This window comes from Elephas maximus, chromosome 1 (genome assembly GCF_024166365.1).
Source record: "Elephas maximus indicus isolate mEleMax1 chromosome 1, mEleMax1 primary haplotype, whole genome shotgun sequence".
Taxonomy (NCBI): domain Eukaryota; kingdom Metazoa; phylum Chordata; class Mammalia; order Proboscidea; family Elephantidae; genus Elephas; species Elephas maximus.
The window spans coordinates 193,506,911-193,728,575 of NC_064819.1; the positions used below are offsets into that span (position 1 = coordinate 193,506,911).

Here is a 221,665-nt window from a genome sequence, read left to right on the forward strand (position 1 = left end):
TCCAACTCATAGCAATCCTATGTACAACAGAGTGAAACACTGCCCAGTCCTTCACCATCCTCACTGTTATTGTTATGTTTGAACCCTTTGTTGCAGGCACTGTGTCAATCCATCTTATTGACGATCTTCCTCTTTTGTGTTGACTCTCTACCTTACCAAGCATGATATCCTTCTCCAGGGACTGGTCCCTCATGATAACATGTCCAAACTACATGAGATGAAGTCTTGCCATCCTCTTCTAAGGAGCCTCCTGACTGTACTTCTTCCAAGACAGATTTGTTCATCATTCTGGCCATCCATGGTTTATTCAGTATTCTTCGCCAACACCATAATTCAAATGCATCCGTTCTTCTTTGGTCTTCCTTATTCGTTGACCAGCTTCTGCATATGAGGTGATTGAAAATACCATGGCTTGGGTCAGGTGCACCTGAGTCCTCAGACTGACATCTTTTGTTTTTAACACTTTAAAGAAGTCTTTGGTAGCAGATTTGCTCAATGCAGTGCATCATTTTATTTCTTTACTGCTACTTCTATGGGTTTTGAATGTGGGTCCAAGTAGAATGAAATCCTTGACAACTTCGGTATTTTCTCCATTTATCATGATGTTGCTTACTGGTCCAGTTGTGAGGATTTTTGTTTTATGTTGAGGTGTAATCCATACAGAAGGCTGTGGTCTTTGGTCTTTATCAGTAAGTGCTTCAAGTCCTCTTCACTTTCAGCAAGCAAGGTTGTATCATCTGCATAACACAGGTTGTTAATGAGTCTTCCTCCAATCCTGATGCTGTGTTGTTCTTCATAAAGTCCAGCTTCTCATATTATTTACTCAGCATACATATTGCAAAAGTATGGTGAAAGGATACAACTCTGACACACACCTTTCCTAATTTTAAATCATGCAGTATCCCCTTGTTCTGTTCCAACAACTGCTTCTTAGTCTATATATGGGTTCAGCATGAGGACAATTAAGAGTTCTGGAATTCCCATTCTTTGCAATGTCATCCGTAATTTTGTTATGATCCACACAGTCGAATGCCTTTGCATAGTCAATAAAACACGGGTAAACATCTTTCTGGTATTCACTGCCTTCAGCCAAGATTGCTCTGACAACAACGATATCCCTTGTTCCGTTTTATCTTCTGAATCAGGCTTGAACCTTTGGCAGTTCCCCTTCATTGTAGTTCGGCAACAGTTTTTGAATGATCTTCAGCAAAATTTTACTTGTCTGTGATATTAATGATATTGTTCAGTAATTCCTGAATTTTGTTGGATCACCTTTCTTTGGAATGGTCACAAATATGGATCTCTTCCAGTCGGTTGGCCGGGTAGCTGTCTTCCAAATTTCTTGGCATAGATGAGTGCTTCCAGCATTGTATTTGTTTGTTAAACATCTTGATTGGTATTCCATTGATTCCTGGAACCTTGTTTTTCACCAATCCTTTGGTGCATCTTGGACTTCTCTCTTCAGTACCGTGGGTTCTTGATAATATGCTACCTCCTGAAATGGTTCAACATTGACAAGTTCTTTCTGGGTGTAGAGGTAGGGTGTTGATGTAGGACAGCTATCCACATACCTGTACAGATGTCATCAGTATTTATCTCCTGTTGAACTCCTGTCTCGACCAGCCTAAGTCAGGTGTGTGAGAGGAGGTATTTCTTTCTGTGCCATAAAAAGGAGGATAATTCAGCCAATCAACAGTGAAGTTTCTTGGTTGCAGTAGCCTAAACTCATCCAATGCACAAATCTGCTCTGCAACACCTTTACAGAGGAATATTGAGCTCATTACTTACCCAGGAAGTCTTTCATTTTGGGAAAGTGTTAAAGCAGTATTTCCTGGTGTTCCTGGAATTCCAGTTACATGAGAGGCTACTAGTGTTGTGCTTACGAAACAGAAATACTAGCCATACTTCATTTAAAAACTTTTTAGGATAGATATATATGAAAAATATTGAACACATATATGGTTGTCATTGTCGTTGATGTTTCTCTAGGCCTTGGAGTGACAATCCAAGCCTTCCAGGAAGTCACTTGAGAGAACACTTGATCCCTGAACTCAGGGATCTAGCTGCTGTCCACTGTCCCAAGGCCTGCTCAGTGGAGCACCAAAGAGGAGAGCAAGTAAAGTGACTCTCCTTTTCTTCCTCTAATAAAGGGATCACTGCCTCTACATCTACCCTGAAGTCTCATAATACATGTTGTTTATTCCAGAAAAAGTGAGATGACAATTCCACCTGCATTATACCACATGACCTCACCTTTCAACAGACAGAAAGGTTTCATATTTCAGTTTTCATATTTAACAGTGGTTCTCATATCCATGAAATCAGTGTAACATTACATTTGCTCATTAACTCAGCATTTACTGGGCACCTTCCATGAGCCAGATGCAGTGAGAGGTGTTGGGAATACAATTTTTTAAAAAGAAAACCTTCATTAATGTTTATCGTTAGAGTAATAGCTAACTTCTACTCATGGCCACATTCCAGACTTTAGTCTCAGCATCACTCATGGATTGCCTCACTTAATCCCCTCATCCACCCTGTAAAGCTGGTACTATTATCATCCCTCTTGTACAGAAACTGAGGTTAAGTAATTTACTCAAGATTACACACAGTGGAGCTACAGTCTGAAGCTAGAGCCTGAATTCTTAAAGATTACCACGTTCTTAAGAAGTACACAGTCTACAGAAGTTTGATCTCTAATGTATTAAGAGTTCCAGAATTATTTTATGTATTATAATAACTTCCTGCAACAATGGAAACATTGTATTTTGTGCTGTCCAAAAGGATAGTCACTAGTTATATTAGGCACTTCAGCATTTGAAATGTGGCAAATAAGCTGAAGAACTACATTTTAAATAGGATTACATTTTTAATTGTATTTAATTTAAATAGCCACATGTGGCTAGTGGGTGCTGTATTGGATAGTGTAGATCTAGTGAATAAGGAAATGGCTTTATTTCTTCTGATTCCTCTGTAAAGACAAGGCTTAGGCAAATCAATAATGGTTCCATGAATGCAAAACAACGAGTGACAAATTTTTAAGGAGAAAGTGTTTCCACTTTAAGCTGGGGAGGAGAATTCTTTCTTGTACTGGGACTTTCCCTGTAATAAGATAATAAGCATGCAGTCTTAGAGGTGTTCACGAAGATAGCAAAGGGAACCCTTAAATTATTTGCAATGTTTTTGAAAGGGCGAAAAACATTTTATAATTAATGGTCACTTTAATTATAATTAAAATACACACTCAGTTGTATCCTTTTGTCAATAAAAAGAATACTGCTTAATTTGTTTCTTGACAGAACATAGTGACCACAAAGAGAAAAACTAAAGGGAGTTTTTGATGGGAAAAGGACAGCTAATAGTGAAGAATTGCAACTCGGTGGACATTTTCTACAGAGACTACCATTCTAAACCAGACTTCTTTATGCATTCTGTTAAACAGTAAGCAATGGCCTGATTTTCCTCATAAGTGACTTCACCATATCATTTATACATCTATCTATATATACATATTCTTATAACTGAGGTATTCTGAATTGGGGGCAAAATACAGTTAATAATAATAGATATCTCAAAGTTACAGTTTGCCACTCTTGAAAGGAACCTTCACTAATGGTTTCTCATTTATTCTCATCAAAGTGAGATGGGTTGCTCAGCCTCCAATTTGCTTGAAAGAACTCATCTCAAAAAGTCTTAGCTTTTTAAAATAACCTTTACTGCTACGGAACGTATCTTTTCTATTATCCAATTTTTATTAACCTTAGATTTCAAAATCATAAAAGGACTCGTCAAAGAAGTGCGAGGGCAGCTCAGGCTCTCCAGAGATCTCAAACCATGTTCTTTCCATATAATGAAATCTCCTCTTCATATTTTAAGAATCTGATTTCCCCTTGAAAATAATCTACAAATAACACAGTACCTAAAGAAAAATCCCTAGTTCTTCACAACTCGAGTTAAAAAATCTAAAACCAAAGTCCAATTTAAAATATGCTCAGCTCAGAATTGGGAGATTATTCCATATTTTCCAAGATAATATATAGCACAACTACTTGCGACTGAAATCCTAAAGCTATCACTGTTAAATGCTTTGCTCCATCTTCCACAAAAAAAAAAAAACAAACAAGAGGCTGTTAAAGCGCAAGCCCTCACAAAACCCAGAGCAGGCCGCTGTCTAGTGTGTCCGACCTCCGATACACCAGCTGCAGGCTCTGCCTTGAGATTTTTCTGTGCATAAGGGTGAACCCTACGCTCAGATCCTGCTAGTCATCTTGCAGTTCTGGTCATGGGACCGTAGAGGGAACAGCACCAAGTGGAGATGGGTCCCACTGCTGCTGCAAACCCCTCCCAACCAAGGTTTTCTATCCAGTCTCTGCCAAGAGTCTGTCTAGAGGGCCCAGTTGTTACGTCCCTACTGCTATAATGATTGCAATTTGGCAGCATCCAGGATGCAGTACCAGGGACCGGAGCGGGAGGGGGAGGAGATGGTTGACCCCTTTGCTAAATCCAACGCCGGAAGGGAACTACTGCCAGAGGGATGAATTTATTGCGGCCAGTAGTCCCTGAGCTGGAAGGAAACTCAAGGGGCTTTAAAGCTCGAGAAGACGCTGTAACTCCAGCTCTGCTCTCACAGACGTGCCTCCCACGAAGAGTAGGGATCAAGGCGGGCCATCAGTAGGTGATGCGGCCCAGGGCTAGGTAAGCCGACCGTTCTTGGCTCCACAGCCCGGCGTCCGGCCGGGGAGGCAGCAACGCGCGGGCGCTGGGCAGGCGTCACAATGGGCCGAGGCCTGCGAAGGCCGCGCGCGCAAGTCTCCGGGGCGGAGCCGTCGGTCTCGGGCTGCTGGGGTTGAGCAGGGGCGGCTGAGGCTCCAGCAGCCGCAGGTGGAGGGGGTCACCACCTTCCAGCTCGGAAGTCGCTAGGGTGGGGAGGATGCTGCAGCTGCAGCCCAAGCCGCCGAGCCCGGTGCCCAAGCTCCTCGGCCCCCGTCGCTGCGGAGGGGCACAGAGCGCGACGCTGGCCGGGCGGGGCTAGAGGCGGGCTTCTGCAGCGCGTCGCGCCACCCGCAGTTCCCCGCCTTCGGTAGGGTCGTGGAGTCTACCGCTGTCGATGCCCTGACCGCGGGCGCAGCTGCAGGGGTGGCGAAGCGCGGCCCGTGGGGAGAGGCCAGTGGGATCCCGGAGGCTGCTGCTGCAACCAGCTGGGGACTCGGGGCCCCGGGTGCGCGCGCCTTGGCGCGCCTTCCTCCTCCCCTTTCTCCTCGTCGGGGCACGGTCCTCCCTTAGCCCCTCCTTCCACCCACCAGAGAGGATGCGCTCCCCCGCGCCGAGCTGCAGAAGCCGCCGCTCCCAGAAATGCGTGCGTTCGATTCCCTCTTCTCGGCCCAGAGGAGCTGGCACCTCCGCCCAGTAGGTAGGTGAGGCAGGACCTGCCCTAGCCGCCGCCCGTAGGCTGATGCTGCCGCTGGGGAGAGGCCGGGGGCAGGGGTTAGGACCGGTCAAACTTGCCTCCCGCCAGGGTTTGGTGGAGCGCTCGGAGGTGTGCTAATGGCGCTGGGCGCGCCTCTTGAGCCCCTGTTAACCTGAAAACCGCTTCTGGAGCTCGGGAGGCCGAGCGTTGGTGAAGGAGAACTTGACCCTTCCCCGCCCACCCCCTGGGGGCCAGTGAGGGACGGGCTGCGGGGCGGGGGCGGGGGGTGGGACAGGATGGCTTGTGGTTTCTTTGGGGAGAGGGCGTGGGATTTTCAGCATCTCAGGTAGAGATATGTCACCGTATTTGTTTAGATGGGTTAGCAGATGCGTTCGTTCTTCCTGTCTTTTTAGCCAACATATGTAGCCACTCAGAGGGTTATTTTAGCGGCATTTAGAAGTCGCTGTGGATTTTTGTTATTTCAAAGCTGGCTGAATGATTTATGTAAAATCGATGGCTCAGTTCCTAACAGTCAGTATTTTAGGGTTCGTTAGACAAGGTCCCTCTAGAAGTCAAATTATTCAGGAGATAAATGAGGCTGGGGTACTCTTGTGCTGCCCATTTAGGAGCCTCTTGCTTACGTGAAGGGATGCGTTTAGTGGCAAGTTTGATACAGGTGCCGGGAGTTGAGAATCTGCTGGAAGGATGCGCTGGGCCAGCCAGCAGTCGGCAGTCTTGTGCTCAGCCTAACTTCCAATTCGGTGTCAAGGTTTGTTATTTTTTGAGAAACTGTCATGTATTTTTTTTTCTTCCACAGTTGTGCAGTTCGTATATGAGGGTTTTTGAAAAAATTATTTCCTCTCAGGCTCTCATTTTTTGATCTTATATTAAAACAACAAGGTTTATTAGAGTTTTGGAAAATGGATAATTGTAAGCTCAATTTTACATTAATGTATTAAGGTTTAGAGTTTTAGAAAATGAATTATTGTAAACTCCAAGCAGTTAGAGCCTTCCTTTTGTTCCTCCTGTAATCCTCTGAGTCTGATGCATGGTAGGTGCTCATTAGTGATTTGTTGAATAAATGAGTGTTGTTTTAAGCTTTATCTTAAGATAGCAATTTAGAAATAATTTTTTTTTTCTGTTCTTTGGACGCTGAAGTTTCACTAGATTTTTTAAAAATTGCTTTTTTTGTATGAAAAGGCAAATTCGGTTATCTTAACATTTAAATTTGAATTTTGACATTTTTAGGAACGTAAGCACTTCCGTAATGTATTATTAAATGAGGTAATTGTCTCCAGCTCCTAATATAAATTAATTTCATGTCTAAGCTTGTGAATTTTCTAGGCTTATTGGTAATCAATCCTATTTAATTAAACCCTCAAACACAATAAAAAAAAAACTGCAATTCACGTTTTGAGAAAAATTCTAAGTTACTCCAGAGGTAGCAATGATGTGGTTAATAATAATAATAAGTGACATTTTAACTTGCTTTAGAGTTGAGTTGTTGTGGTTTGATCTAATTGCAGTGTATTTTATTACAAGTAAAGGTAAAAATAAAACATTTAGAAGTGCTCCTAAGTTCTAAAGGATTCAAAATATATGGTATAGATACAAATTTTAATTGTATGGGTTTTTATCGGTATATAAGCATATCAGTTTCCAAGTTTGACACCCAGGGTGGTTGTGAAGTGAGGGGCTTGGAAGATAATACCTTTCAATTTAAAAATTTTATGATATCTTACAAAAAAAAAATCAAGGTTAACTGCATCACATTTCATTTCGCTTTATTTTTGCATTATGATATTGCCTGTTGTGTTTTTGTTTCCTGTAATGTAAGTTTTATGCATTAGTAGTTCTTTTTAATCTCTTGAACAAAATTATCTGCTAGTGCTCCAGTGATTTAGTTCTCTTTTTTTGATTATTTTAATACCTCTTCTCCATCCTTACTACATATTACACATCAAATCAAACCAAACCCATTGCTTTCGAGTCAGTGCCAACTCATAATAACCCTGTAGGACAGGGTAGAACTGCCACATACAGTTCCCAAGGCTATAAATCTTTACTGAAGGAGACTGCCACATCTTTCTCCTGAGGAGTGGCTGATGGCCTTGAACCACTGACCTTTCAGTTAGTATCCACGCACTTAACCATTGGGCCACCAGGGCTCCTTTTATTACCCATAAGAGTTACTGTTTTCACAAAACTGTAGTAAGCTGTGGTTTATTACTATTGTCTCTCCAACTGTGTAGGGTTTTCCTAGATGGGTGAGGAAATAACACCTTTATATAAAAGGTAATAAGAAGGATTAAAGGAACCAACGACATGAGGAGATTTGTTGGGGGGAGGGATCTAACTTTTTATGATATATTAAAAGAAAGCAAAAATTCCCTATGAAATAAAGATAGTTGCATTTTGTCCTTAGGTGCAGTCCAATTTTTGATTCACCCCATGTGACAGAGTAGAACTGCTCTGTAGGGTTTTCTGTATGGAAGCAGATTGCCAGGCCTTTCTCCCTTGGAGTGGCTGGATAGGTTCAAACCACGATCTTATTGGTTAGCTGAGTGTTCTTGCCACCAGGGCTTAAAAAAAACAAAACCAAACCCGCTGCGGTCAAGTCCATTCCAACTCACAGCGACCCTATAGGGCAGAGTAGAACTGCCCTATAGAGTTTCCAAGAAGTGCCTGGTGGATTCAAACTGCTGACCTTTTGGTTAGCAGCTGTAGCACTTAACCAGTATGCCACCAGGGTTTCCAACACCTCTTAAATTTGTGATTAAGGGTATTAAGCAATTAATGTACATTGCTCTTCCTTGATCACTTTAAACTTTTCAGGAGAGTCCTTCCGGATGGTAGCAGTAAATTCTTTTGGCTTTCTTGCAGATAGTAAACACTAATTTGTTCATTTGACAAATAGGAGTTGGTGCTGGCACTCTCGGCCTTGGAATCACAAACAGGAGCTGGCTCTGAATCTCGGAATGGAAGAAGCATTTTTCTTATGTGTGCCCTGCATCCAAATGCATAATGCTTCGTTGATCTGGTTGACTCACTTCCTGGGTCCTGCCTTCTGAACCCCCAGCTCCCCACTTCCATAAGAACACTGGAATGCAGTTCTAAGATCTAATTTACTCTGTCTTGTCTTTCTGTGCCTTTCCCAAGGTTTTCGTGCACAGACCTCTCCTTGCCTTGCTAAATGTTGTTTGCCATCCTTTTCTAATTCTAGCCCATAATTTTCTTTTTTTCTGTTTACATCCAATAGAATCCTCTCAGTTCACATAAGCTGGAACCAAAATTGTAAATTTTTGTAGCCTTGGATTTCAAATATAGTGAACTGATGGTTGAAAAATAATTGTGTACTAATCTCCCTTCGGAAACCCTGGTGGCGTAGTGGTTAAGTGCTATGGCTGCTAACCAAAGGGACGGCAGTTCGAATCCGCCAGGCGCTCCTTGGAAACTCTGTGGGGCAGTTCTACACTGTCCTATAGGGTCGCTATGAGTTGAAATCAACTCGACTGCATGGGGTTTCGGGGTAATCTCTCTCCGGAGTACCATTGTTTTTGCACTTGCCGGAGAATATGAATTGTCTGTTCGAAGATTTTATCAGAAGCTCAGTTGAAATATTTCCAGGGGGTTGGTCAAACAAAGGCCTTGATGTCTACCCATTTCCCTCCAATACTAGGTGTTAGACCAGGAGTCTGTCCAGATCCTCAGAAACCATGTACTTGGGTTGTCTTGTTTGCATCTTTGACAGCCCTTCCCACAAATTATGTTCTTACTAAGGGATTCTATTAATAAAGACAGTCACTAGAAACCTGCTGCTTTAGGGATGTGGTTAAGACCATGGCCTTTTCTACAGCTTGTATCTGAAGACCGAAGCAAGAAATTCCATTCAGCTCTAAATGCTGAAATAAAGCTTTGTACCGATTATATTTCCTTTTCTGCTTTGGCAACTAGGAAACACAGAGGAAAATTTGCAGCTCGATTTTCATAACCACGTAAAAACCTATGACCTAATATCAAATGTGCTAACTTTCTCTCTGGTTGTTAGCGTCTTTTCTACCTGGTTTTTCTAAATCCTGATTTTTATGTACTCAATTTACCTGGGGAAGCCCTGGTGGCGTAGTGGTTAAGTGCTACAGCTGCTAGCCAAAGGGTCGGCAGTTCGAATCCACCAGACGCTCCTTGAAAACTCCATGGGGCAGTTCTCCTCTGTCCTATAGGGTCGCTATGAGGTGGAATCGACTCGACGGCACTGGGTTTGGTTTTTGGTTTGGTATATTTACCTGGAAACCGTGGTGGCATAATGGTTAAAGCTATGGCTACTAACCAAAAGGTTGGCGGTTCGAATCCACCAGGCATTCCTTGGAAACCCTATAGGACGGTTCTGAGTCAGAATCAACTCGATAGCAGTGGGTTTTTTGGTATATTTACCTATTTTATTGTATTTATTAATTTAAGCTTAATCATATGTTTTGTGGGATGAGGCAAAATATAAAACAAATAAAATCATTGTAGAATTGGTCTCTGGGCACACATCAAGTTTTTGATTGTTAAGTTTAATTGGTTACAATAAATATGTTTTTAACAAGTATTGCAAGTTTAGGATTTTTGAGCCTATATAGCCAAATGGAAAACAATGTAACATAGTTGTGCAAAATTAAATTCCACTTTTAACTATTAAGTTTATGTGCATTTATCACTAATTCGAAGTTGGTAAAGCCATTCAATTTAAATTAACATTTATTTCTGGAGTACTTGACTTACATGTGCTATTAGACTGAACAGGAGATTCCGTGTAAAAATTTGTCAGAAAATGTGGGGATGGTGCAGGTGCGGGGTGTGTTTTGTTCTGTTCTACATAGTGTTGCTATGAGTTGCAACCGACTCAATGGTACCTAACAACAAGCCAGAGGGCTAGCCTACACTAGCCTGAGGCTGCAGATATGCCTATAGATTTATCTGATTCATATTTGTTTTGCTAATTAGATATAGATTTCTTCTCTGAGTCTGTTCTATTTATCATTACAATTAAAAGCTTGAACTTCCTCCATTAATTGACAAGACTTTATTATGGTATCCTGACAACTAACTGTTATGTAGACTGAATTTAGCCAGGTAAATTGTTATTTATATCTACATGATGCCAAATTAAGTCTGATCGGTTTATCACCTGGGTCCTTCTAAAGTGTCAGTTATTGGTGCAGTGCAGGAGCCTTTGGGGCAAAAATGATCGGAATTCAAAAGCATAACTTGAAACATCGGAGGGCATTTGGAGAGAAACTTGGGCATGCTTTTTCATAGAGCCATCTCACTCTGATAACTTCCAAATTTTTATTATTTTTATATTTAGAATAGGTAATACCCCTCGCTTGGTTCAAAAGGTATGTCAGTATCAGTGAAACAACTGCCTGACATCCTCATTCCCCAGTCACCTGCTTCCCCTACCCGTAGGCAACCAGTGCTGGTCAGTTTCCTGAGAATCTCACAATGAGATTTTATGCATATCCAAGCAAATATGAATATACAGTCTGCTCAGTTTTATTTCCTAACCATTTCTGATTCACCCCTCCCCATTCTCACTGCCATTGACCTTGAGTGGCTCCTTGATGTTATGGGCTGTTGCCTGAATTTTGCGTTCCTTTAATCAGCCCTTCACAGTTCAGTCAGTCTTACTTCTCCACTTCCCGCCTCAAACGTTCCGAAGAATTTCCATAACACGTAGGAAAAGTTCATGCATCTTACTTAACCTGGTCTATTGGGCCCTGGGGAGTTCCTCTCTTGCCCCTCCCTGCCATACATGATGGTTAACTTTTTTTTTCCCCCCAATCATGGACCTTTTAAAAAACCTGATGAAAATTCATGGTCTCATTCCACACCATACACACCAGTTTTTCTTACATGCCCTTGCTTATGGACCCCACTTTAAGAACCTCTGCTTTAATAATGTAAAACTGATTGTCACTTCCTGTGCATGCGTAACATATGGTCGTTCTTCTCCATGTTACTTCTACTTGAAACACTCTGTCCTCCTGTTTTCATTAGGAGACTACACCTGGTTCTGATGTCTTTTCTTCCAATGAGCCTTTCTTGGTAGGGATTCCATAAACTACTCATGGAGCCTTCTAGATGTAATTTTGTGTTCCAAGTAGGCGTCTTTGTGGGGAAGAGAAATGTCTCATTATAAATAGCAAAATTGGCTTTCTAGTAAAAATTGTTTATGATTTTGGATAGCATGCTAAGGTTGGTCCCCCCACAAAAAAAAAAGCCCAAAGTTGAACCTTTTAACTATTCATTCCACTTGTCCACCCTGCCTCTACCTCAGTAATCTACATGTTCATATTATTTTTTTTTTAGTAGCCTTGGTATTACTAGTTCTCTACTGAACATTGTATTAGCACTCATTACAAATAGCTCTCGTATTTATTATGACCCTCACCTGAGAGAGTTCACCTCCAGGTTTTTTTCTGAAGTTGGTACATAAAGGAGCTAAAGCCTCCATAAAGAGTGCCACTGAAGTTCAGGGCCACCACCATCTGTCAGTTTTTTGTACAGTGGTGGCTTGCATGTTGTTTTAATGCTGGAAGCTGTGCCATTGTATTTCAAATACCAACAGGGTCACCCATGATGAATTGGTTTTAGTGGAACTTCCAGACTCATACAAACTAGGAAGAAAGGCCTGGAGATCTACTTCTGAAAATTAGCCAATGAAAACCATATGGATCAGAACAAAACATTGTCCAGATGGACCCAAAACATGCCAGTGATCATGAAGATGGCGCGGGACTGGGTGACCTTTCATTCTGTTATATGCATAGGGTCGCCACGAGTCAGAGCCGACTCGATGGTAACTGGCAACAGCAACAAACTTTAGGGATTTAATAGGAGAAAAAATTACTCTTAAGAAATTAAAATCTATCAGTTCAGATCTATCATCTGTCAACCTTGGTAGGTGGCATTAATCACCTGGAGAAGGTGGCCTGCTCTAAGAAGTGATTCTGAAGTATGTGAATGAGATATTTTTAATTTCCAAGCAAAGTTATCAAGAAGATGTTCTAGGTGCTGAGTTTTATTGCAAAGTACTTGGCATGAGGTAATTTGTTTTTGATGACTGATTAACAGAGGACTCAGAGAGTAAGAATTTAATAGCATTTGTTCAGCGCTGTTCACATGAAACACCCTAATTGGTACATTATTCTGATCACTAACCAGGTATGCCATGTAGAAGAGGAATAATTGATGAGATGATTCAAGATCTTTCATTTTCATTTTCTAATTCTGACCTCACTAAGCCAACATCAGATTTACCGATATGTTTCCCTAGATATGGTGATAATAGGAGTTGAGCATGCCCTGAGTAGCAGTCCCTGGGTGGCACAAACAGTTTGCACTTGACAATTAACCTAAAGGAGACCTGGTGGCGCAGTGGTTAACAGCTTGGTTGCTGACCAGAAGGTTGGCAGTTAAAATCTACCAGCTGCTTCTTGGAAACCCTATGGGGCAGTTCTACTCTGTCCTATAGAGTCACTGAGTCAGAATCGACTCAGTGGCAACAGGTTATTTACTTGTTTATTTTTTAATTAACCTAAAAGTTGGTGGTTCAAACCCGTTCAGCAGCACTGTGGAAGAAAGGCCTGGTGATGTGCTTCTGTAAAGATTGCAGTGAAGAAAATCCTATGGAGCAATTTTACTCTGTAACACATGGGGTCAGCATGAGTTGGGATCAACTTGATGGCAATGGATTTTGAGTAGCTGTGGTGAGTATTCTAGCCATTGGATAAGTATAGCTCTTGCTGTACAGTATAAAACACAATTTCGGGCTATTAGTCAGTCTCTTGAGAGGTCCTGCTCAGTTCTGCTGTTTCAGGTGTTTACCGCTGAGCCCTGAGCCCTAGGTCCCAGTAATTCTCCCAGAGCACTGCCTACCTGTAAGGTCTCATGGAAACAGCTGGTTAGCTCCCCTCTTTGAAATCTCAAATCACTGTACCTTTCAAAATAATTTCAATTTAACATTCCCCAATTCTGTTTAAAAAGTATTATAGTAAGGTATTAAAAAAAAAAAAGCTACTGTTGAGTCATTCCCAACTCATGCTAACCCCATGCATGTCAGAGTAGAACTGTGCACCGCAGGATTTTCAGTGTCTGATTTTTCAGAAGTGGATGACCAGGCTCTCTTCTGAGTAGACTCAAATCTTCAACCTTTTGGTTAGCAGCAAGGGCATTAACCATTTGCAGTACCCAGGAACTCCATCGTAAGGAATCTGAATAGAAAATTCACAAAATAGAAGCTACAAATGGCCAAGACATGAAAAAATATTCAATTTGATTCCATCAAAGACATGCAGATTAATATTAGATTAAAAAACTCAGTAACAGGGCTGGCGTGGGTGAAGTTGGGTCATATTTTTCACAAATGTTGAGAGAGTACCTTGGTACACCTTATAGGGAGAGCAAATTTAGCTCATTGAATCACTTGACATCAGCGATTCTATTCTGAGTAAATCATAAGGAAATGATTAGAGATGGGGTTGAAGGTCAGACATAAGCACATATCTCTGAGAGGCAGGCGGTATGGTAGAGAGATTAAGAGCAGAGATGCTGAAACCAGTTGTCTAGCTTCGAATTCTGTTCCATTGTTGGCCAGCTCTTTGAACTTGGGCAAGGTAATTTCTCTGTCCCTTGTTTTTCCTCATCTGTAGTATTTACCCTCTACATTTCCCTCAGAATTAGGTAAGTAATTATAGAGCACTTGCAACTCTGTCTGTTACAGAGTAAGAAACTATGTGTTAGTTACGGTCATGGTTATTACTGTGAAATCTTGAAAAAAAATCCACAGTGGAGTTATTTCTTTTTTTTTTTTTTTAATAATTTTTATTGAGCTTTAAGTGAACGTTTACAAATCATCAGTCTGTCACATATAAGCTTATAAATGCCTTACTCCATACTCCCACTTACTCTCCCTCTAATGAGTCAGCCCGCTCCCTCCTTCCAGTCTCTCCTTTCATGACAATTTTGCCAGTTTCTAACCCTCTCTATCCTCCTATCTCCCCTCCAGACAGGAGATGCCAACACAGTCTCAAGTGTCCACCTGATGCAAGTAGCTCACTCATTGTCAGCATCTCTCTCCAACCCATTGTCCAGTCCCTTCCATGTCTGATGAGTTGTCTTTGGGAATGTACAGTGGAGTTATTTCTTAAATGAGGTTGTTGTTAGGTGCCGTTAAGTTGGTTCCGACTAATAGGGACCCTGTGTACCACAGAATGAAATACTGGCAGGTCCTTGCACTATCCTTACAATCGTTGTTATGCTTGAGCCCATTGTTGCCACTGCTGTGTCAATCCATCTTGTTGAGGGTCTTTCTCTTTTCCGCTGACCCTGTACTTTACCAAGCATGATGTCCTTCCCCAGGAACTAATCCCTCCTGACAACATGTCCAAAGTATGCAAGATGCAGTCTCGCCATCCTTCTAAGGAGCATTCTGGTTTTACTTCTTCCAAGACATTTGTTTGTTCTTTTGGCACTCCATGCTGTATTCAGTGTTCTTCGCCAACACTACAATTCAAAAGTGTCAGTTCTTCGGTCTTCCTTATTCATTGTCCGGCTTTCACATGCCTATGATGCGATTGAAAATACCATGGCTTGGGTCAGGTGCACCTAGTCTTCGAGGTGACATATGTCCCATGTCATTAAATATTGTTCAAAGCCATGATTTCAGTGGCTAAATATTTTGTCATATATATGTTTTGTTGTGGGTGCTGTAGGTTCTGTCTCCTGGTGATCCCATGTGAAAGAATAGAACTTGCCCCTTAGAGCTTTTCTGGCTGTAATCTTTACACATCTTTACGGGAGCAGATCTCCGGGCCTTTCTCCTGTGGAGTGGCTGGGTGGGTTTGAACTACCAACCTTTCAGTTAGCAGCCAAGCGCTTAGCCATTTTCACAACCAAGCCTGCTTATATCTGTATATCTTAAATGATAGAAAAACCCTGTGGGGCAGTTCTATGTCTAATGACATGGGACATATTCACGACAGTTGAGTTAAACACCAGATTATTTGCACACACACAAAAAAATCCTCATTTGATTTTAAAACACATCTGCATAGAAGAAGTGACAGGAAACTGACAAAATGTTAGTGCTTTTTCCCCATTGGTGGAATCACAGGTGATTTTTATTTTCTTTTTTCACAGTTTTATTGTCTATATGTATTATAGTGATATATTACATGGTAGAAATTATTAAAATTAATGTATCATAGTGCAGTGTGATTGACTACTTTTGTGTGTGGCTACTCCTACCCAGGTGATTGGGTGGGACTGCGTGATAAGGTAATTATGGCCCACCAAGAGGGTTGGTTAGTTTTGCCTTAAAAGAGCCTGTTCCAAAGCAGAAAGGAGGATTCTACCACCACCAAGGAAGAACAGTGAGTGTGTCCTTTGGACCTGGGATCCCTGTGCTGAGAAGCTCCTGGAAGCAGGAGACCAAGAGACAAGAGGCTGTTACCCTGAAGACGGTGAGAAGCAGTGGCAGGAGAGACCTGGCAACAGGAGACAGCACGGTGGGCTTCCGGGCCCATGGAGTGAGAAAGCTGAGTGCCTTTGGGCAGCGGCTGAGGGCCAGGGAGAGGCGTGCCTGTGAGTATGGTTGGGAAGAGGTTGTCCTGATGGAAGAACTGTATCCTGAGTGTTCCTGAGCCTGAATTGTAACTGTTACTTCCCTAATAAAGCCGGTACTTGTGAGTATGATCTGTGAGTTCTGTGTGGCCATTGCAATGAATTATTGAACCCAGCAGAGAAGTAAAGAATTCTGTGTAAGGGACAGTTGGTATCAGAATTAGTAAAGATGGCAAAGAGAGGAAGCTTGCCTGGTCTCCATGTCATGGGAGTCAGCTTTGTGCTGTTGATCCTGGTTCATCTTCCTTCCCCCTTGTGGGGTTGGAGGAGGTCAGACACTGCCCCATGCTGTTTTTACACATAGGATTGTTGTATTCTTAACTTTTCTTTACCAAATGCATATTCATTTTGACATATTGTACTTCCTCTTCCTTCTCTCAAAGCTACTAATATTTCACTTCCTGGACATCTTCACCCACATGGCCATCTGCTTGGTATTTTGTTGCATTTAGCTACCTTGTTTTGGTATAGATCAGCCCCAAGGCGAGTTTTTCAAGAATAAGTAGACCAAGTGAAATGATTTATGAGATTTTTGTGATGGTGAGTTTTTCTTGGAAGTTTAAGCAGAATGGTCTTAGGTGCAGATGGCGCTGTACCCCTTCCACATTTCACATACTCAGCCTCATTTCCCACTCTGTCCCTGTTGGGCTTGGTGCTCCAGTAGGGTCAGAATCCTCAGTTCTCAAGCTTTTTGCTGCCCTCCCAATCTGGAATTTCCTTACACATTTCTCCTACAGTCAGTCTTCTGCCCCGACTTGATGCTTATTTCCGCGAACACTTTCTAAGCCATCTACTCTACGCTGATTTCCGTTCTTTTGATACTTAAATGTTTTTTTTTCCTTTATTTTTTTGATTTTATTTTGTTGTTGTGAGAATTACCTCCTGGGCACAGATGTTAATTGTATGAGTTTTCTGTTCTAATACTCAAAATAATATTTACCGGTTCTCTTAATTACATACCCACGTTTCCTTTAAATTACAAGAGAAAGTGGCAGAATAGATATGGTGGGAAAGTAATAAAAGTTTTTGGAGCAGCCATAGCATATAAAATAACTTTAAGTTATGTCAAAGTCTGTAGTGAATATAGGAAGCCCTGGTGGTGTAGTGTTAAGAGCTATGGCTGCTAACCAAAAGGTTGGCAGTTCAAATCAACCAGCCACTCCTTGGAAACCCTGTGGGGCAATCTACTCTGTCCTGTAGGGTCACTGTGAGTCGGATTCGATTTGATGGCAATGGGTTTAGTTTTGGTTTTAATCTTTATGGAAGCAGACTGCCATATCTTTCTCCTACAGAGCGGTAGTGGGTTCAGACTGTCAACCTTTTGGTTAGCAGCAGAGTACTTAACCACCGCTCACCAGGGCTACATTAAACCTCCATAACCCAGTGCCGTGGAGTCCATTCCAACTATCATAGCAACCCTATAGGTGTGCAAATTGGTTATGGGGTAAATGACAACTGGAAAAAAAGGACACTTCCTTGACTTTTTGTGTTAATTTGCTACTTTTGTCTCTGGGCTTTGATACCACAGGTCTAGGTTAAATTGTTTATGTGTATATTTGTAATATATCATATATAGTAATATGTACTATTGTATGTGGTTTTGAGCTGGGTAAAAAATCCACAAAGTAATGTGTGGATCAGGATATTTTTAAGGTCTTTTTGTTGTTGTGATAATGCTGTATAACCGCCTCGAAATCTCAATGATTTAGAACCATAGATATTTATTTCATGTTCATGGATCTGCAGGTTGGCTGTGGTTTGGCTGAGCTCAGCAGGGCTGGACTAGACTCCAGAGTTGAGATGGGGGTTCAGATGTCTTCTGCGTGTCTTTATCCTGGGATCTAAGTTGAAGAAAGAAAAGCGGCTACTTGGAGCATACCGTTCTCATGGTGGAGAGCAGAAACTTGCCAGGTCTTGTACGTAAAGCCTCAAGCTGAAATAGGTACATGGTTAATCCTCATCATCCACTGGTCAAAACAAGTCACAGGGCCAAGAAGCCTAAGTCAGTGGGTGGACACATATATTCTGCGTACTGGTGTGAAGTATCGCAAAATCAGATAGCAAACAGAGTGGATGTATAATTCTCCTACAGAGAGGGGAGGGAGTGTGAGTAATTGAGGAAAATAACCCAGTTTGCTAGAGGGCCATTTTTCTTTCAAATTCTACGAGAACTTTTATATCAAGCAACTCAATAAACCTTTAAAGGAAAAGGTGCTTAAACCATAGACTTTCTTCACCCAGGCTCCTGGAAAATTATAGTTGAATACCATGTAATTTTTTCCCAAGAAGAAGTCATTGTACTTTACGATGCTGATTCAGCTTCATGTTGAGCAGATTTCCTGCCTCTTAAACGCGTTTTATTATGCCTTGTACATGAACGCAAGTTAGTTTATTTGCCCCATTTTAGACTACTAATCAAAGCACTGCATGCCTAGTTCTATCTTTACTTAAGACACCTGAGAGAACCTGGTTGTCTTGCTGGCCTCTTGAATATGCTCTGGTAGAGTGCATTTTCATTAAGGATAAACTGTTTCTGGTTGGTAGATATGAATGTTATTTGTGTAGCACTATTGAAATATAACCAAAAATAGTTGTTTTGGGGAATGCCCTACTTCTAACACGTTTCCTAACAACCATGGCCCATGTGACCTGGTCCTCTTCTTACTTCCCATTAGCACTTCCTCTGTGCAATATACATTTTATTTGGCATTAATTTTATCATACCATTTTTTTCTGATTGTTTTGCTAAAGTAAATCTTATCTCCTGTGTCAGAAATTGAAGTTTCCTTAGGGCATATTTAGTCCTTTATATATTAATAGGTTTTAGGTAACGGTACAGCAGTAGGCATAAAATAGGTTCTTAGTAAATGCTTTCTGAATTGAAGAGGATTGCTCATAAATATGTTACAAGGCCCTGTTTATGTGCAAGTGTGAATTGCTTATTGCTACACATATTTTCCATGTAAATAAATCTGCTGAAAGCACATTCAAACCCAGTGCCATTGAGTTGATTCCAACTCATAGTGACCCTATAGGATAGAGTAGAATTGCCCCATAGAGTTTCCAAAGAGTGCCTGGCCAAGGAACTGCCGACCCTTTGGTTAGCAGCCGTAGCACTTAACCCCTGCGCCACCAGGGTTTCCACATTAAACAGTCATAATTACATACATTTTAATAAGTACGAGTGTATGCCAGTGTATTCTAGAGGTGCATTCAATTGCAGATGTCAACCATGGAGAACAAAGAAGCATATGGCTCTTTTCTTAGGGAAATGGCAATTTACCTAGTAGAGCATACTTTGTGTCTCTTATTGATAAAGTCTCAAATGACAATCAAAATTACTTCTCGAAAACTAGTGTTTGGAGCTCTTGCACTGTGTGTTTTGAAAGGTATTCTGTTTCTTTTTTTATTTTTTAATTGTGCTTTAGTTTAAAGTTTACAGCTCAAGTTAATTTCTCATATAAAAATTTATGCACACATTGTTACCTGACCCTAGTTGCAATCCCTATAATGTGACAGCACACTCCCCCTTTCTGCCCTGGTTTTCCCATGCTGATTCCACCAGCTCCTATCCCTTTCTGCCTTCTCATCCGCCTCTGGGCAGGAGCTGTGCATTTAGTCTCATTTATCTACTTGAGCTAAGAACACATTCTTCACAAGAATTATTTTGTATTTTATAGTCCAGTCTGATCTTTGTCTACAGAGTTGGCTTCAGGAATGGCTTTAGTTCTGGGTTAACAGCTACTCCAGAGGCCCCGTCTTCTGGGGTTCCTCTAGTCTCAGTCAGACCATTAAGACTGGTCTTTTTATGTGAATTTTAATTCTGCACCACACTTGTCTCCTGCTCCATCAGGGATTCTCTGTTGTGTTCCCTGTCAGGGCTGTCATTGGTGGTAACTGGGCACCATCTAGTTCTTATGGTCTCAGGCTGATGGAGACTCTGGTTTATGTGGCCCTTTTATCTCTTGGGCTAATATTTTCCTTGTGTCTTTGGTGTTCTTCATTCTCCATTGCTCCATGTGGGTTGGGACCAATTGATGCATCTTAGATGGCTGCTCGCAAGCTTTTAAGACCCCAAACGCCACTCACCAAAGTGGGATGCAGAACATTTTCTTAATAAACTTTGTTATACTAGTTGGCCTAGATACCCTCCCAAACCGTGGTCCCCATCTGTTTCTTTTTAACACCTTTTATCAATCAAAGAGTGGATGGTTTTTACCCTAATTCAAATCCATCAAATAGATACCTCCCACCAAATAATTACAATAATAAGTAGTAGTAGTAACCATTGCTCGTACTTATTCTGTCCTGGAATTGAAGGACCAGGAAGCAGACAGTGAGCATGAGGGCATTTTCTGTGAGTGCAGGGAGCTGGCACAGAGGTTCACTCTGCACCTAGTCTCTGAAAGGCCTTGGGGAATGAGTGTGAGTTCAGTTCCAGCAGAGAGACTCCAGAAGAGTATGGAGCTAATTTCTTTTGGGCCCAGATGAGAAGATGTCTGCAAAAAAAGTCAAACAGGCCAGAGATTGTATGATTTTAGGAATGGATCTATCTAATAATATCATTAAAATGCATTGAGGGAAATTTTTCTTCCCAGGTCTTCTGTTTCTTTACTGATGACACTTGAACCCCATCTCCTTTAGATTAGAGATCATCTCAAGTGGCCCCCTAGTGCTGGATCAATAGGAGGAGGTGTCTCCAGAAACCTCCCAAAAACAAAAGCAAAAACCAAACCCATTGCTGTGGGGTCGCTTCCACTGATAGCGACCGACCTCTTAGGACAGAGTAGAACTGCCCACAGCGTTTCCAAGGAGCTGCTGATTAATTTGAACTGCCAACCTTTTGGCTAGCAGCTGAGCTCTTAACCACTCTGCCACTAGAAACCTCAGGCATCGGATTTTTCCTAGCTCTTGAGAGGGACAGATGTATGCAGCAGGTAGTCATTCAGTAGGGGCTGATGATGAGAAAGAGGAAGTTTTCTCTTATGATAGGGAATTGAGGTCAGCAGAGAAGATTCTGTTCTGCTTTCACTGCCTCCAGTAACTGTGTGACTTTCTGCAGATTTTCTCCCCTTGAATCTGACTTTATTGTGTAGGTAGAAGACTGTTCAACACTGACTTCTTACATCCTTATGAGTATTAATGAAAGAACACATGCAATAAGTTTGAAGCTTTTAGTAGAATTTTTATAGAATGGTCATAATTTTCGGTTCAAAAAGGACCTATGATTTTAGTCCCGGGGCAGGGGCGAGGGGAGAAGAAGCATGTATTACCTTTGTAATGTAAAGTTATTATAAATAAATGCTTTTTTTTAAGATCAAAACTTCATTTTTCTGATGTTCAGTATTTACTAATTCAGCTTTCCATTGGGGAATGAAATTAGTAGGAGATTACATTTCAAAACAAACAAAGTTTGTCAACTGGTAAGGTAGATATTTCTGGCATATTCAAAGATGTATGGTTACTTCTTAAAACTTAAGGGGTAAGGCTCATGTAATTGAGTAAGTTAAGGGAAAGTACTTTCCTGAGAGTCATGTGGAGTAAATTCCGTCTTGTATAACTGACTGCTGTTTGCAGTTCTCCTCTGTCCTATAGGGTCACTATAAGTTGGAATCAAATCAACGGCAACGGGTTTGGTTTTTGGTTTAATGATTAATCTTAATACCCTAAAGAATAATTGGTGAGAAAGCTGGCATTTGCCCTTTTGTTCTTTCTAGCTCTAGATAAATCCAGGAAGAACCAGGCAGTTGAAGTAGAAATTCTGTGTAGCAATAACCAAAACCAAACCCACTGCCGTTGAGTTGATTCTGACTTATAGCAAAGAGTAGAACTGCCCCATAGGGTTTCCAAGGAGCAGCTGGTGGATCAAACCGCTGACCTTTTGGTTAGCAGCTGAGTGCTTTAACCGCTGTGGCACCAGGGCTCCTAACCTAGCATGAGAGGCTGTTAGTGATTCTGACTTTGGAATCAGACAGAGGTGATCGTTCTGGCTCTAACTTTTATGGCTGTTTTACCTTGAATAAGTTTTTTAACCTTTCTAAACTTCAGATTCCTTATCCATAACGGATGGAGAGTATTAACCTCCTCATACTGACATGAGAATTAAATTAAACTCTGTGTAACAGCACCAAACAGAAAATTTGGCACATAAGGTAAATGTTCAATGAATGTTTAACTGTTGCTGCTTGCTATCAGCTTTATATTCTCCAGCTCTCTCTAGCTTCAGTTAGTTTATTATATGTTTTTTTTGTTTGTGGCCAATTTGAATCTAGTTCAACATAGGTGTAATTTTCATGAATAATCAAACATCTGGTTGGTGGCTTAGTGGTATTTTGAATCTACCAGCCACTCCTTAGAACCCTGTGGGGCAGTTCTGCTCTGTCCTGCATGGTCACTATGAGTTGGAGTTGACCCCACGGCAGTGGGTAGGGGTGATGATGGTGTTCAAGGTAGGTGTAATTTTCATGAACACTTGAACGGTTGAGTTCACTGGAATCTCAGATGATAGAATTTTCTATTCTACAGAGCACCAGACTGTAGGATAACCTTTAGACACATTTAATTTCTACAGCAGCCATTTGACAGATAAGAAAACTGAGGCGTACAGAAATTGAATAACTTGTCCAAGGCTACGTATCTTGTAAGTACTGGAATCTGGATTTAAAACAGGCCTGTCCTGTTCTAAAAGTGCTTCTCTGCTTTTGTAACATAAGTTGTAAGTGCTATTCAGGGAAAGCACAGAGCGGAATGAAAACAGAGTTCCTCAAGAGTGTAGAGTTTATAAAGTCTCAGCTTTGAAGGAATTTTTAAAATTAATTTTTTTATTTAAAAAGATTAAAAATATCAGTTTACCTGTAGAGCTTGACTCTTCTTTATAATAGTGGTTTTTTAGTGGCTGCAGTAAACCCCTGCTCCTAGGAGGGGCATTTTGGTTGGCACAGTTATGTTGGAGCCCTGGTGGTGCAGTGGTTAAGAGTTCACGTGCTAACCAGAAGGTTGGCAGTTGGGTTCCACCAGCCGCTCCTTTCAAACTCCGTGGGGCAATTCTACTCTGTCCTATAGGGTCGCTGTGAGCCAGAATCGACTCAACGGCAATGGGTTTTGGTTTACTGGCATTAGTTGGGGGAAGCAGAGGTACCAAATGTCCTGCACAGAGTGGCAGACCTAGGCAAGGAAGAATTATCCCTTATCTCTCAGTGATTTTCATGTTTTCTGTGGGAAGTACATGAATATTTACTGGGATAGTCTAAAGAAAAGAAGGTTAGTTCCAGCTTACCATGTACAGAAACATCTGTTTGGTTGTTATTTATAGCACTAGTTTTTTTTCTAGTGTTCACGCTCTACCTCCCACTAACCCTGCTCCCTGCTCCGCCTCTTTCCGATACTTTCTTGAAGTAAAATGGTTTCTGATCTTACTTCTCTTATACCTAAACTTGTCCTATATAAGTAGGTACAGGCGTCTAGGTATTTCATAATGCCTTCTAATGAACTCAGGCCTGAGGATTTACATATTGAAATAAACTAAAACCAACCCTGTTGTTGTTGAGTCAATACTGACTCATGGTGATATCAGGTGTGTAGGAGTCAAATTGCATTGTATAAGATTTTCAAGACTGTGACCCTTTGAAAACAGATCGCCAGACCTTTCTTCTGAGGCATCCCTGGGTGGATTTGAACAGCCAAGCTTTCGGTCAGTAGTCAAGTGCATAACCGTTTGTGCCACCCAGGGACTCCTGCATATTGAAATACCTGGTACAAATTCCCTTTGGGTGTTCTGTTGCTTTTTAAAAATTAAGTGTATAAGTAAATTATACTACTTATGAATTTCATTTCAATATAAAAGGCATATTATGAAATATTTACATATTAGATAAAGACTGCTGGGTTTGATACGGTGGGGATTCCAAATGTCCTGCAGTGAGCAGGACGGTCCTAGGCAATGAAGAATTGTCCCTTATCTCTCAGGAATTTTCTTATCTTCTGTAGGAACTCTGTGAATATTTACTGGGATGGTCTAAAGAAAAGAATCTTAGCTCCAATTTACCATTACAGAAACATCTGTTTGGTTGTTATTTATAGCACTAGTTTTCATTCTAGTGTTCATGGTCTACCTCCCACTAGCCCTGCTCCTTCCCTCTGCCTCCACCTCAGTTCTTTCACTTTCCTGTGCTCAGCTTGTGCTCAAATACTGGAGATCAGGAAGCCACCCTTTCTATCTGGAGGCAGCTCTTTGCATCTGTCTATAAGGTAAAACCAAAAAAAAAAAAACCAAACCCACTGACCATTGAGTCGATTCTGACTCATTGTGTCTGTAAGGTAGCGCTGCCTTATATTGAGCCTCTTTCCATCCATATCTCTTGCCTGATCTTAGGTAGACCCCTTGTAGGTTGTAAATATACCCCTTAGAAAGCTTAAATCCTCTGCAGGATAAAGATCCTTCAGATATTAGAAAATAGCTATTATTTCATTCCAAGCCTTCTCTCCAGACTAAACTTGACCAGCTCCTTTGACTAATATTCTTAAAGTAATAGTTCTATGTCATTTAACCATTCTGGTAGCTCAGATTTCCCTATATTTCTCCTATAGTGTGAGGCTCAGAGCTGATATATTCGGTTCTTAAAGAGGGTGGGACAGACCATCGTATTCTGGGTTGATTGTATTAGTGTTTTTTTTTTTGGAGGGGGGGATGGTTGAGGCATCAGAATCACATCACTGGATAGATGGCTTTCACTGTCATTTAAATCCACAAATCATATTCATTTTTGTTACCACTAAGCCCTACCTCTCCCATTCCTTAGCACCTCATCCAGGTGGAGAACCTGAGAGTCATGTGGAATAAATTCCATCTTACAGTAATTGACTGCTTTCTGCAGACAGCTGAAGACTTATCTGCATCCTGATGCTGTTCTCCAGGATGTCCCCCCCGCCCCAAATTCTGATAAAGATGTCGCTGTATTTTCATTCAAGTCAGTGATAAGTTTATTGATGAGGACTAGGTCTAAGAATACCACATTAAGCTATTAATATTCTCCCTCCAGGGTTGATGTCAGTCAGTCAGCACATACTCTTTGGCACAGTGGTTCAATGATTTCCTATATCATAAAAACATCCACCCACATGCAGCCTACCTTTCTCCATCTTATTCATAAGCAGATCAAGAGATCCCTATCAAATGCTTTTAAAGTGCAGATACACTGTTTTCTTCATTTTCCTAATCCACTAGAATAGTAGCCATGTCAAAAAGGAAAATTGGGTCAGTGTAATTTGATTAAATGCTGCGTTGGTGGTTGAGTTGTAGAATTCTTGCCTTCCACGCAGGAAACCTGGGTTCAGTTGCAGGCCAGTGCTCTTCACATACAGCCACCACCTGTCAGTAGAGGCTTGTGTATGGCTGTGGGCTTGTGTATGGCTGTTACACTGAACAGGTCTTAGCAGAGCTTACAGACTAAGTCAGACTAGGAAGAAAGGCCTGGGGATCTACTTTGAAAAATCAGCCAATGTAAAGCCTGTGGATCACAATGATCTGGTCTGTATTCACTCATCAGGATGGTGCAGGATCGGGCAGCATTTTGTTCTGGTGTGCATGGGGTCTCCATGAGTTGGGGGCCGACTCGATGGCAACGAACAGCAACAACAATAACAACGATTTGATTAAGCCACCATTCATTGAACTTCCTCCTCACCAAAAGCCCTGCACTCCAAACCGTGCATGAGTACTCGTAATTCCATGAGCACTCCACATTTCCTCATGACAGCTTGCACATCCTCATTATGCCTGATGAGCCCAACTTCTTCTGCACTCACCATCCAGAGAATCCTGCTCCTCCTTCAAAGCCCACCTCTGACATCACCTGTGAAGTTTTCTTGACACTTCTTTCCTTCCTGCAGAGTCAGCTGCTCCCACCTCTATGCTCTGCAATTCTTTGTACCCACCAGTATCGGAACACTAGCCCTGTCTCATTTTACCAACTAATGAACTTCAGTTGCCTGTTCTGCCTGAGCTTCCTGGCAGATGAGTGCTGTTTTCATCTTTTGTATTTCCAGCAGGGTACTTGGTCCATGATAGATGCTCCAAAAAGAGGTTGACTCTTTTATTGTTGTTCTGCTGAATGGTTTGTTCTCCGTGAACATTCTGGATCTCCAGGTCCACTGCTTCCTCCTTTAGGTCCTTGCCAACCTGTCTTTAATTTTCATTTCCAGAGTTCTGCCTGGGATCCATGTGATGTTCTCTAATGTGTAGTTTCACACAATCCCCTTTCTTTTTTAAAAATTAAAATAATATTTCCCTGTTTGGCTTCTGGCACTTCCCAAATCTTCAGCAGTTTTTGACCCTACCAGTAATCTATGAGAAATCTCATTTGCACTTTCTCTTTATAAGAGGGCACTTACAAATGATCCATCTGGCCCAGAGAAGAGCCCTCATTTAGACTATCTAGGAGCCCTGGTAGCGCAGTGGTTAAACCTCTTGGCTGCTAACCAAAAGTTTGGTGGTTCTAACCCATGAACCGTTTTATGGGAAAAAAGTGTTGAAGTCTGCTTCTGTAAGATTTACAGCCTTGGAAAGAAACCATATGGGGCAGTTATGTTCTGTGGGAACAACTCAATGGCAGTGGGTTTGGTTTTGGTTTTGGTAGGAGCTCTAATGTAATCTCTTCATTCATCTTAGGTAAGAGAGCACTGAAACCCATATTTGTTTAATTCTTTTCAGATCAAATTTCAGTTCCTTAGGCAGAAAATAGGAGTCCCTGGGTGGCACAAATGGTTAAGTCCTCAACTACTAGCAGAAAGGTTGGTGGTTCGAACCCTCCCAGCGGTGCCTCAGAAGACAGGCCTGATGCTCTGTTCCTAAAGGTCATGGCTTTGAAAATCCTATGGAACAGTTCTACTCTGTACACACGGGCTCACCATGATTCAGAATCAACTTGATGGCAACTAACAACAACAGCAGCAACTAACAGCAACAGCAGGCAGAGACTGTGGAATAAGAGTTGAAGAGTTCACCGTTTATTTTGCCATCCATTGATTCCATACCATTTTCCCAAGTAGCAGACTTCTGGATCATTCTTGATCAGTTCCTTGATTCAGGCACAACTTTTTTGCTCTTCGTTGCCATTAAATTTTATTTATTTATGTTTGTACTTGTTTTTGTGACACACATTTGTTTACTTGAGGGCTTTGTCTCCTTGATGCTCCCCGTACATGCTTTTGGCACACTTTGGTATCTGTTTCTGTGTCCTTCTTTTCAGGTTTTTTGCTAAAGAGGGTATTCAAATTTCTAACCTTGGTTAACACTGAAATTTGAATAAAACCAAAAACCAAACCCAGTGCCATCGAGTCGATTCTGACTCATAGTGACCCTATGGGACAGAGTAGAACTGCCCCATAGAGTTTCCAAGGAGCGCCTAGCGGATTCAAACTGCCAGTCCTTTGGTTAGCAGCCGTAGCACTTAACCACTACGCCACCAGGGTTTCCTGAAATTTGAATAGTCTTCCTTTATTTAGCTGAACATTTGGCCTTGAGAGAGACTAAACATCTGTCCTATGTCAGTATAAGTATTTTCTAGGAGAAAATATCCACGTAGAAAGGTACATTTTGGTCTGTTCCTTTAAGAAGCCAAACTCAGTGTGAGCAAGCCTCAAAGTGAGATTCTGTTATTATTTCATTTGTGTATTAGGAAATATGTTGTTGGAAAAACAGTTGATGGACATCATGGGTACGCTGGTGTTTTTCTAGTCCTGACTGGTTATACCTGAATGTACAAGAAACTGTGGTGTGTTAGATGTGAATCCAGAAAACCACTCTGTGCTGTGTAGGTAGGCCCACACTAGTTGGATATACTTAAGAGTCTCTGCTAGCTCTGTTCTTAAATTCGGAGTGGTGCCATGGAACCACTCAAACAGGGAACAGCTTGCTGGTAATACAGAAAATACTTTGTCTTCAACAGAGCTCTTACGAGGTAAGGATTTTGCATGTGCCATTTTTATTTGAATAATGAAATTTAGTTTTAAGTTGGCTCTCCTGATTTAAGATTGCAAGAGGAAATATTTAGAAGATTCATCTTGTGCTCCCTCATAATTTTTTTTTTTTAGTCTGTCATATAGGGTTCCTATGAGTTGGAATTGATGGCAACGGGGGTTGGGGGGTATACAGTACATGTAAGGATGCTCTTGTTATTCAGTGTTTGGATGAATCTAGAGTTTATTGACATGAGGAAAAGTCTACATTAAATGAAAGAGGGACTTTTTAGAAGCCCATTATAACTACTTGCAATGGAAAATGTAGTTCCCATTAGAGACTGATTTAAGGAGCTCTGGTTCTTTCTCTGAAATATGAAGGCTGCTGTGTGGTGTTCTGTGTGAATCATTTTATAGCATCTTCTGTTAATCTCCCCTGGTTAATCTATTGGTGTTATGTAGACCTGGAAGGACTGCATCTGTCTTGTTTAAGGAATATATATATTCCCAGAAACTTAAAAGAAACCAAAGATTAGCATGTTTTTATGGTAATAGAATTTATCTAATAGAATATGAGAGAAAAAAAAAGTAAGCCATGCCACTTCTGAACAGACACAGCAGCACCAGATGTCAGTTCTTGGATCATTTCATCTTTTTCTCATGTGCTTATTTTTGTCAATATTTTTCCATTGGAATCAAATATTAGTTTCTGGCTCAGCTTGCAATATAAAAATTTTCCAATTAGATTGTTATGACTTCATTTTTTATTCACGAGGGAAAATCTAATAAACAGGATCATCACATATTTGTGGCATACAGGAGAAGAACTTTAAAATAAACCACCTGGCCTAGGGCAGTGACAGAGAGCCTGGGATTCTAACCCTTTCTGGAGTCTGAGGAAGGTTCGCTTGAGTCTTTCCCCCTGCCCCCACGTAACTCTTAATTTGAGAGGAATCCTTGGATTTATGCCAGTTTGCCTTATAATTGACTTTATCCCCAAGTCTGGATTAAGTTACTTCATTGCCTGGGTTTTATGTGGATTTTCTGCCTAGTTCTGTGCTAGGTATTTGGAGACGTATAAGGAAAATGTGATGCATGGTGGGTTTTGACTTCAAGGAACTTACATTTGTTTGGGGCCTTCAGAAGCTAAGTGGCATTGTTGCACAGTGTATGATGAAGTGCCTCATAGTAAGTGATAAGTGGTGTGTGAAGTAACCTCAGGAGAACAGACAAGCACCCACATGTGGTCAGGCAAGGCTTTAAAACTGGGTGTTGGAGCTTTAGAAACAGGGCCTCGAGCTAGATGTGGTTAGAATGAGGAAAATGACAAGCAAACCTTAAGCTTGGGGAAGGAATAAGGATATAGGTCCAGAGTTCAGGAGGAGTCCCATTGTAGGTTCAGGCCACAATGTGAAACTGAGCTCAAGAGAGTTGGACACTCAGCCATCATCTTTTTTTTTTTTTTTCTCTCTTTATTTCACCTCCAAAATACTCTTAACTCATTGTGACACGGCTTCCTCCCCTCTCCTCCACAACCCTCCCGCAATGGTCAACTTTATGTGTCTTAACTTGCAGAATCCACTTAAGCATTGAACGCTTTTGACCAGAGACTACATTTTCTACCTTATTTCCATATGCTTTCAGGTTCCAAAGCATTGGAGTATAAGCAAAACTGGATTTAAATTCCTGTCCCACCACACCTGGTGCTGTAAGCTCATTTATTCGTGCATCCATCCAACTAACATTTGGGAAACTCCTTGCTGTCGAGTTGATTCATATCGACCCTATAGGGAGTATCTCTTATATACTAGGAGCCCCCATGGTGCAGTGGTTAAGAACAATGGCTGCTAATCAAAAAGTCACCAGTTCAAATCCACCAGCCACTCCTTGGAACCCTATGGGGCAGTTCTCCATCCTCTAGGGTCACTATGAGTTGGAACTGACTCGATGGCAATGGGTTTGTTTTGTTTTGAGCCTCAGTTTAATGAAAATAAGAACACCTAACTCATAATGTGGTTGTAAGAATTAAAAGAGATAACATATGAGAAATATGTTGAAATAAATGACATCGTAGGCAGCCATAAAGGTTAGTTCCCTTTCCCTTCCTGGTATCCACTCTGTCCTTCTTCCTGTGCCCTGAATGTGTCTGCCACACTTCCACACCTTTGTTGAGGTATTCCTTCTCTAGTTAATGTCCTCACTCTCCTCTTTACCTATTGAAATCCTACCTTCCTTGAAAAGTTTACATTATCACCTCAATCGGAATTGAACTTGGAGCCTTTTAGATTCTTAGTATTATTCATTGGATGGCTTCAAGTTACTACCCTACACATTCACCCTTTGCACACATCTTATTTTCCCTGACTAGATGGTAAACTCCTTGAAGGATAAACAAATAATTTCTTTTATAATCATCAGCACAAAGCTGATTCCTATGAGGCGAGGTTAAAGATGCCCCAAATGCCCAAATTTTCTAAGCTGCTCTACCACTCCGTCATCTCTAAGATGAACTATTACTTTTCCCCTCAGCACTCTCCCTCCAGTCTTTAAATTCGCTAATTTGCTGCAACGTCTCACTTAACTCAAGAACCAAACCGTATAAAGGAAATGGCTCATGAGGTTGAGGAGGCTGGCAAGACCCAAATTCATGGGTCAGGCGTAGGCTTCTCCCTGGCCCTCAGTCTCTGCCTAAAGGCACTCACCTTTCTCCCTTTGTGGACCAGGAAGCCCACTGTACTATCTCCTGAGGGTCTCTTCTGCTGGCTTCTGCCGGTTTCTCTTCTGGTCTCTTCTTCCTTGGTGGTGTTGGCTCTCCTTTTTCCCATCTCTGGGGTGGCTCATTTCAAGCCCAGCAGGATAGCAAAACTGACCAGTCCCCTTAGTGGGCCACAGTTACCCTGTCACACAGTCCTACCCAATCACCTGGGTAGGAATTACAAGACCATGGCTAGAAAAGCCACACAAAAAGCAATCCATTACACTGCAAGGGATGAGCCCATGTCAGGAATGGAGAAGTAAATCAGTAAGAGTTGAGACTATATCCCCCATTGTTTCCATACAGGGCCTTTTGCATAGTTGTCACTTTTCCAGGATGATCTCATCGTTATTCATTTTTTCTTTTCTTAACCACAACCATATGCTGAATATTTCTAAATCTTTTTCTCAAGCCCTCACTGCTTGCCTGTGCTTCAGACATTGGTAATCAGATGTCTGGTGAATGTCTCCAGCTCACTATTCCACAGGTACCTCAAAGGCAACATGTCCAAAACTGACCTCTCATCTCCTTCTGCTCCCCACACCCCCATCCTCTTCCCACACACAGTCTACCCTCTTCATGTATATTGTGTCCTATTGTGGTAGCACAGTCCACTCAGGCCCTGAAACAGAAACTTGTAGGGCATTCTTCATTCCTTCCTTTTCCATGCCTAAGATTGGACCCTTTCCTCTCAACTAGTTTTAACTTAAAATCTTTCTAATGAGTCTATCACATCCTATTCTTAATCATCTCAAACCCATTCTCCACAGTCCGAGTATGACACACTCCTTTATGTAAAACCCATTGGTGGCTTCCTTTCATATACATAAGAGATGGGAAAATAAGTTTCATCTTGTGAACCAGCTGTCATCAGCTTGGTCATGGCTGCCTTTGGGTTCAGCATGATCACTTAGGGATGTCTCAATATAGGTGAAGTAAAGGAGTGGCCAGCGCATAATACATAGATAACATCCTCGGATTAAGTTCAAGCTCCTTAACATACATATCTTCAAGGTCTTCCTTAGCATGTAAGGTCTTCCATGATCCTGATCCTACGCAAATCTTCAACCTCAGTTCCCACCATTGCCTGGAGCAACAGGAAAATATTTTGTCTTTTTGCTTTTGTTCACCTGCGCCAGCTTCCTTTTCCTCCTTATCTGGGAAGCTTATACTCAGCCTTCAGACCTGTGGAGGGCACATAGGGTGGGCTCTGCATGAGGCTAACTGCTCTTCTTCTAGGTCAGTGGCATCCTGTGCCTCCTCTCTGGCTATACATGTCCCACAGTCTTGAAATCCTAAGTTTGTCTCCAACAGTAAAATCCAGTAGGGTAGAAATTATCTCATTTATCAGATTGAAACACTGCCCAGTCTTGCACCATCCTCATAATTGTTGGTATGTTTGAGTCCATTGTTGCAGCCACTGTGTCAGTCCATCTCATTGAGGGTCTTTCTCTTTTTCTCTGACCCTCCACTTTACCAGACATGATGTTCACCTTGACTGGTCTCTCCCAATAAAATGTCCAGCAGGATTGCAAACCTGACCAGTCCTCTTAGTGGGCCACAATTACCCTGTCACACAGTCCTCTGAGGAGCATTCTGGGTATATTTCTTCCAAGACAGATTTGTTCATTCTTCTGGCAGTCCATGGAATATTCAATATTTTTGCCAACACCACAATTCAGATGCATCATTCTTCTTCAGTCTTCCTTATTCATTGTCTAGCTTTTGCATGCATATGAGGCAATTGAAACTACCATGGTTTGAGTCAGGCGTACTTTAGTTCTCAAAGTGACATCTTTTAAAAGTAATCACACTTTTATGTAATACATATTATTGAACTGAGTTATTTATTGAATTGAAATGAATTAATGATTTTGATTGAATCTATTTTTCTTTCCTCTTTAGGGTAATAGGAGAGATTTTAGGAAGTATTAATATTCTGCAGAAAATTTAGATTGTTCTTTGAAAAATTTTGAGCAGGAGAGTGGTATGATGCAAATGGTATTTGAGGAAGATTGATCTGGTGACAGCCTTTTTTTCTAGGTTTAAATAGTTACTGGGAAGTATAACTGAGGGTCCCAGGCATGGGAATAGGGAGAGGCAAGCATATAAAGCCCATTCTGGAGAATTGCCTCCTGAGTTTTTGTACTGTCATTTCCACATTTGTTCAAGTGAGATGTATTAGCTGGCATGTTTCCAAAAATAAAATAGACTGCTTTTGTTACTTTTATTTTCAGAAAAAGAACATTCTTGTAAACCACTTGGACCATATTTTTATAATTATACGTGAAACATAAAACCCAAAACCAAACCGATTGCTGTCGAGTTGATTCTGACTTACAGCGACCCTCTAGGACAGAGTAGAACTGCTCCATAGAGTTTCCAAGGAGCGCCTGATGGATTCAAACTGCCATCCTTTTGGTTAGCAGCTGTAGCTCTTAACTACTACGCCACCAGGGTTTCCATATGAAACACATTCATTATTAATTAATTGCTTGAAAAGATTATAAGTTCAAAAAATTTTTAAATAGCATCTTAAAAAAATCTAGCCTAAAATCTTCCAAAGTTAGTGAGGGTTTTCATTTTGGCACATTTTAAAATAATTGATAATTGTGAGGAAAATACTTCAGTGTCTTTTTCTATCAGCCCTTTACTTCATAGTTTAACACCAGCATTCTAATTATAGTTTTTTTTCCCAGGCATTTGTACTTTGTATATGACTCACATGACGGTGTTTCCTGGTTAAAGTTTATCCTCCATTTGTTGTGGGCCATGTAGCTCCACTCTGGTTTAATTCTTCATATTGGCCACTATAAATGTCTTCATTTACAGTCGTTTTGTTTTTTTTTCTAGGGTTATGACGCTTTGATTCAAAAGGACTTTTCCAAATACTTACTTTGCACTTTTGATTGTGTATTATGGATACCAAGGAAGAGAAGAAGGAACGGAAACAAAGTTATTTTGCTCGGTAAGCATTCATTTTGCAAAATTATATCAGTACTTTAAGAAAAGTGTTTAAAAGGACTTTGTTCTGAAGTATTACTTAGCATTTTGTGTTTCATGACTGTTCATATACCAAGTAGGTAACCAGTAGAACTTCAATATCCTTATTTTGGTCTTTTTCTTATTTGTATTAGAGGAATAACAATTGGTTCTTCTCTTTCTATCTTTGACAGTTTTTTCAGACCAGTGGTGCTCAGGGAATCTAGCTGTCATTATACACTGAACTGCACAGGAATCCCACCTTGAGTAACATAAATTGAATTTTCAGTCCTAAATACTTAGCTCTTACTGCTCTGAAGCTTGACTGAGCAGCACCTAAAAATCTAGGACACATTATCTAAAGCTTATCACCTTGTGGGGAGTCCGTTACCAAAAACTATTTTTGTAGGTTAGATAGAATAGATGAAATTCTATCACTGGAGAGCTTGTATTTATTAAGGCTTGAATTCATCCAACATATATACATTTGATGGTACTTGAATAAAAGTAATGTAGCATAGGATTGGTTGCTATTTATAGCCACTCTAATCACAATAGAATGAATGATACACAGAAAATTCATAAATCGTTTTGATAGCTGGAATCTTTTCAAACTCAGAGGGAGAAGCTAGGCTTAAAATGCATTATGATCTTTTGAATTGAAATACCTGAGAACTGAATGCAACCTCACTACCCTCCCAGCCCCTAGTCTATGCTCTTTAAAGATACGTGTGCTTTTTTTTCCAAATGTAAACCTTGGAGACTAAAATCAAATTTTTTTTTTGCTGGTGTTATCCAGAAATTTAGATGAATTTTGTGGTGTTAATAGGAAAAGGAAGGAAACAAACATTTAAGGACCTACTATGTGCCAAGCGCTGTATTTATTATTTTACTTATTTTCACAAGGTTACTTTATCCGTACTTAAAGAGTAAGACTCAGAGAAGCAAGTATTTTGTCCCTTTTGTAGAGAGAGTCACTATTCAAATACAAGGCTGTCTCCCAGGGGCATGCTCCAATTAAAAAGTAATAACACATGAATTTTTTTTTTTTTAGAGTTTGTAGAAATGCAAGAGTTAAACTACTAATTATAGTGAAATGTTTTCCATTATTAGCACTACAAAGAGCAGCAAGATTTGTTTGGGGAAGGAAGAAATTAGGACTCTAATGGGAGAGACATTAGAAAGATATGATAGAATAAGGAAGAACTACATAGTGATTTTAAAAACTTTTTATTTTGAGATAATTGTAGATTTGTGTATAGTTGTAAGAAATAATATAAAGCGATCCCCTGTACCCTTCACCTGGTTTCCCCCAGTGGTGACATTTTGCATAAGTATAGTATAATATCACAACTTGAAAACTGACATTGATACATTTCACCAACCTTATTCAGATTTCACCAGGTTTCCATGCACTTATTTATGTTTGTGTGTATTTACCCATTGCCTTCTAATTAATTTCGACTCATAGCGACCCTATAAGATGGAATAGAACTGCCCCATGGGGTTTCCAAGAAGCAGCTGGTGGATTCGGACTGCTAACCTTTTATTTCATTTGAATCTGTTGACATGTCCTCCACCTCATTTCTTATTTGGGTTATTTGCTTCACCTCCTGTTTTTCTTTTGTCGTTTTGGCCAGTGATTTGTTGCTTTCTTTGATCTTCTCAAAGAACCAACATTTATTCTTGTTGATTCTTTCTGTTGTTTTTCTGTTTCCTGTTTCATTTATTTGTGCTCTAATCTCTATTATTTCCTTTCTTCTCGTGCCTGTGGGCTTCTTTTGCCTTTCGCTTTCTATCTGTGTTGTAGGGTCAGCATTTTGATTTTGGCCCATTCTTTTTGACATGTGTGTTTATTACTATCAGTTGACCTCCGAGCACTGCCTTTGTTGAGTCCCAGTGGTTTTGGTATGATGTGTTTTCATTTTCACTTGATTATAGGAATTTTTTTATTTCCTCTTTGATTTCTCCTGTTACTCAGTTGTTTTTAAGCAATGCGTAATTCAGTTTCCATATATTTGATTTTTTTTCCTTGCTCTTCCTGTTATTGATTACTGTTTTTGTAGCATTGTGATCAGAGAGAATGCTTGGTATTATTTCTGTATCTGGATTGTATGAGGGTTGCTTTGTGGCCTAAAATGTGATCTGTTCTGGAGAATGTTTTGTGTCTGTTGGAAAACGATGTATACTTTGCTGCTCTTAGGTAGAGTGTTCTGTATATGCCTGTGAGGTCGAGTTGGTTGATTTTGGCCTGTAGATCTTCTATATCTTTGTTGAGTTTCTTTCTAGATGTTCTGTGCTTTACTGAGGGTAGTGTGTTGAAGTCTCCTACTATTACGGTCCTACTATTACGGTCGAGCTGTCAATTTCTCCTGTCAGTGCTGTTGGAGTTTGTTTTATATATTTTGGAGCCCTTCAGAGTCATTGGGTACATAGATATTTGTTAAGGTTATGTCTTCTTGGTTGATTGTCCCTTTAATCATTATATAATGTCCTACTTTGTCTTTTATGGTGGATTTTTTCTGTAAGTCTATTTTATCTGAGAGTAGTATTGCCACTCCCGCTCTTTTTTGGTCAGTGTTTGCTTGATATATTTTTTTCCATTGTTTTATTTTTAATATATTTATGTCTTTTTGCCTAAGGTATGTGTCTTGTAGACAGCATATTGTTAGGTTGTAGCTCTTTTATCCATTCTGCCACCCTCTGTCTTTTTGTGGGTGCATTTACATTCAGTGTGATTATTAATAGGTATGAGTTTATTGCTGTCATTTTTTTTTTTTTTTTTTGTGGCACTGGTGTTCTGTTTGTTCCTGTTACTTTCCTGTGCTGAGTTTCTTTTGTTTGTAAATTTTCTTCTTTTTATTTTGATGAGTAGATTTGTTAACTTTCTTTTTGATTACCTTGAAATTTACCCTTATCTCCCTAATGTTGAACCTGTCTTTTATTTCTTGATATTGCCTTGACTTCCTCTCCATTTGAGAGTTCTACATACACTGTTTAAAAAAAACACTGTTTATACCCCCTTTTATTGTTTTGATGTTGTTGTCGTGTACAGATTGATGTCTCTGCTTTTCTGTTTTAAGTCTTTTTGCTTTGTTTTGTTATTGAGAATTCTTTATCTAGGTTGGTATCTGGCTGATGCTGTCCCGTGTCCTAGACTCTGGTTGTTGTCTAATGTTGTTAGTTCTCTAGCTGAATGACTTCCTTTAATATTTCATACAAGTGTGGTTTTGTTTTTACAAGTTCCCTTAATTTCTTGAAATATCCTAATTTTGCCATTGCGTTTGAGAGAGAGTTTTGCAGGATATATTATTCTTGGTTGATGTTTTTTTTCTTTCAAGGTTTTATATATGTCATCCCATTGTCCTCTTGCCTGCATAGTTTCTGCTGAGTAATCAGAGTTTGTTCTTATTGTTTCCTCTATGTAAATGACTTTTCATTTTTCTCAGCCTGCTCTCAGGATTCTTTCTTTGTCTTTGGTTTTGGTAAGTGTAGTTATAATAGGTCATCTTATTTATTTCTTATGGGGCCTGTCCTACATGGGGTTCATTGAGCTTCTTGGATGGTCAGGTTTTCATCTTTTATGATATTTGGGAAATTTCCTTCCAGCAGACCTTCAGCAATCTTCTCTGTGTTTTCCATTTCCTCCCTCAGTTCTGGAACTCTGATCATGTGCAGATTTTTGCTCTTTAATGTGTCCCACATTATTCTTAGGTTTTCGTCATTATTTTCTCAGATTTTTCCTGTAGCAAAGTGGCATCCATGGATTTGTCTTCAATCTTGCTGATTCTGCCTTGTATTGTTTCAGATTTGCTCCTAGAACCTTCTATTGAGTTGTCCATTTCTGAAATTTTGTTGCTTTTCTTTTGGATTTCTAGTTGCAGCTTTTGTATGATTTCTAATTATTTATCTGTCTTGGTATTTTGTTCTTGTATTATATGCATGAAGTTGTCTATCACTTTGCCTTTGTTTTCTTTGATTCTGGCTGTGTTCTCATTGATTTTTGCCTGTGTTTTGTATGAGTTTGTCTATTTTTTCCTTAGTTTTGTCTGTATTTTACTTGATCTCTTTCCTAATCTCTCGAAGAGCTGTAAGTATTAGTCTTTTGAATTGCATATTAGGTAGTTTCATTGCCTTTTCTTGTTCTGTAGGTTGTCTTATTCTTTATTTTGTTCACTTCCTGGAGCCATCTTGTCTTGCTTTTTTATGTTTTGGTATTGTTGTCTTCTAGACATTAGGTATTACTTTCTTTCTTTATTGATTTTATGTTCATTTTTTTCATTCTGCTTTTTTGTTTTGATATATCAGAGTGGGCGGGTAGGCTGGGTGTGCTTTGCTGCTTGCTCATCTATGGGCATGATAATTCTCACCACTTTATCCAGGTAGACAGTACAGCAGCAGCCAGTGTGAGCCTGCTTTGCTGTACACTGGTTTGGTAAGTAGCTAAGGGCAGACTGGGCGGGTGCTGTCTGCTTCCTAATGTTGGTCTAGTGGTGAGGGGGTGTTCACAGTCCCTCACCAGATGGGTGAGAGTGTCCGATGATGAATGGTATGGACTTGCTTCCCACCATTCAGCAGCTGGTCAAGTCGCAGGAGGGATGGAGCAGTGCGTGTGTGGTGCAACGGTGGGCCTGTGTGCTGGGCACACTCTAGTTGCAGCAGCGTGGTGGGGCTGGCGGAAAGGGAGGGAGGGCCAATGTTGGAGGGAGAAAGAAAAGAAAAGAGAAAGTAAGAAAGAAAAAACAAAGGCAGTATGACAGGAGCCAGTGGGTGGGGCTGGGCAGACCCAGGGGTCAGCAGGAAGGGGAGCAAGGTGGCGTACAGGGCTAGGTGGGAAGGGAAAGAAAAGTAGGAAAGAAAAGGAGAAAAAATGGTGGTGCACTGGGAGCAGGTGGGTGGGAGCGAGGCACACCAGGGGCAGTAGCAAGTTGGTGCGCTGGTGGCACTCCATCTGTGGTGGTGCTGTGGGGGCTGGTGGGAAGGGGAGGGAGGTGGCATACTGACATCGGTGGGAGGGAGGAAGAAAGAAAAGGAAGGAAAAAAGGAGAGAAAAAAATGGTGGTACAGTAGGGGCCGTGCAGTGGGATTGGGCAGATCCAGGGGCCTTTGGGAAGGATGAGGAGGAGGCAGACGGGGCTAGGTGGGAAAGAGAAAGAAAAGAAAGAGATAAAAGAAGAAAAAAAAATGGTGGCATAGCAGGAGCTGGCAAGTTGGGGTCAGGCGGACCTGGGCACCTTCGGTCTGGTGGCTCTGGAGCCATGGCTGTGCAGCAGGGGCTGGCAGGAAGTGGGGGAAGCATCATTTCAAGAATATTATATGTTGTCATTGTACGCCATCAAGTTGATTCTGACTCATAGCGACCCTACAGAATGTTATATAAATGGTATCATACAGCATGTAATCTTTTAAGATTGGCTTTTTTTTACTCTTCCTAATTTCCTAGAGATGCGTCAAAGTTATTGCGTGTATCTCTAGTTCGTTCCTTTATATTACTGAGTAGTACTGCATTGTATAGGTATATCACAGTTTTTTGTTAAACATTCATTCATTGAAGGACATTTGGGCTGTTCCATTTCTGGCTGTTACTAATAAAGCTGCTAGGATCATTAGCGTACAGGTTTTTGTGTGAACATAAGTTATCATTGCTCTGTGATACATGCCCAGGAGTGCAATTGCTGGATCATATATATGGTAAGTGCATGTTTAGTTTTGTAAGAAATTGCCAGAGTGGTTGTACTGTTTTACATTCTCACCAGTTTCTCCGCATCTTTGCCAACATTTGTGTTATCACTGTTTTTATTGGAGCCATTCTGATAGGTGTGTAGTGATAATCTCATTGTGGTTTTAATTTGCATTTTCTTGATAGCTGATAAAGTTGAACACCTTTTTATGGACTCGTTTGCCCATATCCTCCTTAGTGAAATGTCTGTTCATGTCTTTTGCCCATTTTCTGATTGACTTATTTGTTTGATTTTGTTTTTTATACTACTGAGTTTTGAGAGTTCTTAACACATACCAGATACTAGTTCTTTGTTGGATGTGGTGTTTGCATTATCTCTCCCAGTCTTGGCTTGTCTTCTTATCCTCCTAACAGGGTCTTTTGGAGAGCAAAATTGTTTAATTTTGGTGCAACTCAATTTAATTTACTAATTTTTCCTTTTATGGATTGTGCTTTTGGTGTTAAGTGTTACAACTCTTGGCCTAGCCCTAGGTCTTAAAGATGTTTTTCCTAAAAGTTTTGTGGTATTACGTATTATATTTAAGTCTGTGATTTACTTTGAGTTAATTTTTACATGAGGTTTGAGTTCAGATGAATTTATTTTGTTTTTCTGTTTTTGCCTATGGATATTCAACATAGTGATTTTAAGTACTATAGTGCCTTCTTAGCCTGAATCCAAAGTGACTCCAATAGTAAGGGTCACAGGTGGTTCATGAACAACCTTCTCAAAGTTAACTTCTTGTTTCTAAGAAGTAGAGAAAGGAGAGCCCGTTAAACTGATGTAGTTTTGGCTTGCCCAACTCAGAAATAAAGAACCAAGTCCCTAGACCTACTCTAGTCATTTGTCATACATTGTTAAAACATAGAATATGTATGAGTACAAGTCAAAACTGTCCTGGAAGAACAGTATAGTTTGTTCAACTCAGAAATGTGAAATTAAATTGTCAGGCTTACCTTGACCCCTTCTGGAAAGTATTCTAACAATGCAAAGAAAAACATACGCAAAAACACTAAAGTGTGACCATGGGAGCATAGGGACAGCAGGACCAGGCAAAAATCAATTGTGCTGTTAAAACAGTAAGTCAGAGTGGTCAGTTACTGGGAAGTAATTGAAAGAGAAAGAGAGAGGGAGAACAGACACACTCATAGTTCAGTCAGGAATGGCAGCCAGAAGTGGTCATACTATTAAAAATAAAACAAACAAACAATAAAAAACAACCCATAATCAGAAAAGAACCAGACAAAATTATACACTTTTTTAAATGTCTTCTGACTAAGCTTACTGTAAAGTACAACTGCAACTGAACTTAGTACTTGAAAGCCCGTTTCTGGAAACACAGGGCAGATTTCTCTGGAGCGGTGTGCGTAAGGGTAGTCCAAGCAAGATCTCTGGAGAGGAATGTAAATTCAGGCCAAGGGTAAGGCCAAATTGATGCAATCACAGTTTTCCATAAACTAAATTGCACCACCTTCCACAGATTTCTACTGGTCTTCAGAGGAAATCAAAAGGAAGATTTCTTCTGATGGTGGGCCTGCACCACAATCTGTATCTAAAACCCTAAATACTGCTTTTATGCTCTACAGCCCCACTTTTACCTCCCCAGGAAATAGCCACTATTTTCTTTGTGTGCTCTTTTACCATGTGGTTAAATAAACATTATTTGACTGTGTTTGGTAAATAATCCTTTATATCCACCTGTTTTGTTGATGTTTCTTCTGTGGGCATGCTCTGTCTTGCTCTCTGTCTCTCTGAAGTTAATATCAAAGCCGTTTTGGATCCTAATTTATATAATCTTATTTGAATAATTTTGGGTTAAAATCAGCAATTTGAGGATCACTCAGTCCTTCATTTCTCATAATTTATCTTGAAATATGTCTGTAACTCGGAATAGAAGTTGCTAATTCACCATCACCACAGTTATTGTTAGGTGCTGTCAAGTTGGTTCTGACTCACAGTGACTGTGTACAACAGAACGAAACACTGCCCGGTCCCGCGCTATCCTCACAGTTGTTGTTATGTTTGAGCCCATTATTGTAGCCACTGTGTCAGTCCATCTCACCAAAGATCTTCCTCTTTTTCGCCGACTGTCTACCTTACCAAGCATAATGAACTCCTCCAGGGACTGTTCCCTCCAGATAATTTGTCCAAATTATGTGAGAAGTCGTCTCTCCATCCTCGCTTCCAAGGAGCACTCTGGCTATATTTCTTCTAAGACAGACTTGTTCGTTCTTCTGGCAGTCCCTGGTATATTCAATATTCTTTGCCAACACCATAATTTAAAGGCATCAGTTCTTCTTTGGTCTTCCTTATTCATTGTCTAGCTTGTGCATGCATGAGGCTATTGAAAATATCATGGCTTGGGTCTTTGCTTGTTTAACACTTGAAAGAGATCTTTTGGTGCCAATTTGCCCAATGCAATATGTTGTTTGATTTCTTGACTGCTACTTCCATGGGTATTGATTATGGATCCAAGTGAAATTAAATCTTTGACAACTTCAGTCTTTTCTCCATTTATCATGATGTTGCTTATTGTTCCAGTTGTGAGGATTTTTGTTTTCTTTATGTTGAGGTGTAATCCATACTGAAGACTGTAGTCTTTGATCTTCATCAGTGCTTCAAGTCCTCTTCACTTTCAGCAAGCAAGGTTGTGTCATCTGCATAACGAAGGCTGTTAATGAGTCTTGGCAGGCTGTTAATGAGTCTTGGCATCATCATTAAGATAAGATAGATTTATTCTGGATAAGCCTTAATGAGTTAGAGCAGGAGCAGACTGCCTTGTCTCTTTGGCCCACCCGGTTTTCAGAATCTCCAGGGTAGTTTTGTACCAGTTGTTCATTCTAGTTCAAATGATTGATGAGATTTTTTTCCGTGCTTTGCAAAGAATTCATATACACAGAATTAGTACATTATATAATCCAGAACCAAACTAGTTGCAGTTGAGTCAGTTTTGATTCATAGAGACCCATGTGTATCATAATAGAACTGTGACCACAGGGTTTTCAGAGGGTTATTTTTTTGAAAATAGATTCTAAGACCTTTCTTCTGAGGTGCTTCTGGGTGGACTTAAACCTCCAGCTTAACTTGTGCCACCCAGTGACCCAGTGACTCCTTGTACATTGTATTCGTGTGTATTAATTCTTTGATACCTGACAGGTCTTAAAACCAAACAAAGCACAGATTAAAGCAAATTGTACTCTTTGTACTACTCTTTGAAGTGATCATTATCATTATGGCCCCTGCTTCCTCTTCCCTCCCCTTGTAGTTAGAATGCAGGCATTTTCTTCAGTAGTGCCGCACAGGGCTCTTGTTGGTCATGCTCATTTTAGCTTTTTTTTTTTTTTTGGCTTTTGCAGAATTTAGAACCCATTTAGTGATTTTTGTGTACGTTCCTTTATGCTGCTTGTTTGTCTGTTTGAAATTCTTTAAAAGCATATTTTCCAAGATGACGGATTTATTTAGGACATCAAGAATACATTTTTAGTTATCTCAAAGTAATGTTTTGTAAGATGTGTACTTTTTACCTCCAATAGGGTCTGGGAGAGCCTGTGAGTGCACATTGAGAGATGAAGACTCATCAGCCCACTGTGTGTTGTTCATGTAGGTCTCTCTGCCCTAGACTTGCTGGCTCCCCTCCCACACTCTTCCCTGGTTATCATGAAAAGCAGAACTGCTGCACCCACCAAGGCACTCTCTTCTTCCCCACCCCCATCAGAGCCAGCAGTATGCAGCACAGATGGGGGTGATGCTGTTCTTTCTGCCTCGTCTTCCTTTCCTGAACCCCCACCACCTCTGTCATCGCCCTCAGTGATGAAAGCCACAGAGTGTAAGCGTTATCTGACCTTCATCCCCACTCCTCGGACACCTCCCCCACTTCCTTTCCCAGCCTCTGCCATAGCAGTCATCATCCTCTGACCCATCAGCGGGACGCCTAATGTTTGAAGACCTTGGGCACTTTTTCCAGACTTTCCTCATCCTCCATATCTTCAGTTGTTAAAGATGGCTAGTAATAGCCCATTAATAAGATGGCTTTGAAGAAGGAAGCATCCCAGCCAAAATTAGTGAGACGAAGCCCAAATGGGACACAATGAGGAGGACCAGGGCTGAGCCAGATCTGGTCCTTTATCCACACTAACTGAGGTTTGACCTGTTCTTCAAGGAGGAGGAACTGGAGACTGATACTTGAACCCACCCTATAGCCTTTTTACTAACTATGCATAGGAAACTGTCGCTTTCTCATTCAAACACAGTGAAACCAAGATGCCTAGGAAGGTAATATATTCAAAGTGCCTGGCACAGTAGATGTTCGGGCATTGCTTTAAAAGCAATTCATTCCCCACCTTAGCTTCTCTGCCTACCTGCACCTTCATCTTCCCCCAGAAGAATTCTCATGTTGATACCCTACCACCATCCTACGAGTTGCTCTTGTTCAGATCAGGGAAGAGGGAGCAGTTATAAAATACTCCGAATTCGAACCGTCGTGCAGTTTCACAAAGGGACGTTGTTTATGAGCTATTAGGTTCTGGAGTATCAAGAAGTGGAATTATATAGCCCAAAGAGCCTTGAGTAATCTAAAGCACCTTTCTTTTAACAGTTGGGCCTTAGGCCCATGAGTCGAAAGTGTCAATTATTTGACAAGGCACTTTACATATAAAACCCAGTGCCGTCGAATCGATTTCTACTCATAGCGACCCTATATATGTTAACTGGTAATCAGAGCTTCACCACTGGTGTTGCTGATTCCCACAGCCTTCTAAGCAGCCAGGCAGGGTCTGCGGTGGTCAGAGCCCCTAGACTATTCACCTTCAGCTGTGAGCAGCATCTTAACTCCAGAGTGATATATAAGTATTATCCTCTCCTGTGAGTGCCTTGATGTAAAAAGCGTTGTGAAAACTGATCCAGGTTATCTTTATGCCAAACCTGTGACATGTAACAGTTTCCATCCCCAAATATGATTTGACCGCAGTGGAAATTTAGATTCAAATGTGTTTAATAACTTCACTGAGGTTCCGCAGCAGGTAGTTGAGGCAGGATTTGAATTTGGCTCTGTCCTTCTGCATCCAGATCTTATACTCTGCAATGTTGCCTACGGCCCTGTGACAACTTAGTGACACAACAGGACCTGTAAAACACAGGTTCCCTGACTTACTGCTACTTACAGTGTGGGCTGAATAGACTTCTATGGGCATTCCTGGCAACTTAATTTACACTCTTGTCAATTATAATGTTATACCAGGAGCCCTGGTGATGCTATGGTTAAGTGTTCGGCTGCTAACTGAAAGGTAGGTGGTTCGAGTCCACTAGCCCCCCTGCAAGAGAAAAGACCTGGTGGTCTGCTTTGTCGCGTTGGGTCGCTGTTAGTTGAGATTGACTCGGCAGTACATAGCAACAACACTGTTGTGAATTAATTTGGAAAAACAAATCCTAGGTTCTAAACATCTGACTTATAAGTGCCCCTTTCAGAAACAGCTTGTTTATATTTTGAGGATGTCCCATACTACATTTCTTGTCAACTTTATCCATCCATAGTATGGTTAATGTCAGAGTATTAAGTGACAAAGACAATAGGGAACTTGTAGTCAGTGCATGCCTGACCTGTGTAAGTCAGGGTTTTGTGTTAGAGGAATACACTGTACTCTCTAGAATTGCATCTTGTCTAAAAGAGTAATTGCCTATGATAGAAATGAATGCAGAAATAAATTTGAAGATCCTGTGAAAGGTGTCACCTGAACCATGGCTGGCTGATGTGCAGCACTAACTGAGGATGAAGTGGGGAGCACATCCCCTCTTTGGTTCCCCAGAGGCAGCCTTTGTGGAAAGAGCCATCTCTTCGTGGTATATCTATGCTGAGAATGAATATACCATGTGGGTGGAGTGGTGTGATATGAACTCTCGCCCTTTCCTTAATTAACAGTCTGTAGATTGTTTATTCCTACTGGCCAAGGGCCATTAGAGAAGATTGGACTGTTCTTAGTGTGTCCAAGATTTGAGGTGGTTGTTAGGTGCCATCGAGTCAGTTCCGGCTCATAGCGACCCTCTGTACCACAGAAGCAAACACTGCCCTATCCTGCTCCATCCTCGCAATCATTGTTATGCTTGAGCCCGTTGTTGGAGCCACTGTGTCAGTCCATCTCATCGAGGGTCTTCCTCTTTTCCCTGTACTTTACTAAGCATGATGTCCTTCTCCAAGGACTGATCCCTCCTGACAACGTGTCCAAAGTATGTAAGAGGTAGCCTTGCCATCCTTGCTTCTGAGGAGCATCCTGGTTGTACTTCCAAGACAGATTTGTTCATTCTTTTGGCAGTCCGTGGTATATATATCAGTATTCTTCACCAGCACCACAATTCAAAGGCGTCAGTTCTTCTTTGGTCTTCCTTATTCATTGTCCAGCTTTCACATGCATATAATGCGATTGAAAATACCATGGCTTGGGTCAGGCGCACTTTAGTCTTCAAGGTGACATCTTTGCTTTTCAACACTTTAAAGAGGTCTTTTGCAGCACATTTGCCCAATGCAGTGTGTCTTTTGATTTCTTGACTGCTGCTTCTACGGGTGTTGATTGTGGATCCAAGTAAAATGAAATCCTTGACAACTTCAGTCTTTTCTCCATTTATCATAATGTGGCTTATTGGTCCAAGATTTGAGGAGAAACTTTATTATTGCCAATTGTTGGATTCAGATATTCAGTCATATCATAGGTTTTAATTAAGTCGCATGAAAAGCAATGAGTGAGAACAGTTTTCAGTGTTTGACAAATGTTACCTTTATACCTTCTTAATAGTTGGTCGTTTTATCCCATCAGTGTCACTATGCCTTCTATTCTAATAAAAGTTAATAATAGCATTTGTTGGTACTTTACAAAGTGCTTTCACATACATTCTCCCACTCTGTTCTCACAGTGACCATATGAGTAAATATAAATACAGATGTTGTATCTGTGGTTCAGGAGGTTAAATAACTTGTCACAAATCACTTATCCTTTAAATGAAGAGTCTGAGCCTTGAATCCCAGTCTGTTGTGTCTTTATCTCAGGTTATTTTTCCTCATTCCATGTTTTCTCAGTTTACGTAGCTATTGACCCAGGAGAAGCCTGATGAACATGTATAAATCTTCTAATCCTCATAGTTTTTTAAAACCAAGGTATCCTTTCATTAAGGAAAGACCGTATAGGTCACCATGCATTGGAATTGCCTCACCAACAACTGGTTTGTGTAATGAAATTGGAGTTGAATTAGAATTGTTCATCAAGTAATAATTTTTACCTAATCTGAAAGGGAGATTAAAACATGCTCTTACCATCATCATGTGATAAGTAGGAAGAATTGTATATGGGTTCAGAAGTGGAATGTTTTAGTTGACTTTACTGGAAACCGTATTTGATTTCAATTTCAAGGAACCGTCCTAGATGACTGCTACTGCTTTTAGGATGTGTGCTCGTAGTGATCCACAGTGCTTCCCAAGAACACCCTCATGTATAATCTTTATAGGTCTTTTTTATATTTCTTAATGTTTTTACAGTTTATCTCCCTCCAAATGGACCTTCTGGAGGGTGGGGACTGCAACAGTTCAGTACTCTTTTCATGTGCCTTGTTAAATAGTGGCTAAATATAAAAACTGTTAAATATTTGGTGAACAGTTGACAAGTACTTAAAACAGCTTCTCTAAGGTGAAATATAAACTGCTTGTGAATCTTAATTTTTATCACTAAAATTTTTTCAGCGTTCAGCAATTATTCTTAAGAAATATGCAAACTCAAACTCCCTTTCAAAACCATTTCCTGTGGAAAAGCTGCTGGTGCCTTATTTGAAGTAATTACTAATTGCCATTTAAACTCTTGGCATGTTGTTTCAGGCTTATTTTTCCTGTCTACTTGGTTGAAGTTGAATTCTTAAGGGAACATTTACACATTGCTTGTCATTCTTTACTTGTCGTGGAACATCCATGGGTCAAGTTTGATCTGTTAATGTTTTCAGGAAATCATTAACTTTTTTGTAGAGATTTAAAATGAAGGCTTTAAGACATTTAGCTATTAACAGTTTAGATTCATGCGTTTTGCTTCATTTTAAGGAACAGACTGAGCTACTTGATTTGATTCCATGCACACCATTGTTTTTTCAAGCTGTAGACCACTACCCATGAGGGCATCATGAAGTCAATTTATTGTATAGCAGTTAGCACTTTTTTTGAATGGAATAGAACGGAATAGATTAGACTAGACTGGACTGAAATAAAAAATATCAGAGTATGTTGTAGTCAAGATAAATAAATTTTATGAAAATTATGTTTTAAATATAAGTATGTATATATTGAATCACAATTTTAAATAATTTTTTATTGGGGACTATGATCAAAAAAGTTTGAAAATGACTCATTGACTTAGAGGATTCTTTGGTGGTTAGTATTCTGGGAGTAAGGTTATTTTTCATCATTGAAAAATGAATTTATTTGAAATTTATTGCCCTAAAACATACTAACCAATTGTCCAAAGACAGCCTCACATAAAGTGCCAGTTCTCTAAATATACTTTCCCACAGTTCACTGTAATGTGTCAGAATAACACTAATTTCAGGGGTCAGTATCAAGCATGTCTTTTTGTTCAACCTAAAATCCCAGATTGATCTGGACTGTCCCAGAGCCTAGAGAGAGAAACCCAGTACAGCTGTAACCTAAGAAAACCACCAGATGGAATTATTGTGGGTATGCAGCATGAGCAACTTTTGCTTTTTGGCTTCTGCAGGTTTCTTCCCTATAGAACTACTTATCAGCTGTGTGACCTTGGGTATGGTTTTCTTTTCTCTATATGGAAATAATAATAGTACCCACCTTATAAGATTGCTATGAGGGTTGAATGAATTAAAATATATAGTGTTTGGAATCGTCCTTTCCACAATAAGCGCTACTGAAATTTAATATAAAACATGTTGCCTAAATGACGAATTTCATTGGGCAAATCTGCTGCAAAAGACCTCTTTAAAGTGTTGAAAAGTAAAGATGTCACTTGGAGGGCTAACGTGTGCCTGACTCAAGCCACGGTGCACCTGACCCAAGCTGCGGTATTTTCAGTCACCTCGTGTGCATGCAAAAGCTGGCCAATGATTAAGGAAGACCAAAGAAGAATTGAAGAATTCCGGTTATGGTGTTGTGAAGAATATTGTGTATACCATGGATTGCTAGAAGAACAAACAGGTCTGTCTTGGAAGAAATACAATGAGAATGCTCCTCAGAAGTGAGGATAACGAAACTTTGTTTCACATACTTTGGACATATTATCAGTTGGGACCAGTCCCTAGAGAAGGACATCATGATTGGCAAAGTAGAGGGTCAGCAGAAAGAGGAAGACCCTCAACGAGATGGATTGACACAGTGACGACAACAGTGGACTCAAACATGGCAACAATTGTGAGGATGGTGCAGGACCGGGCAGTGTTTCATTCTGTTGTTCATAGGGTCGCTATGAGCTGGAACCAATTCAATGGCACCTAGCAACAACAAATGAGGAGTACAAGAATAAATTGGAAAAAGTAAGAATAAAACAGACACAAAATTTTGTGTAGATTTTAGGGGATTTATTACTCATAAACATGCTGTAGTCATAGCCACCAAGGAAAGACCCAAACCAGACTCCAAGACACAGACCCAAATAAAGATCTAAGCGCATGAGAAACAAATGATTTAAGCTCCCTAACTCGCCTCCCCACCCCCCAATTGTTGATGACTCCTGTGTTTGGATTAAACTTGGCACCGTGGGTTTGAACTACTTCTATCACGTGCATTTTAAACCTTTCAATTTTGCTGGCAGGAAGACTCTTCAGCAAGAGAAAATTGAGTTCTGAGCTAGAAAATGCTTTGTGCTCACAGCTTTGAAGCTTCGTAGTTCATACTTGCAAGCCAGCTGTTGGTGATTTTAGTAGAACGTTGCCTTTCTCTTTCTTCAAAACATGTGTCTAAAAGTTCCACAGTCCTCACTCCCTCTCCCCTCAGAAAAAATGCAAATTGTGTATCCTCCCACGCATCTTGCCTGATGAGTCCTCCTGAGGCCTAGCTCAGATATGTCACTTCTGCTTCTCAAATCCTTCTCTCTGCCTACAACCTATCTTTCTGTCTTTATCTTCTACTTTGATTTTCTGTGCATGTCTTACACTTTGCCCCTTTGGAACTTTGCCTTCTCTGTATAAAGACCTGCCCTTCTCTCAACTCTTTATACACAGAGATGTGCACATTACTTTGTCAGAATCTCTCATCTTCAATCTTGACACTGTCTTCTTGAGGCCTTTCCTGTTTCATTTAATCTCCCCGCCTCCTGCCACAGCACACACACACCCCTAGATGTGGCCATGTGGCCTTCCCTGTAGGAGACTCAGAGGGCATTGCTCGGTCTCCCTTTTACCTCCTCTTGGGACCCTTAACTCAGTCTGTCCTGGAATACACCCAGTAACATTTTCATCTTCTCTGACTTATTTGTTATAATAAGTCAGTTCTTTTTCATTTTTATATTCCTTCCAGGGTCCACACCTAACAGTCAGTCACAATGAATGTTAGCTAACATTCGTTGAATATTTGCTGTGTGTCAGGTACTGATTTGCATTCTCATGTAATCCCATAATTACCCCGTGGAAGAGGTCCAGTCATACTCCTAATTACAATAAAGATTCTAAGCCTTGTAGAGGTTGTATAACCTGTCCAAGGTCACAGAACTATTCAGTGGCAGATCCAGGACTCAACTTTGGTGTACTGAACCTCACAGCCTGCACTCTTATTCATGTGCATTCTTCATTAAACTTATATTGGATTAAATTTTATAGAACTTTATGAATTATCAATACAAGGATAGGTGGAAACTCCTGATCTAAATAATAAAATGGTTAAATATATTGAAGTGCCATACAGGTGTTTTCTGATGTTCAGTATGGAGATATTCTTAGGAACTTTGGAACAAACTAAGAAATCTTTGCTCTTTTAAGGAAATTTTGGAAGTCCTTATGTGCCAACAAAAAAATCAGGAATCTCCTGAACTTCTATATTTGGGGGGTTTGGCAAGAATTCCTCTGTTATTTCCTCTCTAGATTCAGGGTTGGAGGCCCTAATAGATGAAATACTCCTGGTTGGACACTTCTATTGTAAAGGCAATGAATCACCTCTGTTACTTGAACCACAACAAGGCATGTTTTCACGCATATTTACTTCCCTTTTCCTTCATGTATCTATTTCAAATAATGTTTGCATAAACAAAATGGTTAGGGTTCCATTTCATTCTGTACTCTTCCGTTGTGATGTATTATGCCAGTGAACATGCAACAGCCCTACCCACTTGTTTTTAACTCTTTGCTTCTCGCATGCCGATGAAAATGGTAGTGAAAATGATAGTGGAACAGATTGAAGGAGATGTAGCAAGGCATGGGTTTGTGTGTGATTTGCAACTGTGATTTAGCACCAAATAAAGGAATGTCAGATGTGTCAACAACTCAGAGCATCTGAGTATCCTGGTGATGAGGAAGGAAGATGAGGCAGTTGGATTGGGGACCTCCAGGGCCCCTTCCCAACGAAAAGTCTAGCATCTGTTGAGGCAGAAAGTGATGGAGGGCGAGAAGTGGGTCTTTTTTCAATTTTCTTACTTGAATTATGCAACTAATTTCGTTTGAAGAAGAGCATGGGGGAGGGAAAAGTCAAGGATGACTTTGAGTGGGGGATGTCATGGACTGAAATGAGAACTGTACTCATTGGTTATGAGACAATTTTTTAGGTGTGGAGAATAGAGAATATGAAGTAAATTTAAGTGTAGAAGAACCAGAGAACAAGAATAAAGGTTACATCAACAAAATTTTTAAATGGTACTTCTTAATGTATTTATTGAGTAAGATGGCCAAAATATGATCATTTGAACTTGTAAAGTAGTTAGAGGCCAATTATTTATATTTTAAGTATTCTTTTCTATACTAAAAAACACCAAAACTATATTTCTAAATTACCTGATGACATTTAAAACACAGTTTGCACATATATTTTCAAGGGCACATCTGTTGTACAAAGCAGAATAGAATTAAAATTGATTAATCTCACTTCTAAATAGGTGGAGTGATTTAAATCAAATCACTGTTGTGGATGATTTGCGCTAAGACATTAATCAATCATTCCTTTAATTTTTCTTGTGTGTAAGGATATGCTCTTGTTGATTATCACAACAGTGATGCATATCCTTCACAGTTTAGAGCTAGAGGAGCTTTTGTTTTAGAAGTTACGTAATGTATAATTTAAAGCAGATGAATTTTGATATTTCAGATTAATTTTGTTAGCGCAGCAGAAAACCAAACGATAATTTGGTTATTTCATTTTCAGAGGTAATTGAGTCAGATGCTGGTGAGGTCATTCGGGACTGAGCCATCTCCATTTCAAACGCTCCATCATCTTTTTGGTGGGGGGTGTTGGGAGGTATTTCCTCTTACTGGTAAAAATCAACTGCTTCACTGGATAGAAAATTTTAAGTTTTTTAAACAAAACTGTGAGCGTGTATAGTCAGGATTTTTTTTTTTTTCTTTTATAAGAAAAAACCTTTATAGGGCAGTTTAAAAATCTGTAGTTTTGTGTAAATGACCATTTTGTTTTTATATTATCCCATGCATCTAGATACTTAAGACTTCTATGAGTTTTTGGCTTAGTCAACTTTATTAGAGTTTACCCTTAGTTTGGAAATATTAAGTGTTTATTATGAGCAGTACTAATTGCTTATATCTCAGACAGTATCTGCACTTTTTAAGCTGAGAGGAGATAGTGATAAACAAAACAAACGTGGTCCTTGCCCTTATAGTAGAGATTACTTTTCATAAAAACATTAAACAAAGAAATACATAAATGTATGTATCGTTATAAATTGCAATATTTGCTATGATGGGAAATAACAGGTGTTATGAAAGAGAATTGCCAGGGTAGTGAGTCATGTGGGAGTCTCAGAACCCCACTATTCTATCCTCAACTATGAAGATATAAGAAATTCCCACCGCTCTGTTCAGTTCTGACACCAACCGCTCATGCAGCACTTCTCTGACCCTAGCCGTCCAAGGCTAGGCCAGATCTCACATCAGGCTGCTAGATAGACTGACACTGGGTACTAGTTTGGAGTCTTCGTATCAACCTCACTGCTGACCTGCTGGCTACAAATTCAAGATTTCAGTCTCTACCTTGAGGATTCCAGCTGCAAGCTCAGGAGTCCTCCTTGGGCTTCCTCACTTCTGACATGTTGGCTCCCACTGCTCCTTTGGGTTTGATAATTAGCTGGAACAACTCATAGGATGCACAGAAAGTGCTGTACTTACAATTACAACTTTATTATAGCAAAAAGGATATAAATGAGATGCATAGGGCAAATTCTGGTAGGGTTCATGCAATGCTTCCGTGTCCCAAATGACCTGTTTCCCATCCTCATGCACTGATGCGTTGTTTCACCAGCCAGGAAGCCATGGAGCTTCTATGTCCAGAGCTTTCATTGTGGGTCTTATTACCTAATACAGACTCCACCCCCTCCTCCCTGAGGCGGGTCAATACTACAAGGTGATTATGAGCTATCGTGAGGTTCAGTCTGGCCAGCCCCACTACAGAGTCACTTCATCATCTCACTTGACTTGTTTGTTAGGTATGGTCTTTGAAACCTTATCAAAGACATTTAAATTCCAAGGGTTTTTTAGAGATTATCTCTCAGACACCAAGGACAAGGACCAAATTCTTTGTCCAAAATTAACGTAAACCCTACAGGTGGTATCCACCTTAGACAGGAGTGATGTTTAAGAAAGAGCTCTGGGAAAAAAGGACATTTAAGCTGACCTCAAGTATGAATAGGAGTTTGCCAGGTGATCTGTGTATTTAGGAGAAGGGCTGGGGAGGGAGAAAAGGAGGGGACTCTTCTAGGTAAAGGAAATACTTAGAAGGAAGGACCTTAAGGTAGGAAAATGCTTGACAGTTTCCTGGATCTGTAAGAAGGTCATTATGGCTGGAACAGAGTGAGTTTTAGGGAGGATAGCACAAGAAGGGTGCAGAAGTAGGTGGGGGCAGGTCATAAAGGGCCTTGTAGGCCATGTTTAGGAATTCAGATTGAGCAAGTAGATGGATGGTGGTACTATTAACTGAAATGGGGGAAAAAACAATTTTGAGAGGGAATCTTAAGAATTTAGGTTTGGATGTGTTAAGTTTGAGATGCCTATGAGACATCCCAATGGAACTGCTAAGTGCACAGATGGTAATGTGAATCTGGAGCGAAAATAGAATGACCTGGGCTGTGGTGGAAATTTGAGGTTTGTTGACCTCAGCCATGGGAATGGATGATACCATGTCGGAAGGGAGTGAAAAGAGCAGACTAACGAACTCCAGCAGAACTGGGAACTCCAGCATTTAGTGGTCTGGTACAGAAAAAGAAGTAGCATGAAATCCAAAAGAGGTAAAAATCACAGCAGCCAAGAGAAGTGAGCATTTCAAGAAGAAGAGAATGGTCAGCAGTTTTGAAAGCAGCTGAGAGATATATTACGATGAGAACTGAAAAGTGTCCATTAAATCTGGCAACTTGGTGATTGAATAAAAGAAGCTTCAGTGCAGTGGTGAGAGAAGCCACTTTGAAGTGAATGGAAAGAAAGGGAGTGGAAGCCAAACTTCTAGGCAGTTCTTCTGAGAACCTGGCTGAGAAGAGAAGCCAAAAACTAGGGCCATGGCTGAAGGAGAGATGTAGGAGTCAGGGAAGGATAAGTTCTTAAAGATGGAAGAGGAGGAGTATTAGAGCATGATTGTCTGCTAGGGGGGATGATGCATCAGAGAGGGAGAGCTTGAAGACTGACCCTCTGTGAAGTCGTGAGGGTATTAGCAAGATAATAAAGCAGAAGACAGGTCACACTGGGTTACATGACCTTGTCCACCCAGGGCCTGTACATGTTCTGAAATTTCACATGTGACTATTGTTGGTAACATGGACTGCCATTTGCTGAGTGCTTTTACTGTGCCAGAAACTTTACAGATATGACCTCATTTAATACTCAGAACAACCCCATGAGGGAGTTGGTGTTATAATTTTCCTCATTTAGTAGGTATGGAAATAGGCTTGGAGTGGTATTTCCTAGCTCTCCAACTTAAACACAACTAGCAAATAATGGAGCCACGATTTCTTACTGCTTATATCCAAATCCTAAAGTCTTTGTCACCTACTACTCTCATATCACTGTGAGTCAACTCCTCCAACTCATGGCGACTCATGTGTGTCAGAGTAAAATTGTGCTCCATATGTTTTCAGTGGCTCATTTTTTTTAGAAGTAGATTGCTAGGCCTTCTTCTGAGGTGTTTCTGGGTGGACTTGAACCACCAGCCTTTCGTTTAGTAGCCAATCCCATTAACCATTTGCACCACTAAAAACCAGACCAAACCAAACCCACTGCTGTTGAGTTGATTCCAACTCATAGCAACCCTATAGGACAGAGTAGAACTGCCCCATGGGGTTTCTAAGGAGTGACTGATGGATTCGAACTAACAACCTTTTGGTTAGCAGCTGAGCTCTTAACCACTGTACCACCAGGGCTCCATGCACCACTCCAAACCACAAACCCCTTGCCATCAAGTCAATTCCAACTCATAGTGATCCTATAGGACAGAGTAGAACTGTCCCATAGGGTTTCCAAGGAGCAGCTAGTGGATTCGAACTGCCAACCTTTTAGTTAGCAGACAAGCTCTTAACTACTGTGCCACCAGGTTCCTCTTGCATAATTAGAATAATTCTGTTCATAATAGAAATTTCCCATTTTAATATATAAAATGAAAACTTTTTATAGCATTTTTCCATAGAAAATTTTTATAACAGCAGCGTGTGCGTATATATATATATAAAATATGCTCTGTTTTGCAATACATGTACATCCAAAAGTAGCTGGGGAATGCCTGAGTGTATAAGTTTACTGAGTAGAAATTTTGAGTATTATTTTAAGAAACAGAAGTACAATGCTAGGAATTAGAGTACTCTGGTGGTATTAACTTTTTGCCTTACTAATATGAATTTTAAAAATAAACTAAGTGACTGTTTAAAAATGTTAGTATTTTAATATTGTTATAGGTCAGCATCAATTGCTCCTATCTATAAGCAGTAACATTCATGTATGAATTGGACATAAGAGGGTATTTGATGAGTACAGCTAGTTAGGCTAGCTGTAGCAGCCTACTACATACAGAAAGCAAGCCAGTAGCAAACACGTCCCTGCATTTTTGAGTAAACAGCATGTAGTGGTGTGCTTGTTATCTGTATAGCTCTGATAATAACTGATAATTTCTTTTCTTGCATTCAGAGTTCTAATGACTGTTGTCTCCATAAGCTTTTTTTGTTTGTTTTGTTGGTGTACTGTTTTATAAAGGCTTAATTTTATAGGCATCTCAGTCCCTAAGAGTAGGTCAGGATGTAAAGGTACCAGGTAATTAACTAATCCACTGGAGACCTGGAAGAAGTGATTTAGAAATTAGGTGGCGGGGGGGGGGGGGAACCCCAGCATTTTCTTTTACAAATGTTAAGCTTATTTCAACTTGGTATCGTATTTTTCTTCCATCATTCATCTTCCTAATACAGGCGCCATGCCTGACTTCAGAATCAAAAAAATCTTTTAGTTGAAAGGCAGAGGTCATCTGGGCTGCCACATGGGGACTGAATCTCCACTGCCTCCGACAGACAGGCATGTTAGTTTATTTTTCTGGAAGTTGGTGTTAAGCTGCTTGGTTTGTCGTTTCAAGAAGCTGGGTTTTTTTTTCCTGTTTTTAAAAACCAAGCTTTCTCCCTCTCCTTCCAACTTCTTTCTCCATGATTCCTCCAGAGACTGCTGGTAATGGGTCTATTGTCATTTGATTACTCAAGGCTTGCTTCATCAAGGACTGAAGAAGACATGAACACATTTAAAGTATGTCTTCTGATTTTCATTGTTCAACCTGGATTTCTTTTCCTTTTTACCATTGAAAAATGCTGCATTCTTTTTAGGTTTTTTTTTTTTTTTTTTTTTGCTTGTTCTTTTTGATAGAGCTGCAAAATAGGATGGACTAGATCTACTTTCTCTCTGTTATACATTAATTTTACCCAGCGTGCCATGGACCTATTGCTTCCTACTACTTCATCTTGTCAACATCTCTAACATTTCCTTGTTATTTTTCCTTTGTAAGATTTACAAAATTCTGCTCATTTGAACTTTAGCTTTCCACCATTGTCCTTACATTTGCTTTTTATATTTGCTTGAGCTTAATTATATGCTTTCTGGCCATTCCTTTGAAGTGTCCCTGAAAACCTAAGCTCGGGGGCCATATCTTACTCTTGAGATGCCTTTCAGCTTTGCCTCTTCAACAGGCTCATTGTAGGGTGAACAGAATTTATTTTGGAAGAATATATTATCCCTTTTGAGACGTTTCCTTTTAGTCTCTGGCCATGAAATCAGGGGCATCTGTCCTTTCCGTCTGCAAACATTTGTCAAGGTACACAACCTGGTGAAATAAAAGGATGCTTAAGAAGGTAGTAACAATGAAATATAGATTGAAACCAAGGTCACTGCCAAGTGTTAAGGATGTGGGGCAGAAAAAGTGACTATTTGAAAGCCTGGGTGCCATCTTAGAAGAGGTGACATTTGGGCTGTCTAGAGATGTGAGTTTGCCATGAAGAGAAAAGGAAGGAGGGGAGTCTGAGCAGAGGGAGGACCATCAAAGCAGATGCACGAAGACGTCAAGCTGCATGGGGTTTGCATGTGACGGGGACACCAAGTGAGATCCCTTATATTCTCTGAGAAGCTTATCGTTCACATCAGTTCTTTGCACTATCTACTGTACACTTCCATATATCCCTTTTGATTTAAAATCACAATCTTCAATTTGAAGATAAGAGGAAAATATCATTGAAGACCCAGATCCAAGAATTCCTACCCAGAACTTCAAAGACACTAGGGAGTCATTTCAGATTTCTTCTGTTAGGAATCAGGCCCCTGACTGTTTGTCTGGACACATTCCTCTTAGCTGATGGCTTTGATCACTTTTAGGAGGTGCTGTGCTACTTTGTAATTTTGTGTCCTAAACCTGATTAGCTCTACCGGAGCAAATTTTGGTTGCTTCTATCTCCTCTGGCAGGGAGATCCCAAATACTTCACTCTTCTTCTTTGAACTATTAAAGGGGTCAACAAGACAAGCCCTGAGTTTATTTTATTACTTTCCAGGCAAGAGAACACACACCAGTTCATTAAAAAAAAAAACCAGTTCATTAGTTATATTTAAAATAAGGATTGAAGTTTGTGTCCTGGATGGGGGAATAGGTCCGTAAGTTCACAAGCTGTTGGTTTTAATCAGTCTCATTTTTCATTGGTTAGTAAAGTGCCTTAAGTTAGGGCCCGGGAGGGCCTACCTTACCAAGGATACTCAAGAAACAAAAACCAAACACGTTGCCTTCGAGTCGATTCCGAGTCATAGTGACCCTACGGGACAGAGTAGGAGCGCTCTGTAGGATTTCCAAAGAGCAACTGGTGAATTTGAGCTAGTGACCTTTTGGTTAAGTAGCCAAGCTCTTAACCACTGCTCCACCAGGGCTCCTAAGTTCACAGTTTTTTGTTTTCTTTTTTTTTTTTTTAAATCATCTTTGGCTGGTGGGACGCTCAGAGATCACAACCATTTTTGGTGAAACTCAGCATCAAGTTTGTCTCCTGGTCAGGTACTACAACAAGTGAGAAGTTCTCTGACAGGGCTCATGAGGGATTGCTAGGACCTCGCAGCCACCCTTGTTTTCTGCAGCCGGGATGGTCTGTGGGGCATTATCACACTGTTATGTCACAGCACAGCAAGGTCTCTGGGTCTTCTGTCTCCTCTGACACATATTCTGCTCACCAAAATTCTATTACTGGTTTCAGTTTCTCTCTGCAGCTTCTGAATAGTTTTCATTCTTACGTCTCAGGTAAATTATTTTCCTAATGTCCAGAAATTGTGTTTAATGAAACAGATATTCATTTCAAAATAAAATTCCTTGCCCCAATCTGTGTTACCATGGAGTGAAGCAATTGGCCCTAGAAATTTGGTGATTTGTCAATTGGGGTGATAAAGTTTAAGTGATCTGTATAGTTTGCCTCCCTTCAGAGAAAATGGGAAATTAAGGATAAAGCAGAAACCAGTTATGACAAATGTGCTTATAATGAAAACACACACATAGATATAAAACATTGAATCAACTAGGCAGACAACCAAGGCTCTTAGAAGGATTAAGCCAGGCTGGTTTTTTGCTTTAGTCAGGATAGAGGCAAGAAGTGCTTTGGGGGTTTCGACATCTTGCCATGCCCATTGTCATCAACACTTCCCACGTGCCACCCCAAGTAAGATGTAGTCTTTAGAAAAAGCGTCTGCTTGCTTAGCAGGTACAGCTTTAAGACAAGTTCCTGAGCCTTTTCTTCTATAATCAATTCTGCCCCTAACCTCTTCTTGTAGAGAAGCTATAGAGTGGTTACTGGCTAAAGTTCCTTCCTTCTTTCTTCCCACTATCTCTTCCTTCCTTCTTGTGGTTCCTACAAAGTTGTTTCCTCTGAGGAATAATAATAGACATAAAAAAAAGGCATGCCAAACTGTAAAGGTTTTTTACTATTTTTTAAAAATCTTAATGCATACAAAAACATTGGGTAGGCAGGATTATCTAGAAATGAAAGAGGTTTTTAAAAAATAAGATATACTTTGATACAGTGGGAAAGTATTAAAAGAAACATGTGGGTGGCTTATTTTTGATTTGTGCTTTTTTAATAAACACAAATGTTTGATTTTAACCAAGGAAAGCTTCCATTAAGCCCTTGTCTGTATGGAAAATTTCTACTAAACACTTGTCTGTGTATCTGAAATCATCACTAGATAAACCTAAAGTGACTCGAAAATATTAATAATACTTATTAAATACATGTGGACGTGGTATAGTTACTGCTAAAAGAATATTCTAAGCAATTTCATTAAAAAAAAAAAGCTAAAGATTTTTGTTCTCTGAATAATCAATCCCTGCATGATTTAAACTTATTTATTTCCCTAGTTGTTTATTTTTACAGAAATTTAGGGCTAGAAAATATCTTACAAACCACATAAGGTAACCTATTGGTAAAGATGAGATACTGAGTCTCTGGAGGTGGTTTAATTTTTCTTCAGGCTAGATGCCTCCGGTACCTTCCCTTTCACTTCATACAAGGTCTAGCTGTGCCCCTTATTATGCTTATTGCTGTCAAGTGAGCATACGACAGTGTGGCTGCAGCTTGAAGACATTATGCACGTGCAGTCTCTCATCTGTGGCCTGGCAAGGGAGGCCTTATTGTCCTCTATTATCTCCTCCCTCATTCAATGTAGCTCACGCTGAGCGCCGCCCAAGACAACAGTAGCTGTTCAGGGCTGTTTTACCACACTGTCCAGTATGTTATAGACTCTTAGTAAATATTGATGGATAGATGAATGGAGGAAGCAAAGGGAGAAAGGGGGAGAAAAAAGGAACGGTAAGAAGGAAGAAAGGAAAGAAAAAGATGAAGAAAAAGGAAAGAAAAGGAAAAGGGAAGGATGTAGGGAGGGAAGGAGAAGCTGACATAGACCAAGACACTGACAAAAGGAACCTTCAAGAAGCACATGCTTCACAGCAGAATGTTAAATAAAATCCCACAAAAAGCACTGCGTGTGGGAGTGCAAACTGGGGCAGCATTTTCAGAGGGCAATTTGGAATAACTATCAAAATTTCAACTGTACATAGGCTGTGATCACTGCTAGGAGTTTATTCTACAGAAACACAAAGGTATATACATCCAGCGCAGTTCAATGCAACACTAATAAAAAAAGTCATAAAAAGATATTTTCCTATATGTAGCATTAAGTAATAGAGTATGGAGCAATAAGGGACAGTTTTTAGGGGAAAAAATGATGCGCAAATATTTCTGAAAGGACAGGTATGTCTGTTTTGTCATCACTGTATGCTTAGTGCTTAACACAGTATCCAGGATACACATTAGAACCAATATATATGTTTTTCAGATGAACGGATACGCTAATTCTGCTGCTAACTGAAAGGTTGATGGTTCAAACCCACCCAGCCACTCCACAGGAGACAGACGTGGCAATCTGCTCCCGTAAAGATTACAGCCTTGGAACCCCTGTGAGGGAGTTCTTCTCTTTCCTTTAGGGTCGTTATGAGTTGGAACTGTCTGAATAGCAACAGGTTTTTGTGGGTTTTTTTGCATCGAAAGGAGCACTAACTGATACAGAGGGTAATTATTATTTATAAATACATGAACGACATTTATAAAGTTCTTGTGAGACTGAATGCCAAAATCTACCTCTGAAGTTTCCATCCATTGGTTTGACTTCCCCTCTCTTGTGCCTTAGAGAACTGAAACTTCTGTTCTTGTGGCAGGCCTTCCATAATTGGAATCAGAAAACCAGCCACCCCTAAACTCATTGCTGTCTAGCTGATTCCAACTGATAGTGACCAAGTGCGCGCTCGTGTGTGTCTCAGTTCTCTATGGCACGAGGGAGGGGAAGTCACACCAATGGGTGGAAACTTTAGAGGCAGATTTTGGCAATCAGTCATTCTCCTGCAGAGTCAACGAGTGGGTTTGAACCACATTCAGCAGCTGAGCGCCTACCCACTGCAGACCAGGGCTCCTTTACCTTTTGATGCAAGTGACCTCAAATTCCTTAAGCATAAAAGGTCATGAATTAGATCACCAAGCCAAAACCAAACCCACTGCCGTCGAGTCAATTCTGACTTATAGTGACCCTATTGGACAGAGTAGAACTGCCCCGTGAACTGCCAACCTTTTGGTTAGTAGCTGTAGCACTTAAACACTATGCCACCAGGGTTTGAATTAGATCACATATTCCAAAAATCCAAAAGTAGGCATAGCATTAAGAATAGCTAGATTTGGAGTTCATGTAGTACATCTCTCAGCTCTGTTTCCCCTTCACTGTCAGACCCCACAGTGGGCCAGATGGCTCCAGACGTTTCCTGTGTGGTGATGAGATGCCTGCTGCAGCTCCTGCCTCATATCTAACTGGGTAGGAAAGATCAAGTGTATTTTCTGATAGCCTGGTCTGTAGTGTGAAGATTCACCCTGATTGGATTGATGTAAAAACTCGACTGGGGAAAGGGGAGCATAGAAAAGCAGCAACACACTGTGGCCAGTGGTCTGTGGCACTTACCGGAAGTTGATGAACAGGAATATCAGGTTCTTCCTGCTCTGGCAGTGGAGCGACTTCCCTGGTCAGTCTTATGGCAGCTACCAGGTCTGCTCTGGAGTGGTTCCCTCTTGTCCACTGCCCTGAGAACATTAAGGAGGAACCCTCCTGGGCTGGACCTCACTTGCAGCCTATTTCCTCATGGAAATCAATTTGGGGACTCTTTTTTATGGGATTAGATCGTGTCCCTAAAATATGTGTTGGAATCTTAAACCCTGTATCTGTGAATATAATCCTGCTTGGAAACAGAGGTTTCTTTGTTATGTTAATTAGATCATACCTGAGTAAGGTGGATTCTGAATGTAATCACTTCTGAGCCATAAAAGAGCAGTATGCATGTGCATGCGTGTGTGTGCGCACACACACACAGACACACACACACACGAAGACAGGCTCTATGTGAGGATTGTCCACAAGCCAAGAAACCAAGGAATACCGGGGACTATGACAGCAAAGGACTCAAAACAGCTGGAAACCTGATTTGGACTTTTAGCCTCCAGAACTGTGAGAAGAAATACATTTCTGTTCTTTAAAGCCACCTATTTGTGGTATTTCTGTTATAGCAGCACTAGGAAACGAAGAAAGGGACCTAGGGATTGCTTTGGAGTTGAGCAATGAAAGCCCTGTTGTTTGGCAAGTTGGGTTTTTCCCTGACAATACAACTCTATTAAAAATTTAGCAGGCTTTTATTCTGTTTTCATTGGCCCAGTCCCATGGTCTAATAACCAGAGGCATTGATTTGTCTGAGCAGCGGTCTTTGGATCGTAATAGAACTTGGCTTGGGAGTTTTGGTCTCGCAGCCATGGGCAGGTGCTCAGCCCATCTCCCTGGACTTCAGAGTAGCAGCTTCCCTTGGAGCCTCTGCTTCAGGGCAGTATAAACTAGTGGCCTTAGTTGGAGAAGCACTGTTTATTTGCTCCTTCTTCTTGTATGCCATCAAGTTGATTCTCTACTCAACCCCGTGTGACAGAGTATAACCGCCCCATAGAGTTTTTCTAGGCTGTAATCTTTATGGAGGAGCCCTGGTGGCGCAGTAATTAATCACTCAGCTGCTTACTGAAAGATCAGCAGTTCAAACCCATGCCAGAGGTGCATCTAAGGTGTGGCAGGTTTGGCGTGTGCCCTGGGTGCCACTTGAAGGGAAGGGGTGCCACTGAGCAGTTTCAATTAACCTGGAATGGCCCAACTTCCTTCCTCAAGCGCTGTAGACACAGAGGTGTAGTGGCAGGTCGGGGGTAGAGGGGAGCACTTGCCCCGAGCGCAAGTCCAGGGTGGCGCCAGATGAGGCCTGGAATGCCATTCCAAGGCACCACAAATATGAAAGGCACCTGACTGAGGCAGCTAGACAAGGGGGCGGCGGCAAGGCGTTTCTGCTGACACATTGCAGCTATCAACATCTATTCACCTTGAAAAGGGGGTAGGGATGCAATTTAGAGATTGCCCTTGTGTGCTTGACTTGGGGAAGGCACAACTCATAGATTGCCCCTGGGTGCTCATTACTCCCCACCTCCGTGGGCCTACAGGGGTGCAATTTCAGTTCTTGCCATAGGCACTGTTTTGCATAGGTATGCCTCTGAACCCACTCAGTGGTTCCATGGGAGAAAAGAGCTGGTTATCTGCTCCCGAAAAGATTACAGCCTAGGAAACTCTACGGGGCAGCTCTACTCTGTCATATGGGGTCGCTATGAATTGGAATCAACTCAATGGCACACAACGATACAACAGCCTTTTTTTTTAACAGTCTTTTATGGAAGCAGATCACCAGGTCTTTCTTCCTCAGAGCCACTGGGTGGGCTCAAACTGCCAGCCTTTCAGTTGGCAGCTGAGCACTGAACTGTTCCAGCACCAGGGCTCCTTATTTGCCCCTTAGCTCTGTACTGTTCTGTCCGTATCAGTGCAGTGGGACCATCATCCTGTGTGTCTGGCAGAGGGAGTAACTGGAGGTATTTGGGAGGGACCTGGGGAAGATTAACTTCTCAGAGACTGTCATCTTTGTACAGCAAACTCCCCTATGTTCCTTGCACTAATTTTAGTTTGGGAGCAAATATTTTGCTTTTTCCATCCTCGTCAGACTCCAGGTCACAAGACTGTCAGCTATTGCAAACCATAGGCAAATAGCTTCTCTTAGCTGAGTTGTATGTCATCTCACTCTGCATTCAGTAGACCAATTACGGCCCAAGCTTGCTGGTAATTGTTAGACTTTACTGAAGACTATAAGAACTAGGCAACTTACTCCAGAATCCTAGAAGTTCTGTAAGCCCCCTAATGAAGCAGTTTCAGTAGGCATTTCATCAGAGTTTTAAGACATAACAGACATCGTTTTATCATGACAAGGACTGGCAACTTCTCAGCTATCATCCAACCCCAGCTCAGCCAATCTACATTTTGGGGTCATTTGTGTGGAACAGCCTTACTTCTTATGTAGATTTCTATAATAGGACATTCTTCCCCCTTGTTACAGATTGAATGGTATTCCCCCAAGAAGAGATGTTGAAGACCTAACCCCTGTACCTGTGAGTGGCACCCAGTTTGGAAATAGGATCTTTGGAGATGTTACCAGTTAGGTTAACAAGGGATCATATTGGAGTAGGGTGGGTCCTAATCCTATATAACTGGCATCCTTATAAGAGAGGAGAAGAGACAGAGGAAGGATGCCATGTGGCACTGCAGCTGCAAGCCAAGGAGTGTCTAGAGTTTCTAGAAGCTCGTAGAGAAGCATGGAACAGATTCTCAATTAAAACCTTGGAAGGAGTCAACACAGCCAACACTCTGATTTGGACTTCTAGTCTCTAGGATGGTGAGACGGTAAATTTCTGTTCTTAAAATCCACTCACTTTATGGTATTTTATTATGGAAATCTTGTGAAACTAATACACCCCTTTTAAGGGGACAGATACCAGGAAACCAATCTGACTAGCTTAGGAGGAAAAAAAAGGAGTGGAGGACTTACTGGCTCACAAGTTAAAAGCCCCTGGTTAGATCTGATTTCAGGAATCCCTGGATTTGGAGCTTAAATAATGTCGTCATGGCCCAGTTTCTCTGTGTCCAAGCCCTTCCATTCTTTTGGCAGTCTTTTTAAGCTTTAGTTGATAAATGCCGGAAACTCGGGGTCTCCCTTATGGAACAGCAAGCAAAGTGAGTGTCTTTGCCAGTAGTTCACACAAATCCTGAGATTCACTCAGCATGAACCAGCTTAGATCCTGTGCAGTTCTTGGACTAATCACTGCAGCTGGGAGGAGAGGTGGTCACTGCTTTGACTGGGCAAGACTGGGTCAAGCATTTCACTCCTGGACCTGGGCTGGAGCTCTCCCAGGGAATGGTATTAGACTGAGTAAGGTATATTTACTAAAAATAAGGTCTTGATGCCAAAACAAAGAGGAATAGGTTGTAGAGAGGCCAAGAAAAGTCTACTAACCCTGACTGGTATGTCAGCCACTGTGCTAGGGACCAGAGTTGTTGTTGTTGTTACTTCCTGTTGAGTCGATTTCAATTCATGGTGACCCCACGTGTTACAGAGTAGAACTGCTCCATGGAGTTTTCTTGGCTGTAATCTTAACGGAGGCAGACCGCCAGGCCTTTTCATCCTCAGTACTACTAGGTAGGTTCAAACTACCAACCTTTAGGTTCACAGTTGCGTGCAAACTGTTCGTACCTGTAGGAATCTTAGAGCCTGAAGTTAGAGTTTAAAAGTAATGGTAGTAATATACAGGGAGTCTCAGTGACTTTCTAGGTACTGAAGTTTTTGAAAGAAGATTTAGGTATAGTAGCTAATTCCATCATTCAATGGATGATTTGATGAGATGACTTTTTAAGGAACTTTCCTACCTGAGAGTCCACAATTTATAATTCTTTGAAAACAATATGGAAAAGATAGTTGATTAGCTTAGGTAGTTATTTTATCATTTTAAATTATATTTTATAATTTTAGCATTTTTAATATTATAACCCCTTCACATACAACTCCTTATCATGCTTTCTTTAACACCACAAGTCCTTCAAAACAATATCTGAGTATGGAAGAATTGATCTATTGCTGGTAAAGAGTGCTTTATTTGTGTGTGTGTGTGTCCCTCTCACTAAGGATTAAAAAAAAAAAAATAGTATATAGTAGTTGATAAATGTTGCATTTTAGTTTTGCCCATACCATCATGCAATTATAATGTATACATGAGTTAAATATTGAGCCCCACTTTTTAAGGGACACTTTCCTGAGGATAATGGAAGTTCTTTTGGCCTAATCCATAAAAATAGCATTGAAAATACCCGTTATTAGACTTTTATTTTGAACTTTAAGATACTCCCTGCAAAAAGTTTCAGTAATGGTTAAAAACACATTTTTTTCCCCCCACCTAATGAAAGATTGTTTTCATTCCATTTTGGTTTTCTTCAGAAGCTTCCTTTAATTTCAGCCAAAATAAAGTCCAGCTAAGTTTTCTTATGGCTTAATGCAAAAGCATGGAAATCCACAGGAAATTTGATGACTATTGTTCCAATACTATAAACATTTGAAAGAGTTTTACAAAGTGTACTTAAAACAACATAATTGTAAATCTTTGGGAATCTTGCCTTTTCTCAACAACTCTTAGATAATCAAAAAGAAAGTGTAATAAAATCAAAGCGAAAGTTTCTTGGTCAAGACTTGCTGCGGAGGGTGGCTTGATTACTCAGTTAAATGCATATGGTGAAGTTTGTTTCACCAGCGTGCCAAGTGACACATAAGATATGAAGAAGAATTAATGATAGGAGATCCTAGTTCTCTTTATTTGGGGGAAATGAGCAGGTGTTTGAGTGAGAGGAATTGCTAGTCTGCCCCCCTCCACACACACACCAAAAAAAAAAACAAAACTATTTTCTTCTTTGAATTAGTACATTGGTGTTGGATGGAGTTTGATTTCCCTCATTGGGAGGGTGTAGAACAGCTTCATTTGAAATTCTTCCTTTTTAGTCTATATGATATAACCCAAATTCAAAGGTTATATCAATTTTTTAAAATTTGACATAGGTAACTTAAGACTACCTTGCTTTATCTTTCTAGGACTGAAGTTTGTTCATTTTTTTGTTTATTCATTCATTTCGTTCATTCATTAGAGGCGCCTTATTAAGACCACATATATAACCCATATATAATGAGCCTTGTTTTGGGTTAGTGTCAGCATGAAGTCATATTCAAAGAAAAAAGCATGACAGAAAAAATAATTGAAAATAACATGAATATTTACTTCACCTCTCAGAAAACATTCTAGGAGGGAGTAAATGCATTATATGTAATAAAACTTAAAAAATACTCTTTCCCTACTTCGCAACAATTAAGAACGATGATGAAGCTGTGAAACATCTTATAACATGGAGGAATCTGGAAGGCATTATGCTGAGTGAAATTAGTCAGTTGCAAAAGGACAAATACTGGTGAGACCACTATTATAAGAACTCAAGAAATTGTTTAAACACAGAAGAAAATATTCTTTGATGGTTAGGAGGGTGGGGAGGGAGGGAGAGGGGTATTCACTAATTAAACAGTAGACTAGAACTATTTTAGGTGAAGGGAAAGACAACAGACAATACAGGAGAGGTCAGCACAACTGGACTAAACCAAAAGCAAAGAAGTTTCCTGAATACAACTGAACGCTTCAAAAGCCAGAGTAGGAGGGACAGGGGTTTGGCGACCATGGTTTCAGGGAATGTCTAGGTCAGTTGGCATAACAAAATGTATTAAGAAAATGTTCTGCATCCCACTTTGGTGAGTGGCGTCTAGGGTCTTAAACACTAGCAAGTGTCCATCTAAGATGCATCAGTTGATCTCAACCCAACTGGAGCAAAGGAGAATAAAGAACACCAAGGACATATGGTAAAGGTGAGCCCAAGAGACAGAAAGGGCCACATAAACCAGAGACTCCATCAGCCTGAGACCAGAAGAACTAGATGGTGCCCGGCTACCACTGATCACTGCCCTGACAAGGAACACGACGGAGAACCCCTGATAGAGCAGGAGAACTATGGGATGCAGGTCTCAAATTCTCATAAAAAGACCAGGCTTAATGGTCTGACTGAGACTGGAGGGACCCTGGAGGTCATGGTCCCTGGACCCTTTGTTAGCCCAAGATTGGAACCATTCCCGAAGCCAACTCTTCAGACAGGGATTGGACTGGACTATAAGATAGATAATGAGACTGGTGCGGAGTGAGCTTCTTGGCTCAAGTAGAGACACATGAGGCTATGTGGGCAGCTCCTGTCTGGAGGCGAGATGAAAAGGAAGAGGGGGACAGGAACTGGTTGAATGGACATGAGGAATACAGGGTGAAGAGGAGGAATGTGCTGTCTCATTAGGGGGAGAGCAGCTAGGAGTACATAGCAAGGTGTGTATAAGTTTTTGTATGAGACACTGACTTGATTTGTAAGCTTTCACTTAAAACACAATAAATTAATTAATTAAAAAAAAATAAAGCTCTTTCCCATCTGTCTCACTCAGTGCCTTTTACATGATCATCAGCTGCTTCCCCAAACTCTCCTTTTCCTCTTGAAACCTGCGCAGCTCTCCCCAAATCCAGTCAGTATAGCTATTCAAGTCTTTACCTCTCTCCTTTCTTTCCCTCTAGGTCTCTTCTATTTCCTCTCTCACTCTAAGTCTTTTTTTACCTCTCCCTCATAATTCATTTCTCACAGCTGTGTTAAAAGGGGAAAAAGTTGAGCAGAAAACCCAGACTTTCTCTTCGAAGATGGCACAAGGAATGAGGTTGAGATTATTCTTGTATTAATATAGTTTCTCTTTGTTGCCTTTATTAAAAATTACAAAATACGCTTAATACTGAAAGTCCAGACCAGGGAACACATACATTGGAATGAAAACTAGGACAGTAAAATACATGCCCTTAGTTGTGCAGTTGACTCGAAAGTACCTCATGTTCACTGGTAAAAAAAGGAATCTCCTTATCCATGAGGAGAGCACACTCGTGCCTTGGTGACAAAGTTCTCCTTAGCTCTTAACGCTAAAATTATGTAGGCCTTTACATAGAGACACCGATAAATGTAGTCGTAGCGTCTTTAATAACATCCTCAAAAAACAGACTTTGTTGCTTGAAATATCTGTTGATGAAAAGACAGGGCATAGTGCCAAAATATGACTCAGTAAAAGATATTCTGCAGTGGACCAAAACAGTATGGTCCAAGACTGCAGCTTTCTGATGATCTGAATTGATCCAAGGTTAAAACTTTATGCAAACAATAGCCTCAGGGACCAAAGGAGTGATGTAAATGAGTGGAAAATAAGTAGTAACTGCCAGCTTCAGGAAACCCTGGTGGCGTAGTGGTTAAGTGCTTTGGCTGCTAACCAAAAGGTTGGCAGTTTGAATCCACCAGGTGCTCCTTGGAAACCCTATGGGGCAATTCTGGTCTGTTCTGTAGGGTCACTATGAGTTGGAATCGACTCGACGGCAGTGGGTTTGGTTTTCGGTTTGGGCCAGCTTCAGGTGTTGGGGCATCATAAGGAAGGGAGAGAAGGGTGACTGGATAGCACATGCCCTTTTGGAGGAGGGAGGCTGCTGCTACTCAGCTTTATCCTGCTTTACCGTGTGGAACTGTTGATCAGTGCTGTTACAACTTCTCATTCTTTAAGATGAGTCTGAAATGCAGATTTCTTATGTGAAATGTCCCATTTTAAACACTCATCATTCAGTCATTTGGACTTTTAAAAAGTGTTTTGTGGGTCAAGCAGAACATGCCAGCAGGCATCCAGTTACCCATCTCTGATCAGAGGAAAGGTTAAGGTCTTTATCAGTCTTACATCTGTCTTCTCTGTTCTACTTACAGTTGGCTCTCTGGCAAAGCCTGGAGCCTGATGCTTTTTGTGGTTGATTGAGAGTAGGCAGTATACTTGACAGATAACCACTGATGAGGCAGTTGGAAGAGCTTGACCAAGACTATCATGTGATTGAATGTTTATCACCCTGGAGGTGGTCCCTCAGCGAAGTACAGAAGCAAGCCTGGGATTATTCCTTAAAAATGTATTTGTGGTTCACGCTTTAGTTGGCTCTAGACCCCAAAGTTCTACATTTATTTTAGAAGGAACATTTGCAAAGTAGGTATTACTAGTGTTCCACTCCTCGAATCACATTTTTAAGCAATGTCACTTCCCAAGGAAACTGCCAATATATATCAATTGGAAAAAAATACCTCTAAGAAATTGAATGGATATATTGGATGGAAGCCAACTAAATTGAGGGCATCTGCCAAAATAATTTTAAAATTTTATGCTTCATATTCGATTATTCTTTCTGAAAGTACCTATAATGACAGGACAAGTTATGAAGCCACTTATAGTTTATGGCATTGAAATCATATTATCATAAAAGACTAAGTATATGTTTGTGTATGAAATTGTTCAAAAGCAATTTAAAATTATTAGGATATATTTTAAATGTTGAAGAGGAAGAAAAGTTGAGTTAGAACATATTTTAATTTTATGCCACTCATCATTGTTTTCTACTGGGAGGCCATTTCTGCAGCGCGTAAGCTTTATGTTTCAATTACTGAGTTTTCAGGAAAGCATTAATTTATATCATGAACTAATTAATTTCAGGATTGTATTTATTTTAGCATTTATTCTACTCTGTTGTATAGCTTAAACAGTTAACAGGGAGTTAGGTTAAAATCCAAAACCAAAATCCCTGGCATCATTGTATTTTTGCTTGAAATTTTTCATAGTACCTATGCTTGGATTCCTTATTCCTTACCCAGCTTTCGCATGCATGTAAGGTGATTGAAAATAGTGTGGCTTGAGTCAGGCACACTGTAGTCCTCAAAGTGACATCTTTGCTTTTTAACACTTTAAAGAGACCTTTTGCGGCAGATTTGCCAGCGCAGTATGTCGTTTGATTTCTTGACTGCTGCTGCTTTGGGCGTTGATTGCAGACCAAGTAAATTGAAATCCTTGACAACCTCAGTCTTTTCTTCATTTATCATGAGGCTGCTTATTGGTCTAGTTGTGAGGATTTTTGTTTTCCTTATATTCAGGCGTCAAGTGTTAAAAATTGTTAAAAAGCAAGGATACCACTTTGAGAACTAAAGCGTGCCTGATCCAAGCAATGCATGGTATTTTCAATCATCTCATATGCATGTGAAAGCTGAGCAACGAATAAGGAAGACCAAAGAAGAGGAGTTGATGTATTTGAATTATGGTTTTGGCAAAGAATATTGAATATACCATGGACTGCCTGAAGAACGAACAAATCTGTCTTGGAAAAAGCACAGCCAGAGTGTTCCTTAGAAGCGAGGATGGTGAGACTTCATCTTGGTACTTTGGACACGTTATCAGGAGGGATCAGTCTCTGGAGAAGGACATCATCTTTGGTAAAGTTGAGGGTGAGTGGAAAAGAGGAAGATCCTCAACAAGATGGACTGACGCAGTGGGTCCAACAAGGGACTCAAACAGAGCAAGGATTGTGAGGATGGTGCAGGACTGGACAGTGTTTGGTTCTGTGGTACGCAGGGTTGCTGTGAATTGAGACCCACTTGGCAGCACCTAACAACAACAACAACATGTGTGAATTAGTTGCCTGTTTTCCTGAAATGGCTGCAAGAAACCAAAATTTTTCTATTTCTCCAGAAAAATTGTATCACTGAAATATGTTGCTATCCCCTGATGTTATTTTCTGTAAAATTATTGTGAAGTCAGAGCATATGATTCATTCTGAGTAAAAAAAATTTTTAAAATAAACAACAAAAAAGGTTTCTTGGCAGGCTAAGGAGCTTTAGTAAAAGAAAAAAAAATTGGGGGGGACTTCCTTTGCTTTGCAAGTGATTATAAAAAATGAATAACTGATTTCAGTGCGGATTGAAATCATTAAATATAAAAATGAGATACTTACCCCATTAGAAATCCTGCTTGTTAAAATTTCCCTTCTATATCCTCACCTCCAAGAGACTTATTTTGGAGTCTCTCAACAAAAAAAAGGAAAGCTCGTGTTGGTAATATTCTCATTGCAGCTTGACATTTCAGGGTAATCCTGAATAAACTTTTTGGTTTTTCTTTAGTAATATGCATTTTTTACTAGTCGCTGCCAAAAGTGAACTTTTTCAAGTAGCATATTGGATGGACATAGTTATGATTTGAGTGTGGAAAACTATGACCCTATAGTGATAGGATGCTCTGTGTATATTTATAACAAAAAGGCTAATTTAGCTAGTATGCCTGTGAGTTGGAATCGACAACAACAGGTTTGGTGTTTTTTTGTTTGTTTTTTGTTTTTAAGCTAGTGTGGTGGACTAAATAAAGACCCCTAAAGACATCAAGGTCCACACTGCAGAATTTGTAAATGTTGAGAGGTGGGGCCAACATGGCTATAGACGGACCTGTGAAGTTACCTAATATGGCACAAGAAACCTTGCAGATATGATTGAATTAAGTATTCTGAAATCAGAAGATTATCCTGGATTACCAGGGTGGGCCCTTATAAGTGTTCTTATAAGAGGGAGGCAGAAGGAGATTTGACTACAGAGAAGAAGGCGGCAATGTGACACTGAAGCAAGATGTCACACTGCTGGCTTAAAGGTGGAAGAAGGGCTAGAGTCAAGGACGTTAAGGTTTGCAGCTCTTTAAGCTGAAAGGCAAGGAATTGGATTCTTCCCCAGAGCCTCTGGGAGGAGCTTGGCTCTACTGACACCTTGATTTCTGACTAGTGAAACTGATTTTAGACTTCTGACCTCCAGAACTATAAGAGAATAAACGTCTGTTGTTTAAATTTGTTAATTTGTTTGAGCAGCTGTGGGGAACTAGTACTGCCACTTGCTTTAACTATATTAAGTTAAATAAGCCACATACATAATGCCATTATAAAACAGGGGAAAAAAAATAACCTCCCAAGTACTTTGTAACGTCTGAAAATTTATATTTGTAAATTTTGATTAACTGCTGTGTTGCTATGTTTATCAGCTTATTCCTGGTTGATAAAACAGTAAAATTTCTAACATCTAAATACCATATTTTCACGAGTTTGCTGATTACTCTTATCACAACACGATTCTGTTATTACCTGGAACAAGTTCCCTTTTTTTGGTTCCCTTTCTTGGTTTATAGCTGAGGTATATATCACCATTGTCTCTGCCATCAATTTCCCTATGACTTGTTCAGGCTGTGACTCAGCATCCTGACTTTTAGAAAATGGAACCAGATTCCCAGACATATGTGTGCAGCAAAAGCCTGTCTTGTTTCATAAATACAAGGCCGACATTCTTCACAGTTTGGATCCATTTTGGGGACAATGTCATTGTCATCCTGGTACTGGGAGTTACATATAAGGTTCTCTGAAGTGTCCATTATGAACCAACCCCAAGATTCCTCTGAGAGTGTGACAATTTGTTTGCAGCCATTCCTGGCACCTCCTGGAGTCCCCTAAGATCTGCTGTTTAAATCACATGAGGAGATCCTAGAAAAACCAGTTGCCATCAAGTGCTTCCAACTCATGGCAACCCCATGTGTGTCAGTAGAACCACAGGGTTTTCAATGGCTGATTTTTCGGAAGTAGATCACCATGCTTTCCTTCCGAGGCTCCTCTGGGTAGACTCCGACCGCCAACCTTTTAGTTAGCAGCCATGTGTGTTAACCATTTGCACCATTAAGCCATGGTGATGCAAATGGTTTAGAGCTTGACTGCTGACCAAAAGGTTGGTAGTTTGAATCCACCACCTGCCCCTTGGAAAGCCTGTGGGGTAGTTCTACTCTGTCCTGTAGGGCTGTTATGAGTTGGAATCAACTTGACGGCAAAGGATTTGGTTTTTGGTTTAGGGATTCCAAGGAAATCTTAGAAGAGGGAAATTGGATTTTTGTTGTTCGCCTTTGATTGGTGTTCTGTTTGATGGTCTTTATTAGAATGTGGTTATTTCTCGAAGCTAAGGGAAATTCATGTGTGTGTGTGTGTGCGTGCGTGTGTGCGCATGTGTGCGTGTTTGCCTGCATAGGGATATATTGCTAGTTACTGAACCTAAAGCCAAAGGACCTGTCTTTCTAACTCTACCAGTTCTTTGCGACCAGAGTATTTCTACTCTATCTGAAAACTCCTCTGGGAAAAAATAATTACATTATCATAATTAGACAAAGTGAAAAAAAGAATCTGCACTTCAGTGGATAGTGCTGAATCAGGTATTATATCTACATATTTTTTCAGTGATTACTCTTAAAGTATGTACTCTTATTTGGCCACAGTTCCAAGAGAAAATTTTAATCATGAGTTGTTTTTATACTATCCCCCTATCCCCCAGCTTAGTTTGATTTTATTTAGCTTATGTCACAGTTGGAAATTTGCACTGAAAGCTGAACCTCTATGTATGAAATCACAAAATGAAATGAAATATAAGAAGTGATGTTCTTCTAGAAAAATAAATAACTTTATCCTTGTGACTAAATTCGTAGCAAAAAAAAAGAAAAAAAACAGTTGCTGTCAAGTCTATGCCAACTAACGGTGACCCCGTGTGTTTCAGAGTAGAACTGCGCACAGGATTTTCAATGGCTGTAACTGTTGTCACAGTACACAGTAGATCACCAGGCATTTCTTCCAAGGCTTCCTCTTCGTGGATTTGAACCTCCAACCTTCCAGTTAGTAGCTGAGCTCTGATGTGTTTGTACCACCCGAGGACTCCAACTTCATAGCAGGGCTAGATACAATTAATATTTATGTACAATGAAAACAAATACATAATTATAATACCTCGAGTTTATCAAACACCTTTGTTCTTTTATACTGTGTTAATATGTTATCTCGTTTACTTAAATCCCCACAAATCTCCAAGTAATAACAGCAGCAGCAACACAATAAAGTTGTAACTTTTGGTTATTGAACTCTTACTGTAAACTAGGCACAGATCATGTTTAATAGTAAAAGTAAGCTTTCTGTGTATTATGTATTAATTATCGCCAGAACCCATCTGAGGCCATTATCTCCTTTTCATGGACAAGGAAACTGAGACTTAGATGTGACAACTTGCCCAAAGAGGTGGACCTAAGAAGAAACAAAGAGGATTGATTCAAATGTAGAAGTTCCTGGTCCATAAACTGAGCTCTTTTCATTGTAGCACCCCATTTCCCTAAGTAAGAATTAGGCAGTGGAGGAAAAACAGCCTTGACTCTGAAGGTCAGAACAGTACAAAGACAGGGTTGCAGCCAAATAGGCAAAGAACCAAGAGAAAGTCCCTGGGGGAGACCAGTTCTGTCTGATAAAGAAGGCTGTGAAAAAATGAAAGAGATTTAGTAAAATGCTGCCATAGCTGGAAATACTTAATTTGGTTTTTTATTTATTGGTCTTATAATTACAAAAGTAACATAAGCTTACTGTACAAAGAATTCAACAACAAATTATATAAATGTAAAGTAAAAGTTACTCCTCTCTTCGCCTCCCTATGGACCAATCATTTTCTCAGACATCCAGCAGACCTATGTATCTAAATGTATATAGTTGTTTTGGAGGTTTTTTTCCCCCCCACAAAAAATGGGATCATATCTACCTGTCTGTCTGTCCATCTATCTGTGTACACATATACACACATATATAATTTTTTTTCCAAAATAATATGACACCTACATCTTGTATGTTGGGGCCTTGGTGACACAGTAGTTAAGAGCTCAGCTGCTAACCAAAAGGTCAGCAGTTCAGATCCACCAGCTGCTCCTGGGAAACCTATGGGGCAGTTCCCCTCTGTCCCGTAGGGTTGCTACCAGTCGGAATCAACTTGACGGTGATGGGTTTTGTCAACAGATTTTTTTCTTATATTTTAGTACTTTTATTTCCCTACAGAGGCAATTTTGAGAAAAAAATTTATATTAAAGAGAACTACGTTGTCCTATGGTTGGTCAATTTTGACATTTTCTACGGAGCTATTAGCCCCAGATTGTTGGGCAATGCTAATTTTGTTTTGTTTTTACATCCTTTGTGTGTTAATGGTGTTTTGTCCTGACCCTCGGACTTTGCCAGTGCTGGGAACTTTGCCCTGGAAGGAGGATGTAATCAGACGAGACAAGAAGGGAAACAAAGGGAAGTGCAAGACTCTTGGGAAGATTTTGTTTGGATTTAAAGGTGTTTTTTTTTTTTTAACCTCAAAACAACTTTTAGCACGTTTTCTAATCTTCTCAGCCAAGTGTAAACTTAGACCCTGACGGGACCTTGAAAAATCATGTCAGCCTCTTGCTTTTGTTTAACTTAGAAGTCCCAGAGAGCTTATTGTATTTCCAAAGAAGGTCATAGAGCTGATTACTGAGAGAGCAAAGACCAGAACCCAAGTCTTTCCTTCCTGTAAGTGCACTTAACATGAAAGCCCATTTCTTCCCCACATAGTTCATAGAGTTTCCAAAATACAGTGAATTTTATTTTAAAATCAAGATATAAATATATGCCATAGAACACATTAAGAAGGGGAGGCCCTGGGAGGCCCTTTGGCGATTCACAGCCTAGGTTTGTGAATTCCAACTCTACAACTTAGCTATGCTCTGTGGCCTTGGGAAATGGCCCTAATTTTTCTCAGCCTTCCTTTTATTACCTGTAAAATGAAGATATTATAGCTTAGCTCACGGGGCGTTTGTGAGTTGAAGATAGTATTTGTAAAATGTTCACTGTAGTGGCTGGTTCATTAGTCAACTCAGTAGTAGTTGCTGTTAGAAGAAAGCTCTTTCAAAGATTATATAATAATCTTTTTGAAAAAGTAAAATTCAATTTTTAAAATTTCACAATACTTAAGTATTAAATTATTCCTGTAATTTATAAGGAGACTTGAAAGGCTAAACACTTTTTTAAAGAAAGTCTAAACCCTTTTTTTTTTTCTTTACTCTTTTTTAATAGCTATTGTATCTGGTATAAAATGCAAAAGGTACAAAAGGGAACATAATGAAAAGTAATTCCTCCTATTCTTTCTTTCTCTCCAGCCACCAACTTTCCTTTCCAGGAAACTCCCTTTACCAGTTTCTTGTATGCTGTTGTGAACATATTCTATAAAAAAAAAAAACAACCCAGTGCCGTTGAGTCGAATATATACGGTTATTAAGTTTTAAGTATTAAATGATTTCTATCTTCTCCCTCCCCTCCAGATGCTTCCTAATAGACCTAACTGTTGAGTCAGCGTGTCTAGACCAGTGCTGTCCAATACAACATTCTACAATGATAGAAGTGTTATTATTTGTGTTGTCTAATACAGTATCCACTAGCACATGAGTCTTGAGCTCTTGAAATATGGCAACTAAAGAACTGAATTTTTACTTGATTTTAATTAAATTTAATAGCAACATGTATCTGGCTAGTGGCTACCATATTGGACAACACCATGCTAGGTATTTATGACTAAAGCACTTTTACAACAACATCCAAAACCAACCCGCTGCTGTCAAGTCAATTCCAACTCATAGCGACCGTATAGGACAGGATAGAACTGCCCCACAGAGTTTCCAAGGCTATAAATCTTTTTTTTTTTTTTTAATTTTTGTTGGGTTTTAAGTGAAAGTTTACAAATCAATTCAGTCTCTCATACAAAAATTTATATACACCTTTCTATATATTCTTAGTTGCTCTCCCCCTAGTGAGAGAGCACACTCCTTCTCTTCACCCTCTATTTCTGTGTCTGTTCAGCCAGCTTCTGTTCCCCTCTGCCTTCTGATCTTCCCTCCAGACAGGAGCTTCCCACATGTATCTACCTAATCCAAGAAGCTCACTCCTCCCGCATTATCATTTTCTATCCCATAGTCTTGTCTAAGCCCTGTCTGAAGAGTTAGCTTTGGGAATAGTTCCCGTCTTGGGCTAACAGAAGGTCTGGGGACCTTGACCTCCGGAGTCCTTCTAGTCTCAGTGGGACCATAAAGTCTGGTCTTTTTACGAGAATTCGAGGTCTGTATCCTGCTGCTCTCCTGCTCCTTCAGGGATTCTCTGTTCTGTTCCCTGTCATGGTAGTCATCTGTTGTAGCCGGGCACCATCTAGTTCTTCTGGTCTCAGGCTGATGTAGTCTCTGATTTATGTGGTCCTTTCTGTCTCTTGGGCTCATAATTACCTTGTGTCTTTGGTGTTCTTCATTCTCCTTTGCTCCAGGTAGGTTGAGATCAATTGATGCATCTTAGATGGCCGCTTGCTAGTGTTTAAGACCCCAGATGCTGCTCTCCAAAGTGGGATGCAGAATGTTTTCTTAATAGATTTTATTATGCCACTTGACCTTGATGTCCCCTGAAACCATGGTCTCCAAACCCCCAACCCCTGCTATGCTGGCCATCAAAGCATTTGGCTTATTCAGGAAACTTCTTTGCTTTTGGTTTAGTCCAGTTGTGCTGACCTCTGCTGTATTGTGTGTTGTCCTTCCCTTCACCTAAAATAGTTCTTATCTACTATCTAATTGGAACCCCTGGTGGCATAGTGGTTAAGTGCTACAGCTGCTAACCAAAAGGTCGGCAGTTCAAATCCACCAGGCACTCCTTGGAAACTCTATGGGGCAGTTCTACTCTGACCTGTAGGGTCGCTATGAGTCGGAATTGACTCCACGGCAACAGGTTTGGTTTTGGTTTACTATCTAATTAGTGAACACCCTTCTCCTTCCCTCTCTCCCCCTCTACTCTCATAACCATCAAAGAATATTTTCTTCTCTGTTTAAACAATTTTTTGAGTACTTATAATAGTGGTCTCATACAATATTTGTCCTTTTGCAACTGACTAATTTCACTCAGTATAATGCCTTCCAGGTTCCTCCATGTTATGAAATGTTTCACGGATTGATCATTGTTCTTTGAATGAATATATGTATGAATATACTGTAATTTATTTATCCATTCATCCATTGATGGACACTTGGTTGCTTCCATCTTTTTGCTATTGTAAACAGTGCTGCAGTGAACATGGGTGTACACATATCTGTTCATGTAAAGGCTCTTATTTCTCTAGAACATATTCCAAGGAGTGGAATTGCTGGATCGTATGGTAGTTCTTGACGGCACTGGGCTGGGTTGGGTATGGTAGTTCTATTTCTAGGTTTTTAGGGAAGCGCCAAATCAATTTCCAAAGTGGTTGCACCATTTTACATTCCCATCAAGGCTATAAATCTTTATGGAAGCAGACAGCCACATCTTTGTCCCGGGAGCAGCTGGTGGGTTGGAATTGCCAACCTTTTCGTTAGCAGCCAAGCACTTTAATCACTGCACCACCAGGGCTCCTTACAGCAGCACATGGAACCAAGGTTGTGGAATTAAGGAAAGAATCATATAAAACCACAATTTAATATTAGTTAAGGAAGTCTGTGGTTTACACTCAGAAGAAATGCCTGGCAATCTACTTCTGAAAAAAACAGTCACTGAAAACCCTTTGGAACATAGTTCTACTCTGACACACACGGGGTCACCATGAGTCAGGGTTGGGACTCAATGACAACTGGTTAGTTAAATACCTTTGTAAATATATGTGGCCCTAGTGGTGCAATGGTTCAGTGCTCGGCTGCTAGCCAAAAGGTCAGTAATTCAAACCCACCAGTGGCTCTTGGGGAGAAAGACCTGGTGATCTGCTTCTGTAAAGATTACAGCCTAGGAAACCCTACAGGGCAGTTCTGCTCAGTCCTGTAGGGTTGCTGTGAGTCGGAATTGATTTAATGACACACAGCAACAACAGTGGATTTTCTTTTTGAAATTAAGTATTTAGTTAAGAAGACGAGTTTATTTTGAGAGCATGTTAGTCAGAGAAAGTTGTGAAATGGCATACTTATAGGACTGTCAAGTATGGTAAAACTCAACCAAATCAGAACACAGCCTCATTCATCCATTCACTCAAGAAATACTTATTGAGTACATTATGAGTGCAATGCATAGACCCTGGGAACAAGATAGCGTTTAACAAAGCCTAGATAAATTGCTGCCCTCATGAAGCTTTCATTCTAGTGCTATCGAATGCTTTCTCTCATTTGGTGCCGTTGTGTATTGTTTTTCACTCCACGTCAGCAAGTAACAGAAGGCACCATGACAGAGACACAGAAATAACTTGCTCAAGGCCCTGGCTTTGATTGCTTCCAGTGCCCCAAACTTATTTCCTTTTGTAAAGGAAAAAACTTAAGAGGAAAAACAATTTTCACTCAGCTACTGAAACTGCTTTCTTTAGCAGTATCACCTTATTTATTTTTTTAGTCAGTCAGCTAACCCTGGACTGGTGTATTGAAACCAAAACCAAACCAAACATGTTGCCATCGAGTATTCCAACTCATTTGGACCCTGTGGGACAGAGTAGAACTGCCCCATAGGGTTTCCAAGGAGCAGCTGGTGGATTCAAACTGCTGACCTTTTAGTTAGCAGCCATAACTGTTAACCACTGGGCCACCAGGGCTCTGACTGGGATATTACCCATTGCTGTCGAATCAATTCTGAGTCATAGCAACCCTACAGGTCAGAGTAGAACTGCCCCATGAGGTTTCCAAGGAGTGCATGGTGGATTCGAATGGCTAACATTTTGGCTAGCAGTCATACCACTTAACCACTATGCCACCAGGGTTTCTGACTGGGATATTAGTAGGAAAAAAAATGAGGCATGCATGTGCCCTACAAAAGTACACACCATTTTTCTGTAAAAAAAAAAAAGCAAGAGTTTCCAGAATGAACGAGCCCTTTAATATTCCATTGTTGGAAAGTGGAAATAAGAAGCTCAAAATCATAGTTTTGGAGCCACACTGCCTCAGTCTTCAAGAAGCCCTTGCTCTTGGTTAAAGTGCTTGCCTGCCAAGTGAAATGTTGGCAGTTCAAACCCACCAGCCACTCCATGGGAGAAAGATACAGCATTCTCCTTCCATAAAGATTACAACATTAGAAACGCTATGGGGCAGTTGTACTCTGTCCTATAATTCCCTGTAACTCAGTGGCAATGGGCTTAGTTTGCCTTAATCTTCTGCCCTTGGAATAGTGTCTCCGAATAGCGTCATTTCCCTTATCTTCTGGTTTTTACGTTATTTCCCCAGAGCAATGATTGCTGTTAGCAGAGTTGTGTTTGATTTAAATTTTATTCTTTCTGCTTTTCTGCATTTTCAAAAACTTTAAACAAATAAAAATATTACAGGCAGAGAGATGATAAAAGCCTGAAATGATTCAACAGGAGCAGAGACCAAGAAGAGAAGGTGAATTCGAGAAGGAAAGATTTAGGAAACAATTGACAGAGCTTGACTATAGTAGTATGAGGGGCATTGAATAACAAACTTGTGTAATTGTTTTCTATTTTAAAGAAAGGCAAATGCAGCATAAATTTTTTAAAACTTGTATTCATAGCGTGGAAACCCTGGTGGCGTAGTGGTTAAGTGTTAGGGCTGCAAACTAAATGGCTGGCAGTTCGAATCCTCCAGGTGCTTCTTGGAAACTCTATGGAGCAGTTCTACTCTGTCCTATAGGGTCGCTATGAGTCAGAATCGACTCAAAGGCACTGGGTTTGGCTTGGTTTTTTACTCAGAGCATCAAATGTTAAATATCATTATTTTCAATCGTTTATCTGTCCTAGATGATTTGCCAAGTACTTTTTAGTTTACCATTTAAATAAGTGTACATTTGGGGTCATTGAAAAAGCTGAGTTGAAATAAGGAGTTTATTGACTGACCTTTTCTTTTTCAGTTAGCCTTAATTTAATGGTAGTAAAACCTTATTGTGAGAATGTCTTATGATAGATAACTGACTTGAAGAGCACAAGAGAAAGTCTGAAAGGTAAAAGCCCTAAAAGTAAATGTTTGAAGAATATTAGCTATACCACATTCATCATTGGTAGTTATTCCTCCTTAAAAAAGGTGTTCAAAATATATTTTCCTTCTTTGAACGGAACGATTTTACAGTGAGCTTCCAGAAACACATCTGATTACCATTTTTAAGGTCAGAACATTGCAGTTATAGATAACCTCCAGAGAAACAAATTTTCATGAGTACTGTAGTCCAAACAAGATATAGCTGATTGTAGAACTATATGTGTTAAATTGTACTCTTACCTGTTCAACTAGTTTGATATTGATATTTTTTAGTAGTTTTTTCTGAAGTAATAACTGTGGCTGTAAGTGTTGACAGTGATGGTTTGTATGGGAAGGGGGGGAAATGAATAAAACAATGTATCCCATTTGTTATTTCCATGTGTGAACATTAGTTTCTAATGAGATGTCCCCAAACAGTGCTTCTATTCATTAAAACACATGCCCTAGATTTGAATGAGTTTAATTACCATGAGGACAATGAAATGAGGACATTTAAATCAACTTAAAGTAGAAAAATTCAAAATAGTAAGAAGCACATCTACCAGGCTGCACAGAACTAATTTTTGACACTGATTTTCTCTCTTCCTAGAACAGATTGTTTTTGAAGAGGACAATGTGGTTCATCTCAAGCATGTTTTTGACCAGCCATTATAATCACCAGGCACAACAAGAGCAGCACACCCATAGCCAGCATTCTGGATACAGAGATCAGCTGTTTGCATAGACAGACCTCCTAAGCAAAGAGATGATCACTGTACTGTATCTAGGATACTGTGTATTGATTTAAGACTCATACAGTAATCTTGATAGAGAGAGAAATTGTTTTATTAGGGGCATTATCTGATTCAACTTTGCAAAGGTCCACCTACTCTTTTATCAGAAAACCAATTTAAAACCTGAAGATAGAAAATGAAAACATGTTTACTGAATATAATTCTTAAGCCTTCAACTTTGTTTGGTTAGTGGTTTTGTTTTGTTATATAACAAAAACCAGAAAACCAAACCCACTGCCATTGAGTTGATTCTGACTCATAGCAGCTCTACAGGACAAAGTAGAACTGCCCCATAGGATTTCCAAGGCTGTAAATCTTTATGGAAGCAGACTGCCACATCATTCTTCTGAAGAGCAGCTAGTGGGTTTGAACAAACAACCTTTTGGTTAGCAGTTGAGCACTTTAACCACTGCACCATCAGGGCTCCTGTTATATAACAAGCAAACAGAAAAGATAGCTAGTGGGAGATGTATTCATTTCTGACTTTTTTTTCAGCTCCTCCTATCTCATAGGCCATATACTCATTTATTAGCCAATAAAAATCTAAGAACTTAGCTGCTACTAACGTCAATGAATAACACAGCCTGATTGAAATACTGTGTTGGAATATGGAACCTTTATCCCAAAAGCTGAGTGCGTTATATTCTCATCATTCTTAATTTTCATGTCATCTTGTGATTGTATTAGGGAATATTTTACTCCTTTCTGTTTGTTTTGTGTTGTATGTTGACATGTTTTATCCCAACTGATACTAATAAAAGACACTGTTAGGTAGCTAAAGAAGCCCTGGTGGTGTGCTTGGCTGCTAACCAAAAGGTCAGCAGTTGGAACCAATCAGCCATTTTGTGGGAGAAAGATGTGGCAGTCTACTTCAGCCTTGGAAACCCTATGGGGCAGTTCTGCTCTGTCCCATAGGGTTGCTATGAGTTGAAATCAACTCGACAGCAGTGGGTTTTTGGTGGGTTAGGTAGCTAAGGAAGTATGATTATCACCATTGAATATGTGAAAAAACTGAGCCTCAAGGAGTTAGGTCCCTAGCCTCAAGTCAAGCTCCCACAGGGGACAAAGCCTCAGTTGGGACTTCTCCAGACTGTTAAATTGATTTGTCTAACATCACAGAGCAAAGCTGTGTAAGATAAGCCTTAGTTCTCATATTATCCTACAGATATCTCATTTTTCTCCCTAAATAAGTGCTTATCCGTTACCCAAACTGTAGAGATGCTCAAGAAGATAAAGGAAATAGAAATGGCTAAGACAGTGCTGACTGTGCCTGGATAGAAAGGAAAGGGAAGGTCCTAATTAAAAAAATATATTTACTGTATATCTTCTGAGGCAGAGAAGAGTGCCACATATGGTGGAGGCCAAGGCCCTTATTCTCAATAGGTTTATATTCTGGAAAGGTAAAAACATTCTCAGGAAGAAGTAGCAATTACAGAGTGACACAGCAATTAATTACAGAGTGACACAGTAATTGAAAAATATTATGAGTTGTTGGATTTCAGTGAATTGGGATAAACATCTCTTAGGCATCTTTGACTTAGGAGTGAAGAATTGAAAGCATCACGTATTCAAATATGTTAACTGATGTATCAGTCAGCTATTATTATCAGTAATCACAATGATAATTGTGTGTTGTCATGGCATTTTCTATCTCAGAAAGTACAGCTCTTTCTGTAGTACTCCTGTCTTATGTAGAAAGAAAACGAATTACTCAAACTTAAACCAGGCCATACCTTGCCAAACCTTAATACTCAACAGTGTGAGGCAATTATAATGGACTTGTTTTCACAAATATGCTTGTCCATCAGTTCAAATGTACCACTGAGAATCAGAAGACCTTTTTTTAAATAATATAACACACCAAACATGGGATTATAGTAGAATAGTTGTATATCTTGATAGGCAGTACTCAGCATAGAAGAACCTAGTTTTTCCTCGGGCCTAGAGCATTTCCCAATAGTTTTCTGAGAAATAAGTATTCAGGGTATAAAATTGAGGAAAGAATACAGATCTCAACATAAGAACTTTTCAGTGAGAAGAAAAGAAAAAAAAAAGGGCAGTGTAATTTACAACAGTATAAGAAAAATTTTTCCTGTATCAAAGCCAAACAGCATGAAATTAATATAAGTCCTGCTATCAAATCATTTTTCCAATGCTTTTCTTTCTTTTTTTCCTTCATTCCTAGATTGAAGAAGAAAAAACAAGCCAAACAAACTGCAGAGGCACCCTCTGCTACAGCTACAAGGAGTCATACTGGAAAAGAAGATGCTAGTACAGTCATTTTAGAACAAGACAAGTGCAACATTGCTGCGGAAGAGGACGAATATATTACTGATGAGAAAAAAAAGAGAAAGAATAATCAGTTAAAGGAGATCAGACGTACAGAATTAAAGAGATACTATAATATTGGTGAGTGGTGGCAGTAACTGCAGTATTTTTATTTTAAAATGGAATGATTTTTAAAAGATTATAGTTTGTAAATGATCATAATAGTAATAGCAAGAGTTGATTGAATAATTTCTGTGTGTCCCAGACACTTGCTTTATATATACAACATTGTGTATAGGAATGACAATGGAATAAACGTGTTCGTGAGTCTCGTTCAGCAGTGTCGTCAATATCCAGCAGAGTGCCTAGCACATCGTATGTGCTCGGAAGCATTTGACAAATGAGTAATCACTTTCTCTGTATGAGAAATATTCTGTTTTTCTTAATGTATATAGACACATCCATGGAAGAGTTAATAGAAATGCCTGTGCTTTTTGGCATCAGCTAGGCAATAGAAAATGAAGAAGAAACAACCTGGCACCCCTCGGTTAAAAAAATAGACTTGGGAGTTTTAGTTAAGTGGAATCTCAAAATGAATTCACAGTGTTAACGTAGTTTCTTACAACAGCCATTGCATCCTGAAACTGCGTTACCAGAAGTGGTATATCTGAAATGGTGGAGGCAATAATCTTGCTTCACTGGGCTCATATCTCACACTTATGGTTCCTGTCACACACAAGCCTGGACTGTGTTCAGAAAGGAGTGCAAAGAAAGGGTTTTTGTTGTTAGGTGCCCTTGAGTCTCTTCGAACTTATAACAACCCTAAGTGTAACAGAACAAGATATTGCCAGATCCTGCACCATCCTCACAATCATTGCAGTGTTTGAACCCATTGTTGCAGCCACCGTGTCAGTCTGTCTTGTTGAGGGTCTTCCGCTGTTTCACTGACCCTCTACCAACCACCATGTCCTTCTCTAGGGATTGGTCCCTCCTGATAACATGTCCAAAGTACTGAGATGAAGTCTCACCATCCTCAGTTCTAAGGAGCAGGCTGGCTGTACTTTTTCAAAGACAGATTTGTGCATTCTTCTGGCAGCACATGGTGTATTCAATATTCTTCGCCAACACCATAATTCAGATTCATCAAATTGTTCTTCGGTCTCCCTTATTCATTGTCCAGCTTTCACATGCATATGAGATGATTAAAAATCTCATGGCATGAGTCAGGTACACCTTAGTTTTCAAAGTGACATCTTTGCTTTTTAACACTTTAAAGAGGTCTTTTGGAGCAGATTTGCCCAGTGCAGTACATCGTTTGATTTCTTGACAGCTGCTTCCACGGGCATTGATTGTGGATCCAAGTAAAATGAAATTCTTGACAACTTCAGTATTTTCTCCATTTATCATGATGTTGGTTATTGGTCTAGTTGTGAGGTGTTTTGTTTCCTTTATGTTTGTGAGTTTTTTTGTTTTCTTCATGTTGAGGTATAATCTGTACGGAAGGCTGTAGTCTTAGATCTTCATCAGTAAGTGCTTCAAGTCCTCTTCCGTTTCAACAAGCAAGGTTGTATGATCTGCATATTGCAAATTGTTAATGAGTCTTCCACCAACCCTGGTGTCACTTTCTTCTTCATATAGCCCAGTTTCTCAGGTTGTTTGTTCAGCATACAGATTGAATAAGTATGGTGAAAGGATATGCTCCTGCTGCAGCCTTTTCTGATTTTAAATCGTATAGCATCCCCTTGTTCTGTTTGAACGACTGTTTCTTGGTCTAGGTACACGTTCAGCATGAGCACAGTTAAGTCTTCTGGAATTCCCATTTTTGTAATGTTATCCATAAAATGTTATGATCCACACAGTCAAATGCCTTTGCGTAGTCGATAAAACACAGGTAAACATTTTTCGGATTTCTCAACTTTCAACCAAGATCCATCTGACATCAGCATAGGGTCAACCTGTTGCTATCGAGCCAATTCCGACTCAGAGTGACTCTATAGGACCAAGTAAAAGTGCCCCATGGCATTTCTAAGGCTGTAAATCTTTACGGAAGCAGACTGCCACATCTTTCTCCCGTGGAGCAACTGGTGGGTTCAAACCGCTGACCTTTTGGTTAGCACCGGAGCACTTAAACACTGTGCCACCAGGACTCCAGCAAAGGGTACCAGGAGTCAAAACTTGATGTGGCATACAGGTACAGCATACTTAGGATTGCTAGGCTAAGAAAATCAAGACAAGGAGGGGGCATGCCTCTGAGAATACAGTAGGTGAAATTTGGCCTTGTAGCAGAGTAATGAGACTTCTTCCTTAGGACCCCAAACTTGGCCCTGGTTACGCCAAAGTTACAGTGAGACAGACTTTTATCTCCATGTTTAGTAGATCTTACTAACAGCTCTTTTGCTGCATTGCTGATGTTACTCCAAGAGAGGCAAATGAAGTACCTGCAGCTGAAAGCATGTGATTTGTAGCATTCCAGTGGGTTAATATGATTACTTTTTTTTTATATTACATAGCTTAATAAATTTTTTAAAAAATAACTTATTAAGATGATATTTACTAACATAAAAGTAACCATTTTAAACTGAACAGTTCTGTGTCATTTAGGTATACTCACAATGTTATGCAACTACCATATCTAGTTCCAAAACATTTCTACGATTCCAAAGTAAAAGCCTCACCCATTAAACGGTTTCTCCCCATTTCTCCCTACCCCACAGTGGTAATGATAACAGCTGGTTTGGGGCATTTCCTCAGGAGAATCTAGTGCATAGATAAATCCACTAGGTTGGCCAGTGGATTCCAGGGCTGTGTGGTCCTTTCCACATCTTACTTTAGCTGTCAGACACCTTGGCTGGTTTACTTGATCTCACAGGGTCTGATCTGGTGTATCAGATTGCTTTTCCAGGATTGTTTCTACCACCAGGTGGAGCATCAGACCTCAGGTCAAGAGTAATACCAGTTCCAGTTTATGGCTTCTTTCCATGGCTCTAGTCTGAGGAGAAGAGGAAATACTAAATTGGGGAGGAGTGTATCAGCCACTCTAAGGATTTGGACTTTATTCTGTAGTCAGTACAGAGCTGTCGGGGGAACCTGATTTTAAAATGATGAATCTAAGGGCAGTGTGAGAGGACTAAGTGTGAAGGCAGGCAGTGCTGGTCAGGGAGTGGAGCAGAGCCCTTGGATACAGGACTGAACCAGAGCAGAAACAGGGGAAGGAGAAAAGGCACATTGAGGAGAGATGTTGCTCGTACAAATAGCAGCATGTGGTGACCAATGCAGTGTGTGAAGGAGTAAAAGAACAGAGTCAAGAATTGACTGACTAGAAAACTCAAAAAGGAGGGAGGAAGATATGAATTTATGTTTGGAGATGTACAGTTTGAGGTGACTATGAAACATCCAAGTGGATTTGTCTGGAGGGGCCTGGAAATTACTTCTTAGAGGTGTGAGTTGAGTCCATAGGAGTAAATAAAATAATCCAAGGAATACACAGAAGACAATAGAAAAGGTAATGGACTACAAATGATAACGTATTTATAGAAAAAAGACTAGAAGGATATATACCAATATGTCGATGTTTATTTTTCGGAATAGAGAACTGGCAAGGGAGTTTATTTTGTTCTTCCTTTTATGGCATATTTTACATTTTATAGTTATTTTTAATATTGATAATCAGAAGTTATACAGAAATGAATAAGGTAATGGATTAGAAGTAAAAGCCCTGCAAAAAGAAGATCAGGCAAATACAAAGTTCTGTAGCCAAAATATAAGAAAGTGATGATTTTCTGTAGATAGTTATTCTACATCTAAAACATTATTTGCCTGATCTGCATATTTTTCTAAAATAATGTTTTTGCTTGTTGAATTAGCTTTACTTGTGCCTCGCTTAAGCTTTGGGCAATAATTATTTGCTATCGCTGACACTTAGAAGAACACTGTGGTTAAGATACTGATAAAAGATGTTGGGGACATCTTTTCTGACCATAAAGCCGTAAAAGTAGAAATCAATAACAGAAGAAGCAAGGGAAAAAAAATGAAAACACTTGGAAACTGAATAACACCTTGCTCAAAAACTACAGGGTTATAGAAGAAATTAAGAACACAATAAAGAAATACACAGAATCAAATGAGAATGAAAACACATCCCTCCAGAAACTTTGGGACACAGCAAAAGCAGCGCTCAGAGGTCAGTTTATAGCAGTAAATGTACACATCCGAAAAGAAGAAAGGGCCAAAATCAAAGCATTAACCCTACAACTCCAATAAATAGAGAGCAGCAAAAGAAGCCCTCAGGCATCAGAAGAGAACAAATAATAAAAATTAGACCAGAATTAAAGGAAATAGAGAATACAAAAACAGTTGAAAGAGTAAACAAGACCAAAAGCTGGTTCTTTGAAAAGATCAACAAAATTGATAAAACACTGGCCAAACTGACAAAAACAAGAGAGGAAGCAAATAACCTGAATAAGAAATGAAACGGGCAATATCACAACAGACGCAACTGAAGTTAAAAGAATCATAACAGAATACTATGGAAAAATTGTACTCTTACAAATTTGAAGACCTAGAGGAAATGGGGAAATTTCTAGAAACACACTACCTACATAAACTAACACACAGAGGTAGAATAACTAAATAAACCTATAACAAAAGAGATTGAAAAGGTAATTGAAAAACTCCCCAACAACAACAACAAAAAAAACTCTGGCCTTGATGGCTTCAGTGGAGAATTCTACCAAACTTTCAGAGAAAAGTTAACACCACTACTATTAAAGGTATTTCAGAGCACAGAAAAAGATGGAATACTCCCAAACTCATTCTCTAAAGCCAGCATAACCCTGATACCAAAACCAGCTAAAGACACCACAAAAAAGAAAATTACAGACCTATATCCCTCATGAACATAGATGCAAAAATCCTCAACAAAATTACGGCCAATAGAATTCAACAACATATCAAAAAAATAATTCACCGTGACCAAGTGGGATTCATACCTGGTATGCAGGGATGGTTCAACATTAGAAAAACAATCAATGTAATCCATCATATAAATAAAAGACAAGAACCACATGATCTTATCAATTGATGCAGAAAAGGCATTTGACAAAGTCCAACACCTGTTCATGATAAAACTCTCTGCAAAATAGGAATAGAAGGGAAATTCCATTGCAAAGCCAATAGCCAACATCATTCTAAATGGAGAGAGCCTAAAAGCATTCACCTTGAGAAAGGGAACCAGACAAGGATGCCCTTTATCACAGCTCTTATTCAACATTATGTTGGAGTTCCTAGCCAGAGCAATTAAGCTAGAAAAAAAATAAAATGCATCCAGATTGTTAAGGAAGAAGTAAAAGTATCTCCATTTGTAGATGATATGATCCTGTACATGGAAAACCCCAAAGAATTCACAAGAAAACTGCTGAAACTAATAGAAGATTTCAGTAAAGCATCAGGATACAAGGTAAACATACAAAAATCAATTGGGATTCCTCTACACCAACAAAGAGAACTTTGAAGAGGAAATCACCACATCAATACCATTTATAGTAGCCCTCAAGAAGATAAAATACGTAGGAATAAATCTAACCAGAGATGTAAAAGACGTATACAAAGAAACCTACAAGACACTGCTGCTGGAAATCAAGAGAGACCTACGTAAGTGGAAAAACATACCTTGCTCATGGATAGGAAGACTCAACATTGCAAAAATGTCAGTTCTGCCCAAAGCGATCTACAGATACAATGCAGTCCCGATCCATATTCCAGTGGCATTTTTTAATGAAATGGAGAAACAAATCACCAACTTCATATATAAGGGAAAGAGAGCCCAGATAAGTAAAGCATTACTAAAGAAGAGAAAGTGGGAGGCTTCACACTACCTGATTTTAGAACCTACCGCCATGGTAGTCAAAACAGCCTGGTACTGGTACAACAACAGACACATAGACCAGTGGAACAGAATTGAGAATCCAGATGTAAATTCATCCACCTATGAGCAGCTAATATTTGACAAAGGCCCAAAGTCCATTAAATGGGGAAAGGACAGTCTTTTTAACAAATGGTGCTGGCATAACTGGATATCTATCTGCATAAAAATGAAACAAGACCCATACCCCACACCGTGCACAAAAACTAACTCAAAATGGATCAGAGACCTAAATATAAAATCTAAAACGATGAAGATCATGGAAAAAACACAGGGATAATGCTAGGAGCCCTAATACATGGCATAAACAGAATACAAAACATTGCTAACAAGGCACAGGCACCAGAAGAGAAACTAGATAACTAGGAGCTCCTAAAAATCAAATACTTATGCTCATCAAAGACCACCAGAAGAGTAAAAAGACAACCTACAGATGGAAAAAAATTTTTGGTTATGACATACCTGATCAGGGTCTGATCTCTAAAATCTATAAGTTACTGCAAAACCTCAACAATAAAAAGACAAATAACCCAATTAAATTGGCAAATGATATGAACAGACATTTCACTTAAAAAGACATTCACGCGGCTAACAGATACATGAGGAAATGCTCAAGATCATTAGCCGTTAGAGAAATGCAAATCAAAACTACAATGAGATACCATCTCACCCCAACAAAGCTAGCATTAATCCAAAAAACACAAAATAGTAAATGTTGGAGAGGTTGTAGAGAGACTGGAACACTTATACACTGCTGGTGGGAATATAAAATGGTACAACCACTTTGGAAATCAATTTGGTGCTTCCTTAATCAGCTAGAAATAGAAGTACCATGTGATTCAGCAATCCCACTCCTTGGAATATATCCTAGAGAAATAACAGCAGCCCTCACACCAACAGATGTATGCATACCCATGTTTCTTGAAGCACTGTTCACAATAGCAAAAAGATGGAAACAACCTAGGTGCCCATCAACAGATGAATGGATAAACAAATTTTGGTATAGTCACATAATGGAATACTGCGCAATGATAAAGAACAATGATGAATCCGTAAAACATCTGAAAACATGGAGGAATGTGAAAGGCATTATGCTGAGTGAAATTAGTCATAAAAGGACAGAGATTGTATGGGACCATGATTATGGGAACTCAAGAAGAGGTTTAAACACAGAAGAAAACATTCTTTGATGGTTATGAGGGTGGGAAGGGAGGAAGAGGGGTATTCGCTAACTAGGTAGTAGACAAGAATTATCTTAGGTGAAGGGAAGGACAGCACACAATACAGGGGAAGTCAGGACAACTGGACTAAACCAAAAGCTAAGAAGTTTCCTGAGTGCAACCAAACACTTTGAGGGACAGAGTAGCAGGGATGGGGGTCTGGGAATCATGGTTTCAGGGGACATTTAAGTCAATTGGCATAACAAAGTTTAATAAGAAAATGTTCTGCATCCCACTTTGGTGAGTGGTGTCTGTGGTCTTAAAAGCTAGCAAACGGCTATCTAAGATGTATCAACTGGTCCCAACCCACCTGACACAAAGAAGAATGAAGAATACCAAAGAGTCAAGGAAAATATTATTAGCACAAGAGACAGAAAAGGCCACCTAAACCAGAGACTCCCATCAGCCTGAGACCAGAAGAACTAGATGGTACCCAGCCACCACCAATGACTGCCCTGACAGGGAACACAGCAGAGAGTCTCTGACGGAACAAATTCTAGTAAAATTCTAGTAAAAAGACCAGACTGAAAGAACCCTGGACAACATAGCCCCTGGACTCCCTGTTAACTCAGAACTAAAACCATTCCTGAAACCAACTCTTCAGACAAAGATTACACTGGACTATAAGACATAAAATGATAAACTCGTGAAGAGCGTGCTTCTTCTTAGTTCAGGTAGATACGTGAGACTAAATGGGCAGTTCCTGTTTGGAGGTGAGATGAGACAGCAGAAAGGGATAGGAAGTTGGTTGAATGGCCATGGGAAATTGGGGTGGAAAGGAGGAGTATGTTGTCACCTTAGAGAGAGAGCTACTAGGGTCGCCTAGCAATGTGTGTATAAATTTTTATATGAGAAGCTAACCTGAGCTGTAAACTTTCCCTTAAAGCACAATAAAGAATAAAAAAGATTTTGTGGAAAGATTGAGTCCCTAGAATTAGTCACAATTGCCTGATTGTAATGATTTTAAATGTTTTTTAAAATGATTTTAAAATGTTTATTTTGGTTTTGAGGAGGGGGAAGTAGGAGAAAGGAGGTGGAGAGTTATATTGAGGCAGGTGGCATCAGATAAATCTAGATCTAGCACTTAGTGTAGCACTTGGCGCCCAGTAAGGATCAATTAAAAAAAATTAAAAAGCTTCTTGAATAAACCCTACCATTCTTGTCTTTGTGTTTACTAAGTATATGTTGTCATTAGGTGTGGTCAAGTTGGCTCCAGCTCCTACACACAACAATACGAAACACTGCCGGGTCCTGCGCCATCCTCACAATTGTTGAGCTCATTGTTGCAGCCACTGTGTCAATCCATCTTGTTGAGGGTCTTCTTCTTTTTTGCTGACCCTCTACCAAGCATGACATCCTTTTCCAGGGACTGATCCCTTCTGATAACATGTCCAAAGTATGTGAGATGTAGTGTTGCCATCCTTGCTTCTAAAGAGCATTCTGGTTGTCCTTCTTCTAAGACAGTTTTGTTCATTCTTACTGTTATATAGAACTTCTTTTTCGTTGATGCTGTTTATCTATATTAGGTCTTAAGGAATTTTGGGGGGAATGTCCTAGAGTTCTCTAGAGAAACAGAATCACTAAGACTTACATAAATACACACACACACACACACACACGTGTATATGTATATATAGGAGAGAGGTGGGGGATGAGGGAGAGTGAGAAAGTGCTTGCGTGTGAAAGAGACCGATTAATTTTGAAGAACTAACTCAAGCAATTGTGGGGGATGGCACACCTAAAATCTGTAGGTCAGGTGACAGGCTGGAAACCCAGCAGTCTTGTGTCTCAAGTTGGTAGGTCAGGTGGTAGGGGTTGTTGGGGGAGGAATTCTGATAGAATCCTTCCTCCAGAAACCTCCTGGTTTTGCTCTTAAGGCCTTCAACTGATTGAGTAAGGCCCACACACGTTATGGAGGGTAATCTGCATTACTGAAGGCCAACTAATTTAAATGTTAATCACATTTAAATATTTATAGCGACATCTAGACCAGTGTTTCACTAAGCAGTTTGACACCCATGCACACCTACTTAAACTGTACTTCATTTCCAAATGAAGACAATAACATATTTCTACCAGACATGATACAACTATCCTGCTTATAATCAAAAATGTACTAACCCCTTCCCCAGAGATGATGCAAAGTCTTTGGGTGATGTTACTCTTCTCCTTGCTATCCTGTAACATATGTACTATGATTTAAAGTTAATACGTCTTAAGTTATGGGCTATGTAAGAAGATAAAGAGATAAGATAGGCAATCACATGAGACACAAACACCTTCACGTCTTTTTCCAATTCACAGAAGTCTATCCACATACCTTTTCCCCATTCCTCCTTGTCACCAATTTCCTAATCACATTCCCCCAGCCTCTGACCATCCAGCCAAACTATTGACTGCATCCCATGAATTGGTATATAGTCACACGTGTGTCTATTTCTCCTTCCAAACAAAATGAACAACCAGGTGCATTGCTCAAAGTTTTGCCTACTGGGAGGATTTCCCTTCACCACTGTCCTACAGTGAAGTCCCAAAAAGGGACTGCAGTGTTGAGCTGTCCACTTTCCAGTGGTACCTGCATATCATGTACAACCATCTGTTAACCAGGCCTAAGTTTTCCCTTTCTCAGTCAGCTGATCATAGGGAACTCCTTATGAGGCCACTGGGGCAGGCTGGGAGGGAGAAGGTAATGTAGCAGGAGTGGGAACCATGGGCACTTAGGCTGCTTCCTCATGTAACTCACTGTACCTTCGGGGCCTGCTCAAGCCTGGTCTCTTACATAGCACTTCCATTTGATGATAGAGGCTACTGTGCACTTACAACTTTATAGCTTGGTGGGTGAGACAACACCCATTTTGTGATGGGCAGCTCAGGTTGCATGGTAACTTGGTGGCCTGTGGTTAAGTGTTTAGTCTCTACTAAGTCCCAGTAGCAAGCCAAAAGCTGTTTCTTGAAAGGATGGCAGGGCTTTGTTCCAAATTCCTAAGGGTCTGCACTAAAAGGAGTCTGCCAAATGCTCCAAACAGCTTCTGTATCTGCTACTTAAACTTTAGGCATCACTGGATTTGCTGAATCATGTGGTCCAAGTGGCAGAGCAGCTTGCATGGCAGCCTGGACCTGTTCAAGAGTCTTCTCTTGTTCTGGGCTCCATTCAAAACCAGAGCTTTTCAGGTAATTCAGTAACTGGGCTAGAATAACGCAGCCAGATGAGGACTGTGTTGTCTCAAATCCATAGAGGCCTACCCACATTATGAAGGATAATCTGCTTTACTTAAGGCCAGCTGATTTAGATGCTAATCACATTTAAATACCTGATAACAACATGTAGACTAGTGTTTGACCAAGCCAAGTTGGCACATAAAAATAAACCATCGGAGCAGTTCTACTCTGCACACATTGGGTCTCCGTGAATCAGAATCAACAACAGGTATCAGAGACTCAAAGAAATAAACAGTTAAAAGGACCTTTCATGTGGAAAGAGGATGTCAGGAACTTAATTGTATGTTTTTTGTGTTCTTGGTTTTATTAATCAAAAGTAAAGAAAATGTGAGAGATTGGGGTAAAAAATAAATTGAAGTTAATTATTAGGATAGAAGTGCTTAAGCCATCAAGGAAGTCAGATGATTGCTTCAGTGAAGTCATACCAGTAAAATGTAGATGTTGAACAGGACAAGAATGACAAGTGCCTCAATAATGCAAAGGGAGTGTTTAAGAGAGAAAATGAAATATATGAGAGGCATGAATGAAGAGTCCCAGAGTCAAAGGTGTTCTTAAAGAGGACAAAACAATAGTAATAGAAGCAGTAATCAAAGATAGAAGAAGCTTTCTTGAGCAGAAACTCCTACCTGAGCTTAAAAATCTGAAGAGCTTGTTATATTTAAGCAGCATAAAGGGGAAAACACAGCACTTAGATAAATTAATTGTGGCAGATATTTACAGGCCATAGATAAAGGGACAGATGTTTTCAAAATAATGTTACCTACAAAGGAGCAAAGAAGAGGTGTGGCATAGACTTTTGTTCATAGCAGTGAACAACAGAGGAATTAAAATGTTATGCAGAGTTTTGAGGCCGAAGTTGTTTTTCAGGCTCAAAGGCAAGGCATTCTCAGATGCACAAGGTTTCAGAAACTATATCGTGTGTGTCATACCTTCCCTGAAACATTTACTGAGAGGGAGAGAGGCATTCTTGTCTAACGAGGCACATGTCAAAGTCTAGTTGTCAACACTGGAAAAAGTATTTTTATAAAAGAATTGGTATGGAACCAAATTAAACATACAATTAAAAGCATATAATGACCATTGTAATGATGGTTATAAGCATGAATGTAAAAGGCATAAAAATTCTTAAAACCCAAGGTCTAACTAATATCCCCTCCCTGTTAGGTAATAAGTAACTGGCTTTATAATCCTCAGATTAAACTAACAAATACTGAAAAATGGGACTAGAAAAGAAATCAAAGATAGTAGTAATCCTAAATCTCTTTTACAGAGGAGGAAATCCGATTTTGTATATGCCATGTGTAACCTCCTCTTTGCATTTATTTATATTTTACAATCTGAAGAGCTCAATTTCCTGGCCTCACGTTACTGATGGATTTCAGAACACCTGTGACCTAAAATACACCCGTGCAGTACAGAGAAGTTTCCATCCTTAGAATTTGTCAGCTTCTCAAGCTCCTAGAGGGTCTTCTGGACCATTTTTGGACCTTCATGGACTGTTGTTACTTTTTTTCTCTTCCCTGCTCCGTTTCCAGAGCCCTGGTGGTACAGTGGTTAAAGCACTTGGCTGCTAAACAAAACGTTGACAGTTTGCACCCACCAGCCGCTCTGTGAAAGAAAGATGTAGCAGTCTGCTTCTGTAAAGGTTTATAACCTTGGAAACCTTATGGGGGCAGTTTTACTCTGTCCTGTAGGGTCGCTATGAGTCAGAACGCAATAGCAGTGGGTTTGCTCTGTTTTCAACATTGTCACCATCGACTTCATCCACTCTGGTTGCAAAAACTAACTTGCTTAAAGTATCAATAATGTGTTATAACCTTGTTCTGTAAAAAATTGTTCTTAGGAGCCCTAATACATGGCATAAACAGTATACAAAACATTACTAACAATGCAGAAGAAAAACTAGATAACTTACATACTGGGAAAAAGTTTTTAGCTATGACATTTCCGATCAGTGCCTGATCTCTAAAATCTATGTGATACTGCAAAAACTCAACTGCAAAAAGTGGTTGTACCGTTTTACATTCCCGCCAGCAGTGTATCAGTGTTCCAGTCTCTCCACAGCCTCCCCAACATTTATTATTATGTGTTTTTTGGATTAATGCCAGCCTTGTTGGAGTGAGATGGAATCTCATTGTAGTTTTGATTTGCATTTTTCTAATCGCTAATGAACGTGAGCATTTCCTCATGTATCTGTTAGCTACCTGAAAGTCTTCTTTAGTGAAGTGCCTGTTCATATCCCTTGCCAATTTTTTAATTAGGTTGTCTTTTTGTAGTTGAGTTTTTGCAGTATCATGTAGATTTTAGAGATCAGCCGCTGATCAGAGATATCATAGCTAAAAACTTTTCCCAATCTGTAGGTAATCTTTTTACTCTTTTGGTGAAGTCTTTGGATGGGCATAGGTGTTTGACTTTTTAGGAGCTCCCAGTTATCTAATTTCTCTTTTGCTGTTTTTGCAGTTCTAGTAATATTTTGTATACTGTTTATGCCATGTATTAGGGCTCGTAGCATTGTTCCTATTTTTTCTTCCATGAACTTTATTGTTTTAGATTTTATATCTAGGTCTTTGATCCATTTTGAGCTTGTTTTTGTGCATGGTGTGAGATATGGGTTTTGCAGATGGATATCCAGTTATGCCAGCAACATTTATTAAATAGACTGCCTTTTCCCCATTTAACAGACTTCGGGCCTTTGTCAAATATCAACTACTCATAGGTGGATGGATTTATGTCTAGATTTTCAATTCTGTTCCATTGGTCTATGTATCTGTTGTTGTACCAGTACCAGGCTGTTTTGACTGCCGTGGTGGTATGTTCTCAGGTCAGGTGGTGTGAAGCCTCTTACTTTGTCCTTCTTTTTCAGTAATGCTTTACTTATCCAGGGCCTCTTTCTCTTCCATATGAAGTTGGTGATTTGTTTCTTCATCTCATTAAAAAAATGTCACTGATAATTAGATTGGGATTGCATTGTATCTATAGATCGCTTTGGGCAGAATAGACATTTTTACAGTGTTGAGTCTTCCTATCCATGAGCAGGGTATGTTTTTCCACTTAAGAAGGTACCTTTTTGTTTCTTGCAGTAGTGTCTTGTAGTTTTCTTTGTATAAGTCTTTTACATCTCTGGTTAAATTTATTCCTAAGTACTTTTTTTTTTTCCTTAGGGGCTATTGTAAATGGTATTGATTTGGTGATTTTCTCTTTGTTGATGTAGAGAAATCCAACCGATTTAGTCTCATTTCGTTTTACGGTCCTGTCTAATCTTTGGCTGAAGGATGAACTTCAGGAGTGGCTTCATTACTGAGCTAAAAAGGTATCTGGGGACAATATTCTTGGGGTTTCTCCAGCCTCTCTCAGACCAGTAAGTGTGGTCTTTTTTGTCTGTGTGTGAGTTAGAATTTTGTTCTCCATTTTTCTTCAGCTCTATCTGGGACCCTTTATTATGATACCTGTCAGAACAGTCGGTGGTGGTAGCTGGGCACCATTCTAGTTGTGCTGGACTCAGTCCGGTGGAGGCTGTAGAACTTGTGGTCCATCAGGCATTTGGACTAATTTTTCCCTTGTGTCTTTGATTTTCTTCATTCTCCCTTGCCCCTTGGGATGAGCTCAGTGGAGTACCTTAGATGGCCGCTCACAACCTTTTAAAACCCCAGATGCCACTCACCAAAGTAGTTGAGCTAGATGTTCTCTGAGACCATGGTCCCCACAGCCCTCAACTCAATAATTTGTTCCCTTAGGGTGTTTGGAAGTGTCTATGGCGCTTCCATGACTTTGCCTTGGACAAGTTGTGCTGACTTCCCCAGTATTGTATACTGTGTTACCCTTCACCAGAGTTACCGTTGATTATCTATTTAGTATTTTTCTTAACCATCAGATATTGTTTCTTTTTGTGTGTAAACCTTTTCATGAGTTTTATAGTAGTGGTCTCATACAGTATTTGTCTTTTCGTGATTGACTTATTTCACTCAGCATAATGCCTTCCAGACTCATCCATGTTGTGAGATGCTGCAAAGATTCATCACTGTTCTTTATCGTTGCATAGTACCCTATTGTGTGTATGTACCACAGTTTGTTTATCCATTTATCTGTTGCTGGGCATCTAGGTTGTTTCCATCTTTTTGCTATCGTGAACAGTGCTGCAGTGGACATGGGTATGCATATGGCTATTTGTGTGATGGCTTTTATTTCTCTAGGATATATTCCTAAGAGTGGGATTCCTGGATCATATGGTATTTCTATTGCTACCTTTCTAAGGAAGTGCCATATTGTTTTCCAAAATGGTTGTATCTTTTTCTGTTACCACCAGCAGTGCATAAACGTTCCCAGCTCCCTGCAACCTCTGCAACATTTGTTATTTTCTGTTTTTTTTTTTTTTTTATTTGTGCCAGTAATGCTTGGGGTGGGATAGTTTCTCATTGTGGTTTCAATTTGTATTTTTCTAATGGCTAGTGATTGAGAGCCTTTCCTCATGTGTCTGTTAGCCACTTGAAAGTCGTGTTTGGTGAAATGTCTGGTCATTTCCTTTGCTCATTTTTTAAATGGATTATTTGTCTTTTTGTTTTAGAGGTTTGGCTTTTCCTATAGCTTTTAGAGATTAGACCTTTCTCAGATTTGTCATGGCCAAAAATTTTTTCTCAGTCTTCTTTTTTACTCTTTTGTGAAGTCTTTTGATGAGCGTGTTTAATATTTTAGAAGATCCCAGTTGTCTGGCTTATCTTCTGGAGTTTATGTGTTGTTAGTTATGGTATCCTGTTAATGCCATGTATTAGGCCTCTAATGTTGATCCTAATTTTTCCTTTATGATCTTTATAGTTTTTGGTTTTATATTTAAGTCTTTGATCCATTTTGAATTAGTTTCTGTGTATGGTGTGAGGTATCGGTCTTGTTTCAATTTTTTTAAGATAGACATCCAGTTTTGCCAGCACCATATGTTAAAAAAGACTGTCTTTTCACCCTTCGGTGGACTTTGGACCCTTGTCGAAGATCAGGTGACAGTAGGTGGATGCATTTACATCTGGGTTCTCAATTCTGTTCCATTGGTTGTTGGACCAGTACCAGGCTGTTTTGACTACCGTAGCTGTATAGTAGGTTCTGAGGTCAGGTAGTGCAAGTCTTCCTACCTTATTTTTCAGTAGTGCTTTACTTATCCAGGGCCTCTTCCCTTTCCCTATAAAGTTAATGATTAGTTTTTCCATCTCTTTAAGGAAGTTGTTGGTATTTGGATCGTTATTGCATTGTATTTGTAGATCGCTTGGTTAGAATTGACATTTTCACAATGTTGAGTCTACCTATCCATGAGCATGGTATGTTTTTCCATTTATGTAGATCTCTTTTGGTTTCTTGCAGTAGTGTTTTATTGTTTTCTTTTGTAGATGTTTTACATCTCTGGTTAGATTTATTCCTAAGTATTTTATTTTTTTAGGGGCTATTATAAGTGATATTGTTTTCCTGATTTACCTATCATTGTTCTCTTTATTGGTATATAGAAATCCACCTTTTTTGTATGTTTATCTTATATCCTGTTAATCTGCTAAATCTTTCTGTTAGTTCCAGTAGTTTTCTCATGGAGTCTTTTGGGTTTTCTATGTATAGTATCATCGTCCACAAGTAGGGACAGTTTAACTTCTTCATTACCAATTTGGATGCCCTTGATTTCTTTTTCTTGCCTTATTGCTCTAGCTAGGACTTCTAGCAAAATGTTAAATAGGAGTGGTGATAAAGGGCATCCTTGTCTTGTTCCTGCTCTCATTGACAGTTTCTCACCAAAGCATCTCCTTTAACATGAAGTTATATTTATAGAAAAAAACCCATAATTTTCTCACTAATTTAATAATGGTGCTTTCATTTCATACTAAATTCCTTTACCTCAGTTCTATTTTTTAGTTACTATTTTTTAATAATATTTTATTGTGTTTAGGTGAAAGTTTACACAGCAAATTAGGTTCCCATTTAACAATTTTTCACAAATTATTTGCCACTCATCTGTCCATTTGTTGTACTGTGGTGGCTTGTGTGTTGCCATGATACTGGAAGCTATGCCACCAGTATTTCAAATAGCAGCAGGGTCATTCCTGGTGGATAGGTTCCAGCAGGGCTTCTAGATTAAAAGATTAGGAAATAGGACCTGGCAATCTACCTCTGAAAAAAATTGGCCAGTGAAAACCTTATGGATAGGAGTGGAACATTGTCTGATATAGTATCAGAAGATAAGTCTCTCAGGTTGCAAGGCATGCAAAATACAGCTGAGGAAGAACCATCTCCTCAAAGTAGAGTCAACCTTAACAACGCAGATGGAGTAAAGCTTTTGGGACCTTCATTTGCTGATGTAGCCTGACTCAAAAGGAGAAGAAACAGCTGCAGATATCCATTAGTAACTGAAATGTAGAATGAACAAACTATAAATCAAGTAAAACTGGAAGTTGTCAAAAAATGAAATAGTATACTTCAAGATCAATATCCTAGGCATTAGTGAGCTGATATGGAGTGGTATTGGCTATATTGAAACAGAAAATCTATTGTATACTGTGCTGGGAATGACAAATTAAAGAGGAGCGCGGGGTCACATTCATTGCCAAAAAGAACATTTCAAGATCTGTCCTGAAGTACAGTGCTGTCAGTGACAGAATAATATCCATATGCCTATAAGGAAGACCAGTTAATACAGCTATTATTCAGATTTACACACTAAGCCCAAAGATGAAGAAATTGAAGATTTTTACCAACTTGTGCAGTATGAAATTGATCAAACGTGCAGTCAGGATGCATTGAGAATTATTGGTGATTGGAAACAAAGAAGGATCAGTAGTTGGAAAATACCGTCTTGGTGATAGAAACAGTACTGGAGATCACATGATAGAATTTTGCAAGATCATCGATTTATTTATTGGAAATACTTTTTTCAACAACATAAACAGCAACTCAGAGAGGCTCAAGATCATCAGTCTGAATAATGCCAAGGGCCGACTACAAAATAGATCGTCAATTGCTTATATGCAAGTTCAAGTTGAAGTTGAAGAAAATTAAAACAAGTCCATGAGAGCCAAAGTATGACCTTGAGTATATCCTCACCTGAATTTAGAGACTATCTCAAGAATTGTATGGTGTAATAGATTGCTTTTGTGTGCCTTTCTCACCATGGTCTTGTAATTCCCTCCCAGGCGATTGGGTGGGACTGTGCAGATAGGGTAATTGTAGCCCACCAAGGGGGATTGGTCAGTTCTGCCATCCCACTGGGCTTGAAATAAGCCAGCCCAGAGGCAGGAGAGAGAAGACCCCACCACTACCAAGGAAGGAGAGACATGGCAGCAGAGACCAGGCAGCAGGAGACGTCACAGTGTGCTTTTTGGCCTATGGGGAGAGAAAGCTAAGTGTCTTTGGGCAGAAACTGAGGGCCAGGGAGAGGTGTGCCTGTGAGCAGAGCTGAGATGAGGCTTTTTTGATGGAAGAACTGTATCTTTGAGTGTTACTGAGCTTGAATTGTAACCTGTTACTTCTGTAATAAACCCCATAATCATAAGTATGGTCTGTGAGTTCTGTGTGGCCATTGCAATGAATTACTGAACCCAGCAGAGAACTAGACAGTGCTGCAGAAGGACAATTGGTGTCAGAATTGGTAAAGATGGCAGAGAGAGGAGGCATGTATGACCTCTGCCTTGGGCTGTTGATCTTGGTTCTCCTTCCTCCTGGTGAAGTTAGAGGAGACACTGCCCACATGCTGTTTGTACAGTTGGTATCAGGAGTAGGATTCTTTGCAATGGCTCCAGACTCTATGGAAACATGGAACTTTGTGAAAGAAAGAACGAAGGGGCTTGGGAAGCGAAACTTTTGATTCTTGGGTGGCTGCTTTGGTGGTTGTTAACTGTAATGGCTGAAAAGCTGCAGCTGAAGTGACCTGGGGCAGAAGCCAGGCCTGATAAGCAGGATGATTGATAAGGGGCCAGGGTCTACTGGTTCTACCCAACCAGAGGCCCAAGACTGTATGCATGTGAATGTGAAGATAGTGTGTTTAGGATTATGTGTGTATCTGAATACAGTATGGATATTGAATTTTTCTCCTACTTAGTGTTGTAAGGCAGACCTAAATGTGTGACTACATTTTTGCACATGATTGGAGATGCTAAAAGGGGAACTAGGATTTGCCTGAGGGAAACCAGGCTGTTTGAATACAGTAGCCCTGTGTATAGAGTGGGAACCCTGGTGGCACAGTGGTTAAGTGCTACAGCTGCAGATCAAAAAGTCCGCAGTTCACATCTACCAGGCGCTCCTTGGAAACTCTATGGGGCAGTTCTACTCTGTCCTATAGGGTCGCTATGAGTCGGAATCTACTCAATGGCACTGGGTTTGGGTTTTTTTTTTTTTTTTTTTTTAAGAGTTGGGGCTTAGGTTGAAAACCTGAGCTCTACCCAGATTTGCATTTGAGAAGATACACAGAACCACTCAGAACTGCAGAGAGAACAGGAGATTTGCATTTGAAGGCAGGCCACAGAGAAGCAAAAACTAAATAGCCTGTTTTGCTTTTTGAATTTTGAGCAAGTGGTTTGCTGTTGGATGCACCAAGGCAGGAAAAGTCAGTGCCCAGCAGAAGAAATGCTCTTCCAGGACCGAAAGTTTAAAGGGTTCCGGTGAGTAGACAGCTTGGTCTGCTTGCTTGTGGCGACCACTTGGTTCCACTCACGAGTGGAAATGGAGGAAGTGCAGCAATGAAAGGATGGGCTAAGATTGGACATTTTCCACTGGCACCCATTGACCTAACCCAAGGGAGCTAGGGATAAGAGAGAGAGAGAGGAAGGGCTGGCTGGTCAGAAGTAAAGGGAGTTGTGTGTGGACTGCTAAGTTTATGGGTGGAACCCCTTGACCTAGGCCAAGGGGGCTAGGGATGACAGTGTGTGAAGGGGCTGTCTGAAGCGCTAGAAGGTTTGTGTGAACTCTCAAGCCTGAGGCTGCTGTCTATTGTGATCTAACTGGATGGCTAGGGATGAACTGACTAGGATGTGACTGAATGAAGAGGAGGATATTTGACACCATAAGCTGGTGTAGTTTGCTGCAATTTGAAGGCTTGCTCTGGACTGGACTTTACTTATGAATGCAGATACCCAAAGTTCCAACAGGAACAGAAGATTCATCAAGACCAAGAAACGTGCTGATTTGATAGAGTTGAGCAATTTAAACATTGGCTATCTAAAACGGGGGAAGATAAAGGCATGAAGTGACTGGCTTATGTGCTTTCGTGAACATGGTTACATAAAATGAAGGGACCAGGGAGCATCCCTGAAATAGATTCCTCTTTTCCTGGTGTATCTAGTGAAGAGGGGATGGGAGAAGATGCTGATAGGATTATAGGATTCAGCTGTGAGGGTTGATTGTTAACAGGGTTAATTGTGATTGTAAAAACTAATTGTAGAAGCTGTAAGTGTGGAAGAGTAGACTAAGGGGGAGGCACTGCTGGACTGGAGTACAGTGGCCAAACCTAAAGTCCCTTAAAGGCTTTGTTATGCCGATACCTTGTGAGGCTCAGAGCAAGGGAATAACCTTCTCTCAGTTAAATTTTATCAGGCACCAGAAAGTATGAAGACAAGGCAAACTATTGGAGAACCTGATCATATCAGATGGAAACATGCAGCAGACCTGAATGAGTGATACTTGAGTAACCTCACCCCAAAGACTGTATGCCCTATTGGAGGACTAATTGTTAATGACTGTTTTGGACTGGTAAAATGATTGGGAGAGGGAAGTTATCCTCCAAGTATAAAAGAACTGTGACTGGGAGAGCCAGGGGGTGGCCTCTGGTGTAATGGATTGCATTTGTGTGGCCTTTCTCGCCATGGTCTTGTAACTCCTACCCAGGCGATTGGGTAGGACTGTGCAGATAGGGTAATTGTAGCCCACCAAGGGGATTGGTTAGTTTTGCCATTCAGCTGGGCTTGAAATAAGCCACCCCAAAGGTAGGAGAGAGAAGACCCCACCACCAAGGAAGGAGAGACATGGCAGCAGAGACCAGGTAGCAGGAGATGGTGTGGCAGGCTTCCTGGGCCATGGGGAGAGAACGCTGAGTGCCTTTGGGCAGAGACTAAGGGCCAGGAAGAGGTGGGCCTGTAAGCACAGTTGGGAAGAGGCTCTCCTGATTGAAGAACTATATCTTTGAGTGTTCTTGCACTTGAATTGTAACTTGTTACTTCCCTAATAAACCCCATAATCGTGAATATGATCTGTGAGTTCTGTGTGGCCGTTGCAATGAATTATTGAACCCAGAAGAGAAGTAGAGAGTGCTGTGGGAAGGACAATTGGTGTCAGAATTGGTAAAGATGGCAGAGAGAGGAGGCATGTCTGACCTCCGCCTCATAGGAATCCGTCTTGGGCTGTTGATCTTGGTTCTCCTTACCCCTCGTAAAATTAGAGGAGATTGGACACCGCCGCCATGCCATTTTTACAGATAGATATGACACGTGGAACACTAATGACCAAAGACCAGATGAGGCGTGTGATGACATCAAATACATCATACATGAAGAAAGCAAAGAGGTCATTAAAAAGACAGGAAAGAAATAAAAGACCAAAATGAATGTCAGAAGAGACTTGAAACTTGCTCTTGAATATAGAGTAGCTACAGTGAATAAAAGAAATGAAGTAAAAGAACTGAACAGAAGATTTCAAAGGGTGGCTCTAGAAGACAAAGTAAAGTATTATAATGAAACGTGGGAAGACCTGGAGCTAGAAAACCAAAAGGAAAAATATGCTCCGTACTTCTCAAGCTGAAAGAGCTGAAGAAAAACTTCAAGCCTCAAGTTAAATGTTGGACGAAGTATTGAACGACACAGGAAGCATCAAAAGAAGATTGAAAAAATACAGAGTCACTGTACCAAAAAGAATTGGTCAACATTCAGCCATTTCAGGAAGTGTAGGATATGATCAAGAGCCAATGGTATTGAAGGAAGAATTCCAAGGTGCACTGAAGGCATTGGCTAAAAATAAGTCTCCAGGAATTGATGAAATACGAATGCAACACTGGAAATGCTCACTTTTCTGTGCCAAGAAATTTGGAAGACAGCTAACCTGGCCAACCGAATGGAACAGATCCATATTTGTGCCCACTCCAAAGAAAGGTAATCCAACATGATGAGGAAATTATTGAACTCTATCAATATCACATGCAGTGAAAATTTTTCTGAAGATCATTCAAAAATGGTTGCAGCATTACATCAACAGGAAGCTGCCAGAACTCAAGCTAGATTCAGAAGAAGACATGGCACGAGGGATATAATTGCTGATGTCAGATGGATCCCGGTTGAAAGCAGAGAATACTAGAAAGATACTTACTTGTGTTTTATTGACTGTGCAAAGGCATTTCACTGTGTGGATCATAATAAATTATGGATAACATTGCAAACAATGGGATTTCCGGAGCACTTAATTGTGCTCATGTAGAACCTGTACATAGACCAAGAGGCAGTCATTTGAACAGAACTGGTAGATATTGCGAGGTTTAAAATCAGGAAAGGTGTGTGTCAGTGTTATATCCTTTCACTGTACTTATTCAGTCTGTATGCTGAGTAAATAATCCAAGAAGCTAGACTGTACGAAGAAGAACATGGCATCAGGATTGGAGCAAGACTTATTAACAACTTGTGATATGCAGGTGATACAACCTTGCTTGCTGAAAGTGAAAAGGACTTGAAGCACTTACTGATGAAGATCAAAGACTACAGCCTTCATTATGAATTACACCTCAACATAAAGAAAACAAAAATCCTCACAACTGGACCAATAAGCAATGTCATGATAAACACAGAAAAAATTGAAGTTGCCAAGGATTTCATTTTATTTGGATCCATATTCATTGGCATGGAAGCCAAACCAAAAAGCAAACTCTTTGCCACCAAGTCCATTCAGACTCACAGCGACCCTATAGGACAGAGTAGAACCGCCCCGTAGAGTTTCCAAGGAGCAGCTGGTGGATTCAAGCTCTGAACCTTTGGTTAGCAGCCAATCTCTGAACCACTTGTCTCCAGGGCTCCCCAGGGAAGTAGCAGTCAAGAAATCAAATGACGTGTTGCATTGGCTGCTGCAAAAGACCACTTTTTAGTGTTGAAAAGCAAAGTTGTCACTTTGAGTACTACGGTTTTCCTGAACCAAGTCATGATATTTTTATTTGCCTCATATGCATGCGAAAGCTAGACGATGAATCAGAAAGCCCAAAGAAGAACTGATGCATTTTAATTGTGATGTTGACAAAGAATATTGAATATAGCATGGACTTCCAGAAGAACACACAAATCTGTCTTGGAAGAAATACAGCCAGAGTGCTCCTTGGAAGTGAGGATGATAAAACTTCATCTCAAGTACTTTGGAAGTGTTATCAGGAGGGACCAGCCCCTGGAGAAGGACATCACGCTTTGTAGAGTAGAGGGTCAGTGAAAAAGAGGAACATCCTCAAGGAAATGGATTGACACAGTGGCTGTAATAATGGGCCAAAACCTAGCAAGCATTGTGAGGATGGCACAGGACCGGGCAGTTTTTCATTCTGTTGTACATAGGTCGCTATGAGTCAGAAGTGACTCATTGTCATCTGTCTCAGACTGTGTTCTCTAGAGAAGCAAAACCAGTAAAGCGTATAAATGTGTATTGAAATAGATTTATATCAAGGAAATGGCTCACACGGTTGTGGATGCTGGAACATCCCAAGTCCATGGGTCAGAATAGAGGCTTCTACTGATTCACATAGCCACAGGGGCTGGCGAACCCAAGATCAGCAGGTCAGACAGCAGGGCTCTTGCTCACAGGCTGCAAAGATTGACGAATCTCAAGATCAGTAGGCAAGACAAGCAGGTAAGCTGTTACCTCAAGTCCCAAGAACCGGAGGTCGGATAACAGGAGCCAGCTGTAGGATCCAGAGTGAGCAAAAGCCCACAAGCCTTGCCATAAAGTCCACTTACATTTGACCCCGGCCACACCCCCAAGGAAACTCCCTTTCAACTGATTGGCTACTTATAGCAGGTCCCATCATGGAGGTGATTGAATTATATCAACTCTCATCATGGAAGTGGTCATATCACCATAGGACTGCCAGACTACATCCTAACTGCTAAACCACTGAGAATCATGACCTAGCCAAGTTGACACAAAACCTTAACGATCACAACACCTAACAACAATGCACAAATTATCCAGTGATAATAGGTTACATTTTTCACAAGGTGCCATCTTCATTCATTCGGTTTTGGTTATATGATTTCTTGTATTCTAGTTTCGCTGCCCCCTTCTGTTTTTAAAATATATAAAATATAGAGCCTCTGCTCTAGAGTAATTTTTGCCTGTTTGGTCTTCTATAGATGATTTTTCAAAGGAGCTGATTACTTATGGGTGATAATTCTGTATTTCATGAGCCAATCTGTTATTTAGCTAAAAGGTGACCTCAAGAGATAATTTCAATATAAGGTTTAGAATGTATCTCAGGGCAGTAGTCTCTGGGAGTCCTCTAGTCTGAATCATTCTAGTAAGTACGGACTTCTTAAGAACTTGAGTTCTGTTCCATGTTTTTCTCCCATCCAGTAAGGACTCATCTATTTTGGCCCTGATCAAAACAGTACTGGTAGCCAGGTACCATCTAGTTCTTCTAGCCTCAGCATAGATGAAGCCGTGGTTCATGTATTTTTAGTTATTATTAAAAGGTAATATTTTCATTATAGACGTGTTTTAACATCGGCTCCTACCCTTATTTCTCTTTTAAAAATAATTTTGGATAGTCTTACATATTTATGCTTCTGTGCAAACCTTGTCAATTTGTCAAGTTTCCCTTCTCCAAAAAATTTGTATTTTTAAGTTGCACTTAATTTAAAAATTGAGGAGAAAGGAAAATATTTAAGAGTAAGATTTCCTATTAAGGAGCATTATATACCCTTACCTTTATTCAAGCTTCCATTTACTATATACTTCACTGAAGTTTTTTAGTTTTCTTTATATGGATCTTGCCATTATCTTGTTATATTTATTCCTAGATGTTTTACAGTTTGATACCACTATGCCTGGGACTCTTTTGATTATATTTTTCTTGCAAATATAAAGGAAAGTAACTGATTTTTGTATCTGGCCATCTTACTTGACATTTTTTTGAATTCGGGAAAATTTTTATGATGTTGGTTTTTCAAAAAATAATCAAGTTTTCATTTATTTCTTTTCACCATTTAAAAAAAAATTTTTTTTTTCACTATTTAGATGAGTCTTAACTGTTGCTGTGACTAGAGATTCTAAAACAAAGTTGAATAAAACTATGATAGCATGAATTCTTGTTTTGATACTGGTTAGCGTTTTACTTTTCATTTTTAGTAGTTACCTTCTGGTTTGTGATGTAAGGGTTTATTTCAGTTTAAACAGGTATGCTTTAGGAGATGGTGTGTCATTTCTAAAGAGACCATTAATGAACACATGGGTGCCTCATAGTGCGTTTGCACACAAGTGTTGCTTTTCAATATTGTGCAAGGTGGCCTCCAATGAATGGCAGGCATCCCCTCTTCATCCTTGGGGTTTCCAAAATATTTCCATTGTGTTTGTAGTGTTTCCACATTCTTCCTCATTACAAAGTTTATTTTATAACCTTAAATATTTGTGGTTTGGCCTTGCGTCACATCAGATTAGCTTCCATGTTAAAATTTAATGGAATGGTAGCTTTTGTGCCCGGAAGCCTTAAAAGCATTGCTGGCACTGCTCTTAGTCATCTGCCTTTCACAGCACAGCAGCAGTAGAAGGAACGGGTGGAGACTGTATGGTGCCTTTGCGTATCCCTCTGACTGCACTCCTGGAATCCTTCATAAAACTGGAGGCCAGGCCTCGCCAGTGGCTTAGTTCAGGCTATAGTTAGGTAGTAAACCAGTTGCCCCAGACCTGCACATGGAATCATGAATTCATTCGTTTAATTCTGATGGGGAAATTGGTTTTGATATATACCCTTGGGGGTTGCATTGCTTTTTGAGAAGTATATTTCTAATGAATATCAAAAAGTGTACAAAAATTCTTCATGTTAAAGAAGTTCCTTTCTATTCTTCATTTTCTAACAGTTGGATTTCTTCTGTTTTTTAAAAAATATAATAAACCCATTGCCAGCAAGCCGATTCCAATTCATAGCAACAGCTGTTTAATTTCATCAAAAGGAGCCCTGGTGGTGCAGTGGTTAAGCACTCAGCTGCTAACCAAAAGGTTGGCGATTTGAACCCATTTAGTGGCTCCCAGGGAGAAAGACTTGGTGATCTGCTTCCGTGAAGACTACAGCATAGAAAACCCTATGAGACGGTTCTACTCTGTCACATGGGATCACTATGAATCAAAATCGATTGAGTGGTACCTAACAACAACAATTTCATCAGTGCATATTTTTTTTTTTTGGCATGTATCCAAGTAATCAGATACGGTTTTCCTCCTTTAAGCAATTTATGATAATCTCCACTTTAATGTTATATCACTCTTGGCATTGGTGAAATTAAACCTTCTTAGCTATTGTTTACTATTCTTTTGACTGCATTATTACTAACAAGAGCTAACATCTATTGAGCAGTTACACTGTTCCAGGCTCTGAGCTAAACAGAATGTGTTCGTAATCTTATTTAATCTTCTGGACAACTCTATGAGGTAATTCTTCATTTTACAGACGAGGAAACTGAGGCACAAAGAATTAAGTAACTTGCATAACATTACACAGCCCATGAGAAGGTGTCACGACTGCTAGTTGAACCCAGCTCATTTTGACCCCCACATAAATGGTAGTCAGAAAGATGTTTGATAACATAAGGGAGATGGTGCATGACCTGATTTTATGGCTGATGTCATCCAGTTGTCATAGCTGGATGTGTCATTTACCAGTATAGGATATGTCTGTCACTGAAAACAGATTCTCATGTTCACAGATCAGGGTACCCCTTTCTTAGAAAGCCCTACAGAAGCGGCTAAATTTTTTGCTTCCCTGAGTCCCCCTTATTTGGATGCTCTGGAAGTCACCCTCCCTCTTTAGACAAGGTCTTGAGGTTACCATGCTGTCCGCACCATGTACCCCATTTAGACTGTCTTGTGATAGAGATAGATGGATGGAAGAGAACTGATTTTTCAAGGAAAGTGAGGGAAGAAGAGGGGGTTGCACACACCAAGTAAGTATAAGTACAGATTTGGTTCTGATAGAATTTGAAAACCTGATAATTTTTAAAAATTCTGCTTGTGCTTGTTCAAATAATTGGTACCAGCAACAAATAAAAGTGTACATACTGTGTTTTCTGTCCTTCCTATATCTCTGCAGAAATTATGGAATCAGGATCCAGGGAATTCACCAGTCTCTCTTTTGTTTCTGTTTTCAAGTACAATAATGAATAATGTCCACTGTCCTGACTTTACCCTGTCCCTAGAGGTCTGTGACAGGAGCCAGATGCTGGGGTTTGAATGACATTTGTATTGTCTCATTCTTGCCTGTTTTTCTCAGAACCAGAACATCTAATCAGCACTTCATTCCTTGCCACCCTTCCTCCCCACACTGGTCACGTGAGATGGCTTCTTGAATCCTTAAAAATCCCCTTTTGATTCGCAGTCCCTTTTCCTGTCTTTTCTCATAAACCTGTTCTCCATTTGTGGCAGGCAGAATAATGCCCCCTGAAAGAACAGATGTCCATTCCCTAATTCCTGGAACTTATGAAGATGTTACCTCATATGGCAAAGGGAATTAAGATTGTAGATGGAAATAAGGTTGCTGATCAGCTGACCTTCAGGTGAGGAGGGCGACCTGGATTATCCAGGTGGGCCCAGTGTAATCACAAGCATCCTTAAAAGTAGAAGAGGGAGGCAAAGAGAGAGAACCAGAGAAATGGCAGCATGAAAAGGACTCAGCCCAGACTTGCTGGCTTTGAAGATGAAGGAACAGAGCCACAAGCCACGGAAAGCAGGCTGCCTCTAAAAACTGGAGGAGCCCTGGTGGCGCAGTGGTTAAGAGCACGGCTGCTAGCCAAAAGGTTGGCAGTTCGAATCCACCAACCACTCCTTGGAAACTCTATGGTGGCAGTTCTACTCTGTCCTGTAGGGTTGCCATGAGTTGGAATCTACTCGACAGCAACGGCTCCCCTACAGCTTCCAGAAGGGAATTCAGCCCTGCCTACACGTTAATTTTTGTCCAGTGATACTCATATTGGACTTCTACAGAGCTGTGGGATAATGAATTGTTTTTATTTTACTTTTAACTCACTGAGTTTGTGCAGCCATAGGAAACTAATGCACCATGCTCATCATGACGTCATTCTCCCAACCCCTCCAACATCTCACTAACATCCGCCACTGGTCTGCCGTCAGCTGCTCTGCTATGCGCATCATAAATCTTATGGTGGCCATTTCGGCAGCGTGTTTGCTTAATCTGTAAATGACCTGGCACCCTAGTGTTGAGACCACATCCCTGGATGAACTCTTCTTATTGCTACTCTTTAATATTCACATATGGAAACCTTACCTTTTCCGTAGTAACGCTTTCAAATTTCACTACTCTTTAAACCTTCAGTCCTGTCCTCACCCCATTACATTTTAGTAGACGACCTTACTTTACTGATAGGTTAATAGCATCTGTCTTGAGCTCCCTCAGTTTCTCCACTTTTCACCTCAGAAACAGTCTGTGACCTTTCAGTTATCCATTCTCAGGTTTCCATCTGTTAGCCTCCCTGTAGCATTTGACACAGTCAGTTCCGCCTTCCTTTGATTAACTCTCTCCTGTTGGCCTCTGTGGTATCACATTCATTCTTCTATTTTGTCTGATTGCTTTTTTTTTCCCTTTTCCTGAACCACACTTCTCTTTACACCCCAAATCTAAGCCTTCCTGAGGTTCTAGCCTCAAGTCTCTGAACTTCTCTTTAAATTTAGTCTCTTGGTGGTCGTGACGTAATCCAAGACTTCATAGATCACCACGTAAATGATTCCTTCATGTTTAGCCTTCACCTCCCTCCAGAACCTGGGCGTTCTGCGGAACATCAACTTCTTTTAGCCCATTAATACCTTGAACTCAGCACCAGCACAATTGAATTCAGAAGCGTTCACCAGAAAAAGATCTTCCTCCTTACTTGCCTATTTCTGTCAATGGCACTAGCTTCTTTCAATTCACAGTGGCTTGAAATCTCCAAATGATCCTTTATACCACCCTTGGTCTCTTCTTCCTCACCTGGTCAGTGGCCAAGTTTCTGGCAGCTCTGCTGCATTTCCATCCCCTCTGCCTCCGTTTTAGTAGAAGCCTTGATTACCCCTCCCCCGGACTAGTGCCGTGATTCCATTACTAGTCTTTATGCCTTGAGTCCCTCTCTGGGTCTCAGTCAATCCCAAGCTCTGCGCCAGAAGGCTCTTCCTAATGTGCATCTCTTAGAATGTGCCTTCACTGCTGAAAAAAAGACTCCCTAGTGTCTACCAAATGAGGTTTGTTGGTGCTGGCAAAACTGGATGTCTTCTGCAAAAAAATTAAACAGGACCCATACCTCACGCCATATACGAAAACTAACTCAAAATGGATCAAATACCTAAATATAAAGCCAAAAACTATCAATTTCATAGAAGAAAAAATAGGATCAATGCTAGAGGCCCTAATATACAGCCTTAACAGGATACAAATCACAACCAACAACACACAAGCTCCAGGGGATAAGCTAGATAACTGGGATCTTCTAAAAATTAGACACTTATGCTCATCAAAAGACTTCACCAAAAGAGTAGAAAGAGAACTTACTGGGGAAAAAAAAAATTGGCTATTACAAAACAGACAGTGGTCTAATCTCTGCATCTACAAGAAAATCCAACACCTCTACAACAAAAAGACAAATAATCCAATTAAAAAATCCATTTTTTTTTTTTTTTTTACCATGGCGGGGCCATGGTAGCTCCATAGACACATCCAAACTCCCTGAGGGACAGAATTGCTGGGCTGAGGACTGTGCGGACCATGGTCTCAGGGAACATCCAGCTCAATTGGCATAACAGAGTTTATAAAGAAAATATTCTGCATTCTACTTTGGTGAGTAGCGTCTAGGGCCTTAAAATCCGGTGAGCAGCCATCTAGGATACTCCACTAGTCTCACCCCTTTGGGAGCAAGGAAGAAAGAAGAAAACTAAAGACACAAGAGAAGGATTAGTTCAAAGGACCCATGGACCACATCTACCATAGCCTCCACCAGACTGAGTCCAGTACAACTAGATGGTGCCCGGCTACCACCAGTGACTGGCCTAACAGGGATCACAATAGAGGGTCCTGGACAGAGCTGGAGAAAAAACTTGGAACAAAATTCCAACTCAAAAGACCAGACTTGCTGGCCTGACAGAGGCTGGAGAAACCCTGAGAGTATGGCCCCCAGATGCTCTTTCAGCTCAGTAATGAGGCCACTCCTGAGGTTTACCCTTCAGCTAAAGATTGAACAGCCCCATATAAAAACAAAACTGAAAGGGCTCACAAGCCCTGGGGCGGGGACTGGAGGGTAGGAGGGAACAGGAAAGCCGGTAATAGGTAACCCAGGATTGAGAAGGGAGAGTGTTGACATGTCACAGCGTTGTTAAGCAGTGCCGTACAACAATGTGTATACTAACCATTTGATGAGAAACTAGTTTCTTCTGTAAACCTTCATCTAAAAGCTCAGTAAAAAATAAATAAATAATAAACAAATGAGGTTTGTCTCCAAAGATTTCCACTTTAGGGTCTCAAATTATCCTTCCAGGCTTCTTCTTCTTATTAGGTGCCATTGAGTTGGTTCCAACTCATAGCGACCCTATGTACAACAGAACACAACACTACCTGGCCCTGTGCCATCCTCACAGTGGTTTTATGCTTGAGCCCATTGTTGCAGCCACTGTGTCAGTCCACCTCTTTGAGGGTCTTCCTCTTCTTTGCTGACCCTGTACTTTACCAAGCATGATGACCTTCTGCAGGAACTGATCCCTCCTGACAACATGTCTGAAGTGCATGAGACGTAGTCTCGCCATCCTCGTTTCTAAGGAGCATTCTGGTTGTACTTCTCCCAAGATAGATTTATTCATTCTTTTAGCAGTCCATGGTATATTCAATATTCTTTCCAATACCGCAATTCAAAGGCGTGAATTCTTCTTCGGCCTTCTTTACTCATCGTCCAGCTTTCATGTGCCTAAGAGGCAGTTGAAAAGACCATGGCTTGGATCAGATGCACCTTAGTCTTCAATGTGACATCTTTGCTTGTCGACACTTTAAAGCAGCCTTTTGCAACAGGTTTGCTCGGTGCAATGCATCTTTTGATTTCTTGACTGCTGCTTCCATGGGTGTTGATTGTGGATCCAAGTAAAATGAAATCCTTGATAACTTCAGTCTTTTCTGTATTTATCATGATGTTGCTTATTGATCCAGTTGTGAGGATTTTTGTTTTCTTTATGTTGAGGTGTAATCCATAGTGAAGGCTGTGGTCTTTGATCTTCGTCAGTAAGTACATCAAGTCCTCTTCACTTTCAGCAAGCAAGGTGTGTCACCTGCATAACGCAGGTTGTTAATGAGCCTTCCTCCAGTCCTAATGCCCGTTCTTCATATACTCCAGCTTCTCGAATTATTTGCTCAGCATACAGATTGAATAGGTATGGGGAAAGGATACAACCCTGACATACACCTTTCCTGACTTTAAACCACACAGTATCCCCTTGTTCTGTTTGAATGACTGCCTCTTGATCTGTGTACAATTTGTTCGTGAGCACAATTAAACGTTCTGGAATTCTCATTCTTCACAATGTTATCCATAATTTCTTATGATCCAAACAGCCTTTGCACAGTCAGTAAAACACAGGTAAACATCTTTCTGGTACTGTCTGCTTTTCAGCCAGGATCCATCTGACATCAGCAGTGGTATCCCTGGTTCTGCGTCCTCTTCTGAATCCGGCTTGAATTTCTGGCAGTTCCCTGTCGATATACTGCTGCAGCCCCTTTTAAATGATCTTCAGCAAAATTTTACTTAGGAGTGATGTTAATGATATTGTTCAATAATTTCTGCATTCAGTGAAGTCATCTTTCTTGGGAATAGGCATAAATATAGATCTTTCAGTTGGTTGGCCAGGTAGCTGTCTTCCAAATTTCTTGGCATAGATGAGTGAGTACTTTCAGTGCTGCATCTGTCTGCTGAAACATCTCAATTGGTATTCCTTCAATGTCTGGAGGCTTGTTTTTTTGCCAGTACTTTCAGTGCAGCTTGGACTTCTTCCTTCAGTACCATCAGTTCCTGATCATATGCCACCTCTTGAAATGGTTGAACATCGACTGATTCTTTTTGGGATAATGACTCTGTGTATTCCTTCCATCTTCTTTTGGTGCTTCCTGAGTCATTTAATACTTTCTCCAAAGAATCCTTCAATATTGCAACTCGAGTCTTGAATTTTTTTCTTCAGTTCTTTCAGCATGAGAAATGCAGAGCATGCTTTTCCCTTTTGGTTTTCCATTTCCAGGTCTTTGTACATGTCATTGTAATACTTTACTTTGTCTTCTTTAGTCACCCTTTGAAATCTTCTGTTCAATTCTTTTACTTCATCATTTCTTTGTTTTGTATTAGCTACTCGACGTTTAAGAGCAAGTTTCCATTTTGGTCTTTTCTTTCTTTCCTTTTTAATGACTTCTTGCTTTCTTCATGTATGATGTCCTTGCACAGCTTGTCTGGTCTTCGGTCATTAGGGTTCAGTGTGTCAAATTCTTGAGATGGTCCCTAAATTCAGGTGGGGTATACTCAAGGTCATACTTTGGTTCTTGTCTACTTGTTCTAATTTTCTTCAGTTTCAGCTTGAACATGCATATGAGCAATTGGTCTGTTTCCAGTCAGCCCCTGATATTGAGCTTTTCCATCATCTCTTACCTCCCATGAATCCCCTAATTACTCTACACTTAACAAATGTTGTATAGCTTGCCTGTGTCTTGTTGTGGCCTATGCCTTTCTGCCCACCTATGTGCCATTGGTCATTGTTTCCGCCCGTGTGGAACTCCCCACCCACCATCTCTGATAGCCAAAGCTTACGCAGCTCCTCTAGGCCTGCCCCAAATGCTGCCTCCATAACCAGTTAACCAGCTACATTAGAGTTGATTCCTACTCATGGTGATCCCATATGCGTCAGAGTAGAACTGTGCTTCATAGTGTTTTCTTTCTTTTTAAATTTTATTTTGTTTTTGTTTTTGAGGATATCCACAGGAGAACATACATCAATTCCACAGTTTCTACATGTACCGTTTAATGATATTGATTGTACTCTTCAAGTTGTGCAACCATTCTCACGCTCCCTTTCTGAGTTGTTCTTCCCCCATTAACAGATTCGCTGCCCTTAAGGTTCCTATCTAATCTTTTGAGTTCCTATTTTCAGTATGATCCTGTATAAATAGTTCTTAAAGAACAAGATGCTCAAGGCAGACAGTTTTTACTAGTTAAGCAAAACTATTATTTGCCCTTAAGACTTCACGGGACATTTTTGGTGTAAGGTTTAAAGATATTTCAGGGCAGTAGTTTCAGGAATCATCCAACCTTCAAGGCTCCTGAAAGTCTGGAGTTGAATGAGAATTTGAAATCCTATTCTGCATATTCCCCTTTTCAATCAGGATTCTTCTATGGAATCTTTGATCAAAATATTCAGTTATGGTAGCTAAGTACTGTCCAGCTCTCCCAGTCTCATGGCAAAGGAGGCAGTTGTTCATGGAGGCAATTAGCCACACATTACATATCCTCCTCCTGTCCGTCACTCTCCTTCTTCCTCTGTTGTCCCAGGAGAATAGAGACCAATTGCTGTGCCTTAGATGACCACTTACAAGCTTTTAACACCCCAGACACTCCTCAACGAACTGGGAGGTAGAACAAAAGCACTAAACATGTTATTAGGCCAGTTAGCTGGGATGTCCCATGAAACCTCCAAACCAAAAAACCAAATCTCGTAAGCTGTGTGGTTGTACATAAACAGCCTCAGCACCCACAGGGTTTTCAGTGGCTAATTTTTCAGAAATAGATTGCCAGGCCTTTTCATCCGAGGGGCCTTTGGGTAGACTCAAACCTCCAGCCTATCAGTTAGCAGCTGTGTGTGTTAACTGTTTGCACCACCCAGGGACTCCTGCCTTCTCAGTGAAACTTGAAATAAAAATACTAAAAGTGAGCCTGAGATCACTTTTTAGCAAAATAGGCCGGCACACAAAATAACGGATATTACCCATAAGAATGGTGCTCTGCTAAAAAGCCATCCGTATGAGACCAAAAGGTCAACATTTACCCTAACGCGAAGATGAGAAAATCAGGGGGCAGGGAACCTAGAGTACTGGAAATGGAACAACCAGAATACAATTAAAGAGAATGTTGACATATTGTAAAAAATGTAACTAGTGTCACTGAACAGTTTGTGTGGAAATTGTCAAAGGGGAATCTAACTTACTGTGTAAACTTTCACCAAAAGCACAATAAAGTATTAACACACACACACGCAAAATACTAGAAGTGCCCAAGCTAGTTAATCCCTCTGTGACCTGGTTTACTCACCTATAAAATAGAGATAATGATGGTGCTTACCTCTTAGGGCTAAATGGGATAATGCATGTAAAATACCACATAGTGCTAGGCGCAGAGTAAGTAGTCAATAAAGGACAGCTTTATTAATTTTCATCATCATCACCACTATTTTCTGTTTAGAATGATTACCTTGTTTTTGTCTTATCGGTGCTATTAAGCCAGTGGTTCTCAGCTGGGACAGTTTTGCCCCAATAGAACATTTGTCAACGTCTGGACACATTTTTGGTGCAGTGGTTAAGAACTATGGCTACTACCCGAAAGGTTGGTAGTTCGAATCTACCAGACACACCTTGGAAACCTTATGGGACGGTTCTCCTCTGTCCTATGGGGTCCGTATGAGTTGGAATCGACTCTGTGGCAACGGGTTTGGGTTTTTTGGAGACATTTTTGGTTGTCACAGCTGGAAAGAGGGAATGCTACTGGCATCCAGTGGGTAAAGGCCAGGTGCTGCCAAACATCCTGCAACACACAAGACAGATTCCCCCACAACAAAGAATTATCCAGCCCAAAATGTCGTAGTGCTGAGGTTGAGAAACCCTACGTTAGAGTGTAAGGTCCTGTAGAGTGATCACTCTTTTACCATGTCTGTCTCTCTCCTACTCTGCCTCTACCAATACCCAATACATAGCAGATAGACAAATAGCTATTTGAATTTAATAGCACACGCCCTTCCATTACTATCAAAACTTTTGGCAGTTTTGTTGACTTTGTATTTTTGGTCTAATTTTTTGTCTTTTCAACTGTTGGTTGCCACTCATTATTTTAAATCTGCCAGTCACAGATAACTAGATTTACATTTTAAAAATTGCTGGTAAAACTTAGATTATTTGTTCCTCTTTATTTTCCTCTCAAAAAGAAAAAGAAATTGTTAGGTTAACTAAGATAGTGTTGGTTTTTCCCAATTCTATGTAATATAAAATTAGAAAGCAACTCCTTCTAGGTTATAAAGACTTAAGTACTCACATGGCATCATGTCTTCTGGTCTTTATGAGGAAGAACAGCCTTAGCATGAGATGAACAGAATGGTTTTAGGAAACCCTGGTGGCGTTGTGGATAAGAGCTATGGCTGCTAACCAAAAGGTTGGTAGTTCAAATCCACAAGGTGCTCCTTGGAAACCCTGTGGTGCAGTTCTGCTATGTCCTCTAGAGTTGCTATGAGCTGGAATTGACTCGGTGGCAAGTTTCTTTTTAGAGTGGTTTTAAAGCTCTTTTGTTTACCCCAGATCAATTTGGAGGCCCTTGTTTGAAACAGCTACTCATCTCAATGCTCTTTTGAACAGCAAGAGGCACTGGTGAAGACCACTTTATGTGTTTTAGGCTGCATTGTGCACCATTCTAACCTCACATGCCCTGAGTGGCAGGACTAAAAGTGGACCCTTAGAAAGAAACTTCTTGTACATACAGACTCATTCAGCTCTCACCACTCTGGAGTGAGGTGTGACCCTTTTCAAGCAGCAGCTTCAGCAGATGTTTGAAGGTGCTTTGCCATCAGCACCAGCAACACAGGAGGTGCTAGAGCAGCCACAGCACAGTTGGCTACATGTAAACAGCAGTGCTGTAGAGAGCTAGGGAGAGCTTAAGTTAGAGTTATGTGCAGGTTTACGTGCAAAACCAACACCTGCAGTTTCCACTTTATGTCTAAAATGCACATTTTAGTTATTTGTCCTACAGTTGGAATCATCTGCTTCCACAAGTGGTTTTGATTAGGTATTCTCTAAAGGGAAAAAAGAAGGAAACCTAAAGTTGTAGGGAGTTCTTTTTCTCCCCTTTCTTGGGCTCCCAGTGCTTGGGGAGAGGGGAATGTTTCTTTCAGTAAATGCATGCCTGGGGATCTTCTCAGATTCAGGAGTTCAGAGTCTTGTGTTCCCGACACTCCTTAGCCTTGTATAGGGTTGGGAGGGAGGAAGCAAGATTTGTAGGTAGGACACCAGATCCGCCTGTGTTGAAGTCAACAAAGGTACCTGTACCCCACCCCCAAATTTATGCAGAACAAGGTAGCCTAGGCTAAAGAGCCTGTGTTTCATTCCCCTAGGAATTTGTCAGTTTTGTCACATGTACTTCCTTAACTGAACTGGGAAAATCCCACTCTGAAGACTTCATTTTAGGGGTGGAGCAGTTAAGAGGCTCAATTGCTTTGCTCCAAACGCTTGGCCAGCTTTCCCCTCTGGCAGTAGACCTTCCACTACATTCGCCTCAAGTTCCTGTAAAGGAGGAGGGAGAGTGTCAGCCTTTGGGTAGATACAAAGGGCTCTGAGGAGGCCTGAAGCTGGAATCAGTGTCAGTGGGAGACAGTTCCACCCTTGGAGATGGTCCTGGGTCCTGGCCTGAAACATTGGAGTTGGAACCTTGTCCCAAAACCCAGAAGAACAATCCTTCCCTGCCTCAGGTCAGGTCTCTTCACAGCTCTCTCCAGGGCCAGAAACCTCACCAGTACATTGTGGACTAGGTGCTGCAGAGTCCGGCTTGGTAAGTTATACAGGACTTCACTTACTGAGAGACCTAGATAACCGCCTTTAAAACTCACCGCAAAAAAAGTTTAGGAAGTAATATGAAACCTTACTTTGTGCCACAATGATATGAAGACAATTAAATTAGATCCTAAGAATTTTCTGATTGTTCTGCTTTCTGTATTGAATCAACTTTAAAATGTAGTAGTCATTTTGGGGCTTTGACAGGTGATTGTGATTTGATTGGTGTAGTGTTGCCCCACAATCAAACTCATCAGGCTCATTGACTTTTATTGGGAAATCCTTTGAACCATAAGTACGGGGTATCATATTAAGGCACAAGACATTCAAAAACGGGCACATCACGGTCCTAATCTCAAGTATCTCAAAATCTTAGACTCTGGAGGGAAAGGCTGGAAAGGCTTTTTCTTTTCAAGTAATATTACCATGTTTGGCATTTTTCTAGCCTATCCACCTGTGTCAATGGAAAGCAGTTTGATTTTTTGTACTAATTCAGGTGTATCTAGTTGAGATTGCCCTGAAAGCTTCATCCAGCACATATTTTTCTTTTGCAGTTGGATAAAGAGTTGGTATCTTGTAATAGTATTCCCTACTGGGGGCCAGGGAACATGGTTTACAGCTTATGGAAGCATGTGGACCAGAAGCTGCCCCAGATGGGAAGGGGGAGTCATATCTTAGGTTCTAGAAAAAGGAAGCGCCTACAAAGGGATATGAAGAGGCTGTTTTGAAAGCAAGAGGATCTCAAGTGACAGCTGATTATTGCGACAGTGAGAAGGGATAGGAGTGCACAACAAAGAGAGTGCAGCTGAGATATTAAGAGGAGTAAACAACATTTAACCTCATGCCGGAGAGTCCCTTGAAAGAATGTGTCTGGGAATATAAGCCTCGAGTATCCACCTTCCATGTGTATAAAACAAAAACAGTTTTTTTTCTGATTCTTTATAAGGGAAAAAGAAGGAAGAGTGTTGCTAACATTTATTGCTTACCTGCCCAGAACTATGCAAACCAGTTCTTATAAAAGAGCTGGAAAATACAAGTGATTGAGTTTCTGGGTAGGCCGTGTAGAAATCTCCTTATTTGGAAATCTGGGTATCTAAAAGACACAGTCATTAGTTCCATCTTCCTGAAATAATTTAGATGTGACCACTGGAAGGTAACGAGGTGGTTTTTTATAGTCTAGAGGAATTTTCAGGGTCTCTGGTTCTATGAATAGTCTTATTTGAATGTACAGATGTCTCAAACATGATTCTTAATGGCAGCATCTACTGAAATATTTTTCTGTCCTGTTTTTTGTTTTTAAACAGTATGAAGGAAATTTTTAAGTCAAATACTATCCCACATGAATTAACTCTTTTCATGTTTCTGTGTTACCTTCCAGGTCTCATCCAGTACACCTATATTTTTTATGTAAATGAAATTATACTATTGATATATTTGTTCGTGTAGAACCTCAGGCGTAGAGGGCTGAGTTAATCACATTTCTCAGTTCATGGCATGTCACCACTGGTCAGAGCTGAGTCCTTTGTTATTTATTCATAAATCCCTTTTTATCCTTATTTCCCACTCCCATTTCCTTCCTCACCCCACCCCAATCTGTTATATGTAATGTATAGCCTTTTATTTGGGTATGTTCTTGAAAAATGTGTGTGGTTGTTTTGTGTGCATACATTTTGAAGGTACATAAATGATATTGTTTTGTGGCTCCCGTTCTATTTCTCTCGATCTAAGATGTCACTGTGTACACTTCTGATCTGCTATTTCTCATTACCGCCTGGTGCCCCAGAGTGTGTACCCACCATGTTTTGCTTACTCTCCAGCTCCACATTGCCATAGGTGACACTGATGAACAGCCTCAAGCTTGTCCCTGCATGGTACACATAAATTGTATACCTCCTAGGGAAGATGTACATCCATGAGTTAGGCTGTTGGCACATCCAGGGTCTGTACTTAATTTGCTGGAATGGCTGTACCAGTTTCCATTCCTAGTTGCAGTTCACATCTCTACCAACGCTAAATTATCTAGGTTTTTTTATTTTGCCAGGCTAATAGATGTAAAACGATACCTTGTTTCAATTTGCGTTTTTCGGATCACACGAGTTGGAGCACCTTTTCATAGTCAATTTTATATCCTTTTTGTTAAATTTTTATCCATTGGAATATGTCTCCATGGTTTTTTAAAATCTGGATAACATGCTGTTAGATTACTATATCAGGATGCATTTAGCCATAACAATTAGGTTGACTCATATGCAGCTGCCAACAGTTGACTATTTTTGACCTACACAAACAGCAGAAATCTATGGTTCAACTTAATATGTTTTGGGATATGTAAGTGTTTCTAGCTGTTCATTGGTATAAATAATATTGCACTGACCACATGCTGTGACGTACAGCATTTTTCTTCTTTTGAATTTTTCATTAGGATAAATTCCTAAGAGAAGGGTGACTGAGTCAGAGAACACTTTAATGGTTATTGCTACATATTGCCAAATCACTCTCTAAAAGGGCTGTGCTGATTTGCAATATGTATCATTTATATCAAGACTGCACTGGTTTTACTCTAACCTTATCATCATTATACATTCTCCTTTTAAACTATTACGTTAATAACTAATTACCTCATTGTTTTTATTTGTATTATTTTATTACAGTTATCATTAATCATTTATTCATATATTCATTGTCTAATGATATGCTTTTCTAAGTATGGTGTACTTGTGCCCTTGCTCCACTTTTTTATTGGTATTCTGATGCTTTTCTTTTTTTTTTTTTTAATCAGTTTGAAAGCGGGGGGTCTTGTATACTGCAAAATATCCCTATCTTCAGTTGCTTAAAATGAATTTACTCATTTACATACAATTTATTCTTCAGATGACAATCAGAACAAAACACATGATAAAAAAGAGAAGAAGATGGTGGTTCAGAAGCCACATGGTACTATGGAATACACCGTAAGTATGAACAAGATGGTTGGAACACTCGTTAATACTAGTAGATTTGCATAATGTTGCTCTGTGACACGTCCTGCCTCTTACCTGCATTCCTCTTGGGTACTGATTAAATAATGAACTTTAAGGCCTGTTGTAGATCGTTTCTCTTCTGTCCATACTTTCCCCCAGGTAATCTCATGTACACCTGTGACTGAAAGTACCTTTAATGTGACAGTGGCTACCAGTTTTAGGTCTTCATACCAGACATCCTTCTGAATTCCCAAACCATATATTCGTCTGCGTACTCAACATATCCATTTGGACCTCCATGCTTACTTGGCCCTTTACAAGAAGCCATGGCCCCTTCGTCCACATATTTGTACAAGCCAGATCCTTTATCCTTGACATCTTCCCCTCACTCACCATATTCATGCCTACCTTCTGTGACCATCCTACAAGTCTAGGTCAAGTTTCTTCATTTTACTCTCTCCTAGAATCATGTTCTTTTACATATTTTATCTCAGCTTAATATTAGTGGTTCATTTAGGGGGATTGTTACTTTAATATTAGTCTTATGCCCTAATTCATAAATCCGTGGAGAGAGACTGAATCCCTTTTTGTTCACCATCATATTCCTGGCACCTAGCAGGGTGTAGGCACTCAATATTGTTGCATCAGTAGATGAATAATGCTATAAATGTGTCCATTATTTTACTTTCACACTGTGCATCATGTGTTCACGTCCCAGAGGCCAAGAGCTATATCTTATTTATTCAAGGCCTGGCACAGTGTGGGCACTCAGTTATAGATCTGTTTCAATTCACTATGAAATAGCATTATCAAGGAGTGTTCTCTTTGACTTCTAAGTAGAAAGCAAGTGGTATTTCTAAAGTCAGTTTGTTTTTTATTTGTTATTCCTGTGCCACGCCAGGCGCTCATAAAGCAAGCAGCAAGACTTGATCCCTCAGTAGTGTTTCTTTTGAAATGGTAAATCTTCTCCAGGCCTCTGTGGGGTCACACTGAATAACCGGGGCACAGAGATTTCCTGCTCAGTGCTCTGTGAACATCTCTAGGCATCTTTTTGTGGTTTACACGCCCACTCATTTCCCGAAAGGATTTGGGGTGATAATCTCTCACATTTCCACTATCTGAAATATGTTGCTGATGTCTATAACACTGGCATAGTGCATTACCTCATAGTAGGCACTCAAGGATGTTGGATTAAATTATTTATCGACGATAACAGTACTCATTCTAAAGTCATAATTCTTAAGACCTGTGTGTGTCCAGTAGTGACTCACAAGCCCCTTCAAGAAGTGAGTACTATTTACTAGGTGTCCCTTCGTATAGTATATACTAAAGGATGCAGTTAGAGTGGTAACCAAACCCCAGATTAATGAATATAAACAAGTAAATCAGTGATAATAGATATGCCTCCCTGTTTGATTTATATGTTAGGGAGACTAGTTATGCTTGCCAGGTTATTTCGCGTACCTGTCATTGGAAATAAAAGGTTCGTATTTAGAGAACCGAACTAGTGCTTTCCAGATTGCTTACACTGCCCACAGGCTGTGGATGTTCAATCATCTGGCTTAGTCACGAACATTGAATGATTCCGACATTCCTCTCAGGGCCTGTGGCCTAATTCTATATGTATGTCCTACACTTATATAATGGCTCAGTTGTTAGATTGTTTCTCCTTCCCTGAGCCATCCATGCGCAGTATCTTTCCCAAGCTTTACTTATAAAAATATGAAGCAAATTTATTGATCACTGACCGTGAAGTAAGTGCCATGAAGCAGATATTACAATTCACTTTATTTGATGGGTAAAGGAACCGAGAGAGAGAAGTTAAGCAAGGCTCACACAAGGTCACACAACTAGCAATTGACAGGCTCAGAATTCAGATCCAGAGACTGTATTCTCAATTTGTGTCTTGTACTAACTCTAAACCCTGAAAACTTCTGGGTTTGAATATATTATGTAAATATATAATATTGAAAGAATGTTAAATTTTGTTTGTTTTTACTAGAGATGATTTTGCTCAGGGCAGACGTAAGGGCATGCATTGTTTATTTAAATTTACAGTGATTTAAAAAAATATATCTATAAAGGCCTTGAAGCTGCCTCAGTGGTATCTGTAACTGAAAAGCTATAAATGGTCACCAATTGCCATGGAGTCAGTGCTGACTCATGGTGACCCCATGTGACCCATACGTGTTAGAGTAGAACTGTGCTCCTCTGGGTTTTCAGTGGCTGTTTTTTCAGAAATAGATTGCCAAGCCTTTCTTTCAAGGTGCCTCTGGGTGGACTCGAAACTCCAACCTATTGGTTAGCAGCCAAGTGCATTAACCATTTGTACCACCCAGGGACTCCTGTAGCTTAAAACAAACAAACAAACAAAAACAAACCCTGTTGCCGTCAAGCTGAATCTGGCTCATGGTGACCCCATGTGTTACAGAGTGAAACTTCTCCATAGGGTTTTCTTGGCTTTAATCTTTATGAAAGCAGATTGCCAAGCTTTCTTCTGTAATGCCTCTGGGTGGGTTCTAACTACCCACCTTTAGGCTAGTAGCCAAGAGTAAACTATCTGCACCTCCAAAGAGTTTTTCTGTAACCATAAAAAAACCATAGCGTGTCATTATTCTGAGACAGTTCAACTAGTTGATGCATTTAATTCCACTGCTATGTCTCCACCTTCTCCCCAGTCAGTTCACATCCTCCTGTGGTCTCCCCATATCTCTGCCTAACTCAAGACTCAGGTGGCGTAGCCAGTTCCACTTACAGGGACAGCCACCAGTCTTGACCCAAGACTGTAGATGGGAACTTCTTAATAACATTGACCAAAGTGACCTACCGCTAGCAAGGTCTATCTGGTGGCCCTGGATAGGGAGTCCATCCTGGGTTATTGATCTGACCATAGGAAGTAGACTTTTTTTCTGGGTGGAGCTTTCTGATTATAATATTTCTTATCTTCTCACTGCCCTCTTTGTTCCTCTTTCTCCTCTATTGTAGAAAAAAAACAAAGTGTATAACTGGGATGTATATCACAGGTTTTTATAGATTTAGAGAATAATACTAAATTTGGCTGGCCATGGGAAATTGTCATCTTAATGGCAATGAACAATTATTGGTAGCTAATCTGAATTTCTTTCAGATTTCCCTGGCTTCCACAGTATGCATCCCTCAAGTGTTTGAGTGCCTCCATGCATCAGGCAGTGCTGAGCACTGAGGAGAACAGCCATGAGCAGGCCTCCGTCCAGGAGCTTAGAGTGCAGTGAAGGGATGGGCAAGTAGACAATTGAAATAGACAAATTAACCCCACTCCCCCGTTACTGTATGTTTATATGCCTCTTTTCCTCTTATAGTTTTTTATTATACCTCATGGACATCCGCTCCATATTCCTAAGTTGTGCCAGAGTAAATTTAGAAATCTATGACCGGAGAGTGAAATTTGAAGATGAGAGAGCCCAGACATGAATTGCATTTAAGAATTTGCTTTAATGTGGTTTTCTTAAAAATCAAGAACATATTCTCTCTCTCTTTCATAATATGTCTGGATGGAGCTCTTTTTATTCACTTATATGGTAATAGATTAACATTGTCTACCAAAAGGAATTTTTTTTTTCTTTAATGAATCTTGTTTGTTTGATTTTTATAGGCTGGAAGCCAGGACACCCTCAACTCCATAGCACTGACGTTTAACATCACTCCCAATAAACTAGTGGAACTGAATAAACTTTTCACTCATACTATTGTTCCAGGCCAGGTAATTATTTTATTGTTAAATATAACTTTCGAAATTCTACATTTATTTTTTTGTTGCCATTCTAATGCTTCACTATTAGTGTCACAGGATTGTCATTAGTGATAATGTGTATTGATCAACCTTTCCTGTGAATCCACATATACTGAAATTTGAGCTGTTCAAAGATGAGTACTTTGCAAAGCATTAGCAGAGATTATTATAGTGACTGCTAGTATATATTTTTTAGTTTATATAGCAGGTGTTTTCGAGGGTGTTAAGAGAAGTTCTAAATTAATGTGTGTTTTTTTTTTTTAATTAACACAGATGTTCTTAGAATGTTTAATTCAGAATAGCAAGTTTCAGTTTAGTCCACTCCTGAAATATATTCTGATCATTGTTTATTTTAGATTAGGCAGAATTTTCATCTTTTTTGTGTTGTTTTGGTACAGAGGTTACCAGGTTGAAAAGAGTGGTCAAACTGACCAAAGTCAGAGACAGAGTCAGCTGGACCATCACCAAAAGACCACACACAATTTTTTTCTAGGCTTTTAGTGTTTTGTGAAACTGAGTGAAATTGACAAAATGTATAATTTTGCCACTCTGGATTAATCCAGAAAACTTTTTTAGTACCTTCTTTTTATGTGATAAGATATACTTTTTCCCCCTTTTTAAATTTTTGTTGTTGTCAGTAAGAATATACATAGCAAAACATACACGAATTTCAGTTTCTGCGTGTACAATTCAGTGACATTCTTTGAGTTTTGCATCCATTCTCACTCTCCTTTTCTGAATTGTTCTGCCCCATTGATATAAACTCATTGCCCCCTAAGGTTCCTATCTAATCTTTCAAGTTGCTGTTGTCACTTTGATCTCATATAGATAGTTCTTAAAAGAATATAATACTCAAGGCAGACAGTTTTTACGAGTTAAGCTAGACTATTTGGTTTTAAGAAGACATCAGGGGACATTTTTGGTTTAAGGTTTAAAGATTATCTCAAGGCAGTGGTTTCTGGGGTACATCCAGCCTCCATGGCTCAAGGAAGTCTGTAGTCCATGGAAATTTTAAATTCTGTTCTGCTTATTCCCCCTTTTGATCAGGATCCAAAATGTTCTATAATGGTAGCCAGGCACCGTCCAGTTCTTCTGGTCTCATGGCAAAGGAGGCAGTTGTTCATTAACCACACATTCCGTATTGTCTTCCTATTCCTGACTCTCTCTGTTGCTCCAGGCAAATGGAGACCAGTTGTCATGCCTGGGATGGCCACTTGCAAGCTTTTAAGATCCCAGGTGTTACATACCAAGCTAGGAGGTAGAACAGAAGCGCTAAACATGTTATTAGGACAAGTAATTGGGATGTCTCATGAAACCTTGCCCCTAAACCTCCAAACCAAGGAACCAAATCCCATGAGGTTTTTGGTTGTACCTAAGCGGCATCAGCTACTACTCTTTTTATTTTTGTCATTGATGTAAATATATCTATCAGACAACTTTTCCAATTCAACTTTTTACAGGTGTAAGATAAGATATTCTTATATTTCCATTTTAAAAAACTGTGTTCCATCAATAAATTTAAATGATTCAGTCTTTGGAAGATCTTAGTTCAGGCCACGCTTTCCAGTCCCATCCGTAGAGTTCTTAGGTCGCCATGAGCAGGTTTGGGTTCCATTGTTGACTTACTAGAGCACCGGTCTTTACACTATGTTGTTATCATGTGCTGTCAAGTTGGTTCTGACTCGTAGCAACCCTGTAGGACAGAATAGAACTGCCCCATAGAGTTTCCTAGGCTGTAATCTTCACAGAAGCAGATCATCAGGTCTTTTCTCTCACAGAGCCTCTGGCGGGTTGGAACTACCAACTGTTTGGTTAGCAGTTGAGTACTTAACCATTGCACCACCAGGGCTCCATTCTCAACATTATAACCCAAAACCCCACAACCATCAAGTCGACCCTGGCTAATAGCAACCCCATAGAGTTTCCGAGGCTGTTAATCTCTACGAAAGGAGGTTGCCACAACCTTCTGCTGTGGAGCCACTGGTGATTTCAAACTACCAACCTTCGGTTAACAGTCGTTTGCTTTAACCACTGCGCCACCAGGGCTCCTTCTCTACACTATAGTGGCATTTAATTCTTTCAGGGTGGAGATTGCTACTTTTAATCACAACATCATTCAGACAATAATGATGATGTTCTTTGTATTTAAGATCAGCACATGCAGCCAGTAAAGACACAAATTGGCCAGTTTGTACTACAGTGCTTTTGGTATTTCTGTTCTTGGCAAAAGGAGGAATTAGTACACAGTACTATCAGTGCCAGGTAATGGGAGAAAATATGCATGAGCACTTTTCAAAAATTAATAACTTTTCATGTCTAGAAAAATTAACAAATTCTTGTCTCTTTCATTGTTGGATTTATCTTATAATTTGAAGTATTGCTGCGTAATGCATAATATTCATAGAAAAAAGGCTAGACTTTTTCTAATTCAAGGCTAAACACTGTTGTCACTGAAACTTAGTAAAATAATTTCTGGTGATGCCTTGTTTTTTGGCTATATCTATAAACAAAATGTTTTATTGGCACTGGAATAAGGTCCAATAGCAAATAAGAGCTATAAAAACTATTTTAATATGCTACCTGAAGACAAACTGCTGTAATGGCAAAAATACCAGAAACAGGAGCCCCAAAGTTTTGTTTCCATTTGACCCTGTAGCAGCTATGTGGCCTGGGCAAGTCACTTTCATTTTTGGACCTCAGTTTCCTAATCTCTGGAATTAGGTGTTGGGCTGCATTATCTCGGATATCCTTCCAGTCTTTACAGTGCTGTCCAACCCCTAAAGAACTAAATAGCTATGTACTGTTCAGTTGTTCAGGACCCTTCTGTATTCATGATTTTGCTGTCAAAGATAGGGAACAAGAAGAGTGAAATAGATTGAGGGGCTTTCAAAAACCGTAGATGACCTTTTGCTTTTCAGATGGCCTTTTGCTTTCCAGGATTTTTAAATACTCTGTCTTGATACCTGGAGGTGTAGGTATCCTTCTGATTTCATTAGGTCTGATAAGTCAAAATTCACTTTATCTACTCTGATTCTGGAAAGCTTAAAGCTCACCCTTGTAGAGACTGATTTGATGATCACCTTGAGATAGGAAAGAAAACTGGTCTGGCCAGATCAGTGGCCAAATGTGAGAGGTGATTTTCAGAGGAGGTTGCCGGGGAGCTTATTGAATTAAAATCTTACTCTAAATTTTTGATGCTTTAAAAGACAAAAAACAAACTCAGAAAAACTTAAAGAACTGAGGCATAAAAATCTTTTCTTCAGGAGGTCCTGAGTTTGGCCATCAGTTCTCATACTTACATCAAACTTGAGGATATACAATATGAGTCTTTTTGAATTTAAGAGACAAAGAATATACTTTTACAAGTAGTTTATATTGAGCACACTAGAAAATTACCTTGCTAATGGATACTTTACGGTTTTTTAAATATTCATGTTACCCAATGGCTAAACAATTTTTGTAGGGTAAAATATTGACAGCTTTTGCTTTATGGTAAAGAACTTTGGAACCTCAAATCCTCATTTCCCTGTGTTGAAACAAACCTGGAAATAGTTACTGAAGATAGTAAGACAACTTCACTCATACCCATGACCCAGGCTCACTTCCATGTTGAGATGGCACGTGTTCTGGTTGAGCTTCCCAGGTTTCAAGTGTTACCTCTATCTCAAGTGCAGTTAACTGTATAAGCATAGGAATCAACCCTTTGATTTGCCATTTAGAATGCGTCTGAGACTAGAGCTTCAACCTGTGTTGCCCAATATTTGTCAAGAGCTCAGATGCAAAAACAGTATTTATGGAGAATTACTTGAAAGAAATGCTGTCCACACATGGCTTTAGTCAAGATATGTAAATAAGAGAGCTACATACCAAGATTAAACCATTTTAGTCATTTGTAAAATGGCTTTTACAAAAGAATTAAACTTGGGCAATTATTTTATTCTTGCCACCAGAATTGAAGATTTTATAAAGAACGGTCACCCAAATTGGTTATTGTATTTACTGTGAGTATGTTGAGGACGAATTGTTAGTTTAGGACCCTCTTTTTTTTTTAGTGAGACCTCATGGGAGAATGCTTGTACTTCTTCTGAGAAACTGACTTGTTTTTATTTTATGGAAACTGAATTCTGTAACTAATTGGATGATGTAACTAATTAATTACATCTCTTTGTATTGCTCGTTTGGAAACTCAGCCAGTTTTATGACCCACTTCTCAGGGAGCGTTTAGTGATTTTGGAGCACATATTTTCAGTAGTAATCAGACTTCATCTTATTTGCCTTTGACTGTAACTTTCTCACCTGTATTTTAATGTGTCTTTTGTTGTTGGAAACCCTGGTTGCGTAGTGGTTAAGTGCTACAGCTGCTAACCAAAGGGTCCGCAGTTCAAATCCGCCAGGCGCTCCTTGGGAACTCTATTGGGCAGTTCTACTCTGTCCTATAGGGTCACTATTAGTCGGAATTGACTCAATGGCACTGGGTTTTTTTGGTTTGTTGTTTCCTCAAATTTTTTCTGGGTTGAAGTCAAATTTAAATGACTAATGTTAAAACAGAGGTAAGACTGGAAGGATGAGAGACAGTGAAAAACAATATTGATCAGCTGTTATATGATTAGCTTTGAATTCTGTTTTATAACGTTAGAGGTCAACATTTGAAGACTGTATGTGATGTATGCCTAAATGTAACATGTCTCATTAGAGTACTAAATGACGGGCTCATACTAACATTTAGGGAACTGAACATCTTTTAGAAGGAGACTGTTTTAAATAATTTGTTGAATTTTTATTTTTGTTTTTAGATAACTCAGAAATTGATGGAGAAGGTATTAAAGATTATTGTGTTGCAATTATCTTGTGCAGTTTCTCACTTAGGGACCTTACTTTAGCACTCAGAGCCTGCTTAGAATTCGCAAGCCTGGATTTGTTCCATTTACACCTGGCATAGGCGTTATGCTTAGAAGCATGCCATCCTTCTCTTTCTTCTGTTCTCTTGTGTTGTTAGCCCCCTTCCTTAGAAGGTTCTTCCCTCCCTCCCCATCAAATCCTACTTACTCTCCAAGGCTTCACTTGAGCACACTTGCTTTACATGGCCTGCCTGAATACTACCTTGCTGTCTTCTTTGTGAGCTTCTGCAGTGTCTACAGGCGTGTTCAATAGTTTCCAACAATATGTACACTTTCGTATTGCTGAGTATTGTTTCATGGATTAGTCTAGAAGACCACATAGCTTATGAGTTTCATAAAAGCCAATTAGGTTTTAGACAATCATCTAGCATCATACTGTGGACAGAGTAACTAACTGCCCTAAACGCTGGCTCCTGGTTTGCCTGTTCCTTCTTACTCACCCAACACTGCTCTCCCTTTCAGGTCCTTTTTGTGCCAGATGCCAACTTTCCTTCCAGTACCTTAAGGTTATCATCATCCAGCCCTGGTGCTACTGTCTCTCCATCATCATCAGATGCAGAATATGATAAACTGCCTGTATGTATGCCCTTCATGCACTGAAGTTCATATTTATCAGAAAGATTTTTTGTGATTTAATAGAATTCTACATGTTATTTTTTTATAAGGTTACATCTAAAATTTCCCCCAAATAGGCAGGATAAGTAATTTGTCGTTATTCTAGGGAACACATCCTATCCAAAAGAAGCCTGTTGCCATTTAAACTCTCAAAGTCATATCATATGTGCACAACTTGGATAAAATTATGGAGTTAAATGTTTGATGAGACCGATAGTTTATTTGAACTCATCCTTTTTCTAGAGAATTTTAATCATGAGTTTGATATGCAGTATTTCATATTAGTTCATTTTCTAAAGATGTTTAATGAGTCAGTTTTGTAGGTTCATACATATGTACTTTTTTTTTAATCTTAGCGTGATTTGGGTACTTATTGTTATATTTGTAATATTTTCGAAGGACGAAGGACTTTTGCCTTTTTTTTATGTTCAAGTTAAAAAGTTTACTTACAGCAAACTGATAGCATGTGCTTTATAGAATTACTTTGTTTTAAAATGCTGCCTGTATTTATTTTGGAAATTTTTGCTTTCTAAAGGATGCTGACTTAGCAAGAAAGGCCTTAAGACCTATTGAAAGAGTCTTATCATCTACGTCTGAAGAAGATGAGCCAGGCGTCGTAAAATTTTTAAAAATGAATTGTCGATACTTCACTGATGGAAAGGTATATGGTAGTGCAATTTGTTTCCTTTTCTGGGAATCTGTGGAAAATTAAATGTGGCTCCAAATTACTGGAAGGCATGTTACATTAAAATATCTTACCCAACGTTTCAGCTTAAGATTTGACAAGTGTCCATTAGGCTTCCTCTGTTAGATGTGTGGCATTTTACTTATTGAGGCAATGTGATCATTGAATGAAAATGCGATTCTTTGTGACCTTGGGTTTATTTAATCTTTTAGTTCTTAACCTGTAAATTATTAGGGAGACCATATTGTATATATTTAACAGCAAATTCTGGAGTCAGATTCAATGAATTTAAATTCTGGCTCTGTCACCCACTAGCTCTGAGTCCAGGGGCAAGGTGTTTATATTTTCTAAGCTTACATTTTTCTAATCTATAAAATAAAAACAGTAATAAGCTTAAAAGAGATAATTCATGCAAAGAGCTTAACACCTAACCTGGAAAATGATAAGTTTTCCCCTGTGTTTGCTGCGTATGGTCTGGTATTAAAATGATGTTTTATAAATGCAGCTTAGGGTGAGCCTCTCGAAGAGGGCTTTGTTGTGTAAAGTGAAGTCCTGTGCTCATATAGAGAGCTCATGTCAGGTTCTAAATAATAGGAAAATAAGTTACTGAAATGCCCTTATAACTTTTGCACCCAAAAATAAGTAATACCTGAAATGCAAAAATGATCAATAAACTCATTAAGAGTACAAAATAAATTATTTACCAAAAGAGAGTCATCTGTATTCTGCGCCCCTGGTAGATAGTATCCCCCTGGACATCAAGGTCTGTAATATAATCTAATCAAGCTTCAGATTATTTAGATCCCACGAAGTTACTGCTTTTTGCCTTTAATTTCCATAGATTATTGTTAGCTGCCATCGAGTTGACTCCAACTCATGGCAACCCTACGTACAACAGAACAAAACATGGCATGGCACTGCATTATCCTCTCAATTGCCAGCATATTTGAGTCTGTCATTGCAGCTACTGTGCCAGTCCTTCTCACTGAGGGTCTCCCACGCCCTTGTTGGCCCTCTTCTTCACCAAACATGATGTCCTCCTCCAGCAATTGATCTCATCTGAAGACTTGTCCAAAGCAAGTGAGTTGGACAGTGTTCTGTTGTGATCTGGAAGGTTTTCATTGATTGATATTCAGAAGTAAATTGCCAGGCCTTTCTTTCTTTTTATTTATTTATTTTTATTATTGTACTTTAGATGAAGGTTTGTGGAACAAACTAGCTTCTCATTTAACAGTTAGTACGCATACTGTTTTGTGACATTGGTTAACAACCCTATGACATGTCAACACTCTCCCCCTCTCAATCTTGGGTTCCTTATTACCAGCTTTCCTGTCTCCTCCTCCCTTCTCTTCCTTGCCCCTGGGCTGGTGTGTCCATTTAGTCTCGTTGTGTTTTATGGGCCTGTCTAATCTTCGGCTGAAGGCTGAACCCCAGGAGCGACTTCATTACTGAGCTAAAAGGGTGTCTGGGGTTCATACTCTCGGGGTTTCTCCAGTCTCTGTCAGACCAGTAAGTCTGTTTTGTGTGTGTGTGTGTGAATTATAATTTTTCCCCAGCTACATTTTTCTTCAGCTCTGTCTGGGGCCCTCTATTGTGATCCCTGTCAGAGCAGTCGGTGGTAGTAGCTGGGCACCATCTAGATGTGCTGGACTCAGTCTGGTGGAGGCTGTGATAGCTGTGGTCCATTAGTCCTTTGGACTAATCTTGCCTTTGTGTCTTTGGTTTTCTTCATTCTCCCTTGCTCCAGATGGGGCAAGACCAGTGTTGTATCTTAGATGCAGGCCTTTCCTTTTAGTCTTAGTCTGGAAGCTCCACTGAAACCTGTCCACTGTGGGCGACCCTACTGGTATTTGAAATACTGGTAACACAGCTTCTGGCATCACAGCAACACACAAGAAGCTACCACAGTACCAGAAAACTGACAGACGGGAAGTAGTTAATTTCCATATTTCAGCTGTATTCACTTTTGGCTGTAAAAATCTGGTAATCTTCTTTGTGTTGAATCTTTGCTGGATTTGTGCACTTTAAACATTTTAAACAAAGATACTAGGACCCCAAGATAGCTGTTTCATTAGCACAGGACCATGCACCTACCTGATCGACTCTTAGTGATACTTGTTGAGTGAATTGTAAAGCACGGTGTTCTCAACTGGGAAAACGTTTAGGATATTCCCTCTCATTTCACAGACAAGCAGCTGGAGAATCTGAGGTACACATGAGTAACCCGAGGTCATACTGTTAATTGTGCTGTTGTCTGTGCTCGAACCAGCGTCAGTATGATTGCCAGAGCAAGGCCAATGTGTTGTCCCTGCCCCACCACAGAGAGCTAACATTGCTTTTCTTTCAGCACTCATTGAGGAAATGTGATTGTCATGTAGGATATTGATACTCTGGGTCATAAAACAATTGGACTGGCACCATCAGCTAGTTATAAAGCTTTTATGGTGGTTGTTGAAACATACCTCTCTGTAGTGATTCTGTCCTGTCCCTTTCTCCTGCAGGGTGTAGTTGGAGGCGTCATGATTGTCACTCCTAATAACATCATGTTTGACCCTCACAAGTCTGATCCCCTGGTTATTGAAAATGGGTGTGAGGAGTATGGTCTCATCTGCCCCATGGAAGAGGTGGTTTCCATTGCCCTCTACAACGACATTTCCCACATGAAGATCAAAGATGCCTTGCCCTCGTAAGATACATTTCTTTGTTAACCAGAAGGAGGGGGTCTGGAGAGAATTAAAGGCAATTAAAAAATGAGGGCAGTTTGTAGGAGTGAGGGATTATATAGAGGTAAATTTCATGGTGGAAAATTTGCGTTCTAAATTTTTAAAAAAATAGGAAAATGAGAGGAAATGAAAATAATAAAGTCAGTGATAAGGAAAAGTTGGACATGAGAAGATATTCTCCTCCTCCCCCTCACCCTCACTCCTTGCCCCTTGCCTTGTCTTCTCCTCCTTTTCTTCCTTCCCTTTCTCTTCTCCATTTAAATTCCAGAATAGGCAGTCTTCCTAAATTGTGTCTTTGCCTCCTCCTGCATAGAGAGAGGTTTAGTGGACAGTGCAGTAGCCTCGTTCCCTGTAGCTGGACTACCTTAAGTGGATTGAAGTGGAAATAATAGTGGTGGTTTGTTTTTTCTCTGAAATGTAGATGAATATTCATTTTGCTTTATAATGCTGAGTCTATTGTGAAAAAGAAAAGCTCCCCATGAAGAAAGAGAGTTTATAAAGCTTAGGGAACTCTTCCACTTATAGGGATAATCTGATTTTTACTGTCATTTTGTCAGTGTGCCTGTTACTCTACACATGCTAGCCATAAAAATCTTTAGAAGCCCTCAATGATAGGAAAGAAGAGGCAAAACAGTGGTCCTAACAGTACAAAGAGAAAATAGCCTTGGGGGTTTCAAGAGGGGAAGGTAAGTAGGGAACTAACCCAGGCAGAAAGTCCCTAGTGGTGTAGTATCTGCTCCACTTAGTACTTCCCATCCCCAAACTACCATAAGAGCATGGAGACTGAGGCAGTTTCTAAATTTTGCTGCTAGAAGTATTCAAAGCTAGAGGTTAAGAGGCAGGATTACATGATGACTGAGTCTGAAACCACACTACCTGGATTTCATGACTCTGCTACTTATGACTTGCATGAGTTACTCAATCTCAAGCCTCAGTTTCCTCATCTGTAAAATGGAGTTAATAGTAGTCCCTAGGTTATAGGGTTGTATAAGGACTGAATGAATTGATATATGCAAAGCTCTTAGAAGATAGCCTGGTGCTCGATGTATACCAAAACCAAACCCAGTGCCGTTGAGTTGATTCCGACTCATAGGTTTTTGTTATTATTTGAACCTTTAATTCATAACTGAAACTCTGAATGTATTGTCCCATGGAAATTCTGTTATCCTGGTGGATCAAGGCTACTGATGTACTTTAGTGCATGCCTCTTGTGTGCCAAGGGTATAAAGACGAGTGGATTATGACCCCTGCCCTTGAGGAGCTTGTAGTCTCTTGGGTGTGACAGACACATGCACAGAAATGATAATCCAACAGCACTGTAAACATAGAAGTGTATACATAGGACCCATGCGAGGGAGTGTCCAACTGTCTGGGACATTTTGGAAATCTGAGATGAGGAAGAGGAGAGGAAGTAAAAGAGCTAGTTTCAGAAAGGAGGAATGAACACAGTGTTCTCTGTGACAAGAGGAAAGAAGATAAAAATAGTTATAAGGTGTAGGTAAGTTTGAAAGTGGATGGCTAGACAAACAGGGCATTTTTGGCCAACGGTGGCTTCTAACAGTAACATTAATGCAGGTCTTTTTTTTTCAGGCCAGGATGCTAAGTATTCTGCTTCATAATAGAAATGGAAGGCACATCTCTACAGAAAGATTCCTCTCAACCTGAGATTATATTTAATGACCTGGAATGGGGATAATGCTGGGCCTGGGAGGAGAGAGGAGAGTTAGGAATTGACTCCTAGTTTGTTAAGATTATTTCAGGGCTGTGCATTGATTGCTGCCTTGGATGCAAGTACATAAAGAATTTTTAGTCTGATGAACACCGTGTGCACTAATGGGCAAAACAGAATGTACGAGTGCAATCTGTGTGAAATGAACTTTGTACCGTCTTCAGAATTCCATCAGTTATAGAAAGTTTAAAAATTGCTTTACAATTTAATTATTACTAAAAGCACGTCGTAAAGTAATAAGTACTACTTACCTGACTGCATTGTGTAAATTGTGGGGGGTGTGTATGTGTAAAACCTCTCCAGCCTCACCCTCAGGTTTCGTATCTTTTGTGTAGGACATCTTGTGACTCCAGCTGCCACAGAGAATAGGAAGGGAACAATTGAAGGGATTATTGATCATCATTAGGTGCCTGGCTAAGTCTAGAAAGCATTAATTAGCAATGGAGCCAGTTGGCACTGTTACGTACTTTGCCCCCGCAAAGCTTGGCAGCTGCAGTGCAAAGAAAGCAAATGATTAAATTAATCCCAAGTAGGGAACTGGCAGCTTGGATTAGGTAGAAGAACAAGAGGGGTAGGGTGAACAAGGTAGTTTAGGTGGCTGTTTAGAGTGCAGATGAATGTGTTCTTTGGAGGGGACAGGCTAGGTAGGGTAGAGATGAGGAGAAGGGACTGGATGTTCATGGAAGAAAGTACTGCTTATTAACCAAGTCTGTGAAAAGCTAGGTTTCTTTGTTGCAGGACTTCTTATGGCCTTTCCCCACCCAATATGCCAAATTAAAATTAGAGTCCCAATATGGGCGTTAAGCCATACTGCAATAGCTTATTTGACTCTAAGATTAATGCATCCTGCACGTCTCCTGGGATGTGAGTGTTGGACAGTACATTTTGTGCGTGCTGCTCCAGGTACTTGCAAGGTCATGCAAAACAGAGACAACTGTCACGATCGTCTTTCAGCATGTGGCACTTAGGGGATCAATGAATGTTTATTGAATTGAAATGAATTCTGAATTAAAGGGACTTTTTAGAGTATTTGTCAGAGCCTAACAATTATGTAGGCTTTTATTTTTTATTAGAAAAAGCATGGACGTTCTATTCAAGTGACTTATAAAGTAACTTTGAGACAGTCTTCTTATAATTTAAGAACTGTCTGGTACAAAGTAATAGAGAAAGTATAGCCTGAATATGATCTGATCTTTTTAGAAAATAAAATTATTTCTGAAATGTGAACGTGTTATTTTTAAAAAGGGGTTTTATATCCCTATTTTTAATCCAGTAATAGTAGTAAGTAGAAATATGGGTCGCTCAAGGTGTTTGTAGTCACAGTTTTAAAAATATTTGTGCCTTGACAATTTATTTTAAACTAGAAAAACATGTATAATCAATATTTCTTTGTAATTCAAGTCTGGGTAGTGAAGCATCTGTTATTATTATGTTTCAGCTGATAAACCAGTTTACTTTTCTGTAGATTTAAAAAATTGTCGAATGGTACAGGCGCTATATATTTACATAAATGGTACATGTGCTATGTATTTCCATAGATTGTGCTATATTTACATAAATGCAGGGGTGGGAGAATATTTGTTATTGGAAGCATTATATCCTAAGCCATGAAACCCACAATGAGGGTTCAGGGCCAGTAACCTAATAGAGCTATTAAAAGAGTAGTTGCTAAGTAAATGAGCCATTCAGAACTAATGTAGTTGGTCTCTAGACTATTTTATGAAAAGGAAAAGTTTTGAATATTTAAGGAATTTTAGCCACTGGTACTAAAATATTTTCCCTCCTTTGTCCTTTCCTTCATGAAAATCAGAAACATTATTATTTCATCTTTAAAAATCTGGTGGGTGACATCTCCATGTTCATACATGACTTCAAAACCATTCATGTGCTTCTAGTGGGGTTTGCAACATCATAATTCTTTCTTTTGCCACTTCTTTTAGTTGACTTATGTTTTCTTTTGAAGTCAATTTATTGATTTCACTTCCTTATTCTGAAATCATTTAAACATAAATTTAAGTTGCAGCACATTTATGTTGGTTTTTAGTTGGGTTTTGTTTTGTTTTGCCTTTCCTCCATTTTGTTTTTGGTTTTGTTTTTAACATTCCATGTGCACCCACCATTTTTCCCCAACAGTGACCTACCTCAGGATCTTTGTCCTCTGTACAGGCCTGGAGAATGGGAAGACCTGGCTTCTGAAAAGGATATAAACCCATTCAGTAAGTTCAAATCTCTCAACAAGGAAAAACGGCAGCACAGTGGAGAGAGAACCATCAATACAGATTCCAAGTCAACAAGACCTCTGGAGAAGTCAAGCAGTGATACACATACCAAGCCCTCAGGCAGCCCTGTGTCAGAAAAGTTGAAGAAACTGGAATCCTCTGTTGAGGCAATCAGTAGGTCTACCACAGTGACTGGGGTCAGCAAGGAACTTCCTGACACTGCGTTTGAATCCATAGCCAAAGAAAACTCCCTTTTAGTGGAAGATGATGACTTTGTTGACTTAGAGGAACTTTCTTCTCAAACTGGAATGGATAAAAGAGACAACGCAAGGGAGTGCTTTGATCCAGAGGACCTAAGGAAAGCTAAGTCACAAATAATCAGTTCTGCTACAGAAAGACATGTGCAGTCAGTCCTGAGCTTTTCAGGAACAGAGAATGATGCTGAACTGAAGGGGGCCCTGGATTTAGAAACCTGTGAGAAGCAAGATATAATCCCAGAAGTGGACAAGCAGTCTGGTTCCCCGGAAAGCCAGGTGGAAAACACACTGAACATACATGAAGATCTAGATAAAGTTAAACTCATTGAATATTACCTTAATAAGAACAAAGAAGGATCACAGTTACCTGAAAACTTACAAAAGGCAGAATTAAGTGATGATAAAAGCATTGAACCCATAGGAATAGACATCACCCTTAGTAGTTCTGTTCCCCAGGCAGGTGATCCCTCAACTGAGGGCAATAAAGAGCCAGATAAAACCTGGGTGAAAGAGAGCTCACCCCTTCCACTGGAACTGGGCCCTTCTACAGAGGAAAATATGATTAAAGAGTCTCTAGACTCCTCTTTGGAATCTTCTTTAGACAATAGCTGCCAAGGTGCACAAATGGATAATAAATCCGAAATTCAGTTATGGCTATTAAAGAGAATTCAGGTACCCATTGAAGGTAAGTCATTTTTCTTTAATATCTTTTTAACCTGTTGTATAATTGCCTTTCTAAAAGGCAATAGCAATGGCAGTAAAATTATTTTAGGTCAGTGTTTTCTCAATAGAGACTATCCTTGCTGATTATTAATAACTGGAAAAAAATTAGCAATATATGATATCTATTACAGAACCTGACCTATGATAGATTTCTACTTCAAAGACAGTTTGCTTTTTAAAAAAATCTTTCAAGTGACTTCCTTTTTTTTACCTTGAGTTTCAGAATCTACAAGAATTTAAAATCTTTTTTTGAAGATATTTCAATTCTAAACTGAATTGTATTATGGTGTTGGTTTTTATACTTATGTCCAATATGTAGCTTCTCACGTGAGGTAGACCAACCTGAAACATCCAAAGCTTTTTCCTTTTGTGCTAAAGAAGGCCTGGAAAATTTATTCAGCCTTAGTGAGATGATGCTGTTATATGATGTTTCTACCATATATTTTGTCTTTCCATTACCAAGAGGGGATTGGACACTATTCCTGATAACTTAAAAAGTTTCATTGTCACCAAAATTGTCAGTATTGAGGACAGTTGTTTCATGTGTGATTCAGATATACTTCCTTCAAAAGAAGAGAAAAGCAAGACTCCGCCCATGTTTCTGTGCATCAAGGTGGGAAAACCAATGAGAAAATCCTTTGCCACCCACACTGCTGCCATGGTCCAACAGTATGGCAAACGAAGAAAGCAGCCAGAGTACTGGTTTGCTGTTCCTCGGGAGAGGTGAGTGCGGGGTAAAATTGAAAATCTGTTCATCAGTTAGATTCTAATTGCGTGCTAATTTTTTTTTGTTGTTGTTATAAAATAGTTAATTTTCTTCTTGAATAAGGATTTTCTCTTAAATGTACGTTTTAGACTTTCTAGATGGATGTTATTTGAGTGACTGTCTATTAAAGGGTGATTTTAATACAGTAGATGTGACCTCTTCATAGCTACTGTGTGTTGACCTGCTTTCATAACTTTCTACTCAGTTGATTTTTAAATGGAGGAAGATTTAGATGTTCTCAAGTGCCAGTAATTGAAAGTGCTTTTCCGTTGATATTAAAGGAATACTATGGAATAGATCCAAACCCTCTAAGTGCAGTAGAGGGGCAGGATCGTAATTTTTAAAGTGCTTATAAATCTGGCGAACAAAAGATTACTTTGGTCTTATGGAAGGAGCATCAGTGACTCAGCAGCATGAGAAATGGAGCATGTGATCACCTTGCTGGGTTTGAGGAGCAGCATACAGCTAGAGAGATTTGTATTTTTAAATTGCCAGAGAAGACATTTTATTAGTTATGTGAAGTCTAGGATAGCGGGGGCCGGGGGATTCAGTTGCTATTTGAGCGGATTCCAACTCATGGCGACCTCACATGTTGCAGAGTAGAGCTGTGCTCCATAGTTTTTTCAAGACTGTGACCTTTCAGAGGCAAATTGCTAGGTCTTTCTTCCAAGGCACCGCTGGATGGACACAAACTGCAAACCTTTCGGTTAGTAGGCAAGTGCTCAACTGTTTGAGCCGTCAGTGACCTGACATCAGAGATAGTGGCATAAAAATTCTTCAACAGTACATCAACCAAGATTTCTTTATAATAAAAATAGGAAATGTTATTTTTGGAAAAAAATTAGAGCATTTCCTTCTGTATATGTGGTGGAATAAAAATATCTTTACAAAGGCCTTGCAATTAGTTTTCGAAATGGCTAGACTCCCCGTGTTTCCTTCTTCTGACTAGTTGTTGAACATCATCTTCTGGGCAGACCTTGTCGCCAACACACCTGCCAAGAGGAAGTACACTCAGTGAGCTTCCTTAAGAATGAATTCTCAGTAAAGCAAAATTAAATCCCAAGCAAAGGTGCGCCATCTGGCTGATTATTGCCCGGGGTGACGATTCTCATTAAGAGAGAAGTCTCATGTTAATAGAAAATAATTTAATGTGAAAAGTATTTAACAGAATTATTTTGCTAATTGCTTTTCCCTATCATTAGACAAAAACTGAAGTTAATATGGACATTAAACATCGTTTGTTTTGCATTTGTGTAATGGACTCTTCTACCTGTGCCTGTAACCCCCATTTCTCATGCAGCTGGGTCACTGATACCCCACAATATCTCACTGAAGCCTTAAACTTGGGATACTGGGGGAAGAAAAAAAGAAGTATGCCTTTTCTTATCATGTAAAAATGTTTCAAGAGAAGCAAGATAAATTTCTGAAGGCCTGTTTGATTGAAGTCCTAACAGCAGAATTTCAGAGCTGAGTAATACCTAAGAGATTCAGGCGAGTCTCCTGGTTGATTGATGAGAAAAACAAAGCGCCAATACCTTCAGCCACAATGTGGGCTTTGTGGACTTTCACGGTCTATCTAGAAAAATTACCTATCGTATATGGTTCCCCCCCGCCGCTCCCTGCCTTTGGGAGGATTTAATGTTTATAACATAAGGAAATTTTTTTTTTCAGTCTTACCTCTTTAATGGGACTGTGTGCACCAAAAACTTCTGTAGAATAATTACAGCAGTCCCACACATGTAGTTATTTTACTGTCATTCTTTAACCCAGAAAAAAATCTCTGATGTCGAAAGGGTGCTTGACTTTGACCTCTTATACAAGTGATTTTTTGTGAACTTTAAAAAGTAGGTCACTTGCTGAATTCCATTAATACTGTATTTTATAATATCCATGACTCTTTGGCCAGCAAATATTCCAGCATACTTAGTTTTTTTTGTTTGTTTGTTTTTTCTTGAACTAATTATTATCTAACTGAAGATTTTCTTGGAGGCATCATATGTCACCGTTTTAATGGTGATAGATTTTCTGTGTAGGTGTTAGGAAGTTTTGTTTTCATTGCTCCTTTACTTCCATTTCTGCCTAGCCTAGAGGAGCCCATGTTTGAGTTTAAGTTGGGGAAAGATGGAGTAGTCCAGTAGCTAATTCCCACTCAGGCCTCTTACTGCACAGTAAGAAGGGAGAGACTTTTTTTTTTTTTTTTAAATCTCGTTTATGAAATTCTTCAAGACCTCAGGCTCAGCAGCAGTCCTGAAGGAGCATGTAATGCTTTACCCACCCTGCTGATATTCTGGATTCCCTTTATACGTCAGACTGAATGTTCTTGCCTTTCTATTTTTTAATGGTTAGAGGTTGTTCATGCATCCATTGGAGTTTCAGTAGCAGAGGGAAGTCATTCTAGCAGTGGCTTCCTTCTGGGTTACAGTGCTGTCTCAAAGACCTTTTAGATGCTGCAGCTTGTTTTTTTTGCGAGGCACCTTTGGCTTATCCAGTGCACTTAAGGCTTCTTGTCACAGGAGGATAACACTTTGATGTTTGTGTGGCAGAACTTCACAAATGTCGGTTTCTTTTTTCCTCACCATTGTTCCTAATACTTTATTTTAAAGCTTACCTCTTCCTTTCATCTTGTTATTACCAAGAAATTAACTCTCTTAAAAATTTCCTTCTTCATTTACAACGTGCTCTATAGCTTTCCTAGCCCTATCGTCAAGTGAATAATGTACAAAGTAAGAAAATGGTGGCGTGGGGAGTGGAAGTAACAGTGGAAACCTTGCATGTAGTCCTTAGTTATTTATCTTCTGTTGTTGTTGTTCCCCCTTCGCAACTCTTGTTATTGAATTTTAGACATGGGAAATTAGAGATGAAAGGTAATTAAACGTTGCCTAAATACACAATAACCTGTTGCTGACAAGTCAATTTCGACTCACAGTGACTCTGTAGGACACAGTGGAACTGCCCCCAGAGGGTTTCCAAGGCTACAATCTTTACGGAAGCAGACCACCACATCTTTTCTCCTGCCATTGGGTTCAAACCACAGACCTTTGGTTAACAACCGAGTCCTGAACAGCTTCACCACCAGGACTCCTTAAATACACAATAAAACCAAAAAACCAAACCCATTGCCATCGAGTCGATTCCACCTCATAGCAACCAGAGTAGTTGTATGTAAGTTGGTGGTTGTCAGAAACTTCAAAATCACCGTGAATCCAGGGAATTTGGGAGTTTCTTCTTGTACTCCTATACACTGCCACTTGAAACATGCTCACATTCACTGGGTCCTAAGCACATGTCAGTTCTCAACCCTCCCTTGTCTGCACTGCATTCTGTAGAGTGATGGCACTTCTCTCAAATCAGCTGAGGGTGATAGTAGTGTGCTTGGGAGATTTGCAAAGTGTCCAGAACTTGTTTTACAAACCCAGAAGACCCTGGATTTTCCTTTTATCATCCTTGCTCCTAACTTAAACATAAGGAGAGTAGATAATTCTACCTTATTTTAATTGTCTAAATAAAACAGTATTTTCCAGCATTGGCGCAGATCGTTCTTTGTTGTGGGAGGCTGCCCTGTGTACTGTTAGATGTTTATCAGTATCTGTGACCCCTACCCACTGGATGCTAGTAGCACTCCCCAGTTGTAACAACCAAAAATGTCTCCAAATATTGCCTAATGTTCCCTGGAGGACAAAATTGCTCTACATTGAGAACCACTAGTCTAACCCAGTAAACCCAGTGCCATCGAGTCGATTCCAACTCATAGCGACCCTATAGGACAGAGTGGAACTGCCCCATAGAGTTTCCAAGGAGCGCCTGGCAGATTCGAACTGCTGACCCTTTGGTTAGCAGCCGTAGCCCTTAACCACTATGCCACCAGGGTTTCCAACCACTAGTCTAGTGTTAGATATTGACTACATGTATATATACCATTCTGAAAGTAGTTGTGAGCCATAATAGTAAATAATTTGGGGATTTGCCTATTTAAAACTTCATTTTACTTGATTGTTTTCACAGTAATTACTCATCTACATATATTTTATTTCAAGTACTAAACGCTATTTCATTAAATTGACACAGTGGCTGCAACAGTAAGCATAACCAACAATTGTGAGGATGGCGCAGGACCGGACAGTGTTCTGTTGTACATGGGGTTGCTATGAGTTGGACCCGACTTGACAGCACCTGACAATGACAACAATTCTTTAAAACCATTTTTGCAAAGAGTTTCATTAAAAAAATCTTTTAATTGCCTTATTGATCAATAGTTTTGTATCCATAAACACTAGATATACCTTTAGGAGTTTTGGTGTTGTCTGGAGGGTAACCCTAAATTGATAAAGAGTTCTACAGAAAATGTGGTGGTTGGTATGACAAGCATTTATTTTTGTACCTTCATTTTGCACAAGCCTATGCTAGATGCTATCTGAGTTGTAAGAAGACAATACTTTCCCCTCCCCTGGAAGATGTATGGCATCTTGGACTGCTCATTGCAGTGGGATGATGAGCCCTGAATTGGGAAGATCTGATGAGAATCCCAGTCCCCTAGGAATTGTGGGGCTTAGTATGAGTTGGCTTAATCTACTTGAAAAATAATTTCTTCATTTGCAAAATGGGTCACTATGAGAGTTAAGTAATTAGATCATTGTTTGAACAATTATTGAATGCATGCTTCCTGACAGGCATTGGGCCAGTTCTAGATAAATAAGACTGGGTCCCTATCCCAAGGAGCTTATCAAAAACTGTTGAAAATAATGCCTAGCACTTTCTAAATACTTAATATATAATTATATTACATGATTTATCTTTTTCTTTCTTTTCTTTCTCAATACTCAAAGACTATTTCCTTTTTTAGAAAAAGAACAATTCCTGTTCAAATTAAAACATTTCTCTTTTCCCATTTTTTATGGCTTCTTAATTTCTGAAATGTTTTATGATAGTTAATTTTATATTATTCAGCTTTTAAAATAAATATGGTAGAAATGGAATTAAATAGCAGGAATTATGTAGAATTTGCCAAACCATGCATAAATGTTTAATCCAAGCTGAATTAATTGGCTAGTGTGATTTGTATAATAAGTAAACTAGTTGGGCAGAGGGAGAGGGGCAGGGGGAGAGAGATAAAGGTACCCATGCATACTATAAAATTTTTTTAATTTGAAGATGATTATGCTAGGTGATTTTAGCAACACTTGACCATGCAGATAAGCAAAACAGGAGGGCAGGAGGAGAAATCTTGTAATTCCATCACCAAGAAATAGCCACTGCATTTTTTTTATTTTTCATTCCAGACATTATTCTATGCATATTTAGCATTTGTACCTAACAAATATAGCATCATCCTGATCCATTTCGCAATCTGCTGTTTCCACTTAATATGTTGTGTACATTTTCCACATCAAATTCTAACTATGTTATGTACAGGTAAATGATAATGTTCATACCCAATTATGTTTCCTCATTAATTTCATCATGTCCCTACTTTGGGTATTAGTTTTGAATTTTTTGCCATTATAAACAATGCTACAGTAAACATCTTTGTAAAATTCTTAGGGTGGTCTTTACTAAGTCAAAGGATATATTTGTGGCTTCCAATTCATGTTGCACTTGAAAGGGTGTGGCAGTATATACACCCACCAGCAGCTTATAGAGCGCCCTTGTCCCCACAGGCTGGGAAATCTAAGTGCTATGATTCTTTATCTTTGTCAATTTAGTAAATGAAAAATGGAAGCAAAATGTAGCTTGAAAATACTTGTTTTAAAGTTAAGCGAGCATTTATTATATAACATTTGTTTAATGTAAGGAAAGGCTAGTAGTAGCCTGAGGGTTTTTATTCTTTGTAACCCCTTTAATAATAGAAAATGTATTTATACTTTGACATGCAAATACATACATTTATCTAATTATTAAAAATTATCCTAAAAAATTATTTGATATGTTTCTCATATCAGCTTCTAAATAAGATTAGCAAGCCTTTTGGTTTATATAAAATAGATAAACAAACCAAACCCAGCACCGTCGAGTCAATTCTGACTAAATAAATAAATAAAGTCATGTATAAATTGATTCTGTTTTAGAAAGCATGGTATTTTCTTATATACTTGTCAAGAATAATAGAAATTCTCAAGCACTTCATAAAAGCTGGGATCATTTTGTACTTTCAAAATAAAAACAAGTAAGGTACACATGAGCACAGAGGGATTTGTCCTTTTTACAGGTGTTTTCTGTGTTGTGTGTGTATCACTCAGGTTCCAATTGGTGACAAACAGTAGGACTTCTTTCAGCCTCTCTAGAGGTCTTCATGGTTGCCTAGCCCAGGATACAACCAAACATCAAAGGCCCCACTTTTACGAAGAGTGCCTTCTCTTTAGGGTTTATTTCTCCAAAGATATTCAGTGGAAAGGTAGACCCAGAGGCAAGTAATAGGTGTTTCATGTTAAATATGTTCCATAGTTAATTCTTCTGTCTAGAGTAGAGTTTTGGCTCATAGCTTCTGCTCTCTTAATTGATTTCTGTAGGGATTTCTTAGTTTTATTTTTAAGTTTCTACTATTTTTCCTATTTTCCTACTGGTGCAATAGAATATATTTTTATTTATCTAGTCACATTTTAATTTTATGAAATAGATTTGGATGTCCATATATATTTAGAAACTATTTTAGCCTCATTGATTTTGGATTTAAATTCTTTATTATAGTAAATGCAAATTGGGATTTCTTTCCTTTTTACGTATCTGGTAGTAGCAGCCCTACATACAGAGACCATGTGTGTAACCTTTTGGCCACCAAAGCTATATTGTATTGTTAGAAGTGATTACTGGCAGATGACAGATCCTCCTCAGGATCTACTTTGGACTCTCTTTGTGTCTTCTTTTGTCTTTCAAAAGTGCCCACTGTTAGCTCTGAAATATTAAGAGCAAAGCCTGAACATCCTGAGTAGTACTGAGCTTTGCATGATGTGCCACCTATCTGAAATTTTGTGTTTTAAAGCTGTGGGTGCTGAGTTTCACTGTATCCTGATAGAAGTCTGGTACCTGACCTGCAGCTTTATGAAACACATCCTAATACTCCAGTTGAGCACGTACTTTTACAAAGATGCTCCTATGATATCTTCATCACCCAAAGTGGGGTTGCCACTCTTAAAAACTCAAAGGGGAACATCAAAGAAATTGGCCTACTACTTCAACTCTCAGTTTTCTCAGACCTAAGCCAGAATGCTCCTTAGAAGCAAGGATGGCGAGACTACGTCTCACATACTTTGGACATGTTACCAGAAGGGACCAGTCCCTGGGGAAGGAAGGACATCATGCATGGTAAAGTAGAGAGGGTAAGTGAAAAACAGGAAGAAGACCCTCAACAAGATGGATTGACACAGAGGCTGCAACAGTGGACTTAAGCATAACAAAGTTTGTAAGGATGACGCAGGACCAGGCAACGTTTCGTTCTATTGTACATGGGATGGCTATGAGATCAGAACCAACTCGACAGCACCTAAGAACGATAATAAGTCAGAGAGAGACGAGAGCGCACAGGGCACTAACTTGACGCTTTCCGTGGCTCAGTGCTAGGCACAGTGGTGCCAGGTACTTTACATGAGCTGTCTCGTTTCGTTCTCAGGGTAGTCCTGTGAGGCATGTGTTGTTATTCCCCATTATACAAATGAGGAAACTGAGACACACTGAGTTTCAACACCTTGCTCAAACTAGCACATACAAAACCCAGGGTTTATACCCCAGTCTGTTTGATTCCAGATCCCATGCTTATAAACCTGCACTAGAACAGGCTAATACAACTGAATTAATTATACTGTTTATTTAGGCTGATAAAGCTCTGAAATAGGGGTGGGGAAAGGAGATGTTATACATGCAGCCATTTCTTGGCTACTGTGGGGATGAAGATTTGGAGTGTCCCCAAATTTTTTCATTTCCTTGAGCATTGCTAAAGTGTCTGCTATCTGGTCAAGTGTATTTCCGCGACTATGGGAAGAATAGCTCTGGTGGCGCAGTGGTTAAGAGCTATGGTGAGCTATGGCTGCTAGCCAGAAAAAAAAGATTGGCAGTTCAAACCCACCAGGTGCTCCTTGGAAACCCTATGGGGCAGTTCTACTCTGTCCTTTAGGGATGGCTATGAGTCAGAATCAACTCGACGGCAACAGCTTTTGTTTTTTTATGGGTAGAGTGATTGATATTTTATGGATGACATCCCATGAGTGCTCATTAATTGAATTGAGGAGGTCTAATCAGAAAATTTTATGGAAATAAGAAGCACGACTAAAATTTCCTCTAGGTTTATTCCTGCTTCTCGTCTCTCAGATATTCTACCGAAGTTGCAGGGTGGTTCTAGTGCTGACTCATTACTAGAATGAAGAACTTTTATGTGGCACAGTGCTTGCCTAGCCAAAAACAAAAAATGCAAACAAAATCCCCTCTTCCAAAGCTAGTATCCCAAAATCCAGGTACCTCATTTTACATTACTGTTATTGTGCACATAGTGTCTTATACCTAAAATACTACAATTTCCTATTCTCTAGTTCCTCCCCTTAAAATTTATTTTCTACCTGACAGCTATGATAATCTTCTAAAAAAGTATTTTGATCCTGTCATATTGCCGCAAAAATATCTTAAATATTTACTAGAGTACCTTCAGGATTAAAGTCTAAACTCCTGGGGAGGGGGGAGGGTTGTTTGTTTGCTTTGTTTTATTGAGGTAAATATATATATGTAACAAATCATTTGCCTTTTCAGCATTTTTCACATGTACAATTCAGTATCGTTAGTTGTATTTATGATGTTGTCCCACCATTACCATTGCCCATTTCCAAATTTTCCCATCACTCTTAAAAGAAGCTCACTGTTCCCAAAGCAGTGAGTGTCCCTTTTCCCCTGTCTCCCACATACCCCTGGTAACCACTGAGAAACTTTGGTCTGTATACACTTGCCTCTCCTAAATGTCTGGACCTGCCTTTCCAGAATTTTCTTGATCTCACTGCTACTTTAGTGAGATTGATCTTGCCAAACATATCTAATACTTTTTTAGCTTGACATCTTTTTTTTAACACAATATACCTCAGGTAGTTGCCCTCTCATCTTTACCTGTGCAATCCTATGTTTCCCAAAGCAATATATTCTAGAGTGATCTTTCCTTGGACTGGCAATTGCAGTCCTATTCCAGCCTACACTTGATGGGTGAGCGACCCACAGACACATAGACAATCGAAGTCTGGTGTCCTTTCCCTTTACAGCAGCAATTGTTTTTAGTTTCTAAAGTCAGAGACGCTGGGGGCTAAAGCCTGTAGAGGAGTGTATTCTGTTTCACTGATATTAAAGTGTATGGCATTAACAAAGAACTTGTGGCCTAAATCAGTGGGTGCCAAACTCTGCTTTGGATACTAGAATCTGTTGCGTATCCTCTATTTGTGTAAAGTTCATATTTTACTTTAACACTCTACAGCATGTGACACCATTGCCCATTCACCGTTTATTGGTACGCTGTTTCCTCCTTTCCACCATTCCCTCCTTTCCACCATTCCCTCCCAGTCTTCCTTCTTCTGCTTCCCCATTAAATGTTACTCTTTAAATATCCCTCTCTCTTTCTTACAATATATATATGTGTGTGTGTGTATACACACATATATATAACCACCCATACACATTAATTCTCTTATATGCCAATTATTGCTAACTATCTTCAGTCTAGAACTTTCTACTGAGCCCCAAATATATACCTCCTATCCTTCAATATTTGGATCATTCATGGATCAAACTTAAAACTGACAATGTTCCAAATTGTTTTTTTTTTCTTATTTGCATCTTTATCCCTGGCCCTGGCCCCACACCTCATGCCTCTCGTTTTCTCCATCATGGTAAATGGTAGCACTAGCCATTCAGTTCCCAAAGCCAGAATGTGGACATTACCTTACCTTTCAGTCATCTCCGCATATCACAGGTCAGTCACTACATCTAGCTTACTCTCTTTAATATCTCTCCATCTTCGCTTCCTGTCTTAGTCATCTAGTATTGCTGTAATGGAAATGCCACGAGTGGATGGCTTTAACAAAGAGAAATTTATTCTCTCAGTCTAGTAGATCATAAGTCCAAATGCAGGGCGTTGGCTCCAGAGGAAGGCTTTTTCTGTTGGCTCTGGAGGAAGGTCCTTGTCCTCAATCTTCCCCTGGTTGTGGAGTTTCTCAGGTGCAGGGACTCCATGTTCTTAGGACATGCTCTGCTCCTGGTGCGCTTTCTTGGTGGCATGAGGTCCCCAACCCTCTGCTTGCTTCTGTTTTATCTCCTGAGAGATAAAAGGTGGTGCAGGCCACACCCCAGGGAAACTCCCTTTACCTTGGATCAGGAGGTGACCTGAGTAAGAGTGGTGTTACAATCCCACCCTAATCCTTTCAACATAAAATTATAATCACAAAATGCAGGACAACTACACATGGCCTAACCAAGTTGATACATATTTTGGGGGGCCACAATTCAATCCATTACACTTCCGTTCTGCCTCTGTCTGTAGACAACTGGCCGTGTTTTAGCTTTGAGATATGTAAATCAGAATTACAAGATGGCTTGCTTGGTATGCCTGACTTCCTCCCCCATACCCACCTCACCTAAATTCATGTATTAGCTCAAATGTTTCCTCCAAGAAACATTTTCTGTCTGGTTTAGATACCTCTCCATTGTATTCCACCTCTGTTTTAGCACTTACCAGACTTTAACACAGGTGTGGATTACCTGTGGATTTTTCCTGCTGGATTTAAGGTTTCCTCAGGGTAGAGGCCAAGTCTTATGATTTTGTGTCCTAGAAACAGCATGTTGTTGTTGTTAGGTGCCGTCGACTCATAGCGATCCCTAGTACAACAGAACGAAACAGCGCCTGTCCCTGCACCATCTTCACAGTCGTCGCTATGTTTGAGCCCATTGTTGCAGCCGCTCTGTCAATCCATCTAGCTGAGGGTCTTCCTCTTTTTCACTGACCCTCTAGTTTATCAACCATGATGTCCTTCTCCAGGGACTGATCCCTCCTGATAACGTGTCCAAAGTACGTGAGATGAAGTCTTGCCATCCTCACGTCTAAGGATTATTCAGGCTGTACTTCTTCCAAGACACATTTGTTCGTTCTTCTGGCAGTCTATGGTATATTTAGTATTCTTCACGAGCACCATAATTCAAATACATCAATTCTTCAGTCTTCCTTATTAATTGTCCAATTTTTGCATGCATATGAGGAGATTGAAAATACTATGGCATGGGTAAAGTGTACCTTAGTCCTCAAAGTGACATCTTCGCTTTTTTAACACTTTAAAGAGATCATTTGCAGCAGATTTGCCCAATGCAATATGTTGTTTGATTTCTTGACTGCTGCTTCCATCGACATTGATATGGATCCAGATAAAATGAAATCCTTGACAACTTGAATAATTTCTCCGTTTATCATGATGTTGCTTATTCATCCATAAACAGCACAGCGTCAGTATATAAGAGATATTCCTAAATGTTAGTTGGATGGATGCAGGAATAAATGAGCTTACAACCTAATAGATAAAAAATTTTAAATAACTTGTTTCTTAAAACAATAGATGCTGTATAATATTTAGAAAATACAGAAAAGCGAAAGAGAAGAAAATTAAAATTTCATTTTCTTTTGTCATACAGAGCTAATTACTATTCATTTTTATTTGCATAGCCTTTCAGCCTTTTGTCTGTATATGAATTAATGTAATAATACTATGTAGGTTGTTTTCAGGTGCCATCGAGTTGCTTCCGACTCCTGGTGAGCCTATATATAACAACAAAAGGTTCCTTAGTCCTGTGCCATCCTTATAATAGTAGCTATGTTTGAGCCCATTGTTGCAGCTACTGTATATGTGTGTGTGTGTGTATGATGTACACACACATACATAACATATGCACACATACGTATTTATGTATCTATAAATGTATATATATGTGTGTATGTATACACAAACACACACTTTTGTAAACTGATTTTTCATGAAAGAGCATCTTTGTCTGCCATTAAATACTCTATCTGCATATATTTAGTGAGTGTGTATTACTTTTTGGGGGGTGTATTACTTTTATAATAAGCAAATCATTAAAAAAAATTGATTCTCCTATTAACTCATTTTACAATGGGAGGATGTCCAAGTCCTAAGGACCCTCATGAAGACTAAGCAAAATGGCCTTAATTGCACTCTCCTTAGAGAATAAAGGGCAAATTAAAGGAACCACAAGCTGACCTAGTTTTCTAGCATGAAACCGTTAGCCATAGGTAATACTAAATTTTCTGATCAAAAGTTATCTTGCTCTTAGTAGAATCAGGCTAACTTGGAATCTTTAATGACATTGGAGGACTGAGTGGCAAGATGATGACAGTGTTGAATAGTCTTTAAAATGTTGTACTTTCTGGAACAACTTAGGTCCTTAAACCAAAAACCAAACTCTTTGCCGTTGAGTTGATTCTGACTCATGACAACCCTGTAGGACAGAGTAGAACTGCCCCATAGGGTTTTCAGGGAGTTGCTAGTGGATTCGAACTGCTGACCTTTTGGTTACCAGCTGAAGCTTTTAACCACTGCACCACCAGCACTCCACTTAGGTCCTACTTGGCTGAAAAATGGCATGATGGGGGCATCTGACTTTAACTTCATGAGGGAGAAGGGGAATCAAGAGCAACAGCCCAACGCTGATTCCTGTGAGGCAGAAGTCAGACATGCATCCCCTCTCTCCCCTCTTTACCAATTCTGACACCACCCATCCTTCTCACGGCACTCTCTACTTCTCTCGTGAGTTCAGTAATTCATTGCAATGGCTACACAGAACTCACAGACCATACTCACAGTTATGGGTTTATTGGGGAAGTAAGAGGTTACAGTTCAGGTTCAGGAACATTCAGGATATAGTTCTTCCATCAGGGCACCCTCTCCTCAACCCTCTCTGGACCCTTGGCTTCTGCCCTACTCAGGTAAGTGTTACAAAGCTCTTTCACTCTGCCTGTAAGTGCCCCGAGGCACCCTACTCTGCCAGTAAGCCTCGGGTCAAAGATGTTCAGACGGGCAATCCTAGCTCCACCAAGTGCCTGAGGGCCCTACTCTGCCACCAAGCCTCTTGCCAAAGGTACTCAACTTCCTTGCTCTGTGCGCTGGGAAGCCCACCATGCCATCTCCTGTCAGTGTCCTGCCGGTCTCTTGGTTCTGCCACCTTTGCTGCTGCTTCTCACCACCTTGCCGTCTTCAGTGTTACAGCTCTCTGTCTCCTGGGTCTAGGAGGATCTCAGCGCAGGGATCCCAGATCCAAAGGACACACTCTGCTCCTGGTTCTTCTTCCTCGGTGATGGTGAGATCCTCTCCTCCCACCTCTGGTATAGCTCATTTTAAACCTGCAGGATGCCAAAACTGACCAATCCTGTTGTTAGGGTTCCGTAGACCTTACTTGTATGGTCCTTCCCCCACATGGGTGCCGTGAAATTTATTTGCATTATTACCAAGCTATCCAGTCCCATTGGTGGGCCATAATTACCTTATTTATATGTTGTTGATGGAAACTCTGGTGGCATAGTGGTTAAGAGCTACGGCTGCTAACCAAAAGGTCAGCAGTTCGAATCTACCATGTGCTCCTTGGAAACTCCATGGGGCAGTTCTACTGTGTCCTATAGGGTAGCTGTAAGTCAGAATCAACTAGACGGCAATGGGTTTGGGTTTTTTTTTGTTGTTGTTGTTGTTAGGTGCCATTGAGTCAGTTTTGACTCATAGTGACCCCATGAACAACAGAATGAAGCACTGTCTGGTCCTGGGCCATGCCATCTTCACAGTCATTCCTATGTTTGAGCCCATTGTTGCAGCCACTGTGTCAATCCGTCTCATGCAGGGTCTCCCTCTTTTTCTCTGACCTTCTACTTTACCAGGCACACTGTCCTCCAGGGACTGATCCCTCCTGATAACTAACATGTCCAAAATATGTGAGACAAAGTCTCGCCGTCATTGCTTCTAATGAGCTTTCTTGCTGCACTTCTTCCAAGACAGATTTGTTTGTCTCCTGGTAGTCCATGGTATATTCATTATTCTTTGCCAACACCACAATTCAAAGGCATCAATTCTTCAGTTTTCCTTATTCACTGTCCAGCTTTCACATGCATGTGAGGTGATTGAAGAGACCATGGCTTGGGTCAGAGGCACCTTAGTCTTTGGAGTGACATCTTTGCTTTTTAACGCTTTGAAGAGATCTTTTGCAGCAGATTTGCCCAACGCAATGTGTTGTCTGATTTCTTGACTGCGGCTTCCATGGGCATTGATTGTGAATCCAAGCAAAATGAAATCCTTGATAACTTCAGTTTTTTCTCTGTTTTTCATGATCTTTGCTTACTGGTCCAATTTTGAGGATTTTTATTTTCTTTATGTTGAGGAACTCTATGGGGCAGTTCTCTGTCCTATAGGGTTGCTATGAGTCGGAATCTACTCGATGGCACTGGGTTTATTTATTTATTTATTTATTGGTTTTACGCTGAGGTGTGATCCATACCGAAGGCTGTGCTCTTTGATCTTCATCAATAAGTGCTTCAAGTCCTCTTCACTTTCAGCAAGCAAGGTTGTGTCATCTGCATATCGCAGTTTGTTAATGAGTCTTCCTCCAATCCTGATACCCCGTTCTTCTTCATATACTCCAGCTTCTCGGATTCTTTGTTCAGCATACAGATTAACTATGGTGAATGGATACAACCTTGATGTACACCTTTCCCGACTTTAAACCATGCAGTATTCCCTTGTTTGGTTTGAGCAATTGCCTCTTGGTCTAAGTACAGGTTCCTCCTGGACACAATGAAGTGTTTGGAATTCCCATTCTTTGCAGTGTTATCCATAATTTGTTATGATCCACACAGTCAAATGTCTTTGCATAGTCACTGAGACCACGGGTAAATACCTTTCAGGTATTCTCTGCTTTCAGCCAAGATCCATCTGACATCAGCAATGATATCTATTTGGTCCCACATCCTTTTCTGAATCCGGCCTGAATTTCTGGCAGTTTCCTGTCAATGTACTGCTACAGCTGCTTTTGAATGACATTCAACAAATTTTTGCTTGTGTGTGATATTAGTGATACTGTATGATAATTTCCACATTCGGTTAGGTCACCTTTCTTTGGAATAGGCGTAAATATGGATCTCTTCCAGTCATTAGGCCAGGTAGCTGTTTTCCAAATTCCTTAGCATAGATGAGTGAGCACTTCCTGGGCTGCATCCATTTGTTGAAACATCTCAATTGATATTCTGTCAGTTCCTAGAGCTTTGTTTTTCACTAGTGCCTTCAGTGGAACTTGGACTTCTTCTTTGAGTACTGTTGGTTCTTGATCATATTCTACCTCCTAAAGTGGTTGAATGTCAACCCTTTAACATTCACAGTGACTGTGTATTCCTTCCATCTTCTATTGATGCTCCCTGAGTCGTTCAGTAGAATCCTTCAGTGTTGCATCTCGAGGCTTGAATTTTTTCTTCAGTTCTTTCAGCTTGAGAAATGCCAATCATGTTCTTCACTTTTGGTTTTCTATCTCCAGGTCTTTGTACATTTCATTATAATATTTTTACCTTTGTCTTCTTGAACTGCCCTTTGAAATCTTCTGTTCAGCTCTTTTATATCACCATTTCTCCCGTTTGCTTAATTATTACTACATTCAAGAGCAAGTTTCAGAGTCTCTTCTGACATTGATTTTGGTCTTTTCTTTCTTTACTGTCTTTTTAATGACCTTTTGCTTTCTTCATGTATGCTGTCCAGGGAATAGTCCTTGGAGTAGGACATCATGATTGGCAGAGGGTTAGTAAAAAAGAAGATCCTCTACAAGATTGATTGACATAGTGGCTATAACAATGGGCTCAAACATACCAATAATTGTGAGGATGGCACAGGACCAGGCAGTGTTTCATTCCGTGGAACATAGGGTCGCTATGAGTCAGAATCGACTCGACTGCACCTAACAACAACAACACAAATCTTTTCATTCCTATTTAAAAAATACTTTAATATGTTTTGAAGTGGTATTATTCCCTGTCATTCTTTTCCTGGAGATTTTGCCTTTTGTTTTATAAATTGATTCTAGATGATTCTAGAAAATCATCATCACCTTTTGGAAGCACCTTATTAAGCAGCCACCCTTTAGTAAGTAACTGTTGTAACCAGCTTTGGCAAATTTCTGGGTTAATTGGTGACTCTGTAGCCAGAGCTGAGCTCAAAAGTAACTCCCTTTATTAGTGATCTCTTTCTTGTGGTGGCCGAGCTTTCTGGGAGAGGAGCGCCAGCACTTGGCAGAGTTGCTGAGGGCCTACTTCCACTGCAGGCTATTCCCTGCCAATGGGTGCTGCACACAGTATCTGGGAGTAAGTATATGCAGAAACCCTGGTGGTGTACTGGTTAAATGCTGCTAACCCAGAGGTCGGCAGTTCAAATCTACCAGGCCCTCCTTGGAAACAATGTGGGGCAGTTCTGGTCTGTCCTATAGGGTCGCTATGAGTCGGAATCGACTCGGCGGCAGTGGGTTTGGTTTTTTTGGTTATATGCAGAAACAGTAATTACACTGGGGATCCAAGTGAGTGTTACAGGTTGCAAATCTAAATGCCTGTGGGGGCCAGGCTGAGAAATGGAGGCGAATAAAGGAGACAACCTGTTTTAAATATGGAGCCTTGCTCAAGGGAACAGTTGCTGCACACCACCAGGCAATTGTTGCTATGTAGGAACATGAGCCTAGTGTTGCTAGATCTTCGATCTTTTTCAAAGGGAAGGTGAAATACAGATTTGTGTGTAAAATCTCCCCAATATTTAAGTATAGGCTACCATGTACTTAAAAAAAAAAAAAAAAAGTGTGTGGGCTAAACAGAATACTTATCTCCTAGCTGAATATAGAGTATGGGCTGCCATCCTAAGGCCTCTGGTATTGGTTCTAAAATAAACTTTTGTTGTTTTTAGGTACCATGGAGTTGGTTTTCGACTCAGAGACTTCATGGGACAGAGTAGAATTACCCCGTAAGATTTTCTAGGCAGCAGTCTTTACTGGAGCAAATCCCCAGGTCTTTCTCCTGTGGAGCTGCTGGGTAGGTTTGACCCGCCAACCTTTTGGTTAGCAGTTGAGCAATTAACTGCTGTGCCACCAGGCCTCCTAAGTTTTTACTTATGTTTGAGTGATCCTTAACCAAAGATGTTGGCAGCTCGAAAACCATATAGGAAAGAGTAAAGCATGTTAGATAATATCTCAGACTGACCTGAGGTTGATCCCAGGTCCACCCCTAACTTGCTGGGTGGCCTTGGATGAGTTAGCTAATCTCTGTAAACACCTGCTTCTTCATCCATTAAACAGGAATTATAATGATTGTGCCTGCCCCATGGGGTTATTATGAGGGGAAAAAATGAGCTTATCCTTACACTACATGAAAGTTAGTTGTTATTGCTGCTACTGTTAATTCTTCTTCTATAATCTGCAATGCTTTGTTGCCTCTGAGATGAGGCTGCTGCCTCCCGAGAGCCTGTATTGTTTCACTTCTTTGAATTTCTTCTTCAGAGATAGCAGATTTATCTGCTAAATGGGGATTTGTAACTTGAATATGGTGTCTACTTGGTAACATAGTAGTTAAGTGCCAAGGTTGCTAACCAAAAGGTCAGCAGTTCAGATCCACCAGGCGCTCCTTGGAAATTCTATGGGGGCAGTTCTGTTCTGTCCTGTAGGGTCACTATGGGTCAGAATCAACTCAACAGCAATGGGTTTGGTTTTGGTTTGGTGGGGTGAATCCCTGAATGAGCCTTGTGTTAAAGATAAAGACGCTTGAGGTTTATGAAGAAATCTGATGAAAAGCAAATTTGTAATTAAACAGGAAACCTAAATCGAGCCTGAGTGCCTGGTTTTGATGTTAACTGTTGCTAGATAGGTTTTGTGCAGGAGTGTGTATGCAGGCTCCTTCCCATGCCTCTGCCCTGCCTTGTGTCTAGCCTGGATCATCTCCTACCTGGATCAGTGTTGTAGCCATCTCAACAAAGCCTTTGTTTGCAGACGTATCTCTTCCTGACCCTTCCTACTTGGCTCCCCAGCATTCTTTCTAAATGACTGACCTGGCCATGTCTCCTCCCTGCTGCTGCAGCCCTTAGTATTGCCGTCCCAGTGCTCCAGCAGTGCTTCTCAAGCTTCAGTCATTTCACATACCTCCTTCTAAAATATCCCCATATTTTCTTACCATCTATACTAGGATTTATTTAATAGTTTTTTTTAAAGGACTTAAATCAACTTATCATTTTTTATTTTACTTAGCTTTTTGCTTGAGCAGTGTTACAGTTAGTTGCTGTCGAGTTGATTCCAGGTCATGGTGACCCCATGTATGACAGAATGAAACGTTGTCCAGTCTTCCACCATCTTCATGAACATTGATATGCTTGAGTTCATTGTTGCTGCCATTGTGTCAGTCCATGTCATTGAGGGTTTCCGTTGCCTTCGCTGGCACTCCACTTTGCCAAACACAAATGTCATTCTCCGGTGATCAGTCCCTCTTGATGATGCATTCAAAGTAAGCGAGTCAAAGTCTCTGACAATGTTCTGTTGTGATCCGTAGGGTTAGCATGAGCTGATTTGCAGGTCACCAGGCCTTTCTTCCTAGTCTCTCTCAGTCTGAACTCTCCCCTGAAACCTGGCCACCACTGGTCACCCTGTTGGTATTTGAAATAATGGTGGCATAGCTTCCAGCATCATATCTCTGAGCAGTAATATCTGTGAACTCACAGGTTTAATATGGTAGCTGTATTTTTTACTAATGCCCTTTAAATAATTGTTTAACTGTTAAAATATGTACCCTTAAAGTCATTGGAGGTGCCCCTGCCACACTTTGGGAAACAGTGGCTTCTGGATAAAGTTTAAGCACCATTTCTTGTGCCCGGAGCCCTCTGTGACCCAGTTACCCAGCCCCACCAGCCCCAGCAGCTCCTTCATTCCCATCTCCTGCCATTCCATTAAGCAAAAGTGAAGTCTCACTCTTTCATTCCTCGTGTCAGGAATTCCTCTCCTGCCTGATAAGTTCCTGTTCAATACAAATACCCAGCGCAGATGCCCACTTGCTTCTGTCACTGTGCTGTTTGTGCTGTTAGGATTGTTTGGGCCTGGGTCTCCTACCTACATCTCAGCAGCCATCTTCAGCAGCCCCGTTACAGAATCCTCTTTTCAAAATCACGATAGACCTGGTAACTTTGCCCTCCTTCCTGTCTGCAGTGTCCTTACTGACTTGTATATAGCATCACCCTGATCTTAAAATGCTGTGTCTTTGCATGTGTACCCTCCAGTAGAATGCTATTTTTCCTTTCTTGTGTAACTGTCTTGTGCGCCTCCCTCAACTCTAAGCTTAGCCGTGGTCCCTGGGGAGCCTTCTCTGACCCCAGCCTTAAATGCTTCTCCACTGGGCTTGCCTTTATCACTTCTCTTATTTTATATATATATGTATGTATGTATATATTCTCTTATTTATTATATATATGTGGCAGCAGCATAAGCACAGAGGCCTGAATGATGTGTTGGAGCAAAGATCCATAATGCATATGGCTGGAATAAAGAGTTCATTTGGGGGAGTGGCAGGAAACAAAGCTCCCAGGCAGCCCCAAGATGTTTGACCAAAAAACCAAACCCGTGACCCTCTAGGACAGAGCAGAACTGCCCCATAGGGTTTCCAAGAAGTGATGGATTCAAACTGCCCCCTTTTCAGTTAGCAGCCATAGCTCTTAACTGCCGTACCACCAGGGCTCCTTTATCCTAAAACCTCTGAGGAGACATGGAAAGGATTTGAAGCCAGCTTGGTGAAGTGATCTGATTTGCATTTTATTCTACCTCTCTGCCATTTCTTCTTGGGCTCCTTCCAGGATCACTTCTACTGCTTCCTCCTTAAATATTAGCATTTCGCAGGACTCAGTGCTTGACTCAGTGCTTGACCCGTTCTCTGTTCACGTGTGTTACCACACCCATTACTTCATGATCAGCTAGCAGACCAGTGTTGGTTCAGCTATATGCCCTGGCTAGTGCCGTGAGGCAACCGAACGCCAGAGAAGCTCAGTGACTCATGGGAGACCATACATAAGTCATCAGCAGTGTCAGGCATTCAGAAGTCAGGACAAATGATGTCTGAGACACTCTTAGTTTGACAGGTGATGACTTTTGAGAAATCAGCTTCAGTGACGTGGTGTGGGAGGTAACAAGATTTAAAAACTCTCCCTCCTTCAGAAAATATTCGAGTCAGGTTTAACAAAGAACGTATACTAAAAGGTAATCAAAATGAAATAATTCAGGAATGAAAAGGAGCTGGAAAATTTAGTAACCCCAAGTATTAACAATATTCTCTGAAGGGAAGGTGAGATTTGGGAAAAGAGCTTTTAGGCAGAAACAAAATCCACAGCCTTTTTATTTCTTAAGGATGAGGAAATGGCAAGCAGGTTTATGGATCAAGATGAAGGGGATTGAAGGGCTGGGAAAGGTGGGGACAGAAGTAGTAAAAGAAAGTGACCGAAAAATAAGACTATCAAAAGTACAAAGAGGAGGGTTACAGTGGGTAGAAGAGGAGTTATTTCTTTTGAAGAAAAAATTGCTAAGAGGGATGGCCAAAGGGAGTGCATTATTAGAATAGTACAGCAGCGAGATCTATTCAGAGAGGGGATGGATAGGACAGGGTTTGAGAGCTTGAGAAAGTAGAGGTCTGGAATAGCTCCCATGTGGATTGATACAGGAAATGAGCTAGAGGGCAGTGTGAAGCCGCACTGGAAAAAAAAAAAACAAACCCAAGCCCACTGCCCTCGAGTTGATACGGACTCAAAATGAGCCTATAATAGAGTTTCCAAGGAGCACCTGGTGGATTCGAACTGCTGACCTCTTAGTTAGCAGCCATAGCACTTAACCACTACACCACCACGGTTTCTGCCATGAGGGAGGGCTTTTTCTAGCTAAGGTTAGGCACCTTTGATTTGTAGTGGATCTATTAAGCATGAATAAGCAAGCCCGGCAACATTTATCATTCCAACAGAGGAGTTAGAAAAATGATGTTTTTATTTCTTTGGTAGGCTGCTTAGAAGAGCAGATGTAGTAGAGGGTCAAAGTTGCTGGCCTCTAGGGGATGCCAGTGAGCATGAGATGAAAACTTGGCCTGGATGTACATGAAACCAGGAAGGACTAATGGCTGGGGAAAGAGGAGGAGTCAGGGTCAAGGTGAGAGCAAAATTGGCAGAGTCCAGAGGAAGAAGTGGGCGAGGTGGCAGGCACAGACAAGGAGGGGAATTTCTGAACTTGAGGCCTGCTTCAGAGGGCAGGTTGAGTTCTGGGAACTAAGCACTAGGAAAATCCAGTTGCCCAAAAGAACTATTCCAGGAATTAGGTTAAATAATCTAAAAAAAAAAAACAAAAAATTTTGTTTAAGGCCACCCTTATCTGGAAGAAAAAAGATGAAGTCATATCCTCTTTCCCTCTCTCAATTAAAATAGTAAAAATAGTGGATGAAGGCTAGGGAATTGAACAGAAGTAGAGCTGGAAAGAGAGTCATAGATTCTTTCCATTTGGCCTCTAATGGCCTTAGAACTTAAGCAAATTGATTCCAAATGAATTTTAACTCTCCCTTGTGGGACAGGCTATTTTAATTCTTCATTTCTTCCCTTCTTCTAATCTCTCTGCATGAGAATATGAGGGAAAATTAGGTGGGAGGCTATTGTTGAGGAAAATCACAGTGTGCCACTGCCCTGCATGTCTGAGAGAAAAGACATGAACAGTTCCTGTCAGGGTGCCCCATTGCAGAATGTACTTTTGAGGTTTCCTATTTAACCTCACCTGATGCTTCCTAAAGTTGGTATGACCCTGCTGACTGTAGAGACAGCCCAGGACTGGGAAAGGAGAGAGGCAATTCAGGGTAACTGCCCTACCTGCTGCAGCCAGAAGAGAACCATTCCCAGAAGCGTGGCTGGCCTCACCACACTCTCCAAGCCTAGAGCACAGTTCTGGCTGGCTGGATCCCAAGGCCTGAAGATCAGTACAGTAGTAAGCCTGTGGGTGGAAGGTGCAATAGCAGGAATGGGGATTGGGCAGGATGTGCCTTAAGGGCCACGCAGGATAGCCCACTAATATTACTTTGGCTTCATTAATAAAATCCGAAACCAAGGAAGTATTGACACATCCTATGAGAGCCCTGACTGTGGACAGGTATAAGAACGTACGTGCACCCCTTGGAGTTCAGCATGCAGCTTGGATTGGTTGGAACATTTCTAGGGATCAGGTGGTTGAACACGTTATTTGTTCTTAGGAATCTGATTCTCAGTTTCCTCGCCCTTGAATTGGGCTTAGTAGTACCTGCCTTGTCGAGTTGTTTTACAATGCAAGGTTCTTGAAGGCAGGGAATCACATCTTTTCTTTTTAGGTAGCTGGTATGTTATGTCTCACCAGCATGGGTTAAAACATAAGGTTGCTTCTCTTTTTAATATTAAAATTTTCATTACTCTGAGCCTTTATTCTGTCGTATTTTGAGAATACCTTTTTTCCCTCTCTCCAGAGACCTTCCTTCTGTGGTAAGTCAGAGGACCCCACTGCTTACTCATTTTAAAAGGCTGGCCCTGGCTGCTATTGACTGTTATAGAATAGGTCACTCTGGCCACTACCAAACCCAGAAGCCTGGTTCACCGTCACTGAAAACCCAGCAGTCATAAAAGAAGAGGCTTGGGATAAGCCTCCTTATCTAGCCACCCCCAGGCCTGCAGGTGCAGATCCCCGCCCAGGCTGAGGGGTTCAAGAGAGGATGGCACATTCAGGCAAGAATGCTTTATGCCAAAATTGACCTTGCAAAACCCAACCCCCTTGTTACAGCTGCTCAGGAACTCACATATATGCATATGACATAAGCAATCATTTCCTTCCATCCCATGCCTAAAGTGGCAGGGGCTTGGTCTAAGTTTCAGCCTCAGCAGCACACCATGCCCAAGTTAGCCTGCTCCTAAAGCAGTCATGGCATTGATGTGGACCCAGTTCATCAGTTTAAACTGTAATCTCCTCCCACTCCCTTGGAGAGTTTCCCTTTAGGAAGATTGAGATGGAATGAGAGCTGGTATCTTTTCTTGTGGGCTTACCTTTGTCAGGACCATCTCAATTCATCAGAGATGGCCAAATAATCTCGAATTTCAAAAGAGAAGTTATTAGGTACTAGATTCTGCTGTCCCAGGAAATTCTTTGGACATTATGCAAATCTTCCCTCTCATCCACCATCCACTGCCTTGCCAAGGGATTGTAGGAATGAGTTGTTATCTTCAAGCAAGAAAGGTCCAATTATATTCTCCCACCCAGAATAGTAAGTCCCACTTATTTTGGACTTATTTCACAATTAAAAAGGACTGCTTAAATGATCTCCACAAACAACATAATGTCTTCATCACCAGAAATAAAATTGACTGGCAGTTATTAGGTAGGTTCTTTCACTAAAAACTTTATTGAATTTTATTGTTTTGTTGAGTAAATTATTTTCACGATTTACATCTTCTTGTAATTTTTTGTAATGGCTAAGGAGAAATGAAATCTTAAGTCCGAATTCAGCCTCTTCTGGAGGGGCTGTGCTGCACAGTTTGGTTGCAGAGTGACTGCGCGCGGCCTCCTCGGGTCTGCACCGCCGTCACCGACCAGCTACCTCAGCGCCATTTTATTTATTTATCGTTTGTTTGTTTTTTGGGTTTCTTTTTGTTGTTACTGTTTCTTCTCTCTCTCTATCTCCTTTCCCTCCTTTCCTTTCTCCCATCCACCCAACCCCATGCACTGCCTCTGGCACACGACCTCCCCAGGTCTGCGCCAGCCCTATGGGCCGGCTCCCTCAGTGCCATACTTTCTATTTTTCTTTATCTTTCCCCTTCTCCTTTTCCTCCTCCCTCCCACCTAGGCCCTGTGCTGCCTCTGCCACTTCCTTACAGGCTGTGCCATGCCGCCCGGTGAGAGAGACATCAGCTTGCCACCCGTTTAATCCCACCCCTCCCAGTGGACAGCGCCTCCACCATCACCTTTTTTTGTTGTTATTTTTAGTATTTTTTGTTTATTTTTATTTCTTTGTTGGTTTCGTCTCCTCTTTCCCCTCTTTCCTTTCATTTCTCCCGCCCACCTAGCGCTGCGCAGCACCCATGCCACTTCTTGACAGGCTGAGTCACACCACTCAGCTAGAGAGCCACCAGCACATGGCCTCGCTGGGTCTGCCCTGCCCCTATCTGCCAAATCCTACCACGCTGCCATTTTATTTCCTTTTTTTCTTTTTTTTTAAACTTCATTTTTTTTACCTATTTCTTTTTCACTTTTTCTTTTTTTGCCTTTGTTTCTCTCTCTTCCTTCTCTTCTTTTACCCACCCACTTGGCTCTGCACATCACGTCCTCTCCTTTCCCTCCTGTCTATCTGCACTGTGTGTTGAGTGTCATGCCCCCAAGCAGTAATGACACAGTTCCCCGGACCTTGCCCTGCACTGCCCCCCAGCTGCACCTTGTCACACCAGTTTGTGCTGCAAACTACTCATCCCCACCTCTCCACCTCCACTGGATCCACCCTGCTGCACCAGAGCTCAGAGACCAGCCCTGCCCACCTGGATAAGGTGATGAGAAGTATCCTGTCCACAGGCTAGCAAGCAACAAAAGCACCCAGCCCACCTGCCCAGACATAACCAAATAAAATAAGGAAGCAGCATGAAACAATCAAATCTACAATCAATAAATGAAGAAAATAATTCCTGAATATCCTAGACATGGCAGACAATATCAAAACATATTAAAGAAACAAGAGAGGATGACTTCAGAACGTGACCAAAATAAAATACCAAATGACCTTCTGCTAGAAGAAAAGGCATTGGAGCTACCTGATAGGGAATTCAGAACTCTAATATTCAGGGCTCTCCAACAGATGAAGGTAAATGCAAACAAAAATAAGGAAAAGATAGACAAAATCATGGAAAATATGCACAAAATTGTGGAGAAGACAGATAAAACAATGGAAGAAGTCAGGAAAATAATTCAGGAACAAAATATCAAAGTAAACAAACATAAGTCATACAAAAACAGCAATTAGAAATCTGAAAGATAAACAAGATTTCAGAAATGGACAGTGCAATAGAAGGCTTTAGGAACAAACTTGAAACAGTGAAAGACAGGATCAGCAGAATTGAAGACAAATAGTGGATACTACTTTGAAGAAAAATCAGAGAAAAGAATGAAGAAAACCTGAGAATGATGTAGGATATAATCAAAAGCAAAAATTTGCATGTGATTAGAGTTCCAGAACAGGGGGGAAAAACAAAACACGGGGTCATTGCAGATTTGCTGACAGAAAACTTCTCTAATATCATGAAGGATGAAAATCTAAGAAGCTCAATGAACCCCATATAGGATAGACCCCAAAAGAAAAACACAGAGACATATCATAATCACACTCACTAAAACCAAAGACAAGGAAAGAACCCTGAGAGCAGCTCAAGAAAAACTAAAAGTCACATACAAAGGGGAAACAATAAGACTAAGCTCTGATTACTTAGCAGAAGCCATGCAGGCAAGAAGGCAATGGAATGACATATATAAAGCTTCAAAGAAAAAAACATCCAAGAATTCAGATATGATGGGAAAATTAGGACATTACCAGATAGATAGAGATTAAGGGAATGCACTAAAAACCAAGGGAAACTTACAAGAATTATTAAAGCAAGCCTTTTGGTTAGTGAACCAACACCACCAGCCGAAAACCTGAATCTAGCACATAAGACAGCATCAGCCAGATACCAACCTAGATAATGAGCTCTCAAGGATAAAACAAAACTAAAAGATTTACAACAGGAAACCAAAGAGCTTAATCTGTCAGTGACAACAACGTCAGAACAATAAAAGAGGGAATAAGCAGTGTATATATAGAACTTTCAAATGGAGAGGAAGTCAAGGTGTTATCAAGTAATAAAAAACTGGTTTAAACTTAGGAAGATAGAGGTAAATTTCAAGGTAACCACAAAGAAAGTTAGCAAACCTCGTTAAAATAAAGAAGAAAAACAAAGTCTCAGTAAACACAATATCTACAAAAATGAAAGAAATGAAATAAAATACATAAAAGAAGGGAATTCGGCACAGAAGAGTAAGAGGAACAAAGAAAATGTCAGCACCACAAAATGACAGCAATAAAGTCACCTATCAATAATCACACTGAATGTAAATGATTTAAATGCAACCATAAAGAGACAGAGAGTGACAGAATGGATTAAAAAACAGGTCCCATCAATATGGTGTCTACAAGAGACACACCTTAGAAACAAAGACATAAATTTACTAAAAATCAAAGGATGGAAAAAAATATATCAAGCAAACAGCTATCAAAAAAGAGCAGGAGTGGCAATGCTAATCTCAGATAAAACAGACTTTAAGACACAATCCACCATAAAAGACAAAGAAGGGCATTATATAATGATTAAAGGGACAATCCACTGTGAAGACACAACCATAATAAATATCTACGCACCCAACGACAGGGCTCCAAAATACATAGAACAAACCCTAACAGCACTGAAAAGGGAAATCGATAGTTCTACAGTAATAGTGGGAGACTTCAAAAAACTAGAAGAGTGCAATAGGTAAGTGGTAACTTTTGTGAAGGGTAAGACAGTATACAACACTGGGGAAGCCAGCACAACTTGACAAAGGCAAGGTCATGGAAGCTCCAAAGACACATTCAAATTCCCTGAGAGACCAGATTACTGGGCTGAGGGCTAGGGACCATGGTCCTCAGGGGATATCTAGCTCAACTGGCGTAACATAGTTTATAAAGAAAATATTCTACATCCTACTTTGGTGAGTAGCGTCTGGGGTCTTTAAAGCTTGTGAGCAGCCATCTAAGACACTCCACTGGTATCACCCCATCTGGAGCAAGGGAGAATGAAGAAAACCAAAGATACAAGGGAAAGATTAGTCCAAAGAACTAACAGACTACCACAGCCTCTACCAGACTGAGTCCTGCATAACTAGATGGTGCCTAGCTACCACCACTGACTGCTCTGACAGGATCACAATAGAGGGTCCTGGACAGAGCTGGAGAAAAATATAGAACAAAATTCTAACTCACACACACACACACAAAAAGACTACCTGGCTTACCAGAGACTAAAACCCCTAGAGTATGGCTTTGGGACACCGTTTTAGCTCAGTAATGAAGTCACTCAGGTTCACCCTTCAGCCAAATATTAGACAGGCCCGTAAACCAAAACAAGATTAAAGGGGCACACCAGCCAAGGGGCAAGGATGAGAAGGCAAAAAGGAACAGGAAAGCTGGTAACGGCAAACCTAAGGTCAAGAAGGGGAGAGTGTTGACATATCATGGGGTTGGCAACCAATGTCACAAAACAATATGTGTATTGTTTAATGAGAAGGTAGTTTGCTTCGTAAACCTTCATCTGAAGTACAATTAAAAAAAAAACAAAAACTAGAAGTTAGAATGAATTGTATACATCAAACCTCACTGGAGTGGTGTTTTATTTCTTGCTTTCTAAATTAATCTATATTCTTAAAAGAACATAGTAAAAATAGTTCTAAGGCCCAAAAGAGTATACATATTACTAGTGGGAGGTAAAAAATAATATAACCCCTATTAAAGGAAACCTAGTATTATACGTCAAAAATACAAGTGAATTGATCCTTCGACAATGCAGTCCCACTGGGAATTTATTGTACCTGTATTTCTGTACTTGTGTGAAATGACTCATGCCTGAAGTTATTCGCATAGCATTGTTCACAAAATCTTGGAAATGATCCAGTGCCTAATTATAGAAGATGGTTACATAAACTATGGCAAATCTACAGAGCAAAGTACTATGTGGTTGTAAAAGGAAGTATGAGGAAGCTGTCTATATACTGATGTGAAAAGATTTTTAAGATATATTATGTGAAAAAAGCAAATAGAGAATAGTACTATCTTTTGTTTAAGGAAGGGCAGACAAAAAGAATATATATTCATACGTTTTTGTATCTGCATACAAATACACAAAAGAAACAAAAAAACATGGTCACCTGTAGGAGCCAGAGGTGGGCACTGTATGGGGTGGGCAGGGATGTGGGTGAGAAGGAGACATCGCATTAAATGCTTTTTTAAATATAATGTTTATGTTTGAACCATGTGAACGTACTACCTACTCCAAAATTTAAAATAATTTACAGAAAGATACATACAATGTAAAATAAGTTGCCCACCCAATTCCATTTCGAGAGGTAACCGTGTTAACCAGTTTCTTTTGTAGATGTTCAGAGTATTCTGTGTATAGTAATAGCATATATGTTTTGTTTTTAATAGAAATAGTAGCGGATCATACACACTGATCTGCACCTTGTTTGGCGTGATAACTTTCCATGTTTTGAAGAGTAGAAGAAATCACAAAGGATTTCTACCTTTAAAGTGTATGAAAATTAGTCATTTTGTACTATGGGAGGAAAGACATGATTCATATAAAAAGGAAAACAACAGCATAGAAATATACTTGATAATGGTGAATGTTTGCATTACATAAAGTCTCCCACAGACCGAAAAGAAAAACACTGACTCCACAACCACAAAGAGCTAATTTCACAAAAGAAAAACTGCAACTAGGAAGAAAACATTGAAAAATGGTCCACCTGCTCACACTCCAAGAAATGCATATTGAGTCAGGCCAAACTTCTGTGCATTAAACTCACTCATTCAAAGAAGAAAAAAGGATCAGCAAGGTTATGATGAAACTAAGACACTGCAGTGCGGGTGGCGGAGGAAGCTAGCCAGCCTTTCAGAAGCAGCTTGGCAGGATGAATCATCAGCTATAAAATCATGCCCTTTGGCCCAGTAATTCTTTTTCTCGGAACTGTTCTTGAGAATGTAATTCAAACGATGGTGAAAGATGTAGACCATAAGGCTTAGACATTGCTGCATTAGTACAATCAAAGAAATGAAACAAGCTAAATACCCTGACAATATAAGAATACAAGCTAATTATGGTTTATTAATTTCATCAAATATAGGCATTAAAAATAACTACAAAGACTAACAATATGATCAAGTACATTATATAATGTTACATATGAAAACCAGTTGTGTCTTAGCTCTGATAACAAGGATAAAATGTGTATACGTGTGGATAGGGACTGGTAGAAATGTGGAAACCTAAAAGCAGTTTGATCCATTGAAGCATCAGAATTGTGGGTGACAATTTTGTTTGTTTTGTTTTATTTTCAAATTAGAAGGGGCTTTAAGAATCATTTGATTCCACCCATCCTACTCCCCTACTCCAGTGGTTACAGGTATGGAATTTGAGATCAGAGGGCTTGTGTCTTGTGTCTTGTGGTGGTCTCATACCTGGGGGTGAAGGGGTGTAACTTAGGCATGGCACTGAGAGCTCACATCCTCTGCTCAGGAGCTAGCCATCTCTCTAGTGATTAAGCCTTAAAAGATGCATCAGCACCTTGCTATATGAAATATGTATAAGAACAGAGAAACTGGAAGCAAACTGCAGTACTATTACTATGTCAATAAAATTAGGTCTCTTTCTAATATTAAAATAATAACTAGTATTATTCTTGACATTTTCTAGTTATCAAGATGTTCTATTAAAATGATAATAGTGCTTCAGTCTAAATAAAGACCCATTGGAGTATTGTTTATCTTTGTTTCCAACTAAAGCCTCAGTTCATTTTGTTTGTTTTCTATGAATACAAGTGCCCAGTAAAAGACCAATGAGAAAAACATTTGGCGTAAATATTTCATTGTATTTTTCAGATTTACATCCCATCTTTTGATCTTTTCCTAAGATTGAAAGATAGTTTAACAGGTCCTCATTGCCTGGGGACTGGTAGTTTCATTTCTTGACTCAGATCCAGAGTTTGAAAGGTCACTGGTAGAGGTAGTCTTCACCATGAGAAATTTCCCAATTAGCAAAACAGATGAGCCAAGCAGGAAAAAGACAATTTTATGTGCGCATGTCCCCACTAGTGCCTGCCAGGAAAACCGATGTGATGTTAACCCCTTTTCGTATCATGTTTTTCAGGGTGGATCACTTGTACACATTCTTTGTACAGTGGTCTCCTGATGTCTATGGGAAAGATGCCAAAGAGCAAGGCTTCGTGGTGGTGGAAAAGGAAGAACTGAATATGATTGACAACTTCTTCAGTGAGCCCACAACCAAGAGCTGGGAGGTGAGCACTTGAGGTGGGAGTCGACTGTGCCCATCCTAACAATAATGTGCGATTGCAGTGTTCTCATCTTCAGATTCCAAGTTACTGGCTGTTAAGAAGTTAGATTTCCTGTGCAACTATGAAGTTACGGGGGAAAATAACTTTACCCTTCTGTTTGAAGTTAGTTACATGTGCTAGAACCACGCATATACACAAACAGTTCTCTCTGACCACACTGGACTGATCCCCTTACATTGTCCATGCCTTAGTTGAGAAGCCAGCAAGCATTTTCTATAAAAGGACAGATAATGTATATTCTTGGCTTTGGAGGCTGTTTGATCTCTATTGCAACTATTCAACTCTGCCATTGTTACACAAAAGCAGCTGTAGACAGTATGTAAATAAGTGGGCTTGGTTGTGTTTCATTTCATATAATTACTATATGTTACAAAATATATCCTTTTTTATTATTATTTTACTTTTTTCAACCATTTAAAAATGTAAAAATGATTTTTGGCTCACATGCCACACAAAAACAGATGGCAGGCCAGATTGGCCCATAGGCTATAGTCTGCTAACCTCTGGTTTATACTGATCCCTTTCTCCAATCATGCAAGCATGTATCAAGCATCTCTTTTGGGCAGAGCCTTGGAAATATGGTTTTGAATACGCTTAAAAAGTTTACAAAGTTGGGAGGCTTGGGGATCAGACAAGCAGAAATATGTCTCCTCCTCCATCTTACCACTAAGCTGGTTCTTCATCGCCATGGAGCGCTGTAGTGTCTCATTCCTCACACTCTTCCTATTCTGCTTATCTCTTAGACCCCGTATAGCATTTCTTCTTTCCCACCTTGGGCAGATGGGTAATGAATTCAGAATCACAGTTACTAGAGCTGACAAGTTTCTCAGCCCCAGTCTGCAATCCTGGGAAATCCACCCTCACAATTTTATCTGCTTCTAGGCTAAACATTGATGGAGAAAACCTCTCAGCCAGGAAGAATGGGCTATTACAAATATCTGACCTCTTCCCAAACAATGAGATTTCCTTCATCATCTTGCTTTTGTGGCTGAGATCAAAGAGCTCGAGACCAAGGTTCCTCAACATTCCTGGTCCTCTTCCTCTGAGTGACATCTAATGTGTCTTTGTCCTTCTTAAATATGATGCACAGAAGATAACACCTACTTTAGATGGGATAACTCCTCCTTGTTGTAGATGCTATGCTTTTATTAATGTGGCCATCATCTTCTTTGGCTTTTTAAGTAGCCACAGGACAATTTTTGCATCATTTTTAGTCTTGTAGTTAATTAAAGCCTTCAAGTCCTCGCATATGAATGGAAAAATATTTTTAGTGGCACTGGGTTTTAGTCATCTCCCTTTTTTGAACTCTTCTTAAGGAGCCTTGGTGGTGCAGCAGTTAAGTACTTGGCTGCTAACCGAGAGGTTGGTAGTTTGAACCCACCCAGTGGCTATGCAGAAGAAAAGATCTGGCGATCTGCTCCCATAAAGATGACAGCCTAGGAAACCCTATGGGGCAGTTCTACTCTGTCACATTGGGTCAGTTTGAGCTGAAAATCGGCTCAACAGCATCTAACAACAATAACAACACTCTTCTAAAGCTCCCTAGCCCACTTCATACTCGTTGAATCCCAGAGGTTGGACTTTCCTTCCTTTTGCAAAGAAAAAGCAACTGGACAAGGTTTTCCTTACCTTCTCTCTTCTCTACTCCATTGGGTTACTTCTCAATCCAATCCATCCGCCACACCTTAGCTAGAGTCATCTTCCTAAGAAGACGTTATTCATTTATGTATTCATTCAATGAATATTTGAGTGGCTAAAAAACCATGTGCCAAAAAATACTTGATTCTCTGCTGGATACTTTGTATACATTAGTAAACAAGATAAAATTAGTCCCTGTCCTTGTGATGTTACCTGTTTTATAGTACCCTTCATTTTTGACTCAAGGAAAGGCTGTTTATTTCCCCTCACTAAGACTGATTCTTTTTTTGTCAGTTATAATTGTCCTCTCTTATGTCATCACTCCTTCCTCCCTGGGGCCTTCTCCTTTATCAAGACATGATCAAGATTTTTAAAAATGAAGAAAGAAAGAAAAAAAGAATCCTTCTCTTCACCCTTAACGGGTTCTTCCCTGACATCCTCCTTTCTAGCCCTACCAAAGTTTTTAAACAAATTGGTTCAGGGCCTTTTATTCCTCAACATCTTACAGTCAACTTATTCTCTACAATCACTACTGAAATCACCCCCTCTGTGGTCACCATAGACCACCTAATCTCCATTATACATGAACTCACCTCTGCATTTGACACTGCTGACCTCACCCACACTCTTAAAATTATTCCTCCTTGGCTTTTACGGCAGCATTCTCCACTTTCACCCTACTTTCTCTGACCATTTCTTTGCTCTTTCCTTTCTTTTGCCTTACCCCATAAATGTTTTCTTCCTCCAGGCTTCTATTCTTGTTCTATTCTGTCACCCCTAGAGAACTTTGCATTATTTTCAATGTCTACCTGAGCGATCACCATGCCCAGGCCTTTATCTCCATTTCCAACCCATGTGCCAAGTCGGCACATCTACCTGGTGCTCAGGGTGCATCTCCAAGTCAACACTTGTTTTTTAGGGTTCTGTTCTGCACCATGTTTTTTTTTACTTAGGTTAAGGTAGCCTGCCTATCACCCAAACTGAAGAGGTTTGCAACATCAACTTTCTCCATCTTCAAATCCATCTTTTCAGTTCTTTCTCAGGAATGTCTCTTAAATCCAGCCTCTGTAACCTTTTTCAATTGCTCCTTCTTTACTTTGCTTTTACTTTTACCATATTTTGCTGATTAATTTTGCCAGAGTCACCCTTCCCTATCCAATCCATCCTCCATATCTTCTTTCTGAGAAGGCTTCATTCATTTATTTATTCAGTGAATATTTGAGTGCCTGTTATGTGCCAGTAAACACGATAAAGATGGTCCTTGTCCTCATGATGTTTTCAATCACTTCGTATCACTCACCTGTTTAGAAACTGCTGCTGGATCCTTTTTACCTGTGGGATGAAATTTATCAGAATTGACTCAATGGCAGTGGGTTTAACTTGATCATAAAAGCCTGTCATAATTTTTATTAGGCACTTACCAAGCCCTCACCTTGCTAGGAGCACAGTGATGAGACAAGTAGAATTTAACGTTGAATACAGAAACATTAAGGAGCCCTGGTAGCACAGTGGTTAAGCGCTTAGCTGCTAACCGAAAGATCCATCATTCGAACCCTCTAGTCTCTCCATGGGAGAAAGATATGGCAGTCTGCTTCCTTAAAGATGTACAGCCTTGGAAACCCTATGGGACAGTTCTACTCTGTTCTGTAGGGTCATTATAAATCAGAATTGACTCAAGAGCAATGGGTACAGATACATTATAATATAATGATATAATTGCCATTGTAGATGAAGTGCCAAATGCTGTAGGAGCATGTAGCTGGGCACCTAAGCCAAACCAAGGGACTCAGGGAAGGCTTCCAAGAAGAACGGATCTGAAGAAGTAGAAATATAGGTGGTTGGGGTGGGGCCAAGGCATGGAACATGTTCTGGACAGAGAGATAAGTTTGTGCAAAGAAATGACCCGCAGGAGAAAAAGAGTGCACGGGGCATTGGATGAACTAAGGCAAGTTCAGTGTGGCTGGAGCATAGAGTACACGGCTGAGAGAGAGGCAAGAAATGAATCTGGAGGAGCAAGCAAGGGCAGGTCTTGAAGGACCTTATGATCCATGTGTAGGAGTTTGGCTATTTTCCTAAGGGAAATAGGAAGCCATCGAACTGTTTTGAGCATGGAGAAGTGCACACAGATATGCATTTTATAGAGCTCTCTGTGGCTGATAAATGCTTAGTGAACTGGAGCTGGACAACAGTTGAGGCACAAAGAAAGACCCTTTAGGAGGCTCTTGTAGTAATCAAGGTTGAGAGATAATGGTTACTGAAAGAGAGTGGCAGTGAGGATAGAGAAAATTGGATGCCTTTGGAAGACGGTTAGAAGGTGGCATACACAGGAATTTTTGAGGAATTAAATGTGCCATAGTATAATAAAGATGTTGAGGTTGATCTCCTGGTTTCCAGAGTGGGAACTGGGGGGATATTGGTACCTGTCCTTCATGGCGATAAGGAAGATAGAGGATTACATTTAGTAGAAAAGGCTCTGTTTTGGTTTTAATCTGAGTTTAAGAGGCCTGTGGAATGTTCAAGAGACTTGAATATCAGTCTGAAGTTTAGGGAAAAGATCTGAAGATACGCTTTTGGAAATCATTAGCAAAATTGAAGTTATGGGTGTTAATGAGGTCATCCAAGGAGAACATGTAGAGGGCTTAGAATAAAACCCTGAGGAATACCCACATTAAAGGGGCAAACAAAGAAAGTAGAGACTGCAAAGATGACTGAAAAGGACCATCCAGGGGAGGGAGAGAGAAACAAGGGAAGTCATTCAGGGAAGATGTTTTCAGAAGAGAATGATTGGTCAAAAACGATTAATGCTGCAGAGAAGTCAAAAGATAAGAACCGAGTTACGTCTTTTGGATTTAAAATCAAGACGGTAGTTAGTGACTTTGACAAAAACAGTTTCATTAAAGTGGTAGGGTCAAAATTTAGATTCTAGTAGGTCAAAGAATTAGTAGGAGGTGAGAAAGTGGAGCTAGCAAATGTGGATAAACAATTCAAGAAATTTGGTTGTGGAGAAGAAAAACAAGGTAATAGGATAAGCTGGAAGAAGGGATAAGGTTAATAGGGGGATTGCTTTGTGAGAGAAACTTGAACCTTTTAGATGAGGTGAGAAGGACAATAGACTGGGAGATATGCAAGATAAAGGAATGAAGAAGGGAATGATCAGGAGAGCTGGTCCCTGAGAATCTGCAGGGAATATTGGGACAGGGGAACCCTTAGACAGGAAGTTGGACATTGTTGTTGTTGTTGTTAGGTGCCATCAAGTCAGTTCTGATTTATAGAGACACTGTGTACAACAGAACGAAACACTACCCGGTCCTGCGCCATCCTTATAACCATTGCCATGTTTGGACAGTAGAAAAGGGCAACTCCAGTTGCCGTGGAGTGGACCGCGACTCATGGCAGCCCCATATGTGTGTCAGAGTAGAACTGTGCTCCATAGGGCTTCCAGTGACACATTTTTCAGAAGTAGATTGCCAGACGTTTCTTTTGAGGCACTCTTTGTTTTTTGATGTTGCCAAGTTGGTTCTGATTCATAGCAACCCTATGTACAACAGAATGAAACACTGCCCAGACTTGCTGCATCTTCACAATCGTTGCTATGCTCGAGCCCATTGTTGCAGCCACTTTGTTAATCCCTCTCATTGAGAGTCTTCCTCTTTTTTTGCTGACCCTGTACTTTACCAAGCATGATATCCTTCAGGAACTGGTCCCTTCTGATAACATGTCTACAGTACATGAGACGCCACTGTGTCATTCCCACTTGTTGAGAGTCTTCCTCTTTTTCGCTGACGCTCTACTTTACCAAGCATGATGTCTTCTCCAGGAACTGGTCCTTTTGATAACATGTCCAAAGTATGTGAGACATGGTCTCACCATTCTTGCTTCTCAGGAGCATTCTGGCTGTACTTCTTCCAAGACAGATTTGTTGGTTCTTCTGGCAGCCCATGGTATAATCAGTATTCTTGACCAACATCACAATTCAAAGGTACCAATTCTTCAGTCTTCTTTATTCATTGTTTAGCTTTTGCATGCAGACGAGGTGATTGAAAATATCATGGCTTGGGTTAGGCGCACTTTGGTCCTCAAGGTAACATCTTTGCTTTTTAACACTTTAAAGAGGTCTTTCGCAGCAGATTTGCCCAGTGCAATATGTCATTTGATTTCTTGACTGCTGCCTACATGGGCATTGATTATGGATTCAAGTAAAATGAAATCTTTGACAACTGCAATTTTTTTCTCTGTTTATCATGATGTTGCACCTCTGGGTGGACTCACACCTCCAACCTTTCAGTTAGCAGCTGAGCACATTAACAATTTGCACCAACCCTGGACTCCACAAAGGAGGATGTTGTTGTTGTTGTTGTGTGCCATCAAGTTGATTTAGACTCACAGTGACACTATAGAACAGAGTAGAACTGCCTCATGGGGGAAATTTTCCAAAGCTGTAGTCTTTACAGAAGCAGACTGCTACATCTTTCTCCTGGAGAGCTGCTGGTGGCTTCCAACTGCCAACCATTGATTTAGCAGCCTAGTGCTTACCACTGTGCCACCAGGGCTCCTTCCAAAAAGGGGAAAATGTGTGTAAATTAAGCATAGATTCACTGGTGGTAAATCAAGGCATTTCTCATCCAATGGGTTCTCTTTTCTCTGAAGCAGAAGGGGCATTTCTTAGAAATGGAGGAGGAGTTAGAGGAGTATAGAGAAGGTGTAAAATAGCAACTGTGGAGACTAGGGAAAAAAGCTAAATAAGGAACAGTAGTAGGATGGCTTTCTGGTATCGAAGGCCCAGTTGAAACCATGCGTTTATAATGGCACTGGGCTGCAGTGTGGAGCAATTTTTTCCAGCAGCACTCACAGCCTGGTTTTAGATTCGAGTGGGCAGTTGGATTCTTCACCAGATTGGAATGACCAAGGGTGATGAAGCCTGCCCCTTAGGTCTAAGTCCATCTGGGATGCCAGATCTGATCCTATGTATTGGCACTCTCTGTTCCTTTTCTCATTCACTACCCCCCAGCCTGAATGTGCATGTGCACGGGCAGAGCTTTCTATGACAAACTCCTACTGCCCTGCAAGGTCCAGCTTATTTGTCACTTCAGTGATGCTTTTGTGCCTTTCACAGGCAAAGTTATTTCTCTTGTCACCATACAGCCCATTGTCTATAGCTTTGGAACATGTTGTCTAGTAATTTACTCGTTTGTGTGTTTGTCTCCCCAAAGTACATGAGCTCCTTGTTTGAAACTGTTGTTTAAAGATATTTAAGCCTATCGATCAGGCTTCCCCTCGCTTGGGTTCTTTATATCTTTTTTTTTTTTTTCCCCTGTTTTTTCCTCCTGTCTCTGGCCAGTCTTTCCAAGTCTACTTTGCTTGTTCCTTTTTCTTGTGATGCTCCCTAGGAGTTTGTCCTTGACCCTCTTCTCCTTATTTGTTACATCTTCCTTGAATGAGCTTATCAACTCTCATGGTTCATGCTGCTAACTCCTACATCTGTCTCCACCACACACCTCTTTTTTCAAGTTGCTGCTCTAGATCTCATAGGTGCCCCCCAGGCCCTGCTGAAAGTCTCCATGAGATAGAGGTATTTTGTCATTGATCTTCTGGCCAAGGGACCCAGGAGTATCAAGTCCTTTCCTCATAGAGTCATTCTTCTCCAAAAGGCCCCCATGATATATGTGCACAGAAGAGGCAAAGCCAGAAAAGTTACATTTTCTTACTGAGACTGTGGCTTCTTGCCCCAACATGCAGTTTTAGGGGAAAGTTTTAGACCACATGAGGGACTGTATCCTTTCCCTACTAGGCCTGAATATCTTAAGTCAAAGCAAGCCTCTTAAGGCCTATTTTTGTTTCTTTCCACTAACCCCAGACTTGGATTCCAGTTCTTGATAACTCCTCCCATCCCCAGAGGAACAGGATCTAGAGAGGCATGCAGAGAGAGAGATCTGGTTCAGGATCTAGAGTAGAATAGAGTGGGCCTGGGCAGCCTTCCCCAGGCCTTCTCAGGCCCAGCCACTGAAGAAAATGTAAGAGAGAGCAAATCCATCTGGCCAGTAGTCTCTACACTTGAAGTGGAAGAGGGAGAAAAGGAGGATTGAAGAAGGAGGAAGAAATGGGTTGGCCTGTTCCAAGCTCCTAGCACACTAGGAACGTATGGAAAGAAGAAAAGATAACTAGAGAGAGAGGTGACTGGATCTATTCAGGCCACCTTATCATTGCTTTCTCACCACGTGGAAAGGAGAGTACAAAAGTCCTATTAGGAGAAAAATACTGGCCAAGCTTCCTCCTATGCAAGAGTAAGCTCTGCCTGCTAGCAATACTTTAAAACCATCCACCATAACAGCATTTCTCCTCCTTGTGGATGAAGTAGGGGATTCTTGCACTCCTCTAGAATCTAACATCCTCAGCCTGTCAATATAACTCATCATCTTTCCCCAAAATTCTTTCTCCTCCTGTATTCCCATTTTAATTAGCGGTTCCTCAAGCCAGAAATCTGGTCGTCATCCCAGGTTCTTCTCCTCCGCCTACCATACCTAAGTCGTCACAGGTTCTTGTTGATTCTCTTAAGTGGTGCAGAGGCCTCCATAACCCTCCACCTCCACTGCCCTGGTCAGGCTCTCGGCACCTTTCACTTGGACTCCCAAGGACCTCCCAATTCCATTCCCAGCCCCAGCCACAGTCCATCCTCCTATGTTCAAGCTCTTTTAATAAACCTTACCTGCTCATTTTATAAAAATAATACCTACCTCTTTATTGTAGGAAATTTAGAAACAAAAAAAATGTACAATGCAGACAATTTTAAAATGACATCTAACCACTTTTGTACATTTTCTCTGACTTTTTTTTTTGGTATTTTGTTTAGGGTGTTTTTCTTAGTTCTGGTGGAGGGGAGAATCTTGTTTTTTATTTTTGCAAATATGGAATCATGCCATGTGTACAGTTTTGTAACTTGTTTTTCTTACCTGACATATTGTGAGAATCATATTATTAAAGATTTTTAAGAGCCTTGTTTTTAATGATTGTGTAATAGTTTTATCTCTATTATAATTTATGTAATGATTCCCTTTAAGAATTGTTTTGTTGGTTCAAGTTTTACATTTGATCTGCAGCTCTTATTGTTCCCTTAGAATAGTTTCCTGGAAGTGGAATTACTTGGTATAAGGGTACTTTTTTAAGGCTCTTAATTTTTCATTAAGTCTCTACGTGGGACAGATGGTTTGCACTCAACTGTTAACCTAAAGGATGATGATTCAAATCCACTCATCAGCACCGCAGAAGAAAGGCCTGGCAATCTGCTTACATTCAGATTACAACCAACAAAACCCTGTGGAGCAGTTCTACTCTGTAATACATGGGGCTGCCAGGAGTCAGAGTTGACTTGACAGCAAAAGGTTAATTTTTAATTATATTATATAACTTAATTGCCAGTAATGTGTGAAGAATAGCCTTTCTCACTGTACTGCTGCCAGAGAAAGTATTGTTACTTTTTTTCTAACTTGGAAGTTGAAATTGTTGTTAAATTTGCTAAAATGATTGATATATCTTCATTTTCTTTTCTTTGATTACTATTGAGGATACTCCACACACACACCCACACGTGCGCATGCACGCACACACACGTGTTCCCTGTGTTGCCAACTCATTTCCTTTGCCCATTTCCCTTAAGCAGTCTTAACTGTATTTTATTCAATTAACGTGGGTGTGATATTTTCTTGCCAACTGCACAACTCCCTCGTGTATTACTTTCCTGGGTGTGCATTATATGTGTGGGTGTGTTATTTTGAAAAATACAGTAATAGTTTTATCACTTGTTTGAATACTTTAGTATTAAAGATATTATTTGTTTCCTATATTTTTGAGAGATTTTCCTCAGTTTGTTCTTTGTCTTAATTTTGTTTATAGTTTTTTTCTAAGTCATGGATTGAGTCGTGTCCCCCAAAAATATGTATATCAATTTGGTTAGGCCATGATTCTCAGTACCGTGTGATTGTCTACCATTTTGCCATCTGATGTGATTTCCCCATGTGTTGTAAATCCTATCTCTATGATGTTAATGAGGCATGATTAGTGGCAGTTAATGTTAATGAGGCAGGACTCAATCTATAAGATTAGGTTGTGTTTTAAGTCAATCTCTCTTGAGATATAAAAGAGAGAAACAAGCACAGGGACAGGAGGACCTCATATCACCAAGAAACAAGAGCCAGGAGAATAGCACATCCTTTGGACCTGGGGTCCCTGTGCTGAGAAGCTCCTGGACTGGGGAAGATTGATGAGAAGGACCTTCCCCCAGAGCCAACGGAGAGAGAAAGCCTTCCTGTGGAGCTGGTACCCTGAATTTGGAGTTTTAGCTTCCTAGACTATGAGAGAATAAATTTCTCTTTGTTAAAACCATCCACTTGTGGTATTTCTATTATAGCAGCACTAGATGACTAATACACTATGTAAAACTTTTCTTCTAGTACTTTTTATATTGGAGGACCTGTAGTTTTTTTTATAGTATCAATTTAAACTCTTTACTCAATCTAAAGTTTATTTTGATGTATAGTATAGATTTTTAAAAATAGCTTAGTTTTCTAACTCTATTTAATGATTTGTAATGTTTTCCTCATTATGTTTAAAGGTCTTTATATATACAGGATATCTCTTTGTCATTTAAATATACAAATATGATCACATACTCCCATGCTTAAAACCCTCCATGGCTCCTCATTGTCTATAACAGTCATTATTACGTGCCTGATTCATCAGAATCACTACCTGGGGAATGTTTATTTATAATTGAATCTTAAAGTAGGTCTGGGGGAGGAATGTCGGAATTCGTATTTTAAAATGCTCCTAGGTGATTTTGAAGAACAACCAGCTTTTAAGAACACTGGCCTATAAGGATAAATTCTAAGCCCATTCATGGCATCAAGGTTCTTCATTGTCTTAGCTCCTGCTGCCTCTCAGGCCTCATCCACCTCTCAATCTACTTCCCTTGCTCTCTCTTCTCCACCCATAGTGAACTGAGAAGCTCTTCCCTGAAACCAGCATGTTGTGTCATATCTCTGTGTACCTGCTATGCCTTCCACCTGGAACTCCCCACCCCTATACATAGACACACCTCACTCTTCCCTCACCACCTCCTCTGTGAATAAGCTACTCTGAACTTCCCAGGTGGACCCAGCCTACTTTGAGTTTCTGCTCTAGCTTTTAGCATTCGTATCACAAGGAAATGACATTCATTTATTTATAAATGCTTCTCTCTACTCTCTCCCCTTCAGCCCTCCCCCTCATTGGGGGCTGTGGACTGCTTTGTGTCCTTGTGCCTGGCATAGCACCTGACACTCACCATAGCCTAGGAACACTGGATAAATGTTAGCTGTCATAAAGTGTGGAAACCCTGGTGGTGTAGTGGTTAAGTGCCACGGCTGCTAACCGAATGGTGGGCAGTTTGAATCCGCCAGGCACTCCTTGGAAACCATATGGGGCAGTTCTACTCTGTCCTATAGGGTCAGTATGAGTCAGAATCAACTTGACAGCACTGGGGTTTTTTTTTTTTCTTTTTTTTGTCATAAAGTGCTGAGTCCTGAAGAAAGTGCTGTCCCGCTAGCACAAAATCTGGGTGGTTCTGTCTTAAGTCATATGCATGCTGTTGCGCTGAGAATGAGTTCTGGCGGACCTGGACTGGTCACTAAGGGTATCTGAGAGGCCTCTTTATAATTGAGCCCCAGGATGAGCTATGCAGCCACACTCCAAACCCTGCAACAGTCAGTCCTCAAGATCAGATAGTCATTTCACATCCAGAAAAGATACAGAGAAGTCACTGAAAATCGGTACAGTGGGGATCTACATTTCTTTCCAATACCCTGACATCCAGTCTGGGAAGTAGAGAACGACTCACCATGTTCATCAGTCATTAAGACTAATTTTCTAAAATGTAGGAAGGTGGTCATTACTTTGCTGTTTTATAAAGCCGCCTTCCAAACTAAAGCGACATCCCCTTCTGCCTCACATAAACCAGATGTTCTCCCATTCTTTTAATTCTTCATATCAAACAAAAATAACTTGATACTGAAGTGAAATGCTATTGTTCTTATGTAATGAACCGACCTGTTTGAAAAGGCTCCTTTTCTCTTCTGCAGTTTTGCCTTTTCTGTTTTTCATCCTTCCTTTGAGGTTCAAACATCAGGGAATATGCATAACGTTTAGTCTCAGAGAAGGTGCTGAAAAGAAACTCTGAAAAGCTGAGCTAAAAAGCTAGTAGGTGAGCCTCAGGACAATTAGGATGGAAAGTGTAAGAAGAAAAAAGAAAAAAAAGAAAAGCACAATGAGGTTTTGTTTTTCTTCGGCTGTTAGGAAATCACCCTTTCAAAGGTGAAAGTGTTAGCTTACAGCCTCACAGCTTTGCCTGACAGGAAGTGTGTGTTTGCTCTAAATCCTAATTTGGGTGTGTTCCTGTACAAATGCTGAACCTCTCCTAAGGGAAACAGAAACTCTATCACACAGGAAACTAGATAGAGTAAGAACAGTTGTAGCTCAGTGTGGCCACAAGTATCTGTGTTGTGGAGGCAGATAGGAGGTCTGTTCTTCATTAGAGAGCACGCAGGCAGCCCGCACTGGTCACAATGAGAGTTCGAAGATTGCCCGTGGACATTCAGATTTTCTATTGTGCCAGACCTGACCAAGAGCCTTTTGTGAAGGTATGTGGGAGTAAGTCCCTGAGGGATGGTAGGAACCGGTGAATCCTCAGCCATCTGCCCTTTGGTAGGTCTTGAAATGCCTACTAATTAGAAAAGATCCTGCTGACGTTTCAACTGGTGCAGGTATTTTATTGCTTTTGGAGATGTATGATTGAGGGGTCCACTCAACAGCAGCTAGTAGCAACAACAATATGGTGTGGTTTGCACTTTCCCTTTGGAGTCAGAAATCCCTATTTGATTTTTTTATTATTATTATTATTTTATAGCCTCATTTTATACCTCTGGTAAATAGAGAGTTCAACAGAAGAGTGGTGCTTTACTCTGCATTTAAAGTGCTGGATTTGTGATTCTTGGACAGTGTTTTCTTTAGGTAAATACTGCTTGAGGAGATGATAAGATTTATAAGCTAATTACCTGTAAGTGTGGCTCAGACAATGGCATGTACTTTCTATTTGTCACTGTGCATTTTAGAACTTAGGACAGCTCTTACTAGATGTCGCTTACTTGTTACACTGGTTGCATTAATACAGGTACCGAGGAATTCCAGTGAATTAGTTGCCTAATATATCCCTCAATTTCAAAATAACTTAGTGATTTATACTGACTTAAAAAAAAAAAAACAAACTTTAGGAGGGACAAAAAATGAATTTTAAGGTGACATGGACTTTGGCAGTTCATGAGCATAGCTACAAAATAATAAATGTGTACGTCATAATATTTCTCAGCTTTGAAGGAAGGGATACATTGATCATTTCTAAACTGTATGTAAAGAATCGTGACTTAGTTGGAATTTAAACTAAAGTTTTGTGCCTCTTCGTCATGTTGTTTCTGGTAGTGTTGTTACCATTCATCTTTTCTATCAGTGTTGGTTGCTGTGTTCACAGCTTTGAGAGAAAACATCAGGAGCTTTGACTAGGCAACTATCTTTATCTTCCTTAACTCCCTGTTTCTAGACTTACTGAATAAGCTCTGATTAGTGCCTTACCAATTCAAATGTAGATGCAGGCTAAAGGAGAATAATTTAGAGCTTTAGAGCATTTCAGAGGTGAGCCAGAATCAACCTGATGGCACACACCACCACCACGTTGGTTGTAGTTATACATAGTTTTCACTCAGTGACTGAGCAAACGGCAGCTATACTAAAAATGAAAAACTTGTGACCTTAATTTGTGTATATTAAGTGCCTCAGCTGTACTGTGTTAACATCTGCATTTGTCCAGTTTACATTCTATGGAGCCAAAGCACCACATTTTACAGGCAGCTGTATACCTGAGGGAGTTTTGAGCCATCTGAGGAAAAACAAACACATCATTTTTTTGGTTGGTTGTTTGCTCCATTTCAGATCATCACTGTTGAGGAGGCAAAGCGCAGGAAGAGCACGTGCAGCTACTATGACGAGGATGAGGAAGAGGTGCTGCCCATCCTGCAGCCCCACAGTGCACTCCTGGAGAACATGCACATAGAGCAGGTGGGCTCCCCCTGGGTCCTCGGGAAGGGGTTTTCTTGGCTTTAAAAAGTACTTTCCATTCCTCACTACATTTGCTCTTCTCCCTCTGGGTGAAGAATGAACCAGGTTGGAAAGGAGTAACGGTTGTGGCTTTACCAACAGTGGTCACAGCAGCATTCCCCGCTGCCTTCTCAGGAGTATAAGGAGCTGGTCAGAGACTGACATCCCTCTCCCAACAAACCCAAAGAAAAGCCTTTTTTTTTTTTTTTTCATTGTGCTTTAAGTGAAAGTCTACAAATCAAGTCAGTCTCTCATACAAAAATTTGTATATACCTTGCTATGTACTCCTAGTTGCTCTCCCCCTGAGACAGCACACTCCTTCTCTCCACCCTGTATGCCCCGTGTCCATTCAGCCAGCTGGAAAAGCCATTTCTTGTCTTACAAATTTTTTTTAAGTGTCCTATTTTTTTTTTTTAGCATAGCCTTGGAAACCCTGGTGGTGTAGTGGTTAAGAGCTAAGGCTGCTAACCAAAAGGTCTTCAGTTCGAATCCACCAGGCAGTCCTTGGAAACTGTATGGGACAGTTCTACTCTGTCCTATGGAGTAGCTGTGAGTCAGAATCGACGGCAGTGGATTTGGGGTTTTTGGGGGGTTTAGCATGGTCTTGGAGTCTTCAGCTGGTCCAAGTGGTTAATGCATTCGGTTGGTAACCAAAAGGTTGGAGGTTCAAGTCCATCCAGAGGCATCGTGGAAGAAAGGCCTGGAGACCTATTTCCAAAAAAATCAACCATTGAAAACCCTATAGAGCACAGCTCTACTTTTTTTTTTTTTTAATAATTTTTATTGTGCTTTAAGTGAACGTTTACAAATGAAGTCAGTCTCTCACTTAAAAACTTATATCCACCTTGCTGCATACTCCCAGTTACTCTCCCCCCAATGAGACAGCCTGCTCCTTCCTTCCACTCTCTCTCTTTGTGTCCTTTTTGCCAGCTTCTAACCCCCTCTACCCTCGCATCTCCCCTCCAGGCAGGAGATGCCAGCATAGTCTCAGGTGTCCACCTGATCCACGTACAGCCCTACTCTTGACACACATGGGGTCGCCATGAGTTGGAATTGACTCAACAACAACTGGTTTATCCTAGTTCGAATGTGCTTAGAAATGCTCCAAATTTATCCTAGTGATTATTGCAGCCTTCCAATGACTTTAATTTATAGGGCCCAATAAACGTCATACTGCAAATGTACTTTACTTGCTTTATGAAAAATATCTGCCGCTATGAAGATATTTCCTTTTTCTTTAATTTTTTTTGTGTATTTTATATTTTCTGAAAATCTCTATTACTGTTTTTATGAACTGATAAAATACTATAATGTACTTTTTTTTTTTTTTAGCTATAGGGTCGCTCTGAGTCGGAATCGACTCGACAGCACTGGGTTTGGTTTGGTTTTTTGATTTGGCTTTCCTCACCAAATCAGCTTAGAAACAATGAATTTAGAGACCTTAAAGGGTCATCATAGTCGCTATGTAATGCAAACATTTAGCATGCTCTGCTGCTAACCTAAAAGTTAGAGGTTCTGCTGTGTATATTCGCAGCAATAACAAAATAAATATAATTTTATATGTATATATAACGAGGTTTAAGTCCATCCGGAGGCACCTCAGGAGAAAGGCCTGGTGATCCGCTTCTAAAAAATCAGCCATTGGAAGCCCTTTGGAGCACAGTTCTACTCTGACACACATGGGGTCGCCAGGAGTCTGAATTGGCTCTATAGTAACTAGGTAAAGGATCGTCCAGTTCAACCGCCTCATTTTACAGGTGAGCCCACGAAGGCCCAGGTCGGCCGAGAGACTTGACTGAGCAGTTACAGAGATGGGGTTAATGATGATAATAGAACTGATTTTAAGCACTTTGAAGAATTCGGCACTTTCTAACCTCCTTTGTTAATATTTTAAAGAGATACACATTGATATTTATGACAACCAAGGTCAAGGTAAATCTTAACGTAGATGAAAGGTACAGGTGACAGTGAGAACAGACGACAATCTAACTGTTGTTGTTAGGTGCTGTCAAGCCGATTTTCAACTCATAGCCAGCCCATGTGACAGGGTAGAACTACCTCACAGGGGCTTCTAGGCTGTAACCTTTACAGGAGGGGGTCACCAGGCCTTTCTTCTGCAGAGTCACTGGGTGGATAATACAGCAAATACACTTTACTTGTATTTCCATTAGCATCCAACCGCTTAGCCATTGCGCTACCGGGGCTCCTTACATCTAATTACTGGCATAAAAACACTCGTGTTTTCTTGCCATCACTGCTACAGTTCTCATTAGCAGCTCTGAGCCTATGAGGCTTTAGAAAGAACAGTTGGAGAAGCATATGAACTGTTTGGTGAAAGTCCAGTTAAAGTGAGAAAGGAAGAGCATGTGTCTAGTTCATACCTGTTTATCAAGCTGGATACTGTGTCTTTAAATACACAGTGGCATCGCACACCGCTGTCAAGCCCCTGAGGGGGAAAACATGCCCTGGGCCTCATCCCTGCCAAGGTAAATACTGCCAGAGCAATGATTTTCTTCTCTTCCCTCTCTTGGTTTATAGTGGCAAATACTCGCCAGAGTAAAGGAGAGCAATGTGTAAGTAACTGTATCATTTTGAGTTTGAGCCACAGGCAGTTGCTTTGTGCCAAGGTTCATGAGTGATTTGTGGGTGCATGTATATTTACATCTCCATCTTTGAATTTGCAGCTGGCCCGACGCCTTCCAGCAAGGGTGCAGGGGTATCCATGGAGACTTGCATATAGCACGTTAGAACACGGCACCAGCTTGAAAACTCTCTATCGGAAATCAGCATCTCTAGATAGTCCTGTCCTATTGGTCATCAAAGATATGGATAATCAGGTGAGGCCTGATCCTGTCACAGAAAACCTTTTTTAATGAAGATCTTCAGATTTGCATACTAGTAGACAGATTAATAAAATGAACCTGCATTGCCCAGATTCCACAGTTAGCAAGATTTTGCTACATTTGCCTCATCTGTCTTGCCTCTCTTTGCCTTCTGTGTTGTTCTTTGCTGAAGTATTGTAATAAACCCCAATCATCCTATCACTTCACCCCTATGTACTTTAGAATGCATCTCTAAAGAGAAAATGGACATTCTCTTAAATAATCACAGTGCTATGGACCTAACAAAATTAACAGTAATTCCTTGGTATTATCCAGTCCCCAGTTGTTAAACAAAGCTCCCTGATTGGTAAGAAATGACTGTTTAAGAAAGCATGTAATTATTTAGAATCATCCACAGAATGAGAGCAAGGGTGACTGTTCCTATCTATTGATCATAAAGGGGCCACTTTCCTCCTCTGATGGCCGTATGCCTTTGTCATATTTTAGTACCAGGCTTTTAAAGAAAGATGACTGTCTGAGTTGTATTTTAGTTATTTTACTCAAAGATAACCAGAAGAAGGGAAAAAGATTTTTGATGTTTTTGTTCTTAGCAGCTCTAGGGAAAAATTTGGTAGCAGGAAGTACTATGAACATTGGTTAGAGTTTCTAGACTTATATTCTGCCTGAGATTAGTATTTCAAGTAATCAGAAACTGAGTGTAATCGGAGAGAAAGAGTACCTACAGTGATTAAAATCCAATTGTAATTATTTTGAAAAAGTCTAAGACTTTTCAGATAACATCCATTTTTAAAGCATTGTTTCTCAAGTGGGATTTGGAAGAGGGCATGTCAGAATCACCTAAGGACATTTTCAAAATATATATGCTCATGACCCCCCTGCCCCATACATACACACAAGTATTGATCAGGATCTGAGCCGAAGGACAGGAAGCTGAAGCAGTAGACAGGCTTATTCTGAAAATGCCACTTCTCAGGTAATTTGGCTCTCTTTCCCACCTCCTAACAAGAAAAAAAAAGAATCATTGATGTAAACACGTATAAATCTATTTTAAAGCTCATAATATTAAGGAATTTTTTTTCCTTGAAAGCTGTTTCAAAGTAAGATACACTGGATCAGCCATGTTAAGGACAGAATTATTGACAAGTATAATACTTCCATTTTTACGAATCAAAAGGGAGGAAAGTTTCTCTGGGGAAATGTCTCGCCCTGGTCTTTTAAAACACATAAAACTTTGTTCTCCCAAGCCCTCATTTCTGTGTTCAGGGTACATTTTCTTGCTGTTTAATGTTCCCAATACATTGTCTGTATTCACTAAAGGAAATTTGTCCCCATAGTGGATTTTGGAAGCCTTTTAAATTGGAACAAATTGTTGGCCTTTGACAAACAAGTTCTCTAAGGTTCGTCTGATGGATTTTCCATGCACCAGGGAGCCTGGCTACTTGGGTTCCAATTAGAGCTAGGGACATTTTGTTTGCTCCTTTGTTGGTGGTCTTTTTACTTAAGCGCTCCAATTTAGCAATAATCCTTATTAAAAGAGGTATAATGAGATCTCAGAACAGGATTGTGTCAGAAATATTTCAGAAAGCCTTTCTTTGGGAGATTTGTCTTTGAAAGTAGGTAACGTTTCTGTTTTCTTTTGACAGATTTTTGGAGCATATGCAACTCATCCTTTCAAGTTCAGTGACCACTACTATGGCACAGGCGAAACTTTTCTCTACACTTTTAGCCCCAATTTCAAGGTACCTAAATGTGCTTTTTTTAAAATGTGTACATATATCTGACCTCCTGATGTCATCGTGTTGGGGTTGGTGGGGGCTCAGGGTGGGCACTGGACCAGCGCCTGTCACACAACCTCAACTTGGAATCTCTAGCCATAAACCGCACTCCAACTTGGGTCAGCACTTCCTGACAGTAGCACACGCACTGCTTAGAGTCCCCAGGCGGTGGGAACGCCACTTCTGCATAGTCTGCAACCCAGGGAGGGGGCGGGTGTGGCACCCGAGTGCCTGAAAGGCCTTTATTTCATAATCCCTTCAGAGAACTGGTCCTGCTGTGGCTCAGGTCCAGTAGTCAGGAACCTTCTCAGCCAATGGAGTGGTTACCTTCCACAAACAAATAAAAAATCCTAATATTCCCTCTTTGCTAATTCTCCAGATTAAAATGCCTGTTCTCTGTTTTGTGTTTCTACCTCAAGGTCTTTAAATGGAGTGGAGAAAACTCATACTTTATCAATGGAGACATAAGTTCTTTAGAACTTGGTGGTGGAGGGTAAGGTTTTATTGTTTTGTAATTTACCACCTGACCTGAGTAGATCTGTTTTGACGCAGGTAAACAAAACCTAGGTGTTAGGTGATTTTAACTAGTCCATGTGTTTAACTAGGACAGTGGCCTAACACATGACACTAAGAATTAAAGATAAAATTACTTATTTATAGGTTTAAATGAGGGATTACTACCATTTGTCTTTTAGGAAAGATGGGTCATCTAAATGAAATAAAGGGAATATATCCTTTGTTTTGGAGCCCTGGTGGCACAGTGGGTAAGAGCTCGGCTGCTAACCAAAAGATCAGCAGTTCAAATCCACCAATTGCACCTTGGAAACCCTGTGGAGGCAGTTCTACTCTGTCTTACCGGGTTGCTATCAGTGGAAATCAACTCAGTGGCAACATGTTTGGGTTTTCTTTTTTTTTTTAATCCTTTGTTTTACAAAACCCTGGTGGTGTAGTGGTTAAGTGCTATGACTGTTAACCAAAAGGTCGGCAGTTCAAATCCACCAGGTGCTTCTTGGAAACTCTATGAGGTAGTTCTACTCTGTCCTATAGGGTCGCTATGAGTCAGAATTGACTCGACGGCAATAGGTTTGGTTTTTTTGGTTTATTTTACAAGCAGTTTAGAGTTTAGTCTGTTTATAGAATAAAGGAAAGAGGAAGGGGCAAGGGAAGACAGAAAGTGTGCCGCATAAGATTAGAATGTTTTCACCTTTTTTTTTTTTTTTAAACCTTCTCCAGGGGAAGATTTGGTTTATGGCTAGATGCTGATTTATACCATGGACGAAGCAACTCCTGCAGCACTTTCAATAATGATATTCTTTCTAAAAAGGAAGACTTCATAGTTCAGGACCTAGAGGTATGGACATTTGAGTGATATTGAGAATGCCTTGAGATAAGATACCTTGAGATAGAACGTTAAAAAGACTGGGTTCGATAAGCCTCACTCAAGCTTGCTGGAAGACGAAGCTCTGGCCCAGGCTGCTTCATCCTATCGTAACGCTTTCTTTCTGCCATCATCTCAGAGCACGATCCCATTGCAGAAAGATTCGGAAAGGTACTTGTGGAGGGCAGACACTGAAGAAAGAAATTTGAAGTTCAGATTATACCCCACCTCCTTCAAATCCATCCAGTGAGGAATCAGAGTCTTTATAGATGTATGAGTTGAATGCAATTTTTATTTTTGGTAACGGGGCGGGGGGAGCGGAGGTTGTGGCAATATATACATGCGCTGGGTATTTATCAGTGTAAATTTCATCACGAAAGTGTACAGCATACTATTGTTTGCCATGGAAGAGGTCTTATTTAGAAAAATGAAAGTGCACAGCACTTAAAGGGAATATATGCTTTTTTTAAAACTTATTTATTATTTTGAATACGTTGTCTGAAGTGTGTTAGCAGTTGTTTTATTTTTTCTTTTATTGTGTCAAATCTTAAAATACATGTATAGATTTTGTGCTAAGTTTTGGCAACAAATCCATTTGATTTATATAATTTTATATTGAATTTTTTTTTTTTTTTTTTTTTTTGCCCTGATTGTTTAGGGTGGTATGTCTTAAGCAGGATATGTATATTGAGTGCATAATTCTGAGTATTTTTAAACTCGTTGTCAGTGTTCATTGATTTGACTAGTATAGGCCATTGAAAAGGTAAATTTTTAGTTACATACCTTGAACATATTTATATACGTGTGTAAAGAAGAAAGAACCATTTTTCACAGATGTAAGTTGATGTTTATATAAATGGATACCTTTGTGAACCTAAACTCTGCTTCTGAGAAGAAAGTGTTTTGTTTCTTATAAGATCATGTGTCTTAAACAAAAATTTTATGTTTATGGTTGTTTGCATAATTTTCCCCAAGTTTTCACATTTGCAAGCAGGCTTCTGCTTTAAAAAGAATTGAGTGTTTTAATTTCTACAATTTTTAAATCAAATGAAAAATTTTTAATGAGCCCAATAGTCTTAATTTTAGACTCTTTTATATGAGAAAAAGAAAAGCATTCATACAAAAATTGGAATAAAAAGGAAAAGCTTTGTTTATATCAACCCATTTTCACATCACTAAACTACTTCTTTATTAAAAACAATTAATCATAATAAAACCTTGTCAAAAACTTAACCAATGTTATTGATTGCCTGAATCTGATGAAAGCCAAAGACTGCTAATAGAAAAAAAACTTCAAATAATAGCCAAAGCTGAGAAGTGGTCTGTCCTGAATTGTATCCCTAGTGATCTTTGAGGAAAAAAAATTAGTAAGTACTATTTACCTACCTGTGAATTTTTTTTTTTATTAGGCTTAATATTAGACTTAAGCTGGCAGAATATTTCATTTAGATTATTCTCTTGTTTTAGACTGTTCATAAAAGGGAACAAACAAATGGCCAGGTGGTCTCCAGGCAAATCATCAATTATTGGACTCTACTCACGGTCCATGTGATTTTAAGTGGCTGCTATAAAATCTTAAATCGGTAGCCCGGGTGTACTTTTCACCTCCTATTGAGAACTCTCCATTAACAAGATACTGGCAGTTTAACCTTAATCTGCTCCTTAAATAATGTTTTCGTGTGAGATACCAGGAATGTCTCGTGATGATCACAGTTACCATTTATGCCATTTGCAGCCATGTGCTATTAGCAAGCATAATGGTCATTTTGCATATAGTTCACTCTTATCTAATTTAGTCCATGGTACTATCCTTGTGAGAGCATATCCAGATGCTGTGTTCTCTATTTAAAACAGTATTGTTCAATCAGAAATGCGTGACCCTTCATTTATGGATATTGAATATATGTAATGCAATGCTATCCCAATATTTTCAATAAAGGAATTTATGCATTCAGTGTGATTTTCTTTTTTATTGGGTGACAGAATGATGAAATATTCAACGATAAGCAAAGTGCAATGCTTATGTTTTCATTGCTGCCCTGGCAACTCCCACTTCATTCCCTGTAGCCAGTCTCTTATTCTCTTACTAGTTCATAAAAACTACCCCTGTTACAGTTACTAGGGAAACCCTGCTGGCATAGTGGTTAAATGCTATGGCTGCTAACCAAAAGGGGTGGCAGTTCGAATCCACCAGGCACTCCTTGGAAACTCTGTGGGACAGTTCTACTCTGTCCTATAGGGCCACTCTGAGTCAGAATCGATTCCACAGCAATGGGTTTGTTTTTTTTATAGTTACTAGAGACCACTCTTGGCTCTTTTACCACCTTCTTCTCTGTTCTTAATCCTTCTAACCTTTCTGTGAATAGTGGCTTCCTCCTTTTATCATCTCTGTTGACCCACTTTCTAATTTCCACAAGGAGATCTTACCAGCTGATAAATTTTCTTTGTCATCTTGTTGATTACACTACACTACCAGCTTGCCACCAAGCTCCTAAAGATGAAGACCCCCAAACAGTCTTTATTGTTTCTCCATTCTTCATGTCCTAAGTTCATATCAAAGAATTTGGATGGGAGGAGTCAGCCAAATGTTTCCTCAGCCTCTGCTGAAAATTATTTAGACATGTAGTGGTTAAGAGCTATGGCTGCAAACCAAAAGGTCAGCAGTTCGAATGCACCAGGCGCTCATTGGAAACCCTATGGGGCAGTTCTACTGTGTCCTATAGGGTCACTATGAGTCGGACTTGACGGAGGTAGGTTTGGTGTTTTTTTTTTTTTTTTTTTTTGGCTTATGCTACAAGCCACCAGGGGCACCCTAAACTACCGTGAGAAGTTCTGATTGCCCTTCATTTGATTTCCCTTTCCTTGATTAATCCAGTTCTAAAGGCACATGAAACAAGGCTGATAATGAACTACTCTCATTCTGAGGAAGGCATTGAGAACCTTGAAAGACAGAACGGAAAGCTGAGACTCATAACCTTCTTAAGATGCCTAACCCATTTTTACCAGTATAATCAGATGAAGCAAGATAAGGAGGTCAAAAGCCAAGGGAAGTTCCAGACAATTTAAGATAAAGGCAGCCACACTCAATTCTTGTGCAAATATCAAAAATGGCTTTAACCACTTCCTTCTGCCATTGGGTCACATACCTTTTCTCACTCAGGGGAAGCCCTAACCACATCCTTTGCTCCCACCTCCTTACCTATAACCATTATCCATAGTAATTCTTAAGAGTCGGTGTCTTTTCCTGGAAAATCAAGCTTCACAATGCACACCAAAATTTGAGGTCTTCCTCCCTCTCTGTTTCAAATCTCTAATGGTTCAAACTAAAAACTAGACAAGGCCACCCTAGTACGGTCAACAAGGTCATCAAAATGGTGTTTCTTCCCAGACCTGTTAGCCCAAGGCAGGAACCATTCCTAAAGCCAACTCTTCAGACAGGGATTGGACTGGACTATAAGACAGAAAATGGTACTGGTGAGGATCGGGCTTCTTGGTTCAAGTAGACACATTAGACTATGTGTGCAGCTCCTGTCTGGAAGGGAGATGTGAAGTCCAAGGGGGACAGAAGCTGGTTGAATGGACACGGAAATGCAGGGTGGAGAAAAGAAGTATGCTGTCTCATTAGGGTGAAAGCAGCTAGGAGTATATAAAAAAAAACCAGTGCTGTCGAGTCGATTCCAACTCATAGCAACCCTATAGGACAGAGCAGAACTGCCCCCTAGAGTTTCCAAGGAGCACCTGGTGAATTCAAACTGCCAACCCTTTGGCTAGCAGCCATGGCACTTAACCACTACACCACCAGGAGTATATAAAAGTATATAAGGTTTTGTATGAGAGACTGACTTGATTTGTAAACTTTCACGTAAAACACAATAAAGATATATATTTAAAAAAAGAAAAAAGGGTGTTTCTTCAGGGACCTGTTGATTATCTTCCAGATCCAATGGAACTTTCAGCAATGATAGAAATGAACCATGAATCTGCACTGTCCAATACAGTAGCTATTTCCCACATGTGGCTATTGAGCACTTGAAATGTGACTTGGGTGACTGAGGAACTGAAATTTTAATTTTACTGAATTTTAAATCAATTGAAATAGCCACATGTGGACAGTGGCTACCATATTGAACAGCTCAGCTCTCAAGATGTTAGTGCCAAATCGTATTTTCACTAGCGATTAACTCGGGCTGCTACTCCCACACCAGAAGAAAACCTTTGCTTCCAAACACTTTGGCATTACGAATCTTCACACAGCTTGGCACCTCCTAACGTGTCCCTATGTAGGTAACAAAAAACAAACGAAGAAAACTCATTGCAACCCCATCTGTTTCAGAGTAGAAGTATTGCTCCATAGTGTTTTAAATGGCTAAAATCTTACAGAAGTAAATTGCCAGAACTTTCTTCCACAGTGCCACTGGGTGGATTTGAACCACCAACCTTTCAAAGCTCTTTTGAGCCACGCAGGTAATAAAGAGAGCTGAGTTCCCCCATAGTCTTTCCATACTAAAAGTGTGGCTCTCTATAGGATTACTTATTTCCGTCTCTAACGAAATACATCTTCTAACCAAAGGTAATGTAAACCTCTCTCAATGCCTAGGCCTTGTCACATAAAGCTTTGCTGGCTTGGCCGTTAACACAGGCTTTCTTCCTACAATGAACATTCCACTGCTCATAGCAGCTCTGTAGAATGCCATATCCCTCACCAGGCACCCATCTACAACCCACGATGGACAACAGGAAAGAAAAAAAAGTCTGCTTCCTTCTACAGAATTATGCATATTCAGAACACGCAGGAATAATGGAACCACCAAAAATGTCTTAGTGCTATTCAGTGACCAATCTTCTTATGCCAGTTCGGATGCCCACTAGCCACATGCCCACCCAGAGAATCTGACTACACATAGTGAAAGTTTTCAGTATCAACCGTTAGAGTGAAAGTTCATCAAAGGCCATCAAAGAGAGACCATTAAAATAGCTTTAGTGTCCCATTAGCCATCAACATGGGCCCCATCATTTCATCAACTCCTCTACTTCTAGGGTTACTTTTTGCAACCCTGATCTAGTTTGACATAATCCTTAGGAGAAATGCTAAACAGGAAACACCCAGCCTTGTTCATGTTCAACAAGCTTGGATGCCAAGGCGTGTTTTCTCATGCCTCTTTGGCTAAAAAATTCTACTTGATACCATCTTGAAAACATTGAAATTCTGCCAATGTCAGTCTTTAGCTCCCATAGCAGCCCTTCCTGGCTTAACATCACCCTCCACTGGCTAATGAACCAGCCACATTTTACCTAAAAACTGACTGGGATCAGCACTTTGAAGACTCCAATTAACAATAAAAATATGCCTACAGACGTGCTGTGTTGAGATATTGACACTGAGTTTGAGAGCTGTTAAAAGTCCCCATTATTTCTCCACACCCAACAAGGCCCAGTCTTGTTCTTTTGTAGCAGTCTTGTTTCCCTGTTAGATCCCCGAAAGAGACAGAAAAGTGTGTAGGTTTGGCATGGAGGTCCCAGAGAGAGTTGGCATAGATCCCTTTCAGCAGGTTATGTGATCAGATCACCTGGTTATATGATTAGGTGATTCCTCCATTAGAAGTTATTTATTTATTTAACAAATATTTAATATAACGCTTACAGGAGCCCTGATAGTACAGTGGCTAAGAGCTCAGGCTGCTAATCAAAAGGCTGGCAGTTCGAATCCACCAGCTGCTCCTTGGAAACCCTATAGACCTACAGGGTTGCTATGGGTTTGGAATCAACTTGATAGCAAGGGTTCAGTTTTTGGTTTACTTTATGCCAGCTACTGTTTTAAGTGCCTTAATCATCATACCAATCATATGGTGGTTATTATCTTTATCCCCACATTACAGATAAGGAAACTGAGGCACATAGATGTTAAATAATTTACCAAAGTTCACATAACTAGTAAGCTCCAGAGCTGCAATTCAAACCCAGGGAGTCGCTCCACAATCCATGCGTTTAACCACCATGCTTTGCGCCTCTCAGTCTTTAAAAGTTTTGAGCCCTACCTGGGTGATAAAAAAAAAAGATACATAAGCTTATTTATATCTTTTTTTTATGTAAAAAGAAGCATCCTATGTACCAATACTGTTTGCCGTTTCCCCTTATAATTTATATAAATTAACAAACAACATTTTATATCAGTGTATGTGGACTTACTTCATTCTTCATTGCATAGGTCTATCATTTACTTTTTCATAATGAACTTTTTTTGGAGGGGGGCTATTACAAACAATTCTTAAACAACCTACTGTGTAGAACTTTGTGCATTTATAAAATACATATTTATAGGACAATACTTAGCAGCGAATCAAAGAGTGTGTGCATTTCTAATTTAAAAAAAAAATTTAAAGATACTATAAATTATTCTTCCACAAATGTTAAGATTATGCTAGTTTATAGCAACTGTGTATTATCATGCCAGTTAGCAGTTACCACACACCCTCATAAATACTGGTTATTGGTTATTGACTGGTTATTGTGAATCTTTTAAAAATCTTTGCCAAAATAATATTTTGCTTTAATTTTCATTCTTTAATAATGAATGAGCTTAAACATTTTCTCACATGTACTGTCTATTTGTATGTCTTCTTCTCTGGATAGTCTGTTCATGTCCATGGTACCTTTTTCTACTGAGTTATTTATCGTTTTCTTACTGATTGGTAAGTGTTACTTTTGTATAGTCACAAAATTATCCCTTTTCATGTGTATTGTTGTTAGGTACCATCAGGTTGGTTCCAACTCAGTAATCCTGTGTACAACAGAATAAAACACTGCCTAGTCCTGCACCATCCTCACAATCTTTGCTATTGTTGAGCCCATTGTTGTAGCCACTGTGTCAATCCATCTCATTGAGGGTCTTCCACTTTTTGCTGACCCTCTACCTTATCAAGCATAACATTCTTTTACAGGGACTGGTTCCTCCTTATAACATGTCTAAAGTACATGACACGAAGTCTTATCATTCTTGCTTCCAAGGAGCGCTTTGGCTGTACTTTCAAGACAGACTTGTTCTTCTGGCAGTCCATGGTATATTCAATATTCTTCACCAACACCATAATTCAAAGGCATCAGTTCTTGTTTGATCTTCTTTATTCACTGTCCAGCTTTCTCATGCATATGAAGTGATTTAAAATATCACGGCTTGGGTCAGGTGCACCCTTAGTTCTCAAACTGACATATTTACTTTTCAACACTTTAAAAAGGTCTTTAGCAGCAGATTTGCCCAATGCAGTACGTCTTTTGATTTCTTGACTGCTGCTTCCATGAGCGTTGCTTGTGGATTCAAGTAAAATGAAATCCTTGATAACTTCAATATTTTCTCCATTTATCATGATGTTGTGGGTGTAGTGGGTTTTATCATGATGTTGCTTACTGGTTTAGATATGAGGATTTTTGTTTTCTTTATGTTGAGGTATATCCATACGGAAGGCTATAGTCTTTGATCATCATCAGTAACTGCTTCAAGTCCTCTTTCAGCAAGCAAGGTTGTGTCATCTGCATAATGCAGGTTTTAATGAGTCTTCCACCAATCCTTATGCTGCGTTATTCATGTAGTCCAGCTTCTTGGATTCTTTGGTCAGCATACAGATTGAATACGTATGGTGAAAGAGTACAACCCTGACACACATCTTTCCTTATTTTAAACCACACAGTATCCCCTTGTTCTGTTTGAACAGCTGCCTCTTGGTCTATGTAAAGGTTCCTCATGAGCACAGTTAAGTGTTCTGGAATTCCTATTCTTCACAACATTATCCGTAATTTGTATTCTTTGCTTTCATCTAAGATCCATCTGACATCAGCAATGATATCCCTTGTTCTATGACCTCTTCTGAATTCAGCTGAATATCTAGCAGTTTCCTATCGATGTACTGCTGCAACCATTTTTTAATTATCTTCAGCAATATTTTACTTGCCTGTGATATTAATGGTATTCAATAATTTCTGCATTCTGTTGGATCACCTTTCTTTGGAATGGGCACAAATGTGGATCTCTTCCAGTCAGTTGGCCAGGAGCTGTCTTCCAAATTTCTTGGCATAGATGAGTAAGCACCTCCAGTGCTGCACCCATTTACTGAAACATCTCAGTTGGTATTCTGTCAATTGCTGGAGCCTTGTGTTTTTTTTTTTTTCTGTTCAGTGCAGCTTGGACTTTTTCCTTCAGTACCGTCGATTCTTGATTATATGCTGACTCCTGAAATGGTTGAACATTGACCAGTTCTTTTTGGTACAGGGCCTCTGTGTATTCCTCCCATCTTCTTTTGATGCTTCCTGTGTCATTCAATATTTTGCCCATAGAATCCTTCAATATTGCAACTGGAGGCTTGAATTTTTTCTTCAGTTCTTTCAGCTTGAGAAATGTCGAGTGCATGTTCTTCCCTTTTGATTTTCTAACTCCAGATCTCTGCATATTTCATTATAATACTTTATCTTCTCGAGCTGCCTTTTAAAATCCTATGTTTGTCTTTTTTACGCCACCATTTCTTCCATGCGCTTTAGCTACTCAAAGTTCAAGAGCAAGTTTCAGAGCCTCTTTTGACATCATTTTGGTCTTTTCTTTCTTTCCTGTCTTTTTAATGACGTTTTGCTTTCTTCACATATGATGTCCTTGATGTCATCCAACTCGTCTGGCCTTCAGCCATTAGTCTTCAATGCCTCAGATCTGTTTTGAGATGGTTTCCGAATTCAGGTGGCATATAATCAAGTTCATACTTTGGCTGTCATGGGCTTCTTTTAATTTTGTTCAGTTTCAACCTGAACTTTTGTATGTGCAATTGATAGTCTGTTCCACGGTCAGCCCCTGGCCTTGTTCTGACTGATGATATTGAATTTTCATCATCTCTTTCCACAGATGTAGTCAGTTTGATTCCTGTGTATTCCATCTAGCAAGGTCTACATGTACGGTTGCCATTTATGTTGTTGAAAAAAGGTGTCTGCAGTGCAGAAGTTGTTGGTCTTGCAAAATTCTATTGTGCAATCTCTGGTGCCATTTCTATCACCAAGGCCATATTTTCAAAATACAGGTCCTTCTTATTTGTTTCCTACTTTCCCATTCCAATCACCAGTAATATTCAATTATCAAAATGAGAAGAAATAGCTACAAGCATCCATTAGTAATCAGAATGTGGAATACGCAGTATGAATCTAGGAAATTTGTAAGTTGTCAAAAATGAAATGGAATGCATAAAGACCGATATTGCAGGCATTAGTGAGCTGAAATGGACTGGTATTGACCATTTTTAACCCAATAATCATATGGTCTACTCTGCTGGGAATGACAGATTGAAGAGGAATGGCATCATAGTCATCATCAAAAGAACATTTCTAGACCTATCCTGAAGTATGACACTGTCAGCGATAGAATAATATCCATATGCCTACAAGGGATACTGGGACAAGGAATACCAGTTAATATGACTATTATCAAATTTATGCACCAGCCACTAATGCCAAAGATGAGGAAGTTGAAGATTTTTTACCAACTTCTTTTTCATATGTGTTGCAAATATTTTGCGCAATTTCCATTTTTAAAATACATAATTTTTTTCATATAAGAGGAATTTTTATATTATTTGCTTGTACTTAGATTAATAATCATTTGTATTATGACTTCTGGACCCTAATTTTTAAGATCAAGCCAAGTTTCTTAATAATGATTTTCATTTCTCCTTTAAACACCTCCCAAAAGTATGTATTAACACCATCCTTCACCTTATCTAAAATGTATCCTTTTGCTTATTGTATGCTAAATTATACCCCCTCTTCTTCAGAACATTTAGGAACAACCTCTTTCACGGTCAATTTCAATTACGCTAGCCTCTGATCATGCTGTCAACACAGGTCATTATCTTTAGGAAAGGTCCTAGGACAAGGATGTTCTAAGTAACATCCTCCAGGGAGTAAGCTTGGACTCAAGTAAGGTTGATATACAGACTTCTGGCCAGATCTCAAACTCTGTCAGGATGCCTTGCTGAGGAACCACTTGTATATTAAGAGTAATAATACTGATGAAGAGGAGGAGGAGTACATGTAACTTTTATATAGCATGACAATTGTCTTAGTTATCTAGTGTTGCTATAACTGATATACCACAAGTGGATGACTTTAACAGAGAAATTTATTCTCTCACAGTCTAGTAGGCTGAAAGTCCGAACTCAGGGCATCACCTCCAGCGGAAGACCCTCTCTCTCCATCAGCTCTGGGGGAAGGTCTCTGTCATCAATCTTCTCCTGGTCTAGAGCTTCTCCACATAGCAATCCCGGGTCCAAAGAACGTGATCTGCTCCTGGCACTGCTTTCCTGGTCGTTTGAGATCAACTTTGTCTCTCTGCCCGCTTCTCTCTTTTATATCTCAAAAGAGATTGGCTTAAAACACGATCAAATCTTGTGGATTGAGTCCTGTCTCATTAAAATAACTGCCACTAATCCCATCTCATTAACATCAGAAAGATAGGATTTACAACACATAGGAAAATCATACCAAATGAAAAAATGGTGGGCAATCACAATATTGAAAATCATGGCATAGCCAGGTTGACAGATATTTTTGGGAGACACAATTCAATCCATGACAGCTATCCACCCTCATCTTTTATATGCATTATCTTTTTTTGATTCTCAAAATGAAGACAGTGCAATTATTATCTCCATTTTAGTGATGAGGAAACTGATTCTTCAGGAGGGCAGGTAACTTGCCTGAGATCACAGAGCTAAAGAGGGTTAGAGCTAGGATGTCTTCAGCTATGACTAACCACAGAACTGAGCCCTAAATCACAATACTATGCTAGCGTTGTCCAGTCTTTTCAACATCTCCACCACATGGCTATCCACACTTTGCTTAACTACCTCGGTCACCAAGATCCACAGTCGTCTATTCTAGAAAGAAAGCTCTTTGGCTGGGAGCCCGTCAATAGCTAGAACCACGTTATATTTATCTTGATATTCCCCGGCACCTAGAAAGCACTCAATAAGTACTTGTTGAGTTTAGAAGAACTGACATGCACAAATGAGGAAAGCGAGCCCAGAGAAGTTAATGGATTGCCCAACATTCCACAGCTAGTGGCAGAGCGGGGACAAAAACACAGGTTTGAGATTCCTAGCTCTCCTCCTCCCTCCCTCCCTCCATGCCTCACCTTCCCCAGCACTGATCCCAAGTTTACAGGCATCTTTTTTAATCCGGACTACGGTGATGCAAGAAGGGATGGCCCTCTCTCTAGCAGCTTGCATTCTTCCTTTGTGTCTTAGGGGTTTACACAGTAAAAGAAGACTGGGTAAGGATTTCTGGAGGATGATTCCCTTAGAAGGGGAGGCTTCCTTCATTTTCAGGTTCAGTATTGGCATTCTTAAAAATGCAGACTGAAAAGCCATCGTAGGGCCTCGGAGTTATAGGGCATTGTCAGTGAGTCACAGTCTGGGTTTCCAAAAGTGAAACCCCCAAAAAGGATCAGAAGGCCATTTAAATGAAGATCAAACTATGAATTGATTATGCACTTAGGTTATGGGGTGATGGGAGAGTGCAAAGGCATGAGGTATATTGGATTCTCCAGTCCTAGACTTTTGTGTTGATTTAGGAAGGAAAATTGTAACAGGCAAAAAATTCAAGAAAGTCGTCTTGTAGAGAGCATTTCTCATAAATCAGATAATGTCTGTAATTTAGTCACAGTGCCTGGTACCGTGAACTCATGGCAATAAATGTTAGCTGGACCCTGTACCTACATTTTTTAGCACAAATTGCTTAAACTCTCTGCGCCTCAGTTTCCTGTAAAATGAGAGCAATGGTACCTACCTCAAATGGATGTTATGAGGAGTCGTAAAATACTTAGACAAGTGTCTAGGAATAAATGTTGCTTGTTATTATTATTATTCCCTTTCCCAATAAGACTGAATATTTTTTCTAAACGTCCCTGCTTCTTACAGAATATTGTATTGGATTATTTAATAAACATTTGCTGATCTCCTCCTAAATGCTAGACACCATACTAAAATGGGGATCTTCTAGTTCTCAATAAACGTGTATTTTTATTCCTTGATTATCTTTTCTATTCATTTATTAGTTTTTCCAGCACAGCCCCTGGTAGCAATGACTGACAAAGGCATACTTGGAGGTGTATAAAATGAGGATAGAAGGAAATGATTCTTCCCCCTCCCTTCAAGTTGGTTTTGAACAAAATTTAGACAAATAGAAAAGAGAAGGTAGAGGAGAAAGAACTTCAGAGTCAGAGATACCAGACTCCAATGCTGGTACTACCACGTTGGAACTGTGTGCAGAACTAATCCCTGAGTGGTGCAAATGGTTAAGTGCTCAACTATTAACCAAAAGGTTGGAGGTTCAAACCAACCCAAAGGTGCCTCAGAAGAAAGGCCTGGGGATCTGCTTCCAAAAAGTAACAGCATTGAAAATCCTATAGAGCAGTTCTACTCTGCATACATGAGGATGGCAGCTGGGTGTTCTGTAGGATGGCAGCTGGGTGTTCTGTAGGATGGCAGCTGGGTGTTCTGTAGGATGGCAGCTGGGTGTTCTGTAGGATGGCAGCTGGGTGTTCTGTAGGATGGCAGCTGGGTGTTCTGTAGGATGGCAGCTGGGTGTTTGTAGGATGGCAGCTGGGTGTTTTGTAGGATGGCAGCTGGGTGTTTTGTTTTGTTGGGTGGTTGTTGGGAGGAGCTATCCTGAAGGATTTTACCTTATGAATAAAGAAAGAAATGTTCAGATAATGTTCAGGTTTGTTACACATAAACTCGTTTAGGTTATTGCAAGGTAGTCATGGCTCGGCACCCAAGTAAGACCTCAAGATACTCGTTTAGCATTAGAGAATCAGAATTAACAATTATAATGTTGGTTTAAATGTTAAAGCCCAAATATTTAGACTTCGGGCTTTTACCTTTAAAGAGTGTCTCAGGGAAGAGACTTGACACCCCTCAAACTCAGGGGAGGTCCACTGTAGCGAGGGTCCGAGGTTGGTTGTGGCAAGAAAAACCTCAGCAGGCTCTTCAAAGACCAAGAGAGAACTTTCGCTTCTGTCCTCTCCAAAAATGAGCAGAAATTCCCAAGTTTATATACCATGTGCGCTGTCACGTCCAACTATAATTGACATGCTTTACTGCCAATTAAGGGCATTATTGTATGACATATTTATGTTTTGTTAATTTATAGAGATTTGAATTATTGCCAAGTAGAGCATGACTTTTATGTTCTTATTTACTACATATGTTTCAAGGCCCAGTTAATTAATTAGAAATTATGGGAGTTGTTTAGTGACATGTTTATATTTTGCTAATTGTTACATTTCATGATGATGGAGTGCAGGTGCACAGGTGCACAATTTACGGATGTTATTTACGACCTACTTCACGTATTTCTATTACCTATTTCTAAGATGAGAACAACTTTTTAATGACTTATGGTTAATGGTTAAAGAGCATTATAGAAAGACATATGTTTCTATTTCTAAATTCTGAAATTCCGTATTTCTAACTTCACATTATAAGTGACTGTCTTAGTTAGCTAGTGCTGCTATAACAGAAATACCACAAGTGGATGCCTTTAACAAACAGAAATTTATTCTCTCACAGTTTAGGAGGCTAGAAGTCTGAATCCGGGGCCCCAGCTGCAGGGAAATGGTTTCTCTCCCTGTTTGCTCTAGCGGAAGGTCCTTGTCATCAATCTTCCCCTGGTCTAGGAGCTTTTCAGTGCAGGGACCCTGGGTCCAAAGGACAAGCACCACTCCCAGCTCTTCTTTCTTGATGGTATGAGGCCCCTATCTCTCTGCTCACTTCCCTCTCCTTTTATCTCTTGTAAGATAAAAGGTGATGCAGGCCACACCCCAGGGAAACGCTCCTTACATCTGATCAGCGCTGTGATGTGAGTAAGGGTGTTGCATCCCACCTTAATCCTCTTTAACATAACCTAATCTTGCCTCATTAACTGAAGGCAGAGATTAGGATTTACAATAGATAGGAAAATTACATAGATTGCAAAATGGAGGAAAACCACACAATACTGGGAATCAGCCTAGCCAAGTTGACACACGTTTTGGGGGGGCATGGTTCAATCCATAACAGTGACTGTCTTAGTTATCTAAAAAAAAAAAAAAAAATAGAAATACCACAACTGATGGGTTTAACAATCAGAAATTTTTTATCTTATAGTTTAAGAGGCTAGAATTCCAAATTCAAGGTGTCAGCTCTAGAGGAAGGCTTGCTTTCTCTGTCAGCTCTGGAGGAGAGTCCTTGTATCCTTTCGACATCTGTGGGCCTGGTGTTCGTTGGAGATCTCCATGGGTTTTGGCATCAGTCGTCCCCTGGGTCTAGGAGGTACTCAGCACAGGATCCCTGGGTCCAAAGGACACACTTTGCTCCAGGGTCTTCTTTCTTGGTGGTGGTGAGGTCCTTCCTCTCTCTGCTTACTTCTTTCTCCTTTTATCTCTTGTAAGATAAAAGGTTTGAAGGGTGTGACTTAAGTAAGGGTATGACTTGAGCAAGGGTGCAACTCGAGATACACCCCACACTGATCCTGCCTCATTCATGTATACCAAAAAAAAAACCCAAACCCAGTGCCGTCAAGTCGATTCCGACTCAGCGACCCTATAGGACAGAGTAGAACTGCCCCACAGAATTTCCAAGGAGCCCCTGGCGGATTTGAACTGCCGACCCTTTGGTTAGCAGCAGTAGCACTTAACCACTACGCCACCAGGGTTTTCATTCATGTATAGAAAATGTATAGAGGTTAGGATTTATAACACATCACAAAATGGAGGATAATACATCAGTTCACAAAATGGAGGACAACAACACAATAGTGGGAATCATGGCCTAGCCAAATTGACACATATATTAGGGGAACACAATTTAATCCATGGCAGTGACTTATACATAGGTGTTTAAAAGCATTATAAAAACATTATAACAGTGTAAAAAGCATTATAGAAGCATACATAATAGTGTCTTACACGTACATGGTTTAAGAACATTACAGAATCAGATGTGATTTGAGAGCATACAGAAAGCATACATAACAGGAGCAAATAAGGCAGTGCCTGGCAGTGGGGGCCCTCAATAGATGGAATGAAATACCTAAAAAGAAAATTTCATTTTCAAAATGCCTGATTTAAAATCAACTTGATACTAGAATAACATAATCATTAAGACAGATGGTCAGCCCCAGCAGCTTCTAAGGAGCCTAAAACCATGTTCTGCCCTTAGGACCTCTCCAAACACATCCTCCTTTTCACTTCAAGGGCAAGGCACCTGGGGTGGAAGAGGATGCAGGAATGAGAGGAACAAAGAGATGTGAACAGAAGGACAGTCTGATTCAAGACACTTCTCTCAAAACAGTGATTCAGCAATTTTTAGATTTCAAGCTGGAACTTAAAAAAAAAAAAAAAAAAAATTTTTTTTTTTTTTTTTTTTTTAAGATCGCCTAATTCAACTTTCTCATTCTGAAATGAAGCCCTGTGGTCTATAGGGATTACAGAAATTACATAGATTGCAAAATGGAGGAAATAATTTGTATCAGCTGCAAGACTAGAACCTGAGATCCTAGATTGGCACGTTTAGTCCTTTTTTTGTGACCACAATGTATGACAATGATGATTTCTAAAAAAAACAATGCTCTATCTAGTGATTTTTGAATGTCCCTCATTGCTAAACAAATTTGGATTAAAATAAAAAATGGCAATTGAGTCATTCAAGTCACTCTTCCCAAACTCTTCTAAACGCTAGGAGAAGCAAACTGAATAAAAGTTAAATGATTGTTATTCTAATTATATTGATTTTAAATCAGGCATGCTGAAAATGAAATTTTCTTTTTAGGTGTTTCATTTTAAACTTTGTGGTACTTGGAATCTTTTACTGTTCAATGAATCGCTGACCTTGGATAGGACTCAGCAAGTGAACCAGCTAGTTTAGAGGCCTTCTGCTTAGAAGTACTGGAGTTTGGTTTACTCATGTAACCATGACTGAGCACTTTAACTTCTCTGAGTCCCAGTTTCTCCACCTTCAGAATGAAGGAGTTAAACAAGGTGGCCTCTGAAGTCCCTTTTGTCTCTAGCAATCCTATTACACTGACTGTTAATTAGAGTGATGAATAAAGCTAATCATCTGTTAGTCTGTGAGTCCTTCTTTTATAATATAGCAGGAAGCAATAAGAATAAGCATTCATTACTTCAATTCTTTCTTAATGCCAGCTCCGGGCAAGGCCCAGTGTTCTCCTCTGACATTATAAAGATTACAAAGTTATAGCCTGTGACTTCTGTGAGCTCACACACTCCTGTGGAGCCAGACATGTAAACACCCAGTTACAACTGAGTATGACAAGTCTAGAATAGTGGTATATATAAGGTTATGGGAACATGAAGGAGGAAGAGCATAACTCCTCCAGGGACTTGGAGCAGTGAGAGAAGACCTCAGAGAGACAGAAGCTGTAGAGTTAAAGGCCAGATAGGAGTTTTCCATGTGAAGAAAGCAGGAGGAACATTGTAGGCTGCAGAAAGAGCCAGGGCAGAGATGTAAAGGCAGAAAACTGAATGCAATCTTTAGCAAACTGTAAACATTCCACCTCACTGAGTCCAGGGCATGTGCAGGAGTGGTGGGAATGTGGTTGGAAGAACAAAGAGTGGCCTTCTTAGCAAGGGCCTTTTGTGCCAAACCAAAGGGTTTGTAGAAGAAGCAGTTTAATGTGGTGATTGATAATACGCTGTGAAGCGAGACTGCCAAGATTTTGGCAGGTTGCTTACCCTCAGTTTCCTCTGGTAAAATGGGTATAAAATGATACTTTTGTGAGGCCTGTTGTTGTTGGGTGCTGTCAAGTTGTTTTGACTCATGTACAACAGAACAAAACACAGCCTTACCCTGCACCATCCCCACAATCATTGCTATGTTTGAGCCCATTGTTGTAGCCATCTTGTTGAGGGTCGTCTTCTTTTACACTGACCCTCTACTTTACTAAGCATGATGTCTTTCCCCAGAGACTGGTCCCTCCTGATAACGTCCAAAGTACCTGAGATGAAGGCTCACCATTCTTGCTTCTAAAGAGCATTCTGGCTGCACTTCTTCCAAGACAGACTTGTTTGTTCTTCTGGCAGTCCATAGTATATTCAATAGTCTTCACTAACACCATAATTCAAAGACATCCATTCTTTTTTTATATATATAATTTTTATTGTGCTTTAAGGGAAAGTTTACAAATCAAGTCAGTCTCTCACACAAAAACCCATATACAACTTGCTACATACTCCCTATTACTTTCCCCCCCATGAGACAGCCCGCTCCCTCCTTCCACTCTCTCTTTTCGTGACCATTTAGCCAGCTTCTAAGCCCCTTTACCCCCGCATCTCCCCTCCAGGCAGGAGATGCCAATGTTAAGACATCCATTCTTCTTCGGTGTTCCTTATTCATTGTCCAGCGTCTGCATGAATATGAGGTGATTGAATATACCATGGCTTGGGTCAGGCATACCTTAGTCTTCAAGGTGACATCTTTGCTTTTTAACACTTTAAAGAGGTCTTTTGCAGCACATTTGCCCAGTGCAATATGTCATTTGATTTCTTGACTGCTGCTTCCATGGGTGTTGATTGTGGATCCAAGTAAAATGAAATCCTTGATAACGTCAATCTTTTCTCCATTTATCATGATGTTGCTTACTGGTCCAGTTGTGAGGATTTTTGTTTTCTTGATGTTGAGGTGTAATCTATACTGAAGGCTGTCATCTTTGATCTTCATCAGTAAGTGCTTCAAGTTCTCTTTACTTTCAGTAAGCGAGGTTGTGTGATCTGCATAAGGCAGTTTGTTAATTAGTCTTCCACCAATCCAGATGCTGAGTTCTTCTTCATATACTCCAGCTTCTCAGATTATTTGCTCAGAATACAGATTGAATAAGTATGATGAAAGGATACAACCCTGACACAAACCTTTCTTGATTTTAAATCATGTAGTATCCCCTTGTTCTGTTCAAACTACTTCATGTTGGTCTACATATAGGTTTCTCATGAGCACAATTAAGTGTTCTGGAATTCCCATTCTCTTCAATGTTTTTCATAATTTGTTACGATCTATGCACTCAAATGCCTTTGCATAGTCAATAAAACATCTTTCTGGCATTCTGTGCTTTCACCCGGAATCCATCTGACTGGTTCCATGCCCTCTTTTGAATCCAGCTTGAATTTCTGGAAGTTCCCTGCTGATATACTGCTACAACCGTTTTTTAATGATCTTCAGCAAATTTTTACTTACATGTGATATTAATGATACTGTTTGATAATTTCGGCATTCTGTTGGATCACCTTCCTTTGGAATGGGCACAGATAGTAGATCTCTTCCAGTTGACTGGCCAGGTGGTTGCCTTCCAAATTTCTTGGCATAAATGAGTGAGCGCCTCCAGCACTGATCTATTCACTGAAACATCTCAATTGGTATTCCGCCAATTCCTGGAGCCTTGTTTTTCAGCAATGTCTTCAGTGCAGTTTGGACTTCTTCCGTCAATACAATTAGTTCTTGATCGTACCTCCTGAAATAGTTCAATGTCAACCAGTTCTTTTTGGTACCATGACTGTATATCCGTTCCATCTTCTGTTGATGTTTCCCCATAGAAACCTTCAATATTGCAACTTGAGGCTTGAATTTTTTTTCTTCAGTTCTTTTAGCTTGAGAGATGCCAAACGTGTTCTTGCCTTTTGATTTTCTAACTCCAGGTCTTTGCTCATTTCATTATAATACTTTGTCTTCTCAAGCTGTCCTTTGAAATCGTATGTTTAGCTCTTTGACTTCATCATTTCTTCCTTTCACTTTAGGTATGTTTAAGAGCAAGTTTCAGAGTCTTTTCTGATATCCATTTTGGTCTTCTTTTTTTTTTTTTCTTCTTCTGGTCTTTTTAATGACTTTTTGCTTTTTTCACATATGATGTCCTTGATGTCATCCCACAACTCGTCTGGTCTTTGATTAATTAGTGTTCAATGCTTCAAATCTATTTTGAGATAATCTCTGAATTTAGGTGTGATACACTCAAGGTTGTAGTTTGGGTCTCATGGACTTGTTTTAATTTTCTTCAGCTTCGACTTGAACTTGCATATGAGCAGTTGCCACAGTGGGCCTCTAGATTTGTTCTGACTGATGATATTCAACTTCTCCATTGTCTCTTTCTACAGATATAGCTGGCTTGATTCCTGTATATTCCATCTGGTGAGGTCCATGTGCATAGTTGCTGTTTATGTCATTAAAAAAAGGTATTGGCAATGAATAAATCACTGGTCTTGCAAAATCCTATCATGTGATCTCCAGTGTGAGGAATAAGAATGTTAACTTATATCGTATATAAGATGCGAACCAGAAAATGAGACCATTTCAACTCTTTTTTTGTGCTTTTCAGAACTACCTCTCTGCTTCAATCCTTTCTCTTTCCTCAGACTAGCTTTCCATAGGCTGAAGGTAGCCTCCCTCCCCACCTTCTCCTTATATCACGCCGTTGTGTGATGTACTGAGATTTACTGGAACATGGGGTAGCTGCTCTTGTTGTCCACTGTCCATTTTGAAGTGACGATGAGCATAGTTGATCTAGAAGGTGACTTGGACAGGTTTGCTAAAATTGGTTGTAAAAAGTGAAGAGGAAATGACATTTCTTACCCTTTTTTCCCCCATAGTTGTATCATACATGCATGTATTCCTAGACAATATATAATTTAGTCATGTTTGACTTTGCCCACTAAAACCATCATATATAGTTACTTGTTCAGGAGACACGTTTTTCCCCTTCAACATTATGTCTAAGATTTGTTCATGTTGTTATCGAAGCTAGGTTTCATTTATATCCATCCCTCTATCAGCGGACAGGGTTGCTTCCAGTTTTTTGCTTTAATAATCAGTGTTTCTCTGACCATTCTTGTATGTATCTTCTGAGTCCGTGTGAAAGAGTGTCACTGGGATGAAACTGCTGGGTCAAGAAGTGTGTAAATGTTGACTTTACACACCATTGAAATCTGCGAAAACTAGGCTGACAATATCAGGTATTGGATAGGGTGCTCTAATGGTGTGCAAATGATGCAATCACTTTGTGAAACAACGTGGAGTTATTTTGTAATGTTCTCTCATTGTATTTAATTTGCATTTATGTGCCTACTAATGAGAATGAGCCTCTATTCATATGTTTCCTAGCCATTCATATTTTCTCTTCCGTGAGATGTCTGTTCATGTCTTCTGCCTGCTTTTTCTAGTCTGTCTTCTGGGAAGTGTTCATGTGAAATACTGGCAGTTCCTGGCTTAAGAACAATAGTCAGTCTGTTAATCCTTTCTACTTCTGATAATATCAGAGGGTCTCAGGCCTTGCAAGAGTATTTTCTCAAGACTGTCCCCTTAAACTGGCAATATCTAGAGTGAGGGTTAGAAAAGAGGATTTTTATTGGTTTGTGTTTAGCATTGCTTTGCAGGTTTGGGCATGTATTGGCACTTACTAATTTGGCTATGTGATTGTTTTTTTTTTTAGAAGCAGCATCGAGCAGTTAGTTCAGTTGTGAGCATAGTAAACATTTGAGCCCTTGCGTTCTTTGTACTATTTTAAGCATTGTACATATGTTATCTCAGTTAATCTTTGTAATAACTTGTTATGGTCAATAAATATGTTATTGGACCCCTGGTAGCTCAGTGGTTAAGAGCTCGGGCCGCTAACCGAAAGGTCAGCAGTTCAAATCCACCAGCCGCTCCTTGGAAACCCTATGAGGCAGTTCTACTCTGTCCTATGGGATCGCTATGAGTTGGAATCCACTCGATGGCAATGGTTCATTGGTTCATTACTATTGTTATTTTCCAGAATGGGAAATCAGTGCCCTGAAAAATTACTTTCCCGAGGGGAATCACTATGAAATGGTAAAAATAGGATTTAAATTCAGGCAGGCTAACTCCCAGCCTATGCCTTTGTTGTTATTGTTGTTAGGTGCCATCGAGTGGGTTCTAACTCATAGCGGTCCTATGTACAACAGAATGAAATGCTGCCGGGGCCCGCGCTATCCTCACAATGTTATGCTTGAGCCCATTGTTGCAGCCACTGTGTCAGTCCATCTCATTGAGGGGCTTCATCTTTTTCGCTGACCCTCTACTTTACCAAGCTTGATTTCCTTTTCCAGAGATTGGTTCCTCCTGATAACGTGTCCAAAGTAGGTGAGATGAAGTCTTGCCATCTTTTCTTCTAAGGAGCATTCTGGTTGGACTTCTTTTAAGACTGATCTGTTCTTCTTTTGTTAGTCCCTGGTATAATCAGTATTCTTTGACGACACCACAGATCAAAGGCATCAATTCTTCTTAGTGTTCTTTATTCATGGTCCTGCTTTTGCATGCATATGAGGCAGTTGGAAACTCTGTGGCTTGGGTCAGGCACACCTTAGCCCTTAAAGTGACATCTTTGCTTTTTAACACTTTAAAGAGGTCTTTGCAGCAGATTTGCTCAATGCATGGCTTCATTTGATTTCTTGACTGCTGCTTCCATAGGTGTTGATTGTGGATGCCTTTAGCCACTGGGTAATCATGGGAGATGTAGTTGGGAGTGTAGCAAAAAGACAGAGGGAGGGCACAGTGGGTGTCCAAAAGCAGTTCAGGGAATTGGTAAGCTTTGGGGTATAAAAGGTCCCTGGGTGGTGCAAAAAGTTTGTGCTTGGTTACTAAATGAAAGCTTGGTGGTTCAAACCCTCCCAGCAGCAGTGCAGAACAAAAACCTCGAGATTTGCTTCCGTAAAGACTACAGCCAAGAAAACCCTGTGGAGTGGTTCTACTCTGTAACATACAGGGTCAGCATGAGTAGGAATCAAGTCAACAGCAATGGGTTTGGAGCCTAGAGGAAAGGAAGTGAAGATGGGGGGGCAATTGAAGGAGGTGAAGAGGGAAAGATCAAGGCCAGAAATTACCAAGAAGTCAGGGGAGTGTGAAAACTGCTGAGACAGGTGCTTGCAGTGAAATGGAGGGTCAATGAAGTTCAGGTTTCAGAGGTTCTGAGCAGGGTTTTGAACTGGTTCATTCCAGTTTGAACCACTTTTGAGAATTTGCATTTCTACCTCAGATATACTGAATGAGAAGAGTCACCTGGGGATCTTGTTAAATGTAGATTCTGTTTCAGTATTCTGTATATCTGGGGTGGAAATGCAAATTCTCAGCCGGGTTCAAACTGGAATGAACGAGTTCAAAGCCCTGGTTCTGAGTGAACCTACTAGTTAGGACTTTGCCCAGGTGTAGGTTGTTAAAGAGGAATGGAGGCAAAGGGCATTGGAATCCAGGTGTTTGAGAAGTTGTGAATCATGGACATTGAAGTTACCAGAGATAATGGCATGGGTTTGGCAGCATTTGAGAGCCAGGTGCTGAAACTCTCAGTGAATCTGAGGGCGTGACCTAGAAGCTGGGAAACGATGGTGATTATGCTTCATGCTATAGCATGAGACTCAAAGAGGTAGAGGGCGGGAAGTTGCATGTACGTAGGAATGGAATCACCTGGAACTGACAGCAGTGAGGAGACTGCCAATACGGCTTCCATATCTCTCAGCATGTTGGGAAGTGGGGAGAACATGCAGCTTTTGCCTGTCAAGGCCCAAGGGAAATGATGTCCTTGGGGGAAGCCAGGTGAGGAGGTGGAGAATAGAGGTTTGAGTGCTTACAATGAAATTATGGTTTTTATAGTGGAAAGACTTTCAAAGGACGTCACCCGTGGAAGAAAAGTTTGGGGAAAAGAAGCATAGGACAATTTCAGTACGAGTAAAGACAGAAATTTTTACTCTGAGGGAGACTAATTAGGACAAGGACAAGTGGTGTCCACCACAACTACCAGTTGCCATTGAATTGATTCTGACTCCTGGTGGCCCCATTGGGTCAGAGCAGAACTATGCTCCATAAGGTTTTCAATGGCTGATTTTTCAGCATTAGATCGCCAGGCCTTTCTTTTGAGGTGCCACTAGATGGACTCCATCTAATCTTTCAGTTAGCAGCTGAGCCTGTTAACCATTTGCACCACCCAGGAACTGATCAGTGGGTAGATGAGATTTATTGGTTTTGAGATGATGAAGGTATACGGGTGTGAATTTGAAGTGAAAACTTACAGTAACTTCAAGGTGTTGGAGATGTGCTGATTTACAAAGCAGCTGTTTTCCTTTGCTTTGGAGAAGACAGGAAGTGCTTCTGACCTTCAGGAGTCCAATATGTGTCAATCTAATATGTTGTTCCTGGTAAAGAATAGGATTTACTTTCAATGATTTGTTTGAGGACATGGCTTAGAAAGCATTATGGCAAAAAGCCTAATGGTCTGTATTATGCTCCATAGGCAAACAGAATAATTTCTCAAGGAAATAACAGGGATGGGGAAGTAATCATAAGAAGAGATTTTTTCTTTTGTTATTCTCTCTATAACTAAAGATTTACACAGTTTCCACTTAAGAACAATAGGTCAGGACTTCCCTTAAAGTCCTTTATAAAGCTGGCACAGCCATCTGCCAATATTTGTTCAAAGAGAGCACTAAGTAAGGCAGGTTAATCATCAGAAACTGTAAATTTCTCTCTTTTCCCACACACGAGTACTCCTCCCTCCCCTTCCTTTGCCCAGGCATTTCACAGGCATTCCAACAGACGGAAGCCAATATACATGCAATGTTTAGTGCCAGGCAATAGTCACTTTAACCTTTAGTATTTCCTTTCTATTCCCTTGTTTTTCTTAAGGAGGGAGAAATGTGTTCATGCTCATTTTTCTTTTTGGCCATCACAAAAATCTAATATTCTTGAGACACTGGCTTGTGAAATAGCAATGTTATTCCTACATACTAAATATAAGCCAAGGAAGGTCTTTGTACTCATCTTCAGGAAATTTCTACTTAGGAAGTGGAAAGGGCAGCGCCTCTTATAGAGATGATACTTTATCAGATTAGGACAAACTCACCAACACACTTTTCACATCTTCATTATAAAATGGAAAGAAACACCATACAGTATCAGACATGCTGTCATAAAGGCTCAATTGCCCACCTCTACCAGAAATCCACCTAAAATGCCCTGTATCCTTGACATGAGGGTTGAACAACTCAAAAATTTATGGTTTGAGGTTACTTATGAAGCAGGGAATTATTAAAGGAAATGCAATTCATCTAGAATCCTGAATTTTAAAAAATCTGTTAGAATGCTTTTCTTATGTAAAAGTAATATATTTTCATGGTTAAAATGTAAAATATTCAGATAAATGAAAAGAATGAAAAACATTAAGCTGTAATTTGTCTGTCTAGAGATTGTGCTGCTAACATGTTTGGTATACATGCTTTCAGGCATTTTCTTACAAGTTCATAAGTAGGTTTAACAAACATGGAATCATACTAGACATACTTGTAACCTACTGAACATATGCATGTGTCAAAGTGCTGGGTAAGAGCACAGGCTTTAGTCAGATCGCTTGAGTTTGTGGCCCAGCTTTGTCACAAACTAATGGGGTGACATCAGCCAAGTCATTTAATCACTGCTGATGGGAATGGAAGTTTTGAGCAGAAGAATGACAGGATCTAGAGCTGGAAAGATTACATTGCCATCAGCCAAGATCAGAAGTCTTTAATAGGGAGAGATAAGTAGTTCAGTCTATTTGGACATCCGAGTGGAAATATCAAATAGGCAGTTGGATTTTGATTTTGGGAAGGGAATTAGAAATATGGGAGTCATGGGCATATAAATATTTAAAACTACATGATTGGATGAGGTCACCAAGGAAGTAGATGTAGACAGAGAAGAAGACCAAGGATTAAGCCCTGGGGTACTCCAACACTAAGAGTTTAGAGAGAATATAGAAAGAAAATGGAAAATAAGTTTAGGAAAGAGGAATATAATCAAGAGACTCCAGTGACCTGGAAAACAAATGAAGAAGGCCCATCAAGGAGGGAGAGAGTGAAAAAATGTGCCAAATGCTGCTAATAGGTCAGATAAGACAAGAACTAATTATTGGCCATTGAAATTGGCACTGTGGAGGTCAGTTGTCACCCAGACGAGCAGTCTGGATGAAGTGGTGGGATGAAAGCTTGAAAGAAAAATGGGTTTAGGGGAAAATCAGAGGAGAGACTTTACTAGGGATATTTTTTCAAGGAGATTTGCTGCAAAGAGCAACAAATAAATGGGGCAGGCCCTGGTGGGGAAAGTTGGCTCAAAAGAAAGTTTCTTCTTTTTTTTTTTTTTTAAAGGTAGGAGGAATTATAGCACTTTTAAAGGTGAATAGTAATGATTCAGTACAGAGAATAAAATTGACAATGTAGGAGATAACGAGCAAATTTCCGGAGCTGTGTTCTTGAGTGGGTAGGAGGGAACGGATCTAATGTACAAGAAGAATTTAGCTTTGAGATGAGTATAGTTTATCTTTGGTAACAGGAAGGCCAAGTATATGGGTAGTCATTTTAGAGGGAGTCTGTGGAAGTTCTTTTCTGATTGTTTCAATTTTCTTATTATGCACTTTATCCTTGTTCATATCAGTTATACAGAAAGGCCCAGAGTCCCAGGTCACCCCTTACTTCCAGCTCTTTAATCCTGAGAAAGCTCTGTATGACGTCACATAGCTGGTCTTCACCCATCCTTACTCCTAAAACAATTCCACTGTATCATCTGGAATGTTTTTTTTTTCCCTGCACCCTGACAAAACTGAATGCTGTTTTGTAAAGGAATCTTTGCCAATTTGATAGTAAAAAATGCTATTTCGTTGTTTTTAACTTGAACGTCTTTGATTTCTAGTAAGGCTGAACCTTTTTTAGAAATATTTGTTAACTGTACTTTCTCTTTTAATAGATTGTTTTCATATCATTGCTTATTTTTATACTGGGGTCTTCAAATTTTTCTAATTGTTCTATAAGAATTCTTCTTATATTAGGATTATTAAGCCTATGATGCTCATGCTGCAAATATTTTTACCCAAATTGCCATTGGTATTTCAATCTGGCTTATGACATTTATAGATAGAAAAAAATGATAAAAAGTTATAGATAGATAAAAAAACTCTACTTCAATCAGTCACTTGTTTTATGGATTCCATTTTGGGCACTTAGTAAAAGTCTTATCTCTCCACCTCAAGACAAAGTAAATGTTCATGTACATTTAAAATGTCTGTAATAGTCATTTGGAGCCCTGGTTGCACAGTGGTTAAGAGCTACAGCTGCTAACCAAAAGGTTGGCAGTTCAAATCCACCAGCTTCTCCTTGGAAACCCTATGGAGCAGTTCTACTCTCTCCTATACGGTTACTATGAGTCAGAATCAACTCAACAGCAACAGGTTTTTTTTTATACTAGTTATTTGGTTTCACTTTTACATTTAAATACTTAATTTCATTTGGGGTACACACAGGGACAAATTAGTCAGTAAGCAAGCTATGCACAGTTTTACAACAAGCAACATACGCACAGGCTTACTTACTAATCTGTAGTGCATGATTACTAGTCTGCAGTGAAATTGTGCACTACAGATTAGTAAGTAAGCACAAGTAAGCCTGTACCTACCTTGCCTATTGGGTAATCTGTCTCTGGGTGCATGGTGTGAAGAAGAGAGCTAATTCCCTATGCCGCAATGGTGGCCAGTTGTTGCATCTCCTTTTATGAGCCAATCCTCTATACTAGACAGGTCCATTGTCTCCTTCTAAGAATACCACCCAGGCAGGAGCCTCCTGCTAAGAGAAGGTGCTCTGGGATGCTCTTGAGAAAGAATTTGATTGTCAGTAGAGTTAGGCCTCTTACCCAAGGGCAGCCTCTGGGGTCTATGACATCTTTCCAGGAACAACGCTGTCTAGAAAAATGATATTGCTTATGTGGTATATGAAGCAGCAAATAAAAAGATAATTATTCATTTGGGATCAGGAAGAGAAATGAGAGCCCAAAAAAAGAGAAGTTGAGCTTGAAAGGACAATACTAGCAGCTATGCCATCAGTGGTACCATTAAGAACATGGGGATTTACTCTTATTTACTAATTTGTACATTCTATCCATCCATTAATTCACACAATTAATGTTTTTCTATCACCTAATGTATGCCAGATACTAGATACTAGATTGGATGTTACAGTAAAGAAGGCCATATCCCACCCATCAAGAACTTGTATCCTAATTGGCGTAAGACCAGCAACATCCCAGACAAAGACTGTTTCCTCAGCCTGAGTCGTGAGATGAAGTCTGAAAATCCATAGCCAACATGCAATTGACATGAATATGAGCAAGAAATAAACTGCATGCAGTAGAAAAAATAGAGCAGGGTAAAGAGGATGAGAGTGTTGGTGGATGAGAGTAAGGGGTGGGTTTTAAGAGTGGCCAGAGTAGACTTCACTGAGAAAGAAATGTTTACGCAAAGACTTGGAGAAAAAAGTAATCTGCGTGACTTGTAGTGGAGAGAGTATTCCAAGAAGAAACAGCCAGTGCAAAGGCCTGAACGTGGGAGCCCACATAAGTGAGCTACAAGAAAGAGCAAAGAGTCCAGTGTGGCTGGAACAGAGTAATTAATGGAAATATTGGTAGCAACTGGTGACAGAATGTTGTGGATTAGTCAGGTGACATACGAAGTAGAGACTTACAGACCCTTACAGGTAACTAGCTTTTACTCTCAGTGGGATGGGGAATTATGAAGGATGTTGAACAGAGGAGTGACACGATCAGACTTAATTTTAAAAGAATCAGTCTAGCTGCTGTGTTGAATCTAGATATTAACAGGTAAGATTGGAAGGGGGCCCAGTTAGGAGGTTACTGGAATAATGTGAGGTTATTGTGGCTCAGCCAAGAGTGATAGCAGTAATATTATTCGATTTTGGATATGCTTTGAAGAATTTCCTGATGGATTGAACATAAAGCATGATCTCAATGTTTTTGGCCTAAGCAACTGGCAGAATAAAGTTCCCCTCAATTAAGATGGTAGCAGGTGTTGGAAGAACTCTCTCCAAAACAGCTCAATTTCAGGCATGTTTATGACATTTGTTAGACGTTTATATGGGGTGGTTGAGTAGGCAGTTGTATATTTGTCTGGGATTCAAGGAAGAGGTCTCTACTAGAGATTTAGATTTGTGAGTCATCAGAATATACATGGTGTTTAAAGCCATGGGCTGAATGAGATCACCACAGGAGTAAGTGTAGCCATAAAGAGAAGATAGCCAAGGATCAAAGCTCTCCAATGATAACAGGTTTGGAAGAAGCAAAGGAAGCAGCAAAGAAAACTGAGAAGGAATGGTCAATTGAGTAGAACGAAAACTAAGAAAGTGTACTGTTCTAGAAACCAAAAGAAGAAAAATTTGTCAAGGAGGAGAAAATGATCAACTGAGAAGATAAGGACTGAGAAGTGACCATCAGATTAGGAAACATGAAGGTCATTGTTGACTCTGACAAGAGCAGTTGGATGCAATAATGAGGGGAAAAGATTGATCGGAGGCAATGTAAGAAAGAATGGGAGGAGAAGGTTTGGGAAGAGTATGGACAACTATTTTGAGGAATTTTGTTACAAAGGGGAGCAGAGAAACTGATCAGTAAGTACAGGGGAAAGCAAGGACAACTGTAGGTATGTTTTAGATACGACATTCAAAGTTGGCTCTGAATAAATGTTTGCTGTTGATAACAGTAAAGTGATTTACAACCATATCCTTGTTTTCATGCAAGGTGATAAAATTCTGACCTATCATTCTACATGCAACACAATTGTGATTTTTTCAAATCGTGATTTTAACCAAAAAAATTCCTAAAGAAATGAGAGTGACTATTAATACAACATAATTTCATCTAAAACCGTTATTGAATTCATAATAGGATTTGTCACTACATATTTTCTTAATCAACAAGTACCAAGTATACAACTACTATAATGAGCTAGTTCAGGAGATTTACCGGTGCGTTCTGTGCTCTAAAAAGTCTGGTGGGTTCTAGAGTTAGACAAACACTTATCTGAATTCTGGCATTATCAATAATTAGTTGTGTGATACTGGGCAAGTCTTTCAGAGTTTGCTACTTTATCTCTATAGTGAAGATTATAAAGCCAACTTTGCGTGACTGTTTTGACAGAGAAATACATGGCACATTTTAGGTGCTCAGCGAATGCTAAGTATTATAAACTTTTTCATTTTATAATGAAGTTGAGATCAGATCATAGACTTCACCTGGAATCCCAAGCTAAGAAATCGGTATTTTTTCTTCGGGCATAGGGAGTTACTGAAGGGTTTTTTAAATGAGTGATGGGAGAATCAAAAGAAGGGAAACTAACTAGAAGTTTATTGCACTAGTCGAGGTGAGGCATGATGCACTGATAGTGAATTTCTGGAATATTTCCAACTATAAACTACAGGGCTCGGCACTTGCGTAAGAGAAATTTGAGACAAGAAACGCCACTATTTTGATCTAGGTGATGCCACTAACACAAAAAAGTAAACAGAAAAGACGTTAATTGGCCATTTTGCTTAAGCACCTAACATTATTGTGCCAGAAAGCGCACACACAAAGCACCAAAAATGACCTATGTTGAAAACAAGGTTCTATAAATTGTTCATTCCCTTCATTTTAGTAAGTT

The 221,665-nt window shown here is 40.1% G+C and overlaps 1 protein-coding gene across 5 annotated transcripts; it reads left to right on the forward strand.

Annotated features, from left to right (window-relative positions):
• The first annotated feature begins 4,411 nt into the window (after positions 1-4,411).
• NCOA7 (nuclear receptor coactivator 7) lies at positions 4,412-194,100 on the forward strand. 5 transcript variants are annotated; one of them, XM_049900261.1, is made up of 16 exons: positions 4,412-4,695; positions 33,639-33,753; positions 84,352-84,575; positions 123,649-123,728; positions 127,369-127,476; positions 132,867-132,980; positions 133,555-133,680; positions 136,206-136,390; positions 140,290-141,317; positions 141,910-142,078; positions 172,133-172,280; positions 185,985-186,110; positions 188,834-188,986; positions 190,636-190,731; positions 191,187-191,260; positions 192,001-194,100. In XM_049900261.1, the coding sequence occupies exons 2-16, from the start codon at positions 33,704-33,706 to the stop codon at positions 192,134-192,136; spliced, it is 2,817 nt and encodes a 938-aa protein (XP_049756218.1). In that variant the 5' UTR covers positions 4,412-4,695; positions 33,639-33,703; the 3' UTR covers positions 192,137-194,100. The 5 variants fall into 5 exon arrangements, with proteins under 5 accessions (XP_049756218.1, XP_049756207.1, XP_049756233.1 ...); XM_049900250.1 differs by lacking the exon at positions 4,412-4,695 and adding an exon at positions 4,771-5,410; XM_049900276.1 differs by lacking the exon at positions 4,412-4,695 and adding an exon at positions 4,771-5,410 and having other exon boundaries at positions 140,323-141,317.
• Positions 194,101-221,665: the final 27,565 nt, after the last annotated feature.

What these genes read in the sequence shown, in the direction of transcription:
- NCOA7 (XM_049900261.1), top strand. Translation starts at nt 33,704, where the DNA reads ATGGATACCAAGGAAGAGAAGAAGGAACGGAAACAAAGTTATTTTGCT. An exon ending in GATACTTCACTGATGGAAAG is followed by an intron (nt 133,681 to 136,205) that starts GTATATGGTAGT and finishes TTTCTCCTGCAG; the next exon opens with GGTGTAGTTGGAGGCGTCAT. An exon ending in ATCAAAGATGCCTTGCCCTC is followed by an intron (nt 136,391 to 140,289) that starts GTAAGATACATT and finishes TTTCCCCAACAG; the next exon opens with TGACCTACCTCAGGATCTTT.